This window comes from Podarcis liolepis (assembly GCF_965112155.1).
Source record: "Podarcis liolepis genome assembly, chromosome: 9".
NCBI classification, from domain to species: Eukaryota; Metazoa; Chordata; class Lepidosauria; order Squamata; family Lacertidae; genus Podarcis; species Podarcis liolepis.
This window is the reverse complement of record NC_139564.1, coordinates 30276298-30564655: the sequence shown is the minus strand read 5'-3', so window position 1 is coordinate 30564655 and position 288358 is coordinate 30276298. Positions and strand designations below refer to the sequence as shown.

The 288358-nt window shown below is 41.9% G+C and overlaps 1 protein-coding gene across 1 annotated transcript; it reads right to left on the bottom strand.

Annotated features, from left to right (window-relative positions):
- Positions 1-112470: 112470 nt before the first annotated feature.
- FAT4 (FAT atypical cadherin 4) lies at positions 112471-254107 on the bottom strand. The gene is made up of 17 exons (XM_083460323.1): positions 247753-254107; positions 180754-180885; positions 176771-177032; positions 174793-175143; positions 166094-167016; positions 165084-165258; positions 154419-154599; positions 149655-149905; positions 144150-148499; positions 138859-138963; positions 133671-133978; positions 130484-130569; positions 128024-128203; positions 123237-123361; positions 122116-122336; positions 119480-119741; positions 112471-116084 (listed from the first exon to the last, which is right to left on the bottom strand). Exons 1-17 carry the CDS (start codon positions 253030-253032, stop codon positions 114217-114219), a joined length of 15060 nt encoding a protein of 5019 aa, XP_083316449.1. The 5' UTR covers positions 253033-254107; the 3' UTR covers positions 112471-114216.
- Between the last annotated feature and the right edge of the window lie 34251 nt (positions 254108-288358).

Below are 288358 nucleotides of genomic sequence, written 5' to 3'. Positions count from 1 at the left end.
AGGTTAATGGGCATAAAAAGGCCACAACTTTATTGATTACAGAATTGAAAGGTATTGGCCTTAGGCATTGGCTCCTATCGACTAGAATCATAGAATCATAGAGTTGGAAGAGACCACAAGGGCCATCAAGTCCAACCCCCTGCCAAGCAGGAAACGACTACCCGGCATGGAGACCGGGAAGGGTAAGTTAGTTAAGTATTTCTATTGTTTTACTTGATTGGGGGCAGGGAGTTGCATTCAAGAATTGATCAGGACTCATAAGATGGAGCATCTTAATTGGGCTCCCACCCTTGGAGAAGGGGTTAGTTGCTGTCATGGTCTCACCATGACAATAGAGCCATGAAGACCATCCCTCTGCCCACTTTCCTTCTGTGTCATACCTTTTTATACTGAAGACCTGGGGGACAAGGACCATCTTAATACTGGTTTTTGTAAGCCTCTCTGAGAACCTCTTTGACTAAAAAGTGGAGTATAAGTGCTGAAACAAATAAAGAAATAAATGGGCATATATCCATTGATGAACCATTTCAGCAGCATGGGCAACAGCATCTAAGTAGGGTCGCACTGAGATTTTGTGTGTTGTTTTACCGATGTATGTGTACATATGTGCCTATTAATACAATACACAGAAAAGCATCATTCTGCACGCAGTTGTATCACGATTCGATTGGTATGGTGTTTTTCTTATCATGCAAGAGCAAATGAGTGCAGTTTTTTATGCAGTGTATGACACCGTAAGTGTTGTTGTGTAGGAATGCAGAATCCAAACACTCATGAAATTGCCAATGCTAGCAGCCTTTAGCAATAGTATTGCCAGGGGTCCAGGGTCAGAACGGGATATTGATGCAGAGAGAGAGAAAGAGAGAGGGGGGGGAGATATGCCAAAGATGTTTGTAAATGGGTCTAAAAAAGGTAAAGCTACTCCTGCCCGTACGGGCCAGTCATGACCGACTCTAGGGTTGCGCGCTAATCTCGCTCAAGAGGCCGGGAGCTGGCGCCGTCCGAAGACACTTCCGGGTCACGTGGCCAGCGTGATGAAGCTGCACTGCAGCTGCAAGCCAGCACCAGCGCCACACACGGAAATGCGTTTACCTTCCCGCTATAAAGCGGTACCTATTTATCTACTTGCACTTAGGGGTGCTTTCGAACTGCTAGGTGGGCAGGAGCTGGGACCGAACGACGGGAGCTCACCCCGCCACGGGGATTAAAACCGCTGACCTTATGATCAGCAAGTCCTAGGCACTGAGGTTTTACCCACAGCGCCACCCGCGCCCCTGTAAATGGGTCTACCCTGCTTCAACCCAGTTGCTTTGGAGTTATTAATGAGACCAGGATAAACTGGTTTATGTGCTGATGCTAGTACAACTGTTGGCTTCCTTCTGTGGGGTTATGGTCTTGGGGTTGCTTAAAAGAAGTGGTTTGTGGCTTACTTCAGAGACTCTGATTTATTTTTTCATGGGGCTACTGTAAAGTCTATGGGTTACAAGCTGTATCAAAACACTACTTTAATGGTTGTCTCAAAACACCACTTTAAAATAACCACTCAAGTGTGTGGACAAGGGAATGAGTTTAATAGGAAAAAAAATACAAAAAGTCCAATTATTGGAGGAAGGTGGGAGGCAGAGTCTTTGCAAGGGAAATCTCATTTAATTCTCTTTTTAAAAGCAAAGAACACCCCCACCCAAGATCTATAATCTTGACTATGGGCTATCAACACCAATTGGCATTAGCTGAATACTGAACTTTCTCTGGTATTTACAGCTGACAAACAATAGCATTTGCTGATAGACTGAATTATCTCTGTATTGCCTGCCACCTCGAGTAGTATAGAAAGCAGAATCGGTTCTGAGAGATAAAGTAATTTTCCACAGCGTTGCTCACTCTGGCAAATGCTAATAAAGGAGCAAAAGAGTCAATGCACACAAAGCCTTTAACTAACAGAACATCGTGTTACTGGTCCTTTTAGTTTTTTTATATCCTTTCTCTGCCCCCCCCCCCAACAAGGCCTTTTCATCTTGACTTATCAGTTCCTGCTGAGGCAGGCAGGCTGAGGATTCCCCCCTCCCCTCCCCTGCTGGTGTCAAGATACTTTTTTCCCCTTTCAAAATTCAGTGTCACGTGGCATTAAGGAAGTTGGTTTCTCAAATATAAATTCTTCCTCTTTTCCAGTCAATGGTGCTGTATACAAGGTAACATGTGTTGGATCCCAGTCCTTATTTTAAGGCAAAGCTGCAAACTGCAATCAGAAGTACAGGGGAACATTTGCCCCTCCTAGCTCTGCAGTAAAATTTCCTTTCTAGCTCTGCAATACATGCAGCAGTAACCAGCAGGTCTGCCATATTTAAGAGTAAAAATAATGGGCAGCTTGTTTCCCTTGGCCTGGAGTACAATGAGTATAAGTGAGTCCTGGTGTCACCATCATGACAGCTTCCTGAATTATTGACATCTGAATAAGCCAATGAAAAAAGACCATGTGATTTGCTGTGCACTAAACACAGGAAGCTGCCTTATATTGATTCTGGTCATTGGTCCATCTAACTCTATGGTCTGCACTGACTGATTCTCCAGGATTTCAGGCATGATATATTACCACCCTACCTGCCAGAGATTGATCCTGGGACCTTCAACATGCTAAGCAGATGCTCAACTATTGAGCTATGGACAAGGAAATGAGGAAAAATGTCCCTGGACTTGCCTCCCTCACCCCTTCAGCTAGTTTCCCAACTGCTAAATTGTTATTTAAATACATTCTGGGTGAGGCCATCAATTGCTACTAGTCATGTTTGTTCTACATTTCCTCTAAGATCATAGGCAGCATCACTCTGAATGCCAGCTGCTGGGGAACAACAGTAGGAGATGGCTATTGCCCTTGGCATTGCTCTTGACCTTTCCAGAGATGTTTGATTAGCCCCTACCGGTTACAGGATGCTAGATGGCATACCATCCAACATCCCATGGATTGGGATGCTCTCAGCTTCACACAGGACCCAATAGGAGCCCTGTCATGTCAGGGCTCCTTTTAGGGGACCCTCAGAGATGCTCCCAAAGTCCCTGTTCCCCTTTTGCTACATTATCAGGTGGCCTCCCCTCAGCACTAGCTATGAACCAGCCCAGGGCAGTCACAGTGGTGACAGCATTGAAAGAGCTTCCTGCTCCCTCTACTGCTAGGCCTCAAAGCCCCAACCTTACATAAGCCGCTCACCTGGTGCTGGACATGAACAGCCTCTCCAGGGCTTCTGGCCTCACCCCATCTCTCCTGGTCAGGTGAAGGGGGCCACCTCGGTCACATAGGCGTAGGTGCCTAAAATGGCCCGCTCTGATCCAACTCCCCATGAGAAGATGAGGAGGCCATGTTTCTGAAGGACATAAAGGAAGGGCAGGTTGTGATCACAGGTGGAGTCAAACAAGGACACAGGAACATAAGGAGTTTGAGGAGAGCCTTGCATCTGTCACTCTGATGCAAGCCAGCTGATTCGCACGAGGGCGCTGGACCAAAAAATGGGACATTTCAGGATTCATTCAGAAGCCGGGATGGTGTCTGTAATTACAGGGTGTCCCGCTCAAATCAGGACTGTTGAGGGGTATGAGATAGGCCTTGGTTCTGATCCAAATCAACAGAACTCCAGTAGGGGTCTTTCCTGACCTTATCTGGTGGTGCTATGGACTGAATCTGAGACCTTCAATCTGCAAAACTTTTATTCCAATATCCGGCTAAATGCTTGACACATGATAAAAGATAGTGCTTGAGCTTGAACCTTATTTGAAATAGAAATCCTTGTAGAATATGCTTTCCATACATCTTATTTGGAAGACACTGGAACCTTTGTTTAGCAAATGGTTTTCACACTAAATCCTGGTATGTCTACCGTGATACTGTATTTAACAACATGACTGTTATTAAGTGTATTAAGTAGCTTTAGGTACAGTTCAAAACTCATTTTTTATTTTGGGCATAAGCATTATTCCTCTTGTAAAATCTCCTGGGAAATCCACTGCAGGCGAGAAAGTAGTTTTATGTTCTATTCTTCTCTGCCTTCAATATAAAATCTAGTATGGTGGTCCAGTCTTTAACTTATATGACATGGATATGTTAAACCATTTCCATTTATTTGCTTTATTAAGTTCAAGCTTCAGATAACATCACACTGCTAGTCTTCACTATTTCTGGTTAGGCTGCAATCCACACGGACCTGCCAATCCATCCCTTCACTGCCAACAGACACAAAAACCTCTGGTGTTTTCATTTTCTCCCTTCTAAAAGTAACAAGCATTCAGATTATCTCTTTGTAGTATGCAGTCTATGCTCAGGTACAAATGTAAATCAAATTGGGTGAAATTTAATGCTGCCGTTCCACATGCACAATGCCTTTTTGATTCAACAGAGGCATCCGCTAATGCAGGCTATTTTCACCCGGCGCAATATTGGGGGCTTTTTTCAGTTTAGAGAAAAGGTGAGTAAGAGATGTGACATAAAATTATGTATAGTGTGAAGAAAGTGAATAGTGAGACATTTTTGTCTGATAATGCCAGAACTCAGAGACATCCAGGGAAGCTTTGCATGTTAGAAGATTTGGGACAGAGAAAAGGGGGCATTTCATACAGGGAATAGCTTAACTATGGAATTCACTTCCCAAAGTGGTACTGAGATCACCAACCTGGATGGCTTTAAAAAAGGGCTGCATAAATTCTTGAAGGATAAGGCTTTGTGATACCTCCACTGTCAGAGGCAGCACATCTCTGAATACCAGCTGATGGTATCACAAGTGGGGATAGGGCTGGTGCACTCTCCTGCATGCAGGATTTCAAAAGCATTTGGTTGGCCACTGTGAGAGCAAGATGCTATATTAGATGGGCCTTTGAGCTGAACCAGCAGGGCTCTCATGTTCCTAATCCACCAGACGTACATTTAAGATTCCACTGGAGCAGCAACCCCCTTTGTTGTGAGCAGAAACTAGGAGAGTAGAGCAGCAAAATGTATGGCATTTCAACTTCAAATATGCTGTTTCCCTTCAATGTCATGTAGGATGGATGGATCAGTGTGTTGTGGGTCATTGTCCATTTTGCTTGTGTTTATTCATAAGTCTGTTCCATCCTGTTTCCACATCAGCCTGTGAAAACTCCTATCATCAGAATTTAAATATATATTTCATTGCAATGTACACATTTCAGAAAATACATTTTATTCCCAAAATACACTCTTTTCATTGGTATGTTTTTGCTATGTTTGTTGAGAAGGCAACGATATTACAAAATCTGGAGAAGTGTGAAATCCAAAGGATCATTGTGGTTCTGATCCATACATTAATCCACTATGAATGTGGTCATTCCACTTAATGTAGATGGAACTAATTTCTTCTTCATTGCCAGTGCAGTGTGTGGTTGGTATCGCAGTGAAGAACTTGTCGCAGTGGCAGAATTGGCACCAGAACTAATCACATCTGAACAGTATTAATGAGATAGTCAGAAAACAGCATTAAGGAAAGCTTCTAATTAAAATGAAAGTAAATTGCACTACACAGAAATCAGCAAGCTATCAGTAAGGTTTTAAATGCTTTTAAGTTTTAGCAGTCCCTGACATCCCTGTCAGTTCTGTTTTTCTCTCTCTTTCACACACACATTTGTTTTTGAGCCTAAGAACAAAAGACAGAAGTATGCCTTCTAATTCCCCCATTATGAGATGAAATGCATTTCACATTTAGTTTTACCAGTTTATAAATAAAATGTAATATGTCAGAACATAAAACACAGAAGAATGCATTAGATACCACTGTAATGAAGTTTCTCATACCCCAGTGATCCACAGTTCATATCACAGCAGTGAGCAAGGCTAGATCACAGAAACAGTTTGGTTTCTATTGGCAAAAGGGTATATAAAATATGTATGTCTACTTTATGCATATGGCTTCCTTTTTCATACAGTGGTACCTTGGGTTACATACGCTTCAGGTTACATACACTTCAGGTTACATACACTTCAGGTTACAGACTCCGCTAACCCAGAAATAGTACCTCGGGTTAAGAACTTTGCTTCAGGATGAGAACAGAAATTGTGCAGCAGTGGTGCAGCGGCAGCAGAAGGCCCCATTAGCTAAAGTGGTTAAGAACAGTTTCAGGTTAAGAACGGACCTCCGGAACGAATTAAGTACTTAACCTGAGGTACCACTGTATAGCTTATTATTTTAATTCTTTCTTCATGAGCAAGCATGAGTATCACTATCAAATAAAAAAACCTATCTTGCTAAACTTCATCTGCATACCTAAGAACATAGGGAAGAATGGCCATATTGGTTCAAACCACAGGTTCTAACTAGCAGAACAAATTGCCTATCACCTGTAGCCACATAGGTAACTCGCAGATTCACAAAAATGCGACAAAATTTGCAATATTTATCTCCCAGTTCCTGTTAATGCCTGACCAGGAAAGCAAACACAACTAGGGAGATGGGCACCAGCCCTGCCTTTGATGTCCTCCCTTTGATGTTCCTACCACTACCATACCTGATTTTTCTGGGTTGAGCATGAATGTCTGAAGGGGCTTCTAAGCATGTTCAGTTTAGTGCTTGGGCACGCTGATAATGCTTAGCATGGGAAGGTCTGTGGTGGACAGCTCTTTGGTAAACCAGATCGGGACCCTGGGATGGGGTGGAGTGGCATGCATATCTCGACATACCCTACTGGTGTTGCGATTCTCTCTTCAGGGGTAGAACTACCTGTGAAAATAGAAGTTGCATTATGCTATTCAGCTTCTACATACTCTGTAATTAATGTGGATGGATAGTTTGAACTTTCTGCTTGCAACACACAGAGGCATTAATCTGTTTCATAGAAGTTTTCCTGAGAAAATACACTTGGGTTTTATATTATTGTATAAGATTGGCTATTTAAATAGAGAATGAATTTTCTTTCTGTAGAATACTAGGTTGTTCTATAGATTCTTATTTCTGAATATTCCCAATGGGCAATAGTGTAATTTCCATTTGAAATGTTAGAATGAAAAATAAAGCCTATCATTTAGACTCCCCACTCCAATAGCAATATTCAGCTTAATGGCAGTAAAAAAAGAAGTCATATATCTTGTAACAGCCGTAATATATGAATTTCAGACTTCTAACTTTAAGGAATTTTGTGACATATTTATTGCTGATTCTTAACTAGATTTTGTTTCTCCTAGCTACAGCTGGATACAACATGCAGCTTTGCATGCATTATATTAAAATGCACTGGGAAATGCTCATTCTTAAATCCCATTTATTTATTTCAGTGGCAGAGCTTTATGTTGAAATTCTAAGGAGGTTTACTTAAACCAAACATAAGACCCACTGTGGTAATCCCTGGGGAGTGTATTTAGGAAATGGTGCAATCCAGTACCCATTTACCTAGCAGCCCAATTAAGACCATATGACGAGCCTGCTGTATCAAGCCCATTTAGTCCATCTGCCTGGTCTCACAGTGGACAACAAGATGCCCAGGGGAAACCAGCAAGTGGAACCTGAATAAATTCACTCACTGAGTGAACTGAATTCATTGACACTTCTAAACAGATAGTATGGTTAGAACAGACTTTCTTTACACATAGCCTTACTTATCCTATGCTACATTATCCATCTGTTCTGACCAATCTGTTCTGTCAGTTGGAAAAGAGGATGGGCTCTTACACCTTTCATAGTTGTTTAGAAGAGGTAGTTTCAGCTGGAAGAAATTGCATGATAAGCTGCAACCTGCTGAGCTTCCTTCTTCCACACAATTGTTAGAAGGTGCAGAATCCCAGTCCTCTTTGCCATCTGCCCACCCTACTGATAAGTTTCCTTTCATGACAAAGAGTGAGCTGCTGCTTATACAAAGTTTTCATTATGCTGTTCTGAATCTTTTTAGGTACAATGTGGAAACCTATTGTATTTCTTGTGAAGCTTCTGTCTACCAGCATTAAGACTTCATGGACAACCCTGGTAAGCATTCGATTGTTCTTTATGGGTTAGACAGAGATATCTTAGCAAATTAAGTACTTGACCTAAATCAAGTGTGAGGAACCTTTGGCCCTCCAGTTGTTGCTGAACTGCAAATCCCATCATCCCTAGTCATATGCCATACTTGCAGGAGCTGATGGGAGTTATAGTTCAGCAACAGGTAGAGGGCCAAATGTTCCCCACACCTGGGAAAGGACAAATAACCCAGGTGTGGGTCTGGCATGTCTCTCTAGTCCTGGGTCTATAACCATATATTGCATGCAAATCCTGCTGACAGGGTGCCAGAAATAATGGGAGAATACATACATCTATATATATATATATATATATATATATATATATATATATATATATATATATACACTTTTAACATTTGTGTTCAGAATAAATTGTCCTTTATTTGATTCACTAGACATTTGGAATTCTGCCATGTTTAGCAACTGAAATGTATCACATTTGCTGCTTCCTTTGTCAACAGAGCAAGTACAAGTTGCAGATACCCCCAGTCATTTTAACTCTCTGTGTCAGTCTGGGAGAAGAGCAGCCCATACAAAAGATTCATTCTGTATTAATATAAATAGTCTGGACATGGGTCAAATGAGGGTGGAGAAATTAATCATTCTTATAAGTGCATTCATCTCGTGACCTCCATGAGTGAAACATATCCATTTATCAGGCAAGAATGTGACTGGATCAAGTTGTGCAGAAATAGTCAAGGAAATAATTTTATATATATTTAATGCTCTGAGGTTAAATCATTGAGAATGACTTGCATAGTTCCCAGGTGGTCTTTCATCAAGGTGAGTTAATGACAATTGAAAAATGCACTTTTATGCTTCGACAAATACTGTTGCTCTTGTTTCTGCTGAGTACTGTGTTCAAGTTAACCACAAAAACAGTTTAACATGTTCTGTTAATGGCTTTCCATGTTGCTGAAGTTCCAAAATGCCAGGAAATTAAAACCGTTAAGGGCCACACCCTTAACAGACACATTATTCAGGCCAGGAGTGGGGAACTTTTTTGGCCTAACAGGCCAAATCGCAGTTGGGAGATCTCTCTGTCCCCACCCCCATGGGCCAACTTTGACAGACAGGCAGGAAAACTTGCCTCTCAATGACCTGGGCTCATTAGGAAATCCAGTGATACAGAGGTGGGCTGTCCTGCTCACCTGTCAAACTCCCTTGTGCAGCACTTCCTAATACAGTGCAATGAACTTTGCCCATCCTATGCTTGGTGTTTGGAAAGGGCTGGGTGCAGGGTTTACAAAGTACTTGGTACTGTGCTTCCCAAGTATTTAACAACTGTCTGATTGCCAGGTGCTTGTGAAGTGCTGTGCAATGGGGCTTTGCAGGCCTGCTGGTTGCCCCCTTTTGGCAAAGCCCCACCTTTTCCTGCCCTGCACCTGACTTCATATATACATCAAGTATAGGGCAGGTAGGTATGGCTTGCAGGCTAAATGGGGAGGCCTGGTGGGGCAAATTAGGCCTATGGGCTAGAGTTTCACCACCCCTGATTTAGGCAGTATGGATATCATAATGAATTATATCCTGCAGTTAGCACCAGTTTCACCACTACCCTGGAACTTGGAGCCTAGGAGCTGGGTGGAAAGAGGTGGATCCAAGCTGACATTCTGTTTGTACATCAGACCTTTCTGTGTGTGATAATACTCTTATTCTCCATCTCCCACATGCCTCTGCATATCCTCAGTATCAGCTCCAGAACTCTAGGGACCTCTCTGGAACAGATTTTGAAGAAGTGCAGGGTGATGAGATGAAATGGAAATCAAATTGTGCAAGCAGAACTTTGATTGCTCAGCAGTGCATACAACCCCTAACTCCCAGATTTTGTCCCAATATAGGATAGTGCATTTTAGGAAATAATGAAACCAAAGACACTTCAGTAGAAGGTAGGCATAGTTTAGTCCCAGTGAAACCAATATATTGTGTACATAAGTATCCAGATCAAGCCACTGTGAGTGTTACAACTGAGAACTTACAAAAATTCAAGGGTTTGGAAAGCCCTACAAATGTTCAAGGGCCAGTGCAAATGCTTTCAGAAACTCAAAGGCACATTTAAAGCACTTACTCACACCTCTGTCATCTTTCCCTTTCTCTTCTCCAAGCCCCCCCCCCCCAAAAAAAAATCTGGGATAGAGGAAGGTGCTTCTACTCTCTTGATGGAACATATTTTAACCATTATTTTGGGTGGTATTCAACTAATTCCTGCTCAGAGTAAGCCCACTGAAAAAAACTAATCCAAGCCTATTTGTTTCAAGGGGTCTATTTTGAGTATGACCTAGTCCAGAGTTTGCCAGCCTTTTGGGACCTGTGGGTGCATTTGCAAAGAAGAGAAACCGCTAAGGACATCACACACAACCATTCCAACAGAATGCTTCCTTTAAGCCTCATTTTGGTTGGGTTGGGGGGGGGAATGCTGTAGGTACTAAGAGGGCCACACTGATGCACTCTTGTTTAAGGGGATGGGATGATTTTGAATTCCCTGTTTGCTCTTTAGACCCAATAAGAAATTCAGCCCTAGACAAATTTGTTCTTCTTTGAGTTACATCATAGAGAAGTCTTTCCACCCTCCCCAGAATGTACAAAGGGCAACTACTGATCAAACAAATGAAGTTTGTGTAATGTTCTGAATAATTACTTACAATTAAAATCTTGGAGGGTTTTTGCTTATGCGAAGATGGTAATCTGCCTGGAAAAGCAAGGTAGACATTTATGGTGGGGAACAATAATCTTGTGTTTTAATATGACCATTGTTTCTCTGGCTAATTACTGCTGACTGCACCAGTAGGGAGTCCTGCTATAAATCAGCAGGAGCTGACACTTCTCATGTGAATGCTCTTTTTTTGGAATAGTTGAAGTCAAAGAGAGGGAGGGAGTCAGAATGAAAACAACAGTCTAATAGTTTATTTTTCTGGGACTGGACTCAATATAGTCCATAATACACTCAGTATATATTTGTTGAGGCATATGCACCAACATGAGTTAGTAATCATGGCTCAAGGGTGTCAATGTGATAACCACTCTTATGTTCCCAGTGCCATTCAAAATAGCCCTGTTAAACCTTGAACCCCTTCCAACCGGTTCAAGCAAATATGTTTTAACTTATGGCTGTTTTATTTCATATTTTTAAGGCATTGTTCCATTCTATAGTGGACCAAGCAACTGAGCCAAAAGCTTACAGATAGCCTATGTGTATTTTGGAAAGTGGAACAGAAAAGTGAGCAACACTTGATTATACAGCTATGAAAAAGTAACTACATTAAGAATAACGATGATCACACTGTTAAGCAGTTGAATGTTTCTTTTCAAGAGTTTAAGGAGCATAACCGCATCCTGATTTGAGCTGTATATTTGAGCTGGGACTTGTACCTGCACTGCTCCCATAATACCTTTGCGGTCTTAGCATCATAGTGCCTTAGTGTACTGTAGCATGTTACCTTGGTGCAGTGATGGCAGCCTCGTGTTGTTTGTGCTCTTCTTGAAGAAATCAAGAAATCTTGGAGAAATCAATAGTGTTTAAAAACACAAAAATATTTACAGTGTTATCTGACACATTATAAACCTTTTTCACTAGTAAAATTGGAACTAGTATTGTGAAACATCTCTTAATGCTTTTAAAGACAGAGCCATAGTGATTTAGTGTCATGAAGCACAGCACATAGTCCTTTATTTTACCCCAAGTTGTTTCATGGATGAGACTATAAGGATTCTATGAAGGAGGTCCTTTGAATTTGCAATTGTCCATGATTACCATTGAGCCACATGCAAAATCTCTCTGTGTTATCATGATGGACAGATTGGCTCTTGGGCCAAATACATGCTGCAAAAAGAGGCTTATATATAAAGCAATCCTGTAGTTTAGTGTTTTCTTATCAATAATTGTCTGGTGCTGTAATAGTTCCCATTTAGAAAGCATTCTCCATGCAAGGGAGAAAAGTTCCAGTTTCTGCATTTTAAAAGCTCTTATAATAGAATTTTCTAATGATTCACCTACATTCACAAATATTTAACAGAAAGACAGCTGAACTGATTAAAAAGGATCTAGATTTTTTCTCTCCCATCCAACTGATCTGTCTAGGTCCATACATTGAAACCCTTTGTCTTATTTCAGCAATCTAAACTGTATTATTTATATACCCGCTTTTTGACACTCATAAAAAGTCTATGAAGAGTTCTGCTGGGTCAGACCAAAGGCCAGAATTCTATTCTCAGAGTGGGCAGCCAGATGTTTATGGGAAGCCCAGAAGCAGAAAACAAATGCAATAGTGTTCTCCATATGAGCTAAGCATCATTCAGTATACTGTGAACTCCACCATGGTAGTCATCCAGTTTCCTGTGTCCACTGCCTTAGTTTGCATGCCATCTCCCCAAAGCTCAGAGACCTGTGAGTTGGGAACACAGAGAAAACATGTATGCATGCCACTGTGTCAATGACCATGGTAAACTTGCTAGTCCACTTTAAGACATCAGAACAGAGCAAACACTGGTATCAGTAGGCAAGGTATACTGATACAGAAGTTCATGTATTCATTAGGCCTTATGGCACTTTGCAGGTAGATAATACATATTCTCTCCATTTACATGATAGACTGAAGGTTTTAAGGTGGTAAGGACCTGTCCAAGACAATCTTGTTTTCAGCATGACCCAATAATTGCAATGCCTATTTTCTGGCCAGATGAAAATTTCACGTCCAAGATGTGTTACCTCCAGGGTTGCATGAATTATGGTCTGAATTATACTCAGTAGAATATATTGTATAATCAGAGCAATGCACACCATTTTAATTTAGCAGTAAAGGGCTGGAAGTATCAGTGGGATACTGTTAATTAGGAACTGGGGCATTAAACTTGCATCTGATTTATCTCTGTAGTCGGATTAACACCAATGCCAAGACTAAAGGTAGGTTGTGAAGTCATGTTGTACATGATTTGGAATTGATTTAATTGTGCAACCTGTCCTGGGTCTTTCTTTTCCTTTTGTTTTTCAACACTGCCTTGGCATTACAGATACAGTATGTTTCTCTTATCCTGCAGCCTTTGATGTTCCAGTTCAGTTATAATGAAGTCAGTTCCCACTGTGTCTAATTTTTTAAACAAGAACAAAAGAACGACTGCTGATTTTCTTCATGTTAACTATGCCTTTGGGGAGATGCTATAACAGTTTCTGAAAGTTGGAGGGAAATAATCAGTCCCCTGCCAGGGGGATAAGCAATGCAAAGAACAATGTCCAACTTCAGGCAAGCTGATTGAAACAGAACTGCAGCCAAGCTCAAGTTTTGGTCTCACCTGCTAGAGGTGTCACTCATACTTAGCCATGTATATATGTTAAGGGGGATGTAAGATGAGCAGTTAATGTCATGCACATTTGCCAGGCCTTATGGAGAATGTGCACATAATCCATGAAGATGGAATTATACACATTTCCTGGTCAATATACATAAACTCAGAGGATAAAATTTGGGTTTTCACTCTCTTGAGTTACTGCTAAAAACCTGTAGATTGGTTAAAGTACAAAAGTTGATTTGAGAAGATATTTGATATCCCTAATAAAATACAATGGTTTAATGGAATTTAATTTTTCTTTATATACTGTTGACTTGGATTATTATTTCTCCCCTGCCATGATATGTTTAAAGTTATAATACAGTTCATTTTTTTAAAAAACCCTAGTCACAAGAATCAGTGCATGGAAACATGGCAGAGAAAAGTCAACACTCAAAATGTTTCCCCTACCATTGAAGAGTATAAACATTCACCCCTTAAAAGATATTACAAGCTTACTGTTCTATCTCCTGTATTGTAACATGCAAATCATCCCAGAATCTATCATTCTTCTTGTAAACACATATTATGTTCTTTGATGATCTTGGCAGAATTTCTTATATACATCCTTACTGTGCAGTGCAAAGAAGGATTACATCAGAGTGGTGCTGCCCTCAGTCCTATTTGATTTCTCCAGTGTTGTGGATGTAGTTTCCAGCTGTTTTACAGATGCTGACAAGCTGAGAAATGGTTTTCAGGATTCCATCAAAAGATCATGTAACGGGGGAAGTGCAGGCAGGCTGCTGCTCTGAAAGGAACCCCTCCTTGTGCCACCTTACAGGGTTTCCTCAAATAGTTGTAACTTAAACCAAAGGAATGGGCAAACCACGGAAGATTTAGAAGATATAGCATTCAAATAAATAATCCCCTGCTCAGGGGTTTCTGCATTTATTCTAACATTTGCGTAGAAAGCCATACTAGATCAGGTTGTGTCTTAAAAATCTCTTGTCAAGACATACTGGCCCACCACTGAAAAGTGAAACTTCCTTTCCCCCCCAGTGCTGATATTCTCAGTATATTCACTTTCTTCATGATTAGACCCAAAACAATGGGTACATTTAGTTTTTTGGGGAGGGAGTTTGCTTGTTTGTTTTTTAAAAAGACAATCTCAGCTCTGAACTGGATCCCAGCCTATTTCTTTAAAGCCCTAATGAGTTTGGGAAGAGGTTCCACGAAAAAGCATCTTCTCCAAGCCAGACCATTAAGATCCTTCTTGGAGGTTTTCTTTCAAGTTCTGCTGCTGAATGAAGTGAGGCAGGTAACCGCCAGGGAGTGGGCCTTTTCAGTACCATGCCCCCCCCAACCTTTGGCGAACATATGAATTGCAATAATTTCTCCTTCCCATTTCCATTTGTGACAGAATTCTCTGACCTCCCTAAAAGCTGGCTATGGAACAGCCTTCCCAGAAAAGTTCGCTTGGTGCATCTTTGTGAGAGATGAAGAGGTTTTTCCCCCTGGAGATGAAGAGTTTTCTGTTCATCTGAACATTTCAAATCATACATTCTTTTTGATATGAAATTCTTGTCCTTATTAATTTTGTATCAGCAAAGTCTGTGATATTTGCAGGTGTTCATGCAATTTTAAATTACAGTGGATGCTCGGGTTGCAAATGTGATCTGTGCAGGCCGCCTGTTCGCAACCCGCGTGTTCGCAACCCGCAGTGGCGCATCTGCACATGTGTGGGTTGAATTCGGTGCTTCTGCGCATGTGCAAAGCGCGATTTAGCGCTTCTGTGCATGTGCAACCACCGAAACCCGGAAGTAACCCATTTCAGTACTTCTGGGTTTCAGCGGTCCATTACCTGAAAAAACACAACCTGAAGCAGCTGTAACCTGAGGTATAACTGTATATCCCCGTACTGCGGGGATTAATGGCAGGACAGCAAAAGTGGATTTTGTGAACCCTTATTGTTGCTAAGAGACATTAACTTTGAGCCTGGAAGAATAAACACTCACTGTTTATTACGCAAAGGTCTGAGAATCTTACTGCCTATGTTTGAACATATAATTGGCAATCTCATGTGGATTTCTATCTGGACGACTTATATCAATTTAAATTAAGATGGAGATATTGATGGTTATTGTATTCTTAATGTGAGCAGATCTACCTTTTTATATCATTTCTTCCATTTTCTTTTCCCCTTTTTTCCACTATTTGTTAAATTTGTTTCTAAAAGAAGACTATTATTTAAAAAGAATTCTTTTTTAATGAGTTATAGAAATACATAGATGGAGTGGTAGAGAAGCATCAGATATCGACCTTATTTATTACACTGCCACGTGGTATCAGGAGCCTGGAAGAATTTTTGAAGAAATGAAGTGCAGCACGACTGCACCATATCAGAGAGTGTTCCATGTGGCATGACTGAACGAAAAGTTTAAAGAAAGAAAAAAGTGTTATAGCCAAAAATAAAACCCTACAGAGGTTTCTCACCCAAAGGAGGGGGGAAATCTTCATTTCTTAGCATGTGTTCACCACCATCAATAGCCACCTCCAATTGTAGAAATTGGTAAAATGTTTCAGTATAAGCCACAGGAAAAATCCTTCAATGATGTTGCAAACAAGTTCTTATATATAATGTGATATGTGTAAAGATATCCCTGATACATTCAAGTCAATCAACACTTTTCAAAAGTCTCTTGAATACCATGGGGGCAAGGCTACTGCATTTCTCTCCTGCTGCTCAGCCTCCACTTCTTTTGAACTGAATATCAGAGTGAATATATACAGTATATTTAAAAAAACCTGATGAAAACTCATAAGTGGTGAGATGTACAATGGAACCCCACATCAACTGAAGAAATAGCTTTGGACTTTGATATATTATTATTTATTGAATCTATATTATAAAGGTTAGAGTAGTTTCTATGTAACTTTGTTATCACACCCCAATAATTGGAAGACATACTTCAGTCAGCATTCATGTGAACTATGGCAGGAACCAGGGTGCCTTTTGTTACTCTCTGTGACCATGTTTGCATGCCATTCTAAGTCAAACTACTATTTAGTGTGAACAACAGATTGGTTCCCAAGGAAGACATCAAAGTTGCCATGCTTCTCCTTGGAATTTTTAGGTCTGTGCAGCTTCTAAAGTTGCTTGATTCAGAAAAGGCTTAGGACTAGGTTTGGGTATGGAAGAAAGTTCCCTGCAGGGAGTTCTCTTGTGTACCCAAACTGAGCAGGATTGACCTCCAAGTGTACAAACTGATGCACAGGGGTCCAATCCTGCTTTGTGTAACACTTCAGAAGCTCCTGACAACCAGCTGCTTGTTGGGTACTCTGGAAGAATTGAAAAATGTTGCGGGAAAATATCACCCATTTACACTGAGTTGTAAAGTGTTCTTGGTTGTGTAAATAATGATACCGTGTGGTATAGTTGTCTGGTTCTTATTTTGCTTCAATGGGTAGTATTCAGAAAGAAAAGAGGAACACAAATCTCCCTTTCCCTGCTGAAAGGGAAAGTCTCAAATTGTGAAATATTTTGTATCGCTTCCACCTTCTGAACTATGTCTCATCAGGTTTAAATCCTTTGTATTTAATCTCTGAAGCTCAGCTTTTCCCATTAAATCTCAGCTTGCTTTCATCCTAAAACAAGAGAAAAGAATAGAAAAAGAAACACACATGCACAAAATCAAAGGACTCTGGCCATTCATCATCTGTGACTACGTTAGCAAACGGCTTTGTGTGTTGTGGACTTCCACATGATATGGTTAATGATGTGCAGCCATCAATGCTGTGTCCAAAACCTAGCCACACAAAAAAGGGCAGAAAAGAAAGAAAACAAAATAGCCTTTAGAGGGAGAGATTTCACATATATTCACACTGGGAAGCTACAAAAAGCTCTTTTACAAGGCATCAGCTTGTTTTTGGGAAATACCATAAATCAATAAATCTTATGTAAAAGCACCCCTCTTAGAATAACCTAAGTTATAATTACTACCACCAAAAGGCAAATCAGAGATTTGTTTCTCATGGAGAGAAAAGTGCCATTTTTTAAAATGCCGTGTTTTGTTTTGGTTTAAGGAAACAAATATCTCCATGCTAAACTTCATTGGTAGAAGCCAATCAGACAAGAAAGCTAATTTCACACAGGCCCTGTTTAGTGAGAAAGAACAGATTGGCTGGGTAAAATGGATTTTACCCATACACCTCAGGATTTTCAAACCTTTAAGCTGCATGCAGTCACTTCAAATGGTGAACAAGCATAGAATACTAAAACCCTTTGATTTATTTCGAAGCAAACTTGGAACATGCAGCTTATAGGCAGCTTACTACCTCCTTTTATCCATAGAATGGATTACCTTCTAAACCAATGAGGAGTAGACTTCACATACTTAAGAGACAATAATTCAACATGCCTTGCAATGAAATGCAATTTCCAGAGGTTTTGCCTCTGGAAGAGACTCTTTTGAGATTGTCCGGAACCTTCATGCACATGGTTTTACTTTAGGAATGGTATGGACGAGATGAGTTAAAAGTCATTCCTTATCCCCTTCCTTGGGATGAAGAATTATAGGGGAACATGTGGCTGTCTTCTTTGGACAGAAAATACTTGAGAATAGAGAGCTGCAGCTTACAACTCCCCACCATTTTACAACAGTGGGCAGTTCAGTAACATGGTAATCTTTCTTTGGTGCCATTAGTTTTCCACATATGAATGGGATTTGGGGATCCAATCGTAAGAACAGGCAAAAATTGACTAAATCAGGCTTGTAAAAGCTATCCACAAAAGAAAGGCGAGTACCCCAAATTCTTTAACTTGGATGAAAATCTGAACCAGAGAAGACTTTCTGGCTTCTTCCACCCCTCATATCCCGCCAGTCTCCAAACCACACTTCATTTATCTCTTAAGGGACAATAGTAAAGGAAGGAACAGTGACAGTGTGTGGGAAGAAGGGAGGAGGTAAATTTTACCTTCCCACTCTGCATTTGTGTTGCTCAAGTTTGAGAGATGGTGGGAGAGAGAGAGTTGCCCCAAATGCAGCAGCCCTTGGAACAACTACATCCAGGGATGCCAACAGGCTCTCCTGGGCCTTGTGCACTAGATGTGGATTGGGCCCCTTGCATCATGCCACCTCTGCTTGGCAATCTGTTGACAAGAACTGCTATTTGTGTGCATATATTAACTTAACTTAACCTACCTCGTAGGGCTGTTGCAAATATAAAAGGGAGGAGGGAAATTATGCACAACCTTTTGCTCCTGGGTGGTAAAACAAGATACAAATATATTTCACTCAGTGCATAGTTAAACTATGGAATACACCAGAGCAGGCAGTGTTGGTCACCAACTTGGCTGGCTTTGAAAGAGGACCAGAGAAATAGATGGAGGATAAGGCTGTATCTGCTTTTGAATGATGGTGCTGGAGGAGACCCATGGACTGCAAGAAGATCCAACCTATCCATTCTTAAGGAAATCAGCCCTGAGTGCTCACTGGAAGGACAGAACGTGAAGCTGAGGCTCCAATACTTTAAAGCTGAGGCTCCAGAAATGCTAAGGGATGCATACCCAGGACTATCATTTTCAGTGAAATAAATGGGACTGTTCTGACTACAGGAGTGGGAAACCTATGGTCTCCAAAGTTTGCTAGACTACAGCTTCCCTCATCCCTGCCCATTGGCCATGCTGGCTGGGGCTGATAGGAGTTGGAATCCAACAATATCTGAGCAGGCCACAGATTCCCCAGTCCAGCCTTACTTGTTGGGCAGCTGCAAACATATGCACAAAAGGTTACTCTTGTTTGCAGCAGATTGCAGGCCCAAGGCATGTTCTAACAGCACTATTTTAGAACCATGCAAGTTCTAAATGACTTGGAACCCAAGTTCCTAAAATACTGCCTTAACCATTTTGGGCTCTAATATGGGCAGGACTGCAAGAAGATCAAACCTGTCCATTCTTAAGGAAATCAGCCCTGAGTGCTCACTGGAAGGACAGATCCTGAAGCTGAGGCTCCAATACTTTGGCCACCTCATGAGAAGAGAAGACTCCCTGGAAAAGACCCTGGTGTTGGGAAAGATGAAGGGCACAAGGAGAAGGGGACGACAGAGGACGAGATGGTTGGACAGTGTTCTTGAAGCTACCAGCATAAACAGAGTGCAACACTAAGAAGGCCCCCTCTCCACTCACCACCTGCCTCTTTGAATTCTGCTCAGAAATGGACCAGGAGATGGTAGAGGTCTTTAAATCCTGGCAGGATATGTTCCAAGCAACTGGTCCCAGTTAGGAACCTTCCCGCCATTTTGATCATAGTTACCAAGCATATCTCAAAGGCAGCACTTCATATAATCCATTGCAGTTGCCAACTCTGGAGAGGACAGAGGACTAGATGGTTGGACGGTGTTCTCGAAGCTACAAACATGAGTCTGACCAGACTGCGGGAGGCAGTGGAAGACAGGAGTGCCTGGCGTGCTCTGGTCCATGGGATCATGAAGAGTTGGACACGACTAAACAACTAAACAACAACAACAACAACAACAACAACAACAACAAGGCTATATCAGTGGCTATGCACTGCCTTCCAAAGATGAAAACCATCCAAAGAATTCTAGCTGCTATCATCTACTGGACTACAGAGCGGTTGGACTCTTATGGGAGGAAGATCGTCCCTATGTGCCACACTACAACTCTTCAAGTTTTCAGTGTCTCCTTACCTAACTTCCTAAGAGAGTCAGTTCACTTCCTCAGTAACCTGGCTGAGAGGGCTAAGGCACAAAGATAAGGTTAGCCAGACTCCCCTTTCGCTGCAATCAGAGCATACCAGATTAATGAACAACAACAAAAAATGTTAATAGTTACAGGTAGGTAGCCGTGTTGGTCTGCTGTAGTCAAAACAAAATAAAAAAAATTCCTTCTGGGTAGCACCTTAGTTGGTCTCTAAGGTGCTACTGGAAGGAATTTTTTTATCTTGTTAAAAAATGTTAAGTTTTTTAACAAAACACACAGAATATAGATCTGCAGTCAAGGAAATAAACAAATGCAAATATCAGTTCTCTCTCTTAATCTTGGCAGTAGTGTGTCTAGTAAAGGTAAAGGAACCCCTGACTGTTGGGTTCAGTCGTGAATGACTCTGGGGTTGCGGCGCTCATCTCGCTTTACTGGCCGAGGGAGCTGGCGTACAGCTTCTGGGTCATGTGGCCAGCATGACTAAGCCGCTTCTGGTGAACCAGAGCAGCATACGGAAACATCATTTACCATCCCGCCAGAGTGGTACCTATTTATCTACTTGCACTTTGACGGGCTATTGAACTGCTAGGTTGCAGGAGCAGGGACCGAGCAACAGGAGCTCACCCCGTCATGGGGATTCGAACCGCTGACCTGCTGATCGGCAAGCCCTAGACTCAATTGTTTAGACCACAGCGCCACCCGCATCCTAGTAGGCATCTCTTATATGGCACCCAAAAAACCTCAGCAAAAGGCAGTAGCTGAATCAAGTACATCTGTGCTCTCCTGGCAGAAGAGGCAGCATGAAATCTGGGAAGGATAGCTTCTGCTGACTCCAAACTGAAGAGTCTTAACCAAAGATGTGGTTGCATATTTACAGGAACTTGCCCTCAATATTGATGTAATAGCTGAGCCCGCTTTAGGATATAAGGCATATTTATTCATTTATATGCCACATTTTACCAGTGCTTTTGAGGCAGATTACAGAAATTAAAACAGCAAGCAGAACAACAATAAATACACATCTGGTGTCATCAGCTCCAGGTTTTAGGAGCCAGGCTTTCAGTGGTTAAGTTAGACCCCAACTGGGCTGCTCATCTTATTGCATTGCTGGATAAGCATTTGAGAATTTGGTGGTGGTGGTGGTTGTTTTAAAAAATTGTCTCTTAATTTATTTTACCTGTTTGTATTTTAGCATGTTTAGTTTCAGAGAGTGTGGGTTATGGAGGTTCCCCCTTGAATACAAGCTGAGTCAAGGATCTCAACTGTCGTTCCATCTAGTTTTGTGTCATTTCATATTATTTTCGATATCTAAGCAATATTCTTACAATTTGAGTTTTTCTTTTTTCTTTCTTTTTTTTAAAATAGTTAATATGCATATGAACTGCACTTCTGGCTATGAGCAGGAATGCCCAAACCAGCTGAGAATGCTTCTTCCTCCCATAATTCTCCTATTCCTTTATTCCACTCTTAACATGATGCAGATTTAAAGATCGGCCTGAATGATTATTAGACTCATTTTACTTGGGTAGGGCTTTTGTAGATAATCTAAAGAGATGAATAAGGAGATCACAAATTCCTGACTGTAATCATTGGGTATTTGTTTCTTTTTAAAAAGGGATTTCTAACCTAACATCTGTTGTTTGAAGGGTCTGTTGGAATACCTACTTTTACTGGATAGTATTAGCAGGTGGGTTTATAATCAACTAAAATAAATGCTGTCGTTAATATTCCAAGTCCTCCTTCTTTTTGGAAAAGAAACCTTAATACAAATTCTATTTGTAGCAGCAACAGATTGCGTTTACATTTGGTAAACTAAGACTGAAATATATTGCAATTCTTCTTAAGACTCAGAAGCGAAATTAAGAGAGGGGTGGAGGGAAGGAAGAAGAGAGATTTGTAGCAGGCACTTGATAAGCCATGATCTTAAATATTTTCCTCTGAGTGAGGGGTTGAAATCACACACTGCTCTTGTGGCAATGTCATATTTAGGCTCCTCACTCCACAGTCTTAAGCATCACATGATTTGACAGCAGATAATTGCTTCTGGAATGTTAGATAAGTTTGGCACAAGTAGAGCTCTACAAAATATTGCTACTTATTATATCTGACAGATGCAAATTGCAGTGGTTTTAAAGAGGTTTATTCCAGAACCTAACCTGTCACTCTAATTATTGGGTAGTCCCCCCACCCTGCCAGAGAATATCATGTTGATAATCTAAGTGGGTGCAGCACTGAAATAACTTAGATAATTTAAATGCCTTTAGCCTAAATCATGGCAGAGGCAAATCAAACTAACGTTGAGATCAGTTCGGAAACACATCTCAATGTGGCTGTAAAAGTTCTTCATGTGCAAAGGGAGGGTCAGGCCTACCTTAGGCTCTGTTGAACTGTAGCAGAGCTACGTGGTATCCCGTGCAACATTCCCAGGGCCAGTACAACAAAACATGTGATCCCTTTGTCCCCACCTCTGGATCCAAGCCAGTCATGTTGCTGCAGCATCAACCACTTTGCACAATGACCTTCTGGGCAAGAAAGGGGATGGGAAGGGTAGAATCCAAGGAAATAAGCCTAATTAAGTACCCACAAGGGAGAACATGGGCTATTAAGTGCTAGGGCTGTGAGCTAGATCTGGATGAATCCTGGCTCTTGAACCAAATTGGGTGGATTTAGGTTGACCTAGGCCAGATCAGTTAGAGACAGCCCTGGGTTGGATCAGGTCCACCAGGAGCAACATGAACAGTTTCCTACAGAGAAATTTCTCCTACAGAGAAGTTATGTCTCTATTACAAAATCAGCAGAGAATCTTGTGGCACTTGGAAAACATTTATTCTGTTATACATTTATCATATGCATAACATTTATTACGTTTTACACTTTAGTGAACTATAGCCCACTAAATCAGATGCTTGAAAGTGTTATCCTGAGTTGCAGAGTGATTGAGATTGAAGGCTTTTAAACAGTGAGCTCGGATGGAAATGAGATGCAGAAAAATACAGATTATGATGATGAAGTGGACTAGGACTATAATCCATGAAAGTTCATATCATAAGAATTGTGTCAAGTCTTTAAAGCGTCACAAAAAAACTTCATGCTTTTTTGTTTTGTTTTCCAAATGCTAAGATGACTACCTCTCCATAAAAATATATTTGTTGGATATTAAGCAAATATGACTTGGGACTCAGCTACATTTGTAAAGTGTTTTATATGGGTTATAACACTGTGACACTGTGCAGTCCTGTCTTTCACTAATGGGATTTCCCTGTGTGAAATTTACAACACGTTTAACCAGACCACTTTTTTGATGTGTCTAGATCTAGCATTTGTGTACTGTACCCTCCGTAATTGAAATAAAATGAGATGTTGCATAAACATGCCACATATATTAATTCCAGTGGACGATGGGCCATTAAGGCAAATGGGGCACTGCCCAACCAATCTGTCTGCCTTTCACCAGCCTTCACCTACCAGTCGGTGGTACCACTTGTCAGCTTCTTCCTCCTTAGTGGCAGTGTTGCAAAACTATGCAGTAAAGAGGATGGGGTAAAATTAGCTGGCTTTCCCTGTCATTGGCTCTGTGCTCCATCTACTGTTGGGCCTCTTGTCTTTCGCCCCACCCATCCCAATGGTCACCAGTTAATTCTAAACAGCAGAGTGTTAGCACCTAGTGAAACAAATGTGATTGGTTGAATGATTCTTCAGTGATTCTAAGAAAGAGAACAGATCAGCAATATTTAGTGCACAGATGTATAATATCATTCTTCTTGTAACTCATTCCTGGTAACTCTCTGAAGGAAAACGGAATCCCCACAGCTTGCTTGGTGTATTACGTTCCATTTTTCATGTTAAGAATATTTCAGTCCAAGTTCTGCCTCTTCCTTCAGCTTTGTGAGCTATGGAGATATCTGTGAAACTCTTTTCATTTGCCAAACAACAACCTTCGAACATTACACCCCATGTCTGTGCTATCTCAGCCCTATCAACAAGGCTGCTCTGTTCATTCCGGGAGGAAAGATTACGGAAGGCGGCATGAAAAGGAGAATCTATCAAATCACAAAATGACTATCAAGGGATACACTTACTTTTATAAAAAGACCTACTTAGAAAACAGAGTCACCGGGCTGTCTCTTTGTGAAGTTCAGAAGGAGGTGTGCAGCAAACAGCATTGCAAGCCATTGATTCTCTTTCCTGTTCAGAGGCCAATAGTCAGGGTCACTGGCACCAGGTGGCAGCAAACTAATTTGTTTGTTTATTATTCCAGTGTGCCCAATTTTACACTCTCTAATAGTATCTTTCCTACTGCAGTTTGTAGAAGAAAGCCAGGGCTTTTTTTTAAGCTGGAACTCACTGGAACTCAATTCTGGCACCTCTCAGGTGGGCACCATTGCCATTATAAGAGAATGAAGGGAGGCGTTCATGGTCAGTCCAGGCACCTCTTTTTCTAGAAAAACAGCACTAGTTGTAGCTGAATTTGTTATTCCATTCCATTACTCTAACCTGTCTTGAAACTTGTGGTGAAATGTGGCTAAACAAATACATAAATCGAGTTAGTCTCTAGCGATGCTTCATTAGCCATCAAGCAAAATAACTCCTCTGAGTTACTCCAGTGCCCATTATCTATACATATTCAAGAAGATCATTAGTTCATTCTTGTTTTGGAAGAAAAATTAAAAGTGGAACTGAGTAGGGAAAATGTACCAAACCACTTGGAAACTTTTGATTCAGTTCTACTCCTGAATTTTTAGAAAAAAAGATTTACTCGTTCTTTTCATTGCTAGAAGTTGAATAATCCCAGACAGCCTAAAGATTTCCAGGTTTACTAGTGACCTCATAGGCATGGAATAGTGGCAAGATATCTGCTTCCACAGTGGAAAAAAAACAAACCCAACTGTGTATAGTTCTAATTGTTGAATTGCATGAAGATAAATAGCAGCCTCAAAGGCGTCTTGCAATCAGCTAGCAGGAATAACTGAATAGGCACAGTTTTATTTATCATGAGAAGAATGATATAGTGCAAATATTTTTCAAGGGCTCCAAAAACACTGCCATGTCTCAATGGCTTGCAGAAAGGAAGAATTTGCAAAACAATCTATTCATTTTATGTTGAAACGTAAACACTTCTGTAATAAATACAGATAAGTCAGTGAGTTCATCACTTGGCAAATGCACAACTGTTCCAAGTCTATTGGAGGGAAAAGTTAAAATTTCAGCCCTGAAAATGAGCACAAGCACAATTTTGAGAAAGTCTCACACTTAAATCCCATTGACGCCAACAGTATTTAAATGCTTAACTGTACACTGAAGCCTAATTGAGTTCAATTAACATTCTTTGGATGGCAGCAGTGCTATTCAAATTACAAGTGATGCATTGGAAACAATCCAGATTATTGCAAGCAGAATAAATAAAAATTCCATGGGTGTACGAGTCACACACACTACTGGTTGTAGAACAAATTTTATGGCCGTTGCTTCATTTTTCTTACATAGAGCTGCTTTGCATATGGAAGAGAATTTCTGAATTGTGATTGCCTGAGACCCTCACCTTAAGATCCATGAAAAAATGGTCAAGGAGGAAATGTCAGCAGTGCATTAAGGCATGGGGTTAAGATTCAGAGCAAGGTTGAACAGTACAAGAAAGCTGTCCATCATTATTTTAGAGCATTTGTTATGGTTCAATGTTAACCAGTGCTTCTGAGGCAGGGGTAGCCTACAAGGCACCCTCCAAATGTTTGGACTCCAACTCCCATCATCCCTAATGATTGACCGTACTGGCTAGCGTGGGTACCTTGCAGATGTTTTTGACTGCTACTCCCATCAGTCCCAGGAAGTCTGACCAAAGATCAGGGATGATGGGAGTTGGAGTCCAAAATATCTGGATGGCACTATGCTGACTATCCATATTGTAAGGAAGAATTACATACTGCATTACACATGGTGTGGTAGCTCAGGTGGTCTTTGTTGAGTGAAAACCTAGCATCAGCATCATCTAATCATCTTTAGGAGTTACAATGCAAGTGCCATTAATATAGGGACAATATATAGAGAGCAGTCACCTTAACCTGGTGCCCTCCAGATGTTTTGGACCACAACGCCCATCAGCCATGACTTTTGGTCATGCTGGCTGGGCTGATGGGAGTTGTAATCTAAAGCATCTGCAGGACAATGGGTTAAGAAAGGCTAGTCTGGAGTATCCATACTAGAAATATAAATTATGTATCCTTTTGGGGGGGGGCTTTCCCTTTCAAATAAGCATGCAGGAACTTTGGTTCTTTAAAACAAAGTTTTATCCTTATCCTATTTTCATTTGGAAATGAACTGGCACTGAGTTGGCTTAGTCGGTAGAGCATGAGTTTCTTAATCTCAGGGTTTTTGCCCCACATTGGACAAAAAATTCCTGCACTGCAGGGGGTGCAGATTTTGGACCAGATTTTGGACCAGATAATCCTTACGGTTCCTTCCAACTCTACAATGCTATGAAAACCTTTGGAACAACATGAATAATCATCCTGAAAATGAACACAGTTACCAACCACAATAATAAAAAACAGTAGTCACCCATTAATGAGATGAGCAAATATTTCAATCATAGATGCTGCTAAATGGCTTTTGTTCTGAAACTGGTTGTGATTGAACACTAAAATAATGAGATTATTTATCATTTAAAGGGCTCAATTACACCCACAGCTCTGAAGTCCAGACCTTAAATAAATTTAATCATGAAGAAGAAGAAGAAGAGTTTGGATTTGATATCCCGCCTTTCACTCCCCTTCAGGAGTCTCAAAGCGGCTAACAATCTCCTTTCCCTTCCTCCCCCACAACAAACACTCTGTGAGGTGAGTGGGGCTGAGAGACTTCAAAGAAGTGTGACTGGCCCAAGGTCACCCAGCAGCTGCATGTGGAGGAGCGGAGACACGAACCCGGTTCCCCAGATTACGTGACTACCGCTCTTAACCACTACACCACACTGGCATCACTTGTCAGGCACTTAGCAAAAGGAGAGCCATCTTTTTGGAGTATATCAGTTTTTCTTGCCTTCAGCCTGATGCTGCAATCCAGTATACACTAATGAGTTAATTCCATTGAAACTGATATGATTTATTCATTGATGAGTAAGTGTCATACTCGCAGTACTAGGGGCTGTTATGGTTTTAGGGAGAAAGAGACAAAAGGACTATAGATTAGCAGGCCAGAACAAAATCCTCAGACAAGTAATTAGCAAGGGCAAAGAGAGTCTTATTAGCAGTTCAAGCTACAACTCTGGCTTTTCTCTTCTTACTAAAAGCTTTTGAAAATGGATTGCCATATTCAAAAATAAAGAACAGAATGCTGGAACACACTTCCAACAAATGAGACACAAGTGTGAAAATATTAAAATATGGAAAAACAAGCTTCTATGCTGTGCTTTATAGAGGGTGATAAATATATCTCCAAGCTAACAGAGCTAGGGGAAAATACACAAACATTTAAATTGCATATAATGCGATGTTATAGAAGAATACTAAGTAGGAGACGTAAGTCATAGAGGGGAAGAAAAACATGCACTGATTATTGAAATGTGGTAGGTCCATGTTTCTTTTTAGCAAATCTCAGTGTTTAATAATGTGACATTTCTGGGATGTTTTTCAAGGATGCTAAAAATTGGGTTTAATATATAATAAAGTCTGCAGCAATTTTTCTTTCTTTCTGGAACAGGCATTGATCTGACTTGAGAAACAGCAGTTAACTAATGAGTCTTGGTCTGGTCTTGCTTTCTATTACTCTTGTCCTCATGCACAGGCCAATGGGTGTTTATATGCACGTGAGCTGTCCCAGTTCCAGAAATGCCAAGGGATGCATACCCAGGACTATCATTTTCAGTGAAATAAATGGGACTGTTCTGACTACAGGAGTGGGAAACCTATGGTCTCCAAAGTTTGCTAGACTACAACTTCCCTCATCCCTGCCCATTGGCCATGCTGGCTGGGGCTGATGGGAGTTGGAATCCAACAATATCTGAGCAGGCCACAGATTCCCCAGTCCAGCCTTACTTGCTGGGCAGCTGCAAACATGTGCACAAAAGGTTACTCTTGTTTGCAGCAAATTGCAGGCCCAAGGCATGTTCTAACAGCACTATTTTAGAACCATGCAAGCTCTAAATGACTTGGAATCCAAGTTCCTAAAATACTGCCTTAACCATTTTGGGCTCTAATATGGGCAGGACTGCAAGAAGATCAAACCTGTCCATTCTTAAGGAAATCAGCCCTGAGTGCTCACTGGAAGGACAGATTGTGAAGCTGAGGCTCCAATACTTTGGCCACCTCATGAGAAGAGAAGACTCCCTGGAAAGACCCTGGTGTTGGGAAAGATGAAGGGCACAAGGAGAAGGGGACGACAGAGGACGAGATGGTTGGACAGTGTTCTTGAAGCTACCAGCATAAACAGAGTGCAACACTAAGAAGGCCCCCTCTCCACTCACCACCTGCCTGTTTGAATTCTGCTCAGAAATGGACCAGGAGATGGTAGAGGTCTTTAAATCCTGGCAGGATATGTTCCAAGCAACTGGTCCCAGTTAGGAACCTTGCCGCCGTTTTGATCATAGTTACCAAGCATATCTCAAAGGCAGCACTTCATATAATCCATTGCAGTTGCCAACTCTGGAGGTAACTAGGGCATGCTGAAGACCATATCCAGGCTACCATCCCATTTTATCCTATCCTATCTGGTCAGGAGTAATGCCATGGGGAAATTCTCCATACCATTGCTGCAGGTACTACATGTGATCAGTTCCCCAGGCTTAATGTTCACTTACTGTTTGTTTAATGTTCACTTAAAGGTAAAAGTAAATATTCACTTACTGCTTGGCAAATGTTGCTCAGGTGTTTGTCATAGCGCATGACCTCAAGCCAATAACCAGGAAACAAGTCTTCATTCTAGTATCCATTAATCCCTAGATGTTGACAAGGGTGTATTAATTTATCACAAACTCGCTGTGCTTCACATTTAGGTGTCTACATTGCTGGGAGTATTGCTCTTCATAGATAAAAACAAAAGGCAAACTTAGTTAATAACACAGTGTAATTAAGAGACTTTATGTGTCCGAAAGCATGTCAAAGTGCTAGTAGATAAATAGGTACTGCTCCGGGGGGAAGGTAAATGGCGTTTCCATGCATTGCTCTGGTTTCGCAGAAGTGGCTTAGTCATGCTGGCCACATGACCCAGAAAAACTGTCTGCAGACAAATGTCTGCTCCCTTGGCCAGTAAAGCGAGATGAGCGTCACAACCCCAGAGACTTAACTGTAAGGGGTCCTTTACCTTTACTTTTTAAGTGTTTTGATATGGAACGCCAAGTTAAGAAAAGACCACAAGCTCTGTATTTGTCTAAATTTTACATGAGTCAAACGATCTTGAGTAGGTTATGCCCGAGACTCCAGTTTTCAATCATTTCCAAGTATACTCAGGCTGGTGAGGAAATATATATTCTACTTATCATAACAAAGTTATTTTAGTATTGTGGCTCTTGTGCTGAAAAAAAGAAAATGGCAGACTATCATTCCACAAAGGTAATGAGACATACACTGTGCATGTACAGCTTTTTAGTTTTTCTGTTGTCATTTGTCTATTGCCTGAAACAAGACCTTCAGTAAATCATATCTGTCCTAACACTTGAACTTGCCACACAAAACTGAATCCTAATCTAACCTATCTGTGAGCCAACTTGAAGGGCCATTTTTCACCCCTCCTGTTCTTTTCAGGATGAAAAAGTCTAATATGCCATGGAATGATCCAGATGTAATATAAATGGATTCTTAAATGGTACCTCCAGCACTCTCCTCCAACTTTGCAAACCACAAGTATTTGTAATGGGCTTCAGGAGCTTATTTCTTGAGTCAAGTTCTGCTATACACTTTATGTTTAGCATTACCCTTTCCACCCCTCCCAACTCTCTCCCCCTCCTCCACCCACAACAACATCATGGAAAAATAAGCTGCTAAGCTTATGCAGGAATGTAAATTGTTGCTGGGCCATGCAAAACACTGCCCTAAAAGGTAGTTGCAGATCTCAACTGGCCAAGATAGGAGATCTTGCACTACTGTGCTTTTTATGATTTCGTTTACATTGCAATCTCCATAGGGTGATTGGAGCTATGCAGAAGGGCCATAGCTCAGTGGTAGAGCATCTGTTTTGCATGCAGAAGGCCCCAGGTTCAATTCCCAGTATGTCCAGGTAGAGCTGGCATAGTACTATCTGTCTGCAATAATGGAGAACGTTATCAGCCAGCTTGAAGAACCAATGTTCTCACTCAGTATAAGGCAACTTCCTACATTTCCTGTGTTTCTTCCTAGAAATGACCTACAAATCCTAGCAGCTATGAGGCCATTGAGGTTAGGGTACAGCACAAATGTGCTGCTTCTGCCTCTCTCACAACTTTGCCCAGTTCTAGCAGGCGGTGCATTGTGGGTTGTGCAATGGCAGTGGGGGATGGAGGCTGGGGACCCACGGGAGCCCACAGCAAAATAACTTGTGGGTCTCCAGGCCCTGGGAGCCCCCTGGAGATGGAACCAGTGCTTCAGACCACTGGTGGAGGAAGAGGAGGGAGGGGGAGCACACCACCCCCAGCAGCGCGATCCCGGTGGGGTGCCATCGCGGCTGCCCCCCTGCCCATGCTGGGCGCCATGCCCTTGCAGGCGGTGCGCCATGCCCCCAGGACGCATGCCATGCCCACTGCGGGTGGCGTGCCATGCCCCAGAACACACATCACACTCCTGTGGGCAGTGCGCCAGACCCCCAGGATGCATGCCAGCCCCACCCCGCCTGCTCTCCACCCCCACCCCCCGGTGCCAGAGCATGAAGCTCCACCATTGCTTCAGACTCTCCCTAGCCCATGACTTCTTCCCACACTTCTCACTGGCCCTGCTCCACACCTTCCTTGAGTACTTTTGCCTGAGTGGAATGTGTCTTTGAATAATGATAACGCCTATTCCCTGCCTGAAAGGATGACCAAAAATATGTACATGTGTAGAAACATCTGAGAGCCAGTGTGGTGTAGTGGTTAAGAGTGGTAGACTGGTAATCTGGTGAACCAGGTTCACATCTCCGCTCCTCCACATGCAGCTGCTGGGTGACCTTGGGCTAATCACACTTCTTTGAAGTCTCTCAGCCCCACTCACCTCACAGGGTGTTTGTTGTGGGGGAGAAAGAGAAGGAGATTGTTAGCCGCTTTGAGACTTCTTCGGGTAGTGATAAAGCTATCAAATCCAAACTCTTCATCATCTTCTTCTTATCTGCGGCTTGAATGTAGCCTAGTGTACGAAGTTAAGACTCACATCCATTGCTCCACCCAGTTTTGCCTCTCATCCACCAGAAGGTTCCCCACTGAAAACGTTCCCCACCCATGATGCTGAGGGACTAGTATCTGCACTGGGGGTAGGGCCCACGGACCTCTTAAAAAGTGAAGAGGCTCTAAGCTTCCTGCTTTCCTTCAAGGAATATAGAGTCTATAGGCCTATTGTTGTGAGAGATGAAGCAAGCCTGTGAAAAAATACAATAAAGGAAGCATGTGTGTGTGTGTGTGTGTGTGTGTGTGTGTGTGTTAGATGCAGTTACAATACTTTTTAATAAAGTAGCGTTGACATCAGCCTTATTCTTTCCAGAAGAACATGAACAGATCTAAGAACCTGTAGAAAGGTAAATACATATCGGAAGCCTCAGTTGAAGACTTCAAGGTTTCTATCTGGTTTCACAACATCCTAAACATCTATAGAAAGGGTCTCCTTTGAAGATTTCAGCCCCCTATTTCTTTCTCCCTTATCTGTGCAACCAACATCTTCATTCAGCTTTGGCTGGCTATTTTGTGAATTTCTAATCACAGCCTTTCTTTGTGGGCAAAGCTTAATCTTTTGAACTTGAGGAATAATTGTTATTGCAAGGAAAGTGTGTGTGGAGGTTATTGTGTGTGGCGGGGAGGGGAGAGAGTTGACCAAGGGGAAAGTAGCTACGGGGTCATTCACTGCTTCCAGTCTCTCTGGGTAGCAGAACAAGAACCTATTTGTTAGTGTTGGAATGTGGTCAATTTTACCGGAGATTGACACTCCATCTACCCAGGTTAACCATATTGCAGTGTATCATAAGAAGTGCATTAAGAAAGATTTACATCCGCTGTTGCTGTTTTTAGATTCAAGGAACCCATTTTTAAATCTTCAGTGGTTATAGTCACATCACACAATTTCCTGAAAGTGTAAGTGGCATTTGCCTTTTTAAAAAATGAGGACTTTCAAGGTTGCTAACTTGCATAGGGAGTTTGAAAGAGGGGACACACACCTGACCTTTTCCTGTTCTTTTCAAACAGAGATTTGATATGCAGAAAGCATCAGGTTTCACTTGTAATCCAATTCAGTGTTGAGTTACATGATCATGCACTAATTGCTTAAATCAAACTGCTGCTAAGAGGGCACCACGGGGCCTAATTGCCAACCCTGTGGCTTATGTGTTTTATTATTTAGCATGACAGATTGATATCAGTGAGACTTCTAGGTCTTGATGAACTGAACTCCCATGGATTTCAATGGAGTCTGCCCTAAATAGGACAAGGTCTGGATTCAACCCAATATTGTTCTGATCAAAAGCCATCATGAACTTCCTTTGGATTTGTCGTGGCAACTTATTTTATTTTAGTTATATTTCTCTATATATTTATAGATTTATTTTTATCTGTCTGTCTATACTATATATATTTATATTTATCCATTCCTAGTATTTCTAAGTTGCCTTTCAGACCAAAAACCTAAGGTGCCTTACATTTAGAACTGGTGCAAGTGGCCTCTCAAAATTCTTCACTCTCTTTGTGGGCAGAAAAACAGGGAGCCATGTCACCCAGTTTGCCTAGGGAGAAGAGCAATTCTCCAGCAGTTTCTTGGGAGTGGCACTCACTATTAGCTGTGGCAACAGCACATCCTCTTTTTTCATAAGTTTTTATTTCTTTCTGTTGCTGCAGCTACTGCTGTACAGGAACATTTGGGTAAGTGGGGAAGCGGGAGATTGTGGCCTTCACAAAAAAAATGGAGGGGAAGGATGAGAAAATTAAAAATAAAGAAGTCTTTGGGGCTGAGATTTTTGGCGCTAGCCCTGGCAAAGCATACAAAGTGAAAACATAAAATACAAAATTATAGCAGCAGGTTCTTTTAAAAAAAAAGAAAATAAAGCAAGAAAACTATAAAATAAAAGCTCTGACATGCTGCCTTTAACTAAATGCAGAGTGAAACAGAAGAGTTTTCAGTGCCCTTGAAAAACTGATCAAGAAGAGGCAACATATATCCCTTGAGAGAGAGTTCTACAAGACTGAGGCCACCACTGAGAAGGCCCTGTTTTTAGTGCAATACAAAGCACAGTATGCAGTCTGAAGCATGATATGCTGTGCCTTTTTACAGCTGGAATTGCATGTTTTCACATAAGGTAGCATTAAAAAATGTTATGCCCTCACCTGCAGTCTCAGGTGGTACATGTAATTTCAGCACAGCAGGACTCTAGCCTCTCATTACCACCACTGCTGTTGCCTATGTTGATCTAGTCTCAGGTGAGAATAGATGGGGATGCTTCATATAATATTGGTTGAACTGATGGAGTTTAGTTAAACTGCCCAGCAGGTTAGGCCTAATATTATCATATCATAGCTGTAAATAGCCAGCAGGGTGATAATTTTTCAGTGCACAGCAATGAAACCTAAAGAGTTTGGGGAAGTTAGAAACTCACTGATAGGTGTAAAGCAAGATAACAGATCATGATCCTGGTAGCAAAATACCATTTTGACCATGAAGATGAACAAATCTCCACCGAGGTTCAACAAATCATGGGAACAGATAGAACTGGTGAAGTTGGGGCTGCTATAGCTAAAGGACAAGAGGAGGGCTTTGTTTCAGTGCTGCCTGGATTTTGAATATGTCTCTTAAAAACCATTTTTTACTGGAGCACAAAGTCACAAACATGACCGATGCCACATATGGCCTTGATTAAATTGTTTTGTTGCTGACTCACATTTTGGGCTATTATGGTGATGCATACAGATTTGCATGTCTGTAAACTTGTAAAAGTAGAACCCCAAGTCACAGGGGAGGTAAGATCCAGTGTGTGCAAAAGATAACAGTTTCTTGGCATCCCCCCCTCCTTTATTCAATCATGTGCTCATGTGCATGATTGCATCAACATTCCTTTCAGTAAGAGTGATTCATTTTACCGAACTTAACTCATGGCTGTCTTGTATGCTTTAACAAACTTCAGTTAAAACAAAAGTTCCAGCTGATCTAACAAGCACCTGACAGCTGATCCACTCCACCCATAAAATTATCCTAGCGCTTTTTCCTAGGTGGATCCCAATTAAGAGATATTTGAAATAATATATTTTATGAAGATTTGTATGCTTGAGTCCCTGAGCTGAGGAATGCCTGCTTTAAACGATAAAAGTCAGTTGTATAAGCTGGGAAGGTATTCAGAGTTCTCTGACTCTGGAGGAGCTATGGGAATAGCAGAGCAGCAGTCTTGTTCCTGTAGGACCCAGAGTGCCTTCTGGAGACAATAGTAATGGCAATGCTAAATTTTGAAGTGTAGGAGCTCATCATGGGCAACTGCCACCCCCACCCCCCAGGAGAGTCCAAAAATGCAACCAGTTATGTTGATCCATATTGCACAAACCCCTGTTGAAGGATTTGTAGTGCTGCAACACAGTCCTGAATTTGCAGGAAGTTGGGGTTCGGGGGTGGGGATAGGGATAGGGAAGCAAACGAGAAGGTAGCTTACACAGCAGCAGCACCCATGGTAAATGACAGTGAGAATGGAGGGACACTGACAAGGGGAAAGTGGTGGTTTAAAACAACAGCAGAAGGTTTAGGTAAAAGTTAAGAGATGGAGAGAACTGAGAGGAAGATGGAGGCTTTAAACAATGACAGAGCTTTGAATAAAGCAGGGATGTAGGGACACAGAGGAAAATCATGGTTTTAAGCAACATGTAACTCAGGCGTTTCCGTGCGCTGCTCTGGTTCGCCAGAAGTGGCTTAGTCATGCTGGCCACATGACTCGGAAGCTGTCTGCGGACAAACGCCGGCTCCCTCGGCCTATAGAGCGAGATGAGCGCTGCAACCCCAGAGTCGTCCGCGACTGGACCTAACGGTCAGGGGTACCTTTACCTTTTTAACTCAGGAAATTGCCACTCATATATTCACTGAATATGTGAGGGGCAAGTGGAGCTACCCAACTCGCTCTTCCTCCAGTGGCGACACCTTCTGACGTCTGTATGCGCATCATCAGTATGCAAGGCCCCTAGTCATGGATAGATGTACGCACATAGAGACCTTTCAGACTAATGCTGTATGCACAGCTGAGGTGCATGCAGGCTTTGGTGGATGGACATGCTTTGAGAATGTGGCTGAGCATGGTCACACCAAATGCATGAGAGAGATTCTGACTGAGGAGCCATATGCACATATCTGAAACAATCTTGAAACACAGCTGCATGGGACAGTCACATCTTCATGGACTCTTGTCTAGATCAAGATGTTGCCCTTAAGATATTGTTCAGCTCTTATTCCCATTAGCCTTTGCCAGCATGGTTCTAATGGAATCATAGAGTTTTAGGCGCCTTGTAGGTAATCTAGTTCAATCCATCATTGATGCAAGAAATCTACAGCTACAGCATCAAGTGATGGCTGGCCTGTCTCTGCCTGAAGACCTCTAGCAAGAGAGGGTCCACCATACCACTAGTTTCAGCGGATTTGGTGAAGAAATGTATTTTATTACATAGTGGCTAGCCAAATTCAGTCTTTCCCCTACCTCCCAAGATTCATATGCAGTTTAGAATATGCCTTTGTCTTTGCACATTAAGATTTGTACTTATAATTAGGATCCAGGAAAATAAAAACCCTCAGGATAGTAGTGCCCGTGCTCGCTTTTATTGCTGTTTTCATTAGAAGAATCACTCCACAGAGAAGTCATCTGTGAGAGATTTCATTGGCTCAGAGCTTTCACTGGCAGCATAATATAGCTAATGACATAGTTATTCCCTAAGATTATTCATACTGGCACACCACTTCGGCACTATTGATCTCCGCTAAATAATTTTGCTTTCTCTTCTTTCAATTTCTTCCTAAGTGGAAAGTAGAAAGCTACTGGTGTGCCCTCGAAAAGTTAACAGCAGTTTCATTTCCTAGTTAAACTATATTATAAATATATGACAGCATGGACCAGTCTTTGTCATTCATTCTAGAACGCTTGCTTTCAGTTTTTCAGTTTTTGGAGTATAATTAAATGTGAGTCATGGGAGCACATGTGATCTAAAGAACGGAAAATAAAAATCGCGCAAGCACAGGTGGCACGGGAGTAGAATTGCCGATACAGCTACAGCATCCAACTCAGTGCCAGCCAAGGTCCAAGGTTTACAAAATGTGCAGTGGCCAATTGAACAAACATTAAATAGCTAGATGAATGGTTTACTTAATGGTAGAATGGGGAAGGAACTAGTGGTCGTCAGCTGACAAAAAAAGAAAATAGAATATTTTCAAAGGCTGGAATCCTATTGGTGTGCTTTTAATCCAGCCAATGGAAGGCGTGAGGAGACCATTTTTAGCAGTTTGCCCTTCTTCTCCCATAAGCCACCACCACTTTGCACACTGTTGAGTCTTCCAACTCTTTGGAGCCAATTGGTGAGGGGGGGGCACTGAGGCTTCAGAGGTGAAAAAGAATCAATCAATCAATCAATCAATATCTTTATTCGACCGATAGTCAGAATTAAAACATTACACAATAATTATAAACTATAACATCATGGTAGGTACATAAGTAAGGTAGGGCCACAGTACTAGACCTCTCACAGATAACCCACATCAAGGCATTCAGTTATACGTTTCCGACACTTGAGTGCCAGGAAAAGAAATTTAGCCACTGACAAGGTTGTTTTCCCAGAAGACTTATTTAGCAGATATGCTGTCTGCTTTCCTCTTTGTTGGGAACTGAGCTGGGTTAAGTATGGAGTTATAAGATACTGTCTTAAATTGTTGTAGAAGGGACAGCTCAATAAAATGTGCTCTGTGGATTCTACCTCACCCAATGCACAGTGGCATAATCTCTGGTCATATGGGACTCCTCCATATCTTCCCTTCAGGACCGCCGAGTCAAGAACATTCAGCCTAGCCGCAGTAAATAGTCTGCGGTATTCCACGTAGTGGATATCCGCCAGGTAGCGAGCTGGAGCAGCCCGATACAACTGCTCCCCCAGAAACAACCCAGGTTTCACACGGGCTATGTCCTCCTGTCTGGCAATATCCCTTAATCTTTGCGCGATCACCGCCTTTGCGTGGCTGTACGTCATGGACTCTATATAAAGGGAGGACAACCCGCACTTCTGCACTTCCTCCACTATCTCCCCTTCCCATGGAGATTTAAAGTTATCCCTCAGAATCAAGGGGGCCAAACCCACCGGTCTGAAACAGAGCTTGAGCCATAGCCATAGCTTCGCTTTCAGGGCCACATACCTAAAGGCTTGGCAACCGGTTTCCAATCTCATGATCGCGCCTGCCACCGAGGGGGGGATCCTGAGTATGGCCCTGAGGAATTGGGTTTGGATAGATTCCAATTTTTCAAAATCCCTACGTGAGCCCAAGGCAATGCCCACCAGCAGAAGAGGGAGGACTTTCATTTTAAAGAGACGTAAGGCAACATTGACAGTTTGTGCCTGTTTCTTGGAGTACAGGGTTCTAATCATCAGGGCTGCTTTGGATGCGTTCGAGGCTATGTATTCTCTGTGCGCCAGGAAGGACCTATTTGATCTTACAACCTGACCCAGGTACTTGAAGCAACTGACCTGCTCTAAAGGAATACCATTAATTGACCATAAATTAGGTTTCGGTCGAGCAGCAAAGACCATTATTTTGGTCTTGGCATAATTTAATTGGAGCTCGTGTTGGGTCTCATATTCATGAAGAGCTCGAAGCATCCTCCTTAATCCGATGGGGGAGGTAGCTAATAGGGCGGCATCGTCCGCATACAGTAGGACATTTAAGGCTCGTCCTGCCAGTTTTGGTGGATGGAAATCAGCATTTGTCATGTGCACCACTAGCGAATTAATATAGAAGTTAAACAGAGCAGGGGCAAGCAAACAGCCCTGTCTTACCCCCCTAGTGGTGGCAACCGGATTGGAGACTAGCCCCTTACTGTCTATCCTAATCCTCAGGAGGGTATTTCTATGCAAATTAATAATCAGCAAGAGAAGGCGGCGGTCGATAGATGTCGCAGCCAATTTTGTCCATAGCTGGTTCCTGGGGATTAGATCAAAGGCCTGCTTAAAGTCTATAAAGGCGACGTGGAGGGCTTTTAGGCCATTGCCAGCGTACTTGGTGGCCAAGTGATTTAGGATTAAGATTTGGTCTGTTGTTGATCTTCCGGGGCGGAAACCCGCCTGTTCCTCTGCGATGATATTGTTGCTTTCCATCCAGGTCGTTAATTTGTTAAGTAGAAATCTTGAATAGATCTTCCCGATAACATTTAGCAGGCTAATTGGTCTAAAATTGGCCGGGTCTGTGCGCGGCCCTTTCTTGTGAATTAACACAATCCGTGCAGAGTTCCAGCTTGGAGGAAATTGTGCTGTTTTGTTTATATAAGTAAAAAGAGCTGCTAGGGGTGGACACCACCAATCCTTATTGGCTTTAATAACATCTATGGAAATAAGATCGTCTCCGGGTGCCTTGCCCGCCTCAAATTGGCCTATAAGTGCTTCCACTTCAGAGCAGGTAACAGGATCCCACTCTGGCAAGGGGGCCAAATCTAACCTTCCTCCGCTGGCTGCGTGAGCTGCATATAAAACGGAGAAGAAGCTTTCCCAGGTGTCAGCTGAAATTTGGGGTTCTATCCTTGACAACGGTCTACCCAGGTATCTGGAAATTTGGTGCCAAAAGGAGGAGGGATTTCTATTTTCTGCAGCTTTTAGAAGGTTCTTCCAATCATTTCTTTCTGCCGCACGCTTCTTTTCCTTTAATAGTGCTTTATACCTTCTCTTGAGGTTCATAAGGTGACTGCTAGGTGCGGAGTCATTTGATGCCCTATATGCCAAGAATTCATTATATAGGTTGTTCTTGAAGTGCCTACATTCCTCGTCAAACCACTTTTTATGAGAGAAATGGTTACTATTCATTACCGGGGTCTTAGCCAACGAAGGTTTTAGCAGTTCTACTAAATTGTCATATATTGGCAGTGGCTCAACTGCCTGGATAAGGGAGTCCCTTGTCTCTTGCAGTTGGTCAGACCAAAGGAGTTCATTTATCCGTTGAGCCATATTGTCGGTCCATTTTAAGGCAGTGGGCCTCATCTGAAGCTGGTTATTTGTAATAGGCACACAGGAATAGGTAGCCAATTCTCCATCCAGGGTCAGAGAAAGTTCTAATGGAAAGTGGTCACTTTCCAGCCTCGTTACCACCCTAAAGATGGAGGGAAATTCAACAGACTCTTGAGACTCTCCTAGAGAAATATCCTGAAGCCACCTTCCTAGTTGCAGGAGATTTCAATGGCCGATTGTCTCACTCTGATAAATCATTATTTGCTAAATATAATAAATATCCCTCACTACCCATTTTAACCTCAGACCTTTTACCCAGGAATTTTAAAGACAGTGTTGCTACATATGCAGGTTTTAAATGTAGACAAACTTTGATGGCTCTTAATTTTCACCTTTTAAACGGAGCTCTCAGTTCTGATTACCCTGCCGAATTTACTTTCTGGTCAGGCTCCCGAGCCTCTACCATAGACTTTATCTGGACATCAGTAGACCTAATTCCCAAAATTTCCAACTTTAGGGTGGCTTAGAATATTTTCAAAGGCTGGAATCCTATTGGTGTGCTTTTAATCCAGCCAATGGAAGGCGTGAGGAGACCATTTTTAGCAGTTTGCCCTTCTTCTCCCATAAGCCACCACCACTTTGCACACTGTTGAGTCTTCCAACTCTTTGGAGCCAATTGGTGAGGGGGGGGGGCACTGAGGCTTCAGAGGTGAAAAAGAATCAGCAAATATCACTTCCTCTCTCCTTCCATTAGTGAAGGCATCTGGTGGATTAAAAGCCCTTCTTTGAGCACAAGGGCACTCAACTAGATTCCACCCAAAGACTACAAAACCTCCAAAATTTATCACTCCTAACCGTGAAGGTTTTATATAGCTTTTATGGTTTAAATCCATGTGGATCTGCATCCTTTGAGATATCCAGTATGAATCTAGCTCCTAGGCTGCCTGGCAATATAGCAAGTTCTCTCTTTCGTCTACTGTCTTCTTCCAAGACTCATCCTGCTGCCAAAGCAAATCATGTCTTCTCACCCTGTCTCATTGTCACACTGGAGTGAAGCAATCCTCTTCTCATAGAAAAAAAACTAGTAAAATAGCATGATTGTTTCCTTCTTATAGCTGTTCCCATCTCGTTATATACTTTATCAAACAGGGATATTTGGATTAAAACTGATAAGATGATGAAAATAGAGGAAAAGAGTAGAAAAGAAAAGAAAAGAAAAGAAAAGAAAAGAAAAGAAAAGAAAAGAAAAGAAAAGGCAGCAACAAGAATTTTTGATCCAAGAGCGGACCATGCCTCAAATACATTTGGTTGATTTTATTGACAGCTATTCGCCCCACTCCAACCATCTGCTTTAGGGGCAGAACATACCCTTATGTGTGAGCCAATGAAACCAGACATAAAAGGAAGAAAAACAGTTTGTAGCGCAGCTATTTTGATGCAAAGTTGTTTTTATTAAATTTCTATATTGCCCTTCATCTGAACATCTCAAAGCAGCTCACAGCATAAAAAGACAAGATAGAAACACAAAATACATAATAAAAACAAGAACAGGACAAAACAATATCCCTGATCTTCCACAAATACGTTTAAAATGCTGGCCTCACACAGGGCGGCAAAGGTCCACTAGACTGAGCCTTTACAGTTAGATGCTTCTGAAAACCAGTTGCTGGATGGGAGAGAGCTCTTGTGGTCAGATCCTGCTTGCCAGTTTCTCATAGGTATCTGGCTAGCTGCTGGGAGAACAGGATGCTAAAATAGATGGACCACTGGCCTGATCCAGCAAGCTCTTCTTGTGTTCTTTAACCTGTTCCTTCCTTCTATGCAAAGATAATACCACCCTATAATTCAGAGTGAGAAACAAAGCAATGATTGCGGATTAAGCCCAGTGAACGAGGCACTGTGTTCCTGGCAGCAGTGCTGCTGGTCTGCCTCTGTAAATAATACACTGATTGTTCCTTTGTAGAAATAACTTTCTTTTCCTGTTAGCCTTGCCTGTTTAAAAATAACATATCCCAGAAACGAAGGAGGGGAAACTGCAAGCAACAGGACACATGAAAAATGCCAAAGGGACTGATACTTCCTGGCATTCAAGACAGGAAGGCACAACATCAGTGGGGCTTGTAGAATATGATATACACACATTGTTTTAAAGGGTCTAAAACACAGCTGAGCTGCCAAGTTTTATATCAGGCCAAACTCATTTGATATACATAAAAAATCTAAAGCTGGACATTAGAAAAGGGTTTTGCCAAGTTACGTTGTAATTAACCTTTCTCCAGTTTTCAAAACAAAACCTCTGCAAAAATTTAATTTATCCCCCCCCCCAATAGTAAAGGTCTGCATGCATAGAACAGTGTCCCTATTTCCCCTGATTTTGAGAAGTCATCCTGGTTTCTGATTTGATCCTGGAATGTCACACTTTTCTTTAGGATGTCCCTATTTTCACTGGAGAAATGTTAGAGGGTATGGAGTTATCCAACCCCTGAGCCATCTGAAGGCAATCCTGTATAGGGAAGGGTTTTTTTTAATGTTTATTGTTTTATTATTATTTTTATATATGTTGAAAGCTGCCCAGAGTGGCTGGGGCAACCCAGTAAGGTGTGTGGGGTATAAATAGTAAAATTATCATTATGGAATGGGACGTCCCTATCTTCTTCAGAGTAATGTTGGAGGCTTCTATAAGCCTTCTATAAGCACTATAAGCAAGGGAGGAGAATTCTTCTCCCAGTCACAAATCCCAATGGTACATGCAGTAGCAATGGAGGAGAAAAATGCTCAGTCCGTATTTTAAAGCTAAATGGCCATATTTGCAGCCATGAATTTGCAGTCATAGCAGCATGTAACAATTGGTTGTTTGTGACTATGTCATGTTCAGATTGCACGCATTGAGCCAGCTGTTCCGCTAGGAGAAGCCAGGACAAGGACTCCTAGTAGCGCAAAAGAATTTTCTCTCCCCACCCTCCTTCCCCATGTGCCCCTGTACCTCCCCCAGATTTTATCTGGAGGGTCAGGAGAACCCCCAGAGCAGCACATGGGGGAGGAAAGGGGTGATTGTTTCATCAGCTGAGCAGAAATGCAAGCACTGACTGCGTTCCACAGCATCTCCTTAGAGCTGTGTTGAACTCCACCCACTGAAATCAAGTAACACAACTTACTTAAGTCCATTAATTTTATTGGGTCTACTCTCAGTATGACTTAGTTTACAGGTGGCCAATCTCTGGCCCATAGGCCTAATTAGGAAACGCTGCCCAACTTTGCAAACTGAATGTGGTTGTAATGATCATGTGATCTCACTGATGTCGTAGGTTGCCCAGTGTCAAACTTGGACGGTAAATGTTTGTGGAAGTAAGGGTCCAGCCCAGCAGCTGAATCCATTTCCCCACTTCTGACTTAGTTGGATCAAGCTGGATCAAGAGGAGGGAGAAAGGTTGTTTTCTGCTGCTCCAGAGAAGTGGACACGGAGCAATGGATCCAAACTACAAGAAAGAAGATTCCACCTAAACATTAGGAAGAACTTCCTGACAGTAAGAGCTGTTCGACAGTGGAATTTGCTGCCCAGGAGTGTGGTGGAGTCTCCTTCTTTGGAGGTCTTTAAGCAGAGGCTTGACAACCATATGTCAGGAGTGCTCTGATGGCGTTTCCTGCTTGGCAGGGGGTTGGACTCAATGGCCCTTGTGGTCTCTTCTAACTCTATGATTCTATGATTCTATGATTCTAAGCCCATTATCTTGATTTAGAAGCTTCAGGCTGCAATCCTATATACACTTAGACTATATACACTTACCTGGGAGTAAGGCCTGCTGAACTCAATAGCTGTTACTTTTAAGTAGACATGGTCGAGATTCCACTGTTACCTAGAAGTAAGCCCCATTAAATGCAGCAGGCCTTACTTCTGAGGAAGCATGCAATGAGCTTGGAGCCTCAGAGGTACAAACAAACTTGATGTTGGGATATTTAATTCAGATGGTGCTAATGAGATGTAGGAAACCCGCTTCTCATTTTGTGTAAACAAAATGGGGCTCGAACTGTATTTGTTTTGCCATTTCTTCAGATTCCTGCTGTCATTTTTAGGAAAATATTTAAACACAATATAGCATAGTAAACTCAGTTTTTCCAAGGTTATAGCTTGTTGACATTGAAACTCATGCAGTTTTACACTGTCTGCTCAGGCTGCCACAGCGCTCTTAGATCAACAGCGCCAGCTGCTCTCCTAATTCCTTTGGGAGCCAACATTTAAGTGCAGCTAAATATTAGGTCTAGGCCTAAATCTATTTTGTAAATATTGTCATTAATGGAGAGGAGATCCTTTTTAAGATCCTTCTTGCTTTGTTGACAACTCCAGCTTTCCATATATAACTTTTAAGGATCCCCATAAGAAGTGTTTATTTCAGCTAGTTAGGTTCCACAATCTATTTATTTTTTTGCAATGTGTCATTTCTTCCTTCCTAGTAATAAAAGCAGTTGGTCACTCAGCAAAGAATGTCATGATGACATGATGTCAGGTCATACTGTGTATGTGCGTGGTGGGGGGACATTTCAAAGGAAAACAACAATAAAAGACTGGGCCTTAAGTCTGGAACACAGCATATGCATTTGCAACTGCATTGAACTGAACTCAACATAAAGAAATGGTCATCAGTTCTGATGTGGAAGCTTCGATGAAGAAGGTCAAGCAATGCAACAAGGCTGATAAGTGTGATGCTATTTGCCTCTTTCTGCTGCCCTTCGGATGTTGCTGCTGACTTGAATTCCTTGAATCTCGACCATGACTTGAAGCGGACACGGAGCAATGGATCCAAACTACAAGAAAGAAGATTCCACCTAAACATTAGGAAGAACTTCCAGACAGTAAGAGCTGTTCGACAGTGGAATTTGCTGCCAAGGAGTGTGGTGGAGTCTCCTTCTTTGGAGGTCTTTAAGCAGAGGCTATTCCAACTCTATGATTCTATGATTCGATTCTATGATCCTTTTAATTATTACATTTCTATCCCTCCTTTCCTCAAAGGAGCTCAAGAAGACATAAAATGGCCCCCATTTTACCCTCATAAGAACAGGGTGTGATAGGTTGAGTTGAGTGACAGTGACTGGCTCAAAGTCACCCAATGCGCCTCACAGCAGAGTGGGGACCAGAATCCCAGTCTCTCAGGTCTCGGTCCAGGTTTAATGATAATTTTGCAGAACTGTAAAGTTTCATTAAGTTTATACAGTGGTACCTCTGGATGCGAACGGGATCTGTTCCGTAGCCCCGTTCGCATTCTGAAGCGAACGTAACATGTGACTGTGCATCTGCGCATGCGCGGGTCGCATTCCACCGCTTCCATGCATGCGCGTGACATCCTTTTGAGCAGCGAAACCCTGAAGTAACGTATTCCATTACTTTCGGGTCGCTGCAGAGCGCAACCGGAAAACGCTGAACCTGAAGCATATTCATCCCGAGGTATGACTGTATAGGAACAGCCATTTGGAGAACTAATTCCTTTGTACATTTGCTGGCATCTTCTCAATATATTTTCTTCTCTTATCATATTACATTGGAATCGTCCCATGCAACTGAGCAGAAAAAAGCTCCTGTTGCGTTGTCAACTGTTTGTCAGTCACTTGACAGTAGGCAGACTGCTTTAAGGGGTGGAGGTATTTAAAAAGAGAAGGAAATATATCTGGGAAGGTACAGTTTTCTCCTGCCCTATAGATCTTGCATTCTGCAGAAGGTTGAACTAGACATTCTCTGGGATAACTTTCAAATCTATGATTCTATGAATTTACAAAAGATAAAACCCATACTGGGCATAAACTATCCATTTAAAATACGATAGGCTAACAACTCAACCTTTTTTTTTTTTTTTTTAAACTACATTTTGCAACCCGCCTTTCCCCCAATGAGCTCATGGAGACCCCTCTCTCCATATTATTCATATTATCAACCTTGTGATGTAGATTTGACTGAGAGTTGGTGACTGACCCAAGGTTACCCAGTGTGAGCCAGTGTGGTGTAGTGGTTAAGAGCGGTAGTCTCGTAATCTGGGGAACCGGGTTTGCGTCTCTGCTCTTCCACATGCAGCCGCCACCTTGGGCTAGTCACACTTCTTTGAAGTCTCTCAGCCTCACTCACCTCACAGAGTGTTTGTTGTGGGGGAGGAAGGGAAAGGAGAATGTTAGCCGCTTTGAGACTCCTGAAGGGGAGTGATAAAACGGGATATCAAATCCAAACTCCTCCTCCTCTTCTTCTTCTTCCCAATGAGTTTCATGGCCAAGTAGGAACTTGAACCCTGGTCTGTCAGGTCCTAGTCTGACACTTTAACAACTATACCACACTGGCTCTCATCTAAATTAAGGATAACATGTACATGAGAACATCAACAACAAATGTTTCAGTATGGTGGCTGGTTACTGAGGACAGGGTCTGTTGAGTGGTGGTGACCCTGGCTTTGGAAATTGCTCCCCAGAGACGCTTGCTTATTACTAAAAGGTTATCAGAACAGGCACCACTCTCTTTTTGATCTGTTTTATTCTGGCTTGGGCATTAATTTGATGATACTTTATTTCCCCCTGCTTTTAGAGCATGTGAATGTATATATTTTACTATGTTTGACAGATTTTATATATTGGATAACTGGTCTGGCTGGTGGTTTCAGATCTTAATAATAAATAGGGGATTGATTGACAGTGTGTTTAGTTACAGCTAGCCCTAATGAAGCTAAAGTTACCTGATGCTGAAATTACACTTTTGTAATGTTCTCCTTTGATCATGTAGTCAGCAATTTCACGGTCCATTTTATGAAGTTTTATGGAGGAGGCTGAATGGCATAGCACTGAATTAAAATGCTTTTCATTACAACACTCGTAAGCACTGAAATCTAAATCTTGTAGTTTGTATTATGCTCTATGTTTAGCGAAAGGGTATTTGGCCTTAAGCAACGCTGTGCATTTTTGCCTATAGAAGATGAACTCACATTGAAACTGCTTCTGTTATTATGGTGAATTTGTTTTCAATGAAAATCAGGGGGTGGGGGGAACAGTACTTTCCAAGTCCACTTATGGTGAAGATCATTTTTATATTCTTGCATAGTTTTCTGCCCGTGGAAATAATTTCCAAGTGATTTAAAAAGCTGGTTGCTCTTCACGTTTTCATTCTTTGCATTTGAATGCATCTGGCTTATCAAACTTTTCAAGGAAATGTAAGCCTCAAAGCACAGGAGCCGTACATAATTTGTCTTGTGTAGTCCCGGAGGCAGCCTCTGCATTCTTGAAACCATTTTATAGTGTTAGGGCAGATGTTTCTTTGTAGGTCAGGTCAGTTAGTGTAATGGGGAATTGAGAAATCTAGGGGAGAAATTGTATTTAATGTCACAGTAAGTCTAAAAATAATTTCTTTTACTCTAAGATTGCATTGCCTCGAGCGCAAAACAGCTCACTCCATATAGTAAGTATTAAGTATCTGACTGACTCGTATTCAGAACCGTGGCAACTGGTTTGCAGATACTCAGAACTGATCTGAATTATTGGGTCATTCCATATAAGGTGGGTTTCCTGCCATTCCCCTGAAGGTTATCCAAAGCAAGTAGGTATGAATGGTAAATCTATTTGGAGAATACAGACTAAGATACTGCTGAGAAGGCATCCTGATGCATATAGCAGATGTTTGATTCAGCAAAGTGCTGCAAACCTTCCATCCTGAAAAGTCTAGCGCTTAATGGGCTGAATCTCAGTGGAGAGCTGTATGCCTAACTGATGATCTTATGACACCTGTGGTGGCATTTCTTCTTGTTGTTGCTAATGGTTCAAGAAAGGAAAATGCAGCATTTCTTGTTTCACAGTGGCTGCACATTTTGCAGCACTACAACTCTAGAAGACTCTGCATTCAACCTAAATTATGATAGCACACATAGGTAAATGGCGGCTTCTTTAAGGTGTTAGAGAAATTTCCATTCCAGAAGTAGCATTTGGGATGTTGGCTTTAAAGGCTCGCTTACCAGGAGAGGCAGATGGACTTCACAAAAGTCTACCTGTCCCTACATTGTCCGTCACCTAGCAATATGCTGAGGAATGTGGCCCAAATCCAAGGGAAGTCAGTCATTCTAAAGTCCTGTTGAAATTCACAGGGCATAAATTGGTTGCAAGAAACCTGTCCTACTGATTTCAATGGGACGTTGGGCCTATTTCTCAGGATGCAACTGGCATTTTTATGCACTTATCTGATCAAAATGATACTTGAGTGCAGAGTTCTTCACTTTTGGGCTCCATATGCTGTTGGATTCCAACTGCCATAAACCTCAGCCAGTTTCACCAATGACCAGTAGTGGTGAGAGTTGTAGTCCAACAACATCTAGACCCAAAGTTGAAGAAAGTTGCTTTAGTGTAAATGTGTACTGATAAGTAAGACCTACAGAGTTCAAAAGGCACCTGGGCATATAATAATAATAATAATAATAATAATAATAATAATAATAATAATAATTTATTATTTATACCCTGCCCATCTGGCTGGGATTCCCCAGCCACTCTGGGCGGCTTCCAACAAAATATTAAAATACAATAGCCCTTCAGATATTAAAAGCTTCCCTAAACAGGGCTGCCTTCAGATGTCTTCTAAAAGTCTGGTAGTTGTTTTTTCCTGTGACATCTGACAGGAGGTTGTTCCACAGGGCGGATGCCACTACCAAGAAGGCCCTCTGCCTGGTTCCCTGTAGCTTCACTTCTCGCAGTGAGGGAACCTCCAGAAGGCCCTCAGAGCTGGAACTCAGTGTCTGGGCTGAACAATGGGGGTGGAGATGCTCCTTCAGGTATACTGGGTCAAGGCCATTTAGGGCTTTGAAGGTCAGCGCCAACACTTTGAATTGTGCTCGGAAACGTAATTCTATGCAAGAATAATTTAGATAAACAATTGACAAATGTTCAAATTATTCCACACCCTTCGTCAAGGAATTGCAAGGAACAAGTTAATGATATGTCCTATTTAATCACGCTTATTCTCAAATTGTTTTAAAATCATCTAAAGTGGTGACTGCTTATTTTCATTACAAGTGCGTCAGAGGCAGACTTGCTTCATACAGACATAACTCATGTTTTCTTTGCTACCTGCACATTCTGCTTCTGAACATCTGCTCTTGATCTTCTCTTATGAATACTTACACCTTGAATGTAAAATGATCCCTTCAGACTTTTTGGTAGGCCACCCTTGCTCTTATTCTTGTTTCAGAAAATGGAAAACATTCAACAATTGAAGCCACTTCTTACTTCAATTACATGGTCCCTCATAGGATCTTTGAGACTTGAAATTCTGGTGTTGTTTTGGAGATGTGGATAGCACAGCTTATTTATATTGAACCGGTATTACGGTGCACAAAACACAGCATTATTTTTAACTGCATTTTTATTCCGATATCAAGTCGATTTTTATTTTATGTTACAATATTTACTTGTAGTTACCTGATGATAAGCTCCACAAGGCATTTAAAAGAGCACTGGCCTGCAGTCCCCAAACATTTGCTCATGAAGGGAAGTGGTCCTTAGGGTGAAGGTTTTTCACCCGTAAAAGGTGCTCAAGTTCAGTATAGCAGTGTTTCTGTAAGAAGAGAAGAATACTGTAAACAATATGAACTGTTCTTCATATAAAATTGAAGGGGAGGCTTAATGATCTCCTTCTGTGATGCAGCAAAAAGAGGACTGTAAATGGCAAGGAGAGTGCATCTCATTTACAAAATTGGAAAATTAGTTTCTTGCTAAGTTTCAACTAATATATGTGCTTTTTTATACTGTACAGCTGTTTTCATGATGGTGTTGATATCCCAGTCCAATTTCCAACCTAAAAATGTGCAGAACTAGGATTACTATCAATTTTGTTTTCTCTCAGTTTCTCATTTTTTCTCATCTAAAATTCAGTTCTCCGAATTTCCACACCAGTTAGTTGTTTTTTAAAAGTTTTCATGAAAATTAATCAGCATTTTGCATAAATTTCTCCAAATATAGATGCTTTACCCCAGTACATGCATTTCTGTGCACATTACTTAGCTGGAGAAATGTGCTGCAAAATTCAGAGAATTGCAAATTTCAAAGGAAGGCTATGTTTGGGATTACATATTGTTTCAGAAAGTGCATATTAGGTAAGCTCATCGCTCATCTTTAACTAATAACTGTATCAAATACCTCCCACAGCCATGGTCAGAACGTATAGTCTGCTTATTTCATTTGGGCATTTTATACTGAACATACTGAAGATATCTTTTTCATATTTCGTGCATGAAAGACGACAGTGCAATTTTGTAAGGATGCCACAGGAAGCACATATATAAGAAAAATCTGTGGCATTTGCCATCCTGCTTCCTGAATTACAGAAATAAATGGAGGGCGCTGGTGACATGTCCTGAGGTTTAGTAGGACTTCTCTTTACAGTTTGCTGATTCTTTTGGCACTCACAAATCAGCATGACAGCCCCACAAAGCTCCGGGTCTTCAAACTAGACACGTCAAAAGAACTATAAAGAGTAAGTTAGTGAAATGTCCAGTTCAATATCTTTTTCTTTCAGCATTTGCTATCTCCATTGTTCTGTGACATTGGGCTAAGAAATGAGAATGATTATTTCCACCATAAATCCACAATCTTTACCCAATAAATTGTGAACAACAAATGAATTCTCCCCTACCAACTCAATTTACTTAGGAGGGATACATTTATTTATTTTTAATAAACAATATTTTAATACTGCCTTTTGGTCCTAACGAGAACCCTCAAGGTGGTATACAAGAAAGGGAAATGCCAGAAAACCATAAGAGAATTAAAACAAAGTCTTAGAAAACAAGAACAAAGTTTGAATCTAAGCCACTCTATGAACTGTAGCTCTGTTAGAGGGACAGGGGTTTCCCAACAAACTCTTAGAATACTTAACAAACCCCATCTCCCAGAATTCTGTGGGGGAAGTCATGACTGTGGCCATGTTGAACCAGAAGAGACAAAGTGGTAATCAAACCCTTCTCTCATTCCCAAAGCAGGATTCACACACACATGCTACTTCTACTGAATTTAAACCATAATGTTTGAAAGTTTTGAAAATTATAGAAATATTATTTTAATATATGCATATAGTTTAAACACAAATGTCTGAAGCACGCAAAAAAGCTAAATGAGTAATCTTCCAACATAAATGTCAAATCAGAGCATTTTCTCTGAATCTCGGTGTTTTTTACAATGGAAGATAATGCATCTCTCCTCCCCTCCCCCACTTCAGACAGACCATTAGTATATTTGCTATCAGAGCTGTTACATATTATATTCTCAATCCTGACAACAGGAAATAACTGGAAAGCAACAAGGGACAAGGTAAAATGGAGTTCAAGGACCCTTTCAACATACTTTGAGTCTTTGAAGTTCATATGACTAACTGGGGTTGTAGACTATGCATCCACTGGATAGCAAATGACTTGCCATGGATTTATCACTATAGGAAAGCTTGTGCTTTGTTACATATTTCAAATCAAGAGACCACATTCGTTTTCATTTGTTATGTTTGTATCCCACATTTACTCTAAGGAGTGGAGAGCATGATTTTCAAAACCTTATCTTTATTGGACTTGATGAGAGACATATCACATATAAATTACTTTGCATACAGCAGTGGCTTCTATATATTTATGTCAAGAACATAAGAAGAGCCTGCTGGATCAGGCCAAAGTCCCATCTAGTCCAGCATCCTCTTCTTATAAAGGCCAACTGGATGCTTATGGGAAGCTCAAAACCAGGACCTGAGTTCTGTTAAGATTCTTGCTCCGTGCTTGCAGTCATGGGATTGTTGTCTATCACATGACAGTGTATGTTTTCATTCCACAGTGTGGGAAGTGATGGAGACAGGATGATGTTTGGTATTATTGTGTTTCCGTGATGTGGGACTATTGTCCTTTGTTCTTTCTCTTTGCTGTCTGATGAGAAAGAGGAAGGAGCTAAGTCAGAATGCTCCAAGTGTATTATATGTAAATAAAGTAGATCAGCCAAAATGCTGTGCTACTGAGTTCTCTTACGAAAACTGCTAACACTCTGCTGGATCCTAAGCGTGCTAATGCCTTTTGGTATCAGTCGCTGTGATGTTTGGGCTGGAGAAAGCTTTTGAAGCTCCCGAACGACCAACCAGGAGGGAGAGAACATGCCAATCGGGTATGTGTCTCTGCCAGGGTTCTACATGCGAGTAGGACGATCCTAACAAGTGCAACAGAACTCTGCCCATTTGTAAATCTCAGCTACTGGCACTGGAAGTAGAACATAGCTGTCCCGACTAGTAACCATGGTATTCTGTCATGTTAACTTGATCTGAAGCTCATGCTTTAATTTGAGTAATGAATGGAACTCCCTCAGATCAGCCTTACAGAGTAGTTCAGTCTTCTTTAGAGTGACTCACAGAGTGTCCATGGTCAGTCAAATGGAATTTGTACATGGGTTTCTTATACCCAGCCTCAGATATTAGGCACCACATCCCACAGGTTAAAGGTATAATAACAATAAGTTGAATATGTGATTGTGAGGAGCATCCCAATTTTATTTAATTCTTCAAAGCTACTTTGGTTTTTCACAAAGGACTTAAAAATCTGCCTCTCACTGTGACATTTTCCAACATCCTCTACAGTTAGCTAGTGAACTTTAGCACATTGGGAGTTAACAATGTATTGACATTAATTGGACTCAGTTTCAATAACATACACTCAGGCAATTTGGGAATACAGTGGTACCTCGGGTTACAGACGCTTCAGGTTACAGATGCTTCAGCTTACAGACTCCAGTAACCCAGAAATAGTACCTCGGGTTAAGAACTTTGCTTCAGGATGAGAACAGAAATCGCATGGCGGCGGCAGGGAGGCAGCGGGAGGCCCCATTAGCGAAACTGGTACCTCAGGTTAAGAACATTTTCAGGTTAAGAACAGACCTCCAGAATGAAATAAGCTCTTAACCCGAGGTACCACTGTAATGGAATTAGTGCAGGTTTCTTCTTCTCCCAGAACTGGCTGTCTCACTCATTCAAACACCCTTTATTCAGTATAGTAAAACTGTACAATTGCTGCCACCCTGTCTTATGGGGTGTTTTTAATGTTTGAGGTTTTAGTATGTTTTTATATGTCCACCCTACAGTATAACAATACTAATAATAATAGAAATCTCCATGATGAAACAAGGGTGATCTATTTACAGAGCTTTCTGTAAAGTCAAGTAGGAATTGTGTTTGAGCCATGGCCCCAGTCTCAAGCGCAGAGTTGGAGGAGTCCAGGGCTGCTCTACTACCAGATGGGAAACTGGGCAGATTCCTGATGCTGATCTTGATGCTCCTGGTCAAGAACCTGTAGAACCCAAACTTTCATGGCTCCCTTTCCCTGGGCACTCACTTTCAGGCCAGAGAGTTGGCTTTTCAAGCTTTCATACTTTTCAGGCAACAGAAGTACAGTGATACCTCGGGTTAAGTGCTTAATTCGTTCCGGAGGTCCGTACTTAACCTGAAACTGTTCTTAACCTGAAGCACCACTTTAGCTAATGGGGCCTCCTGCTGCTGCTGCTGCGCCGCCAGAGCACAATTTCTGTTCTTATCCTGAAGCAAAGTTCTTAACCTGAAGCACTATGTCTGGGTTAGTGGAGTGTGTAACCTGAAGCGTATGTAACCTGAAGCGTATGTAACCCGAGGTACCACTGTAGTCTAGATGGAGGGACTCAAGCGGCTTTGGTTCAATTCTACCCTTCATCAGTTCCAGTTGTCCTCTTGGAGCTGTCCATGGTGCTACAACTCCTGCCTTTCCTTGCTGCCTTGTCTCCAGGGTACCTACACTGCAGTGGACAACAGTGCTGGTCTGTGACTGTTTTCCAGTGCTCGAAGGGGAACAGCAGCGTAGCGTGAGTTGTCAGCACCCGGGGCAACGCAAGTAATTTGCGCCCCCTAACCCGGGGCAAGGCAAGTAATTTGCGCCCCCCCTAACCCCTAACCTGCCGCGTCAGGTGATCCGAGGCGAGTTGCCGCTGGCGCTGCCGCCCAAACGACGCCACTTGCCCAGAGGAGGAGGGGGGCAGAGAGGCGAGGAAAATGCAACATGGCCCAGCAGCTGCAGCAGCAGCAGCGGCGGAGGCGGGGCTGTGAGGAGGGGCTGCCTGGCGCATCCTCCACGGCCCTGACGCGTGGGGACCGCGGCGACCGCTGAGAGCCGCTGCCTGCCGGACGCCTTCAGCCCGGACGCGCACACAGCTCGTCAGTTCCGCGAGACACGCGGCTCTGCTACAGCTTGCGCCCGAGGCTCTTCGGCGACTCTGGAGGCAGCGAGCGCGCCCCTCCAGATGTTGGACCCGGTGCGGCCGGCCCCCCTTGCACCCCCCATGCTATGCCACTGAAGGGGAAGGCCAAGAGCACGTGCAGAAGGCCTCAGGTTCAATCCATGTCATCTCCATGTATGGCTTGGAAAAATGCCATGTCTGAAACCCCGAAGAGCAGCTGCCAGTCAGTGTAGACAATACTGGGCTAGGTGGACCAATGCCCTGACTTGGGCAGCTTTCTATGCTCCTTTACACTATACCCTGAAGTGGCATAGCATATGAAAGAGAGAGCTGCTCTGCTCTGTTAGCTTCCTGGCATGTGGCTCGCTGGGAGAGAATGGGGAGGGGCAACGAGCATCAAGGAAGTCAGCTCAGTGCAAATGCATGGGCAGAGCACATCCAGCGCTCCTGGTGTGAGAGTTGGTATAAAAATGCCCAGTTGTTGCTGTTGTTTAAGTTTGTTTACTGCCCTATACCCATAGATCTCAGGGCAGTTTACAACATAATACAATATAGAAAACAGAAAATACATAATGAAAACAACCCAATAATCTCCCCTTCCACAACACATTTTAAAAGGGCATTGGATGTCAATCAGCCAAAGGCCTAAGACAGTGGTGTCCAAACTTTTTTCAAAGAGGGCAGATTTGATGAAGTGAAGGGCCGTGGGGGCCAACCAAAAGCCAACCAAAGTTGTTGACCTTTTATTAGGACTGACATTATTGAGCTTTTTTTAAGGTAGGAGTTGTTGAGGGTTTTTGGGTGGGATTTTACCCTAGGAAATAAACTGCCGCAGGGGCCAGATTAAACCGACCAACAGGCCGGACTGGGCCCCCGAAACAGACTTTGGACATGCCTGGCCTAAGTAAATAAATATTCATATTGCCCTTGTTGCCCTTGTCACACTGCATCTATCAGCTTTGGGAAGTTCATTTAAGTTTGTTTGTTTGTTTGTTTGTTTACCACTTAATCCCCAGATAGGCTTCCAAGCCGTTTACAGAGTATGTAAACCGATTGCACAAACAATAAAATATAAAACATTGATAATTAAAATGTGCAATAAGACAATCCCATAAAACAACACAACAATTTAAAACACAGGTGTCGGACGAGTAGCAGTAGAAGCAATTAAGCCAATGCAAGACTTTTCAAGCTAAAATTTTAGTGGGGTTTCACCTCTTTTGGAAACCTCATCAAAAATGACCTAGTTGTGGGTCTGACAACTTTTATTCTAGAAAAGAAACATATCTGTTCCTAAGAAATGTACTTGGGCTGCAACTCTATACACCCTTACCTGGAAGTAAGCCCCACTGAAAACAATGAGCAGCCATACATAGAAATACACTGTTAGTATATTGCAGTACAAAGACAGCGTTCTCTCCAAATTAAAAAACCGTTTGATAAATGTCATCTCAGCAACTTCTATAAAGGTTTCTTGTGTTATCAAAACTGGCAGACATTAAACAGAACATTTTTCAGAATAATGGCTGTGGATGAAAGAATAAGCATTTAGACTCCCAGTAGCCCAGCCACCTGTGCAAACAGCAATCCAGCTTCAGTCTGAATGGCTGGATTCTGAAAAGCAAATTATTGGAGGCTTTGTGGAGAACATACTGCAGAAAATATTATCCAGACACGTTTGGATATTCTTATTAAATGGGACTTTCACAGTGCACTTTCACAGTGCCCCAACCCCCACTCCCTGTAAAGTTACTTTTGTTTCGGTTTTGTGAGATCAGTTCTGCTGCAACTTTGGTGTATTTGCCGTCACACCTTCTAACAGACATGCCTTTCTGCAATTTAAAATAAACTGTTTTTTGAGTTTACTGGCATCGTAAAAGATGGAAGCATTTTTAAAAGCGTGCCATTAATGGCTGTAGGAGCACAGGAAATGCACTTGGTCCATCTAGCTTGTTATTGTCACCACTGATTGCAAGTGGCTCTATTTAAGGCAGAAGTCTCTCATAGAACCACTCTTATACAAAGCAGATGCTCTAGGTAAAGGTAAAGGGACCCCTGACAATTAGGTCCAGTCGTGACCGATTCTGGGGTTGCGGCACTCATCTCGCTTTATTGGCCGAGGGAGCCGGCGTACAGCTTCTGGGTCATGTGGCCAGCAAGACTAATCCGCTTCTGGCAAACCAGAGCAGCTCACGGAAACACCGTTTACCTTCCCGCCAGAGCGGTACCTATTTATCTACTTGCACTTTGTTGTTTTTTATAAGATATTTATTGAGATTTTCAAAGTGTTACAAAATAAAATAAAAGCAGAAGAAAATACAAAATAAAAATAGTTAACAAAGTAGAAAAAGAAAAAAAAACAAATCCCTTCCAACCATACGAATACAAATTCAAAAATAAGAAAAAGATACAGGGGGAAAAAATACAAAAATACACCACAAACAATTAAGAACATTTAAAAACAAATTCATTATTCTCCAATCCTCAACTGTCATTACCTTCTTTCTTTGACCTCCTCCTCCTCCCTTTCTTTGCATCCTAGTTATTAATTATCCCAGCAAATCCTTTCCATATTTCATAATATTCTGTCATTACATTACCCTAAACTGTTTTAATCTTATCTTTCTATAGAAAAATAAACCTTAAAGCTTAAAACTTAAATCTTATCCTTACTAACTTCTCATAACCATAATATTCTTTCATAATTCTTTAAACATCTTTACTAAAGCCGAGTAATTTCATTCCAACATTTTTCTGACATTCATCAATTTTATAAAACAATTCTAATGGTAAAAAAAAGAAATACAAACAGATCCAATCTTCATCCAACGTCCCTTCCTCCTGGTTCCGGGTTTTGTCAGTCCTTATTATCCCATCGATCCAGCCCATTAACCTGGCAACCTTATATCCAAGGCCCTCAAGTCTCTTCCATGTCCCTTCCGCAGCTCTTCTTCATATTTGTAACTGTATTTTCCCTTGTCTCCTGCTCGTGGTAACTCCAGCTTGGCAATATTTTTAACCCTTCTCGACAGATCAGCCCCTTTTCCATATTCAACACTGAATTCCATATGGTATTTTAAAACATGTTTCAAAGACCCTCCAAAATTAAGAGCCCACACAATCCCAAGCATCTCACGGCCCATTGCCAGATTTGAAAAGTCCAAACATCCCAGCATAGGGGGGGTCAATCCAGCCCCCCATTTCCAAGCCAAACCAAACTTTTTCTTTCCAAATCTGGCTTTTTCCAAGTTCATTTGTCAAATCCGAAAACTCATATTCCTGTTGGGCCTGTTCTGTCAGGACACACTCCTGATTTAATTCCTGGGTGGGCTCCACATATTTTCCCACTGTCTGTTCAAAATTTCCCACTGCCTGTTCAAAATTTCTAGTCGAAGTCGCCATCAAATTCACCTTCTCATGTAACTGTTCCAGTAGGGCATTTGTTTTATAGAAAGCACACAACAAAGCTTCTGAATACATTGTCCTGCAAGGTCAAATGCCTATTCCCACGGTTGTAATCTGTAACAGCTGCCGGCTCCCTGGAGTTGGTTACAGTTTCACAGTCTCCCTCTAGGGGGAAAACTTCTATTTGTTCTTGCAACAAAGTTTCCCTTTTTGAGATACTTTGTCAATATTTATTCCTGTAAAGTGCGAAGGGAAGCAGTGGAATCACTATGTTTCTCTTCTTTTAGCTATCTGTCAAAAACGTTTGTCTCTGGCCAATGAACTTCAAACGTCAGTCCTGACACCCTGCTCCAGGATCAGGACGGAGGAAAGTTGCTTTACTTTAAACTCACTTTAAACAGTCCGAAAAAGATCCCCCTTCTTCTCCTGCTGTCGAAGGGGGGTTCCACAATTTTAAATGATGAAATCCAATCCTTTAAAAGCGATTTTCTGAGCTCTAGTTTACGTTGTCTTTGCTTTATTCTGTCTACAAAAGAACGGAAGGCTGACTTCCTGTTTAGACCTTCCCGTTCCGTACCAAATTAAAATAGATTTTTAAGATCCAATTCCTTTCTGCTCACAAGTCCCCATTTAATGTCCAGTTGTTCAAAGTCTAAGTACTCATGGGTGCTTATTTTAGAGTCCAAATTGTCCCAGGAAAAAGCCAGCGCTCTCCGGCAACGGCTATGCGGCTTCGCTTCGCGGAAATAGCAGTTGACTCACAGCACCGCGCCACTTCCCCCTCTTCACTTCGGAGCCCGTTAGTGGGTTCCTTAGCGAGTTGAGGGGGGCGCTAAAGGTGCCCGCTGAGTCCCATGGTCACAGGCTTCATCCGCCTGTGATTTTTAAAAGGGTCCCCGCTTTGCCGTAGCGGAGAAGACCCGTTTCCCACGGAGCTAGTCCCTCCAGTTCAGAGGGAGTCCGCCGTTGCTGATGGCGCCACCCCGGAAGTCCTATCTACTTGCACTTTGACATGCTTTCGAACTGCTAGGTTGGCAGGAGCAGGGACCGAGCAATGGGAGCTCACCCCGTCGTAGGGATTCGAACCACCGACCTTCTGATCGGCAAGTCCTAGGCTCTGTGGTTTAACCCACAGCGCCACCCGCGTCCCAAACACTGACCTATAAATTCCCTCCACATGCTGAGGCAGCATGCCTCTGAATACCATTCCTGGGGAATAGCAGCAGGAGAGGGCTATATTGCCCTCCTGTCCTGCTCATGGACTTGCCTGGTGGCATGTTGATCAGAGTGAATGTCTTGGGGTGTTGTGGGTGAATGTCACCCCTGCCCCTGTCCACAGTTTGCCCTTGAGTGTTTTCTTAGAAAGGTAGATAAAAGAAAAGATATAGAGAAAAGGACAGAGAAATATTAATTGGGAGTGTACTGTCAATACCTGGCATCCATTCAGCAGCAGCTGATCATTAAAAAGTTAGGCTGCCTTCAATCTGCTTTGCTGAAAAAATCAATCTGAATGGGTTGCTGCCAGGTGTCACTCCAAAAGCATCTCTGCTGTAGAAAGTAAGTACAGTATTCACTGATGCAGCCCAGTCAAAGTGTGTCCTTAGAATGTCAAAGCACGTGGAATCACCATCTTGCAAATCGCCTGTGCACAGTATTTAGTTTCATTGCAAATTTGTCCTTCCCCTGTTTACTAATATCTCTGCTCATAAAAAGAGGAATATTTATGTGGCTTCATGTCAGATAATGCTATCATGTTTTTTTGATGTGTCCCCCTGTTTCTTTCACCTCCCCCCCTTTTGAATTAGTAAACCAGGGCCTCTGTTTCCCTTAGCCCCCTGGCAATGTGCTTAAGTGCTTTTTTATGTGTTGATATACATTGTAAACCAAACAGCGGCTGGCCAACTTTGGATTCCCATTTTCAAAACTGTATATATTTGGCTCGGAGGCTGCAAATGACATGAATGGCCTGTCACAAAATACAGCTCTAGGAAGGCTTTCATCTTGCCCTCTCCGTTCCTTTGCAGTTATGAACTGAGCAAGAATAGTTGAAGGGGGAGGCGGGGAAACAAGACAAACAGAAACTCAAAAAAATCCCACCCCTTTCCTTTCCAGCTGAAAGGCTCCAGGTTGCACACTCTTAACTGAAACAAATGCTCAAAAACGCATCATTCAATTTAGGCCACAATTTCAGCCCCTTCTTTGCTGAATGTGGGCAAATTGACTTTTTCACCTTGAATAGCCATGCTGTCTGGGGTAGATGAGAAATGTAGTCCAAAACATCTGGAGGGCACCAGGTTGAGGAAAACTGTTCTTGAAGGATTGAACGCTTAGGCACCTCTGGGGGGTCCATATGCCAGTGGTGTGTGTGGCCAAAAGTGTTTGTGGCCACCCCACTTCATTGCATGTGCACCTCCTCATGTACACACAGAGGACATGGCTGCTAGTCATGATGGCTTGTTCTACCTCCACTATCAAAAGTTCTATGCCTCTGAATCTCAGTTGCTGGGAATCACAAGTCGGGAGATGTCAGGGACTGGACTGGACAGGACTTAAGAAGAATTGTGGGAGCCCTCCCCTCTTTTCTGAACCTTCCCAAGAGCAGGAGGACAGTATTGATTTAGAACAGTGGTTTGTAGAGGGACATAGTCCAGAGGGGGAAATAAGGGAAATACTGAGTGAGGAACAGCTAGAAGAGGAAACACCAGGAAAGAGACAGCTGGCAGATTCACTGTCTTTAGAAAGCATTCCTGACCCCCTTCACCTAAGACTAGACGGGCTATGAGAGTGATAGAACAGAAAGCGCAGTGGCAACAAACTCAGATTACCTGACATAGGAGTGACAGAGATTAATGGGGACGGAGGGGGTGAACCTTTACTGGGAGCAACACCATTTTTTTAGAGAGATATGCATTCCTTTGTCACTCGCTGTGATTATTAAAGAACTTATTTGGTAAGAACGCTCCTTTCGTTGGATCTGCTTATTTACTGCCACCAGGGGAGGGATCTGATTCCACGAAACCTGACAGGAGAGTAGTGCTGGTCCTGGCTTTGGTCTTCCCACAGGCATCTGGTTGGCCACAATGAAAACAAGAGGCTGGACCAGATGGGCCATTGGCCAGATCCAGCAGGGCTCTTTTATTTTTTAGGTTCATAATGTAGCTTGTATCTTCACTGATGAATCTGAAGAGCCCTGGAGAGTGGCACAAATACTTGTTTCTTTTTTAAAGCTTTTAAAATGATTTCTTTTAGAGGAAAAAGCAGAGTTAAGAGAAAGAAAAGCAAAACATTTCTTAAAGTGAGCCACCAGTGTGTGCAAGATCCACCCTCCCCATTTTGTTTCTCTGTTCAACTTTGTTTTTATAGAGCACATTTGTTTCATTATTCGTTCAGTAATGCAAATCACATTCATTTTGTTCTTCATTTGTTGCAGTCACATTAATTTTCATTGCTCACATTTGTGGTCTGTGTGCAGCTACTGTGTTTGTGTAACGGAAGCAGAAGTCTCCTTGCCTTCCCATGGCTTCCTAGTGGGCTCCATTTTAATTACCCACCATATTATGTACTCTTTTCTATTTCTATTTTTATTTAAAAAAACCACCCATGTCTACTGTTAGTGTTTTCTAGGCTTTCTAGCTTGCATGCTAGCCCCCTGCTACTTCATTCACACATTGTGTTTGCTTCCTTCCTCGAGGAAGGGGCATAGCTCAGGGGTAGAGCCAACAGTGTAGCTAGCCACTTAGGTGCCCAGAGCGGTGCACGCATCCTGCACCTGGGAGCAGAGAGAGCGCAAAGCCTCTCCACCGCCTCCCCCTCAACTGCGTCACACTGTTGGCTCATGTCAAGTTTATGGTCAACCAAGACTCCTAGATCCTTTTCACATGTACTGCTCTCAAGCCAGGTGTCACCCATCTTGTATTTGTGCCTCTCATTTTTTTTGCCCAAGTGCAATACTTTACATTTCTCCCTGTTAAAATTCATCTTGTTTGTTTTTGCCCAGTTCTCTAATCTGTCAAGGTCGTTTTGAAGTGAGATCCTGTCCTCTGGGGTGTTAGCCTCCCCTCCCAGTTTGGTGTCATCTGCAAATTTGATCAGGATGCTCTTGAGTCCATCATCCAAGTCGTTGATAAAGATGTTGAATAAGACCGGGCCCAAGACAGAACCCTGTGGCACCCCACTAGTCACTCTTCTCCAGGATGAAGAGGAACCATTGATGGGAACCCTTTGGGTTCTGTCAGTCAGCCAGTTACAAATCCACTGAGTGGTAGCATAGTCAAGACTGCATTTTACCAGCTTCTTTACAAGAATATCCACAGTGCTGGCGTATTATTTTGTTATCCTGGCTGTTTTACGGCATATAAATAACATCCACTTATGACAATATTAATTCTAATAATTATACACTTATTCCCAGCTGTAATAGTGGCTTGAGACAGCTGCCTTCTGCAGACTCTACTGTGGAGTAGTGCATAAGTGGGATAACAGCCAGGGGAAAGCCTAGTAATAAAGATTAGTTACCTATAATCTTATTTTCTCCCATGAGAAGAAATAAAAGGATAGAGCTTAACAAATGGAGGGCTATTCTGGCAAGGAAACTAAAAAGTACAGTAATATATAGAGAGGGGTTTTAAAAAAATTAATTAAAAGCATTTCATCTTCTCTGTCAGAAGTTATGTCTTCCTATCTACTGTAATAAAAAATATGCCTAAGTGATTTTTTTTTTAAGGACTAACATTTGTTGATGGCTTTAAAAACAAAAAGAAACTCGCTTTGTAGAACTCTGTTGAAACAAAACAAAACAGACAATTACTTTCAACAAGTTTAGAGTAAGGTCATTAGCACATCAACTCAAATCTTTGTCAGCCACGGCTTCTGTGATATATAAGGATCACAAAGCAGTTTTGGAACCTCTGAGCATGGCCTCCATTTTCTCATGACTTCAAACCTATGGGCTTGTTTTCAGAATCAGTTATTCTGGGATAATGAGGAGATGGATCGATCTGTCCAATTTAAGTTTCTCACTTTTGCAACCTTAAGTTCAGCTTGATTTTTTTCCTCATTGAAAATTCATTCAAATTTCTGCTAATGCAGTGTTTCCCAACCTTTTTTGGGCAAAGGCACACTTGTTTCATGAAAAAAATCTCGAGGCACACCACCATTACAGCCCGGTGACGTCAGCGCGCAGCGTCACGCCGGGAGGGACGCACGAAAGTGTAAGTTTCAATTTTTTCCCCTCCCCCTTGCCTTCCTTCTGTGCCAACCGCCAAAAAGCCAAGAAAAAAGCCAAGACTTTAGGGCAGCAGGTCGACACGGAAGAAGCTCCTACCTAAGAACAGGTGCGACGGCCGTGTCCTCTTCTGCCACACTTGGCAGCCCTGCCTCACGGTCGTGACTCCTACCCTGATTTCTCCTCGCAGGTCGAGCGGCACAGGCAGCCCAATGTGTCCAGCCCAGACACAAGCCCCGCTTCCCCACTCTAGATCCTGAATGCGACCAAGTGCTCTGGACACCCGAGCAGGGTGGGAAAGAGGACTCGCATCTGGTAGCCTCCGGGCTCCTCGCCTGCTCGAGGGATGGCATTGCAGGCAAGTTGCCGGCCGTCGCCATCGCCGCCCCCTCATGCGAGTGGACCTGCCCGGAGTGGTGGGCCGGGGGAGGCTCGCTCTCTGTGGGGATGTGGCCCGCACGCGCGGCCCCGCTTCCTCCTGCCCAGGGCTGAGCTCCTTACCCGCGATCTCGGTCTCGCGCACGCGGATTCCACTTATTCCGAAGCTCGCGCCACTAGCCGGGGCTCTCACACCGTGCCAGGGCGAGGCGGCGCGGCCCACTGACGTCATCGCGGCTCGCCGCCGCCCTCGACTTGCCTGTTCCCTCCCCTCCCTCGTGTCACCGTGGTTACCGAGGACTGCAAGCTGCTCGGGCGAGCGTGGGGCATTAAGTGGGAGAAGGAAAATTAAAATTAAAACTCGCCTGAAGGCCGCCTCTCCGGATATGAAGCTATCTTTCGAATTTTTTAATTTTTCCCGCGGCACACCAGGCAACATCTCGCGGCACACTAGTGTGCCGCGGAACAGTGGTTGGGAAACACTGTGCTAATGTATGCATTTTTGGAAACAGTTCCCCCAAATTTAGCTTTGCATGTTATTCTGTCATGGGGTTCTCCAACCCCAAAAGTGTGCACACTATTGGGGTTGGAGAACGGCACCACAAAATTCAGAGAAGTTCAAATTTTGGAGGATAGCTGTGTTCTAGTTTACTTATTTGTTAGGGAAGTTCAAATTAGGTAGGTACTTATTAAAATGTGAATATGACACTTTTCTCACTCCTTAACACTTCAGCCCATGATTTCTTCATATAGCCACACAGCTGCTAACAATCTGAAGTTAACTAAAGTGGAGGAAAGCAATTCCAGTTAAAACAGGGGCTCTTCTTCACATTGAGATAAGTGATGGTGTAAAACAAGAATAGAGAAGTTACATTGGAAATTTACAGTTAGTTGGGATGTTGAACTTCCTGAACAGTCATAAGCATTTAGGAATAACCTCGGAAAGTAAATGAGTCACAATCCTATGCAGTTTTACCTGCAGAAAAGAGAAAACCAAAATGATCAGAGAACTGAAATAACTCCCCTGCAACAAAAAGGTACAACATTTGAGGCTATTTGGTTTAGAAACAAGGCAAATAAGAGTGAACATGATGGAGGGATATAAAATAATCAATGGTGTGGAGAAGTCAATACAGAGATGTTTGTCTGCCCGTCTTGTAATACTAGAAACCTGAGGTCATCCAATGAAACTAAATGTTGGAAGATTCAGGACAGGCAAAACTAAGTACCCCCCCCCCCAGTACATAGTTAAGCTACTGTATGTAATTTACTTCCACAAGAGGTAGTGATGACAACCAACTAACGCAGTTTCAAAATGGGATTAGACATTTTATTTTATTTTAAAGAGAAGGCTATCAAGGGCTACTATTTGTCCCTGGCCATTGGCCATGCTGGTTAAGGCTGATGAAAGTCTGGAGGGCCACAAGTTCCCCATCCCTGAACCTTAGCAACCCACAGATGGAGCTCCAAGAAAGTCAAATGCCCCCTTGACACTTTCTGTGAATTAACCAAGGTGAAATTTGAGCAGGATGCAACTTAAACAACTTGTGTCTGTCATCTGAAACAGTGGCGAAGAAAATCTTTTACTATACTTATGCACCTGATCACCAATCCAGGGAAGGTGGGAATGGTACCGCTATTTTCACCGGTTGACAGAACAGCAGTGGGCAAGTGTCCCTTGGCAAGTGTCAACATGGACATTGTGGCAAGTTACCACTGAGTAAGTGCTCATCTGTATTCATCCCATGCATTCCCAGTGTGCAAGTATGATTTATGTCCTTTTCCTCACTAACGTTGAGTTTCTACATTTGTTCTGTACAAATTAGTGCAGCGCAGTGTTGCCAGATGAGGTCATATTTGGCTATAGTATATTTTTGGTGACCGCTACTTGTAACCATAGCAGCTGTTTTCTCTGTTTCTTTCTCTCTAGTGCAGAAGGAGGGAACCTCACTTTTTTTTAAGCCCTCAGGCCTCATTCCCACATGGGCAACCTTCCAGGGACTGCATGCCAGTGGTGGGTGGACCGTGAGGCAAAAGTGGCCAGAGTAACCGATATGACTCTTGCCTTTGTACAGTAGGCTTCATTCCAGCCATGTAAACATATATACTATGTTTGTATACAGCTCCACTTGCACATGTATTGCATTAAGGCAAGCAAGAGGCATCACCATAGCATAAGAGCCTAAGAAGAACCCTGCTAGATCAGTCAATGGCCCATTGTCTCCAGCAGACTGTTCTCATGGTGGCTAACAAAATGCCTGTGGGAAAGCCACAAAAAGGAGCTGAGCACAAGAAGACTCTCCCCTCCTGTAGTTTCCAGTTACTACAACATTACTGCCTCCAACCATGAAGGCAGAGCGTAGCCATCATGGCTAGTAGCTATTGGTAACTTTGTTCTCCATTAATTTGCTTAATTCTCTTTGAGAGCCATCCAAGTTAGTGTCCATCACAGCCTCCAGTGGGAGTGAGTTCATGCACTACGTAAAGAAGTATCTTGTCCTGGTCTTCCAGTATTCAGCTTCATTGGATTTCCAGGCACTCTAGTGCTATGAGACAGGGAGAAAAATCTCTATTCACATTCTCCACGACACACATCATTTTATAGACTTACATCCTGTCACAGGATGGAATGGACAGGTGGGCGGAGACACTGAGCACCTCTGGTGTGACAGCCCCACTGGCCAAGAAGAAGAAAGTCAAGGAGGCCGAGTGAGTAGGGACAGCGAGACACTAGGGGGAGCGGCTGTGCAAGCTGTCCCCCCCCCACACACTCTCCAGCTCTCCCCTGCTCTTTTCGCGCCGCTTTTGCGGCATTTCCTGCTTCAAACAATTTATTTATTTATTTGACACAAACACAGTCATGCATAAGTGGAAGGTGCTTAAGGGGGGCGTGTCTGTAATTTATTTATTTTAAAGCATTTTGTGGATTGGCTGGTTGGTTATAATATATGGATATAAAGTATTCAAAATGAAGGGTTTGGGAGTGATTTAAGTCCTGAGAAACGGGATCTAAGGGAGATCCTCAGAAGATATAACTGTTTGGTAGGGCCTTGGATAAACATCAAATTCTGAGGTTAGCCCACCAACCTGCTTTGAGATGTTATGACCACACTTTTGTTGTTTCTGAGACTGCAAATAATGTGAAAAGTAGGGGAAACCACCTCTAATGAAGTTCACAGCCCTTCAGCTTGAATTCAGACAGCACTAGGTATTCAGTTTTAGAAGGATGGGGAAGCTTGTTCTCAGAAAACAGAACAGACTATTCTTTATATTCCTAAAAGGCATACAATGCATGTATTCTTTGCTTTTACAATAATTGCTGGTGATTTAATTGCATGGGAACTACCATATATTTACAGAGAAAATACATGGATATTTTTGTTCTCTAAATCACAGTGCAGATTATATCATACAATAATTATCCTTTGGACTCTCAATAAGCAGTCATGAAGTTTGAGAGAACAAAAGTGCTCTAAAAAGACAAATCTTCAAGGCTGGCTGGGTGACTGAACATTTCTTCCATCTCTTCCATTAACCTGCTCAACCAGCTATAAGACCTTTCCCCCCCTTTTTTTCTTTTGCTCTCCAGTCTTCAGTCTTCAGTCATGAACCACTGATATGGCATGTCAGTTGTATGAGGCAAAGGTGGAGGTGGGCAACCTGAATGAAGCACCCACTAACAGAGGTTATCCTAGCAACTAGGACCTAACATTTAGTTTATCACATGCCTTATGGCAGGGATGCTATGAAGGTGTCCATCTTCTACATATGGCATGCCTATTGGGTAATGTTCAGTGGCAAGCTCTTATTTATTGTATTTGCTTGCATTTTTATCTTGCCTTTCTTCCATCGTGGAGCGCAAAGTGTCATGCATGTGGTTCCTAGGCAGTCACCCATCCAGACACTGACTTGAACCTCCTTAATTTGCCAGGTGGTGGCCTCATGTGTCTTCAGATCATAGTCAGGGGCATGGAACCCCATAGCTCTTGTGAACACAGCATAAGGTTGAGTACAGGAGAAACGTACCAGGGAGTTATCTTTCCTTTGATAATGTGGGGTAATAGTGTAATTCCATATGCCATCTTTCCTCTTTCGTTTTCAGTTATTCAGCAGGAGGGAGTGGACTGTGGTTCTGTATAATTTTGGTAATGCAGATGGAATTTTATTTAAAGCAAAAACAATCAAACTTAAAAGCACTATTTCTTTTTTTAAGGTGTAAGATTTGGCAGCTTGGCACTATGGAAAATGTAGAAATAGCGAAGGGACCTGGAAGGAATAGAAGCTACGTTGGTGTGTCAGTCAATCATTTAACACTTATGTCCATTCGTATTACTCATATATTATAAATGGCATAGCACTAAATAGACAGGTAGTATTATGGTGCCACTGGTACAGTTACTGCAATTGGCTTTTGCCATCTACTAACATCATATAACTGCCAAAGTTGCTGTTGCATTAAAAAAAGTGACTTGTAGGAAATTGAAGAATAATCAAAGAGCATTAGTATAAATTTTATTTTATAAATTTTATAAATAATAATATTTAGCTGACGCCACTCTAAGGACAAGATTTACAGTGTTTTATTTCTCAAATTGTCAAAGAAAATGATTTAAATACACATTTAATATGCAGAACAAATATTGTAAATATTAAACCCATTGTATTTTAAGGACCTTCAGATCTCAGAGAACAGAAAATGCTTTCATTGAACACCTACCTACGTTCTGTCCTTTAGTAGTTTTGCTACTTCAGGATGCATAACCATGAACTCACGTATTTCATAGTTTATTTATGATGGTAATGACCACCTGTTTAAGGCAGTCTGAAATGGCTGGCTTTGATATTTTGACTCTAGGCTGGCCAAATCTCTTTCTAGGAGGATTGTCGAAGTGAGCTGAGTTGTTAGATACTACTGCCATCTTTATGGTATTAACTTTATATTATACAGTGCATATTTGAGCATGTAAAACTAGTTCACCGGGTGATTGTGCCATATGAAATGAACCCACTTGAGTATCCATTACCGGATTCTGGAAATTATATGTGTGCAAGAAAATGCAACTGTGGAAATATTAACACCTTATTGTTGACGATATTATGAACAAATTGCCTGGCTCCTCTGTTCAAGGTTCTGCTGTGGCTGATCCTTCAAGCAGCACAGATATTTGCCTCCTGTAAGATATTTGAAATAACAACAGTGTTATGCAATATTCAAAGCCAAACCACCATTACCCAACCATTTTTATCTTTTGAGAACCATTTCCTTTGAACTTTAGCCTCTACCCTTACCCCCACTTTGCTTTTTTATTATTGAACTGCTTTTTAATTTATTTTACTAGACTACATAGAGATGTATATTTTTATCAATAAAACATTTTTCCACCACTAATAACAATACATAGATAGTTTTACAGATGAGAAACTAGTGTCAGGCTTTGGGAAAAATCAGCTCCCTCCCATGGGGGCAGCCTAGAATCAGAGAAACAATAACAGTTCTTACCAAGTTTTTTATTCAATTATTCACAGAGAACGATGAAGGAATGCAGCCTTCCTAAAAATGGAGTTGTCCCCAATTGAGCTCTTCCCCCCTCCCTTCCTAGCAACAGCACTTACCCTTAAGGTAGCCGCCAGGGGCTAATTGTCTCTGAGTCCTTTGCTCTTCCACTTTCAATGCATGCCGGGTTCTGGGAGAAGGGGGGGGGGTCAGAAATGCTCTCCAGCGATAACGTGTCAGCTGGCTGCTCTGTCTCTGTCTCCCCCTTCTCTTCTCCCAACGCCTCCCAACTCGACTGTTCTTCTGTCTCTGAGCTGTGACCGTCCTCAAACCACTGCTGTAATTCAATACTGCCTTCCTCTTCTCTGGGAAGTTTCTCAGTCTCCACCATTTCTCAGTCTCGTCCCCCTCAGTCCAGTCCCTGGCAACTAGACACAAAGGGCCCCTTTGCATATTACATTGGCAGCAAGACATTGCAGTATGGCTTCCTGATAGCATGTGTGGCAGGAAAGCATGTATTTGATGACATTTGAAGTTCCACATCATTTCCCTGGCAGTGCAGAATGAAGCAGTGATGCTGAGAAGGGAATGAAGGGACTCTGTTGATCATCATACCCTTTCCTAGGATGTTCGCATTTACAATGCCATTAATGAGCAATCTGCTTGGAAGGCTACAAACTGTACAGGTTCTCCATTAATACTGCTCCTGGAGAAAATAGCTCTGATAAATCTAACCAAATGTAAACAAGGCACAGAATGTATGCAAAAAAAGGGGGGGGGATGTGACCTGACTCTTTTAAGTAAACACACTGCAGACCACCAGGGTGACAGTCAACAGTGTGACCACAGGACACAGTATTAAGCAATGTAATGTGTTCTTCAGTAGCTTTTACTTTTCATATTTGAAGAAAGTAAGGTTTGGTAGGCCAGAGTTTGCTGTCCCTTAGATGTTTTTTAAAAATCCACTCCATCTCTATGAGAGTGTGAGTGTTCACAGAAGAAGATGCCTGGCATTGGATATTTTCTCTGCCTACTCTCAGACAATAAAAGATCATAAAGGGCTGAGTGTGTGGTAGCAATTCCAACACTTTATAGTACTTTATACATCACAAATGGAGCAGAAATTGTATGTTTAATTGTATAACACCTTGTTTATTTCTTTTGAAACCCTATTTGGGGTAGTGTGGTCGTGATTTAGGCTTTCTCAACCTCGGCCCTCCAGATGTTTTGAGACTACAGTTCCCATCACCCCTGACCACTGGTCCTGCTAGCTAGGGATCATGGGAGTTGTAGGCCAAAAACATCTGGAGGGCCGAGGTTGAGGACGCCTGTTTTATGGGCATATACATAGCAAATGGAGCAGAAAGAATATATATTTAGTTTAGAACAACTTATTTATTTCTGTTCAAACCTCAGCTCAGGATAGCTTAGAAACCAGCTACAATAAAATCATAAGAATATCTACAATAAAGTCCTTGTAAAATCTATAATACATTCAAGCAGGCACCCAATTAGTCACAGTACATCAATAATCTGTTTCCACATCCTTTTGCTACTGGTGTCTTCTTAGGAAACCTTTGAAACTCCTAGTTCTTCCCTAGGTATAGGAACTCCTTCCCCAGGGGGCAAACCATTAAACAGGCAGAAGATCAGAGCTCATATCTCCTCTGACAGCAGTTGTGTAACATGATTGTATTTGAATGCTTCACTGGCAGATTAAAAGCACCGTGTGCTTCCATTAATGGTGCATTTTAGCGAGAATTTAGATACATATCCACAAATTAATGAAAGTGGGTTAATCCTTTCAGTTCAGATAAATCACCAGAATGCCCTGAAGTGCTAGTCATGTTCAGATACCAGTTAATATACACGATTGGCATTTGTGTTCTCTAACCTAAAGTTGTAAGTCTTCATGTTCAGCTGGCAAACCCAATCCTCTCTGAATCAACCAGGTTAACCTCAGTGCAAGTTTATTTCAGTGTTCTTTATAATTGCAGTTGGGGTTGGACACATCTTTCAGTTTCTCACTTTTCCTGTCTTAAGTTCCAGTTACTCCATTCCTGCATCAGTTTGAAATTTTGGAGGGGGAAGAAAAGTGTGCATGAAAGTTCACACACATTGTGCTTCTCTCCTGATATACTCATTTTTTGCAAGCAATTTCTAATATAATGCATTTTATACACTTCTTCACTAATATACAATTTGTGTGTGTGCATGTTTCCCTTGCAAATGCTTTCCTGTACACTTCTTTTAAAAAGTTTCACAAAATTAAGAAAACTGTAAAATTCTGTTGACATTCAGCGCAAACTGAGGAAAACTATGCTCTCCCTTTTATCCTATATACTAACAATGAACTATAATGAACTCATTCTCTGTGCCTATCCTTATGTTGCCAAAATGGCACCATCAATGCACAGCAGGAAGGAACAGGAGGCGTGGGGAATCTCCAAGGTTTGTGGAAGTAACCTTGTGGGGGGGGGGGAACCTTCATGGGAGCAAATCTCTATAAAGTGTACACTTCATGTTATAAATCAGTTGGAATGCTGAGAATGAAATCATGTTTTCCTTTAGTGATACATAACTTCTAGGAAAATACTCACACTCCATTAGAAAACCATATGTAATGTAATTAAGAGCTTACCCTATAACTTTCAAGTATATAGAAATAAAAATCTATTTAATTTTTATTTGCATTTTTATGCTTTTTTAAATAGTTTACAGTATTAATAATGACCTTTGCCTTTGACATTTCCTTAAAGTTAATGCCTTGTTAAATTAAGTATGAGCAGGTTTGCTTTCAACTTTCAGCCAGTCAACCATCCAATACCAGGAAATGCCTTCTCTATTGGTTGTTACCTCTGACTTACATTTATTAATTCTACCTTTTAAAACATAATGAGAGTGAGTGTACCCCTCATATTTTTGCTTCTCTCGTCCCCGTCCCCCACCCCCACTACTACGTACATAAATATGTCAAAAGACTTTCTATTATATAATCAAATTCATTTCCAAGGTTTATAAGTATGAAATGAAAAAGTGATCCTCTCTGTCCTGCCATAAACATTACCAGTGTTATGCACTGACACAACTGATCATTTGTTGTGTGGAGGGAAGACAGACCCCGCAGACCGGTAATTTATCTTTGCCCTGGGCAGGGGGCCAAGCACCACCATTGGTCAGTTGGCCCCAAGCCCAGGGAAATGCCCTCTGATTCTTGCTGTCAAATCTGGCAACAGGAGGATGTTCCGGCCTGCAATAGGCCAGTTCACAGAGGAGGCCTGGGGCCTGCCCACAAAGCCATCCACCTGAGAACAGACTTCCTGGATGAGTTCTACCACAGACTCAAAGCCTTTTGCTTCACCCACAGTTTTGCGGAATGAGAAAGTATTGTGAACTGAAGAGTTCTTCTGGATCACACCAAGAGTTCATCTAGTCCACCATCCTGTTTCATACCGTGGCTAACCAGGTGCCTTTGGAAAGCCCACAAATAACACAATAGCCATGTCCCATGGTTGTTCCATAGCAACTGGCATTTAGTGGCATTGAATTTATTACTTCTCAGTCATTAGGATTATGTGAAGTATGTTTAGAAACTACTATTGAAAAAGCATTTCCACAGAGACTATGGATCTGTTTTATTTCATACAATTACATCCCACCATTCTTCTATCATGGAACTCAATGTGACGTATGTAGAGGCACTGACCAGACCCAGACCTCCTTTACTGCAGCAAGTTGGTTGTGCAAAGTGCCCTCAGGCCATGCCCTGATGTTTGGCAAAGAAAATTAACTTGGGAGATCAAACTCTAAAGAACCTGACACGATTCCAGTTGAAGTTGATTTACAAATCTCAGCTTGACTTAAGTACGTCAGAAATGGTTCAGTATGTGCTGGAAAGCAAGCCAGGAATGCTTCTGTCTCTTCTTAAAGTTAGGCAACTCAACATTCCAGTAATGTCAGAGACACTGCTGTTGAAACCATTTGCCTCTGGAATTCAATTCCCCCTTCCCCCCAAACCCAAGAAAGTGGTTCAAATGTTATAGGTCTATAGCTTCTTAAACCTGATCTGAACATTTTGAGGCCCATCCACCATGATTTCAAATGGCTTATGAGTCATACTTGCAAGAACAAGGATTATGCATTCTCACAGTGTTTCAGTTTTGTTATGCCAAGCCATCTGTTCTAGGTTTTACATGTTATTTTTTTAAAAATAATTCCTATATATCCTTAACTCATGGAATAGTATAGGACAAAAACCTCAGTGAATGAATGGGAAGGGATTCTCCAGGATCTGCGGAAAAGGTCAGGGCTATACTCTTGTAGATCTCTCATTCATTTGAATGAGGCTTGAACATCAGAACTTCCTCATAGCTTGTCCCCCATCTCTGCATGTTATCACCATCAGTCTTGCCAGAATCCTGCTTCTCAACTAATCTATTGAAATTATAGAGTGTGTTTAAAATATTTCAAGTTTGAACTTGGCTCTCTTAGGACCTAATCATGAATGCAGTTTCTTGGAGGAAATGATCATGAAAGAAAAAGGGGGGGGCATTGTGTAAGCATGCAATCACAGTTTCCCAGAGTTACCTGTCAAGAACATGAATGAATGTATGTGTTGAAATTATGCAGGTTCTTCTTCAGTACTTGGAAACTTTTTTTTTAAATGAATGGCTGTTTCATATTATTCCTCCAGTGGCAAACACCACAATTTCTAAAAGGGAAGATGCCATGCTTGAAGCCTGACTGGATTCCACAATAACACTGCCAATCCCAAGTGTGAACCATGCTGTAAATATTTAGTAGTAAGAGAAATGCACTTTGAACAGGCCTAGGTGCTCTTTTTAACGCAGCACATGTTGCAAGATTAACAAGCTCCTGAGCTGAGCACTGGGTTATAATGAACCCCAACAAATGGCTCCCCACATCCTAGGAATGATTGCTGCTACCTCATTCAAAATATCCTACCAAATCCATACATATATTCTGTGTTTAACCTTCGGAAGAAAATCTGTTTATGTGTGAAATGATTATTAGCAGGCTTTGGCTAACCTATACAGCCTATAAATAAAGGGGTAGAAAGAATCTAATTTGCGCCATTGAAAAAAAAGCCTTTCTTTTAGCCAGTCTACACCTGGTGATCAGACAAATGCATGACATAGGAGAACATGTCTCATCATACCAGAATTGCACATAGGTAGGGATCATGCAGAAATCCAACTCCGTTTACATTCAAAGCTGAACCTACCAAATCCACATATTCCCTAATAATATACAAACTGAAATATAGTCATCCTTCTAATTTCACACCTCCAAATTTTGCAGTGTAGTTCTTTGGCAACGTGAAATGAAAGGCAAGAGTAAAGATTGCATATAAATGCTTATATTATTGGGAGCAGGAAACAAAAATGCACTATATAGTCCTATATAGTCATATCTTGGAAGTCAAACAGCCTAGTTCTCGAATGTTTTGGCTTCTGAACGATCAAAATGCGGAAGTGACTGTTTTGGTTTTCGAACGTTCTTTTGGAAGCTGAATGTCTGATTCTGCAGCTTCCGACTGGCTGCATGAGCTTCCTGCAGCCAATCAGAAGCCGTGCTTTGGTTTCCTTATGTTTTGGAAGTTGAACGGACTCCTGGAACGGATTCTTTTCAACTTCCAAGGTACAACTGTATAAGGGTAAATTGTATTGGGAAAATGTGTATATTGGACAAAACTGCAAACACAAATGTGCATACAGTGGTACCTCGGGTTACATACGCTTCAGGTTATAGACGCTTCAGGTTACAGAATCCGCTAACCCAGAAATAGTACTTCGGGTTAAGAATTTTGCTTCAGGATGAGAACAGAAATTGTGCTCCGGCGGTGCGGCAGCAGCAGGAGGCCCCATTAGCTAAAGTGGTGCTTCAGGTTAAGAACAGTTTCAGGTTAAGAATGGACCCCCGGAACGAATTAAGTACTTAACCCGAGGTACCACTGTATTAGCACACTAAAATGTTGGTGAATTTCCATGAGGATGTTATTTTAAATCTCAAGCTGATGTGGAAATGTGGAGAACTGAACTAAAGGAAAAACTTAATAGTGATGGAGCAACATGCACAGGGCCTGAATTCAGATCCCTCTGCAGCGGCTCTTCTGGAGTGGTTGAGAACGCCTCATTGCACTGTTGGAACGCCTCATCGCACTGTATCTTCCCACTGGCCCAATGGATGCTTAAAAGGGCTGGAGATCAGTACAAAGCTATATACAAAGGGGAAAGGGGAGTAAAGAAAGAACACACAAGTCAGGTACCTTTCAACAGTTGCTAAGCTACATGGACCCCAGCACCCCACAAGGGAAAAGAATGCTAAAGATTTCACACTTCCTATGAAAGCAGCAGAAAAATACACCTTGCTTTTGCAGGAGGTCAGATAATAATTTTTGTTAAGTGCTAAGAGGGGACCCAGCTAAGAGGGGACCAAGGAATTTGTGTGTGAACTAGATTCCATTTCTTTCCATTGGATTCTGAGCATGTTAAAATCTCTTGACTTTTGATGTGTGTTTTTCTGTTTTATGAACAGTTGCATAATTGGTGTATCAAAACTCCCAGGATTCTTCATGGCCCCTAAAACTCCAATTCCACTATAACAAAGAAATGAACTTGTTAAACAGTTTCCCCCTCATCAGCTTTGGTATGTGATGGGTGAAAGTCCATTAAATTAATTGGGATCAGTTGGTTGAGTTCAGTGGGCTTTGGCTCAAGCCCACTGTGAATTATATCATCAGAAAAATATTTTTGGATTTCTTGTCATGCAAAACAAATGAGCAATGAATTTATATATGGAATACTGAAGCAAGGGAAGTGTGGACTGAAGTAAGGACTACACTGGCGTGAGATTTTCATCCTCAGATAATAAGCACCATCTCAGGTGAGTGGTAATAAAACCTTTTAGACTTGACGTCCTTACCTGGGAGTAAGCGCTATTGAACTTACTGTTGCTTACTTTTGAGTAGAAGTACATTAGGTGAAGTACCTTTTAGGCCTTTATGATATGAAACATCCACTGCATAGAAAACTGTTGAGCAGTGGTACATATTGTAGGTGAATTAAAACAAGCAATAAATAATCATCCCAATTAACCTTTCTTGCTAATAACATAGAGCAGATTTAAGCACCAGTGCAAAATATTATCTTACAGACATTTGAATCACACAAATTATAAGAAGAAAATGAAGAAGTTTTGCCTTTGCTTTTCCATGGGAGCAAAAACATGGTCTGGAAAAAGAACTTTATCCACAGTTATTCAAACAAATAATCATGATCTGATTATTTTGAAGAACTAATCATCTGTTAAAACATTTCTATTGCATACTGCCAGCTCATCAGTTTCATATGCACCTTGTATCTTCCTTTCTGATTTCTAGGAGAAATGTAAAACTCAAAAGTCATTCCTTCGACATCATTTTATGTTGACACTGCAATTTTGCCAGAAACAATCCTGCATTAAACCTACAGAGTATGAGCCTGTTTTCAATATGGCCTGTAGCTGTAGGGGAAACACTCTTCAATTACACAGGCCCGGTGGTGCTGGCAGAAATTCAGAGCAGCTGCAGAAATTACTAACATAAACTAGGACATCACTTGTGAGTTCCTCTTGTCTTCAATTTAGGGTTAAACAGCAAAATCTAGGAAACATATCTTTTATGAGCTCTTTTCAAATGATTTTTTTCCTACTGTGAAATTAATTTAATCTAATGCTCTTCTAGTCTATTGGTGGCTCTTTTCAACAGAACAGTGACAGTGTCAGCTATCCGTGTCCTCAATGTTGGCTCAGTCCTCCTGTCCACCTTCCCCCCCCCCCAATGCTTTCATATTCAGCTGAATGCATAAAAGTGGCCCTTATGTTCTGTCATTTGTTGAACTGAAAAAATGGACACCAGGGGTGTGGTCAATGTGCTGTCATGGAGTTACAGGAGTGTGGTTAGCTGGTTTGGTTCCACTCTCTATACACATTCAGGCAACATGTGGACAGATCTTCTGAAAATGCTTTATGTTACCCTGTTATTTTGCCCAGGGGTCAACACAACCCAGTTAGCATGCTGAGAATGTGGATTTTATGAATTACACTTAAGAACATAGGTGGGAGAACTGTAAGCAGGATTCAGCACAAGATGGGGACTGCAGGGTGGGGGCAGGCCTAGTAAGGGGCACACTGCACAGGTTGATAGTGAATGTGCTTTGTCAAAGTCTTCCTTCCAACCTGGGGGATTGTGGTTGTCCTGTCACCCAGCCCTTGGCTGCTGCTGCTGACTGCCAGGTCAGCTATCAATAAGACCCCCCTCATCCATGATCTGATTGTGGATAAGGAAGCCGATCTGGTCTGTATTACTGAAACCTGTGTGGGTGAGCAGAGTGGAGTTGGTCTCACCAAGCTGTGCCCACCTGAGTACTCAGGGCAGCATCAGGGCAGACTTGAGGGTTCAGGAGGGGAGACATTGATGTAGTCTGTGAGGATTTCATCTCTCTCCCCAGGCTCTCTGTCCAGTTGAGCGGGCACCCAGAGTGTTTGTTCCTGGAATTGGGCAATTGGGAGAGAGTACGGATCCACCTGGTTTACCGCTCACCTCACTGCCCAGCAGTTTCCCTGCCTAAGTTGACATAACTGGTTTTAGGGGTGGTGTTGAGGTCTTCCAGACTGCTTGTTTTGGGGGACTTCAGCATCCATGCTGAAGCAGTTAGCTCTGGAGTGGCTCAAGGCCTTTTACAACTCTGAAGGAAGTGGCAGAACTGACAGGAGCTCACTGTGATTTGTTTGCGAAACATTTTGAGGACAAAATCACTTGCAACCACCAGGATCTTGACTCCAATATTACAACAGATGAATCTCAAGGAGTGTCCAGAACACTGTCTAGTCCTGTAGTGTTGGATGAGTTTCAGTTGGTAAGTCTTGAGGATGTGATCAAGGGGCTTGGATTTTTAAAAATTAGTTTTACATAAAGGTTATACACAACAAACATAACATTTCAAAAAAGAAAAGAAAAAGGTTCTCTTGAATCTTTGAACCTCCCTCCCTCCGTCCATGGATTCCATTTCTACATTTTATTCTTGCATCTTTTACTGTAATCTATCTATTATAACCTAGCAGTTCAAAAGCACGTCAAAGTGCAAGTAGATAAATAGGTACCACTCTGGCAGGAAGGTAAATGGTGTTTCCGTGCGCTGCTCTGGTTTCGCCAGAAGCGGCTTAGTCATGCTGGCCACATGACCCGGAAAAACTGTCTGTGGACAAACGCCGTCTCCCTCAGCCAGTAAAGCGAGATGAGCGCTACAACCCCAGAGTCGTTTGCAACTGGACTTAACTGTCAGGGGTCCTTTACATTTACCTTTTTATCTATTATATAACTTTACAACTGTCATTGTATTCCTGCTAACGATTTCAACTGTTTACTGTGGTCTCAGATATGTTAAGAAATTGTTCCAGGCTTTCAGACATAATTGGTTTTCCTGGTTTCTGATCTTTCCCGTCAATCTTGCCATTTCCACATATTCCATCAGCTTGGTCTGCCACTCTTCTCTGGTCAGTACTTTTTCTTCTTACCATCTCTGGGCTAAGAGCATCCTTGCTGCTGTCCTTGCAAACATAAATAGTTTTTGTTTTCTTTTGGTAGTTCCGCATCTATAATTCCTAACAAAAAAGCCTCTGGTTTTTTTTGACAAAGGTTATCTCAAACATTTTTTTTAACTCATTGTATATCATTTCCCAGAATGCTTTTACCACCCCACCAAAGGGCTTTGATTGGTCGGGGTGACTGCTTGCACACTGGACCCTTGCCCCTTTTGGCTGATAAAAACAAGCAACTGATACTCAGAACCATTACTGTTGCTACTTCTCTTGCCATTGCCACCCACTCATCTGGTCCAGAGGGAGGCCACCAACAAGCAATGAGAAGGAGCAGCAGTTGCCATTGCCTGTTCAGTCATCTTTTCTTTCTATTTTGGAAGAGGTGGAGACTGGGCCTAGAAGTAGTGGAAGAGCAAGTGGGTGATTGCAGGGTGAAGAAGAGGGTCCCCAAAAGGAGCTCTTGCCTATCACTCCCCCCCCCACATATGCACACACCAAAAACTCCTAGAGCCAGCATTAGTTGAAAGGGTGAGTCTAAGGGTTTTTCCAAATGGAAATTCTGAGGATGATGTAGGCAGTAATGAAAACTATTTGGAAGGCACTGACCCACTTAATCTTACATTTTCAAAATGAGAAATTAAACAGTGAACTATAATCAAAGTGTATTTCAAAGAAACAGAATGGATATAATGGTCAAAAGAAGCAGAGAAAATTTAAAGGGATAAGGTCTGCTATACATAATATAATTCCGTTTAGATTAACGGGATGTTTCACCGTTTGGTCCTGAGAATGACTGTCATATATTTTATACAACTAATCAGTTTTGACTTGGTGAAAAAAGTTTTATTTGCAATAATGCTATTAAAGTCTTAACACTTACTGTGTTGTAATTAACGTGTGTATTTCTTTCCCTTTCACTCGGCTAGTTACAACTTCTCAATATATATATCTCTCTCTTCAGCAAGGGGCCTCTCTTGCCTTTTTTATTGCTTTATACAAGAGGGTTATTTATTTTAAAACCTAAACCAAACGTGGGATTGAAAAGCAGACATTCAGAATAAAAAAATGAACAAAAAGAAAACAAACCTTCACCTTTCATTATGCCTGTCATAAGAGTCTCCTTTATTAAATTTGCCTGATGTTTAAACCCTCTTATTTATTTATTTTAAAAAAGTCAGGTACGTTTGGTTTTTACTATTTCGAACAGGCTGTGCTGAATGTAGTGATTATTCTAAGCTAAACAAAGAAGTAATTTGCTCTTTGAAAATTAAAGAAAAATGCTTCAAGACATCTGTATGCAAAACGTGATTCATAACGTTCATATAGTTTAACAGATGTCATGGCATACGTTGATTTTGCAGAACAGAAAATCTAAATGGACTTGTGCCACATAGTGATATGGGCATGCATTAAAGTTGCACTTTGACTTGTACTTTGAAATACTTGGAACGAATAAAACTCAGACCTCCTTAAGAGGCACTTTCCACACCAGAAGAGCAATTTCCTTATTTTGCAAATACACCTGTCATTGTATCACACTGCTCCTTGATTCCTCTCATCTATGTAGCTCTCAAATGAGGACTTGCCCTTAAACCAGGGTAAAGCCAGCTTTGCTTTGCTTACTGTTTCATCTAAAGCTGTTCCCACAACCAAAGTCTTTTCTGCCATGGAATCTGCTTGTCCATAACCAAAAAAGTTCTAGTTGAATTCATAGCTGTCACCTATGCATAGCACAGCTTTTGGATCCCAGCTTATATATCCTCACTGCTGAAGGGTGCTAGGGAAGTAAGGTTTTACTTAAGGAGATGGTTTTTAAATGAAAGTTGGATCAGGGCACTACACAGATTCTTTCCTTCAATTGTTTTTTTAGGCAAACAATATCACAAGCTAGTTCACGGGTGTAGCTAGGAAGTAGTACAACAAAGATATCCAAGAACAATGCTCCATTGGAAGGCAAAATCAACACAGATTTTACAGGGAAGATTCAGAACATAATCAGTCAACAATCCGTCTGTTTTCAAGATGAACTTTGCACAGCAGTGTGACATTTATTCTTTCATATTCTGGTCCATACATATTTCTCCATACATATTTCTCTTTTCATATTCTGGTCCATACATATTACGTATAAGCTTGTTTAGCTTATACGTAAATCTGGCAGTGTCCCTTAGCCTGAAGTGAGATGAGCCCCGTAGTCACCTTTGATGGGGCTTAACCATCCTGGGGTCCTTTACCTTCTTCTTTTTTTAACCTACTAATGTGATGTAGGCCCAGTGTGGAGGACTGAGGGTGGATGTTAGATAAGGATAACAAACTATGGCTAACATTATTTGAAAAGTATTCTAATTCATTCACTGACAGGCTGTGGATGATCAGTCTCCACTGTTTACTTTTATGTTTCACATCTGACCCTAGAATATACTGCTCTAAGTTTACATTTTGGCACCAGTGTGTTTTTATTGTGTTTGCATTTTTCCTCACAGTTTCTTTTGATTTTATCCTATAGAGTCATATGAGGAATTGGCACTTGGCTGCCAGACTAAGAACAGATGCTACCCATTTTAGGGAGACCAGGAAGGATTTTGTAAATTATCTTCATATTACATATAGATGTGCAATGTATGCATTTATTTTTTGATTTTTTTAAAGCATTTGCTAGAGTGGGGAATCACTAAAAAGACCAAAAACACTAAATAAGAATATTCAGTTTCACCCTTCAGTTTCACCCTCCAGTGCCAGATATAGGAATAAACATTATCAGATGTACCACAGAAAGCTTTTTATTGACTGCTTGTTGGGATAACACCATTTTGTTATCCCAACAAGTAGTCAATAAAAAGCTTTCTGTGGTACAGTCTTGCTCCCCTCACATTTCAGTTCCTGTGACTTTGGGCAGGAGAGTCTGATGGGTGTGAGGTTTTTTTTTTTCAAATAGCCTGGCCACTTTAAAAGAAGGAAAAATACCACCATGTGGCATTATACCTACTTTGGTCTGTCCACTTCCAACATTTTGATGTGCAACTAAGTTCATCACTGAACCAATTTATAAAAGCCAAAATATCTTTACATTTGTGCTTATTTCTCTGGCCTAAGAGAACTCCCAGATATAAAAAGCTGATGCTGATATGAGTTCCATGTTTCTGACTGAGCAGTCCATTACATACTGTAAATTAAAATGCTATATCTAAGCATCTTTTCCCGACTATTTGCTTCCCTTTATTCTTTTTTCATGATGTCAGAGAAAGTCTGTTTGTGGATTACATGAGCTTTGGGGAGTACAAGAAAGGAGAAGGGCCATTAAAACTGAAAACTACAAATTATATATGTCTAAAGAAAGAGAATAAGAATAGAGAAAGACCATTCTCGGACCTCACACACACAGCTTTCAACAATAGGAAGAAAAACTCTCGGGAATTCATACCCAAAAGTAATGGAAGAATTCTAGAATAATGACTGCTGGCTCAACCACCACCACCAGACCTTGTCTGCGTGCAACATAAACAGTCATTACATCAGCCTCTACAACTGAGAACAGACAATAAAAACTGTCAATTTCCATACTCCAGATTTCATAGCTACAGTGTTACTTTTGTGCGTGTGTAGCTAATAATTCATTTCCCTTTTTATATGGATCATAATGTCATTAGGTTGCAGTATTGGTTTTCTCTCTTCTCACGAGCTAATTCTTTCTTTATGGAAGGCCAGCGATTCATTCTGAAATATATATGTATCAGTGCTCTGTTTCCAATGAACTTACTCAAAGCATTATGCAGAAATGCGGTAAGTCCACAAAAATCCCTTTTAAAAATGATTTGATTGGCTACAGCTGAAGAGAAAATAAAGCCACAAATTATAATTTGTTTACTGGGAACCGTTCTGTTGAACTTTGGCTAGCACTGAATTGCTGGACCAATCTGTTCTTTGGAAAGTTACAAAGAAGACAATGTCCATTAGTGGACTTTAACAAGGAGCACATCAAATACAGCAGTTCTCAGCATGTTTTAACTGTATGTTTGTTTTTAAGCCACACGCTTCTTTTTGCTCAGCAAATTGTTTTTGAATAACGAAATAACGAAGAAAATAAAGTCAACTAGCAACATAACTCCTAACTCAGTCTTGTTTACCAGTGATTGCTGGTGCCCATTGGGACTGGTAGGGCAGAATGACAGCTCCCCGCTTAAAATGGGGGGCGTCCTTTGCGTGGACGCGTGCAGCCACTAGATCTGGAGCGGCTCCAACAGCATAGGCTTGGCTTTGCCTTCCCTCGGGTGGGATACCTGGAGGTCTCCGCCTACCTCAGTCAGTTGTCCAATCCCACCTGGGGGAAGCGTTGCCAAGGAGACCAGGCCAGGTAGGGGAGGGATTACCTGCCCACACAATAGAGGGAGGATCTTACCTAGGAATCTTCACTTGGCTCCAGAGCTTTTCCCACCCTACCCACCCTCAGTTAATGTCTTATTTGCAGGTTAACTTTTCTTCCCTGCATTGGCAGGTTTCGCCTTTCCCGTAGCAAAACGTCACAACTTTGGCGGTATCAGGCCTTGGGCGGAATCCTTTTGTCCATCTTCCTCTTGCGGCGGCAATACCAGGGTTCCCCATTAAAGGGGTTTTCTGAAGGGAGGCTTTGGCCACACACCGAAAGGTCGTCATTGCTCTCTCCTGCGGCGGCGTAACGGGGGCGGCTATCTCTGCTTGAACATATGTTCTCCAGAGCCGGCCCATCCCCCCCCCACACTGGATAACCCTGATGCTCCCTAGGTCCCCGGCTGGGGACCAGGGAGGGAGAACGCCCAATGCCTGAGCCAAGGTCTACCCACATTTGAAATTTAATAAAGTTGTGGCCAATTTAATCCCATAGCACGTTGTCTTGAGTCGTTATTCCACATGACGGGGGGACCGTGCAGGATCTGGGGACTCCGCCTGTCCATGCAAAGCACGGAGGCCAAACAGCAGGTGGAGCCAGAGCCAATGACAGACAAAACCAAGAAATTCCAGTTTTCTAACTCCCTGGGGAGTTCTATAAGGAACAACACTGAGACTAAGGAAAAGGAAATGACTGCCCGTGTGTTCCAATGGACCACCCTCCACTGAATTTCTGATCTGAATTGCTTGTGTAGTACTTTCTTCTTGGACTGTCGGTGCTTTACTATGCCAACATTATAACACCAGGCCTTGGGAGTGAAAACAGATCCCAAGACTAAGCTCTGGGTGCATTATTTATATCATTAATTTTGCATCATTTGCATCATCCTTTGAAGGTATTGTGAGTCCACAAAGTGCTTCCAGATAGTTACTGTGCCTAACCAACAAGTAAGACTTATGGAATAGTCATTAGCTCCATTGGCTTGAATCATTGTAAACTACCTCAGTTAAAGCAAAGTGCTCCACACATGTTTTACTGGCCTCCTTTGAGTAGGCAAGTAGCTAGTATTGGAAGAATTTGCCAGACCTGTCCCTTGCCCTGTTCAATGCCAGGGAAGTTCAACCTCCCCTTAGATATTTTTTCTGGGAGGCGAGAGATGCATCAGGATAGAGAATTATGCAACCATACCTCTCATATAGTTTATCCTCCCACGACTGCCTTTGTTTTGTTCTTCTCTGTTTGGGTGAGTAGAAAACTTCCTCCTTTCCTGTTCTCAAATGTGTGCAAGCTTACCCAAACTTTATTTTTTTTTTCATTTGCCATGGTAAGCAAAACAGAATATACTGACAAACATTGAAACTATTAAATATTTTCCCTTATCTCTTCCTCATGCATATTGCATGCCCTGACTAATTGGGTTGTGGATTACAGTTACTAAGTCAGCAGTTTCACAGCTAAAAAGAGCCCCTCCAGAATATTTTCTTTCCCCTAAAATGCTTACGACACTCCATTAGGATGCAAATGAATTTGAAGGGGGAATCTATTGGCTCTTCTCTAGCATCCACTATCCCTGCACCCACAAAGGACAGTTTAAAATGTGGCTTTTGCCTGTCCAATGCAGCACTGGCCAGCCAACAGCAACCTGCCTGTGATAGCTGCCAATGAAAAGGACACTCCTTGAATTGAGGAGTCATGCTGCCTTGAAATCCTGAGGGTGCAGTACAAAACCATTTTTCAGAATCAGTGCTGCTGCACCTTTTCCAAGTTGTCAAAATTTGCTCCTGGCTGAAGAAGTGGTGCTTAAGCTGAAAAAACAAACAAACCCTAAAATAGCATTTAATAGTCAATCACACTAGGCCTGACATATTAACACGCAGCCACCTGACACAGGAAAGTGTGCTCTTTTCCCTCGAGTCAGTGACAAGAAGAGACAGTTGTTGTAATCAGCTTTCAGTGTTTCATCCAAAACCAAAATCCTTTCAGTCTAAAAGAGCTTTTCACTGAGAGAAGATGACAGGAGTGGGGCATTCCAACAGGAGCATGCTCATCTCTAAATCTACCAGTCGGGAGCTTAAGGTTCTGTTTTATGGCTTTTAATTTCTACTTGTAAGCTGCCCAGAGAACCTTTGCTACTATGAGGTATGCAAATAAGTGGAGAGTTTAAAAAATAATTAATTTAGGGTAGTGTTCCAGTATTGGAACACCTGTGAGACAATCCTCTTCAGGTGTCAGGATGCTGTCAGCAGCTCCCGGCTGGTTGCCCAGGAAAGTATAAAGACAATGAAAAGTTTCTTACAGTCCTTTTTTATTTCAAACTTTACAGAGAGAGGCCATAGAACCCTCTTGGATAATGGCGTTGTGATGAGTATGGGATAAAAGTTAAGATATAGTGTTGAGAGAGGATTTTGCCGTTTTCTATCTCTTTTTATGATTCTTTTAGATTAGTTCATTTTTAATTATATCATGAAAAACTTAAAACTTTTCAAAAGAGAGAGAGAGAAAGAAAATAAGTTAGCAAAACAACAACAACCCAAAACCCTGTGCTAAAGAAGCCAAGGTTCTAAGAACAATCATTCCTCTAAAGAATGATAGTGATAAAGTTAAGAAGACCTTGGCTGTTTCAATATGGTTGAAGGGCCCCAAGCCCTTGCATTCTGCTTGAACCCTCTTACACTCTGGGTTGCTTTATATTTACACCTTGCCTTGCTCGCTTTATCCCAATAACACCCAAACTCTCAATGCAGACATTCTGGAGAACATTGGGCTGAGGGAATCTTTGCCTTGCCATGGGACATGAGTTTAATTTGAGCGGCAACACAGCAGAGCTCTTTTGAATGCCAGGGTTCACCCCTTGGGACGCACAAAGTAATAATCAAAAGGTAATGCCTATGACGTATGTTGTGCACTTTTACCACTGAATAACCACGGCCAGCTCCCAAACATCTGGGATTAGGGGGAGCCAGAAGGCAATGAGGGAAGCTTGAAATCATGACCATTTGAACACTTCCATCATGCAGTGGTTATGATAGCACTTGAACAGTACATTGTAGCTAACTGCTACTAAATACAGTGAATGAGCATAGACTTGGCTGTAAGAAGGGAATTAGCAAAAGCAAAGAATAAAGAAAAAGGACATCATTGAGTTGGGGAGGGGGATGACTTGAAGCAATTTGGGGGCTGCTGACATGGTATATGGACAAATGAATTCCCAGTTTCAGATGCATTGCTCTCTGGAGACAGCAGTGTGGAATGAGAAAAAGAAACGATACAATTGTTCAGAAGCCCATGAAGTTTGCACACTTTTCCAAGAGAAAGTCTACTCCACATTGAATGAATAATGTGCTTGAGACGATGGATGCCAAACGATGATGTCAAGTAGTAGTTGCTAATACCCTTGGGCACGGGTCTCATGTCATATACTGTACTCATTCAAACATTATAGCCAATGATGTAATGAGTGTAAAAGATGCTTTGCCACGTTATTTCCTGCTGCACAGCTCTATCAAACAGACGTGGCTATGTACTCCCAAGTTAGTTTGCTGATATTCTCACTTTTCTGTATGCTGCATGATGACAACGCTCATTCAGTCTCAGGGAATAGATTGCAAGATATCCACAACAGAACATGCTACTCCCATTGAATGGAATAGGACTTACTCCCAGGCTACTAGTAGTAGATAGGTAGCCGTGTTGGTCTGCCATAGTCAAAATAAAAAATTCCTTCCAGTAGCACCTTAAAGACCAACTAAGTTAGTTCTTGGTATAAACAAGATTGTTAAGGAGCTACCCCCACACATCCAAGAACAGATCCTCACCAACACACCAACAGAACCTCGACCAGGAACTTTCTATCTTCTACCCAAAATACACAAACCAGGAAATCCAGGACGCCCCATCATTTCAGGTATTGGCACTGTTACAGTGGGTGTCTCCGGTTATATGGACTCTGTTCTGAAACCATATGCCATCAATGCTCCCAGCTATGTACGTGACACCACAGATTTTCTGAGGAAAATACAATCTTTAAATAATCTTCCCAACAACACTATACTAGCTACTATGGATGTGGAATCTCTGTACACCAACATCCCACACAACGATGGTTTACAAGCCATAAGGAACACCATATCAGATAAAACCACAGCGGACCTTGCCACCAAACTCTGCCAATTTGTCCTTACCCACAACAACTTCAAATTCGGTGATGACCTGTTTCTTCAGATCAGCGGCACAGCAATGGGCACCCGCATGGCCCCACAGTATGCCAACATCTTCATGGCAGATTTAGAACAACGTTTCCTGAACTCCTACCCACTCAAACCTCTCTTGTACCTGCGATACATTGATGATATTTTTATCATCTGGACACATGGTCAACAGACCCTGGACACCTTTCACCAGAAATTTAATGATTTTCACCCCACAATCAACCTTACAATGAATCAATCTATGCAAGAAATACATTTTTTGGACACTACTATAAAAATACAGGATGGGCGCATAGACACCACCTTATACCGCAAACCAACTGACCGACAAACATATCTACATGCCTCTAGCTACCATCCCAAACATACCAAACAGTCCATTGTATATAGCCAGGCACTACGTTACAGCCGCATCTGTTCCAATTCTACAGACAGAGACTCTCACCTAAGGGATCTACAGCAAACCTTCTCAGAACTAAAATACCCAGCAGATGAAGTTAGACAACAGATCAACAGAGCCAGACTGATACCCAGAGAGAACTTGCTGCAAGACAGACCCAAAAAAGAAAATAACAGAACACCTCTAGTCATCACATACAGCTCCCAAGTTAAAACAGTACAACGCATCATCAGAGATCTACAACCTCTCCTGGACAATGACAATTCTCTTTCTCAAGCTCTGGGAGGAAGACCTTTCATTGCCTACAGACAGCCACCCAATCTTAAACAACTCCTAACCCACAATAATACTACAACCAGACTTAACACAGACACTGGCACCAGAGCCTGCAATAAACCCAGATGCCAACTTTGCTGCCACATACACCCGGACAACACCATTACTGGCCCCAACAACATCACACATACCATCTCGGGACTATTTAATTGCTCATCGTCTAACATTGTGTATGCCATCAAATGCCAACAGTGTCCTTCAGCTCTCTATATTGGACAAACAGGCCAAACCTTACGCCAAAGAATAAACGGACATAAATCTGACATCAAGAATCACAGAACAGAGAAACCAGTAGGAGAACACTTCAATCTCCCAGGGCATTCTATACAAGATCTCAAAGTAGCTGTTTTACTACAAAGGAATTTCAGAAATAGACTGGAAAGAGAAGCTGCTGAATTACAACTCATTACCAAACTTAAAACCATGAAAAGACCTGGGCTTAACAAAGACATTGGATTCTTATCTCACTATACATAACTAAACCATTTCTCACCTTCCCACCCCTTGCCTTTTCCTATAAGACCTATTGCAGTCGTTAAGAGTCGTCAACAGGCTCTCCCAGCTATCTGCCTATCTCCCATTCCCACCATCCTTCTGAGTAACACCCCTCCCCACCTTCTCACTATATAGAAGGATCTGGCAACTTCTATTTCAGTGTATCTGAAGAAGTGTGCATGCACACGATAGCTCATACCAAGAACTAACTTAGTTGGTCTTTAAGGTGCTACTGGAAGGAATTTTTTATTTTGTCCCAGGCTACTAGTTATAGGATTTTAACCTTTATTGACTTAAATCTGAGTTCTAGCTCAGATGGCTTTTAAAAGGGGATAGATCTGTTAATGATTATTGGCCATTCTGGCCACAGAGAAGTATTTTTGGTCACTGTCCTTGATGCTGCGGCATGGCACTACAAATATAGATTCTCTTAAAGACATGATGTTCTTGAGTGGTGTTTTCTGTGAGTGCTGCTGACATACCGGTATGTGCACACATGAAATCCCACTTTAAAACGCATTGCTCTTAGGATACATTCAAATGGCAGATTAAAAATATAGAATATATTAAAATAGGTATATCTTATCCATGGCCCCCAACTGCCACATGATGATAATAAAATCCAGGAAATTAGGTAAGAATTATAACTTGAAAGAGTTTTTTAAAATAATTATTTGTTTTATTTTAATTCTTTTTCCCTCTAGCCATTTCTCTTCCTGCATGCACTGAATGCTAGAACAAATACAAGTGCAACAAAAAATTTTAAATGTTTTTTTTTTTGGGGGGGGGTTCAATAAGTAAATTTAAATCTTATCCCCACCCCAAGACAATAAATCATTCAAAGCATTAAATGAAGGCTAACATCACCCAGTCATGATGATGGGAGTTGTGGTCCTGGAACATCCGGAGACACACAGGTTAGCCACTACTGCATTAGATGATCAGTGGCTTATATAGGTAGGAGTGCTATAATTCTAATCAATTGGAAGGTTTGGCTGGGCGTGCTAGTCATTTGTAGCCGGAAGAAGAGGGAGGGATCAGCTAGTTTGGGCAAGTTTGCAAAAATGGGGGGGGGGGCACCTAGAGGTTCCCTCTTCTGCAAAAATGTGTGTGATTTCATGGAGGAAGGATGAGTTTGAGGAAAAGAGCAAAATTCCAGGCTGTTCAGCCAAGCCCCCTGAGTGGATTCAATCTGTAGAGATAAAGTATGTCTGGCTAATGGAGGGGAAAGAAGGAGAAAAGGAAGGACATAAAAAGAGGGCAGAAGACACCAAGGAAGTGAGGGGCTTGTGGGTGGCACAAAAACCTTGTGGAAAAGTTTTGACAATCCACTGGGGGAAATATTGAAAACTGAGTGGCGGGAGAGGAATCGCATATCCAGCTGGAGGGCAGTGATGCTGAGGAATCCGTCCTTCCTACTGGGGATTCCAAATATGCACAGCACAGAATATTTTCTTAAGTGTATATGCTGCACTTGAACTCAAAATAAGGCCAAAACAACTTGTGACTCATCGAGCTGACAGCCTACCTGCCATGTATATAGAATCATGGAATTGTAGAGTTGGAAGGGATGCCAAGGGTCTCCTAGTCCAACCTGTGACCTACCAGGTTCTTGGCCCAACTATCCCCTTCCAGTCATTCTATGCAGGCAGCAAAAATAAGCGGTTTATTGCCATATATGCTAAGCGGATGGTGTTTGGTCTGGTGGGTTACTTTCACAAGTTATTCAAACTTTCCTTAAATTAGTTTTTTCCCTCTTCAAATTATGCATTGAGCATTTTTCATCTTTAATATCATTCATTTACCGGTATATGACTGATTTTTTTCTCTGTCTCAAGGCACTTTTAGAGTGTTGCCATTTTGCATAAGGGATCCAATCTCAAACTGGCAAATTCGGGTTGCCCAATTAAAGTGTTTTTGTAGGCCTTGTGCAAGAAACCTTTTCGGGGGGTTTTTTGAAATAAGGAAATGATGGGGAAATGCACTGGGACGTGTCGGATAACATTCATAGTGTGTAATATATGATAGTGGCATATTCGTGTTTTAAATGTTCGGTGTGGATGTGGCCCAACTGAGCTTCTGCAAGGAGTTAAAGGGCCCTTGGGACAGAGTTGTGCCTATCTCCATCACACCAATATCAAGTCTGAAGTGCCTGAAGTGGCGGAATCTAGGAAGTCTCAGGGTGACACAACACAGGGCAATAAGCATTACATGTTTGTGATAGTCAAAATTCTATTTGCAGCTAAAGGACTACCCCCTGTAGTCTCACAACTTATTGTCCATGTTCCAGCAAAATGTTACTAGCTGACATGTAAATCAATGATGTTTTGAAAACATCACTGAAGGACAGGCTTAAACTAGATGACCCAGTGTTGGTTATACTGTAAAATACTTATAAATGAATTATTGTGCAGAGGCCCAAGCTGAAGTTTTTATGTAAATACTGTGATCTTAATTTATGGTCTTCTTATTTGTGTAACATTCTAGCTATTGGCATTTGTCCTATGAATATATGGTTTTGGAAATTGTGCACCAAGGTTATAAAACACTCTTGTCCCAATTCACAGCTGTAACAGAGAAAGAAGAAAGAATCACTTCTTTCAAAAGATTTGCCTGGTAAACTGTTTTACATTGAAGAACAGCATCACAGACATACGTTTGAGGGAAGTAAAAGCCTAGCCATTGGCAGGTTTAAAGTCAACAAAGGGATTCTTTTATTTTATTTTTTACATGCTGAACAATTGACCTGTGGAAATCATTGTCAAGGAATCAGCTGCCAGGAAATTTTTTGTTTTGTTTTTTTAAATTAGGGACATGAAAATCAGGAAAACGTTTAGGGAGCTGTCTTATGCCATGAGACCATAACATGCTATGAATATCTCTCTCCATTGCAGGTCTCCCCAGTGCAGTGATGGAAAGCTTCTCTGTTGTTGGGCTGCCACTGGTTCTGTGCTGCTGGTGGGGCCAGAAACAGGACAGTGTGTGTGTGTGTGTGTGTGTGTGTGTGTGGTCCTTCTGACAACAAGCATCCTTACACAACTGTAACACAAATTTCTGTTACACAACCAGCAGCCAGGAAACTAGATTCTGTTTACTTCTTGTGTACACTTTCCCCCCCTAACCACGGTATCTTAAAACCATGCATCACTATATTATTTGTCAAAATAAAAAAATTCCTTCCAGTAGCACCTTAAAGACCAACTAAGTTAGTTCTTGGTATGAGCTTTCGTGTGCATGCACACTTCTTCAGATACACTAAAACAGAAGTTGCCAGATCCTTCTATATAGTGAGAAAGCGTGTTCTCACTAGCAGAGAGCACGTGTTGCGGTTGGGGAGCAGGCCACCATCATGACTAGGCAAATTTGGGAACCCAAGTCAGAAAAGGGTTAATTGGGTCACTGGGGGAATTTGGGTGTTGCAAAATTGGAGGAGGGGTTTAGAGTCTATATATTGAGGAGCTAGACTAGGGGACTTCCTCTTGGCCGTTTTGCATCGGATCACCCGCCCCCCTCCCTTTTATAGGGTGGTTCTTGGGTTCATTTGACCTTGCTATGCCTGTCATGGGGTCGTTCGCCTTTGAGCGGGGGCCTGGTAGGAATTTTGCCATTTGGCTGATTTGCTTTTGCCACTTGGTTTTTGCCTACTGCGTAGCAAATCGTCACAACTTGTAAGGTTGGCGGTTAGGCATTGGTTAAATTGGTGATTGGAGGGGTAAGGTGCCTATCCCTCCAAATGATGCGAATGGGAATTCCGTTAAAGGAATCCAGGGGCTTGCCATCCTTTCGTCCTTGTCCGTGGAGCCGGACTTGGGCCGGGCAAGACCCCACCGGAACATGAGGGTGAGAGGTGTTGGACTGCATTTACCCAGCCTCATTTCTCCCCAATACTTGTTTCCCACGCTGGCTTCCGGTGGTGTCCGGAAGTGCCAGCTCTGTCCTTGGGGGGCAAGGACAGATAGTCATAACCAATGCCTAAGCAACCACTCACATTTTCTGTATTTAAATAAAGTTGTGGCCAAAATTATGCCAAAAACCTTAAACAAAAATTAACGTGTGCTGTGTGAATTTTTTGGGGGGTGGCACTGCGGAACTCAACATGCAAGGTGGTGGGAATGGGAGATTGGTGGTGGGAATGGGAGATTGGCAGATAGCTGAGATGAGCCTGTTGACGACTCTTAACGACTGCAATAGGTCTTACAGGAAAAGGCAAGGGGTGAGAAGGTGAAAAATAGCTAGTCATGTATAATAAGATAAGAATCCAATGTCTGTGTTGAGACCAGGTCTCTCCATGGTTTTAAGTTTGGTAATGAGTTGCAATTCAGCAGCTTTTCTTTCCAGTCTATTTCTGAAATTCCTTTGTAGTAAAACAGCTACTTTGAGATCTTGTATAGAATGTCCTGGGAGATTGAAGTGTTCTCCTACTGGTTTCTCTGTTTTGTGATTCTTGATGTCTGATTTATGTCCGTTTATTCTTTGGCGTAAGGTTTGGCCTGTTTGTCCAATATAGAGAGCTGAAGGACACTGTTGGCATTTGATGGCATACACAATATTAGACGATGAGCAATTAAATAGTCCCGAGATGGTATGTGTGATGTTGTTGGGGCCAGTAATGGTGTTGTCCGGGTGTATGTGGCAGCAAAGTTGGCACCTGGGTTTATTGCAGGCTCTGGTGCCAGTGTCCGTGTTAAGTCTGGTTGTAGTATTATTGTGGGTTAGGAGTTGTTTAAGATTGGGTGGCTGTCTGTAGGCAATGAAAGGTCTTCCTCCCAGAGCTTGAGAAAGAGAACTGTCATTGTCCAGGAGAGGTTGTAGGTCTCTGATGATGCGTTGTACTGTTTTAACTTGGGAGCTGTATGTGATGACTAGAGGTGTTCTGTTATTTTCTTTTTTGGGTCTGTCTTGCAGCAAGTTCTCTCTGGGTATCAGTCTGGCTCTGTTGATCTGTTGTCTAACTTCATCTGCTGGGTATTTTAGTTCTAAAAAGGTTTGCTGTAGATCTCTTAGGTGAGAGTCTCTGTCTATAGAATTGGAACAGATGCGGCTGTAACGTAGTGCCTGGCTATATACAATGGACTGTTTGGTATGTTTGGGATGGTAGCTAGAGGCATGTAGATATGTTTGTCGGTCAGTTGGTTTACGGTATAAGGTGGTGTCTATGCGCCCATCCTGTATTTTTATAGTAGTGTCCAAAAAATGTATTTCTTGCATAGATTGATTCATTGTTAGGTTGATTGTGGGGTGAAAATCATTAAATTTCTGGTGAAAGGTGTCCAGGGTCTGTTGACCATGTGTCCAGATGATAAAAATATTGTCAATGTATCGCAGGTACAAGAGAGGTTTGAGTGGGTAGGAGTTTAGGAAACATTGTTCTAAATCTGCCATGAAGATGTTGGCATACTGTGGAGCCATGCGGGTGCCCATTGCTGTGCCGCTGATCTGAAGGAACAGGTCATCACCGAATTTGAAGTTGTTGTGGGTAAGGACAAATTGGCAGAGTTTGGTGGCAAGGTCCGCTGTGGTTTTATCTGAAATGGTGTTCCTTATAGCTTGTAAACCATCGTTGTGTGGGATGTTAGTATACAGAGATTCCACATCCATAGTAGCTAGTATTGTTGGGAAGATTATTTAAAGATTGTATTTTCCTCAGAAAATCTGTGGTGTCACGTACATAGCTGGGAGCACTGGTGGCATATGGTTTCAGAACAGAGTCCATATAACCGGAGACACCCACTGTAATAGTGCCAATACCTGAAATGATGGGGCGTCCTGGATTTCCTGGTTTGTGTATTTTAGGTAGAAGATAGAAAGTTCCTGGTCGAGGTTCTGTTGGTGTGTTGGTGAGGATCTGTTCTTGGATGTGTGGGGGTAGCTCCTTAACAATCTTGTTCAGTTCTTTCTTGTATTCTTGTGTGGGGTCTGAGTCCAATTTTGTGTAAAAGGCGGTATTGGAAAGTTGTCTGTGAGCCTCCTGAATGTAGTCAGTTTTGTTCATGATGACGACAGTTCCACCTTTGTCTGCTTCTTTAATTATAATGTCTGGGTTGTTTCTGAGATTATCTATGGCTCTCCTTTCAGCATGGTTTAGATTTTGTTGTAAGCGATGGTGTTTTCTGGTCACATCTGTTTGGATTCTGTGGCGAAAGCAGTCAATGTACAAGTCCAGTGTGGTGTTGCGTCCATCAGGAGGGGTCCATGTGGAGTCCCTTTTTGTGTAACACTTTTTCGGTGGTAGTTGGTGGTCAGTGTTCTGTTGGGAGGGTGGTTGTTGTTCTCCAGTGGGTTGAGAGGTGTTGTGTTGTGACGTTGTTGTTTGTTCTGATTTGTCTTGTTGTGTGTGTGTTGAAAATACTCCTTCAGGCGTAAACGGCGGAAAAATGCTTCCACATCCCCGTAGAACTGGATCATGTGTGGGGATTTGGCAGGGCAGAATGACAGCCCACGTGAAAGGACTGATTCTTCGGCTGGGCTGAGTGCTTGCTATATAGAAGGATCTGGCAACTTCTGTTTCAGTGTATCTGAAGAAGTGTGCATGCACACGAAAGCTCATACCAAGAACTAACTTAGTTGGTCTTTAAGGTGCTACCGGAAGGAATTTTTTTATTTTGACTATGGCAGACCAACACGGCTACCTATCTGTAACTATATTATTTGTGTGCCTGAATATGCATGTGAAGGTGTGTGCAATTCTACTAATTGTGTCTTTATTGGAAATCTCATGAATTTCAGCTGGGCTTGAACCAGGGATTACAGCACAGTTGAGAAAGCATAGTGCAATATTAGCATCTCTTTCTGAAACAGTGACTTCAGCACTTTCCCACTCCTCTTATTCCCACTGGCTGCTCTTGTAAATGCAGCACCTTTGGATAGAGCACGTACAATCCTGAGATGCCAAAACTGCTTCCCCGCTTCTGAATCAGTTGAGAATAGGCGTGCCACTCAGTTCAGCCATGACAGCCTGGGAAAGAAAGGGGGGAAAGTGCTTTATTTGCCTGGTCTGCAGAATCTGGCTGATTAGAAAAGAGAAAGGGGAGATGACACGGTGTCAGCCATCAGGCACAGTTGGGTTTGGTTTAATTGCTCTGCCGAGCAAACTGCCGAGGCTGAAGTCTGAGCAATTTCAGAGCAAAAACTTTGTGACTTTCTCAGCACTCTTATGGAAATGTGTGGTATTAATGTGCAGTGAAAGTTCATTCCTGCTGGTGTTATGAAGAAAGTTCTGCTTTTTTAAAAAATGAAATTGTTATAGACGATGGGCTATAATAGATGAAGGATTCTCTTGAATTGGTATGCAAAAACAACAAAGCCTACCCCGTAACTACATGTCAGTTTCACCTGAAAAGCCTTTGCCCTAGCATCTTCTTCCATTTCTTCAGTTGGAAGAACCATAGCTTGGTGGTAGAATATATTGTTTACATACAAAAGATCCTGGGTTCAGTCCCAGCTAAATCATCAGGTAGCAGTTGATAGGAAAGAGTTCTGCCAGATTCCATGGAGAGCAGCAACCAGCCTGAGTAGACAGTAAATGGATAAATTGTCTGGCCTGGTATATAAAGGATGTTGCTTTGTTCTTCTCTTCCTTTCCCGATTTCTAAGGGTTTGAACAACTGGTAAACAGGGAGCCAGCAAGCTTTTACAATCCCTATCAAATGATTTTTTAAAAATGTTCTTACCATGGATATGAAATGCACAGGGGCTTTCATCTAGATCAGGGGTAGGGAAGCTCAGGCTTGGTGGTGGAGATGAATACTGTCCTCTAGCCTCTATCTGGCTGTTTCCAGGCATGTCAAACCTGAGGGACATTTAAGGGAGTAATCTGTTGGTGGGAAGAACCTAATGGGAGAAACAAACCTAGATGTTGCTGGTCAGGAATGGTTAGGTCTTCAGATCTCACTTTTGAGAAGCTGCTGTGAAGGTGGGCAAGGGATGAAAGAAGATGTTATTCCTAGGATCGCTTTTGCTTGCTTGGAATAGGAACAGAGAATACTGTTGTTTGCTGAGGTGTAACTTGTTACTGCAGTGTATGTATGTTTCATGTGCATTGTGTGCAGTCTCTGTGCATGTGAGAAGAGGAATGTGAGTTATAGCAATGGAGTGTGAATCTACATATCCAATGAGAGTAAGGGCTGCTTTCTGGCCAGTTTAAAATTTGAGTCCCCTGTTGAGAATACTTAAAAGCAGAGGCCTCTGCTTTCTGTATCCCAGGTTCCGTTTATTCTTGATGATAGATGAAAAAGAGACTACTGTTAGGATAAGATACTAGACAGCCAGATAGTATGTAGAAAAGGAATATTGTACGTGGCAATATTGTACAAGGTCAGCAATAGCTGAAGTATCTGTTGATTACACACAAAAGGAGAAAGAAACCATGGCAGGGACCCACTGTGAATCAAGTGAAGAATGAGTCAAAAATTCATCCTCAGTCATCACAGGAAAATGTGCTGAATCATCTGGTCAGCTCTGGGGGTTCCTTTGCTGGAGACAAAGGAGCATCTGTGCAGGTGGGGGAATGTCTGGCTTGGGTTACTTGTGGAATTACAGACAGCTATGGATCTTAGAGTTCTCACAAAGCATAAATGACATCATACACTTGTGTCTATAGTGCTTCGCTTAAGAGTGCAAGCGGGAACTTACATGATGGAAAAACACCTAGAAAACAACCTTCTCAAAGAAAGTTCAGACTTGATTGGTTATAGGGGTGAGAAGGAATGACCCATTCTCCTTGAGCCCTCAACAACTCTACTGTACCTCTCTAGCTGTTTGTGGGATCAAGGATGCCCTCTCCAGAGATTTGACAATGTGTGGTTCCGAGTGGAATATTTAATAAGGAATAAACTGCTAAAACCCATCCCACTATGGACATTTGTTTATTTCATGTATTTATACATTGCTTAATATCTAGAATTTCTAATTTAACATCACACAAGAACCTCTTTGAAAATTCCCTTAATAAACCCCAGCAAACACTTCCATTTGGAAGAAGATTGGGAGCTAACAGGAGGCGCTAGCATTCCAGCTGGACGACAGCACCCAAGGACAGCACAGAGCAGGCTGGTGAGAGGTGAAGCCGGGAGACAAGGTGACCCAGAGAAGAGAAATGGCAACCGGAGACTTCTGAGGACCAGATAGAGAAGCTATTCCTGCACTAAGGCAATGACAGCCTCTGTCATTATCCCAACCAGTCTAGCTCCCCTTGATCAAGATGTTAATTTTCAGTTTCTCCCTCTCTCCTCCACATGGCTCCTACTTAATCACTGTCCACCTGCCAACTTGTGACAACAAAGAAATCCAATCAATCCAAGTCAGAAAACACGATTCCACCCCACCTCCAATAAGGGCATTGGCCACAAAAACACACCAGCCTGGAGGGGTCCTTGTGCCAGCCCTGAAGTGGAATAGATTTATTATATTGTTACAAATGTTGGGCACACTCTCTGCCAAGTAGTAGCAAAATTCCAGGCGGGTTCAAGGCACTCACCTGGGATCTGTGTTCCTTTGAGAATCAAGTTGCAGTGGAGGCTGCTGTAGCTTTAAGAAATATGATTTATTCTCATATTTACACCTGAGTTTGGATGGAGGGGGTCCAGATCGTACAGCATGGTCATCTCAAGAGGGTCTTGTTCCATACAGCAGTGTAATACTGGAGTCCAAGGCATCTCTTCCAACCTTCAGCCAGCTTGCCCAAGATGGATCTCTGTCTTTTTGTTCTCCCTTCTTCCCAGCACACCTTGCTAAAAACACCCTTTTCCTGTCACCTCACACCCTGTCACCCTGGCAACCTTCCATACCATCTTTTTGGCCTAAAACTGTCTCTGTGGAATTTAGGTAGATGGTGCCTATTCAGCCCTCAGGATGCTGTTATTGGAGAAGAAAGTCTTCTTTTTTAATGCAGCAAAGGATGGCATAGCTTATCTCACATCACCTTCAAATGAATGCATTGGGAATGTGAAAAGAATGAGCAAAGTTTTAATATTTGACCCATTGCTTTAGGAGGATTTTTAAAAATGTATTTTGAGTAAGTTTAAAAAACAAACAAAAAACTTTACAACTTTTTTGACGTTGCCAAATAGTTCTCTCTAGAAACTGTTCAAATCTATAAATGCTAAAGGTTTTACTTTACAGTAATGTTATATATGGTTCTTTTTTAAAAAAAGAAAAAAGTCTCAAAAGCCAAATTCTAAATTGAAAGAAAAATCCTTTTAAGGCCTTATCCATCCCTTAAATCCCAGGGAATTGGTGATCAGTGTAAAGTACAGTTTTCATTCTTTACCAGCTACTTATTAGTTCCCTCTGTTACATAAAAACAGTATCTCTCAAAATCTCTGACACCTTTTTTTTTTTTCATTGTTTCACATTTTCTGGCAAAAGAAATCAGTGGAGATTATCTAGTTCACTTTCTCGAATCCATGCAGTTTAATCAAAGTCAGTCTGTTTGATTTAACAGACCTCCTGACCTAGTTCTATGTGCTCCTGCAGTGAAGTGATTCTTTATACATCTGGCCACTAGTACATATATTACTGTACATATAGTAATAATGCACAAGTTGCTGTATATTGCTTATTACTGCTGTGCAAAAAACTTTTTCTGGTAGACTGGGATGGATAAGGGAGAAGGCCTACCAAAGGTCAACCTATGCTCACTCACTGAGAGTAGATAATAGCAACTGTGCTACAATGACCCAACCGTTTTCCTGCATTCAGATAGAATATGGGAAATGGAAAGAAGGATAATGTTTCTACCATAATTGTCAGAAATTAGATGTTGCTTCAGGAGCCGACAGTGTAAGAAACTTTGTAATGAGGAGAATGAACACAAACCTTCCATCCATCCTACTACTATATTCATGTTTTTCCTTGAAAGTGGCCCTGTCCCATATTACATGTTAGATATTGCTTACCAGCTCTGCTATATAGTGTAAAATGAGCAGTTTACTGAGTAATGACTGTGGAAGCAGACCCGTAGGCCTCAGCCAAGATCTCTGAACTCTTAGGCTGTATCTTATAGAAGACTAGTAACAAAGAAGCAGCAAACAGACAAAGTTTGTGGCTTGGGCTTACATCCCTGCCTCCTACAAAATTTGTCAGTGGCCTTAGATAAGCTAGTCTCATCATCATTGTCTGGGCTTTACAGTAGGACAGGTGCATCAGACATGCATCATGCTGCTTTTGGGCCAAGTAGTGAGGTGATAGACCAAATTCTCTCTTTCACTGGAAAAATGAGAAATGGAGGACCCTTTCAGATGTACAATTTGTAACAGTATAGCTGCTGTTTTGCTTCTTCATAATGTTGTTACCATTTCATCTATATTCCAGAATACTGCAGAAATCAAACCACTTTCTTCTAGTGCAAAAAAAATTGACATTTGTGAAAGATTTGGAACAGTTCTGCAATATTTTCATTGTGTGGAAGGTGTTTTTTACTATTTCCTGCACTTTGCATGGTGTTTGGGGTGTGTGGTTTGGCCAACTTCTATTTCGTGCTTTTAAAAACTGGAACAACAAGTGTTAAATACCACTGCCCCAAGTGAAAGAGCTTTAGAACCCCATGTGCATGCTCATAACTCCAACATTTACTGGCTGGAGGAGCAAGGGAACAGAAGGGGAGTGCCTATAGCTTTTCACAATTTGTCACAATCTAAACTCATCCGTTTTTAGTGCAGATGGAAAAAACACTCTTCCCAAAATGATACATGACTGGTGGTGTGGATGGTCCACTACAGTTCACTACAAGAAAACATTGGAACTAATGTCTGTAAAACAATACATCTGGAGTGGGCCAGAGAGCGCCAGAAATGGACAGATTCAGCCATCCCTACCCCTAGATAGGCCAATTGCTCAATCCCCTGGACAGACCCACTTATCTACAATTCACAATTCATACAAGCTGGTTTGTAACCCATGCAGATTGAATCCATAATGTGTTTTTGAATCACAACCTTTAATTTTTAGTTTGAAGAGATCTGGGAGCTCTAGAGTGCCTGCTGCTTTTGTTGAACAGTAGCCTAAAATGTCATGCATCTGGTCTTTTAGCTGTTAAAAATATTTAAAAGCCTGCCCTAGGTACATTAGCCAGGCATCTGATTGCCAGTTGAAACATTTCTTGTTTGTTTTGTAGGCAACTTGCTACCGCCAAATGTTCCCAAAATGAGATTAGATTAAGGTACATGCTTTCAAAGAAACATCACAGAAATTAGCCTCCAGTATATCCTTCTCATATATCCTCCCAGCCATTACGTTGCTTTCTTTACTTTCTCTCTCTTTCTCTTTCTCTCTTGCAGCTTTTTCTTTCTTTTTTTAGAAAAAGAATAGTGTCTGGCATATGTGAAGAATTACTGCACGCTCCAAACCCTCTCCTTTAGCAGCATTGAGCATACCAGAGAGTAGACAGGACAGGCAATATTAGAAGGCCTGTGTGTTTCACTGAGCCTCTGAACCCAGATGAAAACCTTTCTTTATGTGAAGTTTAGATGTTCGGCTAAACCATTGCACATGTACTTTACATTACCTATTACATAGGGCAGAAAATATTTGCCTGATTTTAATTAGAGAAGCATTTCTCAAACATCGCTGGGAAACCAGGATTAGCTCAGTCTACCAAAAAGAGAAAGAAGGAGAGAGACATTTAAAGTAGCAGTGAAATGTTGCTGGGGGTTTCTTGGATTTTTTTGGGGGGGGGGTGGAGAGGGGCAATGAAACTGCTTTGTGAAGTTTTAGGATTCAGCACACACAGAAACACACCCAATTTAACCTAAGAATGACTTCTGCCAACTGGTGGCCTTGCTAGGAGAGGACAGATGTGACGCTCCCCTTGCTGTCTCCTAATGCTGAGCACTTAGGGGAAGTCAAGGATAGCATTAGATGGGTGAGCAAAGGATTGCCTTCGCTTAACTAGCAGCAGATGGGGTGGTGAAGCTTTGCTGCTCACCTGCTGACCTCCATCTGCCTGGGTTGCTGCGGCATACCAGAAGGAGACAGGGACGAATACAGTGGTGGTGAAGTTGCTGCGGAGCAAACACACGGTTAGGGACCTCCTAACTATCCTCAGCACCCATCACAACCTGCAGCTCCCAGAATTCTTTGGGGGAACCCATGACTGTAAAAAAATAAATAATACATGGTTGGCTGCCCTGTTCTCAGGTTGTACGATAGGCTGAGGATGGAAGAGAAAGGAAAAGCAATAAAGATAAATGAGGGCAGAGTTAAATGAAGGCAGAGTTAAAGGCATGCAATACTCTCTCTGTGTGTGTCTCTGTCTCTCTCTTTCCCTCTATCTGAAAGCATAGTGTGGTAAAATGCCTGCAGAAACCAGGGTGGGCTCAACAAGGCTTTCACATGATGCAAAAGCCACTTCCAGAAAACTAATGGAATAGAAATCCATTTGTAGCCTCCTTAACCTGGAAAATCATGGGAGGGGAGGAAGGGAAGCAGCATGCATGTGTGGAAAAGGTGGGTGAGTAATTACATTGTCCAGTGGCACTGGTTGTTGTGTCACATTGGTCTGAGTTAAATTTAGCATGACATGCTGATATATTGGTCAAAAAGCAACAATTCCATAAAGCAACAAATACTGCAGTTTGAAAAGAACATGAGAAAATATAATGAAAGTTCTAGCATTTGTATGTGGGTTGTTTGTTTGGTGTTAGCCAAGACTCGACTACAGCAGAAAAGTGATAAATTGCAATGACTCTTTGACTATGTAGGACAGGAGTGGGAAACCTCAGGCCTAGAGGCCAAATGTGGCCGTCCAGACCCTCCAGACTCTGCCCAGACCATACCTCTCACCATCACTGTTCATTGCTTGTTTTGGATACTTTTGCCTGGCAGGAGTGTCTCTTTGAGCTATGATAATGCCTCTTCCTTGCCTGGATGGAGAATGTGTATCCCCCCTCCCCCATATATAAACCTCTGGATTTTGTGTGGTTGTAATGTAGCCTACTACACAAAATTAAGAGCCCACTGGGAACCAGGCAGAGGGCCTTCTTAGTAGTGGCACCCGCTCTTTGGAATGCCCACCCATTGTCAGACAGATGAACAATGATACGACTTTTAGAAACCGTTTTCAATGTTTGAGGTTTTATTGTGTTTTTAATATTTTGTTGGGAGCTGTCCAGAGTGGCTAGGGCAGCCCAGTCAGATGGACAAATAATAATAATAATAATAATAATAATAATAATAATAATAATAGTACTTAGCTTGAGAGACGGAACAATTTATGACCCCTCATCTGGGGGCAGATGCAGATATTCAGACATGGAAAAGAAAATACGAGTCCAGTGGCCTCCACTTCTTAGTGGTGTTTTGTTATTGTTTCTGTGTAATGCCTGAAGTGGAAGTTCACACAATATGTCAGTGGTCCTAAACTGGGAACACATGGGTCCATTTTGGAAGTTACAAATATATACAGAATACAGGAAGTCCAAGCTATGCATACTTCCTGTCCCCTGCCACCATTTAGAATTTCTGAAGCCACTCAGACCATGTGCAAGAACCCGTAGACTTCAGTGAGTACAGAGCCAAGCTCCTAATTCACAAATGGCTGAAATGTTATAGGTGTTAATAAAACATTCTCCCTGTTCATGCTTACCCCACCAAACATTTCTTGATTGGCTGTTCTTGGGTGGATGCCTATGACATGTTTTTGTAAAGGGAGATGAGAGTGCTGATATTAAAGCAGCAGATTGCATGTGTGTGGATGTGTATCCTACTCCAACATACATAACTACTTGTAGATCATAAGTGCATCCAATTATGAGCTATTAGAATAAAAGGAAAATGTAAAATGAAACAAAAAATATCTTGGAAGCACCATCAATTCGATCACTAAATCTAGAATAATAATCAGGAATCTTTTGAGTTTCCTCTTTCTTTCTTCGCTTTCTTTTTTTGCTGCTTTTTAAAAAAAAGATCAAAGCCACCCTTGTTGAATGGATGTTAATGGTCCATATGCTCATTTGCGAAAGCTCCGGGCCCCTGAAATTTGCACATTGATTGCCCCCCTCCCTGTCCATTTACAAAGAGCCCAATAGAAAGTGTATCTGACACTATTAGCAGGAATTATGCCTTCCTAACTAAACAAGCCCAATTTACCATGTGTGAAGCAGCAGCTAAACTGTGAGCCATGCAAGCTTTCATCTTCTGTAATAGAATAGGGACACTGAAAGCCTGAGCTGCTGTGGGAGGGTTAATGAGTCTCTTCCTCATGCATATGTACCTTCCTCGCATTGTTTTCACAGAGATATATGGGTGTTCAAGCGAAGGCTAACAGGCTTGGGAAAATGACTGAGGCCACTTTATTGAAATGAAGATGGTAGTATTAATCTCCTAGATCAGCCCTTACTGTTCAAATGCAATGTGTTTCTATGTTTATGTCATTGGACATGCTGCTACTCCTCCCACCATTTTCACACATGCACACTTCTGCTGCCCCATGAAAGCAGAAGGAAAGAACGACATGTTGGTCTACTACCTAAATGTTGTCACTTTATTCCCCCGATATTCTGGGTTAAGAGGGGACTCAGCTACATTGGCAAAGAAAAAGTGCTTCATTTGCGTTGTTTATGCATTCTAACACTTTGACACCAGGTGGCGCTGTGGAGTTTCGTTTTTGCCAACCTGATTTCTCATGCAAAGTTTGCATCACGTTTAACTAAAACACTTCTTTGATGTGTCGAGAGGGTTGCCAACAGATTGTTTCTGGAAGCAATTAACACAGAAATGAGAGCTAAACTTCCACTATATCTAGAAGTGGCTTTCATGTCACATGAAAGATCAAATAAAATGCAAAAATCACCAGGTAAGGAAATGGCAAGAGAACAGAATGGAACTGTCATTGGAATGCATCCAGTGTGCTCCCGATGACAGCAACCTACCTACAGGGGGTGCAGGGCAGGTTTTCTGAACCACCTACCTCTTTCCTCTGACATTTTGCAGCCGCTACATGACCCCCATCCCCCTCTCAGTATCAGCTACTAGAGATGAAAGGGGCAGGCCCTGCTGCCAAGTAAGCCCAATGGAGGGCACTGAGGCAGAGTCAGTATGCTGAGGGTCCTCAACCCCTCTTTCTTAGATAATGATTTGGTTTATGATTTGGTGCAAGCAACTCTGGATGGAAAGGAAACCTGGTTTTGTGCACACTGCCTCTTGGCTGTGTAGAGCCTGTCTCTGGATTGTGATCGATGGCTGGGATCCTCTGAAAGGAAATGGATTCTAAAGTATCAGTGAAGGGGGGGGGGAATAGGTGCAATCTGAAGAGTTGGAAAAGGATGTTGATTGGCATCCCATGAAAGAAAATGCACCACTAAAGAGAATGTTGCTGAACCAATAGGTAGCTCTGAAACGTGGCAGAGGAAATATCAAAGCTTCCTTATGTTCCATGTTAATACCTCATTAGCAAAATGAGCTTGGAAATAAGCCTGTAACTGCTTGAGAGGCGTTTTGTCCATAGAAGGTATATTGTATTGCTGTATAAATAATAGTGGCAACGCGGGATTTCATCACCGTCATAAACAATTGATCAGCAAGCTGTACTTAAGAGAGACCACATCTTGGTGCCAGCAGAGCTGCTCCTCCTAAACACAGATTAGGTCAGCTAATGAATTTTCCTTCTGTTTCTGAAAAAGACATTTTATATATCTGCTTCTGGCTGAGATGCACTCTGACTCTCGAGTTTCATACGATATTGGCCACCAGATAGTGGTAATTTTATTTTGCTGGATAAGATTATGCCAGCCTCCTTAACTATTAGCTAAGGGCTTTTGAGTCCCGTAAAGATTTTTCGGATAAGAAATGAGAGCCAATTCGCACAGCCTCACATTTGGCTTCTTTCACCATTCTCTTTCTCTCTCTCCTTAAAAATTAAAATCCTCATTATTAAATATGCATATGGTGGCAAACTAGTAATGTGAATAAGGTCACCATGGACCTGATGTGGTGGAGGCAATAATTTATGATACTCATCTTAGGTCCTTACCACACTGGGCCACACCTGCACCAGGCCTTTAAAGCACTGTTATGCTGCTTCCTCCCAAAAAATCCTGGGAACTCTAGTTGTTAAGGTTGCTAAAAGTTGCCAGGAGACTTGCTATTCCCATCACAAGAGCTACAACTCCAAAAGGTTCCTGGGAATAAGGATTGTTAAACCACACTGGAAAGTGCAGCTGTATGAAAGGAGAGGTTTCCTAACAAGCCTCAGTACCCATCATTCTTTGGGACAATCTATGACTGTTAAAGCGGTATAGCAGTGCTTTCAAGGCATGGTGTGGATGTGGCTTTTGTGTTGCATTGCATCACGAGCCCCTCCCTTCAGAAAGTAATCAGCAAAGTCTGCACTGATTGAAGAAAGAACACACACAGCACGTCATGTGTGGGCCCATTCTCATGACAGTTTAATACCCCTGTTTCCAATCGGCAGGTAGTACAGCTCTTTACTATGAGAAAATGGTATACAAATAAACTGGTGGTGTTGGCGATGATTACATCTTTCACTCTTCTACTTTTGAACAGAAAGCTAACTAGAAGTAGACGCATGGGTGTCCATGGCTGCATTCAGACAGCACTTTATTCCCTATTCTGATGTTTCTTTACCCAATAATTTCCACTTTGTATGTGATATTTCACATGACGTAAAAGCCACTTCTAGTGGAATCTAACAGAAGTTTGGCATTCTTTTCCATGTTATTTGCTTCTGGGGGGAAAAATGTTTGCAGCTCCGTTAAGGCAGAACATTGCTGGAGTTTTGCTTTGAAATTTGGGGTGGTGTTTCAGCATACAATTCTTTCCCACCATGGCAGTATATCAAGCAAAAAGCCACAATGCCATAACACGACAGGTAATGCAATATAAAATCTTGGACAGAAGCATGAGCATTATTATCAAGAAAACTAATGCAATAACCCCCACATTGGAACGCACCCTACAGGAATATTGGGGTGGGGAGTAAAACACTGAAAGTGGAGGGCAATGATAATTAGGCTTGTTTATTGGGGATGGGGTTATAAAAATAGTGCCTGTACATTTTGCCTTATGTCTTTGGTTCTACAAATGCTAAAAACTTGCTCTTTTTTAAAAGAAAGAAAGAAAGAAAGAAAGAAAGAAAGAAAGAAAGAAAGAAAGAGGGAGGTATCTAGGGATTATGGTTCATCTGTGGGGGAAGCAACTGCCCCCTTTATGGATGCCCATGGTGAAGTATTTTGAAATGCTTACCTTCCATGATGCTTCTGTAGCGGGGGTGGTGTGGGAGTGTCAGTGAGAAGGGAGTTTGTAAGAGGAGACAAAATAGTCATGAAACAAGCATTCGGCCACATGTAGTTTAATGGTTTGATTTACTGAGACTTCACTCTGGAATCTGTGTGTGTGGTTTCCCCTCCCCCCCCCTCGCTGACTGCGTTTGCCATATCGGTTTGCAAGCCTGGCAAACACTGAGGACATTTCTCCTCTAATATAAAAGTAAATTTGCTCAGTAGGCAATTTGCATCTTGCCTCTGTCTAGTCATGAGATCATTATAATCAAAAAACAGAGTCCCTAGAAATCTAGGTCACTCAGAGGCAGGGTTTTTCTTTCTTCCCCTAGCAAAAGAAGAAGAAGAAAAGAATGGCACAGCATCTTTTATTGGAGGCTGCAGCTGTGGAAACGTGGAGCTAGCTAGCTATTCTTTCACACCCTCCATAGCCTGATGCCGCTGCGAAAGCCCCATCCACTTTGCCTCAGAGTGATCTTATGATCACAGCATTACTCAGATTAATTGCCTTGGATGTGAACAAACTTAGCCGTAAACTTGATGAGGGAATCAGGGTCTTTTCTGAAAAAGAAATTGTGTACCGATGTCAATCTCAAGCCAGCTAAAGTGGCCTGTTTGATGCTCCATTTAAACCAAAGGAAGCAGTTAGTTAATCTGCACAAAATCAGATACCATCGATTGTAATGCATGGTTTTTATTCAACTATGTTGAAAACAAAAAACAACCCCTTCCTCACTAAGTTTTACTCAGATTAGACCCATTGAAATGAATAGATCATGGGCCATTAATTGAAATGGGTCTTCTCTGAGTAAAATTTAAATACTATATTTTCTGTTTTTGTCGTGGCAAAGGACAAAACTAAATTATGGCAAAACATACCACTTTTATTTTAAAGGAAATGCAGCTGTGGGGTCCTGATCCAGAATGTGCTCCAGATTCAGATTAGGGCCCTGATTCAATTTCATGCTGACCACACACACCTGAAGCTGTAATTTCCCATTGAAGGTGCTATATGTAATAAATGTCAGGGCCAAATAGCAGCTAGGAGGAAACATAGGCCCTGATTTGAATTGAGAGCACATTCCAGAGTGTGGCTCTGAAGCTGCTTTTTGTTCCGGAGTAAAAATGCCCAGTTCACTCTTGGTTTTTCAAAAGCATGTTTAGCATAACCATCACAATCAGCCTAAGATGTAGTTTGGCCTGAACACATGCTGCAATCCTGTATCTATTTACCAGGGAATAAGTACTCATACATCTTTATGAGTAGAGATGTGTGAGAAATACAACTCAGTTCACATTTAAAGGTGAACCTACCTAATTCATACTTTCAAAAGCAGCACACAACCCCCAAACTAGCTGTTGTTGTTGTTTTTTTTAAAAAAAACAACAAACCCACACCAAAATCACACTTCTCGAAATTTTGCAGTACTGTCTTCCAGCCAAGGAAAGTTTACAAGCATGGATATATTGAAGTGTGCATCCAAAATGCATATGTTAGTAAAAAATATATAGAAAAAATGCATTATATTAGGAGAAACAGCTTTGCAAAAATGTGTATATTAAGCTGATTTGTGAACAAACATATATATTAGGATATAGCTACACTAAAATGCTGATGAATTTTAATTAAAATATATATCTCAAAATGATGTGGAAATGTGGAGAACTGAATTTATGATGGGAGGTGGGGAATGAGAAATTGAGTGACCAAAATTGTGAGTAAACATATTTGTAGGCTTGCACAGATAAACTGTATTGGCTCCAGAATATATAAATATGCAGTATGTGTGTCACCCTTTTGATATGAAGTGTGGGGGAATGTGTGTGTTTTAAATCTTATGCTTTATTAACATCATTACAAAGCTGCCTGGTACCACAAGATTCTGCTTCAAAGAATTTGAGGAAGGACAATGTTCAAGCTCCATCTCATGTGCATGAGAAACAGCCTTTAAAAAGAGAGAGAAGGCAAGGAGTTTTTTCAGTGGGGGAGGATCTGTGCTTAAAATGGTGTGTTTTCAAAAGGGGGACAATGGATTCCCTCTTCTGTGTGTGTGTTGCATGGCATTCAGGACTGTGCTGGAGCAGTGTGAAGCTCATCAAACAACTTTTTAAACTCGAGTAAGCAGGAACAAGCAAAACAGAAAGAGGAGACAACATGAGAATTAGAACTCTGTGAGGGGATCTCTAAACAATTTCTCATTCATAAGAGTCTTTGAATCTATTACAACATTTTTTTTCTAAAGCCTTTGGAACCGTCAATCTCCCTGCTGCTGCTTTCTGCATGTAGCGTTCAGCCGGCAGGTCATCGAAAGAAATATACACATCTCCCTGAATATAATAACCCTGTAACATTTCACCGTTTGGAAAGCATCTGTAGTACTGAGGACTGGCTTTCCAGGCAGGTGATCCAAGCAGTCACCCAGAGTGCTGGGCTTGTGGGGTGTTTTGACTCAACTGTTCACTCAAGAGCTGAAACAAATAGTACAAATAGTTCATCACCACTGAGCAAACAGGCGATGCTAACCTGTGAGGCCAGCACAGTGTTAGCATTTTGGGTTGTTGTTGTTTACTTGCAACAGCACATTTCAACAATTAGTGTTCACTGTTTTGAATATTATATTTTTAAATGGTTGTAATAGGGCCTCACTGTGAAGGGAGGGTAAGAAATATAAAGAATAGTAACAACAACGCTGGCCTTCAACAAATGGGGTGTGTGTGAATTATTGGGCACGACTGTCATCAGATCCTTGTGTGTAAACATACTGTCTTTTACCACAGGGATAAAGTGTGTATGTGTGTGTATTCTAGAGTGCCTCTTCAGGCACCCCCAAAGCACTTTTTACAACACATTTCAAACCAGTAACGTCAGGCCGTATATACACTGTAACTTAAAAGCACATTTGAAGTACATTCTTTTCCACAAAGAATTATGAGCAGTGTAGTTTACCCCTCACAGAGTTAGAGTTTGCAGCAATGCTTAACAAACTACAGTGCGCAGAATTCTTTGAGGGAAAGAATGCATTTCAAAGTTGCTCTAAAAGTATAGCACATACACAGCCTAAAAATTGTGAAATGGGATGGAAATACAATTAAAAACACACACAAGGTATTCAATAGTGGAATGGATGCCAAGAACGTTCTTCACCCAGCATTTAAGACAAGGGTGAACATTTTTCACCCTGAGAGCCACATTCCCTCCAGTAAAACTTTATGAGGGCCACATGCCACGGGTGAGCAGAACTAGAAGCAAAAGTAGAAGGAGCAAAAGATAGGATTCTTTGTATAGTAGCTTACATTCTAGCTGTGTATAAGTTAGAGATTTACACCCCCTCACACCCTTCCATCCTCAGGCAAACAAGTTGGGACAATTACCATGGTTAGTTACTGGCAAAAGCACTGAAGGGCTGATGAATGGCCCAGCGCCACACAGCAAGGCCTTGATGCTTGCATTTGGCCCTCAGACCCTTGCCCCTGATCAAGTAGATCTAAGGCTGGCCCTGGTACAATTCTGTGCAGTTGTATATGATTGGAGCATGGTTTCTCTCTGCAATGCAGTCAAGGAGGTGAAGCCACCAATCTTTCCTGAGAGCAAAGTTAATTAGATGAGAAAACGTGAAGAAGGCCACCTTAAGCTGCTTAAGCTAATGACGGGTGAGTTTCATTGGAAGAAAAAGGAAACATGCAGAACATGCTGTACTAAACCTTTGAAACCCTGAGATAAATGCACGTCCCATTATGTCATGCTTGGAAATAGAAAAGACCCCGCTCTCTGATGCGCCTGCCCTTCTCTTGCTGTTTTTCTTTTGCGTATTGGATGTCACTTGAAACACAACAAATTGCCTGGTTTGTATCCTGTTACAGCTATCCTGGGAAATCACAAAGTCAAAACAGAAGCCGCTAAAATCACGAGGCAAAGGAAACGTCGATGGCACTGCAGGGGAAAAAAGAAACCCTGTCAGACTCAATTTTTCAGGGCCTTGGCCACTGTTGGGAAGGGCTCATTTCACAACAGTCTTGGAACTGCACATGAGGGGAGGAGGATGAGAGGAACAAGGCTTTCTGCTGCACAATACAAAGACATTCAAATAGGTCTTGTATATAACATAGAGTACAAAAAGACACCCAAAGGTTTTTCATATATAACCCTGACTACAAAGGGTGAAGGATTACAATTCACACAGGGTCAAAGTAGAGGTGAAATTCAATGCAACTTTGCATGTGTTGTATTAAAAAATAAAATAAAATAAACCTAGCTTTTCTCCCAATGTAGACAGCAGCTTCAGAGCAGCTGTTTTCCTCAAGACTGCATCAGAGTTAGAAACGAGTTAGGGACATAGGAAGTCCTTATATACTGACTCAGATCCATTGGTTCATCTTGTTTAGTATTCCCTACGCTGACTGGCAGCAGTTTTCCATTGTTTCAGGTAGAAGTCTACCTGGAGACATCAGGGATTGAACCTAGGGCCTTCTGAATGTAATGCAGATGCCCTATCACTTAGCTACGGCCTGTCCTCAAAATGAGGCAAGACAGCAAAAAGCAGGAGGATAGAGAGAGGGACCAATATATGCTTCTGCCGAGGAAGGAGGGTCTTTTATCAGTTCTTCAAAATATTAGTGCTTGCAACATTTTTCAGCCCAACGGCCACATTCCCTCATGAGCAACTTCCTGTTAAATATCAAACAGTTGTCAATGTTGTCTTCTCAGCACCTATTGAAGACCTGCCTCTTCTGTCAAGTCTTTTAAGTAGAGCTCATTTCCATTCTGACATTGTTTTCAGTTGTTTCAGATGCTTTCAGGCTTGTGCGTTTGCCACCTTGGGCTCCATTGGAAGAGCAGGCTATAAATTAAATAAAACAGCAACAGCAACAACCTTTTAAGGGAGCCACATGCCAATGGGGCCAGAGGCTGATGTGTGTGGAGCAACAGATATGATTCTTACCTACGTACAGTTGGCTACATTCCAGCCAACCAAATGTCTGGGGGGCTCTAAATATGCGCATCTTTCCATTAGCTATCTAGGCAAGCAGGAGGCATGACCACAGTTGAAGGACACACTCTAGACAGGACAAAGCACTCAAGAGTAGATGGAACAAGGCCACTGAGGGGCATGGTCTGAGTAGAAGCTGCATCTCCTGCAGTGGAACCAGGGGAGAGTTGTGAAGGGCAGACACAGTGGCTGGAGGGCATCATCTGCTCCTGGGTTCTTCAACCTTGTTGTAGTGTTCTGAAATAGGCCAAGAACTATTCCTGGGAATAAGCTGTCTTTTGCCCAAGGACCCAGCTTCTGCTAATGGCAAATCAGGGAAAAGAGGACTTGAATGGTCAAATAGGAAGTCTGAAATGCATAGGTCATATTAGGCCCCAAAAGAGGAATGCAAACATCTATTCAGAAAGTCATTGGTACAGGATGAAATATATGTTTTGACTGAGCAAAGAGAAAGAGAAAAATGAGTGTGCTATATAAATGTGAAGGCTTAAAGGAATGTTATCAATTCAGTTTAAGCCAACACAAGGTATAATTTTCCTGTAACAATATAAACCGATAATCTTAAAACAACTTCTTCTTTTTTTAAAAAACAGGCATATTGCAAGCCGTAAGAAGCCTGGTGTTAATTTCAAAAGATTTTCATCACTGAAGCCTCTAACTGGAGTTCAAATCAGAGTTTGGCTTGGGTACAATCAGTATTAAGAGGATAATATCTGACCCAAACAGACAGCTTTTTAACAGATGCTTAATTAGAGCAAGCTCTGAACCCACAGATCAGCTGTAGAAAGCCTGTTATTTCAGATGCAACTACTTAGTTGTAAATGAATACTGTTCTGGCCCACTGTCTTCTGCTCAGCACACTGACAATGGGCAACAACTTGACAACAACAGAAACTTTGCCAGAAAAGATTGGTTCAACTACCTTGTGCAAATGCAGAAGCAGAAATTTCAAAATTTTGCTCCCTGTGAAGAATAGCTAGAGAGTCTTGCTAAGCATCGCTGCACTTGCAACTCCCATTCAATTTGAAGATTTGACTTAGCATAGTTTATTATGTTGTTTGTTACCATAAGCTAAAGTCATTGTAGTATAATAGAAACCACAACACTCACTTAAATCATTCACAGTTGAAGGAATGAGATGGAGAGAGAGGTTTGCCTGGGAGGGGTCTTGAGGACCATGTAGAGAGTTCTGGAAGGCCACATGGGGCCCACAGGATGGAGTCTATTCACTCCAGATCTAGATGAACCTGTATGGCTGGTTTGCATCTGTCAGTAGAATCACAAAGTTGGAAGACCCAAGAGCCATCTAGTCCAATCCACTGTAATACAGGACTCTCAACACATGGTCTCCCATCCAATTTGAATATACTTGTGTGAACCTGCCTGAACACAAAGGTTAACTCTGGAGCCCCTGCTGTATATCCTTCCGCCACCAAAAAGTCAGGGCCTTTTTTGTTTCTTCAATGTCCAGCCCTTAGGGGCTGGCATGCCTGTTACATATCCAGAGTGACAATGATGGCCAGTTGCATTAGCCCACGGCATGGTGGGTCTGAGCTTGTGTTAAATCCACCACTGTTTTCCCAACGTAACAGCTGGGTGACTGTATTAGCCAAAAGTCTGGATCCTTGCCCTTTGTGCCACCATTCTCTGTGTAAGCTCTGTGTAAGCCCTGTGGCCATTTTTAACCTGTTCCCAGTTACAGGGTCATTCATGTTCTCTCACTCTATCCGTGCTCCAAGCTGTAGACCCAACTAAGAATATATTTTCCCTGGTGGGGGAAAACAGCAACAACCTGGCAAAATGAAGAGTGGCAGATCAAGTAGTAGTTGAGGCGTAACTCCTTGTTCCCATCACTGCACACAAGACAGTTTAAATAAATATTTTAATTCTATTATTGGCATTTACACGTAGAAAGCATACGGTATGTTACAATTTTTATCAAAATGTGAAAAATATGGGTGTTACATAAGTAACAAATGTAAAAAAAAGGGGGAGAAAAGAAGAAAAGCATTTTTCTTACTTTCCCTGAAAGTAAGAAAAGTATTCAGTATAGGAAAATATTGATACCAAAAACATAGTTTAGCTAAAACAAAAACGGGTGAGAAAGGGAGAGAAACAGCAACACCTCCCCCCGCACACAGAAAACATTTATTTTTTAATTTTTAAACAGTACTATAGGAGCTGCATGGAAACACAGGGTTTGTTTACACAAAGCAAATTCAAAATGAGGGGGATTTAGAACAGTCACCTACCATGACTTGGAGTTTTTAGACATTTCTCAGGGTCCCTTCTTATGATACAGTTTGTACTTGGGTATGGGTAGTTGAGCACAGAACACACGCGCATTGTATCAGCAATGCATAGAGCCTGTACGCATGTTTCCTACTTTCCCCTTTTTTAAAAGAAAAGCAGACTGGTGCCATGTATAACTCATACAATGTGTGCATCTTTCATACTTAAGGACCTGTTAAATGCATGTTCTTCTGATCCAAGAGTGCAATGATTTCCCCCCAATAAATATTTTTATGTCGAACACTTCAGTCGTAGTAAACGTTGTGATGTAGGAAAAGGTCACTCCAGGATCTGGTAGGGAAGGCAGTGCTTACAATAATAGTTAGTGCTTTATGGCTTTTAAACAACGTTTTATAGGCAAGTAGTCCTCACAACGGCCCCCTGTGAGGTAGGTTTGTAATTTTTGAAAGAGCCCCCTCCCATTTTCATAGATGGCAAAACTGAAACGCTGATATTGAATAGTTGCCAAGACCATACAGAGCTGAGTTTCATTTGAAACCAGTGGAGTTCCGTCTACCAACCTCACCTCGCACTGTACCCACTCCCTCTTCTACCGATTCTATTATTTGTTCAATTTGATAACGTCAACTTGGTTTCCATACTAGCTAGAAATACTGTTGCTTGGAGGAAATAAGGACAGAAGATTCAGAAGTTCTCACACAACTTTGTCAAATATAATAATAAAAAACCCTAAAGTGCTGATGAGCTTGAGCTGGTTCTAGCACCCTTTGTATTGAGAAAGATAATATAGCCATCACTCAAGCTTATCGTTCCTTAAAGTATCCAGATCTGAGCAACTGCGGTTTACAGGAAATAGGTTTTCTGAGAGAACCTGATAGCATTGTTTCTTCACCAGCCTTTGCAGAATTGCTTCAAATATCTCCCGACAAAAATAACATACTTGATATTCTTGCATTTCAGAACAACTTATTAAAATCGGATACAAACACGCTTTCCACAATAAACAGTCTTGGGTCCATATTTAGAACCAATCACTATTAATTTAAAAAATCACAAACCAAACATGGAATACAGAAAATTCTTTCCAAATGCTGCATGCCAGATACCTTGTTTGGAAATATAATGCATGCAGAGAAAAACAAATTCAACTGATCTCAATTAAATTAAACAAAAAAGATGTATTTGTCCTTTTCAGCAGCATAATAATGATTATTTTTTTTAAAAAAAATGTGTCCTAACTACTGGCCCTGGGTAAAAAAAAAATGTTGTCTTTATTAAAAATCTGCCCTTCTCTTATCTACAACGATAGAATGGCTTGAAAGTTTCGTGCTTTTGCATTTTGACAATGTCAGTATGGAGTTCTATACATACTGTTCGGCTTCCCCATCTTTGGGTTGTGTTGTACCATTTTTGCTCTCTTCATTTACATTTGTGGTTGCCTTTTCTGGGAGAGATGCCAGATCTTTAAAAACATCCACATAATGCCCAAATCCTGGGCCCCAGTTCAAAAGGTTGTCCCAGTTGAAATTCCCTCCTTGCTGCCCAAGTCTTAAAGGCGACGTACTCTCATGAACACTGGGTGCAGTTGCTTGTGCACCCACAGGCCCACCACCCTCTCCTCTTCGGCCTGGGTATCTCCTGGGCTTCAACCTAGCCCCATAATTGTCTTCATCATCTGCATCTGACTCATTAACTTGAGATAATTTGGGCATTCTGGAGGTGTACACCATGGGCTTTTCCCTGTCATACTCCATCTCAGAACATGTAAAAGAGTCGTGGGAATCACTGTCAGATGATGATTCCGGTGCTGGAATGCCATCAGCTGGATTCCTTGTTCTGGACAGTGGCCTTCTGCAGTCCTCCTCAGAAGAAGACCTTCCATGGTCAGCGCTGCAGATGCTTGGATTTCTAGGACGCGGGGTGTTAAGCCTCTCCACCTCTTCAATGGAAAGTCCCACCGGAGGACCACTCTCCAGCGGAATCTGTCCTATGGGTTGCTTTAAGCGGCTTCCGGGCCTGGAACTATGAGTTACCATCATCTGAGGGCTCTTGCTTCTTCTCCCTAGTCGAGTGGGGTAGTTAAAAATGCCTGTCTGGCAGACATCGTTGTGCATTTCCAAAGAGCTCCCTTCTCTTATGGAAAGATGCATGTCCCTTGCAGGGCTGTTTCTGTAGAAAGTCGACGATTTGGAAAACGGAGCAGGGCTGTGACGAGAAAGGTGGTTGGGTGTCGCACATGCAGAGTGACTTAAGGAACTGGTCCTTAGGCCTTGACCGTACGAAGGCTGGTATGTTAAGCTGCTTGCCCCCAGGGGCATAGGCGACTGCCTTGCAAACCCCAAAGGACTATGCCTTTGGATTGAGAATTTCGGCGTGTGACTCCGGAACTGCTTATAGTGCTGAATGATGTCTGCGTCCGAAGGCGCTATGCTGCTTGCGTTGTCAATGTCATAGTGCTCTATCTCAGGCTCAGGAGAAGCTAGAGGAGCACTGGGAATAGTCTCTGTGTTGTGCGGGATATCCGTCTCATCAAAGATGAGGTAAGGGTTTTCCCTCTCAATTATATCAGGCTTCGGGTTTCCTTCAGGCTGCTTCCTGATTGTCATATCATCGCCGTAGGGTGGGATGTTATCGGGGTCATCAAAAGCATCATTCTCACTCCCCTTCTTTTTCTTCTCCTTTGCTTTCTTCTCCTCTTTGGGTGCCTTGGCCTTCTTTCCCTTGCACTGATTGCACAGGATCAAGCTCAGCACCAGCAAGGCCAGCACAGTAGCACAGCTACCAACAATGGCAGGAACAGCCCAGAGGGGCAAGGAGAGCTCAGCTGGGTAAGTCTGTGGGACACAGACATAGGCTCCATTCGCCTCTCCCTTGCACACTTTCCCATGGGCACACATGATGCCAAGGCAAGCCACCACTGTGTCACACGTTCTCCCAGTGTAAGATTCTGGGCAGATGCAGGTAAATCCAGACCTTTCTCCAGGTTCACAGCTGCCACCATTCTGGCAAGGGTTGGAGGCGCAGGCTCCGGGCAGCACACACTTGTATGTATACCACTGGTTAATGCACATTAATTCGCCCCCGCAGGGACTGCTGGCACAGATGTTGGGCCCTCGGCAGCCAATCTTCACAGAGGGGTCCGTTTTAGAGATGGTGGCGAGACTGTGCTTTCCGGTGAAGGGAAGACTTTCGTCCCCATACTTAAAGTAGGCAATGCAGCCATCAAAATCTAAGAAAACAGAAAGAAATAATAATAAGGAAACTGAAGGAGATTAGCTTGTTTAATGGACGTTAACTTCCCCCTCCTCCTTCCCAGTTCTTTTTTTTCTTTTCTTTGTGTGACATGTCCTTTTATATTATGACCATCTTAGTACTGATTTTCGAAAGCTGCTGAAGGGCAGGGTATAAATACTGTAAGCAAATAAATACTTTAATCAGAGGGAGCAAGGGAGCAATATAAACCAGGTATGAATCAATGAGTGAATACCACTTGTTCTCTACAACATAGCACCAACAAAAGTACATGGACAGTCCACCAAACATGCCTACTTTAAAGCTTTATTCATGTCAGTGGTGGTTGGGAATAGAACCCATTGCAGTAAACCAGCAACATGGCTTTTGTAAGAAATGGGTTCATATTTTCAGGGGTTGTATTATTATTATTATTATTATTTTCAGTGCTTCGCATCTGCACACACTTGGAGTGTCACCATTATGTTCAAAGCAGCAGTATTCACTACTAAAATATAAGGCCAGTCTTTGCTTCCCTTTTGAGGTTTAAAATTGTCTTTCATTTGGATATGCTGGAATGGAAAGAGGAGGCGAGACTCAAGTGTTTACATGTTGCCTACTGAGTATCTGAGTCACAGCCCACTTGCTTAGAAATTGCTGATAAAATCCACAATTGCTGATAAGTTCACTTATGAAACAATTATTGGACAAAATATCACGGAGTGAGAACAGTTTTAAATAAATAACAATTTAATTAGTCTAAGTAACTCTAAGCACTTTGGAAAGTCACATTAATTTCAAAGGCAGAGGTAAGCACACCCATGGCTACTTGAATATAGGTTCTGTTGAGTTCAATGTGGCATATTGGGTATAGGACTGTAGCCTCCATCTCTCCCACTGAAGAATCTCCTGTTGGACTCCCTCTCTCCCACTCGACTTAAAACTGATACATTTGAATGGCTCACATCTTTACTTTTGCTTTGTTGTACAGTTACACCACGATTCCCCCTTTTGCCCTCTAAAATTCCAGATAAGTTTATTTAGGATTGCATTATTGCCCAGAGTTTCTAAAACTTTTGCTACATTTTGCAACAGATCACCGAGTCTCTTCATGCACATTTTCTGCTTGATGGTTGACTGCCTTCAGAAGCCAGGAAATAAAACTGATGAAAAGAAACCCCCACGGGCTAAAAAAGGGCACTTGCAAATGGGCACATTTCTGTCAGCCAGTGACCAGATTACATCTGAACTTTGAAATTCAACTGGAGATTTTCGTGACAGTAGCCGGAGAACATGAAAATGTATTGTGACCTACCGACCATCCGATGAAATGTATTACTTCCACAACTCACTCTCCCCCCCACCCCCCATATCACTGTTTCTGTGCATAACTGGAAAACAAAGGCATCAGGACTACAGTTCTTAAACCACAAACATGGTGCTGGAGAAGACTCTTGAGAGTCCCATGGACTGCAAGAAGATCAAACCTCTCCATTCTTAAGGAAATCAGCCCTGAGTGCTCACTGGAAGGAGAGATCGTGAAGCTGAGGCTCCAATACTTTGGCTACCTCGTGAGAAGAGAAGACTCCCTGGAAAAGACCCTGATGTTGGGAAAGATGGAGGGCACAAGGAGAAGGGGACGACAGAGGACGAGATGGCTGGATAGTGTTCTCGAAGCTACCAGCATGAGTTTGACCAAACTGCGGGAGGTAATGGAAGACAGGAGTGCCTGGCGTGCTGTGGTCCATGAGGTCACGAAGAGTTGGACATGACTAAACGACTAAACAAAAACAAGAAGAAACAGTGCAATGCACTTTAATGAGACTGCAGTGGGGTTAATTTTATAGCCGATGTCATCCTTCCATTGTTTTTTGATTGTCAAGGGGGTTTGTGCTGCTTTGGAGCAGTGTTTTGTTTATTGTGGATAGTAGCTGAAGATTCTGACACAGACTTTGTTGAATGAATTTATGTTAGAAATGACATCTTCTGCAGACATATAAAAGGGGGAGAAATCTTTCATTTGGAGTTCTTCCTTTGAAGTTGAAAAATCAAATGCCAGTTGAATTACAAACCATTCTTTCTTTCCTTTCTATGAATAAAATGAAATATTGCATCTCTGCATTTCAGAAGGTATTTCAAATAGCTCCAGGGAGCAGCAGCTTGATATAAAAAATTGGTTACTATAGTATTATGGAGCAGGAAAAATGCCCAGGATATATTTTCATTGGATTGTGTGTTTTGCTCCATTAGTTGTACATCTCTAAAATTTGTTACATATTTATTTTTGCTTTCCTGATTCTTCAGATATCTTGAACATAGAAGTTCACACAGAGTTTTATACCTTCCTTCATAAATCTTTGGCATGTCACAAGCAGTGTAATCCAATATTAAGAAAACACTGTATGAAAAAATGGTTTTGGAGCATGCATCCCTAGTTCAGGCCAGACTCCTGTAACTTGTCAACGTCCACATCAGTCATTTTAGTTAAATGATCCATTTCCTCCTCTCTTCCCATCACCTTTGGTCCTAGCAGACTTCCTGTCAATACACATACTATGATTTTGACTTCATAATCAATATGCAGCAATAGGTCAGGAGCAGTGAATGCCCTAACTGTGATTTCATTCACACCACATCTCATACCAAACGAGGCAATTTGGATCTCGTTGTTTTCGTTGGATACGGTGAAAAATGTGAAGTGTGAATTTACAACAGGCAAGGTTATTCTATCTGGTGATAATCCTTTAAGTTAGATTCTTTTTTTTTTATAAAGAGCTCTCTCTGAAACATCACTCCTTACTGCTGAACTAGTCTGGGTGTCTGTATTTAAAAATCACTTCCATTAAAAAAAGAATAAAAAAAAGAATTCCAAGCATGAACACTAAACCCAAACTGCTGATTTAATCCGTAAATGTGACTGTTTCTGTTCATGTGTGGCTCTGATTTAGTTGATATGAACAACAAGAGGTTGCAATCCCTGCAGCAGAGGCCATAACATGCAAACAGCAAGTTGAGTGGAGCATTGTGCTACTAGGATTTTAAGTAGGCAGCAATGCCATTACAAGAGGAGTGCCAAGACTTATAGCTTATAGCAAGATGCTACCATTGCTCAGAGGTTATGTGGGCACTGGGACTGATGCAACTGACCTTATGTGCTCTGGAACTACAGTTGTGCCATATGCACTGTAGAGAACAATGAAAAATTGGATCAGTGATATATGGTTTAGGACACAGCTCCTGATCTAACCCTTAAATAGCCTAATCGATCCTGCAATCCTTCTGTGTTGCTAAACTCTGAAGCTTGCCCTGTTGGCTGTGTATTACAAAATGATGCCTACCTAATGATACCCAACTATTTGTGATACTGCTCATACGTATGGCTTTCCATCTTACCTGGATTGCTGCTTCTAGGGGCATGGTTAGGTGGGATTCCGCCAAGTGAAATCATAAGGACATTTAGTCCTCCAAAATCTTGTGTAACATGCAGGACGTCTCTACTGTAGGTCTTGTCGACTGTTAATATTGTGGAGCTCCCATTCTTCTCAACGAAGAAGGTATGCCAGTGGCCATCAGAAACATAAGCTTCAGGAATGCTGCGTTCCACCTTTCCACCAACTCCAGCATCAGAGATATACTGTACTTTGCCACCTTTGATCTACAAGAAAATATATATATATAAATATATATGTATTTAAAAATCACAGAACTATAGAACTGTAGTGTCTGAAGTAACCTCAAGGGTCATCTAGTCCAACCCCCTGCAATGTAGGAATTTCAGCCAAAGAAAATGCCTAAGTCACACGTCACACTAAATCAAAGGCTTGTGTGGCTCATAGTTTGTATGGAAAGAGCTAAACCACAAGGCCAGATTTGGTCAACATACTAAGCAAGCGATGGCTTAACTTTACATGGTGCATCAGCAAAATGACCAAGAAGGAATGAGGGGGCTATGATCTCCTCCTTTGGAGGCCACATGCTTGTGCTTTTGCACCAAGCTATAGTTGGGCTTCCCGTGATGTGCAAACAAGGTCATAAAGAAATTGCATGTTTTGTGCAGCCTGATAGAAGCACAACAGAAACTGCAACGATACAGGCTTAAAAGGCCCCTGTGTATTTCCTTTTATGTTACATGTTAATCAGCTAAGAAGCACTGGCAAGAACATGCAAGATTTGATGGGATGCAGATACTCCAACCTTCATAAAGTTTATACATATATAGGTGACAGATAAGAAGCACCCATCTCTTGGGCTGAAAGCGTGATTTCACAGCTTTCACATCCATGCTAGCAGTTTACACAGAGTCACTCCTTACAGACAGCACATGACTCTCAAAAAACTGAACCACACATTTTAAAATTGTCTTCTGTACACAAGGCAACACAAACAAAAATTGCTGAGGATGCAGGACTGTAGCCACATAGACTTTGGGGCTCTCTGGTTACAAACAGCCTGCACAACAGCCAGTGTTGGTCAAAGGCTATGGCTTCTTGATGTTTGGCTGACAGGTGCTGGGGTCCTTGCCTTGCCACCTGACTGAGTGGAAATGCATTCTGCACATCTGTGGAATAGCAGAGCAGAACTTCATATGTGCACTGTTCCAGGTAGCCAGATAAAGGCCACTGGTGCCTGAGCTTGAATTGCTCCTCATCCACTTGTGATGTCTCCATTTTTTTGCCTCCCATGCCACACTGTGGGAAAAGGTCTGACCTCTGCCCTTGCAGGATTTCTATAGTGATGGTATCCACTGACCAAGAAAATGCAAATAAAAGACCATGTTGCCATTGTCTGCTTAAAGAAAAAAGCAGAAGTAATTGCAAATTATGTGATAATATCCTGATAACTTGCTAGTGCAAGCTTTTGCATTGGAAAATGTAGGTACTGAGAAGCCAGATACAACTGATAAATTAATGCTGGCTGAAGCACAGAATTGTGGTCTTACACTGGAGAGACTTATAGGCTAGGGAGAAAATGGAAATAATTAAAGGAGTCATGAAAACTTGGATCTTGTAACCATCCAAGAGGTTTGCCAGCACTACGGTTTCACTCATTTAGCGTTAGGGCTAAATTGGCAGAGTCAGCCCTAAGAATCGACTCCACTGCTTTCTCTCGTGCAAAAGATACAGCAGAATACTCTGAAATCCATTTCCCTATATCGTAATAGTGACGTTCACATGCTGCATTAAGAGAATATGCAATCTGTGTACACAAGTACTTGAGCTGTACAATTAATTCGCATGCACCAGTCAATGTGTGCACAGCCTCTAGGCCCATGTACACAACAGTTGCACAAGCGTACACCATTTTACACAAACACTTGCAAACGTGTAGAAATATCTTGTACCTGTTCAGTGCAATGTGGGAACAAGCCCAATGATTCTTCAGCATCCTTGTGGGAGCCAGCTGTAACTGTGGCTTTAATGAAGCCCAAGTGTCTGGTACAAGTAAACGCCACTCAGTTCAATGGCGTATCTGTCAGGAGTGGGGAACCACTAGCCCTTCAAATGGTATTAGACTCCATCTTCCAATACCTCTGACCATTGGTCATGTTGGTTATGGCTAATGGACACTGGAGTCTATAACATTTGGGAGGCCACAGGTTCCTCACCTGTGATCAATAGGATTGTAGCTGGTTAAAACCAAGGACTTTGCCTTAATTGATCTGAGGACTGGGTTGTGTGTGCTACTATGCCTTTAAAAAATCCAAGAGTTCTAAATCTGAGCTTGGTGGTCACATTTTATAGGAGGTCTGAATGAGGAGGGAAAAGTTAATCGGAGAAAAGATTTCACTCTAGCGTGCAATGTTTCATTAAGAACATATGCAACAAACATTCTTCCGGCTGCCATTCAAATAGTCAGTACTTGGAGTCTAGACAAAGCTGATTAGAAGCAAAATCATTCAGCCCTTTTGATAGCTGGAGTAGTGCCCAGCACTAGTCAACACTCTGGTATTTCTAAAGTAAAAGACTGGGGCAAATTCAGGAGAAATGAAGACCATAGCAAGCTGCCCAATCAAATCCACTCGGCCTTACCTTCACAGTAGTATAATTGCTGCTTTCCTGAATGTGAATTAAAACTCCGCTTTTACTCCTTGTCCTGAATTTGACTTCTATACTCTCCATGCTACTCTGAGGCTCCAAAATGGTGTTGTCAATGCTACGTCTCATCATGTATTCCCATTTCCTTTTCTGGCTTATGTGGTAGTCAAGGCGACCTTTGCCTTCTAATGACAAGGCAGTATCAGCCGTAACATCTAGAATAAAGAAGTAAAGTGTGAAAAAATGTAATAATTCATCATTCACAATTCTGTCTCCCACCACAGATAAAGAATGAAGAGATCATAAATAAAAAACTAGCAGGTAATGAAGGAAAAAATTGTCAGTTTTGGTTTCTCAGTTTCTAACTTTTCCAATCTTAAGTTCAGTTATCCAACATTTTTAAATCCCTCATGAAAACCAATTAGCAATTTTCTTCTAATTCTGCACATTTTTGTATGCAAGTTACAGTATTGTCCATGTTTTTTCAAAGTCCCCCCCTGATATAATGCATATTAATGCTATTTTCATGAATATATGCATTTGTATGCACACTTTTATATGCATTTTTGCACACCTTATTTGGTTGGAGAATTGCACTGCAAAATGAAGAGTAATGTGAGTTGTATTGTATTGTATTGTATTGTATTGTATTGTATTGTATTGTATTGTATTGTATTGTATGAATTGGGAATGAGAACTGAATTGACCAGCAGACCATGTTGAGAAAATGTGTCTGGTTTTTAATTGGTTATAAAAACTAGTTTCCTTTCCAACAATTTCCCCAATTCCATTCTATTTCATACCCAACAGCCTTCAAGTGAAAACAAAAACAACCCTAGTTGCAATTAAGAATTAAAAAATATATTAAGGCAATAGAAAGTGGCTGGCTGGGTTTAATAGATGGATTCCTACTTTTTAAACGTGTTTCTGTTGCAATTTGCTGGTCCCTTGTGGAGCTGGCCAGCATGATATTTTGCTTCATAATTACTGTTATAATGAATTCAATCATTACATATTTCTTCCATGTGCAAAGCAGAAAACACAAAGATGTTTATGGGAGATGTAAATGTAGGTTAAAAGCAGAAGGGGTGGGGGCAAAGAAACACTCTGTTTACATTTTTCACAGTGTTTTCCAGTCAGTCCTTCTTTGCAGTGACACTGCTGCCAAGACCACTGATCCACACAAGTGCCACCATGTTGGCAAGGGTTAATAGCACAAGTTCCTTCCAGCCTAGGACACCTGAACAAGCAAAAATAAAATAAAATAAATAACAATAGTTTCATTGCTTGCTTATTTCTTAAATTCTTCCCACCCCAGAGACCAGGACACCACACAGGATCTCCCTTGTCTTTCTCCATAATAGCCCTGTGAGACAGTGGGTCGCTCAAGCTGACCCATTGAGCTTCCTTGCTGAGAAGGAGTTAGAACCAGAAATGATAAACATTTATTTTTTCATTTCATGTGTCTAGCAGCATCAAACGTGATGAGGTAGAGCCATCCTCTCAATACTAATATCTCTGCTCCTTACCTTGACTGAGCTTGGGTGGGGCAGTGGCAAAGTTGGAGCTACACAGTTGCACTGTCAGGGATGCCAAATTGGCAATGGTCCTCCTGTTGGTGAAGTCCAACTCCATTGTCACCCCACCCCATTCAGGCGAGCAGCAGAAACACTGCTGTCAGAAGAGGAGCTCCACTGCTCTATACAACAGGTAAAGGTAAGGTAAAGGTCCTGTCAAAGGCGAGGGAGCTTCCAGGCTAAGGGAGCCGGTGTTTGTCCACAGACAGTTTTCTGGGTCAAGTGATGAGCATGACTAAACAGCTTCTGATGCAACAAAACACCGTGATGGAAAGCAGAATGCACAGAAACTCCATTTACCTTCCTGCCGCAATGGTACCTATTTATCTACTTGAACTGGCATGCTTTCAAACTGCTAGGTTGGCAGAAGCTGGGACAGAGCTACGGGAGCTCATTCCATCACAGGGATTCAAACTACCAACCTTCTGATCGGCAAGCTCAAGAGGCTCAGTGGTTTAGACCACAGAGCCACTCGCATCCCACCTTTACCAACAGTTTTAGTCCATTGACACCCAGGATGCTTCATTGATATGCCACATATCTTTTGGACGAACCTGCTGTCCCTGAGAGCAAGCTGTGCCAAAGGGAGAGGATAGCTCAGTGATGATATGCTGGAAACTGCATTGGGGGAGAGGTCTCTTGTGTTCGGATCCTGCTTGGAAGCTTCGCATAGGCAGCTGGTTGGCTGCTGTGAGAACTGGATGCTGGATTGGAGGGGCCATGGGCCTGATCCTGCAGGCTCTTCTTATGTTTTCACACAAAGGGAGGGAGGAAGGAAGGGTAACAAAGCACCAGGGGCCAAGCACTGGGGCTGAGCAACAATGCCAGGATGTTGAGAGAGGCTGTGCCCTCTGAGCTGGCATGCAGTCTATTTCTGTCTTATGACAAGAGTGCATGCTCTGTATCCTTCATGGAGATTGTGGCAGACAGTGGCTTGTCACCTTAATGTAGGGCAAGGAAGAATGACTTCCTATTGGCCATTCTTGGCTGTGTTTTTGTCAAGTCTTTACTACTTCATTTTCTCTCTCTTTTCCAAGCAAGCTGGTTAGGAATATAAGCTAGGAGGGGACGTATTTGGATTGATGCCTATATTTTAATTTGAAATTTAATTTCAGGATAAATTAATGGGTTTATAAAATGCAACCCTGCTTCAAAAACCAACTCCCCCCCCCCACATTCCTCACACCCTCAAGCAGGAATGGGCACAACTACTTGAAGAAACATAAACCCTTTAACTCAAGTCACACCGTCTCAACCATACATCATCCCAACACCTTTCTCTGAAGTGTGAAGTTAAAATGCTGCAAAATGTTCGCTGCTTCCTGCCTTTAATATTCCAAGTATGAGGAAGGTGCTTTCCATTGAGGGATTGTTGACTTACACCCATGAGACTGGTCATTTACAGCCTCAGCGGAAGTAAGTCCCACTGTATATTCAATGAAGTGTGCGCCCAAGTGAAAAGTGCACAGAATGGTAACCTTAAATGTTATCCCTGAACAAGAGGCACTCAGAGTAAAACAGTTTCCAAGTAACTACCCTAATGCATAAAGGAAACCAGGCTAAAACTTTTCAAAATGAAAAATGTAGCCCTGTTTTTTCCTTTTTCTTAAAAAAAGATAAACTCCACTCCCGACATAACTTAATTTTAAAATAGTACTCCTTCAGTTTAATGATGAAATACACATTTCATCATAGAGATTACTATATTCTACCTATGGTTTAGTGTGTAGCAGGGTAGCCACGCTAGGGCTCATCCCCTTGATCTGTATTTTGATTATATTGTGTCTTCTCATTGTTCCACAGCTTTGCCTTGTGAAACCCTGATCTTACCAGCTGAATTGGATCTTATCAGATGCTCAGAAAATCTCAACAGAGGTTTTGCTTACTGAGCTTCCAATTCAGTGGGTAAGAAGATCAGATGATCCCAAGGCACAGCCAGGGAAAAACAAGAAAAGCTCTAGAGACTCTGGGAATGAATCAGTACACAATCCAATGTAAATAGATAGCAAGCAAAAGTGTGAAGAAGCCCTTAGTGTGTTTCAGCCAAAGACTCTGATGGCACCTTATGTCATGATAAATCTGCGAGTCTTTAAAAGTGCCATGAAACTCTGTTGTTTTTAAACCAGCTTTTAGTTATTCATTAAATATCACATTTACCAACATCCACCTGGCAGGATGTGACTGTTCCTGAATGTTTCTCTTATGCTGCTTAAAATCAAGTAAATTTGCCTCATGAGAATATTATGCTTGATTATCCAGATAGACCAAATCTCTCTCTCTCTCTCTCTCTCTCTCTCTCTCTCTCTCTCTCTCTCTCACACACACACACACACACACACACACAATCTTCAGTTTTATAGCTTCATACTAGACACTGTCCACTTGTGAACCTCTGGGTCCCAGCAGCACATGTTAACACTGAGACACAAAAGAGATTCCAGAGCCATTTAGTTGCAATAACCGCATTTCACACAGCCTGAAAATATAATGCGGAAAGTAACCAGAGTGGAATAAACTTGAGCTGTCCATTGAATTTAGAGCAGTATGATTTTTACTTTACTGTCTGCCAAGTCAATCTGAAAGGAAGCCTGAAACCACTTTTCTCTGTGCAACTCTCCAAGACATTAAATAAAGAATCCTGGTGGACAAGAGATAAAAAACAACAACAATATACACATCTATCCTTCACTGGTGAAGGTCCAATGTTTGGCTGTCTGTGAAATTGTAATTGATGTTGATCTCTGTGCTACAGAGCTTCAGGAAATCTTATGCCACAAGCTGAGACCATGAAAAGCAGAGAGATGAGCTAACCGCTCAGGACATCCTCTTATTCCACCCCTAAGTTCAAACAGTGGGATGGAAGAAACAACAGGTTCAGTTAATCAATCATTTTGAAGCAGTGTTCACAGGGGGAGATGGTACGGGGAACTGCCTTGACATCTGAGAGGAAAAGTGAGATAACAGACACTTGGACCATACGGAGGGCGTTTAATGCACTGGATATAACAATGCAGACAAATGTTAAAGAATGGTGCTTTTCTAGATCTAGAACATCTGCTGGTGGACTTTATAGCATACTGTTGCTGATCTGTATGTCTGTTCATAGGAAAGGTGCCTTCTTATGAGTCATGAGAACATTAAGAAGAGTCCTGCTGGATCAGACCAAAGGCCTATCCAGTCCAGCATTTTCACAGTGACCAACTGGAGGTCTATGGGAAGCGCACAAGCATAGAATGAACATGATAGCCCTCTCCCCAGCAAGCAGTATACAGAAGCACACCGCATGCGATGCCAGAGGAAGTGTAGCCACCATCATGACTACCCATTGATGGCCTTCTATTCAGCCCATTGGTCCACCTAGCTTAGGATTATCTGCACTGATTAGCAGTGGCTCATCAAGTTTTCATGTGGGGGCCATTTTCAGCTCTACCTAGAGCAGGGGTCAGCAACCTGCGGCTCCGGAGCCGCATGTGGCTCTTTTACACTTTTGCTGCGGCTCCGGGGCGGATACTAGTGAGGGGAGGAGGCGCATTGTGTGCCTCGACACTCCCCACTGTTTTAAATGTCGCAATGGTTTTGCGGCTCCCAGTTTTTTTTTCTTCGGTCCAAGTGGCTCTTTTTGTCTTAAAGGTTGCAGACCCCTGACCTAGAGGCAGTGGCGTAGCGTGGGTTGTCAGCACCCGGGGCAAGGCAAGTAATTTGCGCCCCCTAACCCATGGATTTGCGCCCCCTAACCTGTGGAGTTGTGCCCCCTAACCTGTGGATTTGCCCTAACCCCAGATGTTGCGCCCGGTGCGGCCGGCCCCCCCTGCACCCCCCACGCTACGCCACTGCCTAGAGGTATCAAGAATGGAACCTGGGACCTTCTGCATGCAAACATGTGCTCTGCTGCTGAGTGCATACCCTTCAACTCTTTCACCATCTTTGTGTATGTCAGACTTCATTGACTTCTCTTCCTAGTGGTGCTTAGGAACAAGCAACAACATGATGGGCCCCTTACATCATGCATAACAATACATATAAAATCTTGGGGAGCGGCATTCGCATAAACTTTGTAATATGGGTGGAGAATTATCCATGCAGTGTGGTGCAAATAAAGAGAACCCTCAGGTTCCTCTAGTCAAATACACATTTCAACAGAGAAGGAGCGTTTGGTCTACGACACAATTTGCAACCCAGCAAGAGAATCGGCATGTAGGCGCTGTCTCCTCATGCACGTTTCCCTTGCTGTATCAGAGCATTCATGGGTAACATACGTGAATTTTCAGACACGTGAGGCTCACAAAACAGTCAATTGTTATTCTGATATTACGTAAAACACATACTGATCCAAGATTCCTTCAGCTGCCAAAGCCTGGCTGGGTTCTAAGGGACGTCCATTGACTGCAAATTCCATTATGCAACCCACAAAATCGTGACTTTCCAGCTGTCCCTTCCTTTGAAGTATTGGCTCCAGGGCTCTGATACCTCCAATGGTGACTCTGTTTGGCTGCACGTCTAAAGTCCTGAAGGTGGGGGAGACAAAGAACAAACAATGAACTCAGAGGGGCTTACTTAACAATAGGATCCTAGTATAAGGCTGCAATCCTCTAACTAAGAGGAACTTACTTCTGAGTAGGCATGTTTTAGATAGCACAATTACTTTGTTACAATCAGAAGTCTCATTTTGACAACTCCACATGTTGTACTGCTGCAAAGCCCTTAGCATGCCTTATACAGAAAGCACCATATATGATGCACATAGAACAGATTATTGTTCCTGAGGGTGTGGTGGGGGCAGGAAAAGACCTTGTAATGACATCTGGGTCTGGGCAATATGAGCTAAGCCAGTCAAAGGCAAACTTGGCCCTCCAGATGTTTCAGGACTACAACTCCCATCATCCCTGACCACTGGTCCTGTTAGCTATGGATGATGGGAGTTGTAGTCCCAAAACATCTGGAGGGCTGAGTTTTCCTATGCCTCAGCTAAGCAATATGCAGAGTGTAACTAAACATGAGGATGCCATTGCATCCTTTTTTTAAATAAGATGTAGCTCCACCATAAGTGGCTATTGGCCTGACCATACTGCATGTGATGTAAAAGCCTAGTGTGGCTTATAGCTAAGTCATTTGAACCTCTTTACATGTTGCTCAGAATGAAAAGGTTATGGATGGTTAAGGGGTATGGAACTGTGTGTTTTGCTCTGCTCCCCTAGTTTGTCTTAACCTGCCATGCTCACCATAATATATGTAGCAGTGGACCAATTCCACACATGGATTCCCTGGTTCTGAATGGGGTAACTGTGCCCCTGAAGGACCAGGTGCGCAGCCTGGGAGTCATTTTGGACTCACAGCTGTCCATGGAGGTGCAGGTTAATTCTGTGTCCAGGGCGGCTGTCTACCAGCTCCACCTGGTACGCAGGTTAAGTCCCTACTTGCCTGCAGACTGTCTCACCAGAGTGGTGCATGCTCTGGTTATCTCCCGCTTGGACTACTGCAATGTGCTCTATGTGGGGCTACCTTTTAAGGTGACCCGGAAACTGCAATTAATCCAGAATGCGGCAGCTAGACTGGTGACTGGGAGTGGGACCACATAACACCGGTCCTGAGAGATCTGCATTGGCTCCCAGTATGTTTCCGAGCACAATTCAAAGTGTTGGTGCTGACCTTTAAAGCCCTAAAGGGTCTGTATACCTGTAGGAGCATCTCCACCCCCATCGTTTAGCCCGGACACTGAGATCCAGCGCCGAGGGCCTTCTGGTGGTTCCTTCATTGTGAGAAGTGAGGTTACAGGGAACCAGACAGAGGGCCTTTTCGGTAGTGGCGCCCACCCTGTGGAACGCCCTCCCTTCAGATGTGAAGGAAATAAGCAGCTATCCTATCTTTAAAAGACATCTGAAGGCAGCCTGCTTAGGGAAGTTTTTAATATTTAATGCTGTATTGTTTTTAACACTCGATTGGGAGCCACCCAGAGTGGCTGGGGAAACTCAGCCAGATGGGTGAGGTATAAATAAATTATTATTATTAATATTATTATTATTATTAAGGCTCCCAGAGTGATGGAGAACCCTGTTCTGAAATCATGTGGCAAGCCTTCATGGACAGAGCAGGCTCCCCGCTGCATGTCATGGGGGAAATGATGGGGGGGGGGTGCCATGCAATTTAGGATTGGGGCTAAATACATTACCCAAAAGCTCTTGTCAACACAAGTGTAGTTTCGTGAGGCTTTGCTTTTGAATGAAACCATGAACTTTTTTCCTTTTCTTTTTTACCATTTTTGGATCAGAGTCTAGTAGGGCACTGGAGGGACAGACTAATTTGACTTGATTATTTCTCCTATAGGGCATTTTTGAAAACTGACAAAACCTCCATCACCAAAAGCATGAATCTCTCTTTGTTCTTAGATCAAAGTGTTCACCTGAAAGTTAGTGAGTCATACATCCATTTCATCTCTTTAATATAATGGTGTGTTTTGCTAGTAAACCTTGTAACGGCTTACTGAAATTTGATAGCTTGTTTTACATTGTCGGTAGCTGCATAACATGGATGCTGATGTCATCACAGCCAACTTCTCACTGAATGCTTCTTCTAATTATTCTCTTTTATATTCAGAAACTAGGGAGGTAGAAAAGATCGCAGTGATATCTCTTCAGTAGCTTAATTGACTCAGCTGAGGCCCAGTCTGTGAACTAAAGATACATTAAATCCCATAGAATCAATAGGCCTCCTTCTGCAGAAAGGCTTCTTTTATTCTTTGCGGGTCTATTGAACATAATCACCAAAGGATAAAATGAAAGGTTCTTTACCAGTCGCTAGATGAAGCCACATTGCTAACACTGCAGTAGCCAGGTTCCTGTTCCTCTGAGCAGGAGTCCACGGTCAAGGACGCTGCCTGAAAAAATCGCACTAAGATGATCATTTACGCATACCAACCCATCAAGTTTAGATTACATGGAGTACTAAAAATATTTAGGGGTGAAACAATTATATTGTGGCTTAGGTTTCCATGTATATCTTTATGCACTGGAGAGGGACGGATACTTATAGGTAAATGAACTCTAATTGTCAGTTGCAACTTTCATATTACAGACATAAGCACAGCTTTGCTCCTAGAAAACTAAGGCAGAATTTGGAAGAAGGGGAAAACCATGGCACTTAAATCTGTGTATGTTGGCAGCATAGATACCATGGCGCTGTCAGATAAAGTTGTGCTCCTGGAGCACTGAAGTCAGTTTTGGAGGTTTGTAAGTTTTAACTCAGAAGATGTGAAAATGATGCCCATATCTTGCCCTCTCTGTGGCTAATAGTAGCTTGCTGTGGGGAGGGTGGGATTTATGTCAGGGACTTGGATTAGGTTCAGTGGTTTCATGTTCTTCCCCCACTCCATGACTGAAATGCAAAATGGATGGTTCCAGGCTCTAGTATTTTGAGAGAATGAAAAGAAACATTTCTCTCACCACTCTCTCCACAGTATGGATAATTTTACACACCTCTATCCTGTACTCACCTTTTTTTTCAAAATGGAAAAGCCACAGAAGTACAGGAATTTCTATCAATTTATAGATTGCTATATATTCTGAGATGGCAGAGCCATCTGAAGGAAGAGTTATTTCAAACAGTATTTTACTTGGATCTGATTTCATACAATTCAACTTTCTAATGATAGTCAAATGTTCCTGCTTGGTGACTTTAGCAGTTAATTTGCTACTGTTACCTCTTTAGTTATGAGAGTTTCTACTGTGTCACTTTGCTATATCTCAAACCTGACAAGTTAATGCTTTTACCAGCTTTCCATAAAAATTCTGAAGTCCTGTAGGAAACGACAGATTTTAAATCCAGTAGAGTTATTTTATACCCTTTTGACATGCAGAATGCTCCCCCACCCCCTCCAGCAGAAATACTTCAATCAAGGTAGTTCCTCCTTCACATTTTAGGTTTGTAAACACAGGGAGAAGGAAAAGTCTAGAGATGGAATTATTGTAGAGGCCTATTAAATAGTTCATCACGTCTTTTATGAAGTCTCCTTTGCTGATTTAAAGACATTTCAACTTGAATATTATCACAACTTTGCTTAATTGAAAAATGGACTCAATGGGCGGCGCCCAGCTGAATAGTTACATTAGTGAAATGATGTTTTGCTGCACTATGTAACTCCTACACCTTCTCCTTCCCCCACCCCCTAAATCTGCTCCAGAGGTTCCATAAGCCTCTGCAGCAGATTCAGTAGGCAAATGTGCATGTATATGTGGTAAGTAGAAAGGATAGGGCAGGGAAATTTCATTGCACAGCTAGACGTTGCTGTGCTATCTAATGAATTCACCCAATGAATTCACGATTAATTAATTCCAACTGTGTGACTGTGGGAAAAGCAATTTCATTAATATTTGCCTTGATTTCCCCACCAGTAAAATAGGATAGATAGTTTCTACTAAAATACTAAAAAACAAAAAACAAAAATTGTAGGCTTGTTGAGGTCTGCTTTGAATTTTCCAGATAATCTCAACGGTTATTGGCAGGTACTAACACTGCAACATTGCAGCTGACACAGCATCCTGTACTGGAAATCATGGAGTCCTCAAAGAATCTGTCGCTGGAGAAAAATATTTCCTCCTTAGAGAACTGTTTTTCTTATGCTGCTTGACATTTAATCTCTCTACTCCTCAATCAGACCATCTGGGAGATGCTACAAATCTTTGGCGGTATGAATCACTATGCAGCATGGGAAATATATTTCAATGGGTTAAAAATAAAGCAAAAAATGTGTCTCAGTCACTGAACAGGGCATTTTTGTTGAAGATAAAAAGTACTCAGTGATTTGAAAACAGAAATGATGGTCGCTTCTTTCTTGATGACTAAATTACCAAAGGTGTTTTGTAGGAATTATACTGTATCAGCATATATAAGGTAGCATGGAGTCATTCCATTTCACAGTTCCTTTAGTGTTGTTCATACTTGCTTTCCTCTCCATCTGTCTCCTGTATTTAATATTGAAAACGTTGCTACTTAATTTAGGAAATAATACTTGTGTAGTTTGCTCTTGCCATGTGTATGAATGATGGTGCACATTGACAAACAGGCAATCTTTTTAATTTGTTCCACCCTTCATGTGTTACGGAGTGAGAAATTGCACTAACATATTTGACTGAGATATCCTGACTTGGCTGTTTGCATTTAGCAAATCTAAGTTTTCATTTGCTCCCATTCCTTCCAGTTAATGGAAAACTCTGGAATGCTTAGTTGCAAAATCACAGTGACCATTGCTTCCCTTAATTTAAAATCAGAGATCTTTCTTTCTTTCTTTTTAAAGTAAATGCATCTGCTCACAATCTTTCCCTTAATAATACATAGTAGCCCATTAAAACACAAACCTGTCCACTGGTGCTTAGCAATGGAGAGGGTAAGGTGGTGGCACCAAAAGATTTGGAGGGATGTACATTGTCTAATATAAGGCAATTTTCTATATAGCAGAACTGGTTAGTTATCATCCACAAAGAAAACTCTGTTTCACATTTTTCAATAATTTCAGAACATTTGCAGAATGAACAAAATTTTATCATCTCTGTTCAAAAATAACATGCATGGCAATTACATAGCCTTCAGTTACAAAGGGTTTTGTTCTTGCATCATTCCAAACATTTAATCTGCCTCTTAATTAGTCTTCAGTGCTTATTCTTCCTATAGTCTGCACCAATTAATTAGATCTGGATAGTCATTAATTCCCTTCATTAATCAACCTCACATTTAGAGAGCGTCCTTTGAAGAAGCCATTTAAAATGCTTCAGGGTAATTTTTATGGAACAAAAAAGCTTTTGTGTTTTTTTAAAAAGAAGTTTTTGCAAAAAATAACAACCAAAAACCCCCCAACCCCAACAACCATCCATTTGTACTTTCTTAAAAGCTGATGTGACTTGGAACTGAGTGAAGCTTTATTATTATTATTATTAGTAGTAGTAGTAGTAGTAGTAGTAGTAGTAGTAGTAAAGCAATGCTTACCATTCCAGCCCTCCGGGCAATAACAGTGTGAAACTGTCCATCAGACACCTTCTTTGCTGTGGTGAGTTTGTAAGTGCCACTGCCAAGATTGTATGAGAATCTCAGCCTCTCTTCTGTTATTTCCAGGGCCAGGAATTCTGCCCGATCTCCAGTCTGGTTGTCATAATTATATAACAGAAGGGCATTGCTTTGGATGGTGGCAAACTTGATGTAGATATAATTGTTGTTCGGATCCATACTGGGGAATTCCATGTAAGACAATTCTTCAAATCCGTAGCTATTTACTTCACAATGCTTTCCGAAAACTCCTGCGAAAATAAAAATGTAACAATGATCAAGAACTGCAGAAGCACTCTAAAATATAATTCTTTAAGGGGTGGCAATCCTGTTGCAAGATCTGTTAGGATGAAAAGCTCAGGGTGCAACAGATCTTCGGTTCAACCAGCTGATTTGTGGCTCAGCCAGTGCTAAGTACACAACGCCGGTTTAGCCAGAGATATGTTCAGACTGGCTTAGCCAGGGCTCAGCCAGCTGAACTGAGGCCAGTGTAAATTCACCCAAAGGGGTGGGACAGAGTGTGGCCAGAGAAGGGGAACTTAGACTGGCTACTGTGACCAGGCAACCTGGCATAAAACATTATTTTAAAGGCTTGCTTTCCCTCTGCCCGGCTTAGGCCAAGCAGCAGAAGCAACCCCACTGCTGAGTAGCGTTTGGATCTGGTATAACTTTATGCCATCTTAATTGACACCAGCTTGCTTTTTGCCAAATTCTTGTATGACTGCTCTCTTGTTGAAGAAGCTGTCAAAAATGAAGCCAAGTTAGCACATTTAGATGCCATCTATTTCAATGGATAAATCATGCATTTATATATATTCTAATAGGACTAAAAGTGGCAAATTTTTGCATCATCACCATCATTTTTAAGAGAACCACTATTTGTGTGGCATAAATATACATTGGGAGTGATCATTTATGTGTTAAAGACATGTGGTCTACATATTTTTTAACCTCCAACAATTTGATTAAGACCTGTTTACACAGACTTTTTATTAGCACTCTGGTTCACGTTAACACTAATGTATGTGTCACTTTTCTGCTTTCTTTTTTTAAAAAGTATTGTTATTTTATGGCATTTTTTTAAAAAAATGTTTCTGTTGTTAGTAGCCTTGGGTGCTATATCTTTAGCACAGGATATAATTATTCAAATATAATGTAAAAAATAAAATTCTAAATCAAAATATTTGCAGTAGCTTCAATTGTTTTAAGCACCAATAAAATATTTTGGATTGTAGCCAATGAAGTTGTCTAGTGAGTTTAAGGATTTCAATTAGAACAATTGAACTTCCCATGCCAGATCTGCTGAAGAATGTTGGGGTAACCCCCAGAACAGATTTTGGGGGAAAGCAGGTGGATGAGAGGCAAATAGGAATCCTTGTGATCATGGGGGACTTTGATGGACATAACACTTCCCTTCCAAATGTGTTAAAATATCTCTTCATGTGTTACAAAAGTGGAAATGGACTTTGTGACCTGTACTAACACATACATAATATCATTTAGATAAACAGTACCATATTATCTTGCCCTTTGGCATTCCATACGCCTATGAATTTTGCATACTACGTGTTCCCTGTTATATATTATTTACTTTCAAAACCAAATTTAGTCAATCAGTCAATACATCTGAATGCATTTCCCTCCTTCTGCCTACTTTTGCTTCCTTTTTTTATCTGTGCTGCTTCTGTTTCCCTTGTTTTAAATCATATTTCATTTCAAAACTAGCCAATAAATCCACCCCCTTTGCTATCAGCATTTTCTAGCTATGCCAAATAATATGGAATAAAAATAAAATCCAATATGGAACCAATGACAGATGCATTCCTCCTTGACTTTGGCAGCACACCATCTAGTATTCTTTAGATCAAGTCAACATACAATGCATTTTGAAGAGTACATACAGTATGTTTCTTTGTTGTTAACTGCTTTCAAACACGCAGGCGCTACATTCCATCCATATTGTATTTCTTCGAAATATGAATGCTTTTATAATAATATTTTTATAAAATACTTGCCTGCAGTCTTTTAAGAGTTTTAACATGTTATGATGTTAACTATATTTTTGTAAAATGGCAAAGACCTTTTTTGCATCCCGCTTCTGACTGGCTCATTAATTTCTGAAGTTAGAAAAGAATGTAGGCAAGTAGAAAACAAAGAGAAAGGGAAAGAACTAGATTGCAGGACAGGATGGGATTGGGTGGGATTTGAGATGGAGAGAGAGGCAGAAAGAGCAGAATTAGGATCAGGAAGAAATCAGATCTGAAGTAAGGGTTGGGAGAAGTAGAATTGGAATATAGGAATGGGTTGGATTACGGATGGTCAAATATGTCAATTTTGATTTCTCATTTTTCCAGTTTCAAATTCAGTTCTCCACATTAGTTTGCAAAATTCAACATCACTATAGTGACCCCCCCAATATGCACATTTTCGTATGCAATTTTGCCTAATATACACATTTTGCAAGGCATTTTCCCTAATATAATGAATGCATTTGTGAATGTTGTTTTCACCAATGTATGCATTTATGGACATTTTTCACCTAACATATGCATTTTTGCTCATATTACTTGCAATAGTGGTGTTGATGCTTCCACTGCTGCTTCTGCTCTTCAGTACCCACTGCCTTGGCCCTCTTGGTAACTGGCAGTGGCGCTTGGCACTGGGAAGCCAGATGAGGAAAATTGCTTCATCCATGGCACATTGTTAAATGTTAGGCCGGAGGACAACATTGCAAAATTCGCAAAAGTGTGAATTTTGAAGGATTACTACATTTCAGTCCACATATTGTTTCAGGAAGTGTAGATTAGATTTATCTTGAAGGATGAACTGAACCACATTTCTCCTCCATTCCTTGCTTAGGGTTGGGAGAATTGGAATTGGACATTAGAATAGAATAGGACTGAGGAGCATCAGGGAAGAAGAATGAGCTCCTTCATTGTCCCAGCTCCTTCCTGTAAAGAAGTATCACCTCTTTCTTTCCTTCCTAGAATGCTTCCTTTAGCAATGAAGAAGGGAATCCTTTGGAAGACATCATCTGTGATAACAGAATAGGTGAGTTGAACCTAATTTCCCCTTCTCCCCATAATGATTATTTGGGAGAAAGGTGATGGGAAGCTGCGCCAGCCGAAACTTACAAACAGATATAGATGCAACAGCTCTATTTTATATGATCAGTGGTAATTTAACATGGATTTTAAGTTCATGCAAGACTTGTATGTGATTGTAGCCAGATGCTGTATCTCCTCTTACATTTTCTATACACAGCAGGCTCACGGTCTAAGCTAGTGATTTCCAAGTTCTTCTATAATTGCTACCATATATTGGTCCTTCAAAAAAAAAAGAGAAGTCTTTCTGGCTTCATCCATAAATTTCTTGAGAATACTGCTTGGCAATGATTGCAGGAATAAGGCACAATTGCTGCAAATATAATGTAGTTTGATTTTGACATACCTTTACATATGTTTAAGAGAAGCTTTAATAATTATAACATTATAAGTAATTGTGTTATACTGGGATGTCTGGTACCTCTGAGGCACTGGGGCATGATCTCTCCTAGCTCTTTAATGTTTTGTGGTTCAAATGCCCTCACTTATCCTGTGCTTTTACAGCTGTTCCTTGTCACAGGGTTTTCAAAGTACCAAAGCCCCATTCAGGAATTACATGTGATCTGCCATGGACCAGGTGCAGATGTCAAACAAAAACACAGTGTGGAGATTTGGAGTGGGATGCAAGATTTCCTTAACCTTCACACACCCCTTCCACCCAGTGCGTGAATTTCCTTTGCCTACCTTTAATCAATTTCTGTGTTACATATGTGACCATTGCTGAATAAAGCTGAAATGGAACTGTGTATGCTACTAACTTTGAGAACTCCAGTTTAACGGAGGCTCCCAAGGCTTATGGAAATTAAGAGTTTCTTCAAATCTCATCAAGATGTCTTCAGCAGATGCCCTGCTTTGATGTCTCCATCTTCAGAGGCAGGGTAGCTAATCTTATTTGTGGAACTTCTTTAGCTGTGGATCTCGCTCACCACATCTCTTCAACAGGTATCTACTCTACTGATGTTCTGTCTCCAGATAAATACTATACTTTTTGCCCAGGCTTTTAATGGTCTTCTTTGAAGACAATATTGTAGAATGGAGAAAGGTAAAGAAAAGTGCCATCTTTCTCCTTCTAGAATATTATCTTCAAACTGGGGATGAAGGGGGGGGTGACTTCGGGCCTAGGTGGGGGTCACCTGTCCTCACCTCCTTCAGGGACTGGTGGAGGAAGGCAAGAAATAGGAGAGATAATAGAGTTTTATAAAATTATGCATGGTGTGGACGAAATAAGGAGAGTGTAGATTATCTCTCACATTATGCAGAACCTGAGGTAACATCCCAATAAATTAAATGGTGGGAAATTCAGCAGAGACCAATGATGTACTTCTTCACTCACTAGCGGTGTGTAGGGTGTACAATGCATGAGGCTCTATGGAAGGCCACCAAGCCCAGCAGAAGCGAGAGAACCAATGGTCCTCATGTCCTATTGTAGACTTCCCATAGGTATCTGGTTGGTTACCATGAGCAACACAACATGGAACAAGATAGGTTTTCAGTCTGATTCAGTATGCATTCTTCTTATCTCTGTAATGGCAATTGACAGAAAAAGGAGGAAAAGAAACTCTAGGTCCTGCAAAATATCATTTATTGTGAGTCCAAAGGGTTTTAGAATTTTATTTTGTTATTTTTTTAAGCAACAATTCTAACACACTAATCTACAGATACTGTAATTATTTCCTGTGAATACTGCAACATCTCTGGTGTGTCAGGATTGTTGCTAAGATGCATGCCATTAATAAAATATTTGTTGCAAAACTTGTTGGGCTCACAACAGATGAAATTTTGTAGCACTTGGAGATCCTGCCTCACCTTTTTTTGACTACTCCAGTTCTTTGTTTGGCTTCCTGCCAGATGGTAACTGACCAACCAAGTCACATTGCTTTGCTTTATTCTGATTAAAACAATATTATCAAATAAAAAAATTAAGCAGTAAGCTATAAACTCCATAGGTGGTTGGATTTGGGGGGCTAGGGTCAAAAGGATTAGGGTTCTGCAAGAGAATCTGAATAAAGTACCAAATTTCTACTCACCAAATGGACAATGACAGTAATATCCCTCCACTCCATTTTGACAGGATCCTCCATGGAAACAGGGGTTGCATTCACAGTAATTGACAGTGGAGTCACACATTTTTCCTGCAATAGTAGAATACAGTACCATATGGAAACTGAGTTGCACTTAGGCAATTTGCATTATGAACAAAGTGGGATAATTTTCATAAATTGTAACTGGAGCCCAGAAATAATTTGTTTAATTTAAAAGTGAGTTTCATTCTCTATATTCTGGAGTGAGTTTTTATTATTATATTTTTTAATGTAGAAACACTGAACATCATACTAATGTGGAATTAACTTGTAATACTTTCATGGAGAGTAATTGCCATGACTAGGGATGGTGCAGAAATTCGATTCAGTTTGCGTTTGAAGTAAACCTGCGCTTTCTGAAACAGCACCTGAACTGAGAAACAGCCATTCTTTAAAAATCACAATGCAGTTCTCCAGCCAAGTAATGTGTATAAAAATGCTTGTGCTGGGGTATATGCATATCTTTCTCATATGTATTGTATTATGGGGAGATGCTTTGCAAATGTGTATATTAGGAGAAATGTGAATTAAAATGCTGATAATTTCCATGAGGATAATTTTTATATATTTTTAAAAAACTCATACTGATGTAGATATATGGAGAACTGAATTTAAGATTGGGAAAAATGAGAAACTGGGACAAACTGAAACTGACAAACTTGTCCAGCCCTAGTCATAACTTCCTAAAATTGACGTGCAACAATAAGTTATTCCAATAAGAACTGGCCACTGTTCAGAGCATGGAAGTTCTCTACATGCTAACACAAAGAGAGCTGAGCCTCAAACTGCGTTCTAAAATGCTGCCACTTCTATTTTGAAAGAAAGGCAGCCAACTGAGATCTTGATCTGAATCCTGCACAGATTTGCCTCTGAAAATTTCCCATGGCTGCTATTTTCCCCTGAAGGTGATGTTTTCAATAGAAGAAGAAGAAGAAGAAGAAGAAGAAGAAGAAGAAGAAGAAGAAGAAGAAGAAGAAGAAGAACCTGGTAGACTGTTATTTTGTAGAGAAACCTGCATGGGACTGTATTCCAAAACAGGGCCTCGCACAGCTGCTTCAAACTGTTTTAAAAATGTGACTAACGTAATGTGTAGCTTTGCCCTAACCTTCAATCGTTGCATTCTCATTTTTTGTCACTTCATGATAGAACTTACTTGGACGCCGTTCATCACTGCAAGGGTTCGCTGCATGGTGCAAGCTGCACAGTTTTATTGCCTTTTGTAAAGATTTCTCCACTGAATTTAATTAAATTTGCAAGCCTGAAGATGGGTTGGTTTTTTAAAATACATTCCTCGGGCTATTTTTTCCCCTCCAAAACATTTCACAGCTCTATAATTAATTGCATATGGTTCAAATAATAATGTTTTGATGAGAGAAACTGGTGATTTGCTTGGGTAAATTATGCCCTGAAGTTAAACAAATCACCAAATGACTGGATTCATGAACTCTGAAGGTCTACAAGAGGCTCATCTACAAGTTTCAATTTCACGGATTTTGAGCACTTTGCCCATTTTGAACCAAACTGGGCAATGACTAATTTTGATTGGTTACTAGCCATTCTGTACATGCATGCCCAAAGATAAACTGGGAGGATCTGGAATAGGAGCCACATATTGTTTATCTTTTTTAACAGGAAAACTCAGAAAGAAAAGCCCAAAGCTGCAGTTCTCCTCAGATATAAGCCCCACTGAGTTAGATACAACTTACCCACAGGTATTACTATATATAGATTGAAGGCTGGGGGGAATTCAACATTGTGATAATATGATTGTTCTATCAGCACATGCACCCCCCCACTTGCTCTGGTGCTTCCCCCAATCCCAAGAGATGACTGAGGAGGGTGCCCAGGGGAGCAGTGGGAAGTAGCCCCATTGCATTAACAGGACTCCTGCTAGCTCTACTGTTAAGTCAAATCTGGTTCTAAGTTAGCTTGCTTGGAAGTAAACTACTTCTGAGTTATTGGCTTGGCTCACACATCATGCTGAACCAAAACAGGGCTTAGAACAGATGCTCAAGTGTGTGGGCTTCTGGAGAAGAGATCACAGGTGTTTTGCTCCTTCCCAGGTGTCCTGTTGCTGCACTGAACTAAGCCATGGTTTGGGTAGGGGTGCCATATTGTGAAGAGCAAAAAAGAGGGCACATTTGCCGACTTCTACTTTTAACTATGGATCGCTATGATGACTCTAACCATGAAAAAGAGGGCAGTACGTTTCTGAGCACAATTCAAATTGTTGGTGCTGACCTTCAAAGCCCTAAACAGCCTCAGCCCAGTATACTTGAAGGAGCGTCTCCACCCCCATTGTTCTACCCGGACACTGAGGTCCAGTGCCGAAGGCCTTCTGGCGGGTCCCTCACTGTGAGAAGCCAAGTTACAGGGAACCAGGCAGAGGGCCTTCTTTGTAGTGGCACCCACCCTGTGGAATGCCCTCCCACCAGATGTCAAAGAGAACAACTACCAGAATTTTAGGCGACATCTGAAGGCAGCCCTGTTTAGGGAAGCTTTTAATGTCTGATGCATTACTTTATTTTAATATTGTGTTGGAAGCCGTCCAGAGAGGACATATGGCAACCAGGCTCATGGTTTAGCACACCACCAGCTGTAAACCAGAAGAAAAAAACTTGCTTACAGCTGATGGTTAGTCTGGAAAAAGATAAGCCCCAGGTTTGGACAATACACTAAGCCAACCATGGCATAGCTCAGCATAGCAGCAACAGAATGACAGGGAGGGGCAAATGGGATATGATCCTCTCTTTGGAAGCCTACATACTCTAAGCCATGATTTGGTTTAGTGTGAAGAGAGAACCAGTTCTCTGCCTTCCTGGTAAATAATGACAGTTGGATAATATGCAACTGAATCTCCCGTCAGCTAGCTAGGATGGAGAGAAATGAGCAGTTAGGTTTCTGCTTTTTTGATTCACTGGCAACCGTGTGAAAAGCCTTTTAGTTATCATTGCTTTATATGGAGTATTGGCATATAGTTGTTGGGAAGAACTGATTTAAGACAACGTTCGACTTTTTCTAAGATGGCAGTATCTTTCAGATCAACTTCTTGCTTAAAAAATTGAATTGATTCCACAAAACTCATCCTAAAAAGGTCCAGAAAAGAGGAACTGAGGGGTTCATAGAAAGGGCAGACAACGTACTACTGTATGTCATCTGATATATCCCATCTTGCAACTGATTCGTTCCAAAACAAAATATGATCGTCATTAATAGAAATAATTATAACAGATTGCTTAAACCTCAGTGTTACACTGATGTAATCTTTCATTATGGTTGCGCTCACTGCAATGAGCCTAATTGCTTCTATAGAGTGATGAAGTGAGATGCAGCTGGCCAAACATAATAAATCAGTGAAAAAACCTGTGTACCCCCCTCAGCAAGGTAAGGGAAGCCATTCTAGTGGTCTATAATTGATGAACTCAGACTTACAGTGAAAAGAAGGAAAGCTTGCTTTAGAAAACAACAGAAGCTACAAAGAAGAGCAGCTGTCTTGATCCAGTCAGGGGTCATGCATACATACATATAGGATGGTATTCTACTAAGTCACTCAGAGTAGACCCACTGAAATTAATGAACACGATTAAGTGTATTTCATTAATTTCAAAAGGTCTATTCTTTTGGTTCCTAAGGATTCCCGAACAATACTGGGAATGAGGCTGCTAGTAATATATATTTTAGTTTTTTGTTATGAACAGGATGAAAAGGTCTCTGCCTTCAGTATTCCTTTTGTATTGTTTTCATACCTACTTTGGGCTGTTTTGTGATATATTTGTAAATCGTCAATTCAATCAATGAGTTACACTGATTTTCCTCTTTTACCATTATTTCCTCCTAGGAAAAAACACTGCCACTTTACATTTCTAACATGGGTGTATTGTGTCTGCTACCATATTGCCTTTTTTATTTTTGGAGAGGGAAGGCAAGAGCATAACCCACACTATGGGAACACTTAATTCTCCCTCCCCCCCCCTCTCTCTCACACACACATTACTTTTCAGATTTCTTCCATGACATATTTCTGCTTTCAGCATATGGGGGGAAAATTAATGTGTTACAATGTGGGGAAATACTGTATGTGACAAGCGTCAGGCATGACAGTCACCTCAGCAAATCACTGCAGTTTCATTAACCCCAATTACAAGCTACAGGACTGATGTGACTGCATTGTGTGCTATTGTGAAATTGAGTGTTCTGCTGAGGTGCCCCAGTGAGCTGGCAAGAACATGCCTATTTAACCTCTGATGCTAATGACTTAAAAGGTTACCCGCAATTGTGGCATGGAATTGTTCTGCTACGCTGCTGGCCAAATAATTTGATGTGATGATTCACTGCGAAACACAATCTCAGATCATTAGGTTAATTAGAACAGCCATTCAATTACGAATAATTACTTGTGACCTGAGGCTCAGCAGGCTACACTGATGGAGCATACATAGAAAGATCCCATCAGTGTCTTTTATGTCAAGGCGGCTCTAACAGTGAACATGTGTCAGTTGCCACATATGCTATTTAAATGGAGATGCATTTGATGGCTCTCGATACTTTCCTGGCAGAAAGCTAAGAGGCGTCACTCTATATCTAACTGATATGTTTAATAGAAAGGCTGAAAATCCTGATTATGATTTTTACACAAGGCTCTGTCTGGCAGATAAGTAGGATGGAACCATGCAAGCTTTGATGCTTGGCTAATTTCTGGCAAAAAGCATTAAAAAAAATTCCACTGTATAATTTTAGACCTAGGCTACTTCCACATGTACATTTAAAGCACTATTATACCAATTTAATAGTCATGACTTCCCCCAAAGAATTCTGGGAATACAGTTCCCATGATTCTTTGGTGGAGGGTGCCATGACTGTTTAAAGTGGTATAATAATGTTTTGAATGCATGGTGCAAGTGGGATCCTTGTTTTCACAAACAGCAGATGATGGGATGATAAACTTGGGGCATAAGTTAACTGAAGACACACAATGTGATCACCTTATGGAAGCAAAGCAGGTCCAGACTTGATCAGTTCCTGTAGGGATGGGGGGGGGGCGACTGGAAGCCCCACATAAGCCACCTTGAATTCCATGATGGAAAAATGCAGAATACACATGCGCTAAATGAATCATACATCTGGGTTTGAATTGCCAGCAAGAACGCCTATGATTAAATGCTCCTTCATAGGTAATACCATTAGTTCATCTCTGTGTTGCATTCAGTACAATCACACACGTAGAAGAAAAAAATTACCTGTATATCCAGTTTTGCAGACACAGTTGAAGCTTCCTGGGAAGTTCTGGCAGAGAGCACCATTTTTACAAGGGCCCGAGAGGCACTCGTTGAGATCTCTCTCACAGGCCATTCCAGTAAAACCACTGGGACAACTGCAAGAGAATCCACCCACCAGGTTGTGGCAAGTCCCTCCATTGTGGCAAGGTGATGGGAGACATTCATCTATGTCTGTTTCACACAGTGTGCCATCATATCCTGGCATACACCTACATGTAAAAGGCCGGAGAGGTTCATTTGCCACAACAATGACTGGGATACTCTCGTGGCTCTGTAGCTTAGGGCTCACACCCAGTTTTTTCAAGCAGCTGCCGCCATTTTGACAAGGATTTTGTAAACACGAGTCATGATCCACAGACTCTATTCGAACTCCGCTTTGACGGAAAAGGATTTCTTTGATGCTTTCAAAGAAGGTAGTCACACCACCTGGATTCACATACTGATAGCTGTTCCGTTTCACAGCTGCCATCAAGAAAGTCCGGTTGCTCTCCTGATAAGCCCCATAGAGTTGCACAGCAGTCCCTAATCCGGTTAACTGTGAATTGGCAATTCGCAGAAAATGAAGGTAGTGGTTGGTCAAAAATTCTCTCACGGATTGCACACTGAGACGAAGGAGAATGCTGTTATCAAGTGTGGCGTTACTGAATCCTGAAAAGAAAACTCGGATACTGCTAGTGACTGAGTTGTGTAGCCCATCATTGCTCAGGACTGTGAGATCAAATGTCCCATCGGTAGACCTTGCCAGGGAATTTAAATCACAAGTGCCTGCTGGAATATGGAAGAGGCTTGTAACTCCTGATGTAAGAGAGCACTGGAAACTGTCTAAAATATCTGGATCCTGAGGTTTTACATTGCCTAATGTTCCACCAGGGAACAGGTTGCCAAAATAATGGACAAAGATCTCTACTGTTCTGGGTTGTGATGGGTTATCATTTTGATCTATTACCTTTACGTGCACGGTTCCTGTGGAAGACATCTGAGGAATGCCCGAGTCTCTTGTAATCACTGACAAGTAGAAATCACAAATTTGTTCTCTGTCAATCTCTCTAGTTGTGGTCAGAACTCCAGCAGTGCTGAGACTGAAATAACTGGTTCCTGTGCCAGTGCTAAGCAAGTAATAAGAAAAGGGGCCTTGATTTGGAGGAAGATCAGGATCGGACGACTGAAGATTCAACACAAGTGTCCCTGCCCGACTATTTTCCATTATCTCTCCCTCTGTGGTGGAAAGGGTGGGTCCATTGTCATTGATATCTTCCAAAGCCACCAATAAAGAGGCACTTCCTGTTGCTGACGGTGATCCTGAGTCAATGGCTAACACAGATAGGTTGTACACTGGTAAAGTTTCTCTATCCAGTTCTGCAGTCACCGTAACCTGTCCTGTCTGCGGGTTAATAGAAAAGGCACCGTTGTTGTTTCCATTGCCAATAAAATAAGAAAACCTGTTCCAGCTTGGGAGTGAGTCAGAGTCGAAGGCACTTACAAATGTCACGTGGGTCCCAACAGGAACGCCTTCACTGATTTGTACATTGTATACCATGAAGCTGAAAACAGGGGGGTCATTGGCATCTAATATCGTAATATTCACAACCACTTCATCAATATCTGCTCCACGAATGCTCCCGGCATTTTTTGCAAGCACTTTCAGAGAGATCCGTTCTTCCTTTTCCCTGTCGAGAGGTCCTGTGACATAAATCTGCCCGCTGCTGTCATCAATCTGGAAACCCTTTTTTCTGCTATTGCCGAAGATCAGATAGTGGACTTCTCCGTCAGTTCCCATATCGCGGTCGCTTGCAAAGACTTCTCCCACAATGGTGCCTTTAGAAGCTGCTTCGGAAACCTCAAAATAGTAAAGCTTGGACACGAATCGTGGCACATACTCGTTTGCTCCTTTTAAATGGATGTTGACATTCGCAAAGCTGCACCTTTCTTCATCGGGAACGTTAAAGGCCTTTATGGTGAGATGGTAGCTCTGCTTTGTTTCATAATCTAAAAAGCCTTGGGTGGTGATGATTCCAGTATTAGGATCAATAACAAACAGATCACTGTCTGAAGACTGAACCGCATATGCAATTACAGCATTAGATCCAGAATCAGCATCAGTTGCAGAGAGACGAATGACAGTTGTTCCACTAGGGGCATTTTCTAAAACACTCGGAAAATACTCTTCTGGGCTAAAAGCTGGAGAATTATCATTCACATCAATAACATCTATGGTAATGCTACAGTAGCCTGTTCTAGCAACCCATCCGCCATCTGCAGCACTCACAGTAATCTCATGTTTTTGGCAAAGCTCATAATCAAGGGGTTTGGCAAGCCTTAATTCACCAGTAGATGCGTTAATTGCAAAGTTCCCAGCCTCATTTCCAGAAGAAATGTTGTATTTGATAAGTCCATTCATAGCTGTATCTTTGTCCCTTGCCGACACAGTCCTGAGAATAGTTCCAACAGCATTACTCTCGGGGACAGTTATACTTATATGACTTTGAGAGAACTCTGGCGTGTGATAGTTTTCCTCTGTTACAACTATTTGCACAGGCACTTCTGATGAGAGAGGAGGGTTACCTTTGTCCTTTGCTTTTACTTTGATTAGAAAGTTTTTATTCATATCATTCCTCAGTGGCGATGCTACTGAAATCCAGCCTGTGTTACTGTCCAGTTCAAATTTACCTGTTAGGTTGTCATTTGAGAGAATGTATTGCACTTCTGAATTTAGACCAAAGTCTTTCGCATCAATGGCAGTTACCTTAATTAGTTTGGTACCAACAGCTACATTTTTAGTAACAGGTGTAAAATATTGACTGAAAAGAAACTGGGGTGCATTGTCATTGCTATCTACAATGTTGATTGTGACTGTTGTTTCGCTCAGCAAGGGAGGGCTGCCTCGGTCTGAGGAGGTAACGATGAAACTGTGCCTGTTTAGATTGACATTACTGGGGCCACTGGAGTTTTGGAACTTTAAAGGTTGCTTATTGAAAATCTCTCCCGTAGAAGCATTAATTCGGAAAAACTCTGACTGAGATTTGATGAAGTAGAAGACTTGCCCGTTGGATCCTTCATCTGGATCTGTTGCAGATATCTGGATCACTCGTGACCCAACTTCATTATGCTCAGGGCAATCCAAGTAATAGGATGGTTTTGTAAATCGTGGGGAATTGTCATTGATGTCTGTTACAAATATGGTCACATCTGTGCTTACTGTCCACCCAGAGTCATGTGCTGAAACTCGGATTCTGTAGCGATCTGTATCTTCCCTATTCAGAAGTCTGCTGATTGTTATATCTCCTGTATTGGGATTTATGACAAAAGGTATACTTGTATCCCTTATTGAATATTTACTGACAGCATTTGCTCCAATATCTTCATCTGATGTTGTGACTCGTGTTACAGTGTAACCCAAAGGTGCATTTTCAGGTACAAGAGCGCTGAATATCTGAGAAAATTTGGGTGCATTATCATTTTCATCCAACACATTAATAAGCACCCGGACGGTGGTACTCTGAACAGGTACACCTCTGTCTGAAGCTTTGATAGTAAGTGTATAATGGGCCACATTCTCCCTATCTAAAGGTCGGACACTTCTGACTTCCCCATTGGTACGATGGATACTGAAGCTGTTCTCCTTATTGCCACTGACAATTTCATAATTTAACTGTCCATTAGAGCCACTGTCCTTGTCGACAGCAGTTACAGTAATTATTTTAGAAGGTGAGAGGTTTTCTAGTACTTCAGAAATTAAAGGATCTCGTTCAAATAGTGGTGCATTATCGTTTATGTCTATCACTGTCATTTCCAATTTTACGTACGAAGAAAATGGCGGAAAGCCCATATCTCTCGCCTCAATCCAGATGACGTATTTCTGTATTGCTTCATAGTCTAAGGGTTGGCTGATGGTGACCTGTCCTGTTAGTTGGTCGATCTGAAAGGTGTTGCCAAGATTACCGCTAGCAATGTAATAAGACAAAGAGTCGCCTCTCGATGACAATCCAGAAACTGAAGTGACAAAAGTGCCAACTGCTTGATTTTCAGGAAATGTGAAAGTGTGCTGTTCAGCCTGAACTCGAGGAAAATCTGCTCTATTTACAAATCTTACAGTCACAGTTGTAGAATCTGTCTTTGGCAACGAGCCACCATCTTTCACATTAACAGAAAATGTCATTTCAGAAGTGCCAGACAGTCGTTCGGCAGCCATAATCGCTCCTCGTGATGGATCAATGTGGAATTTTTCAGAATTCTTCCCCGACAGGGAATAGTGAAGCTCAGCATTAGGTCCTGCATCAGCATCTGTAACTGTCACCGCAAATACAAATGTACCTGCAAAGGAGGACAAAAATAAGGTAATTAATCCTGTGAAACGGAACATTAATACTCATGCAACTGTTCATAACCAGAGAATGTTAAGTTATTGGACAATATACAAAGACTGTAAATAAAACTTAAAAATAAATAAATTACAACCACTAGCAGATGTATTGTTCATACTTAGGAGGTATTTAGGATGTTATAGGCATCCTTGACCAATAGCATATTTATGCAGACAGGGATGCCAAAGCGGATTTAAATCTTACTGAAAGCAATGCAGCATGGAAGGCGACATTTTGAAATTTAGTAGTTCATACAACAGGTTATGATACCAAAACTTGCTACTGTGCTGGGATCTCATGAGTGGTAATGGGTGCTTGTCTTGTCATAATACAGTGGTCATGTCTAGCAGTAGGGTGCTAGACCAGTTGCCTCTGCAGTGGGTTGTTGTCTTCGTTCTTTCTCTGTTAATTCAGACTGAGGACAATGCAAGGGATGCATTTTCCTTTGGTCAGATTTCCACATACCCAACTGTGATGGATCCTATGACACCATGACCATAGAATGCTTGACACCATGTCTATAGGATCACATGGAGTTCAGGATCCTCAGCTGGCCAGAAGCAAACAGTAGGAAAGATAATAATTGACAAAAAAAATATTGAAGCAACTGTTGAGCCAGGCAGCAGGTGAAGCAGGTGAACAGGTACAGTGGTACTTCGGTTTACGAACTTAATCCGTTCCAGAAGTCCATTCTTAAACCAAAGTCTTTCTTAAACTGAGACATACTTTCCCTAATGAGGCCTCCTGCCACCGGTGCTCTTCCACCGTTCGGCTTCTGTTCATAAACCAAGGTAAAGTTTGCAAACTGAGACACTACTTCTGGTTTTGCGGAGTTCGTATACCAAATAGTTTGTAAACAGGGCTGTTCTTAAACCGAGGTACCACTGTATTTAGGACAGGATTTAGTTAACATATTTTGTATGAAAAGTGTATTCCTCCAAAAAATTAGTGCAGCGCTAGTGAAAACCCTAATGAACTATAGACAACAATAACAAAATCTCAGTGGTCAGTGAGATTTAAAAGTCTCTTCCCCTCTTGTTATCTTGGATTCTTTCTGTGCTATAAAAACTGTAAGGTTAGTATCATGTTGCTGTTATCAGCTTACCTGAACTTGTTGGTGACGGAATATGAGTGACATAAGGGTGGTGCTGAAATTTGGGAGGATTGTCATTGACATCTGCAACTGTGACAAGGACACTTGTAGAACTGGAAAGAGCCTTTGGGAAACCACCATCCTTGGCCACGACGATCAAAGTGTAGTTCTCCTTAGCCTCTCTATCCAACAGAGCACTTGTGATGATCTGCCCGGTTGAAGGGTTGATTGTGAACTGTGAGTTTCCACCACTGAGACTATAGCTGCAAAAAGTACAAGGAGGGAGAGACGTTTTTCATACCTGTTTTAGTATGAAATATGCTGCTTTATATGTTGACAAACTGTAAATTCTACAGGCAGGGAATCAAAGTATTTATATTTATTTAAAATATTTATATTATTCTCTTTCAGCCAAAAGGATTTACAAGGCAGATTAACATCAATATAAAACAAACGTACAAAAGCAAAGTCAAAACAATATATCGTATTTTTCGTCCCATAGGACGCACTTTTCCCCCTCCAAAAATGAAGAGGAAATGTGTGTGCGTCCTATGGGGCGAATGCAGGCTTTCGCTGAAGCCTGGAGAGTGAGAGGGGTCGGTGTGCACCGACCCCTCTCGCTCTCCAGGCTTCGCGCAGATCTCCCCAAGCCGTGGGAGCCCGCGCTGGGCTCCCGCTGCTTGCGGAGAGTTGCCTGCATGCCGAAGGCTGGGCGCGCTGAGCTCAGTGCGCCCAGACTTTGTGCAGCTCTCCGCAAGGCACGGGAGCCCGGCGCTGGGCTCCCGCTGCTTGCGAAGAGTTGCCTGTTCTGGGGGCTGGGGTCGGGGGAAGCTTGGGCCCTGCGCCTGGGGGGGAAATATTTTTTTTCTTTATTTCCCCCCCAAAAAACTAGGTGCGCCTTATGAGACAGTGCGTCCTATAGGGTGAAAAATACGGTAATCACAGCTCCAGCAGTGACAAAATGACAGAGCTTAATATGGACATAAAAACAACAAATAGTTGCTGCTTAATGGTCTTGATTTGCCATATGAAACCCTGTTAGTGCCGTGATCAGATAAGCCTCCGTAAGAAAAAGCTCCATAATCTAGGGTGCCACCACTGACAAAGCCCTGCTTCAAGTGACAAAGCACCTCTAGACTATTCATCTTTTACTTCTGAGGGTAAGCAATCCCATCCAGAACAGATAAATTGTCCTGTCTCCTGGACATGGAAACCACGCACCCACAGGGTTTAAAAAGCTTCATACAGAAGTTAAATAGTATAGGGATCAAATAGTGCCTTGGGCCACCCCATAGTGTGTTTTACCCCTTTGCACAAGTAACACAAAAAGGACACTAATGTTGCACATATACAAAATGAGTTCTTCCACAGAGATATCCCAAACTGAAGCAGCAACAACACCGTTTTTGAATTATTCAGAAGCCTGACGTTATGATAAATAGAAATATTTTATTTGCAGTTTTCAATCAAATGCCTGAGATACTGCCTATAGACAGATGGAGTGAATATAGCAATTGGTCATAACCAGCTATTTATCTTTGGAAAATGCCCTAGGTAGCAAAATAATTGCTCAATTATTATTTAATAGAAAAGTCATGACCGCATAATGAAGTGCTATTTGTTTATAGAGAGAGAGGAGGGAGGGAGACAGAGAGAAACTTTCCATATCACCGAGTCCCAAGAGGCAATTTTCAGATGAGTATCACATCTAGGACTGACAGAAGTATTCTGCTATCAAACTATTCCTTGGTTTTCAAAATGTGGGGATTCTGATTTAGGATGAGGATAGGGCTACTTGCTGCTGCATTACATTTTAAGCCTTGTTGCAGCTCCTAAGGTGATCTTGATTGTGATAACTTCCAGGGTGAATAACATCCCATGTGTTTTGACTCATGGAAAGACAGTTGTACATTCGGTCAATTTCATGCCCACTTGGCAGAGTCCTTCGAAGTAGATAATCTGTCACACAGAACTGAATCAATTGCAACTGGAATGCAACAGTAATAACTGCTTTACTCCCGTTGAAAACTATCAAGTCTCTTATTCTTTCCTTCTTTATGGCCCTTTCTCTTTAAGAGGAACTATCTTCTGTAAAATAGGACACTTCTGTAAAGTACTACTATGAACTACTCATCATCTTTCTGTGACTACTTGGTAAAAGGTAGTCTGCAGTGCTAAAGCGTCAAAATCCCTTCAGCCTCTAAAATGTGGTCACTGCACATTCATTGAATGACTTTCCCTTAGGTTTGCCTGCTTTGAAGCTGAAGAACAGTCATCTGTCATTAACTACCCTGTGGTGATAGGAGATATGGCAGCTGTGGCTTCTGATGCCTTGGTCCTCTTGTCCGCTGTTTTCTCAACCTCATTCAACTGGCCAGGGCTTGAGGTTTATAATGCAATACACAAAGAAGAAGATGGACTATAGAACAACTACCTCTTCTCCTGCTGCATTGGGAGTTTTAAAGGTATATCTGGCTGAATACTACTGAAAATAATATATCCAGTCAGTGCACAATGGGTGTAATGGGGGGGTGGCGGCAGGGGGACAGCTGCCCCTTAAATCAGGTAAATCAATAGAAATACTTAACTAACTGAGGTTCTTCCTCCCTCAACATGAAGCCTGCTCCCCCCCAACATAAATCCTGGCTACACCCATGCTGTTCACCATCTTCATAAGCTTCCTGCTTAAATCTCCTATTGATGGGTTTGGCTTTTTTAATGACCTGTGAAAACTTTTCTGGGTTGTGCATCTCATGGTTTATAATTCATTTAATCCATGTATAGTTTCATTCTGAATTGGAGCATATTTTCAAAAGCTAATAGGAGGTTGTTGTTTTTTTGGTGTTGTTTTTTTTAAAAAAAAGCTTACGCACCAAGGCTACAATCCTGATTCCATTTCCCCCATAGTAATATATCAACTCTTTTCAAGTTTCCATATATTTTTATTGTATTTTAATTTAATTTCGACAAGTGATATACCACTCAATTACAACTGGACTAAGTGGTGTACAAAAATCAATTAAAATTATCAAATCTGAAGTCAATAGAAATGCCTGCTGAAATTTTTAAAAAGGCCTTCAGAAGGCAGCAGAATTTCAACGGGGAGGGAGCGTGTCTGACCTCAGCTGGAAGTTCCATAAAATTGGGCCAACAATGCTGAATGCACAGTTTCTGGTGTATATGTACTGTGCATCTGGGCCTTTTAAAAAAAGTTTTGTTGCACAGAATTGTAAAACTGCATTACTACAAATCTGCATAAAGTTGATATCCGCCCTCTGTGTTTTTAGGGCCACAGGGTAAGAATAATAAAATAGGATTGTACAGCGAATCCCTTTATAATCCTAGGAAGTGAAAGTAACAGCCACCTCTATTTTGCGATGCCATTTCCACATGGTTATAAGACTTCTCAAAAAACTTAAATTTCGATGGGGAAAAATGACATGTAATGAAAAGCATTATTATGTCATATTTTATTAATTTCATTGGATGCTTATCAGGCACACCTGGCAGATGGCAAGGGTGGCAGAGTTCAAAAAAAGGGAAGAAAATTACAGTGTTTTGATATTTTAAAGTTCTTATTCATCTTGTACTTTAATATCTACAAACAGTTATGATTTATATTTTGCTTATTGAAAAAAAGCTAATTTGAATTTCCAAAGAAAAGAAAAAGTGTAGTGAGTCATTTAGCTCAGTTCGTGCCTTTTATACAACAATATACCAATATTTATACTCACTGAAACCACTTGAGAAAGGGTCTATTCTGGTTTCTTGAGTGGCAGGTAGTGATGATTGGCAACAAACATGAATCTCTCTGCATTCCATTAGGAACGCATCACTCCTCTGAGCAAATTGCTCAGGCTGTCGCTGCCACTTAACCTCTCAATTTTTTCTTGCATATAGTCAGCAATAGGATTTTCTGGTAAAACCTGGAGGTGTCGGTAGAAATGTGCAAGCCATTTTGCCATAAAGCCAATCCAGCGAATGATGACTTTTCAGAAGCTGAGTGGCGCAAAGAAATCAGTTCAATTGCCACACACAGATTCTTCCTTTTTATTCTGAACTTTGTCGGAACTGGCTCAGTAAGAGCAAGAGAAATAGATTGGCCAGCAATTCGAACGCTTTTTACTACATGAAAAGTTAGGGATCAGCTTCTAAACACTCTTGTGGCAAAGTCATTATTGGATACGACCCAGTGTTTTTCAGCCCACCTAAGTCAAGTGGCTTAAATACAGAGCTATTTCATCCCCCCTTATGGTTTTGAACCATGGGCTATTATTAAAATGAGGCTGCTTTTTAAACTGTATTTTTAACCTGTATTTTAAATTGCTTTGTCCCACCCCCCATTATGTTTTTATTGTAATTTTATTGGTGTTAGCCACCCTGAGCTTGGCTCTGGCCGGGGTATAAATAATTTATTATTATTATTATTGTTGTTGTTGTTGTCACAAACCAATCCAGGGTGGCCATAAAATGGCTGCCTCAGGCAATGCATTGTTGGTGCCATGAATTATAATTTATTATAATTTTATTGACATTTTTGTCTCAGATACTAAAGTAGATTAACTGGCTTTGGGTACTTTGCACACTTAAAGGAAGGGCAATTTTTTCGGTTTCATCTCAAGCAGCAAAAAGTCCTTGGCCAGCCCTGAACCATGTTGTATTTGTGAACAATGCAAGACAAAACCTAGCATGCTCATTTCTCCTTTTTTCCCAAAGCATGAAAAGGAAACAGGACCTAAATTAAACAGCATCGGAAGCACCACAAGAGCAACATACCTGATGATAGCATTCACTGATGCATCGGAATCAGAGGCGTTTACAAGCAAAACGTCTGTCCCTGTGGGTGCGTCCTCCGGAATGGTTTTGGAATACATATTGAAGGCAAATTTGGGGACGTTATCATTGACATCATCTACTTTGACAGCTATAGTTCCAGTACCAGTAAGGGCAGGACTTCCTAGGGGGGGAAAGATATTTGAAATGCTAGAGGTTACCCAAGTTACAATACTAATACTGGATATGCCACTCTTCATTTATTATCTCACACATGAACATGTCACAGTTCACAGAGCTCTAAAGTCAAATCCATGCAAAGAGCAAGGTCACTTTTGTTTTTAAAGAAGGTCCTCTGGAACTCTCAGAGTATGAAGTCACACAGGAAAAGCTTTGAATCTTGTATTATCAAGTAAAGGGTTTGCTGCTTGCAAAGAGAAATGAGAACAATACACAAACACTGACCTGCAGTGAACCGGATGAATTTAATGACTGAAATTGGTCATCCAGTGAGTGCCACTAAAGTGAACAAGAGCATGCCAATAGGTGTAACAAAATCTGGACTGCCACTTTTTGTTAGAGAAAAGCTAAGTATGGCTGTGACTATTCGGGGAAGAGAAGCAACAGGGGGCAAGAGGGAAGGCTTAACTCCTTCCATGCCTGCTACACAAAGGAACTGCTGTCCAGATGCGTGTCTGCCAGCTGACAGAGGACTGCTGCTCTCAGACAACCTCTGCACAGACTAGTTCATCACCCTGGAACATACATAACAATATAGCAAGTGCATTTAAGTATATGTAGAATGCTTCCCTGAATGATGATAGCTCACCCGGCACATATACCTCAATGCATATTCTGAAAATGGCTGAAAAACCCTGCTTGAAATTTCAGTGGACAGAAAAACAAAGTTTCAAGGTCACGGGGATCAAGGTTCAGGTAAGCATGTCTCTTGCCTCCTTTGTTTTCTGGAAATATTTTAGAAAACCAGCACTTACAAAAAAAAAAGTCAATATATAAGCCAAGGGTGGCTATCCCATTGCCCACGGGCCACATTTGACCCCCAAAGAGTTGTTTTTTTGTGACCCTGAAATTTGTCAATTAAAAAAATACTGCTCCTGTGGTGCCATGATGCCAAAAGTGTTTTCTGCCCCTGAGCAGAAAATTGTCCATTAAAAAACCCATCTTTAAATTACAAATGTGGAAGTTTGGAAAATGTGAAAACTGGCAACACTGTACAGCAGGTCCTCCAGCCCAGCATAATAAAAAAAGCAGCTTTCTAGTGCTCAAAGCTCACTCACTCTTAGTCTGATCAAAAGTGGTAGGTAACCTGGTGTCCTTGGACTATATCTCCTGACCACTGATGAGTCTGGCTGGGGATGATGGGAACTGTAGTCCAATATCGAGGGACAAAGGCTATATTAGTGGCTATGATGGCTATGCTCTGCCTGCACAATGGAATGCTTCTGAATGCCAGTTGCTGGAAACCATAGGAAGGGGAAGGGCTCTAGTGCCTGGGCTTCCTTCAGGCATCTGGATGGCGATTATGAGTACAAGATGGTGAACTAGTTGGGCTCTTCTTAATCCTATCTGGAAGGTACCAGGATGTCTAACTCACACAGATCTTGCTGACATGCCCTGATGATCCTTAATGTTCATGCAAAAATAAGTTACACAGAATTTAACGGGGTTCTCTGTCGAGTAAGTGCGCCTATGATTGCAGTCGTTGTTTTCAGGCCAGCAATATTAATGGTGAACCCTACGTACAGATTTCTTCCTCAACCATAAAAACTTTTACTTGGATCTGAATCTTTTTTTGTTTCAGTGAAGCTTACATCTTTTGTACATATTTTATGGGCTAATAGCCGTAAATAAATAAATGAAATGAATGAAGCTTACATCCATGTAAATGTATTTAGATTGATGGGTGGTTTGTGTTTTTTTGGAAATAATGAAGATATTACTCCCTTCAGAATCAAAGTGACAGTTCTAAAGATTAAAATGAAATCCCAGAAAACTAATGACAAACTGTGCAGGCATCTGCTACTCCAAAAATGCACAAATAAAATAGAGAATTATTATTGCAATTTTTTGTTGGATATCATTTAAGCTGCAGATGAATGCAACTGTATGAAGCCCCATGTAAATTAATTATATCATTATCCTGATATACAAAAGCAAGTTGACAGGCTTGGAATTCCTTTTCCACTGAAACCTGTTGCTTTGCAGCAAAGCTGGAATCAAATGCTCACTGAATGGGGCCTCTGAGCAGATGTCATGTGCTATTAGAAAGTTCGAACTTTTCCATGGAATAAACCAGGTTCTCTCTCAGCAGGGAAGCCAATCTTCAAAAATGTATTACATTCCAGGCAAAGTCATGTATACTGTACATTGTTATGATTTTAAATTGGTAATAAAATAGCAAATGATTTCTTCGTTGTTTAGAATTCACTCTATTTTAACCGCAACACATCGAAATGGCAAATCAGCAAATATATCTATCCTCTTTTAAAACAAATAGTAAAACAGGAGAGTGATGGGGACAGAACATGGAGAATTTAATGCAACTTAATTGGATTGACATCTTAATACAATTAAATAAACAAAAGTGTGATGAATAACACCAGAACGGCATAGACCGTAATTTCCTAAGTTCCTATGAATGGAATTTCACTAACAGGATACTTTTCCTGGCAGAAGGGAAAGGGGATGGATTTTCCTCCCCCAGTCTTCCTGCTCTTGTGCTGCTGGGAAATAAGCTATGATTTGTTCTTACTGTAGGTATGATCTGTCTTGCTTGGGACAAACCATGAGATGTAACCAAGGTAAACAAAGGTTTGTTCTTACCCTTTGTGATTTATCTGGAGGAGACAAACCACAAGCCCAGGTTTGAACAATGTCAAACCATAGCTTAGCAGTGGATATCATGACAGAAGGAGAACTAAGGAAGAAGTCAGTAGCCATGCCCTCTTCTTCAGAAAGCTGCACATTGGCTTGTTCATGCTAAGCAATGGTTTTCCTTAGTGACATGTGCAAACTATGGGTGGGTATTATTGCATTGTTTTCCTGGCTACAATGTTAATCATCCTGTCCTGATTTCAAGCATTCTTTTTACACTGCATCACCTGTTTTGTTATGGAACTGTGGCTTTTTGATCAATATACTGCCTTGTTGTGCTAAGTTTTCCTCACACCAGTGAACATGATGTGACACAGCAGCAGACATCTTTGGACATTTTACCACTCCCTGTGCGCATGCATGCTTCTGTTTCGTGTTCAGTTCTGAAAATGGTGGGAAAGGACTATATGCACGAATACCATCCCCAATTTTAGCGCATGGTGTGATCCATGAAAAGAGCGGGGAAATTACAGTGCAAAACTCCTGTGATGTTCCATGTTATAATGGGGTTATAGACTTATTTTTTTCCCCTGGAAGCAATTGACATGGAAATAAACACTGAACTTCCACAACATTCTGCTAAATTCCCAGAGGTGACTTTTACACTGTGTGAAAGATCACATAAAAATGCAGAAATGATCAAGTAAGGAAAAGTCAGCAAAACAGAATAAAGTGCTGTCTGAATACAGCCTGAGCCAGTATATGCTAAGGACCATAATGATCTGAATATTTTGAAACAAAGTGCATTGAACAGTCTGTAACTATGATACTGATTGCCAGATCCATGTGGCCATTCTGTACATGAATTGCCTGACATGTTGCACATCATATACTTGACTTTCAAGTGGCCCACATGTAACTGAAGAGTTATGTGTAAATCACACTTTACATAATGAAAACAGGAGCTGTTTTACAATTCTGCAAATCAGAATTCAAAACAGACTATTATCCAAAAAGTAAACAGTGAGGGCTTTGATCAGGCTCCTAATTATCTATGTCCTTAATCTGGAAAGCAAAACAATATTGGGCAATGCAAATCCCTGGAAAGTTGGGAGCTTGAAATTCTTGCTTGGAATGGACAGGCTAGCAGATCATCTGTCTATGCAGCAAAGCTGCCATCCAAATCTATGAAGTGATAACTATGTGAAAATTATTGTTGATATGACCCATATTGCACAGTATCTGATCGTAGCCAGATGATTTTACTTTGGATGTTATATCTCCTTTCAAAATATCAAGTCAAGACAATGTGCACTTTGAAGTGATACTAAAAATATGTGTAGTGCATTTAGAAGGTCAAGTAGAGACTATAATTCATATTTGTAGTCAAAGTGGAATGTGAAACCTACATGGATGGTTTCAGCTTGGTGCAGATTTTTGATTCACCATGCTTTTCTATACTCTTTCCTATGATCCGTGGGCACAAAAAGAATACACATAAATTCTGTGAAGCATGACATCCTCTTGTTAAGTATAGGGCTTCAGGAATGTGGGTTTTGCATTGCAATTTAAAAAACAAAAAACAAAAGAAAACCCAAACTTTAAATATATATAAAAATCACTTAACTCTTTGGAAAAGTTATTGCTGTTGGAAGACTAGGAAATCGGGTTATTTAAGAAACCACTGACTAAGTCAGTCTTGCCCCTTAATGACTTCTGCATAACCCACAGTAAGCCTGCCTTTTCTTTGTTATTGAATTATGCTTTAAAAACACCCTGTTTGACTCTTGAAGATTAACCAACAGGATAAGTATTCCTTGCCATATGTTCAGGTTTTACTAGTCTTATCCTAGCAATTAAGTTTTCTGTAGCCTTGGAGCTGAAGAATTAACTCACAGACTTTCAATTTATAAGTTGTAGCATTCTGTTTCATCAGCAGTCCGAGACCACTGTTGCTAGGAAATTTTTGAGAAAATGTATAAGTTGGGAAATTTGCTTTGCACATCACCACGCTGCTCAACCAGCAACTGCTATTAAGAGTTAAATAAAACAGCACTGAGAATGCACAATCAAGGTTCCACATTATTGAGAACCTGTATGTATAGAACAGACCCCCATCTACATATGTCCCCCCAACCAAGTGGCAGGAGGCAGGGGGTAGGTTGACATAATGGAAAGTACAATGGCTAGAGTGTCAGACTAGGACTTGGCAGTAAAGGTAAAGGTACCCCTGACCTTTTGGTGCAGTCGTGGACTACTCTGGAGTTGCAACGCTCATCTCGCTCTATAGGCCGAGGGAGCCGGCGTTTGTCCACAGACAGCTTCCAGGTCATGTGGCCAGCATGACTAAGCCGCTTCTGGTGAACCAGGGCAGTGCACGGAAATGGCGTATACCTTCCCATCAGAGTGGTACCTATTTATCTACTTGCACTTTGATGTGCTTTTGAACTGCTAGGTTGGCAGGAGCAGGGACCGAGCAATGGGAGCTCACCCCATCGCGGGGATTCGAACCGCTGGCCTTCTGATCAGCAAGCCCTAGGCTCTGTGGTTTAGACCACAGCACCACCTGCATCCCTAGGACTTGGCAGACTAGGGTTCAAATCTCCATTCAGCCATGAAGCTCATTGGGTGACCTTTGGCTTGTTGATGCCTCTTAGCCTAACCAACCTCATGGGGTTGTTGTGAGGATAACATGGACAGGGGGGAACCTTGTATGCCACCTTGAGCTCCTTATAGGAATAAGAATAATAATACATGTTAGATATCTGCAAGGAATATATCTTACAGAGAGAGAGAAGGCCATAGTTGAGTGACATGCAGAAGGCCCTGGGTTCAATCCCTGACATTTCCAGGTATAGCTGGGAAAGTACCCTGCCTGGAATCCTGGAGAGGTGCTGCCAGTCAGTGTAGACAATACTGAGCTCGATGGACCAAAGGCCTGACTTAATATAAGGCAAGTTCCTATGTTGCTTTTATCTGCTGGAAACAAAGGTCATAGATGTTCCTATAGTGACTCTGTTAGCGATGCTAGAAGGAGATACAAAGTAGAAACAGGACTATGATGTAGAGCAAAATAATTCTGTAGGAATATGTAAACATTAGAATTTACACAGAACGCTTTAAAAGGCAATAAGTGGCTTGAAGACCACAGCACGGAATGCAATGGGGGTGGAGTGGGGCAAAGAAAAATAGAATAGCTTTCTTGAAATATGTAATTTGCCAAACCACTTAAGGGAACAGAGCTAACTATGAGGAAAGAAGCGTAACAAATCAAGATTGTGAAGCTGCATGGTTTGGATTTATTTTAAGCCTGAAAAAAAGCATGCCAGTGAGGCAGCTACAAATGTAACCCTTCTCTAGGCATAGAAGGAAGCATGAAAGAAAGAAAAATCTTGCTAGGTTTTGCAGCGGCAAAGAGAAATACCAAACAATAAGTCTGCAAAGGTACCAAAGATCCACCCCACTTTGAAACAAAGAAAGTAAGGAACAACTAATCTGGCAAGTGCAGGCTTTTAAGGTTTGAATCAGAGCAAGTTGGTTGAAGGAGTTCTTCAGGTAACAGGTCGTTCTGCCTCATAAATGTGCAGGGCGGCAGAAAGGGGGGTGGGGAGAAGGAGGAAAAACCATAGTTCACTCAGATGGCAAGCCAAGGCTGCTAGTAAGGATCCAGATGTGCTACTCTATAGTCAGGCAATTAATAACAGCAAGGATGGAAGCCAACATTTCTCCAGAAAAATGTTCAAAGATGAAAAAGTGAGGATAAAAGCTACCGCTTTCTGGGGTGGCACACTGCCATTTCGCTCATCTCTGGCTTTCAACATATGGTGGCGTTATTTATTTGTTTTATTTCAAGGAAAGCTTCTTTCCCCCCATCATTTTCTCTCTCACACACACAAAGGTAGAGGTACTCAAATCTGAATATAATAAAACTGACCTATTTTACTTTGTGCAAAGACAGTAATACCTTTAGAAGGAAAATGTGCTCTTTTTCAATGGTAAGGCAAATCTGTTAATTATATATTCATTAAATCTCTCTCTTCCCTTGACTTCAAATAGTTGCATGCCATGTTACTAGACACTCACATCTAATAACTGCATCTTTCCTTTGTAGACTATGATAGAGGAGACTCTAGCAATGGGAAACTGCTTCTTCACCATGTTTTATGGACTGACATAAGAGTTGTGGCTGAGTGTCCAACTTCATAGGATTTCACAGTATATTTGTGCTGCTAAGGACCTCAGATGAAAGGCCGTATGAACCACCATCTCAGTAGCCTGCCTGTTCTGGTGGTGGCTCATTATCATTCCAAACATATTAGCATGGTGTGGACTGACTTTTTTGTGCAGCTACCCTGAGCTGACCATACCACGGGAACAAATAATGTTACACAAAGGGCAGTTTTACACTAGGCCTTTAAAGCACATCCAGCACACATTTAAAACATATGGCTTCCCCCCAAATATTCTGGGTACTGTAGTTTATTAAAGATGCTAGGGATTTGTAGCACTGAGAGGGGAAACTACAGTCCCAAAGATTATTTGTGGGAAGTCCTATGCCTTACATTTATGGTGTGGATATGCCCTTAGTAATATAGATAGCTAGAAGTAAAAACTGAAGGTTGGTGAGAGAAGGGGAGGGGCACTAGAGAAAGGTCCATTACCTAATTTTGACTGCTGTTTTGCATAGCTTGTAAATGGTAAGATATATCACCCAGGCTCCAAAAAGAACATACTATAGTGGCCACTATGTGATTGAATTCTTCAGTTATCCTATTAATTGAATTGTGGGGAGGATGCTATCTCTGAAAGCAAGAAGGCATGCAGCCATTACCTAGGGATACCTTTGCAAAGCAGAACAGCTGGAATGCTTGAGGGACACCTGCAGGCAGTGCCTTGTCTAGCTTACAAATGAGTAAGAGAAAGAGAATGGAGGAAGAGAAAGGAATTCAACAAAGCATATCCCATAGTTAACACCAAAAATAATTCTGCAATCAGCCAGCAGTTGTGGCTATGTGTGCAGCTGATCTGCAAGGGCCCTTTTACACAAGCCACACTGGAATGGCAGCTGCTCCTAGAAACCATTGAGGGATAAGAATGCAGGAAAAACTCTCTTTGTATTGATATGGTTTGTGATTCGTGGATTTGTAGAAGTTTGCTAAAAGTCAGTGCCTACAAAGTTCCATGTAAGCTCTCCCCACTTCACACAGAGCTACCTAACCTCTTCGTAACTGAAGTCCATCATCAATGTGAGCGAGTGACCTCCATATCAAGGAGCCTGGTGCACAGAGGTCCTCAGTTTTTCTAGACCAAACAAGTATGATGTAACATGCCAACCCCAGTAGCATCATATTTGCAAGTCTACCATAACAGAAGCAGAATGTGCGGTTAGATAGAGCTACAGAGCCACTGTCCACATAAACCTACAGTGATGGCAAACATGAAGACATATAAGATTCTTGTGTGTGTGTGTAGACAGACATTTGGATGATATAGATTTTGTTAAGTAGCATGTTTGCTGGGACATTGGTGTTACTGTTGCTGCTTATTTATTGAGTCAGGATGGTGGAGAGTTTGAGCCTTGAAGGATTTCTACCTGTCCTTTTCTATCACCCATCTGTCTACCTAGAGACACAAAATACATTTGCTTCCATGTCTGCCATCACACCAGGTTTCCAGTACATGTGTGGAGTATGTGTATACTACTACATTACGGGCGCAATCAGAGAAAGAAAATAATGAGGCAACTAAGACTTTGCCCTTCCCTTCATATGGTGCTCTATTTTTGAAAAGCACACACACAACTTATAAATCTGGGTTCTATGTAAGGAAGTACATTTCTGAAAATAACCGACCAGCATTCCCCCCCCCCCCGGTAATAAAAACCAAACCAAGGTCCGTGGGGTAATATCTATTGCATGATTTATTTTCAGAGATTGTATGGATGAGTGTTAGTTTTTGACAAGCTGCCCTTTTTCATGGTTTTGGCACACTCGGCTTTGCTTGCTGCAAAGGAATTCTGCTGTGTTATCTTAGCTGAAAACTGTGTGAATTACACAAGCTTAAAAATAGAAGTGACACATAGAAGGCATTAAATAAATATTTTTAAGGGCTACTATGGATCCTCACTGTAGCTTACACAGTTGCTTACTCAAGGGTAGTCCCTTTGTCTGTTTTGTCCTCATGAGTCTGGAAGTCAAAAACTTGGCAAAAAAAACTCCTCAAACAATTCCAGATACGAGGTTTATAGCTTCTTCTTCTTTATTTCAGTAAGATTCGGTTCACTGGAGTATTATGTATTTTTGTGTGTGAACTGGAAACAATGTCAACCAAACCAATCACTGGGAAATGTCTATGAACACCTTCCAGTATCAGCTCATATTAGCTCACTCTACCCATTGGGATGTCTGCTCCAAACACAACCACATATATGGAGATCCATGTGGAGATTTTGAAAATGAAGACAGGGCTTTTCAACTTTTAACAGTAGAAGAGAACATTTAAGTGGATGTATCTTGTTATGTAAACTTCAGTGCCCTCTTCTACACAACTATTAAAGTTCTAAGAGCTCTGTCCTGGGGTACCTTAGATTTTTACCATGCCAGTACATTTCATTTGGGACACAGGAGGAGGTTTCTATTAACACAGCTAAATGCCACAAAGGGCTTGAGGAACCATTTGGAAACTTGGCTTCTTAGATGCAGCTCTGTTTACACAGTATGCTGCTGCTGCTGCTGCTGCTGCTGCTGCTACATATATTTCTATTCCAGAAAGAGGCTAAATTCACCTGGCCACTGTAAAATGGTAAATATTTTTTATATCTGTGTGGAATGGCCACAAGATGGAAGAGACCAGTTATCAACACAGCCAGATCTTTGTGTTTGTAACGATTCACCCTAGTGCAGCTCAATGGTAGAGCATATGTTTTTCATGTAGAAAGTTCTAGGTTTAATTCCTGGCATTTCCAGGTAAGACTAGGAAGGACTCCTGCCTTAAATCCTGGAGAATCACTAGACAATAATGAGCAAGAAGGACCAATGGACTTACTCAGCATAACACAGATTCCTATGTTCCAGTTCTGCGGCTCATTTGCTGCTACTCCTCTTTCCCTTTCTTTATGTGCCAGAAGCAGAAAGCTTCAGTTTTTATCCTTGTACACCCTCCAGAAAACTACAGCTACCACACCATTGACAACCACATCTTTTATCTCCTGGGCTCCCCAGTGTAAAAGCTAGAAAGAAAAATCCTCTAACAGAGAGGACATAAAACGTGTAACTGATAGCAGTTGCCAGTAAAATACAGGATAACTTTCACGGTGCTTACAGGAATGCAGCATTCTATACTTAGTTTTTCTCTATCTTATTTCAACTTGCATCATTTCTGATGTTTGGCAAATAGATCCAGCCTTGGAAAAAAACAAAAACAAATGACCAGTTCCTGCACGGACAGAGAAGCTACTAAGTGATGGTGACAGAGGTAGCAAATCAATAAAAAAAGCACCATGGAAGTTAAAACTAGATATTAAATCCAGATTTTGAGAGCATAGATCTTTTACAGTGCAATCTAATACATGTCTACTCAGACGTAAGTACCATTAAGTTCACTGGGGCTTAGTTCCAGGTAAGGGTATAGCATTGCAGCCTTAATGTTTGTAGCTGGCTTTAGTGGAATCAGGATTCCATCACAAGAGTGTTATCAATTTATGTAATTCACCATCCCCCTGAACAGTAAGGAATGTTTAGTTTTACGTTTCATCATTTCTTTAGATATAAGACTATGTCTCTTGGTACTTAAATAGGGTTGTGCAAATAGGGTTGTGCAATTGACTTGGCTTACCTGAATCTGCCGCTGTGATCAGCATGTTATATTGCCCCTTTTTTTCTCGGTCCAAGCTCTGTACAAGGTGGAGCTCCCCATTGGCTGAGAGCGTAAAGGCCCCATCTTCATTTCCACCAATAAGAAGATAGGTCAATTTGCTATTTGGGCCCTGATCATCATCCCTTGCTACAACCTATAGAAGTAATGAAGCACAATATAACTGCAAATCCCTACCCAACGTCCCTTTGTTGGCCATACAATTATTTTTCATGTATCAAAGGAAAAGTGGCCTTGTGCTTGACGGAGCAGATACATCTATTAAAACTGATTAAAACAACGAAAAGATCCGGCATACCTTTAACTATTCCTTTAAAGATACCAATTATATTCCCACCCCCAGCCAGCTGCTGCTGTCAACAAAAGGTTGAATGTAGCTATTTAGAAAACAAATGGTAGACGTGCATCTATATTTTAAAAAAAGATTTAATAACACTTCAGTAACTACACCAAAAAATTACTGCAAAGCAAAAACTTGAGAGAGAATAAAGAAAAGTGGGTGAAAATGAGAAGCTTTTTTTTAAAAAAAAATGAGGTCAAGATTAAAAAAAAGCTATTTAGTTTCTGTTTAATGCACTGTCAAGGGCTAAAACTATCTTAGAATTATGCAAACAAAACCAAGCCATTATATAGTTAACTGTATATGGTGGTATCAAACCAAATACTTTTGCAGATGAGGCAACTTCCACTTGTGCAATAGGACTTCCCCACCTTGTCCTCCTATCTGCGTTGACCCCAAATATGCTCCCAAGGTTTGGGGGAACAGAATAGTTGGAGCTGCAAGCAAGAAAACAGGGGGGAATCCCATTGTGCAAGTGGAAGTCATTCTCCTCATGAAAGGAGCTACTTAAAACTTGAAGTGCCTGTTCAGCGTAATACAAAATTGATGGCTGACACCCAACAACAGGTTACTCCGATTATGAAGGTGTTGCCTATTATGCACTATTTATTATTTTCTCACACATACTAACCTGGAGAATGACCTTTGGTAATGTTTCCAAGTTTTCTGGGACATTTACAGAATAGGGAGAGAGTTCAAATGTAGGAATATAATCATTTACATCCTTCAGAATAATGCTGACTGTAGTGGTATCAATCCGCGGGCTACTTCCACGATCAGCTGACTGAACTGTTAATGCATAAGAAGGTGTCTTCTCTCGGTCCAAAGGTTTAGCTACAGTTATTACCCCTGTGACGGAGTCAATCCGGAAAACATTGTTAGTATTTCCACTGATGATGGAATAGCGAACTTGCCCATTGGAACCCTCGTCTCCGTCTGCAGCAACCACCTGAACCACGTCTGTCCCAGTTAGAATATTTTCTGCAATCTCAACTTTGTATAATTGTTGAGCAAAGACGGGATTGTTATCATTGATGTCAAGGACTATCACAACTACATCAGTAGATGAAGAAAGAGGTGGCTGACCTTTGTCCATGGCAACTACAGTCAAGGTGTAATTAGAAACTGTCTCTCTGTCCAGTTCTCCAGTGAGCCTTACTTCTCCATCAATCGTACCAATACTGAATTTGTTTCTTAAAGGATTTAGCAGATTGTACTCAATGTAGCTGTTTGGACCACTGTCTGGGTCCGTTGCTTGGGCTTTGAAAACAATGGTGTCAATAGGGGTATTTTCTGGGATGTAGGTCAGCTTAGGAGAGATAAAACTCGGAGGGTTGTCATTCACGTCTAGCAGAATGATAGATACTTGTGCTGTGCTTGTGTATCTGGAGGCTGGAAGAGGAGCCATATCATGGACCTGAACAATAAGACTGTAGAAAGATTGGCTTTCACGGTCCAAAGGCTTCCTGATGCTTAGAATCCCATTTTTGTCAATGTTAAATTGGCTTTGGCTATCTCCAGAAGTAATGCTGTAGGACAATTGTGAATTAGAACCTGAAAACCGAAACAAACAGAAAGAAGAGAGATTTAACCACTTTTAGTCATTAAGGACATAAAGCATGTTAGTTATCCTGAATGTTGTACAATCAATAGCAGCCTTCAACTGTTCCCACCACTTACAGAGAACACATGGAGAAATGGGCTTGTGTTTGCTGCACCATGCCAACAAGTGTGCTCAGTGCAACGTTTGAAAGCAGAGATAACATGCATACAGCTAGAAGATGATCCCTGCACTTGTCACTGGTATATTACCAGGACCATTTGGAACATGCACACAATTGCTTTAAAAGATGAGAAGTCATTGGTTTATCACTGTGACAATGCCTTTGGACAAGATTTTGTATGCCGAAAGTCAGTATCACACCACCTAACCTAGTTTTGCTCTGGAGCAGCTGGGGCTGTGATCAGGTTACCAGTTTCTGTTAAAGAAGAGATGGTTAAAATTCAGCTGAAGAGCAGCAAACATTGTTTTATATGGGATATATAAACTCTCCTACTTGTTAACAAATACTGATTTAGATGTAGGGTTGTTGTTCAGCAGACAATAAAGAGTTTCCACAATGATAACAGATTAATCCGATGAGGTGCTGTGTTGCAATTCTCGGTCATAAGGCTGAGAGATTCTAACTTCTGTATAAAATATTAGGTTCTGATAGTATTCACTGTCCATGGTGTGACACAGCATGCTACACTGGCAGCTGAATTGGTAATCCTTTTCCTGGCACTAGCAAGTTTAAGTCTATAGCTCATGAGTGAGTGATCTATTGAGAACTGCTTCTTGATTCATTGAATAGAAAGGTACAATTTGAATAGAAAGCTGAATTAAAAAAATACAATTTACATTGGGGGGAGGGGTACCAGTTCCTTTTAAAAAGTTCCCATTTAGAAGAAGAACAGTTATTAGGCAGACAAGATTAGAATGGTTCCAGTTACAGGTAGGTAGCCGTGTTGGTCTGCCATAGTCAAAATAAAAAAAATTCCTTCCAGTAGCACCTTAAAGACCAACTAAGTTAGTTCTTGGTATGAGCTTTCGTGTGCATGCACTGTGTATCTGAAGAAGTGTGCATGCACACGAAAGCTCATACCAAGAACTAACTTAGTTGGTCTTTAAGGTGCTACTGGAAGGAAGATTAGAATGGTGAGCAGAGTTTTCGTTAATGGCAACTGAGAGCAGGAAAAACCATAACTCGGTGGCAAAGCACATCCATTACAAGCAAAAAAATTCTCAGGCTAAGAAAGACTCCTGTCAGAAGCCATGGAGAATCATTGCCAGTCAGTGCAGACCAAGGGTTGGGTACCATTTTGCCCAGATATTTTTGATCCACACAGGCAAACTGTCAGATGTGTGGTCTTTTCCAGCTGTTGAAGTTTCCTAGTGGGGGAGAGACAGTGTCCAAGCAGGATTTATCTCACTGCCCATCAGCTGACAGGGACAGGGGTGAAATGCTCTCATCTGCAGGGACTGACCATGCCCAGTGAACCACCTGACATCAAGGGAGTCACCTGATTGACAGACAGGTGTAGTTTCACTAAAATAGCTCATGGACAAAATTAGAATCCTGGTGGGCCAAGGCTAGCCCAGATTCCAGAGGTCCCTTACCACTGGTACAGCTAATAAGGAGTTTTATGAACCTGCCACCTAACTCAGTATGAGACAAGTTTCCTGTGTTTCTTAGGTTTCTATATATTTCATGCACTGACAAAAATACCATGCATCCTTACTTCATTGGAATTTAAGGAGCCTAACTCAGCAAAACATTGCACCAAAAGCTGGTAAGCAGCTCTAAGCGTGCTATACACTGGGAAATATATGGTGACAGTTTAAAAACCCAAAACCCGTTCTGTTTGTATTATTCATTATAAAGTCAAACCAACATCTATCACTTTCTCATGTCTCTCCATTAATGGTTGAGACCTTACAGCGCTAAATAAATAATGTGGAAATTTTATCTGACTAATTGGTCATAAAGATTGAGGTTTGCATTTAATGGCTTTCATTTTCCATCAAGGCCTTCCTCAACAGTCTTTTTCCCCACTTTTTGTAAAACTTGATATTAGTTATTGATACAGTCAATTGCTTTATTCTTTATGCTAACACTTCTCAGTAGCAATCTGAGGTTCTTAGCGGATAAATTAAGCCCTGTAATATTCAGTGAATCAATCATGGCTATTTATTATTCTAAAACTGAAAAGATGCTATTTCATTTTAGTGTTTATATATAGATGATGTATTAAATAACATTCTGCATACATTTTATGCCAGACCTAAATGAAAACTTGATCCTATATTTACCTTACACTTTAGCAGAGCTCTCTACAGGGAAAAAATGCATTGATACGGGGTGTGTGTGTATATATAAGCCAGAAATTGAAGGGGAAAATACAGTGGTGCCTCGCAAGACGAAATTAATTCGTTCCGCAAATCTCTTCGTCTTGCGGTTTTTTCGTCTTGCGATGCAGGGTTTCCCATAGGAATGCATTGAAAATCAATTAATGCGTTCCTAGGGAAACCGCCTTCGGACCAGGTCCAGGGACAGTCTGTCCCCAGACCTCTTCTGAAGGCTGGGGGGGGGGGGGACAAGGGCTTTTCTTCTCACCCCCAGCATTTTAAAAAACCCTGGGACAGCGGAGGACTTCTCCGCTGTCCGGGCGATCTTAAAATGCTGGCGGGCGGCATTTTAAAATCACCCCGGACAGCGGAGGACTTCTCCGCTGTCCGGGGCGATTTAAAAGCCCCTGGGAAGGCAGGCAGGGGGGACAAAGACTTTCGCCCCCCGCCCGCCTTCAGAAGGTGTTCCCACCCCCCCGCCCGGCTTCGCAGCAGCGCTACGAAGCCCGGCGGCTGGGGCAGGTGCTCCCGCCCCCCCCCACCCCGCTTCGGAGCAGCGTTCTGAAACGGGGTGGCTGGGGCAGGTGTTCCCACCCCCCGCCCGGCTTCGCAGCAGCACTACGAAGCCCGGCGGCTGGGGCAGGTGCTCCCGCCCCCCCACCCCGCTTCGGAGCAGCGTTCCGAAGCGGGGTGGCTGGGGCAGGTGTTCCCACCCCCCCGCCCGGCTTCGCAGCAGCGCTACGAAGCCCGGCGGCTGGGGCAGGTGCTCCCGCCCCCCACCCCGCTTCGAAGCAGCGTTCCGAAGCGGGGTGGCTGGGGCAGGTGTTCCCACCCCCCGCCCGGCTTCGCAGCAGCGCTACGAAGCCCGGCGGCTGGGGCAGGTGCTCCCGCCCCCCCCACCCCGCTTCGGAGCAGCGTTCCGAAGGGGGGTGGCTGGGGCAGGTGTTCCCACCCCCCGCCCGGCTTCCCAGCAGCGCTACGAAGCCCGGCGGCTGGGGCAGGTGCTCCCGCCCCCCCACCCCGCTTCGGAGCAGCGTTCCGAAGCGGGGTGGCTGGGGCAGGTGTTCCCACCCCCCGCCCGGCTTCGCAGCAGCGCTACGAAGCCCGGCGGCTGGGGCAGGTGCTCCCGCCCCCCCACCCCGCTTCGGAGCAGCGTTCCGAAGCGGGGTGGCTGGGGCAGGTGTTCCCACCCCCCCGCCCGGCTTCACAGCAGCGCTACGAAGCCCGGCGGCTGGGGCAGGTGCTCCCGCCCCCCACCCCGCTTCGAAGCAGCGTTCCGAAGCGGGGTGGCTGGGGCAGGTGTTCCCTTCTCTCCGCAGCCGCTTGCTTCAAACGAGGTCGGGGACCTCTTTTGAAGCAAGCGGCTGCGGGGAGATCCCTTCTCTCCGCAGCCGCTTGCTTCAAACGAGGTCGGGGACCTCTTTTGAAGCAAGCGGCTGCGGGGAGATCCCTTCTCTCCGCAGCCGCTTGCTTCAAACGAGGTCGGGGACCTCTTTTGAAGCAAGCGGCTGCGGGGAGATCCCTTCTCTCCGCAGCCGCTTGCTTCAAAAGAGGTCCGGGGGCAGCGGGAGCGCTTCCCGCTGCCCCCGGACCTCTTTTGAAGCAAGGGGCGGTGGGGAGAAGCGATCTCCCCGCAGCCGCTTGCTTCAAAAGAGAAGACCCGCTGTCCCCGGGGCAAGCTTCGTTTTGCGAAGCAAGCCCATAGGGAAATTCGTCTTGCGAGGCAACTCGAAAACGAAAAAACCTTTCGTTTTGCGAGTTTTTCGTCTCGCGAGGCGTTCGTCTTGCGGGGTACCACTGTACCATATTTAATAACTGGTAATTTATTAGCTGGCAGCAATTTTTCAACTGATTTAAATAGGAAACAATAAGACTACAGAAGCAAGACAACAATTTTGAAATCAATACTGAATTGGAGGCATGACACTGAAGTCTTTCACATTTATCAACTGAGCTGGTGTGATATCTTGAAATGTTTAGTTCCTCAGGGAACTTATAACAGTTTTCAATCCAGTTACTGTGAGGAAAAGGAAAGTTGTCAATTTAACTGGGATTAAAATCTTACAGAGGCAGAATATTAGGAGGAGGGCAATGCAGAGAGGAACCTGAAAAAGTGGGTAGATGTAAAATGAGACTTGAATAACATAAAATATGATACTGTGGCCAGCTTCTGGCTACCATTATAAGGAGCTCTGTTGCCACCACAGAACATAAAATTTTCTTCTACTTTTAATGTTTCTAGCCACCAATGGTAAATACAGGTCACCAATATTGGTTCCAAAAATGCCCTGAATAAACAAAACATCTCCATTTTCATCACCACCAATGAATTATTGGGGAATGGATTTCACCACAGCCCTGGCTGAAAGTAGGGATGGGGAAGGCATTCAATTTTGTTTGCACTCTATTAGAAAACAGCTAATTGACATTAGTCAAGCCAATACAAGAACAGAAATACAGCTATCCTCTCACACACCCGAATTCTCAACAAGAACCTGGAGAACTCCTGCCAATCACAGCACAAAAGAATGAACTAGATGGACTGATGGTCTCAGTATAAAACATTCATATATTTACATCAGGTTATGTTTGAAATTGGTTTGAATTTTACAATCCAAGACAATAAGCAGCCTTCTTTCAATTATTGTCAAATTACATCTCGAAGGTTAACTGATATTATTTTCACAATAAGCATTTCCCCATATTTTGGCATCAGCTCCTGGTCCTACAATAAAAGTTTGCAATGCTGGGTTTTAAAGCTGCTTTGCAATTAAACTTTAAAGTGGATCAAACAATAAGAAATATCATTTATTTGTTCAGGATTTGAAAGTTATAGTTAATTTTCTTTGATGTTCATTTTGTTCATAGAGTGCCAAATAAATCCAAAACTTAAGTTAATAACTATTGTTTTCAGAGGGTGTGTTAAACAGGAAATGACACTGGATATTTAGCATCTGAACTCTCCTTCCATCTTCATCATTGTTTATACTGTGGAAAAACAGGAAATTTGCCAGAATCCTGCCAATCTGTTGTTTCTAGATTCATTCTTGGAACATGCAGAAACAGTCAATGTCTTAAGGAGAATGAAGTTTCAAAGTACAGCTGGATTATGTTTTCTAGGGTATTTGTTGAGACATGGGTAAGCTTTTGATCCATTTACAGGAAAACATTGGCATTATATTGACAAAATTAGCCATGCTTCTTCCAATGAAATCAGTGGAAGAAGGCTATCCTTGCCTAAATTAAGTCTCAACAATTTCCATAATATATCTTCAAAATAATTATATCGATAAGATACTTTATATGAATTCTTATCAGTGTGAATACAGTGGTACCACGGGTTACAAACACCTCGGGTTACAGACTCCACCAACCTGGAAGTAGTACTTCAGGTTAAGAACTTTACCTCAGGATGAGAACAGAAATCATGTGGCAGCGGCAGCGGGAGTCCCCATTAGCTAAAGTGGTACCTCAGGTTAAGAATGGTTTCAGGTTAAGAACAGACCTCCAGAACGAATTAAGTTCGTAAACAGAGGTACCACTGCATATTGAATACTGAAATTAGAAGGCGTTTACAGTATTTACCCAATACAGTGGTACGTCTGGTTGCAAACGGGATCCGTTCCGGAGGTCCGTTCGCAACATGAAAAGAACGCAACCCGCAGAGGCGCGTCTGCGCATGCACGGGTTGCGATTCGCCACTTCTGTGCATGCATGTGACGTAATTATGCGCTTCTGTGCATGCGCGAGTGGCAAAACCCGGAAGTAACCCTTTCCGGTACTTCCAGGTCGCTGTGGGACGTAACCTGAAAGAACGTAACATGAAGCAGATGTAACATGAGGTATGACTGTAAGCTGAAGAAAGTTGGTCACACTCAGGGCTTTTTTTCAGCAAGAATGCGCCTTCCAGCACCTCTTCCCACACCATGCCTTTGGCTCATGAGAAGACTATCCCTGGAGCATGAAGAGGACATCCTTTAGGGGCACTGGAGAGGGTCTTTTCATGAGCCAGAGGTGCAGCGCGGCTTTAATGAGGCTCTTCAGCCTCCTGGGCTAACAGCTGATGTGTGAGAAGAAGCCTCCCTGTGTGTCAGCTCTGCAATCTGCCCTGTCTCTCAGGCTTGTGTGTGCAAGCAGAAGGGACAGGGCAGACTGCAGAGCTGATGCACAGGGAGCTCACAGAATTCACAGAGCAGCCCTGCGTCTTTGGCTGGCGCAGAAGCAGGAAGGACAGGGCAGCATTCCTGCACCTTTTTTTCTAGAAAAAAGCACTGGTCGCACTGAATATCGCATGGTCTATGCTCTGTAGTAACACCATGTATCTGCTACATGTTCTAATGGCCCAGTTTAATAATATAATGCAATAATAACACATTTGAGCTGACAAAGTAAGTCTTGGTCCAGTATATCTGAAGGAGCGTCTCCACCCCCCATCGTTCTGCCAGAACACTGAGGTCCAGTGCCGAGGGCCTTCTGGCGGTTCCCTCACTGCGAGAAGCCAAGTTACAGGGAACCAGGCAGAGGGCCTTGTCGGTAGTGGCACCTGCCCTGTGGAACTCTCTCCTACCAGATGTCAAAGATAACAACAACTACTAACATAACTAATGCTGTTATGCCCAGGTCCTGCTTGCAGAATTTCTCTACACAGGTGGTTGGCCACTGTGAGTACAGGATGTTGGACCCGACGGGCCAGTGGCCTGATTCAGAAGGCGCTTCTTATGTCCTTATTTGGAATGGAAAGTGATCAGGCTAGCATTTTGAAATGAATGCTCTGATTGACATAATGGTCTAGGTGCATCTACTCAAATGTAATGAGTTCAGTGGGATTTAATCTTAGGTAAGTATGTATAGGATTGCAGACTGAATCCTCAAAAAGCTTCATCTACCCTCATTTACCATTTACTTAGTGATTGAAACAAAACTATTTGATATTTATTTCAGATGCTACTAAGGGTGATGTTGATTATAAGGTGTGTAATATATTTACTTATAACTTTATATTAATTGCTGTTCTTTGACCCCTTATGAGAGATAATGCCCATATGGTAGTAAGGTACAAAATTAAATGTGAAAATTAAGGGATCGGGGAAAAAAGACAAAGGGCAAATGTGACTTAAAAAAAATAAATTAAAAAAAATACAACACCAAAATTAATCTACAAGTAGGGGCAATCCTATGAACAACAGTTAAATACAATGAGGGATAAAAAGGGAGAAAGTAGGATGGATTATTAAACTAATATGCAGCATCATTAGGACAACCCAGAATGCCATGGAAGGCTAGGTTGGGAGGTCGGTATAGAAGCTATGTTTGATGGTGAATTACGATGTGTAAACAGGAAAAAATGGAAAATGCATAAATAATAAATAATAATCAAAAAGAATAAATGTGCAAATATACTCCCAAATGCACACATTTTAAAAAAATGGGAAAATACATACCATCATCTGCATCAGTAACATTGAAAATAAGGATAGTAGATCCTGGAGGTTGGTTCTCCATCAAAGATGTGCTATATGACGCCATGCTGAATACTGGTGAATTATCATTTACATCAAGTATGTTGAAATAAGCCCTCACAGTGGAGGATTGCCCACCGCCATCTTCCGCACGAACTGAAAGAATGTAATATTGCTGCACTTCATAGTCCAACATACAAGTTAAGTTAAAAACGCCAGTGACTGGGTTGAGGAAAAATGTTCCATCTCCATCGTCTTCACTCACAGTGTACGTAATTTCTCCATTCACACCTGAATCTTCATCTGTCGCTAAGATGGCTGCCACTAAAGAACCTAGAGATGAATTAGGAGGGTGGAAAAACCAAAATGGTTCATGTCAAAGAAAATACGTGTCCTACTATCCATTATTATAAGTGTGTGCCAACATATCCATAAACAGTATTTAAATGATAGTTTATTTTAGAGCATTTGTATCCTACTCATCAGTCTAACGGGATTTGTAAAGAATCAAATCCATAAAGTTGGACAAATGATCACCTTATTTTTTAAAAAAGAAGCCTGTGAGGGGGGGAGAAAATATACACTTAAAATATACCCTGGCCTGGTTCATACATAACATTGAGCCATAGTTTCTACAACAAATGGTGAGTTTGCTACAAGTTGTTCCACAAATGATCAAACAAGCCACAGTTTGTTTTTCCATAAATTTCTTTCTTTTCCAGCTGCTCTTGCCTCATAGATTTTTTTAGTTTGGTGAGCTTCTGGGCTGGGCTGGTGAAACAAACCATGGTTAAGGAACAGTGCTGATATCACACATAATGCCAAACCATGGTTTGTAGCCAACAACTAACCATTGTTTCAGTTTGTGGTTTGCTGGTAGGAAACAAATTCTTGTTAAACCACTAGGCAAGGTTCACACAGCACATTAAGCCTTGGTGTGATTAGTGAACTCTGTGCAGCAGCTTAACAATAGTTTGTTCATTGCCAGCAACCCATACTTATGTCAAAGAATCATAGAACTGTAGAGTTGGAAGGGTAATGTTTTACTAATCCATAGTTTAGTGTTATGCGAGAACAAAGCCATTGAATATATATTCAAACCAAAATTTCTGCCCAGCAAAATTTTAACTGCAGTTGAACTTTTTTTTCCTCCTTGGAAAAAAGCATGATACAGTTATGTTCTTAATGGAAAAATGGTGTTCAAGGTAAGTCCAGTAAAACTCCTTTAAGGAACGACCATGTTTCAATATGGTGTACTATCCTATTTCCTCATAGACCTCTGAGAGTATAATTTCACATTTATAACTTTTTCAAAGAGATAACGTAACCTCCTTTTGCAGCCTCTTATGCATAGGTGTGTCAAGAGCTCCTGATACGTAGCGAGATATTTTAAATGGTCAGCAGCTAATCACTACACTTGCTGGTTTTGAATTTCTCTTCATACTTGAAACAGAATATTATATAGTGCTTCAGATATCACATGTGTTTTCACTCATTCTAAAATCTGTTCTTATGCCAGTCAAAGAATGATATTTTTTTTAAAAGAAACAGAGAGAATCTAGTGAACTTATTCTCGCTCCTCCACCTGTACAAGCTTGGAAGAAAGAGAGCTGGGCTAGTTCAAGCTAACTTTTGGACAATAATGTGCATATATTTGCCTATCTCTTCTGACAGTGACAACTTCAAATTGTAGTAATTGTAGTAGCAATTTAAGAGTTTTATGAGACAAGGGCAGCGAGTCCATAGTGTGCAGTAAACAAAAACATAAGCAGAGAATTGATGGACAAATCAGTGAAGCCTAGATACCTGGCCCTTTAAATGTCGTTCGTTATTTAACTGGTATTAAATTTGCTGAATCTGCACAAGAACATAATATTTCCAAAGAAGTCTGAGTTATTCCAGCTGTTAAAAGCACAAGGAAGCAGGAATGATAAGGACAGTAATGACATCTACTATTCACCTGGAGTGGTATCTTCTGGTATGTCAAAGGAATAGCAAGGTTTGGAGAACTTGGGTATATGATCATTAACATCACTAATAGTAATGTTTATTCTCATATCTGAAGACTGCAGGCCATCATCAGCACGAACCAGCAGAGAATATTTAGAACGGCGTTCTCGGTCCAAACGCTTGGTGGCTATCAATTCTCCCGATTCTGGATCGATATGGAAGCTGTCGTCTGCACCACTGATGATGGTGTAAGTTACCAGAGCATTTGCACCCTAAACAGTGACAAGAAAAGGTCAAAGTGCATTATATTTTTCATCCAAATTAACGGTAAGCTTTTGCGCTGATTCTAAGAATTTGATTACAAATTTTAAAGAAATTTTCAAGTAAGTAAGTAAACCATGGATTTGGAATGATGAGCTGATCATATCACTTTTATATTAAAAAGTAAAAAGAAAAGTTAGAGTACAAAGAGCTAAGATTGGAATCTCCCTATAATGTTCCTCGAGGCTCCCCGACAGAAAAGATTCCCTTGCCAAATAAACATTTTTTTGCACAAATCTGTCATTCCTGATGTATTTACTTGCACTGGTACTGATCATATAAAAGAGAAAGATACTGCTGTGCCCCTTCTGTACCCAGCACTCCGCAAAAATAGGCCATGTGATGTTGTGTTGTCAGGGGACTGACCGGTGGGCAGCCCTTCTTACCCATCCTGTGGGAATGGGGGAGCCAGTTCTTCACCCCTACTCCACTATAGCACCTGGTTAAGAGATGCTGGTTAAGGAAGAACTGTGAGGGGAGAGACTTCATCAGGCAAGGCTTTCTTCCACCTGCGCTGCCCCATCCTCCAGTCTCTGCTTCTCAATTTGCATTGTATTATTATATGCACTGTGACTTGCCGTTGTTTTACTGATTATAGTTTAGAATTTTTTTATTATAATTGTTAAGAGTGGATTTTTGTTTAATTTTTATATGCTGGTATTTAATATTAGTCTATACAGTAGTACCTCAGGTTAAGTACTTAATTCGTTCCGGAGGTCCGTTCTTAACCTGAAAGTGTTCTTAACCTGAAGCACCACTTTAGCTAATGGGGCCTTCTGCTGCCACCTTGCCACCGAAGCATGATTTCTGTTCTCATCCTGAAGCAAAGTTCTTAACCTGAAGCACTATTTCTGGGTTAGCGGAGTCTGTAACCTGAAGCGTATGTAACCTGAGGTACCACTGTACTATTCTAATGGATTGTTGAATATTACTTTATTTGATATAAGTTGCCTGTTTTAAAGTTATGTTTTATTATCACATTTTTGTATTGGATTAGATTGTTATATGGTGCACATTCTTTGTTTCTTCAGCTTGTAAACCACCTTGGGTATTGTTAATTAGGAAGACGATATACAAATTAAAAGTGATGATGATGATGATGATGATGATGATGCTATAGCTGCAGCTTGCTTTTGGGGGAACCTGGAGCCTAGCTGGGGTAGGACAGGTCAGAGCTGAGCTAAGTCTTGAGGAAATCGTATACCCATATGAACTTTTTTGGATGGCTGATATGAAGCAGAGGGTTGTGTTTCATACTGAACATTGTCTTGTAAAACACACTTCCTCATTCTGGTGATTCACAAGACTATGAAAACAAACAAAATGTTTATTTGTTCAATGGTATAGCAGGGGCACTGCTCTCACTCTGAATGGACTTCAAAGCCATGTAGTCAAGCAGATTTGTCAATGTGATGACATCATCAAGCCTCATCAGAGTGAGATAGTGCATCTAGTTTTTACTGTGATTGACTGTGTTATGTTGACCAATGTAACTGGATGTGTGGCTAAGTAACATTTTCTACATGATCCTTGATAGGCTGCAATTCTCTCAGGAAGAAATTGGTGTTTGTTTGTTTTTTTTAAAAAAGGCACTGTGCAGTAGTTGTGAAAAGGCAGGAGATGACACATAAAAAGGGGTTTGAGAAATCTTTGACTCTGAAAACCCTTATTTTGCCTCCACATTTCTGTGAAAAAAAATTCACTGTAGACTTACTTCCTTGCCTACTCAGGGGATACATTCCACAGTATTACTTTCATACTCAATGTCTGTGCAGTGTGTAGAACACTTACCCATAAAAGTATAATTAAAATGTTTGAACAGATTCTTTCAATAATAATCTTATATTACTCAAGTGTTACATTCTTTATCATCCAAGTGTGATACTTCATTTTTACAACAATGTGCCTCAGCTATAGACTCTTCTACCATAACTGCTGCTGTGGGTAAGGAGCAAATCCTATAAATTAGGCAAGTAAGAAGAAAATCTAGAAATTTCCTGTCAACACTTTTGAAGTACAGTAGTACTGTGCTGTGAGATATCATAGCTATCATTAATATTCATCCCATGGCACTAGAGAAAATGTTACACCTTCTGTGCAGATTGCAAAATAGTGACCACCTTGATCCCATTAAGCTGAATGTTAGCCAAATGCAGCAATCAAATTCTGTCATATGAAACACTCTTTTACACGTTTACGCAATGGGTTTCAAAGAAGCCTTAACCTAGTCTCGTCATTTGGCATGCACACTTTTTAAAACATGTCACTACAGATTTCATGTAGAGGTTTTTGTATGTCACGGATTTCTAACACTCTACTGAAGCTTAGAGGCTTTCTTGGAGATAGACACAGTGACAGAAACTTCCTTCAGGCATTAATAACTGTCAAATTACTCAACTTTGGACATGCTGGCTAGCCCTGCCACTGGTGAATATGCAATTAACATAAATGACTGCTGTGACATAGCTTTCACAGATACAGCTGGATGCATGAAGATTTCCATACGATATGGAACTCTGGGACATGTGGAAACCTTATTGCAAATGAATGTATGTGCACTATAGGTGGTCAAGCTATTTGTATGAACATCAAGATGCAGCACTCAGATCCTGTGTCGAAAAAGAACATGAGGGGACATTGTCGGAAGAAGGCAAGAGATATAAAAAATAAATAAATAAAATCATGCCATGCAAGGCAGACACAGAGAAAAGGAAGAAATGTGTACAGTGGTGGATGGTGCCTTAAACCCCCCATGTGGCTCTCCAATGTTTAGGAATCTGCCACCTCACATATTTCTGCAAAATGTCATGAATCTATTTGAGGGGGCTGTGGCAGGTGGGGTTGGTCTCTGTGTGGCCCCCAGTATGTAGAAGAAGAGTTTGGATTTGATATCCTGCTTTATCACTACCCTAAGGAGTCTCAAAGCGGCTAACATTCTCCTTTCCCTTCCTCCCCCACAACAAACACTCTGTGAGGTGAGGCTGAGAGACTTCAAAGAAGTGTGACTAGCCCAAGGTCACCCAGCAGCTGCATATGGAGGAGCGGAGACACGAACCTGGTTCACCAGATTACGGGTCTACTGCTCTTAACCACTACACCACACTGGCTCTCAAGGGACCAGAAGAGGAGCTGTTCAGGTGTACCACATGTTGAGAAGAGGGAGGGGGCATCTGGCAACTGTTAAAAGGCTGCCATGTGGGAGAGTTTGAACCATCTCCCAGCAGAAAGGAGCAGGTAAACAGGAAAGGAAACTGTACAAAAGGAAGAGAGGGGATGGATGAAAGATAGGCAAGACGAGAGACTAGAAAATAGGAAGTAGAGGACAGACACACAGGAGAGAAAACTTTGTATGTTAAATAAAGCAAAGCAAGCGATGTCCTGTGATGGATGAGGTCAATCAAATTAATTTAAGTAAGGTCCCCACTAGGGGAGTCTCTGAGAACAAGAGACCACATGGGGTTCTGAAAAGTCCTGGAATCAGGTGCGCAGGGATAGAATGGGCAGTCTCAACTCACAGAAAAAAATTAAACACTTGCATTTTTCCACTCCACGCCACCGTCTTCCAGGCAAATATCAGTGGGTGGAGTAGAAACAAGGCTGGAAATCTATGCCTAACAACATTGTTGTGACAGAAGTGTCCTGCTACCCTTCAAAGAAGCAATAAGATCCTACCTCATCAGCATCCATAGCTGTCAGCTGCATTATTTTAGAACCATCTCCGATATTTTCTTCTACAGTCAGATCAAGCATATCTGTAGGGAACACTGGCGGGTTGTCATTGACATCCTGAAGAGTTATTTCCACCTAGGAAGGAAAGGGGGAAAGCTCATGATTCATTTATTAAATATAAGTAGCGCAAGTTGCTTAACCTTACATTGAATCAGGTAAGCAGTGCGCAATCTGATGTTTCAGGGACTTTTCTGAAAACACAAACGAGAGAAAAAGTCCCGTGATGGTTAAAATTCCACATTGTTTTGAAATCTTCCGAGAAAAAGCCTGTAACCTACATAAAGCTAATTTGACTTGTTGATAGTAACTGATTTTAAATGGTCCTAGTCTAGTTTACGTTGGATATGGTCCACTGACTGACTGTCAATGTAATCCCCAAAATGTTGGACCCCGGAGGATAGCTGCCAAGACCCGGGGCACGGGATCATTCAACCATTAAATGCTGCTTGACATAAAGATGAGGTGGTGTAAAATTCTCCCTGAAATGTTTACATATTGGCATGTCCAACAGCCAGAAAGAAAGAGTGCAACTTTTAGCATTAAAAAAAGAGTTCTGATTTGCCCTTCTTTGTATGAGAGAATTAGGGTTGTTGTGTTTTTTTTAAGTCAATATTGGAAGCAAGTTGTTGTAACATCTCTCTGGATCTCCCCCTCTCCCTTTCCATGCTTAAACCCAAACACATTTTATTTTTCACAAGTTCTGTTTATATCTTTTACAAACACTAATGGCAGTGTCTGAAATTATTTGCCAAAGCTGTTTACTCCTTCTCCTGTGTAAGCAAGATTGTTTAGTTCTCAGGGGCTTGCCGATGCTGCATTTAAAAAGCCAAGAGCTTAGAGTTCCACTGCTAGGTAGACACATACTAATAATCTCCCAATAAAGAAAAGACAGACAACAGATGGTTTCTATCTATAGTGAAAGCAAAGGATTCCCAGAAGGCCTGGACCAATAAGTGGTCACCAAAACGTGAAGACCACCAAGGAGATAATGGCATAGTTGGGGGGCAGAGCTGCCTTCAGCAAACATTAGATAGCTGATTGTTTAGCAGGGCTGGAAAAGGGGAGGCGGGAAGAGGGGCAACTTAAAAGTCAAAAGAGATAAGCGGATTGACAGACAGAAACGTCATTGTACTTCAGCAACCCACTTCATCACTATTGACAAGAGATTTCTGGTTTCAGAAACATGGATGGAAATAATCCAAGTATAAAAACCAGCACAAATATCTTTTTGAAACTTGTGTTGTTCATCCAACAAATTTGCATATCTCCCACTCTTTGGGGGATATGACAATGCATTACAATACCCAGCTTCTTTGATCAGGAAAGCCAAAATCCAACACATTTTGGCATATATATTTTTTGAAATGGAGAATTTAAATCAAGTCTCAACCGAATGAGGGTAGTAAGAATTTAATGAATAGAAAGAAGCTCAGTGGGAAAATAAATTATGTGATGCTTGCCCGAACTCTTCTCTAATACAATGCAAACTATACAATTAAACTATACAAACTATACAATTCAAGCACTATTATGCAACTTTGAAATTTATGGCTCATGGTTTCCACAAAGAATCCTGGGAAGTTTCTTAAGGGTGCTGAGAGTTGTTAAGTGTATTCCCCTCATACATTCGACAGAGTAGTTTAATAATCAATATCTCTCTTGCCATCCAGTCACTCTATGGTGGGAATAGGGGTCTCCGAATAAATCTCAGCACCCTTAACAAACTACAGTCTCCATGGTTCTTTGGGAGAGGCCAAAACTGTTTAAAGTCATATGACGATGCTTTAAATGTATGGCATGTGGGTGATATATATCAAAATATATGAAGGCAGGAAGTAGGATTTTATAAATCCCCCACCTGTTTATGTTTTGGTTGTTTAGCTTGAATGCTTGTAACCTGCTTTATAGCCCTGAGAAGCTTTCAAAGTGGCTTACAAAAGATTCACATAATAAAAATCAATAACAGAAATCATGGTGTTCCTCTGGTGCCAGGATAATTCAGGTGGCATTTCCTTTTTTTCACCCTTGGTCTTCCCTGGTGTCACCCTTCAGCCTGTGCCTACAAGACAGCAGAGTCCGCTGGATCACTTCTGAACAGGGCCAAGCAGCTTCAACTCACTCAGCTTGTGATGGAGGTAGACCTTCTCTGGTTGGCAGTTGCCAACAGCTCCCACGAAGGGCCTCAGGGGTACGTGTGTGGAGCTGAGCTGCTGGAACTAACTTGGCCCATGTTGTATCTCACTCAGGTTGTACCTTCCCATGATAGAAGCTATGATACCAAATATGTATGGCCTAGATACACATGGGATGCGGGTGGTGCTGTGGGTTAAACCACAGAGCCTAGGACTTGCCGATCAGAAGGTCGACGGTTCGAATCCCCGCGACGGGATGAGCTCCCGTTGTTCGGTCCCTGCTCCTGCCAACCTAGCAGTTCGAAAGCACGTCCAAGTGCAAGTAGATAAATAGGTACTGCTCTGGCAGGAAGGTAAACGGCATTTCCGTGTGCTGCTCTGGTTCACCAGAAGCGGCTTAGTCATGCTGGCCACATGACCTGGAAGCTGTACGCTGGCTCCCTCGGCCAATAAAGAGAGATGAGTGCCGCAACCCCAGAGTCAGTCACGACTGGACCTAATGGTCAGGGGTCCCTTTACCTTTACCTTTGCACACACATGTAGGGTGATACCACTGGGCATCAACTCAATTTTGAGGTACATATTAATAGACACTCCCTTATTTGTGTTATGCATATACACATTTCCTTGCACCTCTACCAACTGCTCAATAGCAGCACTTCCTACTGGCTGTTCACATTCCTAGTTCACCTGCAGCTCAACCCTCTCCCTCTCTACCCAACCCCATCACAAAACAAAGCCTTCCAGATGCCAATTCCACGAAGGACCTTTTAATGGTATCTTCTGGGACTAATACGTTTTAGAAGAAGGCATGGAAAATCCCTTTCTGAGAGTAAATGAACTGAGCACGAACTAATTACAAAGATGTAAATCATGGTCTCCTCAAGTCTGTCCCTCCTATGCCAAAATTGCACCTGGAGTTTTCTGTAGCTGCATTTTATAGCTTCTGAACATAGGAATTAGCATACACATTGCTGATACAGCATCCCAAGAACAAACTCTAGAATTAAACAGCTTAAGAGTTTAATTTTCAAAGAATTAAACCGCCCAAGAGGTTTCCTGAGGGTGGACGGGGGGGTGGGGCGGGGAGAGAAGAAAAACGCTGCAGCGTTGTAATAATTAATTTTAACACATCGACAACAACCATTCTAAGGTCATTAGAAAAGCAAAGATGAATGACTGCTATATGCCACAGCTGCCAATCAAGTCTTGGCCCTTAAACGAGCACAGCTAGAGCAAGCAGTCGTGCTACCAAACCTATTACATTTCACCAGATCCTGTTTCAAGGTACTGCAGCTGCGAAGCTCTGCAGTTTATTTATTAATACCATATATATCACACACAGCTTGTGTTTCAGCTACAAGCTGACATTTTACCACCAGAACCCAAATTCACAATGTGCAACTGGCAGCTGTCCTTTGTAAACATCTATCTAGCTATTGTTTTAAGGTAGCTGTGCAACCTGCATAAGATGCTGTGTTACCAGGGAGAACAAATGCTGAAAATTCACGAAGCACACAGAGGATTAATGGAAAGAGAGGCTTTGTAACTAGCATTTGGAATGATGAAAAGGAAGGGAAGGAAGAAATAGCAAGATGGTTGTGTAAGTTATTCTGAAAACTCTTTGTACTCCATAAAATACAACCGTAATATTACATGCTGAAGTCCCAACTTAAACTCAGGAATATGGCAAGTTTATTTGAAAACAAAACAAAACAAAACAAAATTTAAAGATGTGAATGGCTTCATTTTTTGGATGTTTGTTGAAGATATTTTAGCACTCGGCATCTAACATTAAAACACTGCATAATATTAATGTGAGGGATGTGTTACCTTCTCAGACAACACAAAGAAGCCTAAAACCCCTGAATTACAAACATACAAAATAGTCATTAAATTTTGACGACACTAACGTAATCCATCTTTCGAGAATATAAATGGCATCCCTCAGTTTTTCCAGAAAACACACATTATTGTTTTCTTTTCCACAATGACACAACCTTTTTTCCTCCTCGGATTTACACTCCTGCACCACGTGCCTGTTTTAACTGTAAAGCTGTCAATTTTGGGGGCCTGTTGGCAATTAACAAAACTGTGTTGTAGTGTTTGTGGCCCTAGAAAACACACAGCAACCACACAGTGGGGAATTTAAAGGTGTGCACAGTGCGTGCAGAAGTAGGGCTCCCTGGAGCTAAGACACCCCCCCCCATTTATTAGTGTGTATTGTTAATTGATATCTTTGGAATGGGACTTCAAATAATGAATTGCTATTATTCTTGTATTTTAGTGTGTTGAACTGCAATTGCTCTAGCATTTTAGTTTGCTGGGGGGAAAGACCAGCAAGGCCAGGTTGGTACTCAGTAATAGCCTGAGATGTGGAAAAATGACAGAGCCCTTGTCACATACAGCTGAAACTACTGACACCTATATCATCAACAATCAACAGCTCAGTCTGAATAATGACACTTTCCTATCCCAGGCCTTAGGTGGTAGGACTGTTCTTGCTTATTGACAACCTCCCAACCCAAAACAGCTATTGGCCAGCAACACATGGCCAAATAACAGAGATACAGACACAAAGACTAGACGCTGCAGCAAAGGCAGATGTCAACTTCTCCTCATGCCTATCCTGGCAACACTATTACAGGACCTAATACAACATATGGGGTTCGTGCATTTGCCCATCTTCCAATGAGATATAAGACATTATCTGCCAGCAATGCCTTTCTACATAAGGCAAACCGGCCAATCTCCATGCAAAAGGATAAATGGACACCAATCAGACATCAGAAATGGCACTATTCAAGCAGTAAGGGAACATTTCTGTCTCCCTGGCCACTCTGTGGCTGACCTTAAAGTGGCTATGCTGGAACACAGGAACCTCAAAAGGAGCCTGAAATATGTTGAATTACATCAAGAAGTTCAATGCTATCACTTACAGAACAAATCAAGACAAAGGGTTTTATCTCACTCGGTATTTGTTTATTGACTTACCAATGCCAGGATGTCTGTGTTATCAACAACTCTATTGTGAATGACCACAGTTATCACTGCCTGTATTTTTGCTGCATTTTGTTTGCCTCTGACCTTACTGTTAGTAATTTCAACCATGTGTCTGCAATATATAAGCCTGCAATTCAGGAGAACACTTCATGCATCTCATGAGATGGTCAGCAGTCTATAAAAGGTTCTGCTGTTATTATTTAACATGACACAAGACTCTTTGTTGTTTATGCTGCAATAGAAGAACAGGGCTACAAGAAGGCTGATCACCGAAGAATTGATGCTTTTGAATTATGGTGCTGGAGGAGACTCTTGGACTGCAAGAAGATCAAACCTATCCATTCTGAAGGAAATCAGCCCTGAGTGCTCACTGGAAGGACAGATCATGAAGCTGAGGCTCCAATACTTTGGCCACCTCATGAGAAGAGAAGACTCCCTGGAAAAGACCCTGATGATGGGAAAGATGGAGGGCACAAGGAGAAGGGGACGACAGAGGACGAGATGGTTGGACAGTGTTCTCGAAGCTACCAGCATGAGTTTGACCAAACTGCGGCAGGCAGTGGAAGACAGGAGTGCCTGGCATGCTCTGGTCCATGGGGTCACGAAAAGTCGGACATGACTAAACGACAACAACAACAACAATTTAAAAATGATTTATTTCTTTTCTAATTGGCAAGTATTTTAGGTTGAAAAGATCCTCTCCTTAGGAAAAAATGCATTGTTTCTACTCTTTTCCTCCAACATCTTTTTAACTGCCTAGAAAAAGAAAGGAAACAGGCAGGCCACAAAAATGCTGAGCCAGCTTATATGTGGCAATTATAGTTTGCATTGGCAAGGCAAGCATCTATTTGATAATCCTTTCTACTAACCACTGTGTCCTTGTGCATATATCCCATCAGAGAGCTACGGAAGGAATATGATCTAAGAAGAAAGAGGCCACCAGATGCCTTATTCCATATTTATATTTATTTGCACACTACCATTTCGTTAAAAATAAAACACAGAGGAAACTAGTGTGATGGTGGGCAACTGATTTTTAGAATTCTTTTTGCTCTCTTCCTCACCACGTACATTAATCTGTCACATCCCATAAGATATTCAAATAAGCTTCTCCTTTGCCCCAAAGAAACTAATCACATCTCAAGTCATTCTTTTCACCAGCACAAACAACATCTCAACAAAGAGTATCGTGACATCTTTCAAAACTAACAAATTAGTCAACGAAAGCTGAGTCCAGCTCAATAGCTGAATGAAATGCCATCCTTAGTTTACAAGTATGCGTGCATGGTTTGTTGGAAGTGAATTATAAACTGTGATCAACACACACGAAATAACAACATGCCTCTGATGAAGTGGTCACAGAAGCAAATGCCATAATTAATTCACAAAAAGGTGCCACAAGATTCTTCATTGTTGTTTTTCCTGCAACAAATTAACACTCTGGGAATGTCTATCTTCATAGTGGGGCTGCCTTTGAAAACTTCCCCAAAATTTCAGTTAGTCTAAATACAGCAGGGACCAGCCAAAGGGAATATATCTGCCATTTCTGAAACAACTGCATTGGCTGCTGGCCCATTTCCAAATTCAATTCAAAGTACTTGTGCTTATCTTAGCTCTCAATGGCTTCATGTCAAAGGACGTAGAGGGACACCTACTCCTACATTAGAGGTGACAAATCTTCTTAAGCTTGAGGGCCATATTCCCTTCTGGGCCACCTCCTGAGGGCCGTGTGCCAGCAGGAGGCAGGGCTAGAGGCAAAGGCGGGCCAAGCAATGAATATAACTTTTATCATTGTACAGTAGGCTATTTTCTGCACACACTCACGCAGTCTGTCTTTCATCCAGGAAAGCAAGAGGCCTAATGGGAGTTCAGTGGCACATTTCTGCCAGTCAAAAACACTCACAGTAATTGGTTCTCCAGTTCTGATGTAAAACCTTAGAGCACACTTGGCCAAACTGTGACTTGTCATATCCTACCACAGTGAAAGAGCAGGAAAAAGGAGTTGAAAGCAAATTCTTACAAAGTGTGCTTAGGAAGGGGCATACTAACAGTTCCACTGTTATTTGTACATGGGAATGGATGGCAGGCAAGTGCTATTTTTAGTAAAGACTGTAGTGTTTTATCTCCTTGCGTAAAAATCCATCACACCAAAAAAACATTCATTAACTGCTGTGGCATGGGAAACAAAATTATTAGTGCACGTGCCTGATAAATTTTATCCCTTTCAAACTGCACGGAAACAGATGAATAAACATTACTGTATACATAGTCAGTCACTTAGATACCACTATTTGTACCACTTAATCCTAACACACCCTCTGTACATTTTCAGGCATGCTAAAGAGAATTCTGATACATTGTCTAATGAAATAAACACTAGAGCCATGGATTGATCCAAGGCCCTCTGTCCCAATGTATACTTCCTGCCTTGAATTCCCAAACAAAGATGCACTTTGTGTTTCCCAGCCTGGCTCCCCTGATTGAAACAAACTCATTTATAAGTCTAAATATTCTGTCAAATCAGTTTGTGCAAAGATTTATTGGGGTGTCGAGTTAAGCCACTCCAGGGCAAGCCTGGAAGGGGAAGGCAAAACATAAATCTTGAGCGCTGTCCCAGTTTCATAAGAGCCAGCAATGCAGAAAAGTTTTTCGCGTACATCTTGTCTGGGGCTTCTGCATGTATAGGGCAATTGATTTTATTTCACAAATTAAGATGATTATTTCTATTAATCACTACGTATCACCTAGCAGTCAGAGGCATGTGTTCCTGGGGCCTGAGAGTACTCCTTGTCAAAGGCGAAGAAAAAAAACACAGGATGAATGACAGACAAACTGGGCAGTCGGCCAAGAATTGCAAGAACAGCCCAGTAGTGTGGACAAGAAGTGGTTAGCTCTCCTCTTGACACAGAAATGCCTTCGAAAGCCCACTGAGTGTGTGGTGACATAATAAAGAGTTGTGCTTTGTGCGTTTGCCATGCTGCTTGAAAAGCTGGAACTGAATAAGTCATTCCCCCTTTCCAGTCACCCAAATTCAAAGGAAATCATATTGCCCTGTTTAGCGTTCCTTGAAACTATTACAGCTTAAGTAATTGTTAAACTCATTTGCTGACTTTTTAAGATAGGGATAGCAACTTTTTTGATGAAGGAGAACTGAGGGCTGCAGTGACAGGCACCCTTCCAAGAGCCAAATACAGTGGTACCTTGGGTTAAGAACTTAATTCATTCTGGAGGTCCGTTCTTAACCTGAAACTGTTCTTAACCTGAAGCACCACTTTAGCTAAAGGGGCCTCCTGCTGCCGCTGCACCGGCACTGCATGATTTCTGTTCTCATCCTGAAGCAAAGTTCTTAATCCGAGGTACTATTTCTGGGTTAGCGGAGTCTGTAACCGGAAGCATCTGTAACCTGAAGCGTCTGTAACCCGAGGCACCACTGTATCAATGTGGGTGTGACTATTTACACACATTCCCTCACAAATTTACACACATGCAACCACATACTCTCTCCATCCCTATCTGCACACAACACACTTACTCTCTCCATCCCTATCTGCACTATACATTTGAAGCAGTATCATACCACTTGAAACAGTCATAGCTTGCTCCCCCCCACAAAGCATCCTGGGAACTGTACTTTAAGTGTGCTGAGAGTTGGGATACCCTTATTCTTCCTGCAGAGCTACAGTTTCCAGAGTTCCCTTGGAAGAGGGATTGACTGTAAAGCCGCCTAGAGAATCAGCAGCCTTAACAAACTACAGTTCCCATAATTCTCTGGGGGGAGCCATGACAGTTTTATGATGCTGCTTTAAATAAATAGTGCAGATGAGGCCTGATTCTCTCAACCTCACAGTTGTACAAACACACAACACACTTACTCACACTCTCAAGGCATGATGAGAGCAGCTACACCTAGGACTGGAAATGCAGGATGGAAGAGGTGGAAGAATCCTGTCGAAACCTTAGGAGTGTAGAGAAAGAGAAATTGATCTCATAGTTACAGTTCAGGTGACTTTCTTCAGCCTTCAATCCATAGTGGAGATATGTGTTTGTAAAAGCTAGTACAAGACCAGGAAATGATAGTGATTCTGGACTGATTTCAGAGTGATCTTGTGTCAAGTCAATTTTCCCATTCTTTCAGTGATGATTAAGGTGGGAGTAGTGATCTGTATGGGACGCGGGTGGCGCTGTGGGTAAAAGCCTCAGCGCATAGGGCTTGCCGATCGAAAGGTCGGCGGTTCGAATCCCCGCGGCGGGGTGCGCTCCCGCTGCTCGGTCCCAGCGCCTGCCAACCTAGCAGTTCGAAAGCACCCCCGGGTGCAAGTAGATAAATAGGTACCGCTTACCAGCGGGAAGGTAAACGGCGTTCCGTGTGCTGCGCTGGCTCGCCAGATGCAGCTTTGTCACGCTGGCCACGTGACCCGGAAGTGTCTCCGGACAGCGCTGGCCCCCGGCCTCTTGAGTGAGATGGGCGCACAAACCCCAGAGTCTGTCAAGACTGGCCCGTTCGGGCAGGGGTACCTTTACCTTTACTAGTGATCTGTATAAGTAAAACAACTCTGACACTCTAAGCAAGTACCAGGGGTCAGCAAACTTTTTCAGTCAGACCTTGTGGGGGGCCAGACTATATTTTTGAGAAAAAATGAACAAATTTCTATGCCCCACAAATAACCCAGAGATGCATTTTAAATAAAAGCACACATTCTACTCATGTAAAAACACAAGGCAGCCCCCACAAATACCCAGAGATGGATATTAAATAAAATGACACATTCTACTCATGAAAACACGCTGATTCCCAGACCGTCTGTGGGCCGGATTTAGAAGGTGATTGGGCCGGATCTAGCCCCCAGGCCTTAGTTTGCCTACCCATGAAGTAGACACTTCATTTTTTACAGCATACTAGCAAATGTGGATTCTGAAGGCAATTTTCATCTTCTAGACCTCCTAGGTCGGTGCCCTCAGTTTTTGACTTGTTCTAATCTTGAGTGGTGACCCAGTCCCAACTGACAGTGGTCTGTATTTCTCTTGTGAGTCTACATTTGATGTGGTTTGCGGTGCTACACAAAAAATAAAATAAAAATGGTTTTGTGTGCGGTGATGTCTGAGTATGACCAACTCACCCAGGGCAGAGAGCCAACATACACATCCATTTCAAGTGGCTTTCCAGTGGTCACCATTCACAGGATGTCCTTGTGAACTTGGTCTCAGTAGCTTGCAGTTTCTTCCTAAGTGTAATTTTACCAAGTCGTGAAATCGGTGCTACATAGGATCTGTATGCCTCGATGTGCCTCAGGGTGTTATATATGAATGGTTTTTGCTTCCCTACTAACTGAACACAGGACAGAATGGGGAGGAGGATCCCCATGTGAATTTTACACTTTACACCTGAATAACCCGGGCCTCAGAACTTTAGTCTTACAGACAGTGTGTCATTCCCTTCGGAAAAGTCTGGTGATTTTTCTTTAAGCCTGCATTAAACTTTCTGCAGCTAGCATTACCTTCAGTCATTAAAATCTGTTTTAGCCATCTGCCAGGCTGATACAAATGCTTGGCAAGCACCTTTTCATAGGATACGTTAAGAATAAAATACTGGAATTTTATACATTTGGGAATTATATAGTTTACAACTTTATGTTTAACTAAATGAGATGTATCACTGTTTAATAATATATGGATTTCAGAGGCATGCATATTACCATTCTAGGTGGGGGAGAAGCCAGGTTGCAGTTTAAGGGCAGAAATGTCACCAACAGTAAATTTATAAATGAGCAATTAGGTTTATAGGTGTCACTTCATACTATTGGTGCATTCAGTGGTGTCTGTTAGATTGAGACCAGAAAAGAATTTATTTTAGATTAATCTTATCAAGCTAGGTAGCTGTCAAAACCATAGGAAATGTTCCTTTTGCATATGTATATCACTGGACTCAGTTGATAGACTATAGAGTCCACATTACACAAGATGTGAATCATCAGAACCTCTCTTTGTGTCCCTACCCCTCATCTTCTTACTGTAACACCTCTATAAAGAACCTTTCTCCTCTGTTATTTCCATTACACACTTCTGAAGTGCTTCCTAAAGATTTACAATAATGGATGTGAAAAGAAACAGATGAAACAGATTGACCAGGATGACCCTTCTAGTGTTTAACAGAGATACTTTTTCAAAATGGTTTCTTGCATATTTACAGGCTTTTCCTTTTAAAGAAGCCTTCTCTTTCCATGCAGTTTTTGACTCTGCTTTCCATAGTCTGGGATATCAACAAAAAGTCCACCGAGTGACATGGATATTCCTGCTTTTCCAAAACACCTTCTGTGCACGTGGGGTTCTTGTTACACCCCCTGCCTCCCCCAGAAAGACCAATTTCACAAACTGATGTTCATTATAGCAAGAGGCTGGGGTGGTTTGTACCGCAAAATATGATCTGCAAGCACACATACACAGATTGGTGTCCAGAATTCATTTGAGCCGATTCTATCTCCACTCACAAGCACTCACACTGGAGAAAGGATGCAGACTATTTTCAATGATTCCTTCTTTCATTTGCACAAGCTTCTGAAAAACTGTTCCAGAAAATTGAGGAATCTTCTAGAACAATTAGAGAGATGATGCAGGGATCTGCAGGTAGAAGGGGGAATTGGCCAAAATCAGCTCTCCTTTCCAACTGTCCCTTCCACAAATGGAAGAAGCCCTTTCCTTTGCAGAAGGGACACTCTGAATACAATCCAGTGTCATCGTCCCCCTCCTTAATGCTGAACATTAGACTTTGCTCACAAACATCTTTATCTAGCTCTAGATGTATGCAGTGTTGCATGATCACTTGCGCTGATTTATTTTATTTATGGAAAATACTGCTAACTCACAACAAAAAAATACCAAAGTGGTTCACAACAACTATACAAACCATACAATAAAAACCATATAAAAAGGTTACAATAAAAACCATATTTTAAAAAGTTTAAATAAGAAATCAGGTAATCGTTGTGGAAAGAGGTATTCTGAACTGCTCACATAAACCTGACAGAACAGAAAGGTTTTCAGCAGTTGAAATAGAAGAAGCCTACTGAATTTCTATTGGCAGAGTATTATTCCACAGGGCTGGATTGATGACATTAAAGCTCTATTACTTGCTACTGTCAAATGAGCCTCAAGCAATGGCCAGTGAGTGACATTTCTACAGATGATCTCAGTGACTGAGCTGAGATAGAAGGATTTTGGCAGTTCCTGAGATACCCTGGACCTAAGCTATTCAGGGCTTTGCAAATTAATGCAAGGGTCTTGAACCTGGCCTGGCTGTAGCAGCCAGTGCAGATGCTTTAACAACGGGGGTCATGTGTTGTTATTCAGAAGCCCCCATCAGCAATTGCAGGGGCATTCCATGGAGAGCGATGCAGTGCTGATAGACCCAGGCACTTCAGTGTACCTTTTATACATCCTGAAGTGTCTTCAACCTGTGTTCTTCACCACTACTTTCCTTGTGTAAAATCTGTACACCCAGCAGTCAATTGTTGTTGTTTTCTCTAAAGAAGCAAACCCAATAGAACTGGAAATAAGAAAAGGGAGTGACAAGTGCCAAAGCCAATAGAACAATAGCCACATCAGAAATCAAGAAAAGCCATTTACAGATTATTCATATTTTCAAGTGCATTTTGAAAAAGAATAGGAAAAAATTATATATTTGTTCTGTTTTCCAGATATTGGAAGTAGCCTGGTTTGTCATTAACACACAGACCCATACCAACCAAATGAACAGGGTGACCAGCAATTATCCCAGGTAGCAGCTAGTAGCAATGGGGTGCAGCACAAATTAATATCATATTTCAAACCTCTCCTACTTAGAATGACACTAACAAATACAGAGGGGAAGCCTTTTGGCAAAATGCTTGCAAATAGTCACTGAGTTACATTAAAACTCTAATGTAAACATTTAGGGGGAACGTGTAATGAATTGTATTTCCTCTGCAAGCACTGGGTTTCTAAACAGATGTAAAAATAGCCCCAACAAAGAAAATTCAGTGTCCCCCCCCCCCCAACCCAGTAATAATCAGAATCCCTAGCAAAGGTCAGATATCATTGCAAGATGCAGAATGAGGCGGCTGAGTTTGCAGGATAAGTCTTTGCTGGTTACTTTATTATTGTCTTCACAACTGAAACACTATCTGCAAAATGCCAACACCTCTCTTCTCTACACCAGTTACAGTACAGGCAGAGGGTAGCTAGAGTGGCTTAGGACTGCATTTTCAACCATGGAATAAAAAGGAAGACCGCTTCCTTGATTCAAGGCTATCTCTGGGAAAGGCATCCAGACTTCCAAAGCAGTTTTGGACTTTGCAGATGAATCATTTTGGGGGCTAACAGAAGGAAGAGAGAGATGAAAAGAGATTTCGAAAGTAGCCTAACCTCAGAGGACTGAAAAGCTCCTGTTAAAGACCATAAAAGGACAGTGAGGAGTAAATACCTAAACCAGGTTTCTTCAACCTCTTCAAACCAAGGAGACCCTGTTATAATAATAATATTTATTATTATTATTTATACCCCGCCCATCCAGCTGGGTTTTTCCAGACACTATGGGTGGCTCTCAACAGATTAAAAACAAAATAAAGCAGGCATAGGCAAACTCTGGCCCTCCAGATGTTTGGGACTGCAATTCCCATCATCCCTGACCACTGGTCCTGTTAGCTAGGGATGATGGGAATTGTAGTCTCAAACATCTGGAGGGCCTATGTCTGGAATAAAACATCAAACATTAAAAAATTCCCTAAACAGGGCTGCATTCAGATGTCTTCTAAAAGTCAGATAGTTGTTTATTTCCTTGACATCTGATGGGAGGGCATTCCACAGGGCAGGTGCCACCACCAAGAAGGCCCTCTGCCTGGTTCCCTCTAACTTCGTTTCTCACAGTGAGGGAACCCCCAGGAGGCCCTCGGAGCTGGAATTGAGTGTCCAGGTAGAAGCACACATACATTTGGGCACCCATTTCTTATTTTGTTTTACCACATATATGTATAGTACTAGCACTTCTGTTGTGATCCAGCTTGAATCTGGCCACAACCCATTGGTGGATCTCAAGCCACCAATGATCTTAAGCACTAAACCACCAATCAGTTGGGGCAGGGAGAGGGAGAGAGGGAGGGAGGGAGGGAGGGGGGAGGGAGGGAAGGGAAGGGATACTCAACTCCCTTGCTAGCTTAGAAGGATTTTCTTCCACACTACCCTGTGACAACACATGCTAAGAACTTTGTAACTTTGTATGGTACCTATTAATGGCAAGAAGAATGTGCCGAAAGTTCACTTACTAAGGTAGAGGCTATAAAATTGTCCGTAATAGAGCAATTAAATCATAGAGAGATATGGCTAGCATCTGAGTTAATTTATAGATTTTTATTTTTATTTTAGATTCCCATCAAAATCTCCAAATCTTCAACATTACTTAATCACTCTGGAGACCATGGCAAAACAGTGAAACTGCTTAGTTCTCCTTTTTTGCATACCATTCATTTCCAGAGCAAACTTATTATGTAAAAATGACATCCTAACAGTGAAATATAATATCCACTAATGATTTTTGCAGATATCGTCGTAGAGCAGTAACAAATTTCATCAGTGTCAACCTCTGAAGGAAAACAAGGATTGTAACCAAAGAAGAATGATGAAAAATTAATTGGTTGGATGAAGCATTTGAAGGCTGAAACAATGAAATGAGAACTAGTGAGCATGTTAAGGAGAGCATCATCCTGCGTTTCAAGTATAAACCTAGTTCAACTTCCATATCCTTATTTATTTATTTTTTTAAAAGACAATGCAATAGATGCCTGCCTTAGAGACTGAGATACTATAAGCTTTCTGGGCACCACCCGCATTTCAAGAATGAACTCCAGGAATATCTCCACAATCCATGCCAGGCTGTGATAGGCAAAGAGTGGGGAGAGGAGGATGAAATTGGGAAAGAGCTGAGACCAGGAAAGAGAGACTAGAAGAGGCAGGTACTCCCCTCTCCCATAAGCCAGGAGCTCTGGATTGGGAGGGAGGAATCTGGTCTTTTCTCTTCCTTCCCAGGAACAGGAGAACATCAGTGGAGTCAAGAGTGGGCTTCAACCAACTGCTAGGGGTGGGGGACCCAGAGTCAGAAGGGGGAATAACAGCTGAGCCGCTCAGGACCAGATGGTGTTTCCACCACTGAAACAGACCCATCCTCCTTAATCTGCATACTTAACATCCCCACAAGGCACAGCAGCCTTGCAAGTAAGCTCACCTCGCCTCACCTTTACAAGCTTGGTGAATGGGTGTGTCAACTCATTGGGAAAACTCTGTTGCTTCTATGCTGTTCTGAACTCCTTGCCTTGTTTCTTGGACTCCTTAAACTTGGATTTTTGCTAATGGCCCTGCCAGTCCCACTGTTCCTATTATTTGTTCTGAGCTTTGACGCTGCTGTGACTCTATGTCTGTTGCTGAGTCTGTACCATTAATCTGCCTCAGTAAATATGAATAAACTATTAAGAAGATAAATTTGGGGGAAAGAAAAAGGATTTTAAAATGTTATATGTGATCATAATTATATCAACAACAGTATGGAAATGTTTTCAAATACTACATTAAAAAAGTTAAAATGTTTAAAGAACAAAGTAGAATTTTTAATTTAATCAAAATAAATACTTGCATTTATTTCCCGTTCTTAGGAAGCTAATAGCCATTCAATCAGGAAATCCTCTTTCTCAGTAAGTCAATTAGAGTTTGAATAAAACTGCAGGTAAGTGGCAAATGGCAAGGGCATTTGTCATCTTCATAAGATGACTGAAAAGCAAAGATTGGTTTGATTTAAATTCAGTTAGCACGTACCAATTATTAGGGATTGGTAACATTTTATTTTAACTGCTGCTAAACTAATCTTGTTTACTCTAAACTGAAATATGTATTATAAATACATATAATATTCTTTAAGTGGGAGAAGCAACCTACAAAACTATTTTAAACTCCTGTTTAGTGCTTCGAAATTCTTTATAAAGTTGGCTGTGACTGATGCTAACACCTTTACTACATAGCTTCACAGTAGGAGTTCTTTGCCTTGTTAGCAAAACCAGACAAAAGCCATAGAGCGAGGAGAAAAAATGAATGAAGCCATTTGTATCTTCAAAAGACTTCAGGGTAAAAAACAGCAGAGCACCTGCTGGTTTTTCTATCCTCAAGCATGCTTGACTGAAGCCTAAACCCATAATAATTTCTGATCTATAAAGTTCACAGTGGCAATTAAGAATGTTGCAAACTACTTGTGCTCCTGGGAGAATCCCTCTGAATTCAACAGTGTTTCTAAGTTAACATCTTTTGAACCACATCCTAGGTGCTCTAAGAAGCAGAACGGATTGACTGTGAAACCAAGGAGAATAAGGAGTGATGATCTAGCAGGAAGGGGGGAGGGACTCACCTGATCCCAATAGACAGTTTTATTCTGTTTTCAGTGATCTGTTGGGAGCCGCCCAGAGTGGCTGGGGAAACCCAGCCGGATGGGAGGGGTACAAATACTATATTAATAATAATAATAATAATAATAATAATAATAATAATAATAATAATAATAATTATTATTATTATTATTATTATTTTCTGATCCTGTTGTATATGGGGCAGGCTATGTATCAGTAAGTGAGATAACCAGGAAATCTTCCTCTAATTAAATTGGCACAGTTTGCCAATATCTAGCCATCTGAAACTGCAAGTAACCAAACATTTTATTAGGCTACCAAGGAAAGCTTTAAGTGTCCAGAATTAAAGTGAAAGAATACCAGAAACAAGACCACAGCATCCCAGGACTATTTTTTGATTCAACCAGAGAAGCTCCACTGAGTCTTCATGAGACATCTAATGAGCTTGCACAAATACTACATAGATGATAAAGAAAGTAAGGCTTGTGCAGTACATGAATTGGAAATGTTGAACAGGGTATGAATGTTGGCAGTGCCAAAAGAATTGAAATGAATAGCTTTGTCCACCTCAGCAGTTCTTTGTGTGATGTGATACATACCTATATTTGTGCAAGCAGTGGTTGTTAGCCATACCACATTGCATGAACTGACACCACTTCTACTTCATTTCCCTATTTTTTTTTTCATGCACGTCAATGAAGAGGCATGAACCTTTGCATGATTACTGAAGATTGAGACTGAAGTTGTGTATCATACCGTCAATTGCCTAAAACCTTCCATTGCTACTTTTGGGAAGTGGGACTGAAACTAAACCACTGCACTAATGGCTCTAATTGGTTCTGTAGCAAACAGTGTTTTAAAAACACATAGCCAGTACAGTGGTACCTCGAGTTAAGTACTTAATTCATTCCAGAGGGCCATTCTTAACCTGAAACTGTTCTTAACCTGAAGCACCACTTTAGCTAATGGGGCCTCCTGCTGCCGCCGTGCCACCGGAGCACGATCTCATCCTGAGAGGTACCACGGTATCTTAGAACCTCCCTGACACTAAAAACTAGCTATTTCATAATACCTCTCAAGGCCTCCATCTTCTTTTGTTGTCTACAATATACTAACTGAGAAGTGTGCAGAATTATGCAATTGGACAAATTCAGCATCTATTTAAAAACAAAACACCACAACCAGGAGCGTGTAGTTCTGGCATGAGAGACTTGCAAATTTGTGGAAAATACACAAAAGAATATTTCAGAACAGTGAGAGGCTAAAAAACCTGAAATAAAATATGACTAGGATGAAACAGGAAGGAGAATGAGAAGCATGCCCACGGGGGCATCAGAGAGGGGCCAAATGAAGATGTTTGTGAGCTGGAACTGCTTCAGATGCAAAGAACTGAGGGCAGGAGTCTGATGAGATTAAAATAGGAAAACAAACCCTGGAAATGCGGTTGAACTGTAACTAGAAGCAGGGTGCTGCCATTCGAAGGAAGGTCAGAATGTTTGCTGTTAGTGGCAGCTGAGAAATGTGAGCTGGGAGTGCAAGATTGGGTTTTTTGAATCGGGTTTATGGCAATGCATATCCTACGTGCAAAGCTGAGAAACAATGCTAAGTGAAACATCATTAGAAAAATGAGGATTAGAGAGTAAGCAAACAGAAATAAGTCAAGTTGTCAAGATTACTGCTGTATTGATAATTCATTTGATTATTTCTAACTGAGATGTTTGTGTTGTTTTAAATTGCAGTTATGTCAATCAGTGCAAGAATTTCAATGTTTAATCCATTGGTGGTGTTTGGTAAAATGTTCCCCTGATTTCCATCTATGAGAAAAAATGAGTATCACTGTTGCATTAATCAGTGTGCTATTTCAGACTGTGGTACAGCTCATAACCCTACATACTTAACAGTGAACTATTTTATTTTATTTTATTTTATTTTATTTTATTTTATAACCCACTCTTCCTTCCAGGACCTCAAGGTGGCATACATGGTTCTTCCCCGTCCCTCACAACAACCTCATAATTTTTTTGGCTACATGTAGTGGTCAGGTTGTCGGACCCGAGAGACCAGGGCTCAAAGCCACGAAGTTCACTGGATGACCTTGGGTCAGTCGCTCTATCTCAGCCTAACCTACCCCACAGACATTTTGTGAGAATAGAATTAGGGGGACAGAGGCAGATTTAAGGCAGCATGACCGGTCCACCGCACTGGGCATCAAGCCTATGAGATGCTACAGGGTGTTGCAATTATGATGCAATGAATTGAGGAGAACGAAAGGAGGGGGGCGCCAAATTTTGGGCTCACACAGGGCACTGCTGAAATTTGAATGACCAAAGTCTACTCCTGAGGGGGAGAACCATGTACACTACTTTGACTTCCCTTGAGGAAACATGGGATACAAACGTAAATAACAATTCAGCTTGCCAAAATGTCCAACCACTGACTATTCCTAGAAACTAACCTGTAAAATAGTGTGCTTAGTATTCTAGTTCTGCATGAAGTGCTTACAGATAGGAAGTGACTTTGGTAACTTGAGAGACTAGCAAAAGCTGCAAAGAAATGAAAAATCTGTACATTATATTAATACTGAAATATATTGTGTTAGACCATTGTAAATTCTAAATGAATCCAATTGCATCAGTGGCTTTCTTCTCACATTACACAAAGTGTCTTATAAGCTCACTTTTGCTGAGCAAGACCTCCAAAGCAAAGGGGGGGGGGAGGTTAATCAAAACATGCGAGTGCAAAAATGCAAACTACTCAGATCTGTCAAAATTAATGATGGTGGCAAGAAGGAAACAATACAGTTCTCCTTTCTAGACTGCCAGAACCTGCATGGTCTGCATCATGTTAATAAATGTTGTAGAAAAAAACTATGCTGTTCTTCTAGTTGTGGTATTTATGTATTTTATAGTCTATGATTTTAAATGCAAGAGGGAATACTTTATTAAACAATGGAATCTCCTGCAATCTGAATGGCCTCTTCAGGGCACAGAAAATTCTAAACATTCCCTTAGCATTCCACAGAAAATATATATGCTAAAGGCCAATTTATATGGGGAAATTCGTACACAAAAAAAGGTAGACTGGGCATACCATTCAAAACAGGTTTACATCCGGATATCCCAAACACAGAACCAAACCACGCATTATGCTAAATGCCTAGTTTTCACTTGTATTGTTAAATCTAAAAGGTAGCGTAATCCAGAATGGAACTTGAGCAGAGTGGGATTAACCTTTCACAACTCACCATACAGCCACAAGTGGCACAGAGTACTTAAAAAAAAAAAAAAAACCAAGGAGGAAAATGAAAACAGTAACAATCCCCTCCTAAAGATTTTGGTGAAATTTATTCTTTGGCTCCACTCTCCATCAATCTCCCTTGGGTTTTTTTACCCACCCAATCAATTAATGTTGGCGCGGGGGGGGGGAGGTTTGAAATCTTCAGCACAGCTCTAGTTAAAAATAACAAATCTTCATCTGAATCTATGGCCAAATGATTTTGTTTCTACAGCATCAATTCCTAGTGCTGCATTTATAGTTACATTATCTCTGTTGAATTCAGACCTTACTTATTAGCTTACATTCCTAAGATTGTTCCTGCCTGTCTGCATCTCATATACAGCTTTATGTATCTCCAAAGACGATATTCAATATTCACTGTGTTATACAGCCAGATCTGAAACCTACTGCCAACTATAAAGATATCATACATTCAATTCTTATTTAATGAGAGTGTAGCTCATAAATTATATCAGCTTTTTTAGAGAGAGAGAGAGAGAGAGAGAGAGAGAGAAATGGAGTGGTATCAAAATGATGTGTCACCAAGTACATATTTCGTTGGAAAAATGCAAGGTCAAAGGCCCAATTAGGCCACAGCCTAAGCACATGCAGACTTGAACGCAGAGTCCTACTGAAATAAGAGACTTATTTTCAAGAACTGGCTGGAATCCAAAAAGCTACTTTAGGTGAGTACAAGACCTAGCGGGTACCCAGTGGGATTTTCAAATGTTGTTCTTTCAACAAGAGACCCCCATATCACAAGATGTTTCGAAAATTCTTTCAGTTTCAAAACTACTTTGCAATTTGGTATACGGAACCCTATCCAAAGGTCCCTTTGGCACACACAGCTAGTCGCAACCTCAGGAGAGACTCCAAAGACGACCTCAGTATGCAGGCAGGCCAGTATGGGAACAAGCATTCATTCAAGTACAGTGGTACCTTGGGTTACAAACACTTCAGGTTACAGACTCCGCTAACCCAGAAATAGTACCTTGGGTTAAGAACTTTGCTTCAGAATGAGAACAGAAATCATGCAGCGGCGGTGCAGTGGCAGCGGCAGGCCCCATTAGCTAAAGTGGTACCTCAGGTTAAGAACAGTTTCAGGTTAAGAACTACACAACAAATTAAGTTCTTAAACTGAGGTACCAGTATATCTTGGTTCTAACCTTTTAATGAAATTTAACACCAGCACTTTGAATTGTGCTTGGAAATAGACCAGAAGGCAGTGCTGTTCTTGCAGTGCCTTTAAGATACGCCAGGCCCAAGCTGTGTACACACCATACATTTGGTGCACATTTAAAACACATTCCCCCAAAACCCGAGAACTACAGTTTATCCCTACCATTGCCAGCATCCTAAACAAACTAAAGTTTCCAGGATTCTTGGGGGGAAATGGACTTGAAATGTATACTGTGTTCACTGCCTCAACCTAGTAGATGTACTTAACTATCTGCAATTTCTTAATAGTCTTTGAAACAGGTCCAACTGTGAGACATTGTAGAAGACTCTCCTAAATGCTACCATAGCATGGATAGCTAACTCGCTTCATTACTTTAAACTGGATTAATGTTCTTTGGATCAGGTCCACACTGTTTTGGCAATGATTCTGAATCAATGGTTACAACAATTAAATTTAGCTGTAGCGATAATAACACAGCCACTTATAGTGAAATGAGACACCGAAAATCATCATCACTCCAAATCATTTTGCTTTTATTGAAAGGTCCAAAGCTTTTAGGATGATAAAAATGAGTTCCTCTTAGTATTTACCCATAATTCTAAATCATGAGTCATTACGGCTTCAAAAATATTGAAATAATTGAAGCAAAAGAAATAAAAGGGTATGCATCTTTTCTGGAACTCGAATCGTTCCCACCAAAGAAGGAAAACCATGCATAGAATTCTCCTCCTAGTCTGGAAAAGATTTAAAGCTGACCACTACAATGTAGTAGCTTGTATTTCCATCCACTGTTTAATTAAAAAATGAACCTTTCCCCCATCTGTAGTTGAATGCATATAATAATTCATTTAAGACAGTAGCACTCTGTCAAAATTCACTGCTTTCTTTGTGAAGTTTGTCAGTTTACAAGACTTTCCAGACACAGCCATGAGCAAATTATGTTCATACAAATTATGCTGTGTTTCAGTATTATTTCCACGAAACAAAGCAAGTAATTAATGCACATGATTCAGAATTACATCTGAAACAAAACAGTCACAATTCTCCAGGGTACAAAAGTTCAATTCAGCCATTCAACCATGAAGCCAAGTAACCAAATTCAGTTAAAACAGCAATTATTTAAATGTTAATTATTCAAAGTCTCATTTTGTGCAAATTCAAATATAGCAGTGTCATGATATACCAGCTCTCTTAAGTATCACACTTATATTAACTTCTGCTTAAAATGTGAATCTTCACCAACTCCTTCTGTTCAGTGATGTAGTTCCTATATTCAAACTGGATTGTTAACTGAGTACTTACTTGAAAAGCAGAAAGGCAAAAGCAGTCTTTCCTATCATCAAGAGGTAGATGCTTCAGATACCTGATTGGTGGTCATGAAAAGGCAGCAAGTTGTTGTTGTTTATATATTTTACCCCCAAGGAGAGGTGTTTGACGGATTTTCTAACTCAGGTGCCAAAATAAATAACTTGATCATGGGTAATATGGCCTTAACTTGCATCAGAGCATCTAGCACAGCCTTTCTCAACCTGTGGGTCCCCAGATGTTGTTGAACTACAACTCCCATCACCCCTAGCTAGCAAGGCCAGAGCTCAAGGATGATGGGAGTTGTAGTCCAACAACATCTGGGGACCCACAGGTTGAGAACCGCTGATAGCAGTTCCAACAGAAGCCCTTGCATTACAGAGATCTCCCACTGAATTTAAAGGTGTTTTTTTTGTGTGTGAGACACTCCACTGTTTGTTGAGCTGCCCTCTTTACACACACAAAAATTTAAGACACATCTTTAAAAATTTCTTGCCAACCATTTGGGGGGGGGGGCAAATTAATCAATGGAAAGGCAACTCCTGAACCAAGCCAATGTCACCAGATTAAGATTGCAATCCTCGACACCTGGCTAATAGCCACTGGACACAGGAGTACAACTTAATTCCAAGTGCACACACATGAGATCATGCTTTAAGAACACTACTCTCTGCAAATGTTTACCTTGCTGATTTTATAAATTCATGAATACTTGGAAAAAAACACAGGGGCTGAAGTCTAAATTAATATCTTAGTCAAATTGGTTTGAAGTAAATTATGTGAGATATCTGCAGTGAGAAATATAGCAATGCCTCTATGTCCTCTGCCTAATCTTCATCATTAAAAGTTAGATAGAGACACTTTTGCTGTTGGCGGGGCAGTCGGGAACTGCTGAGAACATCGAAAAGCATATGATTTCTATTACACTTTGTGGTTAAGCCATTTTAACCTTTCCTAGTTTATTCTCGCAACACAGATTTCACGGTATTCACCGTAGTCAGTCCAATCCCCAAAGGACGTTTTTAATGCACACGTTCCAAATTGCAAACTCTTAGCAGGGAACCCTCCATTTACCAATAAATTCCTTAACAGTGAGTTCTGTATAATTGCATTATGCTGGAAAGTGTTGAAGAACTGTTAGTACTTTGACCCAGCAAATCTATATGTATTCCAGTAGGGCGATGCAAGTTAGAAACTGCTCGTGTGGGGAGCGCACTTGCATATTAATAATTCACATCCGATTTGCATCTGAGATTTGATTTTCTCTCTGCAACGGGCATAAGAATCTGTATCTGCTCCTGTATCGGTGTTTGACAAGTGATCAGATAGAGAAGAAAAGGCACACTTTGCCAACATCAGAAGATAAACACAAAAAAAGTGTGGTTCCTGGTTTTGCTCTGTGCAAAAGACTGCATTATACTGAGTGAAACATATCCTCACCCCCTTCATTAGGCATATTGCATTGTGCAGAATATAAAGGTAAAGGTAAAGGGACCCCTGACCATTAGGTCCAGTCATGACCGACTCTGGGGTTGCGGCGCTCATCTTGCTTTATTGGCCGAGGGAGCTGGAGTTTGTCTGCAGATAGCTTCCGGGTCATGTGGCCAGCATGACTAAGCCGCTTCTGGCGAACCAGAGCAGCGCATGGAAACGCCGTTTACCTTCCCACTGAAGCGGTACCTATTTATCTACTTGCACTCTGACGTGCTTCTGAACTGCTAGGTTGGCAGGAGCAGGGACCTAGCAATGGGAGCTCACCCCATCGCGGGGATTCAAACCGCAGACCTTCTGATCGGCATGTCCTAGGCTCTGTGGTTTAACCCACAGGGATGCAATTGTGAGCCTCCAAGCCTCTCTATCAGGCCCTTGGGACTTTGGCCACGTCGTTTCCCTAGACCACACCTTACACTGGCCCTGCTCTGCTCCCTCCTCGAATGCTTTTGCTTGACTGGAATATGTCCTTGAACTGAGACAATGTTTCTTGGTTGTCTGGACAGAGGTGTGAATGGGTGGCTGTGCCCAGAAACTCCTAATAGAATAATAGAATTGTAGACTTGGAAGGGATCCTGAGGGTCATCTAGTCCAACTCCCTGCAATGCAGGAATCTCAACTAAAGCATCCATGACAGATGGCCATCCCACCTCTGCTTAAAAAACTCAAAGGAAGGAGAGCCCATAACCTCCCTAGGAAGTCTATTCCACTGTTGAACAACTTTTACTGCCAGAAAGTTCTTCCTGATGTTTAGTCAGAATCTCCTGTTTTGTAACTTGAATCTATTGGTTTGGGTCCTACCCTCCCAGAGCAGGAGAAAACAAGCTTTCTCCATCTTCCATGTGACATACCTTTAAATATTTGAATATGGCTGTCAGGGGTTCAGGGACAGAGGCACAGGTGAGGGGGGAGACGGAGAGCGATGGGGAAGAATCCCAGGACAGTGAGGAAGAGGATGACAATGACTTGAGGTCTTCCATGAGTCTCTCAAATGAATCGGAGGATTCCCAGAAGGGGGCGCCCCTAGTCAGGCCAAGGGGGGTCGCAGGGGGGACCTGCCAGGAGCAGGGAAGCAGCAGGGAAACCCCGAGTGGGAGTGGGAGATCGGGGCCGGCTTCCCAGCAGGAACGGAGTGAAGAGGGTGGAGTTCCCAGTGTGACACACGGAGCAGAGCAGGAAGGAGACAGGGGAAGGAGATCGGGGCAGGACGTCCTGCCGGAAGGGGCGGAGAGTAGTAAAGGGAGTAGTGTAAGTGTCAAGAGGAAGGTCAGGGGTAGCGAACGCGCGCCAAGTTCAAATGTGGAGGCGCGCGGAAATGCAGAGAGCCCGGAGGAGGAGCCTGGCCCCAAAGCACGAAGGAGGGGGGAGCAGGCATCTGAGGAATCTGCTTCAGGAGAAAGCAGGAGGGAAGGAACCCAGGGGGCAGAAAGACCCTGCGGAAAAGGAAAGACAGGAAGAGGTGGACTAGCACAAGCCTCTTAAGCTGGTGTAGGGGCGGGACCGATTCAGAGGGGACTTCAAACGTCTAGGCTAAGAGACGCGGGGCTGCGCGCCTCGGTTGTGGAACCAATAATGAACTGCAATAAACATCCTTGTATATAAGAAGAGCTTGGCGTTGGTCTTTTGTGAGCTGAGACCTGAGGCAGCCCCTGACAATGGCTATCGTATCTCCTCTTAGTCTCCTCTTTTCCAGGCTAAACATACACCATTTCTTCAACTGTTTTTCATAAGGCTGGTTTCCAGACCCTTGATTATCTTGGTTGTCCTCTGCACACATTCCAGCTTGTCAATATCCTTGTAGCACCCAGAACTGGACACAGTATTCCAGGTATGGTCTGACCAAGATAGAATAGAGTGGTACTATTACCTCCCTTGACCTGGACACTATACTTCTGTTGATGCAACCTAGAATAGTCTCAACACTCTGTCTGTCTGTCTGTCTGTCTCTCTCTGCTGCTGCATCACACTGTTGACTCATGTTAACCCTGTGGTCTACTAAGACCCCTGGATCCTTTTCACACGTACTACTGGCAAGCCAGTGGTCCGTCATCTTATATTTGTGCAGCTGCTTTTCCTAAGTGTAGAACTGAATGTAGCCTACTGTACAAGGGTAAGAGTCACATTGGTTGGTCTGGGCCTACCCACAAGGGAATATGTTCCTTGGGTTGAAAAAGATTCCCCACTCCTGATGTAAACTAGCTGGAAGTTTCACCTGAATGGAAGGAGATCTGTCAGTAGGCCTAGCCTAGCTGTCACCCATGACAGAATTATGTACAATATTTTCCACACTGGCGCACACTGTAGTCGCTGTGTGGCAGTGTGTCCCATTTCACAACTTGAGGAGAAACAAGAAGTGCCGCCCCACTCTGTTGTTATTGGGCTGCCCCTGCCAAAGCATCCCTTACCTAGGTTGCAAGCTGGTAGCACAAAGTGGTGGTGGTGAGGTTCTGGCAAGATCTCACCAAAAATTCAACAAGATCTCGTGCTCTCCACAAGATGTCACAGGAAATCACCACTTCTGTGGCAGCAGAGGTGACAGGATGGGTAGAGCATTCATGGGGGTGTTGCTTTGGGGCTACCACTGCCTGCAGTGACTGCTTCATCTTGCCTCAGGGGAGGGTTGGCCCTACTATGTGGGAAGCTCACAGGCCACAATGGTAATTTCCAGAAGACCAGGAAGCAGAGGTTAGTAAATTACCCTGGTAACCTGTCCATATGTTACATGGTAGTTTCTCATGTAGTGACAGATGTATCATGACGACTGTGCGGAGAACTGGCAATTGTGCAGTCACTCAGCTACTGCCATCATTTCCCAAATAACTTTTCACAAGATCAAGATGAGTTTCTTCTGAGCATTGCTCAGTCTAAAGTGTGGAGCTTGGAATCTCTGATGCTTAAGATATTTGGAGGCAACATGCTTCCTGAGTAATTTATTTTGAAAATAGGTAATTAAATATCCCACCCATCCACTGTCAAAACAGCGTTCAGGGTAGCTCACATCATTCTGGAATGAATAAGAATAAGAATATTCTGTACAAAAGTTTAGCAACAATAAAAGCTGAGGCAACTGCAGCCAACAAAACCAGCTGAAAAGCAACAGGGTTAAAAATGAAACGATGAAGCCAAGGTATGGTTTAAATCAAGACAGGTCAACTTGAAACTTCTTACAGTAAATTCCAAAAAATGTAGTAGGTGTTCTATAGCAGGCTTCCTCAACCTCGGCCCTCCAGATGTTTTTTGCCTACAACTCCCATGATCCCTAGCTAGCAGGACCAGTGGTCAGGGATGATGGGAATTGTAGTCTCAAAACATCTGGAGGGCCAAGGAAGCCTGTTCTATAGGCAGCATACATTGGAGGAGAAACAGAAATAACACTTATGTGTTATTCAGGCAGTTTTTATGTACTCTAGTGCTTAGATCCTATACAATAAAGGAACCAAAGTGAGAAGAGGAATATTATGAATTTGTTAAGTGGCATGAAAAATGCCAAGCGTTTATCTAAAAAAGCTTATGTTGGATAAACTTGTTACAAACAAAGTGGCTAAAATTGCAGATCTTGCAGAGAGACAAAGAAGCAAATTTATTGACACAAATGTAATTCACTCTTAAAAGCATTGGTTCAAACAGAAACTGTATCACTGTAAATGGTAAGTGTGGAAAGGCCTCTGTCCCAATACTCTAGCCATTTTTACTGATTGTTAAAGCAAAACAATTTTTATTTATTTTTTGCAGTTACTATTTTAGTTAAACAAGTTTGCTATGTTAGTCTGTTGTGGCAGGGGCAGGAGGGTGGAAGTGGACTCAGCAAGTCTTGAGGCACTTTAAACCAATGGCAATTTTAGGGAATAAATGTTTGTGGTCTAGAATCCACTGCATCATATTGACGCATCTGATGAAGCAGACTAACACATATGCCATAATGAATGCATTCATCTGTAAAGTGCTAGAAGAGTCACTGACAATGATGATGTTTTGGCTTTTTAAAATATTTTTTACCAATTTTTTAAAAATAAAAAGCTGGCAAAATGTTCAAAACAGACAGACAGACAGACAGATAGACAGACAGATATAGATCACAGATTAATCATAAGAATCCTTTGTTTCCTCTCTCCCCCCCCCCCGAATCTGTTTTTAAACCAAAGCGCACTTTCCTTAATGAGGCCTCCTGCTGCCGGTGCCCTTCCACCATTCGGTTACCATTTGTAGACTGAGGTAAAGTTTGCAAACTGGAACACTACATGCAGTTTTGCAGAGTTCCTAATTGAATCATTTGTAAACAGGACTGTTCTTAAACCGAGGTACCACTGTACCTGCAGACCGAACTGGGGTTACTAGAGCTTCAATGCCTTCATATACCAATCGAAAAAAATGGCGCAGATAAGACATTTTTCAATTATTGTTCCTTTATATAAATGTACCTTTGAAATTAACTTTTCAGATGGAGGGGGCCCAAACCAGACCCTATGGTGCAATATTCTAAAGTGGCATTTCCCACAATTAATACATTGAAATATTCAATTAATATTTTTATTTCTAATATACGTTGTGTCCCTTTCAGGACTGCTTGAGGCAAAATCAGAATCTTCTGCTTTCCCCACCTACTGCTGCCCTGCTGCTGTGGGCGGACCTCTCTTACCTGCGTTGTGCACCTGCAAAGCACTGGCAGCGGCGCCGACTGTCTGAGAAATCTCAAGTGCTCCATGAGATCTAATGAGATCTTTCCACAACAGGTGCTGCTACCAGTGCCACTTCTCTGCTGACAATGGAGGTGGCAGGACAGGAAGAGGAGGAGGCGGCAAGGTGGGTGCCTCCTCTTGGCCTTCTGTCACTTAAGATGGACACCTCATCCTGCCTCTTCAATGGCATAGGCCTGGTGTTGCAGATGTACAGTAATGAATAAATTGATAATGGTTCTCTTATGAGTATATCTCACTTGGATATCACCCAATAATTCTTTCATTGTCAAGCCACCATTTGCAACTTGCTGAACATTCAGATTCTGACTTGTACACCTGTCCTGCACAACCAACTTCATATTTGGTTCAGCCAGGAAAATATTATGCTTCTTGCTAACACACCTGCCAGTAAAATGGCCATTCTCTGGAAGCCACTAATATCCAGCTGTGGAGCCACTGAAGAAAGATTTAAATTGAATTAGGCTATCAGAGACAACGTATTATTTCAGCTACCCTGTCAAAGCTGTTATTGATAGTGATAATAATGCAGCCATCCATCTGACCTCTCAGTGTCTTGACCATTAAACATTTACCAATTTACATCATACACATTTCCTGCTGCAGCATCCTGTCATTGCTCCCTTCAGTCCACACCTGCAGCCATGAACAACCTCTTTCCTTCGTTTATTTTGTTTGGTTAAATATTATTTATAGGCTGTGAATAAGAACTGGCTGAATCTCCTCTCCTCTGGCCTATGAAAAGTCACTCCTTCCTATTCCCCCCCCCCCAATGTTTTCATCTTTGGCCTGATCTGGGTTTAATTTCTTCTACTTGGAATTTCCCCCCACCCTTCATATCCTTCCTGAACCAGAAGAGTGACATTAAGGTGGATGCTGATGCATAAGGGCTGCACAGAGAGCTGTGTACTGTCACTGCATTATTACAACTTCCTATATTTTATAACTGATGCTGCCCCATTACATGCATCCAGAGTGATGAGGGACCTGGCTCTATGATGTGACCCAAAGGCTAGCAGATGCTGCAGCTGTCACAGCTGCCTTTACTTCCCTATTTTTATTTTTAGAAAAGAAATTAATATAGAGGTCCTCAGCCATTGCAAGACCATCTGAGAGAATGTCTTCACTATTACAGTGGTACCTCAGGTTATATATGCTTCAGGTTACATACGCTTCAGGTTACAGACTCCGCTAACCCAGAAATAATGCTTCAGGCTAAGAACTTTGCTTCAGGATAAGAACAGAAATCGGGCTCTGGCAGTGCGGCAGCAGCAGGAGGCCCCATTAGCTAAAGTGGTGCTTCAGGTTAAGAACAGTTTCAGGTTAAGTACGGACCTCCGGAACGAATTAAGTACTTAACCCGAGGTACCACTGTACACAAAAACTTTTGATGGCTTTAAGAAGCAGCAGATGAGTGTCTAAATCATCACCTGCAGAAAAAGAAACATTGGTCCTGGTGCTCAGCTCAGCCTTCTGTAGAGATTTCCAAAAGAATTTAAAAGTTAGCAAAAACGTTTCCCAGCACAAAGGGCACTCTCAAGGGTGTTGACCTCTCAGGCCAAGAGACTTCAGTATAACAAATAACACAGCACCAAAAAAAGAAGCCACAAAGTGGTACACAACAAGACAATCTGCATTTCTATTCTCACTGTGGGGTAGAATGGAAATGTGTGTCTTCAGTGGTCTGCAATCAGATAGACCTACAGAATGTACCCATATGTATGAACAAGAAGTGAATCTCTGCATCCCACACTTTCCAAATGCAGCAGAAGTCTGCGCACACAGAACAGCTGCTCCATGCACAGATGTCCAAAGCAATTCCTAGGTCGGGGAGACCAAGGACAGTCCATATATACAATGCACATACAGACACAGTTTATAGCGCACAAAATTCTTTATCCCTTTTCACACTCTCAACGTCACCTTGAGGACCATATCCCTAATAAACGTCGAAGTCTTCATGCAAAAAACATCTGCATCTGATTTGTTCTTCCTGCTGTTGAGCTTACCACCACCACAATCACAACCAGACGGATTTGGCTGGACACACTGCCCTTTTATTACTTTATTACGCTTCACTGCCAATCCTTATGACAACATAATATGCAAAGTCATGGACTCATATTAAAAAAATATATAGCACACAGCTCTGTTCAGGAAGATCCCATCTGCTTGTAGATATTGTAGACGTTTCCTGGAATTGTTTTTATTCTAATTTCCTTTCATACTCAATATAATCACCAGAAATGCGGTCCTGCAACAACAGTATGCTTAAAATGAATATGCTGATGGATAAATAAAGAAATAACCTTAGTTATTTCCTTTTTTCGGCTCCCAAGTATATTTTGCGATTTTATTTAGACGGCAGTCCAATCGTGCAGAACTTGGAAATGTTGAATCCTGTGAAATTTTGCAAGTCTGGTTAATTCCAAGCCTGTGCAGAACTGAACTTCTGTTGTGCAAATGCAATGTATACAAAGCCTCACTTGAGCTTTCTTCAAAAGTTACCCTCCACAGGCTCCATGAACATGTACAGGGGCATGCATGTAGAACTCTTGTTCTGCCATGTTCACTGGCTCCAGATCTTTGTGCATTTGTTTGAGGGAGAAATCTATGTGCAACTGCATTCTTTTGGCATTACATGAAATTTACAAGCTAGCCTTTTATTTTATTCTTGCTTTCCTAAGGGTATTTATCTCACCCTGATTTGTATACAAGCAAATAATGAATAGACTGTAGCTACATGCCGGCTATTTTGCCCAATCTGTCAGAATATCAAATATCTTTTAAGAGAAATCCGGAACTCAGAACCAATCTATGAAAATAACTCAAGCATTCTTGGAATCGTTTCAGTTTAAACCTATAAAGGGTTCCAAGACACAACCAGCTAACAAAGAATTAAGGGGGTGGGGGAGAGAAGCAACTCTCTTCGACTAATTCTATTACATGTATAAATCACAAAGGTTTCTCATGAAATTACTGTACGTACTGCTTTTCGTAGCAGCTTGGGCTAATCCTGCCTCTGGGGGGCATCGGTCTCCATTGTGACAGATTAAATAAGGACGGCAGAAGAGGGCAGGTCCCTAAACAAAGCTTCTTACCGGGAGAGGAGAACACTCAACAGAGACCCTTTTTCAGCCTTAAGAGCAGAATCACTCTACGTTCGTTTCATATGGGGATAATTTCCACAGCAGGAGAAAAAGAAAGGCCGAAGAATGTGAGTCAATTTATGCTAAGCCTCATTCTTCGCTGGGGTCTGAACAATCAAATGGCACCTTCAAATAGATGTAAATTTTAAAAATTAGATGCATCCCCCCCACAACATTTGTTTCTTCTAGTTATATGAGTTTAGCATCCTAATCCCAAGATTTTATTACTGTGAGTGGGGGCATATCAACAGTTGGGCTCGTGAAGCATCACAATAGAAACTGATGCCACCCTAGGCTCTTTTGGAAGGAAGCACAAGGTATAAATTTAATTAATTACTTAATAAAGGTGTAAGGCTGGCATTGCAGGAAATGTCTGGACCCTAGTGTTGCAGGCGGTGATTCCAGTGCGTAAGTGTTAAGTGTACATGCCCATAACAGCAAAGAAACAGCAGACATGTCAGATGGGAACTATGAAGGAGGAAAAGCTCATTAACCTTATCTGCATCCATCTGAAGATGACTTGACATCGCCAACCTAAATGATACTCACAATAACTAAAGGAAGTGTTAATATTTTCCTCCCTAGAGTTGGGCTATAACCAATCATCTCTGCACAGCTGTATATAGAATATGGTTTTATGTCTCATCTGGGACCAATTTCTTACATTCCCCTATAGTTGTTCAATTGTAAGTCACAGTAGGTAACTGCTGCCCTCCATATATAGTTATTGAAAAGGCCTTAGGTAGCCATGCCATTTGCCACAATTATGAGAACTGATAGCGATCCTCTCCAGCAAGAAAGCATGCATGCACACACAAACAACTTATTATTCATTAAATGTAAAAAAAACCCCTTGGATATGTTCCCATACTCTTTAATTTTTTATATACACACACACATATATACACACTACATATACATACACACACACACACACACACACACACACATATATATATATAATTGGACACAACATAAATCTTTTTTTTTTTTCCTGTAGCACCTTAAAGACCAACTAAGTTAGTTCTTGGTATGAGCTTTCGTGTGCATGCACACGAAAGCTCATACCAAGAACTAACTTAGTTGGTCTTTAAGGTGCTATTGGAATTTTTTTTTTTTTTTTTTTGACTATGGCAGACCAACACGGCTACCTATCTTTAACTACAAGATAAATCTGTTACTCTGAGTTCTTTAATAGAGCTCCACAAAGACTTTTAAAACTAATAGCTGCATTTAGGAGGGGAAAGTTTTTGTATTGCATCCAAAGCAAGAGTAGCTGTAATCTTCAAGCTATTTACTTTGGAGTAGGTCTATTAGTGTCATTTGTGTGGCTGCAGCGAATGGTTTTTGGATTGCAGCCAACTTTTCTCACTTTTATTAGGATGAAGATCATCCTTGATCCTCATTCTGCTTCTTTATTGTCTTCTGCTAGAGAGAGATTATTAGTCAAAAATCATGATTAACGTATTAAATAGCTATCTATTCTGATGCAAATCCCTGTATAATTGGTTTAGATTTTAAAAAGCAACTGTCAAGCTCTGTAGTTTACAACAATCTTTATTACTTCCATGAGATCATTCCAGAGAAAACCTTGAGATTTTCAATATAGGTTTCCTGAAGCGTAGATCTAAAAATAGAATTAATAAATGCTTAAGTATGATGATATTCTGCATTGCTAGATGGTTATTTTGACAAGCTGATGAAGCTAATTGGGACTGGACTGGGCAATCTAGGGCCTTTATATATGACTTGTAGTCTGACTACACATTATTAATCATATTTAAGACATCATTTGAGGAGGCAAAATTCCAGAAGGGCAACTACATTAATCTATTACACAGAGAGCGAAAAAGTCTTGTGACATTATAAAGACTAAAGCTGCAAATTCTAACCTCACTTACCTGGGAGTAAGCCCCATTGTATTCAAGAAGACTTGCTTCTAAATAAAAAAATTCCTTCCAGTAGCACCTTAAAGACCAACTAAGTTAGTTCTTGGTATGAGCTTTCGTGTGCATGCACACTTCTTCAGATACACTTCTTCAGGGTATATGAAGAAGTGTGCATGCACACGAAAGCTCATACCAAGAACTAACTTCGTTGGTCTTTAAGGTGCTACTGGAAGGAATTTTTTTATTTTGACTATGGCAGACCAACACGGCTACCTATCTGTAATTGCTTCTAAATAGACATGGTTAAATTTATTGGTTCAGTCCTCATACATGAACAAGCTTGCTTGAGCTCTGCCAATACCTCCCCTGCCCTTCTCTTGGATCTCAGGAACCATCATGCACAATTTGATTACAATATACTCAGAGGAGTCCAAATGTATAGCAAACATACCACTTTCCAAACTATATAATATAGGTGTCTGGGCCTCAACAATATGACACATATACTAGACATGGAACTTCCTAAGGAGGGAAGGAACATCCTCAGAATCCATAGTGTAACATTACAGAACATCAAAGAGAGAAAATGCTTACTCTAGCCACTGATTGAACTATGGTGTGATGGAATGCTTACTAACATTCTGACTACTAAGTGAAGTATAAAGGGCCAATTAGGCCAATTCTAGACATAGAACAAATTAACAGATTGGAATAAGGTGGTAGAATCTAATAATAAATGACAGAATGCACTGAACCATTTCAGACCACATGCAGGAAATCCACAATGCTGCTCTGCATTATAACAAACAAACAAAAAACTCCCTGCAATTTGATAACCAGCACACCAGGGTGAAAACTAAACTACAATATCAGTGAGTTACCGTATTTTTCGCACCACAGGATGCACCGGACAATAGGACGCACCTTGTTTTAGAGGGGGAGAACAAGAAAAAATAATTCTCCCCCTCTCTGCCCAGCGCCCCTTCAGCGAAGCGGCAGGAGGCAATGCGCAGAGAGGGGGAGAATTCCCCCCTCTTGTTTCCCCCCCTCTAAAACAAGGTGCCATTCAGTCGCCTTCAGGCGGCTACCTTGGAAGCCTGCACACCGACCCCTCTTGCCCTCCAGGCTTCAGGTTCCTTTCGACCTGCTCTTTGGGGCTGGCGGGGGGGAGCCCACCACCAGCCCCAAAGAGCAGATCGGGGAGCAGTGTAGAGGCTGCTGCCATAGTCGCGCGTCACCTCTCTAGCTGGGAGAGGGTCGCGGGGCTATGGCTTCTTTAGCCCCGCACACGCTCTCCCAGCTGGAGAGGTGGTGTGCGGCTAAAGAAGCTGCTGCAATAGCCGCGCGTCACCTCTCCAGCTGGGAGAGGGTCGCGGGGCTATGGCGTCTTCGCTCCATAGGACGCACACACATTTCCCCTTCATTTTCGAAGGGGAAAAAGTGTGTCCTATAGAGCGAAAAATACGGTAGCTTCCAACTATCATTGAAGGAATGCAAGAAGGGAAGAAACTGCAGTAGAACAGTAGTGATTAACTACTAGGTTGAGCACATTAATGTCCAATCATTACCTACCATATTCCGTCATAATTTGTTTCCATTGAACCTGACCCATACCATTTCAAATGCAGATGGATATAATCTCTCTCTCTCTCTCTCTCTCTCTCTCTCTCTCTCTCTCTCTGGCACCCTTCTCCCGCACTGCCAACACACACATTTGTGAATATTTCTAAACCAAAGAAAGGAATAAAATCAGCAATGGGTTTCCTAATTTATTTATTTAATTAAATGTAGTGCTTTTTATAAAACACCCCTCTCTTCATGGGTACAGAGTTGTTGGTAAAATGAATCTTAAAAATCAACTTGGAAGCTGCCAACATTATTTATTTACACACCCTGTGGCCCTTGTAAATGATATGCCTACTTTCCCTTGGGTTACATGCTGTGCTGCATGAATATTTTAGCGGCCTCTGGTGTGTCAGGTACATGTCTTGAGAGGCTCTGATATAAGCTGTGACAAGACTTTAACTGCAGTTCTGTAGAGACGTACATCTTCGAAATCAGTAGGATTTGGGGATGCACAGCTAAGAACCGTACAGAAGAAACTGAAACGCTAACAAAAATATTTGCCATTATATAGCAAATGATTAACGCTTGGTTGTGGAAGTCTTGCTTTGTGGCAATCTCTTTACACACACAAATACCCCCCATATCCCTCAACTTTCCATAAGAGGTACTTTTTGTGCCCTAGCTGATGACACCTGTTGGAGGTTCCTCCTTCCCATTAATGGTGCAAGTTTAAGTACATAGATAGTTTTCCTTTTTGAAAACAAAAAAGAGACCTGGGAAAAGAGATATATCCAGAAATCTATTTATTTTTGCCATTATGGTCCTTTTTTTTTGTCCCAGACAACATTAATACATTGGAATTTTATAAAAATCCCATGGCTTTTTCACAGAAAAACTGATCCAGGAAAGTAGATTTATGTATCTTCTTCTGACCCAACACACATGGCTTTGTTTTGGGATATTTTACTATGCCAAGATACATTGGAATTCACTCCGAGGTGGGGAAATGTCCCCAAAAACCCATTCATGTTATGTTTTTCAGAAGTCTAGGACAATATAAATAAATAAATAGTACACCACCATCACAAAGCAAAATCGGGGGGGGGGGGCGGCGGCGGCAGGGTGACGGAATTTTGTAGACTTTAGCACCTTTGTGGCTTTCTCTCTATGCAGACATGCACCACAAGATGTGATGTTCAATGCGGTTAGACAACACGTAGGACACAATGGCTGAAAGTGAGCCAAGTTTGAGAGCCAACTTCCTCATTATTTACACTGTGTGTGAGAGACGGGAGGCGAGAGGTTTTGGGTGCTACATTTAAGAAGAATGTAAGCCAGCACCATTGCGGGCACCATTTTGTTTCACTTGGACCAGTTTCAATCTTTTACTACCTCGGTTATTGACAGACTGCTGAAACGAGTGTGAGTGACAACATATGAACCATTTCTGATCATTGTGGCTGGCCAGGCCCCGCAAGAAGAGGTTGGTTCTGTTTTCAGTCAGCACCACATGTTTGAGGAAGGGTAGCTGTGATGTCAGCTGCCTTGCAGGAGGTGGGGGCTATGTCTCTCCTTATCATGGTTAGGCTGTGAGGATATTAACAACTACAAAACCATTTCTTAGACTTCCTTTTTAGTGTATAGCTGCAACACATACACAAACACTGAACACCACGATAAAAAAGACCTGGTAAGGGAACATCTACCTACTTTAAATGAATTCAGATTTCCAACACATGAAAAGCTATATCCAAGGAGCTTGTGAAAGTAATCTCAGAGCCTCTGTCTATAATCTTTGATCTCCAGATGGGACAGCTGCATATTCCTGTATTGCAAGAGGAGGTCAGACTAGATGACCCTTGGGATTTCTTCCAACTCTACAATTCTGTATTCTATATTTTGAGTGGCGCAGTATTTTTTTAATTGTAGTTTTGTATGATTTGGTGATGGCCATCAGCTAAGTAATAAAAATTTGAAATTCTATTGCATCCTATTTGCTTTCTGCTGTTTACAAAGAGTTGTTTTGGATATTTTTTTCACCTGTAGAAATGTGGATAGTAATATCCGCCAACAGAATCTATCAGAGAAACACCTATTCACATTTATTTTTGTAACCTTCAAGCCAAATGTAAGCCCCTCTGGACAAGTGGGCATAGGAGACATACGCGGTGCCTTCTGTTTCAGTGAAACTTTAGCAAGCTCTTCAGTACAAACAATGGGTAGTAGAGGGTTTCCTTGCAAGCCCCTTGGGAGCCATATGTTATGATAAATCAAGAAATAATTGAAACTTAAACTCATACTATGATCCCTGTGTAGTTCCTTCATCTATGACGATATTTTAGATAATAAGCAAACTATTCATGCAATATTTGCCTTTTATCGAGTCAGACTATGTATTTGTTGAACTACAAAAACCCTCGACCACCGGCTGTGCTTGCTGAGGCTGATAGGACTTGTAGTTTGGAGGGCACCAGGTTAGGGACAGCTGTTTTCCAACTGATAACCTTCAGCTCTCCAGGGTTTCAGACAGAGATTTGACATGTTAAACCTAAGCTATGGCCCTTCCCCATGAAGATACAACCTGCTTCACAAACCTGGCAGCTTCCAGATGTGTTTGACTATTTGTGAACCAAGATTTTTCTTTTTCTTTTTCTTTGTATTGTTGTTGGAAGTCACCCAGAGTGACTGGGGCAATGCAGAGTGACTGGGACAGGGTATAAGAAGTTGTTTGTTCTTATTCTTATTCTTATTCATAAAAGCACCAGGTTGGCAAAGGCTGACATATAATGTCTGGTCAAGCTGCCATATCTTTAATATGTCATAAAGAAACTAGTATTCCAAGATAAAATTAAAATCACTTAAATAGGCAGAATCCAGGGTTGTTGTTGAGAAAATGAAGGGCAAAGAGGCACTCAGAAATAAAACTGTACTGTAGGCTTATTGTTTCCTATGAAAAGGTCTTCCTTCCTCTGGTGATTATTTTAACACTAAAAGAGTTTGTGCCTATGGGTGACTCTGTGTTTTTAGAAAGGGATTCAGAACCCCGGGCTTCTAGCAACAGAACCGTGTGTGCTTCAATAACCTTCAGTTCATACAATGACCAGTCAGCAATGAGAAGATATGCTATTGGCATTTAGGTAAATTCCTAAAGCTTTCCTTTTGGCATCTGGAAAGCCTTCTGCAAACACATCTGCGACCCATTTGGGGCTGCACTTCAGGAACCATAAGCTAACCCTTGAACATTAATGCCCCCCCAAAAAAACTATGAAACACAAACTCGCTGCCTTGGGCTTAATACCCAAACATCCCAGATTACAGTTATATCTTCATTTCACTGTACTTCTTGCCATCATTCTTACTGCCACTGGTCACAAATACACATTAGATGCTAGGCTGGCAGAAGGGGGAGAGAGGCATTGAACTAGTGTACACACGATACCTTTAAACACATTTTTCCCTCAAAGAATTCTAGGCACCGTAGTTTGTTAAGAGCTCCCGGGGATTGAACCTCTGTGATGTATAAACTGCAGTGCCCAGAATTCTTTGAGGGAAAGAATATATTTCAAATGTGATTTAAAGGTATAGTGTGTATATAGTGTTAGAGGCTACACCAGGCATAGGCAAACTTGGCCCTCCAGATGTTTTGAGACTACAATTCCCATCATCCCATCATGACCACTGGTCCTGTTAGATAGGGATGATGGGAGTTGTAGCCCCAAAACAACTGGAGGGCCGAGTTTGTCTTTGCCTGGGCTACACTTTGCTTCTGAGAATTTAGCAATAAACTGTGAGGATAAGAGGTAAGCAGTATGGGCCTAGCTCTACTCAGAAGCAAGCCCTACTGAGTTGCATATTTATATTTATTCAATTTGTACTCTGCCCTTCCTCCCAAAGGAGCCCAGGATGGCAAACACATCAGTTATAATCCAAGACTCCTGCTACTGTGGTCTGCACTGTGCTGAGCTCCCTGTGCCTTCCCCATCCCCAGGAACTGGCAGCAACGCTCAGTGTGCAAAAGGCTGGTGTGTAATGCTGCTCTGCTTGCACTGCCCCACAGACTAATGTAATGAACTCAATGCAATAACCACAGTTTATTTCCTCTCCGATCCCTATTTTCTTTCTCTTGCATACCTTAATGCAAGAGACATCTGGGCTTTATTAAAGCACAGTTTCCCATTACATCTGAACCAACAAACTGTGGTTTAAACCCTTACAATCCAGGCTTGCAACTCAGGATCAAATAACTATAGTTTAAGAAAGCATTGAAGTATTGCATTAAATAACATGGGGAAAAGGAAGGAGGGAGGGAGGAAGCATGGTTTATCATGGAATTGTAGAGTTGGAAGGAACCGTGAGGGTCATCTAAACCAGGCTTCCTCAGCCTCGGCCCTCCAGATGTTTTTGGCCTACAACTCCCATGATCCCTAGCTAGCAGGACCAGTGGTCAGGGATGATGGGAATTGTAGTCTCAAAACATCTGGAGGGCCGAGGTTGAGGAAGCCTGGTCTAGACCTGCAATACATGAATCTTTTGCCCAATGTGGGGCTCGAAACCAAAACCCTGAGATTAAGAGTCTCGTGCTCTATTGACTGAGCTATAAACCTGGTTCAAGATTGAGATCATTACATATGTACGAGCTCTGAATCTCAGTAGGTAATGAAACCTCTACGTACAAGCCTGTATTCACAAAGGTGGCTTCTAACATATTATTTCACAGAGAATGAGTTTGTCTCTCACATAGTAATTTTAATTAGCCCTGTGAATAAATGTGTGACAATAGCAATTTAGGGCTGCAGTTTTAGACATTCCTTTTGTTTGCTTACTGAGAAATGTGCAGCTTCTCCAAGAAGCAGTTAGTGAACGAATCCTCAAACACTCAAGAGTCTCAGAGTAAGTGGATTTAAAACCAGACATGCCACAGCTGTGGGTGGATTACCTTCCCTTACGGCTTTCTCATGAGAACAGGTGAAAAGCAGACACAGCTCTCATTGGCACTAAATGAACCTAATTTCCCAGTCACTAATCTATAGCTTCCTGGAACTCATTAATTAAGTGAGCATTCCTTCATCATTCATAGCGGTTGGTTCCTATTGTTTAATGTTCACAGCTTCCATATCAGATGATGGGGCATAATTTCCAAGAAAATGTGTGCACTTGTAAATATTACGTAAAAATAATATTGTCAACATGAGTGCTTAAATAGTTATCAGTGATGTGTTTAACTGAGAACTGATAAAAAGATTCTCAGTGATAATTTCTGACTTCCCCTGAGAATCTGAACTACTGTACTACCATTAATAGCTTTTAGCCATTTTTTTTAAAATGGTAGAAGAGAAAGCTATATTGTGAAGCGTCAGAGTGACATGTCCGAAAACCACACTTATGGCTCCCCTAACTAGATTCTAATATATGTAATTCTATAATTTAAATAACAATTATTTATATTAGTATTGATTGGTTTTTACATGGGTCTCAAGGAGATTTACAAACATACCCTATGCACAGCTACAGATACTTTTAAAAGAACCTACTTTAAGTTTTCGTTTTGTATTGCTCTTAAACCTTTTACATCTGGATGGAAATATTTATTGAAGAATCCACCTGCCCATCTCTGAATCTCCACATATTTACTTATATGGTACTATGATAAAAATATTAATAATAATAATAATAATATTCCACCATCGGTGCATTAGAGCAATTTTACAGAGAATAAGACGGAAGTTAGCTAAGTTAGTTAGCCTACTTATGTAGTTCACACCATGATGGATTCTTCTGTCCTCCAAGACTTTTTGGATAGTAGATTATTTGTTAGGTCTCACAGGTCGAACCTGCAACAAAATGTTGCACTGTATCCCCAGCTCCTGTTCAGGGCTAGTCAGTTATGCTCTTTTCCACAACGATAAATCATCCGATTCCCTGTTTCATTTCCTAACTGATGTGTAACATTCATTGGCTACTGCACACGCTTGGTCTTCATTTGGCTATTGTTTTCTTTTTGGATAGATGAAATTTTGTATGGTTTCATACAGGTTTTTAGACTAACATGCTTAGTTGGACAGATGGTTTTTACTGTACTGTATTGTTATCTTCTCTGATTTTATGTTAACTATGTAAAATTCTGTCACATTAAGATAGCTTTTGTTCGAAGCCAAACTTCATTGGAATGGAAAAAGCACTACACCTGAAGAACACAGGTCGGAATGGAAATTGATGCTTTCTTACATCTGTAGTAGTGTTAGTAGTAATAATTCTGCAGACCTCAGGATTCCCCAAACATGTAGATATCTCCCTCCTGTTCCTCAGTGGCCTTGTTTTGGCTCCATTTCTGTCAGGACTCTCCATCTGAGTTTGCTATTAAAGGGAGTGCTGAGTAGATCATAATAACGATATCCAACCTTAAAATATCAAGCATAAATGAATCCTTCTCCAGGTGGTTATATCCCTTTGAACTCACAATAAGTTTATTTTTCCCCTGCTGTTAATATGGTCAAATTCAATCAAAATGAAAAACTTTGTAGAATAGAAATGGTGATTTAGAAAAAGAATAGCCTTTAAAGATTAATCTTTGAAATAGTGCATTTTAAATAGACTATAGCCAATGTTATTAATACTCACAGAAGACCCTTTGAAATTAATAGGCATTACTGAGGCTGAAATCCTGCCTCTACATACCTAGGAGTAAGCTCCAATAGGTTTAACAGAAGTTACTTCAGAGTAGTCATAGTTAGGATTGAGCCATAACTTAGGTCCATTAATTTCAGGGGGTCTACCCTGAAAGGAATCAAGTTTGATGCAGCCCACAATTATTTTACGTAGCCTGGCCCTGAAATTCAAAGTAATTTATTTATGTAAGGCAAAGATGATGAACTACTCTAATCTTACAGAAGAAGAAACCTCATCTATCTACTAAGGATTCATGGTGTCAGGTATATGCCAGAACAGGAAATGTGCCTTTTTGAACCCAGAGACTTGGGTAGTTACATATCATACTAAAATAAATACTGGTAACGTTACCAATAACATTATCTTGAGATATTTATCAGCACCTTACAAACAATCTCTTGGTAATATACTATCCCTGCCTATATTTTTAAAAGAGGCCTAATTCTCACAGCAGCTTTCCAATAGGCTACAACAGTTGCAGATGCATAAATATGGCTTGCGTTACAGACAGACAGACATCAACATTGCCAAAGCGGGGATATTGACTGGCACATGCCAAATTTGGGCATCATTAATACAATTTAAAGAGAAACACACATCTCACACAGTGGACAAAACTGTGATGAGCTGAATGTGAGCAGCTCAGTCTGTTGTTCAGGTGTGAGCTTTCAATGAGCAATTTCAAGGCCCCTTTTTATTCTTATGGGTTTTTAAATCTTTAAACCAGACTTGGACTAGTCAGCTTTTCAAATACAGAACTACCTACCCTCTGACAGCTCTTTACACCAAAGGCTGTCCTCTGCAAAGCCACCCCCCAAATCAACACTATTCTTTTGCCTACGTCAAAGAATAGAATACAGTGGTACCTCGGGTTAAGAACTTAATTCGTTCTGGAGGTCCGTTCTTAACCTGAAACTGTTCTTAACCTGAGGTACCACTTTAGCTAATGGGGCCTCCCGCTGCCGCTGAGCGATTTCTGTTCTCATCCTGAAGTAAAGTTCTTAACCCGAGGTACTATTTCTGGGTTAGCAGAGTCTGTAACCTGAAGTGTCTGTAACCTGAAGCATCTGTAACACGAGGTACCACGAGGTCCTGTTTGCTGAAAGTAATGGGTGCCTTTCATTACTTACAGTAAGTACAGAATTCTGGCCAAATTTTGAACGCTCTACACCTGAAATTTACTGCCCAATTGTTAATTCACTGTAGTTATTTCAAAGAATTATACAGTAGGAAGGGATCCCAAGGGTCATTTAGTCCAACCCCCTGAAATGCAGGAATCACAGCTAAAGAACCCCTGCTTTAAAACTTCTCATGAAGGAGAGTCCACCACCTCCCGAGGGAATCTGTTCCACTATCAGAAAGCTCTTACCATTACAAAATTCCTCCTAATGCCTGGTCAGGATCTCGTTTCCTATAATTTGAATCCATTGGTTCGGGTCCTAGCCACTGGAGGGTTTTAAACCTAACGAATTTTATATCATTTTAATCAACTTCCAAGTGGTTTAGTATAAAGCAATATAAACGATTCATTTAAAATGCCAGTAAGATCAAATATTAAAAACATTTTTTATTCAAGTACCGTTAGGAATAGCAGGACTAGATTAACCATTGTTCACGGAGGATTACAGACAACAGCCTCAATAAAAATGGGGCCCTGCTGTTCTCCATTGACAGCACCTCTCTGTGACCTCAGACCATCTCTGGTGCTGGATTCATTTGACACACCTCTCCCTTCCCCTTCCCAACCCAAACAAGATGAGCAAAAGCAGCCTTCCTTCAATTTGTGAGAAATTTAATATGTGATAGCAATAACCTTGCTGCACAAGAATCTGAAAGATAAAGATCAATGTATCACGGCGGGTTTCAGATTGGGGAATATGAGCTAGGCTCATTTGCGTGAGAGGTCCAGAGCTGCAGGCCATATTTGATGCCATTTAATTTAGCCCCTCTGGTTGCAGTTGGGGATTTTGAGGAAAGGAGGAAATATTGTTTTCCAATTGAAAGAAATGGCTTCTCCTGAGGGGAAAGGGAAGATTAAGGCTAATCTTTGACTTCAATTTTTCATTGGCCTTCTAAAGTTCTACAGAAATATAATACTCTCTCTCTCTCTCTCTCTCTCTCTCTCTCTCTCTCTCTCTCTCTGTGTGTGTGTGTGTGTGTGTAAAACAGCTTTAGAAAACCTTCTAAAGCTCAATGGGAGGAAGGAAGTCTATCATTTGGTATAGTAACAAGAACATCAGAAAAGAGGGTGTGGGACGCTTTCTTTCTTGATAACGTTTCCTCATATGTTGGCAATTTTTCCTGTTTTCTCTCTAATAAGAGAAATTCAATAGTTTAGTAAACAATATTTTACTTTCTCCAGGGGTGAAACCCCACAAATATCGAATCATTTGGGAAAATATATAGAGAGAGAGGCGTTTTAATTAAGTCACTCTATGATCAACGTCTGTAGAAAGATTTTTTTTTTTTAATGCAAAGCATAGTGACTGTTACAAGGATTCTGTGACAAAAAAGTGGACTTTTTCATCACTGTTGAGTTTTTCCCCATAGAAGCTTGCCTGGTGCCACTATTGCAAGCTTTCTGTGCCAGGCAAATATTTATTCTCTGAAGCATTTAGTCAACAATAATGGTTCTATTTTTAGTAGCTATATTTTGGTATCCATCCAGCTGGGGGTGGGTATCTCTGTTTAAGTGATTTTGTGGATGAAGCCTTTTATATCACAGAGCCCTCCAGATCACTGCTCTTTTGCAAGAAGGATTCAGTGCCATACCAGCAAATTTGGGTTTCTGCAGTTGAAGTGGATTCAAGTGCTCCAGCATAATAAACTGCTTTTGCAGCAAGGAATGCAATGGGAAACCGCATTAGAAAGTCTGGGATAACATGTGATTGACAAGAAGTTGTATGTAACCTTTGCGCAAATAAATCAGGAAGAATGCTCAATAAAAAATGAGCATCTTTTTGTGTGCAAACAAATCAGGATGAGTGCTGAAAAGGGAGATAGTCTGGAGATATCCATTTGGACTGTTTTAATGAGTATATCCTATAGACTGTATTTTGATATATATATATTTTGTACATCACTTTGGGATTTCCTTTGGCTGTGGGAAGCGATGAATAAATCTAATAAACTAAACTTAATAAATGAAACTGTACTGTGGAGATTGAAGACAGATGGGAATACAGAAGACTAAACTGCTTAAGAGGAAAAATCTTATGATATGTAGTATTATCATTTTTATGCTTAGACTTTGAATTAGAGTTTCTGGCGAGTTCTGCAACATGCAAGCAGAACAGAATGAGATGGAGACTCCAGTAAAAATCTCCTGATAAAGGTGATACAACAGACACTGCAGGATTTCCATTGTGCACACACACACATATGATTAAGAAGCAAGAACTACAGAAGATGAGCATTTATACAGCAGCCTCTGCAAGCAGAACCAGTTCCTTCACTCACTTACATACAATAGTTTGGTAAAACCACAGATGGGAACTGACTACTTTCCTCTGACTTACCTTGCTTAACATATGCTTTTTTCCAACTTATCAAGTTTGACTATTGTTTTTATTGGCTGCTCATATAAAGGATTGAACTGCAAAGATAAGGAATCAAAATGAAAATAAAGCATGTTAAAAACAAGGATGTCAGACATCCGACATTACTTTTTTCCAGCCCAGCTCAAGGGAATTTCACAGCTGGTCTCCGTGCCATTTCCCAGTGCTTTCACTTTCATCTGCTTCCCCTCTTCCATGCAGCATAACACACCTGCAGCCCAAGAAAACCCATGCAAAACTATTGGGGAAGTCTAGCGAAGTTCCCCTTCAAAAGCTTTCTGCAGTGACTCAAAAAAGGTTTGAGGAATGCCAAAAATCACAAGCTAAACAAACAGTTCAAATGTATGAAAGCATAACAGGAGACATTACAAGGTAAGCAATAAAGACCTATTCAGTTGAAACCAACTCACTGAGAATTCTTACAACTTACTGTGGGTTTTTCCTTTGTTGTAGTCTACTTTTTCTAATCTCTTCCAGGGTCTGCTTTGATGCTACAATGCTTTGAGATCTTGCCTAGTGCAAAATCTCTTATTGTTTAGAAATTAGTATTTGTGTTCAGAGGTCCTTATGCACAATCCTGGTTAATGGAAGAGCTAAATCTCCCACTGCTCAGTGGGGCTTACTCCCAGGAAAGTGTGCTTAGGAGCATCTTCCACCACACTCCAAAATGTTTGTGCCTACACAACCTGCAGCAAACTCAAGCATAATCATAGCCACTTGATATCACAATCCAGGTTATGTTCATATCAGCATTCAAAATTCACCAGGCACCAGGCACATTTTGTACCTATCAGCCACTTGCAAGCAAGTGAAGTTGCCGGCCTGATGTCTCCACCATCTGGAGGTGCATGCCTGGGGATCCTTGGATCTTGACTGCTTTCACACACTAGCAACACATCCTGTGGAATTCTATCTGTTATATTTTAGCTGCACAATCAGAATGAATTTCAGGAACCAAAAAGTTGCTTTGAAAAATATGACTCTCAAACTGTCTGACCCCAAAATGGCAACTAGGCATTCTGTTTGGGCAACTGTAACCCTGCTTTAAGGAGCCATTTGGCACCTAGCTTATTACCTAAGTTTTTATCACTGGTTCATATAAGACTGATAGGTACTCAAACTAAACAAGATGGATGATATCTAACTAAGTCTCACACAAGACCCTTTGAAGTCCATAAGGCTACCTAAATCCATTGACTGCAGCAAGTCTGCTCTGAGTCTGACTCATGTCATATATCATCCTAGGATGATATCCAGTTAAAACACACCCAATGAAATAAATGGATTTTAAGTTGCTGTCATTTTCAATAAATTTTGATTGAAGTTTTAATTGGTTTTGCAGTTTTCTCAATCTGAATCTTATTGGGACTCGTGAACTTTGCTATTTATTTTTTTAATATTCATCCAGGTGCATCACTTCTTTCCCTTTTTTAAGGCTGGGTAGGAAGAGTGGAGGAGCTGTGAAGTTTGCAATGGGATACAAACCCTTTCAACTTGAGGTCAACATTTCAGATCCAGCTCAGGTCATCACTCACATAAGGCTGTTACAGCCTGACAACAGAGAGCATGTGGAACTGACAACTGGAAGTATCACCCACGTTGTTTGTAAAAATGCTCGGTTCAGCTGAATAAAGTATCTCACAAAGCAACACAGCAAAAAATCAATGACTGAAGCAAGCAACTTCCACTTCTTAAAAAAGAAGCATTTCATTAAAGATAGGAATGCCACCAAAGCAAAAGAAGTATTTTGAACAAACCTTAAGATTGCTTTCGGTCACAAGAAAAATGCAACATGAGGTTCTATAATCAATAAGAGATAGCACAGACACTCTACAGCCAGCAACAATAGTGACAGTAATGTATTGTCTTTAAGATAACTGGCACATAGACAAAGAGTAACGATTATAGAGCAGTGACCTTTCATTTCAAATCTCTCTCTTAATTTGGCATTAGAAGGCAGGGTTGTTTTCTCCAGTCACAGTACTGATATTTTGGTTAAAAATTTGCTAGATGTTATTAATGAGGAAAAACAGTTTCGCTCTTACTTTGAAATGTAACTTGACTACACGCTTAAAGTTTAATTCTTCAAATACCATCACAATTGCAAACACACGCCTGGAAAAAAACCATTTTTATTACAATGAAACAAAATTTCATGTACATCAAACTTTATGAGTGCTGTTTCACCAATGCGTTCCCTGAAAGGAAAACACTGGCAAAGCTGACCCCTCCCACCCCTTCCCTGTGGGTCAACTTTGACAGATAGGACCAGTCACCTGACATCACCAGGCTATCAGATGACTGATAGGTGTGTGGTCCTGCCCACCTCTGAGAGTTGGCCTGTGGGGCAGGAAGAGTGAATGATATTGCCTGCCAAGACAAAAAGGTTCCCCACCCCATCAGTGGAAGCTTAGGCTGATTCGGACAACACTTTATTCCATCTTCCCAACATTTCCTTACCTGTTAATTTTTGTATTTTAAATGATCTTTCACACAATGTGAAATCCACTTCTGGAAATCTTGGGGAAGTTTCCATGTTAATTGTTTCCATAAATAAACCCACCTGCAACCCTATTAACTTGGGAAATTGCAGCTTTGCAATGTAATTCATTCATGTCGTGAACGTTTAAGTTTAGTATAATGCAGTGATATAGTGATGAAAAAACCATAGTCCCACAATGCGATAGGTGCAAAAGGAACATTAGAAACTAGGAGAGGAGTACTAACGTTGTAACCACAACAATAAACCTCACATCTGAACGCAGCCTCAAGTACACTGGTGATGCACACTTTTGGAAAGAATAAGGATCTCTTCATCTTCTCTGGTATGATTTTAAATGGTGCACATGTTCCCTTCTGTGAAGAGGCAGGAAGATGGGACAAGGAAAACCACAGTCCTTTTGCCCTGGTTTTCAAGAAGTGAGCGTCAGTGGATTTATACAGTCCAGAGAGCACAAAAGGGTGGAATTGTGCTCACTCAGCTTCATTATCTTTGTCATTAATACCACAAAAAACAATGTCACTGTTGAGAATACCTTTAAATATGATGCCTCCATTGCCACCCTGGTAAATGCTCCCCAAACCCTTCAAAGGGGTTATATAAAGAGCCATTAAAACATCCAGCAGTTCATTATTTGCTGCCACTGTGGGATAAAAGGAATTGGTGGTTGAACTAAATAATGACATGCACCACTTTGCTGGGAACAAATTATTAGGTTGCGCAAAAATGAGGCCACCCTGGCTGTCCATGTGAGCAATAAGGCAGCTGCCACCTTGTCCTCTGAAATAATTCAAAGAGAGTTACAATGACAAGGCAGCTTTTATCAGCTCTGTGCTTGTGCCCACTGAAGAAAATACTGCTGATATACCGCTGACAAATGCGCGCGCACACACACACACACGGTCAAAACAGCAGGACCTCTACTTTGAGGGAATTACGGTGTCAATCAGGGGATGCAGCTGTGGGACAGACAACTTTGCAGCATGTCTTTGGTATGCCAGTCTTTGTCAGGTTCACCTTTTAGCCACCGTGCTGAAGTGACAGGAAGCCAGGAAGCCTTTTTGGCTTCCAGGAAATATTTCAATTCACTCGGATTCATCAGTCTGCAAATGAACAGACAGGTCAAATTTTCACTGCATGACTGCTCTGCTCCTTTCCCAGTGCAAAGGGCATAAACAAAGGGGCAAGCCTTGGCTTCTCATTACGTTGGAACCAGGGACTGTGGTTTGTTGTATCCGAACAAGCCATGACTGCTAGTCAACTTTAAGCCATTGTGTATTGACGTCCTGCTTCTTAAGGAGCAGCAAACCACGAACTTGCGCACTCCAGGGAGCCAGTGGGAGTGGGCAGTGGGCTCTAGGATGCTGCTCATTCACACTAAGCCAGAATGTTTGACTTATTGTTATGTACAAACACAGCCACCAAGTCAACGTAGCACCAAGGAGAACTTCCATCAGCATGAGGATTCATCCCTGCACAGCAATATTTTCTTGCTCTCTCCTCCCCCACGGACCCTAAATCTGTTCTGGGTTATCCCTCCAACCCTCCAGAGCCGATTTGGGGTGCACAGGCAGAGGGGGAAAGTCCCTTTGTGCCAGTGCTAATCCTTGCACCAGTGTAACTATTTACCGTAGTTGAATGCAGACCATAACAGCTGCTAGTTTGTAAAGAATTTATATAAATACTGCACATGGCTTTGTGTTTCTCCTTGATTCCATCGTGCAGTTATCACTTGTGAAATTATCTCTTGTGAACCATCAGCACCATTTAACACATAAAGACACACAATGGCCCAGTCCATGTTATGGAACTGAGCTGTGGCTGGCCATGCTCAAAGAGTGCAGCACCTCACATGCTACCTTCTGCATTGGCTTCTGACCAAAAGCTTTATGTGCCAAGTACATTTTCAGTCATGGATTTTAACTAAGTGATCTTAATTAGTTAATATGATTAGGGGAGGCAATCTTGCACCCACCTTACCATATGGAAATCACACTGGTTGCAATCGTATCCTTGTGTTTCTAGCAGAGAGCAGGAACTGCGGCCTTTAGTTAATATTTAAGTCATGAAAAAGCAAAAGCAAAAAAAGCAGGCTAATATCAATGTATATCTATCAACAAACCTGGTGATGGTTATAAAAGAACATGATTTTTGTGCTATGAGACGTATGTGTAAATCTTTGCTTTCTTGCGGTCTACACACAACTTTTAATTTCATGACAGGTTATTAGACCACCTGGAAGTTCAGCTCCGGTTAAACATTGCATGGCACCGAAAGCAACCAGCAAATGATTATATTTTATACCAATAAGGAATGATTGGCTATCTTTGGACAGTGCTGGCCTTTTGTTCTGTGGTTCTATTTGGGCCTTGGAATGTTGTGTCATGTTCATTTGGCTGCCAGAAGGAAGAGAAGGCACACAAAAAATGTTCATTGGAAATGGAATCAGAATTGTAGATGACATTTTTCCTTCTCAGGATTAACAAATTGTCACCCTGCAAATCAGATAAAGACAGATAATCTCTTAAGCAGAGTGTCAAGATTACTGATCAAACCAATTCCGTTTTGCAGTGCTTTCTTGTGACAAATTGACTCAGACATTTCAGAGCAGCGACAAGCACACGGGCTGATCTCCTATGCACTTCACAGGCTGATGAGTTATATACTTTGCAATTGTTACATAGAGGATATCTGTATTCAGAACTTTGTATAAACTAGATAGAAAGATGTGGCATCAAACAGGAGCAAGAAAAAAGACTTTATACTGATAAGACTATTGACACTCTTGGGAATTTACCCACACGTCATAGGCATGACCAATATAGTAATCTGGTAGGGCAAATATATCGATGAGTATTCACCAGTCAGATAGAAATACAGACTTACTTCCAGCATCCCCTACACTTGCAGATCTGAACTGTGAAAAGTAAAAAGGGTATAAGATCCATTGATGTTGTTTGAATGTCAAGGCAGGCGCATTCTCTAAGAGAAATGATAAATATATAAAGTGGCTCATAAGTGCTGAAAGATGAACATTTAGTTAAGAATGAAGATCAAGGGAGGCGACTTGGGCCTATAAATATCACATTTTCAGGCATGAGGAAGAAAATAAACAACATAAGAGTGTTAGAGGTGTGTGTGAGAAAACCCAGATATGTTTATGGGTGGATGAAAGTCACACACAGAGAAAATGACAAGGCTACAAATGCGTTCACTAATATTTAACAGTACGATTCTAACTTTGTTTACTCATAAGTAAGCCCTATGGAACTTAGTGGGGCTTGTCCCCAGGTAAGTATTTTTAAAATAGAAAATGTTGGCTCAAATCATTTTTCATTCACTATACATTCAGCACTTATTTTGTTAAAAAACAACAACCCAAAAAACACCTAATTATAGTTTCTGCCCTGTGCACAGGAAAAAAGAGTAACTCCTCCTTGATTTTGTTTCCAAATAGAGTATATGGAGAGCACTTTGTATTTTCTCCCCTTCCATTTAATTAAGTGGCATTTGTCACTTTAATGATAAATATTTCTCCTGTCACAATGCTAAATGACATTTTCAATAGGAAAGCCTCTAATAAGAAGCAGCCAGTCGGCGGCTCCCGGACACTAGAACTACTGTTCTCTTTCAGTGCTTTCTTTTAAATCTTGCCTTGTTTTGCCTCAACAACCCAATGTACAAAGCTGTTGCAGGCTGCCCTCCCCAAAGCCACAGCTGTCAATATCAGGTTGTTTAGCCCCGGAGTCTGCGAGCAGGCGAGAGTCAGTCTTCCCATGAAAATCGAGTCAATGACCTGCATCCCTTGCTCCTGTGAACCAAGAGATGGCTATAATTTTTCTTCCCCCTCAGTTTTCACATGTTGTAAATGTTCACTCAAGTCATTAGCCAATACAAAAATGCATCAGTTCCTGCAAAGTTAAGGTCTCCTTGAATGGTCGTATTGTGGCTGATTAGGCACAGTTTTCTTCTTTGTCAATTTTCAGGGTGTGGGGGGGAAATAGAGAGAAAATAAAGGAGGGAAAATCAGGGGGTGTTAAGGTATTTTTTTTACTCGCAGGCTGTGTTCGCCTTAGTACCTAATCAAGTGGAAAGAGCCTTTCTCTGCCATGTTCCATTGTACAAAATTGCGGCAATAAAAAAAAGCCTAAAGATTTCCCCAAACTTTGGTCATTTAAAAGGCACACGTTTAGTCAATTGCTGTCACATCAAAATGGAAAAAGTGAACCAAAAAGGAATAATTATGAGGGGTGGGGAGGGGGGAGAGAACCTGCTTCAGTAGCCATTTGAAACTGCAGCCAACGAAGAACCATATACACCCAGGAATCCTTTTACTTTTCAAAGGCGTGCACTTGAAAAAAGATGGTACAGAGGTTTGAATGGGGAGTTGCTTCTTGGTGACCATAGAAACATTAGAAATGGCCGAAGATGCAGTCCACTGAACTTCAAATGACTTTATTAAAGCGTCACTAATCAGAATCCAGGGTTTCAGCAATGGGGACAAAAGTCTGAATAGCCTTCTAAAGTCAAATGACCGTCTAAGAGCATCATTTTGACGACAATTTTTTTAAAAATCTTTTGTTGAAACGTTTACAATAATTAATCTCCACAAGATCACATACACCCAAATGAAGCATGACGGTTACCATATACCATGCTGAGGCTCAAGATGGGGTCAGAGCAGAAAATGGTGAGCGAGGGGAGAGGAGAGTGAGCGATCAGCATTTCTGTCTATTAAATAAATTAACCACCTTGTAATCTCTGGTGCAGTAACATCTGAAAACAATGCAAGGGTGATCCAAATGAAGTGAGGTCTTCTTTTCTTTTCTTGTTTTTGGCCCCATTGATTTGATCCCATAGGTTTCAATGGACAAGAGAGAAGCATGTGCTTAACTCTCTCAAAATTACATAAATGTACTTATCACTGGGCTGTGTGGTAGCCTATCAACTAAAAACTTTCAGTTGTGCATCAGTGGTGAATCACTTGCAGGTCTTCGCACGGCAGTTATTATAAGGGCATACCTGAACATCGCACAAATGGAAAGAGAAATATTTACGTACTGCAAATTAAATGGTCTGCTCCCAATTTATCAAAACAAGTCAGGGAGCTTGTAAAGGTAGGAGTAATTTATGGAAATAAACACTCTTATCAGATCCATGTGTTGACCTAGCACAGTATGAATGCTCCTGCAAGGGCTTGATCCTCCTTCTAGCCTTTTTAAATGGAATACCTCAGAGAGGTATTCTCTTTCCTTCAATACTGCAAAGCATCTTACTTATTTCTCTACAATTCAGCAGATCAGTTTTCATAAAATATTAACAAAATGCTATTATTATCTTCATATTATCCATCTGTATAAACAGCCATAAGCCATACCAGAGTTTTCTAGTGCTAGACCTACAAGCTGCAGCCATTTTTCTTAACGAAAACTGATATAGTCTCACTTCATATACTGAAATTCCACATCTCTTTCTGCTCTCTTATAAACTCCCTTGTGCACACTGGAGCCTAAAATCAGAGGGAAATGGTGCATCCTCCTTTCTGGATTTTGCCAGCCAGATAAATAACATCACTTTTTTATATATTTTACAGATAACAACAATAAACAAAAAAACAAAGCCCAGCATACAAACACGGAAAGTCAATATTGAGATGTCCATAATATACAGGACTGCTCCATTTTGACTCTTTATGCTTATATCAACCATTTCTAATATGAAAATACAAAGTCGTTTACACAAGTTTGTTACATGCTATGATAAGTATTATTATTTTAAGAAAAAATGAATTGCTTTCAAAGTTTAGGTGGCCAATCTGCAGCATGGGTGTCACAGACCGTATTTGTATTATATGGACACTATTTATTATGGATAAATCACTGTGTGTTAGTTTCTGAACTGTTAAAAAAACCAAAAACATGTAGGGACTCTTAAGTGATGAATACGGGAGGCCAAAGTTAAATACATTAAATGGGAGAGGTTCACAGCTCAATGGTAGAGCATCTTCTTTGCAAGCTAAAGGTTCAGTCCCAGATATCACCTGGTACGGCTGGGAAAGAATCCTGTCTGACACATTAGGAGACCTGCTACCAATCAGTGCAGATAATACTGAGCTAGGTGGGCCAATGGGCTGACTCGGTATAAGGCAGCTTTGCATGTTTCTAACATTTAGCATCATGCATGACAACAATTCCTTCACTTCAGTTGTTCAAATTGTTGGACACTTGTTGCTCTGATCTATTTTGTATTTTTATTTCAGCCTATTTTCTGAAATGTGTTCAGCGGCACTACTTTTGGACTCAGGGTAATAGGACTTGAATAGTTCCGACAAATGTTATCATTTGCTGCCTTAAGAATAATAATTTAAAGTTAGATGGGAATGCAATGAAGCACAGCTATTTACAAAACAGAATCATGCTATAGTTTATCCTTTTATATTTTATTTTTTAAATTGCTTAAGGCAAAATGCACAGGACTGGGAAAGTGGGTCTGAAGGTCTTTTGAGCAGCCGAGTACATTCCTTTTCCCTTTTGTTTTAAGGGTTCTTTATCTCAGCTGGACTACATAGAGTTCTGTCCCAGTCACTTCAAAACCTGAACCAAATAGGTATAAATGGACCATATAATGGGATAACAGCTAATGCACATAATCCACTAGTAACAAAACAGGCGGAGTAAAGGAGAGATTTCTGTTAGGAACCCCAGGGATGCCTCACACTGATTGCCTACTAAGAGTATCTCTGAGCATTCAATGAAGAGACTCCAGCTATAATCTTTTTTCTTGCATTTAGAAAACTTCTTTGTTTCTTGAAAGGTTGTACTACTTCAGTAGTAAACTCAAAATGAAAAGAGAGCACTAATTTGCATTGGCTTTAAGTATGTGCTTTTCTAATGCCACAAAGCTGATGCCTAATAAAGCCCAGCTATACATAATGGTGGTGCAAATGGAAAGTGCTGGCAGCGAGACATGTGCATCTGAATTACTCTCTGATGGCCATGGAGAATTTGGAATATGCCCTACTGTACTACAAGGGAAATAAGGAAAGTTCCAGCTTTGGCGGTAGCTGTGGAATGTGCCCTCAGTGGATGGCCCTTCCTGTGGGGCGTCCTCTTCCTCCACACCACCAACACTGTTGCCCATTGGCTTAGCCCTCTTCTCCTAGGTCCAATCTGAACAATCACAGAATATTAAGCAAACAGTGGCTGCTGTTCCTCCTTTCCTTTGCCCTATCACTCAGAGAGGGCAGGTAAACAGGTGTCAGCAGCAATAAAAATCAGGTAGAATCATAGAATTGTAGAGATGGAAGGGCCCAAGAGGGTCATTTAATCCAACCCTGTGTGATGCAGAAATCTTTCACCCAACGTGGGGCTCAAACCTACAACCCTGAGATTAAGAATCTCATGTTCTGCTAACTGAGCTATCCATCAGGTGGCTCGGGCTCAGCAATGTGTGCTCCGCTGGATTGCAGATCTGGGCAAGTGCCTGATGATGCTGACCATTGGGGCAAGCTTGGGACCCTGCCAAAGTCTGCACTTACTGTTAAGAGTTTTTTCTTACAGTGTCTCATGGGATGAACTGCATGCAATGGGCTGGTGCAGAAGGAAAACTGTGCCATCTCTAAGCCTTGCTTAAGAGATCAGAATCACCCACGTGTTTGTGTGCTTCCCTACGCTCCCTCCTATTTCCTGGAGAGTTTCTTGGCAGTTCATGTGAGTTTGGAAGCGTTCTGTTAACTGCTACGAAGGAGGACACTATTGCTTCACTGAAATTACTTGCATAAAATGCGCTTTCCAGTAGGATGTCACACACAATCTGCTCTTGTGAAGAATGTATCGCGATGTTGCTGTTTCAGCCGTTCTGGGCACACGATGCCCAAAAAGGCGGCCTATAATGTTGTAAATAAATGAAATCTGGAAATTGTTGCTAGGGAATGTACACACAGCATCTCAACAATGACTTTGCAGCATATGTAACCACTCACGAAAAACTGAAAGGGAAAAAAGCCAACTAAAGCCAAGTCACCACACTCCAGGCTATGCTGCAACTTTCGCACTACACTATGTAAACAAAACATCTGTCAGCATTTCTACAAGTTTTTCAATGGAGCAGATAAAAAAGTACGGAGAAGACAGAATTCCCCGGTACTAGTCTGAATCGCTAATTAGAGTTGATGTGAAAGGAAATTACTCTGTCACAGTATGTAACTGAGAATCATCTGTAGATGGCAGATCTATCTGATAAGAGATCAGGTTCTTAAATTTGTTAATACTTAAGGCTAGACCAGGGATGGGGAACCTGCCGCCTTCCAGATGCTGCTGGAATGCAACTCCCATTAGCCCCAACCAGCATAGCTGATGGTGAGGGATGCTGAGAGTTGCAGTTCATCCACATCTGGAGAGTCAGAGGTTCTCCATCCCTGGGCTGGTTCACACATGTGGAAAAGCGTTTCCTGTCTGCACCACTTCAGGCTGGGAACCTTCACAGAGGAACTCTGCACCTCCTAGCAAATATTTGGCTAATCTGATCTCTGTAACTCTATTATTCCCATACAGAGTTTTTGATGTAGGGGAGCAGTGGTACCAGGTGGTACTGTATAGGAAAAAATTCAGCACATGATTCTGCTGGTTGTATAAAATGGCCCTCTGCTTCCCTAAAACCAGCAGAGGAGACCCCACTGTTCCAAGACCCCTTGAGCTTCCATGACGGTAGCTCCCCTTTCCCAAACCCCTTATTCTATCAGAATCAGCCCATTCAGTAGGCCAGGAACCAAGGTTCACCCATCCAGGCTCTCCTATGCGCATAAAGAAAGGGGTTTTAATCAGTTGTTCACCCATTTCTCACCAGTTCGGAAGAAGTTAGAAAATATTTGAAAATGAAAAATAAAAAAACTTAATAATTTCAATAGTTAATAATGCCATCTTAACACTTTCAAGTCTGTACATGAACTGACAGCCAGATGAAGAGTTTTAAAAGCATACAAACACACAAACTCTCTCTCACACCCACACCCACTGCTAACTCCTCAGTATATGCCTCCTTTTTAGAGTACCCTTTTTTCATTTGCCACAGTTCTTGGCGGTGTAAGCAAAACCCGATTCCTTTGTATTCTCTCAAAGGAAAATGGGCAGACTTTCTTTAGTTGTCTTAAAATTATACCCCCAAAGAAGCCAAAAAAATAACAAAATTCTTCAAAAATGCCTGCTTATTAAGAGACATATACAATAAACACTGCTTTGGATGGAGTCTAATTGACTCCCTGACAGAAGTTTCTATAGAAGGGTTCTCTATTAAGTTGCACTGTTGTCCTCCTAGTACTTGAATTTATCGCTAACCCCATTCAAGTGGGTACTGTGTTAACAATATTGCCTCACAACTCTCATTAATGAATTCTGACCATGCAGACTGTTTTATTATAGGGTAAAGAATACCTTGATTGCCAAACGATTAATGCCGATAACACAAACTGTGTTTCTCCTTTGACAATTTCACCATAAAAGATTTGTCACTGAGGCTGGGGGTTTTTTTCCATCCCACAGTGAACTTAGGCATTTGCAGATATTCCGTGTGTGAACCGATAACATGCAGGAGGGGAGGAGGGGAACTTGGGGTGGCAATTAATGGTCCCAATCTTTCATGCAGCCAACCCGTGCTTATGAAGTTCTGTCAGAAGAAGGTTTTATATACATACACCCTCAACATTTCTAGGCTCCAGACTCATAATTTACACTCTTGACAAAATAGGAGCTACATATGGTACATGTAGGGTCCTTTAAAGGCAGAAGTTCAAATACAAAGAAGTTAGATGTATTCACAGAATGTTTACATAGGATTATTTTCTTGGAATCCAGACAGAAGTTGGCAGAATCCCACATTAAATATATTGCCTCAATAAGACAATTTTAACAGCTTGAGATGCGCACATATAATGCCCAGTCCTATTCAGGATCCTAACCCATCTCCCTTTTTTAGGTTTATCACACCATGGAATTAGACCAAGGTGACAGGACTTGCTGGCAATTAACACTTAACATTCCTATAATACTGTAAAACATTCATAATATTTTATATACATTATTTGAATAATCCTTACAATCACAATTTTAGTTTTCTCATGTTTTGTTTCAGCTATCCTGTCAAGTAAGTTATTGCTATTCATTTATTTATCTTTTTATAGGTTAGACCAGACATTTCAAACATTACAAACTGTTATGAAAGCCACCATGAGCTAGCACGGCCATACTAAAAACAAAAACAAAAAACAATTAATTGTTTAATTTAAAAAATTTCTAGAAGCAGAAAAACCTATAGGAAGATCAATACTATTAGAAATTATCAGCTGTTCATCAGGGACAGTGTTACCAGAGAAATGAGAGACACTGTGAATTACTGCTCTGCAAACAAATGTTGAAAATTGGTTTAAGAGAGCAATAACTCCTCCTGGAGAAGGTCTGTTTAACTGCCTCTAAAAAGAAAAAGAAAAAGCTTCTCAGGGGGCAGGCCTGAGCCTCAGCAGGCTCACCTTCCTTTGGCTATTAAGAAAAACAAAGAATGGATTTTTCATGAGTTATTTATTGCTCATTTGTAACACCCACTACGGGAGCTTTCGGAAAACGACTGTTTCTTGCTGCAGTGCTGATGACCTAATATAATGGACATCATCTCAATCCTACTGAAGTAAATGGCCAGGATACAATTCAATGTTCCAGATCAAAACACAACTTACCCTTTCCCGCTGTGATTTTGGGCCTCCCCCGCCCCCCAGCTTCAAATGCATCAAACTTCTTTTGAAACTCCTCACATGTGATTTGTTATGCCACACAGAGAGTTGCAGCAGGGAACATCGTAGCATTGTTCCCTGTGGCCAGGAACACAACTGAAATGAGGAGAATTATATGGCTCATTCACCCTGTTTGGTATGGATCCTTTTGGAGTTCTTCACAATCCCTTTTACGTACAGTGGTACTTCGGGTTAAGAATTTAATTCGTTCTGGAGGTCCATTCTTAACCTGAAACTGTTCTTAACCTGAAGTACCACTTTAGCTAATAGGGCCTCCTGCCGCCGCCACACGATTTCTGTTCTCATCCGGAAGCAAAGTTATTAACCCAAGATACTATTTCTGGGTTAGCAGTGTCTGTAACCTGAAGCGTCTGTAACCCGAGGTACCACTGTATTTTAACCACACTGAACAACAGCAAACTTGACCACCTCACACTCGCGCCTAACTCTAGCCCATCTGCATCCATGCTGAGACGTTTTCCTCAGGCTGCCTTCATAGGGCCCCTTGTAACTGTCCAAGGTCCTGGATGCCCTCTGCTTCGCCTGGCCTTTAACTCTGACTTATGAATCGATATTGCCAGCTTTCCCTGAAAGCCACAACGTCATTCAGAAGCTCAGCCTGGAGATACCAGGAGTGAAACCCATAACCAGCTACATGAAAGACATGTGCTCTATCACCCAGCGATAGCTTCCCCTTCTATGGTCCATACAGAATAAATAGACCATTCGCTGATCACTAAACAATGCCAGCACACCAACCACTGATGCCCCAACTGACCACAGCCCCACTTGTGGGGCAAAAATATCCTGAAGGTGTTACAACTCCAAGGTTTTCTTAGCACACATGGACTGGTTTATAGAACAAGGAGACAGACTTGTTGGCATCCATCTGTCTCGAGAGACAATGGAGGGTGCCTCCAGGGATGAAGTTAAACTGCTGCGTTAACAGCACTGAAGTGACCTCCCCAAGGCACAAGGCCCAGATGACAAGGCTCCCTCTCGGCCTTTTTTATGAGGTCCAAAGGAAAGCAAAGCAATACATTTGGCACCAGTTGGCTGAAGGAGTTGCCGGAAGGAGGCACAAGGGACCATCCAACCATCTTAGGGACTCCACTCCAGATTTGGGTTTATTCCTTAGCCTTTTCTTCTCCCAAAGATATCCCACAAGGCAGTGGAGGTTTAGGACCAGAGTCTTCCTTCACCTAGATGGGTTACCATCCCAGGTTGTGGAGCCCCATCTGTCCCTAACTTCCTTCTACATCACATGCAGAAACTGCCTTTTTGACTGTTGGACCCATTATTGGTCTTGTCCGCTCAAACCCCCAGAGCCTGTCTTCACATGCAGGGGAAAACAGTCCTAGAGTACTGATTATTATCTTTCCTGTAGTACAAATATCAAATAAACAGTCTTGGTTCTGTGCTGTCCCTTACATTCGACTTACAGTGCCCCACCACTGAAGAAAGTTGCAGCACAACAACGAACTCTCAACATTTATTTCAGCCTTTTAAATTGCTGCTCTTACTATCTTACAATCCTATAGTTCATACACAAAGCGCTGATCAGAAAAAATAACAATAGACATATTTATCAGTCACAGCCATCTGTGTCCCTTTTGCTTGAGCCAAGTATTTTGGCAGGCATGTGTATTTCTGTTTCTTACCCAATAGGATCTCGCCTTGCAAGGAAAGTATTTACTCCCAATTCCGTCTTTCTCTATCAGTGCAAAGGTCATGTAGTGCTTTAAATCTGTCAAGAGTTGGATTTAAAATAATATGGTACCGTTCCCTGTGATTAATTAAGCACGAGCTCAGTTTGATGGCTGAAACTGAGTCTCCCCACCACTAAGAGAGAACATGCCACCAAACTACATGTTACATGCCGGTTGTGTGTTTTCATGCCCAACTTTTTTTTAAAAAAAGAAAAGCAATATTGGAGGCTGTAATTGAAAGCTCCTTTTTGAATGATGAAAATTGCCCTCCCCAAACTGCTTTTATACCTATGTGAGGAGGTGTGGTGGGTAGGCTAGAGAGTAAGATGCTGTTATATTTTTCCTGCTCCCTGACCAGCACAAGGAAGCTTGGTTAATGTATCCCTGTAAGTTCACAGAAGTAACTATCCTGGCCATGAATATCAGCTTCAAGTTATACAGCTACCTTTCTACTCTTAAAAGCTTTCATGCTGCCCATCACAAATTTGATTTTCTTTTGTAAAATATAAATAAATCACAGGGCAGATTTTATACACTCCTCATTTTCTTCTTCTCCATTTTCATTAGGAAAGCAGGTGTGACCCCTAGGCAAATATACTACGAAAAATACCAGTGTCCTGTTGCATTTTCTCTGCAATCAAGTAAATGCTGGATTAAGACTTGCTTTTCTGTCTCGTGTTGCGCACATTGTCTCCCAAGACTAACAAAATGGCATTTGCAGAGGGACATGTCCCTATCATTTGCTCTGCCACCTGTTCAATAAGAGGCATTTTTTTCTAGTAATTTCACATCTTGCTATGTGGATCAACATGGCAGAAACACCCTAAGTCATGATAGTTATATCTATACATACAATCCAGAGATAAAGTGAGTCAAACTAAGTTAGTCAAACAATCAGTCAAGCTGTTGAGTGGGTGAATTTGGAGTTAGGGCAATTCAGAACACAAAGTCCCCCCATTCAGAACCCAAGGCAAGCTTATTCCCTTCCAAATGCAGGACTGGGCTTGCATTGGTGTGTCTAGCTTCCCTGTTGCTAGCTCACCCCTTTTCTCCTCCCTTTCTTTTCACATGGGTGAGGAACAGAAACAGCAATGCTTCCCTCACCTCCTTCCATCTGCCACAGCACCTAGAACACCCCAACAGTAGCATCCCAGGTGCAAGGGGCTCTGGGAAACATAATTCACCATGTCTCCTAAGTCTAAACTGTAAGGACACGCTCTAGAGAACTATCTTTTCCTAAGCACTTTGTTTCTGGGACACTGCTTTCTCAGCACTCCAGGTGCCACACCAGAGCGAAGAAAGCTTACCATTCCCCATTCAGGAGCATGGCAAGGTTCCCAACTCAGAATTGGCTGGCAGAGGAGGCATAATTCAAGGTTCCTAAATTTGGAGAAACAGCTGAGGCTACAGAGCCCAAACCCAGAACAAATCCAGGAGATTACACCCCTCTCTAGAAATGAATGGAACAAGTTTGTCCAAACTAATGGTTCAATCAGGAACTGTATTTGTACAATGTACTATATTTAGGCTGCAATCCTGTAAACACACTTAGTGGAGAATAAGTGACTGAACTTAACAGGCCTTAAATTTGTGTAGATATATATTGGACTGCACTGTTATTAGGACTTAGTCAGTATACTAATCATGAGTATATTGTGTTTTTGCCACTAATCAAAGATCAGTCGGAAGGGGGGAAATCTACATTTAATTGCTAGATCCTTGAAACGCTGCAAAATTGCAACCATGCTCCTGCTGTGTTCTTACGCAGAAGACTTCAGACCTGATAAAAAACCTATTCACAACAAACAAAGCGAAAGAAGCTCAAACAATTAAAAAGCTGAAACAATCCCTGCCTCTTTTAGTGGCAATATTTCTTTATCATTCGGGCAGCATGAGGCTTCATGATGGATTACAAAAACAACAGCGGCGGAAGGGGAGGTTGGGGAGGGGGAAGAAACACCAGGGAGCCTAAATAGTTATATGAAAACTCCTAGGAAAACATCAATCTTTAGTTGTGCAGAGGTATTATATATTTTTAAAAATCTAGACATTTTAATCATGCTTCCAACAGATTCCTTTAGAAATCGCCTGACTTCTCACACAGAACCAAATGGAGGCAACAAGCTCTATAAACATAAGTGTCAAATACATTTGTAAGAGTAAGTCACCCCCAAAAATTGCATTACACAGCATGATTGCCCCAAGTTTAGGTCCCTTTCCCTCTCTGCATCAGAGCAGCCTTTGGTGCTCCAGATGTGGCAGATGATTGCAATCCTGTGCACAGTTACTTATGCTTAAATCCCTTTGAAATCAATGGTACTTCATATTTCACACAAGTGAACAGGACTGCAGGCTGAATGTGTATAGGCTAGAAATGTATGAGGTTCGCTGCACTGCGATAAAAGGCAGGATATATCCCCCATCATGGCATGTTTAGCACAACCAATACCACTCTGGATAGAAGCACTCAAAGTTAACAGTTGAAACCTGGTACAGTGGTGCCTCACAAGACGAAATTAATTCGTTCCGCGAGTTTTTTCGTCTAGCGAATTTTTCGTCTTGCGAAGCACGGTGTCGGAAAAGTTTTGGAAAAGCTTCAAAAATCACCAAAAACCTCAAAAAAGGCTACCGCACCGCATTCTATGAGTTGCTTCTCGAAGTCAAGTCGCAACTGTATTAACTGTGTTAAGAAAAAGGAAACAAACTTGCAAGACGTTTTCGTCTTGCGAAGCAAGCCCCTAGGGAAATTCGTCTTGCGAAGCAGCTCAAAAACCGCAAAACCCTTTCGTCTAGCGAGTTTTTCGTCTTGCGAGGCATTCGTCTTGCGGGGCACCACTGTATATTCAAGTAAAAATACACCTCGTCCCACAATATTCCTCCCCAACTTCAGCAACACCTGGATTCCATAAGAAAGTAACATCTCAAATAATCTATAATTCAACAGGCCGTCATATGAGCAATACAATACAGGTGGGTGTGGTTATGCAAATTATTTTGAAGCACCCCCCCCCCTCCATGCCAGTGAGGTACCAGTGACTGGAGTGTCTTGGATTATTTTACTTCCAGTGTTTTTATTTGTTTGAACACAAGGGGGATTGCTTACACCTTTGGCATACATAGCGCAACTCCTATTAAATCACATAAAAATCAGTCCTTGATCATAAAGGAACGAAATTCCACTCTGTCTGAGGATGCAGCTATACAGCTGCAAATAAAACATTCTAAGTGTGTTTTGACGTGGGTGGTGCTATGGTCTAAACCACAGAGCCTAGGGATCAGATCAGAAGGTCGGTGGTTCAAATCCCCGTGAAGGGGTGAGCTCCCTTTGTTCAGTCCCAGCTCCTGCCCACCTAGCAGTTTGAAGTGCAAGTAGATAAATAGGTACTGCTCTGGCGGGACGGTAAACAGCATTTCCATGCACTGCTCTAGTTCGCCAGAAGCAGCTTAGTCATGCTGGTCACATGACCCGGAAAAGCTGTCTGCGGACAAACGCCGGCTTCCTTGGCCTATAGAGCAAGATGAGCGCGCAACCCCAGACTCGTCCACGACTGGACCTAACGTTCAGGGGTACATTTACCTTTAAGTGTGTTTTAAGTGCAATAAACAATGTGGCACTAGATGGCGATGGTGAGCCTTATAGAAAATTCAATGCATTTTTAAAAAAAACGCTTTAAAGAAAATCATTTTCAGAACTTTTTTTATGTGTGTAGATTCCACCTGAATTGTCACTGTGTGTAAATTGTGAGGATATTTGTAGCATGTCACTATACAATATGAAAAGGAGCATATGCCAATCAAGCAGTTATTCAGAATCTTGTCTCCTGTTCAAAATACTTGCTCAGCACAGGGCAGGAAAGCCCTGTTATAGAACTTAAATAAGCAGTACAGAGAGCATGAAGTTATGTCTATCTTGCCCTTCCTCCCCAAAAATAATAAAATCATGAAGTTGGAGGGGACCCTGAGGGTTATCTAGTCCAACCCCCTGCAATGCAGGAATTCTGCCCAGAGCCATCCCTGGGTGGGCACAAACCACCAACCTTCTGGCTAAGAGTCAGACGCCATGACCCATTGCACCACCCAGGGCAGCAATGAGTTGTTACTTTTAAAGGATGCTGCTATTTTAAAGGGGGACGTGGATTATTATTCTGCTTCTTTGGGAAAATTATAACATTGGGGTTTTAATCCTATGCAGACTTCTCACCACCGACATGACTGGTTTCAGTAACAGACCGTGTGGTGAAAATGGAGGCACTTGCATAACCTCCCGGCAGGTAAGTCGCTGCTCTTTACCAAGAGGAAGAGGGGGAGAAGAGAGGAGTTGCAAACATGCCACCAGGAATGGTGTATTGGCTCTGCCAGCGCCTTTGCACCAAGCTGAACTTGCCACCACCTTCCCCGTCCGCTCCTCATGATAAACTTCTGTTACTCACCTGCCATTAGGTCAGGTAAGCATCTCTGCCCCACTATGCTGTCCACTACTGAATGGTTTTATCAAGCTGATGTTTAACCAATATAAAGCCTCCTGAAAGCTACTGGTGGAACATTTATTTGAAAATCAGCTGTCTTGGCATGGTGATGCCATGGATCCAGCCTCCCAGTAGCAGCGTCCTACAGGACAGGGACAGGGCAGAGGTAGCTCAGGGCATATGCAGGCCTTCTAAGTAATCACCTGTTCCTTCCACAAACACCCTATTATTTGCATGAATAGGTCTTGAACTTTCATTTAAGTGAATGCAAGTAAGAGATTGCAAGCTTACACTTAACTTTCCCATAATGGGATACTATATATTAACACCCCAATTCATAACATCTTTAAATTCAAATGTGAACCTTGTTTGGCTTAGCTCCTTTGGTTTAACCGAGTTGAACTCATAGTTGGAGCTGAAAACCTGTTGATAACATTATTTCTTCCGTAATAAAGCTCATTAAGATTCCTTCTAGTAATATGAATCATTCATTATAACATAGCAACAGAGCTGAAATCTCTAATATGGTCAAATTCCTTATTGATCTTTCTAATGAAGCCCTGAGAAATCATGTAACAACAAATTATGCTCTTTTACACGTTTTCAGCCACTTTCTGCCTTTAAAACTTATTGTGAAAAACAAATGCAAACGGCGTTTTTGCAGTCGCTGCTGTCCACAAACTCAGTTCCTCTCAAAGGCATAAGTCCAGAGTAAACTGATGCAAGTACAGTATACGGACGAAACAAGAAAATTTGGAGTTTTACAGTGCAATCTTATGCAAGTTTACTCAGAAGTATGTCCCAGTGAATTAAACAGGGCTTATTTCCAGGTAAATGGATGCAGGATGAAAGCTTGCAATCTTTTCCAACTCCCAAGTAAACCTGCAGAGGGTTGCAGTGTGGATTAGCATATTGACGTCAGTCTTTGGAATATGCAGTTGTGTTCAGTTTCGGAACTAAAAGGCTTAAGACCATGAGGGAAATGTTTGACTCATTCTACACTTCCGGCATCCCCTGCTGGTTGAGTATAGAAGAGGTTCTGCTCCGAACTGCCAGTGCACAAAAATGCAGTGACTCAGAGTGCAGTGCAGGAGTTAGAGGCCTGAACAATGTCAAAATGGGGAAAAAAATAAAAGCCCCGCCTTGTTGGCTGAGAAGTTTCCAAATTTATCTCTCTGGAAGACAATACCCATTCTAGCCACATGAAAGATTATACAAATATGCTTGCTTAACAGCAAAGCACCTTCAGCAGAAACAGACACTTGGCAGAACATTAAGATATCATAACTAATGTTTTGGAATCCGTTCACTCTAAATCACCAATCAGGTTACTAACAGAGTCTTTTTAACATTCACCATTTGGCTTCTGTAACAACCTAAGGGTATCAGCAAGTCTTTAGACACAATCCTGAATATTGGCAAGACCAGAGGAATAGAAGCTGTGTTCAGAGGTGAAGGGAAACTCATTTGGAAGGGGAGTCAAAATTTTCCTGGGCCTTGTCCAAATGCTCTAGCATTGAACAATGATCAGTAAGAAAACAGTCCACTCTCTCGTAGAAGCAGCTAAAAACTCAAAAGTCTACTTAGCAAGTTAAGATAAACTGAAGTGATCAGCAAGAGGCCTAAGAGAAAGCCCCGTACCCTGCAGCATTTTTCATACATGGGGAAAATGTCACAGCCCACAGTTAAAGCCAAATAGTTAATACCGAGTGTTGGCTTGTGAGTTAGAACGAAAAGTCACTTATGCAGAATGCTAATCAGCTCACGGATGTCAAAGAAAACAAAAACTCTGCTTTGCTCCAACACAATCTGTTGAGTGGATATTAATGCTGAAGAAAACAACATGCAATTTCAAAGGTTTCTTTTATACAGCGAAGAAAAAAATTCCAACAATGAAAAACCTTGGTACCTGTAAAACAGCTGACTTCTGTAAGACAAAGACTGCAAATCTATACATGTTTTCCTGGAAGTAAGTCCCTCTGAACTCAGTGGGACTTACCGTACTTCTGAGAAGTCTATGCAAGTCTACTCTGAAGTAAATTCCTCTGGAAGCAAAGGGACTGGATACAAAAATATGTATAGGATAACAGCATAAATGAACTGAGCTGACAGGACCAAAAACAAAACAGCTATTTACTTTTCAAATGAATTAATAAAATAGATGTTACCTCTGCTCTCTGAGTTCGTGGCAAAGCAGCAGATTTTTCGATGGCATAAACGTCCACCAGATACAGGCGAGCTCCTTGTTCCCGGTCCAAAATGGCCGCAGTCTGGATCACCCCGGTGTGGCGCCCAATGGTAAAGAGTCGGCCAAACATTTTGTCTTCACAACGCACCGAGACTATGAAATACTCCACTAGAGCTTCAGTGCCCCTGGGACTAGCTGCCTCAATAGATATCACATCTGTCCCAATAGGCTCACCTTCTTTTAAAATGGTGATGTATTTTGGCTGAGTAAAAACAGGCCCATCAAGTCCTTGCAGAATTACAGTCATCTCGGTGGTGGATTTCCTTCTCTCTGGGCCAAGATCTGTGGCTGCAACGATGAAGCTGTACATAAGCTGAGATGGCACTAAGGTTGTTGACACTCTCAGGTCCCCACTGTATCGATCCACGATAAAGGTGTCTGTGTCCCCGTTAATTATTTCATACTCCACCTCCCCATTTGCTCCTTCATCAGGATCCGCGGCAACAATCGTGGTCAGAACTGTGCCAATCACAACAGAGGGGTCTGCAGCAAGGGCATTTTGTGAAACAAAAGTAGGAATGTTGTCATTCTGGTCAGTTACCAAAATGGTCACATTCTTCAAAGCAAACTTTCTAGATTCTACAGGGACAGCCTGGTCAGTTGCTTTCACTGTTAGCTCAAAGAGGTTAGCAAACTCACGATCTATTTCGGCACTGGTATATATTGTTCCTTTGACTTCGTCGATACGGAAGTGGTTCCCTCTTGGCATCTGCTGAATGATTGTATAGGTCAGCTGCCCATTAATATCTGCATCTGGGTCATGAGCAGTTACAGCAATGACTGAGGTGCCAATGGCAATGTTCTCAACAACAGACTTAAATATATCTCCAGGTGGGAATTTGGGTGAGTTGTCATTATAATCCCTGACATATATTACAACAGACATGGTAGAGGATTGAGGAGGCCTTCCTTTGTCTTTTGCGGTGATGTTTAGTTTATACATGGACTGGGTTTCAAAATCCAACTTTTTGGCCAGGAAAATGCTGCCAGTGTTGGGACTGATGCTAAACGTCCCGTGGTTATTTGTTCCTGTAATGCTATAATGAAGGTCAGCATTGTCCCCTGAGTCAGAATCAGTGGCAGTAACAGAAGACACAAGTTCCCCAATCCTCATGTTTTCCAAGACATCAACAAACAAAGTTGACTTGGGAAAGGAAGGGCTGTTGTCATTTTCATCCAGTATGTCAATGTTCAATGTACAAACAGAGCTTAGGGGAACCACCCCAGAATCTACTGCTTGGATGGTAAGTGAGTAAGCTGCAGTAGCTTCATGGTCCAGTTTGCCAATTAAAGTCACCTGACCAGTGCCACTGTCTATTGTAAACTGGTTTTCTTCGTTGCCCTTAATGACAGAATAGTGGATCAGTCCATTATTGCTTTCATCAACATCGGAGGCAGACACCCTTAAAACGTGTGTCAGGTTTGCAGCTAGTTCTGATATTGTAGCTTGGTAAAGTTCTTTTAAAAACTTGGGTGCATTATCATTGATATCCTTCAAGTAAACCTGCACAGTTGCCTGGTCCCTTAAAGGCTTTGGCAACCCCTGATCCATTGCAATAACTGTAAGCGTAAACACAGCTGCTCCCCTCTGCCTCATAAGGGATTCCCTGTCCAACTGATGAGTGCTTGTAATTTCCCCACTCATGGCATTCAACTCAAAATCAGGCTGCATGTGTTCAAATGAGTATCTGACTTCACCGTTCGACCCAGAGTCTTTGTCAACAGCACTGATTTTACCTACAAAGGACCCACCATTCTGCTCCTCCTCATAATAAAAAACATAATTGGTACTGTTAAACAATGGCCTGTTATCATTGACATCTTCTAGAATGACAGTGACATTTACAGTGGCACTGAGCGGTTCCACAGCTCTATCAGAAGCCTCCACCAGTAGCGTGTATCTTTCCTGAAGTTCACGATCCAGCTCACACTTTATATACAGCTGCCCATCTGGAAATATGCCAAAGGCATCTCCAGTATTTCCTTCTATTATGGCGTAAGCTATTTCTCCATTTGCGCCTGAATCTCGGTCAGAAGCATGCACGCTAAAGAACCTGGAGTTCACAGGCTCCAGCTCAGAGATGGTGACTTCGTAGGAGAGCTGATCAAACACAGGTGGGTTGTCATTTACATCATGGACAGAGACGGTCAAAATGAAACTAGAGGAATGCTGAGGGACCCCCAAATCTGTGGCCATAATCTCCACTTGATAAGACCCAGCATTTATGTCCAGTGGCCCTGTCAAGCTTACAGCACCACTCTGCTCATCGACATTAAATAGGTCCTTGGGATTTTGCTTAAGGCTGTAGAGGACCTTGCCATTCACCCCTTCATCAGGGTCAACCGCTTTGGCTTGGAAGATGGTATGCCCAGTACTCCAGTTCTCAACCACATTCACACTTTCAACTGCATGCAGGAAGTGGGGGGAATTGTCATTTAAATCTCTGACAGTTATATTGACCAAAGCATCCCCCGTTATTGTTCCACCACTCGCCACCACTTTGAGCTGGTAAAAGGCCTGCTCTTCCCTGTCTATGATACTGGCGGTGGTGATCAGGCCTGTCATCTTGTGAATCTCAAAGATACCCCTCTGATCGCCTGTGGTGATCAGGTAAGTGATGTTGGTGCTCAGGTCCATAGAGGAAGCGGAAACACGGCCTACGTGGTAACCCAAGGCCACATTTTCAAACACCACAAAGCTGTAGATATCCTGGCCAAACACCGGGGGATTATCCTGGGTGTCTAAGACAGTGACAGTAACGATTGCCTGGTTCTGGGACTGGAGGTTGCCGCCATCACTGGCCACTACCTGCAGCTGGTAAGCAGTCTTTTCCTCTCTATCCAGGACTGTTTTGGTGGTGATAACCCCCGTTAGGCTATGAATCTGAAACCTGGAGGTGTCTCCTGCTGAGATGCTGTACCTGATGGTCCCATTCAGCCCAAGGTCAGGGTCACTGGCAGACACAGTGGCTACATAACTGCCTGCAGGCTCATTTTCTTGGATGTGGGCAAAGTACTGGACAGGGTAGAACAGGGGGCTGTTATCATTTACATCAAGCAAGCTGACGTTAACCTGAGCCACTGAGGAGAGGGGAGGAGAGCCCAGGTCAGTGGCTAGGACCTGCAGGGTGTATTGCCCCTGTTCTTCCCGATCTAGCTGTGAGATTGTGCTGAGCCTGCCTGATATAGGATCCAAGCGGAAAAATCCCCACGGAGCAACCAACAGACCACCCGCCACCCCTCCTGGCTCAGACTCTTGCAAGGAGAAGCGCACTGTGCCATTATCTCCCAAGTCGCCATCGGCAGCAGTGACGACTAGCAGCTCAGTTCCTGAAGGGGAATTCTCTGCCACAGACACATGATAACCATCTGGCTGGCCAAACCGGGGCCTCTCATCATTAACATCCAGGATATTCACGACCAGCTGGGCATAGGAAACTTTGGGCTGCACACCTTGGTCACGAGCGCTGACGTTTAGCACTACCTGGGAAGCTATCTCCCGGTCTAGCCCACCAGAAGCTGCTGTGCTTGGGCCAGAAACCCCCAGGAGAGGCCTAGCCATGATAGTGTCAAGGCTCTTGGTGGTGACTAGGCCGCTGTGCTCACTAATACAGAACCAGCCCAGCTCATTGCCAGAAACAATACTATACTTGAGGTTGGCGTTAAGACCAGAGTCACGATCCGTAGCACTCAGGCCTTGCACATAGCTCCCGGGTGGCACCTCTTCGCTGATATTCACTTGGTACACCGACTGCCCAAAGACAGGCGGGTGGTCGTTGATGTCGTTCACAAAGATCACCAGGCTAGCCACGGAGGAACGGCTCACCGGGGCAGGAGCAGCTCCTTCAGGGCTCAGGGCAGAGGGGAGGGCACTGGGGGATGGCGGGGAAGCCCCAAAGTTGTCCATCACAGCCACGGTGAGGTTATAGGTGGGTATGCGCTCCCGATCGAGAGCAGCGGCCACTTTGATAAGGCTCAGGTTGGGGACTTTGCTGCTCTGCACCTCAAAGTGGCGCTGCTCATTCCCACCCAAGATGGACACCGAGATATTCCCATTGGCCGCCGGTGAGTCGGCATCACTCACAGTCAACAGCGCCACCACTGTGCCGGGCGCCGCATTCTCATCCACAGAGGCAAAGCGGGAGGTGGCCGGGAAATAGCGGAATTTGACCCGTGGCTCATTATCATTCACGTCGAGCAGGCGGATCAGAGCCTCGGCGCGGCCACTTAAAGCAGGCACCCCACGGTCTGTAGCCTGGACGGTGAGGGAGTACTGCCGCTGGGACTCGTAGTCCAGCACCTCCCGGATCCGGATGACCCCGCTTTCCGGGTCCACCTCAAAAGGAAGTGCCCCTGTTCCATCTCCAGCAGCACTTTCTGTCCCCTCCAGGCGGTAGCGGATATCAGCATTGGTGCCCTCATCAGCATCCGCCGCCGTCACCTGCAGGACACTGGCCCCAACAGGTGCATCCTCAGGCACACGAGCTTGGTAGAGGGTCTGGCTAAAGACTGGCGGGTTGTCATTTATATCCTGCACCGTGACGTTGACTTGTAGGTATCCACGCCTCCGCGGCTCCCCTTTGTCCTCCACCTGCACCAGCAGTTGGTAGGCCGGGGTGGCCTCTCGATCCAGCCCGCCACGAGAGACCAAGTGCAGGAAGGCCCCTTCCCCACTGGGGTTGAGCGTGATGTTGAGCCGGAAGCGGCCCTCTTCGTTGCCACCCACGATGCGGTAAGAGCTGTGGTCTACGCCATTGGTCCCGCTGTCTGCATCGGTAGCCGTGTCCAGGATAAGCTGCCGGCCGCTCCCCGTGTCCTCCTTGAAGGTCACCACAATGGAAGGGTCCGGGAAGACGGGAGCATTGTCATTCAGGTCCAGCACCACCACACGCACCTCGCTGGGGTAGGTCGGTTGGCTGGAGAGCACCACAAGATCCATCACATCGCTGGCCAGGCTCTCGCGGTCGATGGTGGCACGGGTGTGGAGGTCTCCTGAAGTGGCATTGATGGAGAACAGGGCGTGGTGCTCACTCAGGCGATAGGTGAAGCCCGGTCGGGTGGCAATGGTGCCCACCCAGGTGCCCGGAGGTTGCTCCTCCAGCACCTGGAACAGCTGCCGGGGCTCAGCTGAGGCATGGAGCGGAGGCAGCAGCAGGAAGGAGGCGAAGTAGGGGAGAAGAGGCCAGGTGGAAGAGCCCATGGTGCAAGCCAGGATGTCGAGCGGGGCGGGGCAAAAATCCTCCCTCACAGCCAAAGGCCAACCGAGCAGGCAAGCCAAGACAACCCAGAGATGCCCAAAGTCCGTGGAGAGTCGGGCGGGCAGCGCCAATCCACATCACCAGCGGAGCCCAGGTGAGGAAGCGCGGGTTGACATGCCCTCCGCAGCCGCGGGCATCTCTTCTCGCGTGTGGGGCGAAACAAGCCGTCGGTCCGAGAGCCGTCGCTGCCTCCCACGAAGGCGCAGCCTTCTCTTGTTCTGTTGCCCCTTCCCCTCCCTTCAAGCGACTTGTGCGGGCTGGGGGACCAGCGTTTGCCTGGCCAAAATGAACACCCCGCGGCTCCGGGCTGGATGGTTACTCACAGAGAGCGAGAAAAGTCCGTCCAATCCTTTCAGCAAAACTCGCGCCGAGAGCCGACGGGACGCGCGACGGAGCAACTTGGCGTGAAAAGTGCCAGCGCTCCCCTCTCGCCAGCGCTCTTTGCTCGCTATAACCCAGCGTCCTTTCTTTGCAGGGAAAAGATGCAGCAGATTCCTCCTCCTCCTTCTCAGCTTCTTCCGAGCGTCTTTTCTCCGCCGTCTTGTCCCACCTTTAGCCGTCGCCACCGCTGCTTGGAGCCTTTCTGGACGTGCGCGCAGCTCGGAGCGCTCCTGGGCATTGTGCGAAAAAGTTCTCTTCGGCTAAGAGCGGCCGCCCTGGCTCGCCTCTCTTTTGTACATCCCTGCCAGCATCAGCTCCGCCGCGGGCTGGGCATCCGGCGGCGCGCACAGCACCCACAAGGCGCGCAGAGACACCTCGCCGGAGATCAGGGGTGCAAAACGAAAAGGGGAGACGCGGGGCGAGGAGACTCCTTTTTTTTTTTTAATTCTGCCGAGACGAGCAGGAACTTTTTGGGTTGCAGCGTCTCCCCTGCAAGGCTCGGAGCGCCCGGCAGCCGCTCAGCTGGGCGCGAGTTCGGGTCCCCGCTTCGCCTCCATCAGCTGCTCGGCTCGCCCAGCCGGACGGCAGAGAGGAGAGCGCGCTCGCGCGAGGGAGCCTCCTGCCCGCACCCACCGCGCAGCAGCGAGCCCGGCAGAAACTTTGCACGCCCCTCCTGGCGCTCTCGGCTCTTCACTCGCCGGCGCGACGCCCTCCTGCTCGGCCCCTCCCGCCCGGGCTCGGCGAGCCCGCCCTGTGCCCGCCTCCCATTGGTCAGCCGCCTCCCGGCCCGCCCACGCACCTCCCCGTCGAGTCCCAACTCGGCGGCCGGCTCCGCCCCCAGGCCCTCGTCCTCCTCCCCGCGCGGAGAGCCGGGGGGTCGCTTCGGCCCGCGCGCCACTGGCTCCTCGGCGCGTCAGTCAACAGGAGCGAGAGGAGCCGCCGCTCGTCGGAGGGGTCGGCCAGAGCAGCCCCGTCGGGCGGCCGCTAAGGAGCGTGGAGAGAGACGCTGCTGGTTACTCCGCAGAGAGCGGGGCGGGGGGGGGGGGAGGCGACGGGCGACTCGCCGCCGTCAACAATAAGTCCGAAAGGGGATTAAGCAAAGCATGTCTGGGAAGGCGCGACGCGGATTTGGCTTTAACCGCTTCGCCGCCGTCGGATGCGGGCGATTCGCTTTCCGTCCCCCGCTGCGGGACTCGGGAGCGTCGGCGCGGTTGGCTGCCGGGGCTTAGCGCAGGCAAGAGGCGGAGGTCCGCTTTGCCTCTAGATAAGGCTCGAGGCTTTAGACAAGGGGGGAGGGAAGACGTCGACATTCTATTCTCGGGGACCCCCATTGGGGGCCCCCACCACCTTTGCTCGCCCGCCCCGAAAGGTAGCGGTTCTTATGGGATTTCCGCATCCCCAGCAGCAAACGGGCAGTTCTCCCTCTCTCTGTGTGCGCGCGCTCCCAGGCGCTTACTTAGTTTGCAAACGGGTCACAGAGGTCTTTTTTTTTATGATGATAATAATTTTTTTTTTAACCCACCCAAAGGGGTAAATTGACAAGTATGGGAGGGCAGCCGGTGGCTGCTGCAGGAAACTTGGGTGTGTCTCATGCATGCTTCTCACAATAAGCATGTCTCTTGCACACCAGTATGGCCAGTCCCTTTGGGTGATTCTAGGCTGCCACTATTTCCAGGTGGAATTGAATCACAATCCAGGTTGCACAATTAATGGTGATTTGATAAAGAAAGTCATGGGGAAATGCACCAGAAAGTGTGGGGTAACACTTGCCTGACACAATATATGTACCTGTATAACCTCACCACAAATCAGAATGACCACAACCATGTGACTCAGACACTGCTGCCATTTCTCAACCAAACCTCCCTCACAGGGTTGTTGTGGAGGTAAAATGGATTGGTGGAGAACCATGCATGTCTTTTTAAGCTAGTAGAATATACTTATGTAATAATACATAAAATACATCTTGTCCTTTGTCTTACCTAGCAGAGTGACTAGAGGTGGCCTGACCCTGAGTCCAGCAAGCAACCAATGAGCAAATAGAGTGGTACCTCGGGTTAAGTACTTAATTTGTTCCGTAGGTCCATTCTTAACCTGAAACTGTTCTTAACCTGAAGCACCACTTTAGCTAATGGAGCCTCCTGCTGCTACCGTGCCGCCAGAGCACGGTTTCTGTTCTCATCCTGAAGCAAAGTTCTTAACCCGAGGTACTATTTCTGGGTTAGCAGCATCTGTAACCTGAAGCGTCTGTAATCCAAGGTACCACTGTACTAGAAATCAACACTGCCATTGCCTCTGTCTCTCTGGAGCTGACTGGATGAAACCACCCCACTTTTCCCTACCATGCTGCTTGGAAAAAGAGTGACCAATTTCCTTATTGGAGTAGGCAATTTATAGGCAGGAATTGCTTCAGGGTCAAAGCCATTGCACTGCCTTCTCTCTCTGGGCAGTGTGGTGGACGGAACTGGATCCATTGCACCACCCAAAGGGCAAGGTGGCAACTGCTGATTGCTGTCATTACTTGTTTTCCCACCTAAAGAGCATTTTTGTGCCCTTCACCTGCTTACTTCTGGGCGGCAGCCTGATCTCCGTCAGCATCCACAGGCAGGCAGAAGTTGCATGCATTGGCCTGCTTGGGGGAAAGGAAGTGGGGAAGGGTGCTGCCGAAGGCTGCTTCTTAAAGGCAGCTAGTCAAGGATACTGCATTTAATTCCACTGATTTCTACAAGAGACATTTAAGCCAATGCTCTTTCTTTGCTATTACATCTAGTTATAAACCCAAACCTGAAGCTAGTCAAAAACAGGTGCCCCAGCTGAGCCCCAGGGATTCCTAGTTCAAATAAAACTCCTTTAATCACATTGATTTCTTGCAAGGGCATCAGTTAGTGCATTCAAGGTGTTGTGTTCAGAAAATGCAGGGGGAAGAGTTAAGCAGTTGGTGTTTGTATAAAGTAGATTGCTTCTTAAGTGGGACTTTAAAATCTCTCACACATCATATATCATTTCCCAATTTTCCAGATTGTTAGTTTTGTAATCATTCAAACAATATTCTGATAACATGTTCCTGACAGTAAATATAATTTTATTTAAAAGCAAAGCACACAAGCTGTCACTCATGGTTCTATAAGAAAGTAGTTTGCTTTGGGGGGGGAGGGGAAGAGATGAATACAGACTAAATAAAATGTCTATTTTGCTTTATATGCAAAAAAGGGAGGGGAACTTATCTACCTTCAGATGTTGATGAGCTAAAACTTCTGTTAGCGTAGCCAGTGATCAGAGATGGTGGAGACTGTAGTCACACAAGATTTCGTGGGCACCAATTTCCCCAACCCTGATTTGAAGGAAGCCTTTATTTAAACACAAGAAGAACCATGTTGCAGAGAAGATACCGTTAGGAGAATAAGCTTTGCACTGAAGAATCACACATTTGGCCTTTCCAGAAATGCAACCAGTGTTGCACTTTTTTTTTAAAAAAAAAAAAAATCACAATCATTCTGCAAGTGAACAAGTGTTACGGCTATATCTCACAGTGGAGCCATGATGCCACTTGTAATGATGAGTGACATAAAGGACTTGCACTAATTTGGGAAGGTTTCCTTTAAGCCCCACTCATGGGTTATGTATATATATAGGGTGTGAAATATATAAATATGTATAAACAGCAGCCGCGCAATGCCCCTTTCAAGATGGTGCTTTTTTTCTTCTTCTGGGTGCATGCGAGAGAGCTATTTGTAAGGTATGCAGTGATTTCTGGCTTTTTCAGACACATTGCAAAGGTACAGTGCCCCAGTGCTGGTATTATGCTCTATAGGAGGTTAAGGCAAGAATTTCAGCTCTCTTCTCCTGACCTTTCTCCAAGTGCCAGGATCAACCTCATTCAGACATGCAGCTCAGTTTTATTCTCAGAACAAGTAAATCCCATTGTGTCCAAACGGACTTGCTCTCTTATTAAATGGACTTTGGATTGCAACCTAACTCTGCTGCCACTTTCAAGCAATGGAAGGGGTGCTATTTTCCTAAACATTTCCCACGAGTAAGCCCCACTCAAGCAGAGGACTTCTTCCAGCGAAGCAAGCATCCCGTTCTATGCCATGGATAGGAATGGAAGCTTTTTTTCACTCACACATATGGTAGTTTGCTGAGTCCCTTCTGGGACTAGTGGCAGAATCCACTTAAAAGAAACAAAAACTGAACCCAGTGTGCACACTCTATATATACATAACTACACCTGTTCCCACTCAGGAAAGCTGAGACAGGCTATATTCCTTCCATACATCACAGGGAGAAGGGATATTTTGTTGCTGGCTCCCATAGGAATGAGCATAAGTGTGACGCTAAAAAGAAAACCTTTTCAAAAAAATGCCTGGGCAGACCCTTTGTTTATGAAAGCACGCTGTGAATTTGCCATTGTAAGCCTGGTGTAAATACTTAAATGTCAATCTCCTAATGTGTTTCCAGTCTCATCTGCGGATTACTGTCTGCTTTGCCAGTGCAGTGCAATTCAACGGCAGGTCAAGAGTGCCCCCTGGTGTTCTTATGCTATTAAACGTTGCTGGTTGTGTGTGTGTTTTTATTCGACTGTCCCATTTAATTTTATTAGTAGAATAGAGGTCTCTGATTACAGCGCTATTTCCTCTTTGTCACCTTGGGACAGTAGCAGGGGGGACAGAAAGATTTGTCGGAATCTCTGAATAGCACCTTTGGGGGAGAAGGTATAATTTCTGCTCAACAATAACTTCAAATTGCATCCAACCACCAGTTGTTTCCGGACGAAGAAACTTCCTGGCAATTCCAGATTCTCCAACTGCCAAAAACTAAATAGCATATTATGGAAATCAGGGGATGGCAGAGCACCAAACCTTTCAATAAACGCATATCTGGATGCAAGCGAAAGAGCTATTCGTAAGACGTTTGGTGCTTTATGGCTTTTTCGCACACGCTGCAAAGGGACAGTGTCCCAGAGCCAGTATATGCTGCATGAGAGCTCAGGGAAGGAACTTCAACCCATTTCCCACAAATTCCAGGACCAGCCCCAGCCAAACTTCAACATAAATCCCACTGAGTCCCATAGGATTTAACCACCTTAGGAAATCGACATAGGATTACAGCTGTACTCTGCAGCCACTTTCAAGCCTTGCAGGGTAAGCTGAAAAATTAAACTTAAATAATAATTTCAGTTTCCAGTTTTTTAAAAAAATATTTCAACAGCAATACAAATCCAATATTACAATAAACAATTTTTTTGGACTTTCCCCACCCCTTTTGCAGTTTCTAATTTTATTTTAAATAATAACTCTGCATTTTCTTCATTAATCCAATTATTAATTACTCAGTTGTTTCCTTTTAAGTTATATTTTAACTGTTTGGTTTCAGTTAGTCCTGCTAATGTACTAATATGTGTACAATAACATTTCAAAGAATCTACAAATGTTCTTCAGTCTCCCTCTTCTTGGTTCCTTATTGCTCCCGTTAATTTTGTCGTTTCGGCATAGTCCATAAGTTTGTTTTGCCACTCCTCTTTGGTTGGTACAGAATCTTCTTTCCATCTCTGAGCGTAAAGCATCCTGGCCCAAAAAATTAAACTTTGAGGCTATGTTCCTAAGCACACCAGGAATAAGCCCCACTGAATGCAGTACTATTTACTTCTTGCATAGAAACAGGCATCAGATGCACTGCACATCTCTATGAAACAGAAATGGCAGGCTACAGGGACCACATGTCAATGTTGGTTGGGACCAGAAGCAACATAACGGAGGAACACAGCTTCCGTTGCTTGGTCCACTTTTGCTTCTGGCCACAACTTCCCCTTCCATTCATTACAAATATGCCTGGTGATTGTCTGGTGATTAAAGAATTTGATCTGCCTATTCATTCAAGGAAAATGTATGTATGTATCTACTTGCTTCATTTATATGCCACCTTTCTGCCAAGCTAGCATAAATGCCCCCCCCCCGCAACCCCATTTTTATCCTCACAATGATCCTGTGAGGTGGGTTTGGTTAGGAGAGATTGCCTGCCTCAAAGTCATTTATTGCCCAAAACGGCATTACATGTTATCACTGCAGACCAGTTTGAGAAGATGGTACAAAACCTAATTTTAGCATCTGCTTGTGACTAAAAAGGAAAGATCCAAGAACCTATTTTGCCCTTTGTTTTAAGCGACAAGACTCAGGAAAAGTAACAAGGAAAGGCAGAATAACTCTGAAAATCAGCAGACATAGACAAAGCAAAGATCAAGGAATTCTCAGTGACAATGAGGTGCCACCATGCTAGAGGTTTACCCCCCTCCCTCTCCTGTTGTGATGCTTTCTTGTGGCTGAAATGAAAGAAGAGGATCAAATCTAAATATTACTAGGAGCCTTGGCTGGAGTTCATTACTAAAGAGATGTTTGGGCTGATTCCTGGATGACTTTGCTCTCTAAAACAAAGAGATATCACAGGTCATTAATTCTTGCAAGTCTCCTTTCTTTTATATGAGTAATTTGGCATCTGGCATAAATATGGGAGAGCAGCAGCGATTTGGTTATGGTCTTTACAGATTAAAATCTTTCAGAATAAGAGAGAAATAAATACAGATGGCAATGCAGAAAGGCTTTGATGTGCATCTGATTATCACATTTAGTTGCATCCTGTTGTCTGGCTACTACTGATTCCTTGGCTACTTTTGCCTGTAACTGCCTGAACAAATAAGCAGCACTCTTTACTGCCTTTGTCCCTCACAAGCGACGGCTCTTCCAGACTCTGGTGCAGGACTCCCCCAGATGACCAGTTCATTCATCAGTCATCCTGATTTGTTTGCACAAAGTTTATCTGGTGGTTGGACAATGCCTAGTCTCCATTCTGCCTTGTTTTGTTTATGGAGCAGTGATTCACCAATAAGCATTCGTCCTGCATCCATTCTGATTTACTTGAAGGGAGTTTCCACTTCCTCCTATTAACTGTTCCTTCATTCCACACTTTTCAGTGCCTTTCCCTGACACCACAAAACTTTATTTATTTGTTTTTATTTAAAGTGGATTTCTTGTGCTAGGGCAACAGAGCAATTTAATGCACGTCAGTTGTGCAAACCTTGAAAACTTCCCACAAAATAAAGGAAGTCAGGTAAATGCTGGCTGCAGACCTTTGTACTCAGTGGGACTTACTTTTGAGTAAATGTATACAAGATTGAGCTGAATGGCATAAATGCAAATAGTTTCCATTTCACTTGGTGTGTGTGGGCGAAATAGGGTAACATTGTCCCTTTCTACACATAATGGAAGAACTACCAGCTATTTTCAGAAAATTCTAGTGAGGTAAAGGTAAAGGTAAAGGTACACCTGACCATTAGGCCCAGTCGCGGACAACTCTGGGGTTGCATGCTCATCTTGCTCTATAGGACGAGGGAGCTGGTGTTTGTCCACAGACAGCTTCTGGGTCATGTGGCCAGCATGACTAAGCCGCTTCTGGTGAACCAGAGCACTGCACGGAAATGCCGTTTACCTTCCCGCCAGAGCGGTACCTATTTATCTACTTGCACTTGACGTGCTTTTGAACTGCTAAGTGGGCAGGAGCTGGGACCGAACAACGGGAGATCACCCCTTTGCAGGGATTAGAACCACCGACCTTCCGATCGGCAAGCCCTAGGCTCTGTGGTTTAGACCACAGCACCACCCGTGTCCGTAGTGAGCTAAAACCACCCCCAATAAAAAGACATCAGTGTTGTTGTACAGCTAAGGAGAGGTTGGGGCTCATTTGCATATCTGGATATAGTGCATATTTTGAGTTTGTGGGTACCAGATTCCCCTAAATTACTGGGTCTAGTAGAGGTCATAATTTAATCAATACAAATGTTAAAATATAATAATAATAATAATAATAATAATAATAATAATAATAATAATAATTTTTATTTATACCCCGCCCTCCCCAGCCAAGGCCGGGCTCAGGGCGGCTAACAAGCAATAATAAAAACAAGTTGAATGAATACAACGTAAAAACAAGATTAAACTACAACAATTAAAATATTGAAACATTAAAATATTTGCAGCCTCATCACAGGAGGAGAAAGGAAAAAGAAAAAAGAAAGAGGGGGAGGGAATCAAATTGGCTCCAAGCCAAAGGCCAGGTGGAACAATTCTGTCTTACAGGCCCTGCGGAAAGAAATCAGATCCTGCAGGGCCCTGGTCTCATGAGGCAGAGTCTTCCACCAGGCCGGAGCCAGAGTTGAAAAGCCAGGTCAGTTTCTTGATCAAGTAATTGCTTGGGAGACGAGCCATTTAGAGAACACAGGGAAGGCGATAAGCCGTTAGAAAAGCCAAAGTGGGGTGCCCTGTGCGATACGGCAAATGGGAAGGGCCCCTCCCTCAACTCAAAGTTAGTTAGTAGACAAAGGCACAGTTTTAAGTAGAGTTCAAAGTTGAGGGTTGGCTATGGTGTGACCTAGAGGAGAAGAAACAGTTGCAGGCTGTTAAAAACAGCTAAAGCTGCAGAGGGAGTCAGGCTGATTTCTGTTTGAATTTACAGCTCAGGTTGAATCCATCATAGACTTGGGTTGTATATATGTGTAAATAAACCATACATCATAAAGACACCACAGTCTCTGCTATGCCTCATTTCCAAAAGGAAACATGGTCCCTGGGTAAGCCGCCTGGAACCCCTGGCATCCCACACTGCTTGGAGATTGGGGTCATGTGGAACAATATTTCACCATTTGGTGTTTGCGTTAACCATGGTTGCACATGGTTCTTATTTTTTGCAAAAGTTAGGGAACATCCCTTTTCTCTCCCCCCACCCTCTTTTCCTCTCCCTTTCTGGATCAGTTCATATGGTCCTTGAGGTATTGCGCTCCTGAGCCATTTAAAGCTTTTTAGGTCAAAACCAGCACTTTGAATTGGGCCTGGAAACTAATCGGCAGGCAGTGTAGTCGGGCCAGGATCAGTGCAATATGCACAGATGGTCTTGCCCCCGTGAGCAACCTGGCTCCCCAATTCTACACCAGCTAAAGTTTCTGAACCATCTTCAGAGGCAGCCCTACGTATAACATGTTGCTGGGTCAGAATGAGATCCAGTCTTTTCCAGCTTGCTGGCCTAGCCAGGATGGCACTCATAAGCATAGCCTGAAGGCACCAGGTCTTCCCTGCTGTATGTCACCAGGTATTTAGAAGTATGCTGTTAGCAGGCTCACAAAACTGGCCAGCCTGTTGAAACTGAATTTGCCTGCTGGGAAAAGGATTGGCAGAGGAGGAATGGAGAGCCAAAGCTGGCAACAGCACTTAGCATGTTTGGGCAGCTGCCAGAACCCCAGTGCCATGGAAGTGTTCACCACCGATACCTTCCCTGGCCCTGTTTTATTTACTCATTTGGTCTGGTTCTCTATGCTGGGTGCCTGGATCTAACTATCATTTCAATTTCCCACAGTGCCCCACTTAGTGTTGCTGTTGGGCCTTGTGAAAAATTAATATGGTGACCCCATTTGTACCTGATTCTGATGCCAAGCAAATCTGCTAGGACCCACTGACAAAGAGTACTTACCTGGCAGTATTGAGCACCTTGAAGCAGGTGTGCTCAAAGAGATCTAATGGACATTTTAAAAATCACAATCAGGATTAGAATCTGTTGTTACAAATCTAGAGTAAGTGTAAGCTCCGGAGATATATTTTTTAAAAAACCACACACATTAAAACTGATATTCTGGCATCAGCAACTCATTTCTAAAGAAGAACATGTAGGATGGCTCATTAATTATATTTGGTTACAACTTCTTTAATAGGGATATATTTTCCTGTGGTTTTCATTTTTTAATTGTGTGTTTTACTTATTCTCTAAAAGAAAACTTATACCCAGATTTATCCACTGTCAGGGGCTGGACTGAGAAGGAATGGCTCCCCAATTCTACACCAGCTAAAGTTTCTGAACCATCTTCAGAGGCAGCCCTACGTATAACATGTTGCTGGGTCAGAATGAGATCCAGTCTTTTCCAGCTTGCTGGCCATCTCTCTCTGCACCTTCCTGGGAAAAGGAGGACAGTGTAGATTTAGAACTGTGGTTTGCTGAAGGGCATAGTTCAGAGGCTGATGAGAGGAAAAGCTGGGTTATATTGGAGCAGGAGGGTGGAGAAGCATCGGGGGAGAGGCAGTTAACAGACTCAGTATCTCTTGAAAGCATTCCTGACCCTCCTTCTGCCAAAACGAGACGAGTTCTGTGTGTAGCAGAACAGAAATCTCAAAGGCACTGACCAACCTGTGCAGGAGTGACATAGATTAAGGGGTACTGAAGGGGTGGGACTTTACTTGGAGCAACGCCATCATTAGAGAGACAGTGTTCTTTGTCACTCTCTGTGAATACTGAATCAATTCCATGGTAAGAACTCCTTTCGTTTATCTGCCTTTTGATTGCCACTGGGGAAGGGGTCCTAATTCCCTGAAGCCTTGCCAGAGCCCTGACATCCCCCCGCCCTCCGCAAAGGAACTCAGAGTGGAGAACAAAGCAAATCATCATCATCCAGGATGATATCTAATGGTAGCTTCCCACAGACAAGTAGGACTTACCCTAACTCCACTCTGCAGTCACTATGCTCTCCCAAATCTGCTATGGAGGGTTGTAGTTTGCAGGGAGGGGAGTAGAGAGAATGGATTGAAGGGACACTGGATATTCCCCACAGTATTTAAAAGTGATATATCATATCCATTGGTAGACCTGCATTTTTTGGCCCTTGAAACTTGCACTGTTATGGAGGCCCCTTTGCAACCAGCAACAAGGTGGGGTTCTGCGACAGAGTACCACAATTTTTGAAAAAGAGTTAACTACTCCATTTCAGATTTTATTTAAAATTGCTGTACTGGATTGTCCCATGTTACATGAAGCACATTTTACAAACTACTATTTTTTCTGGTTTTTCTAGCAACATATTCATGTACAGTTTCGTCATACGAGACCTTCCTTGCAATGTCATTTTCTAGAGTCAACATGTATACAGACTTTAAGTGCTCTTCAGCAGAACAGCCAATTTACGGTGACACTCCACCGTTACAACATCTATGTTACTCATTCTCAAACTTTGGGATTGAAATATATGCAACAAAAAATTAATCAAAATGAGTTGTGTGCTACTGTGGCACTACTGTGCAACAAAATCACTTGCCAAAAGGGGGGGGGGGGCTTTCTGCAGCAAGGAAAATGATGGGGAAATGCCTTGGAAAGTATGGGATAACAATTGCTTGACATGGCACTATATAACCTCCCCACAAACAATTCAAAATCAACAGCCAATATTGAATAGCCACCTTGCAAATTTTGTGCAAACAAATCAGGATGAATGCTCAATAAACAGCACCCTCAGTTTATGGGAACAGCAGTCAAAACAGGAACAGCATTAAGAAAAATACACCTTGAAAAGGAAACATTCTATCCATAGCTGTCAACTTTTCCCTTTTCTTGTGAGGAATCCTATTCAGAATAAGGGAATTTCCCTTAAAAAAGGAAAATCGTTGTCAGCTATGATGCCCAAAAGCCTTTCTGAAGAGTCACGTTTTGTCCACTTCATAACAGAATAAATGCAGGGCCCTGGTGAATATCAATTACAGGTTTTTAAACAGTAAAACACTCACATAGACTCACAAACATACGTACATGCATACATATTAATCCAAGTACCGGTACTTTGAAACTAAAATCCTGAAATTGCTATCTGCAAAAAAGACCACAAGGTGGCAGAATACACTTTGACACGTTATTCCACTGAATGTGTATTGTGAAAAGATTATGAACGGTTGTTTTTGAAATTTATAATTTGATGCATTAGATTAGACCATACAAAAATGAATTGCTAATGTATTATCTGCAGATCATCAACTATTGACTGGATAAATTGATTGGTGAACCAAAAGTGACCTATTTTGTAATTAACATCCAAGCTCATTATTCAGACCTGAAAATTAGAATAACCATCCAGCACTCATGATGCCCCATGCTTCCCATTGCATTGCAGAGTTTTGTGGAAAGCTGTTTTAAGAGAAAGCTCAACTTTGCATTGTGATCTAGTATAGCTGGGGGAAGGCTCAAAAAGCTAAAGAGTGACATAGGAGCAGGGGGTTGATAATCATTAGGATCGCTTCCAACTCTACAATTCTATGATTCTAGTGAGCACATTGATGCCCTGCACAATCACGCACATTTCTACACCACTCCACAAATGCAAGCTCCAGGAATTCTTTCAATATCCTCTCTACAAGCTTTGTTCTGATTATAGGTCTCCAGTCATTTAAATTTTATGCTCCAACATAAATATGAATAAATATATTTAATAACAACTTTTAGCTCACCGTGACAACAACTTGTTTGTTGTTTGCCAAAAGCAGAGGTAGCCAATGTGGTGCCCTCCAGATTTGGCTGGACTACAAGTCCCATCAGTTCCTGGCAGCATATCTACTGGTCATGAGTGATGGAAGTTGTAGTCCACAATATACAGAGGACACCACATTGGCTGCTGCTGGTTTAAAGCATATAAGCATTTTCCTGCACTTTTTCTTAACTGTTATCTAAAAGTACAGACTAGGCCCAGAGTTTTCAACACAGTACAAAGGAAGCCAAAGGCAATCGCTTCTGTAAATGTGGTTTTTACAGATGACTAGCACAAAAATAACTAATAGAAATCTAGGAGTAAAAGTATGGCAAGTTCTGCTTCTACCTCCTGAAACACTTCTATTCATAACATTCACCAGCTCGGTGGTCCCACACCAAGGGCACAACCAATTACACTGTGGCCAACACTATTTAACATTTTTATTACTGCAATTACATACTTGCACAGAAAGTGTCAGAATTGCTTCCACTTACTTCCTAAAGAAAGTTAACCACCTGCCCATTTAAACTGCAAGCAGCCTTTTGGAGAACTAGAATGATTTAATTCCTAAAGCTTTCATTGCTATGGAAGGCATACAGGAGTTGTGTTGCTATATCAAGTTCCTGCATTGAACTCCCATAATGCTATGGCTGCAATCTCACTTACCTGGAAACAAGCTCCACTGAATATTGTTTCTGCTGTTAATCATTCACATTTATATCCCCTTTCCTCCAAGCTGGCTCTCCCCCTCTCCGCTTTCACAATAGCCCTGTGAGGAAGGTTAGGCTGAGAGACAGTGGCTGGCCTAAAGTCACATAGTGAGATTCATGGTTTAGTAGGGATTTGAACCCTGCAATCCCAGGTCCTCTCTCAACACTCAGAACCACTATACTACAGTGACTCTGCTATGGTTCTTACCTCTTAAGTAAGCACACACAGGATTGCATTGTAAGGCAGAAATTCTATGCATATTTGCCAAGGAGTTATACTCATTGATCACAGGGCCGCCTATAGCATATGCACCGCCAGGGAACAAAGATCTGTCCAGCATCCCCCAATTTAGTTTAGCCACCCCCAATTTTTTTAGGGGGGGCAAACCAGCTTTTTTGTGGCAGGAAAATCACTCACCTGTAACAATGACACCGTGGAAATAACTGCTTTTGTTTCCTGACTCGTCGGGAATATTTGAGGCTACGGAGTAACAGAGCGACGGAGGAGGGGAGCAGGGACTTTTGCTCCATTGCTTTTCACTGCCGCCAATCGAGAGGGTCCATTATACAGTAGGTATACATTTGGCGCCCCCCCCCCCCGAATTTGGTGCCTGGGTGCCCCACACCCCTTGCACTACCGGGGAAAGACGGCCCTGTTTGATCATAATAGGCCTTCCTCCTGACTAAACATTAGCACTGTGCACTACATACAGGACAATTACGATTTTCCAGGACAGTTGATGGGTATGGCCTGTCTGGGCCTGGTTGTGTATCCCCCAGGTCAGCATGGATCAGGTCAGGAAAACTGCTTTGCAAAAAATGTGCAACAATTACACAAGATTGCATACAAACGTATATACGAGGAGATTTTGGCACTAAAACGCTGAGCAATTTTCACGAGGACTTTATTTTTTGTTTGTTTTTTAAATGATATTTATTAAAGTTTCACCAACAATAAAAAGTTTCAAAAGTTACACTTAAGAAAAACAATAATGGAAAAATACAAAGGCAAAACACATATAAAATACACAGTAAAAAACAATTAACCCAAGAAAAAGCAGTTCACAAAAGAAGAAAGAAAAAAAAAGAAAAAAAGGAAAAAAAAGAAAAAACCCCAAAGAGCAAAACAGAAAATAGATTAGTGTTTTCATATCTTGTACTTCATTCACTAGTTTCTTGACCTCCTCACACATCCCTTTTTGTATTCCAGTTCAAATATTTAGTTCAGCAAATCCTTACCCTCTATTTCACGAGGACTTTAAAAAGGAAAACAAACAAGCAAACATGTGGAAATGTGGAAAACTGAACCAAAATTAGAGAAATGAGAAAGAGAGAGAAACAAAAATTGCCAGATTCCCCAATTCCTACTAATAAGGGGCCTGGGGTGTATCCTTGTTTCCTGCATCCCACAGGGGTAAAATGGTCTCTCTGTGGTTTCCTGCCAGTTGCACTGCCTGGAATGCCTTGGGACTGGTGCCATGTCATAGCAACAGTCCCAAGGCATTCTGGGAAGTGCAGCCACTGAAAAGCTTTCCACTGGCCACACTTCCCAGGAAGCACTGGGCACAGGCACAGATCATTCTATGTAGCATCAAATCATTCCGTGAAGTGTGGCCAGTGGGAAGCTATGGAGAAGCCTTGTACCTCTTTGAACAATGTGGGATTTCTTAGGATAAAAAAGCAAGGAAAAATGGAAATCCTCTGGCCACCTCCAAAATTAAGCTAAGCTAAGTTGTTACCACACACAGAGAGAGAGAGTAGAAAGCTGTCTTCTGTTTTCACAGGCACATTTTTGGTAAATTGCAGGATGGTGAAGAAATTTCAGTCCAGTCTTAGTAAGGACAACTGAAGCAGTCCCTGTGTGCAGGTAGCCTCTAGTTATAGGTAAAAAGGTAAAAGATAAAGGATCCCTGGACGGTTAAGTCCAGTCAAAGGAGACTATGGGGTTGTGGGGCTCATCTCACTTCAGGCCAAGGGAGCCGGCGTTTGTCCACAGACAGCTTTCTGGATCATGTGCCAGCATGACTAAACCACTTCTGGTGCAACAGAACACGGTGACAGAAACTAGAGCACACGGAAACACCATTTACCTTCCTGCCACAACGGTACCTATTTATCTACTTGCACTGGCATGCTTTCGAACTGCTAGGTTGGCAGGAGCTGGGACAGAGCAACGGGAGCTCACCCCATCGTGGGGATTCAAACCGCCGACCTTCTGATCAGCAAGTCCTAGGCTCAGTGGTTTAGACCACAGCACCACCCGCATCCCAGCCTCTTATACAGCTGAGCCTTCAGGAAAATTCTGGTCTTTTCCTCTACTTTCTTGCAGCCTCTGCAGAGCACACATTAATTCTTCTTAATTAACCTTTAATTTGCCTTTGGTAAATCATATGGAAAGCTGATTGGAGCACAATATTTGATTCATCTACATGTTGATGTGAAAATGCAAAGTCTTTAATTGCTTCTTTTTGTCCCTTAGGGCTTTGGATCACATTTCTGGAGCATCTATGAAGAGACATGGAACACTAGAGGCCGCTAGTGTCATTTAGGTTTTCCACACTGTAGCTTATGCAAACAACCATTTGATCTGAAAACGTGGGTGGTTGTGGTTTTTATTTATTTATTTAAGGGGAGAAATGATTTGCATATTCATCACTATGTTCTGTAGTGCTTTAAATATATATTCTTTTAAAAAAAGAAAATCTTTTGAAGCCTTACCCCTGGCATGCCTGCAGTTGCTTTTAAATTTAAATAACAGTACGGTTCTAATGAATAACTTCAATTACAAAAACTTCAAGGAATCACCACAAAAAAGATCATCTCTCTTTGTTGGAAGTAAATGATATACTGTTAATTACAGCAGCCATTTCAAAAAGCCGTATGTCCTAGACATTTGTCTGAAAGATTATATAAATTTATATCACACACACACACACACATACATATGAATGAGGCTGGCTAAAATTTTCAAACAAGACTGAAAAATTAGTGAAGACGGTTCTAAAGAAAATAAAATCTATTTTAAAAATATTATTTATTCTTATTATCCAGTACACTGTATTTTATCCATATCATGTTTACAATTTTTATATTCTTTGTCTCACACGCCTCCCCTTTCAGAATAGAGTCATCCTTAGAGGCTCTTAGGGTAGAAACTGCTTCCATTATCCAATCTTCCATTATGCAGATTGGTTCTGGAGCTCTCATTCTACTGGGCTAATCAAGGTTGCTCTGTGTAGCTAGTAGCTGCATAACTATCTTTTCCTGCTCAACGCTGAGCAGCCTTTGCCCATCTGCTGCCCATCCCTAAAGACAGACACACAAAAGCCTAACACTAACCCAGTTTTGCCAAGTAAAGTCCTTTAATATGTATGAAACCAGCAGCATGGGCATTACCTCTCGGGTTGAAAAGCAGCCTCATGAAATACACATTGTGTGCACTTGAAGGAAGTTTCTTAAAACAAAATTAGGAGAAAGATATAGAGAATGCTAAAACAGTAAATTTTAAAAACACAATTGTGCCATATTCAGCCATCCAGGTGCATTGTATTAGCACGTGTATCAGTTTGCCCCTGAGGGAATATCTCCCTTGAGAGAAAAGCATTGTGCACCCTTAAGAAAAGTCTTATAAACAGAAGTGAGTAACCCATGGACCAGGTGTTGGACTCCATGGTGGGAATTGTAGTACATCAACCATTTCCCCACGTCTGGTTTAGATATTATAGAGCATGCAGAGTATGAACCAACCCATTGCCATGTAATTGATTAATTGATTTATATACATCAAATATAGAAGCTGACTGAGTTTATTTTCTCGGGTTAGTTTATTCTTGGTTTCAGGTGGTGACATTTTTAATCATCATCCAAATACAAAGCTCACACTGAAGACCACGGTGAGTTTAGCTTTGGAAGCAGCAACACACAACCATTCCTTGGTGCACTTCATTCCTAGCACACAATGGTTTTTGCCAAGCAGCAGCTACGTCTTTTATGTACATACAGTACAGCTAATCTTTTCCTAAGAAAATAAAATGGTTGCCAAAAGCAGTCCTGTCTTTAATAAAAACTAATGAAGTCTGGGGCTGTATAAATGCCTCTTCTGCGTGCTCTGCCATGCTTACGTTCACAGATGTCAGGCTAAATCATTGCTGATGGCCAATCAGAACAGAGCTCCTTTTATGTGTGCAAGTTATGTTTCTTATTTTACAGAATATTTAAGGGGATTACAAACTTAACTTTTGCCCGTTTCCTTCGCTGAGATCAATGGAACGTATGTTGTGAATAGGGCCTAATGGATGTACTACTACACCTAATGGGAAATGACCCCACCTAACACAAGAAGCAAGGCTTTCGAGCAAAACAAGTTTAGCATTCAACTGCCAGGCTTCAACGGAATGATTCTTCATGTCTACCAGTGTCAAATCTGGCGCAATATAATCAAGGGCAGAAAGGTTTATGGATGGAAATTCATTCTTGTGGTTATTATGATCTCTAAAGTTAATCGTTTAGGAGTCCTACGGCGTTGCTTGTACTATTTCATTGTTAGCAGCAATATGAGGTTACCGTTGAGCTTCAGGTACTAGATGCATATAAGGAAGGGTACCTTGGTGTCTCCACATCTGTTTTGTAATTGGTCTCTGTGTGGAAACAACAACAGCAACCAAAGTCTCTAATTAGGGATCAATATTGACCAGTACTGAATTGTAACCTGTGACCCAGAGGTCAGGCAGGCTATATCCCACCATCACATCAATGTGGCATTTGTCATTATAGATTAAGTCAGCAGTTCATCATATTTTCTTGCTAATATAATTTCAGTCCATAATAGCCATTCCATTTCTAAGCCATGGGAAAGTGAAAAGGGGAGGAGGGGAGAGAGAGAGGGAGAACATACAATTTATTTAGGTCAATGAAATTTGTTCTGTATATAAGGAAGATATTAATGAAGGCTAAGGTGGCAATATCCCTGGCCCCCACAATGCCCTTGTGATAACACAGCTGTGTCCCAGGGGACATTGATCTAGATAAACTTCATTATGAGTCCAGTTCCCCTGAAACCAAGAGGACAAATTAGCCACAAATAACTTTAGATTTATTGCAATGGGGGCTTCAATCTGAAACCCAGTTACCTCAGTGTAAGCCCCATTGAATTCAATAGGCCTTTCTTCTGAGTGACATGATTAGGGTTTTGAAGTTAATCACAACTATCTTGAGCTGGCTTAGAGGTTTTAATTTGCACAAAAGGGCCTCGGACCCTGTACTATTTCCTAAGCTATTCTGCCCCTGGTCAGCACATACCAAGGATAGGTAGCCTGAAGCTTTCCAGATGGACTACAGCCCTCACCACCCCTACTAATGGCCATTCTCAATGGGGCTGATGTGTATTTGCGTCCAACACCATTCAGAGAGCCACAGGTTCCCCATCCCTAGTATACACAGGCCATGTGCGAAAAATAAAACCTATAACCTGGCTAAAGTGTTGGGCCACCTTCAGGGTTAGTGAAGAGATGGCATTTTGGGTGTCTCTATAACCTTTGTTTCTGCAGGATATGTTTTTTACAAAAAAAATATTATAGAACCATCTAGTTCTTCACAGTCAGTCAACATTTAGCTGCATTGCCTAAAATAAATGCTTTCAGATTAAACCCAATATGTATATAAGAATGAACCTGTTTTAGGAGCCACAGGGCTTCTGTTTTTATTCCCACACACCAAGCAAGAACATATCACACTAACATTAACTGTAAAATCCATCCTTATTTCAGCTAAACAGAAGGTAGCCTTCCCTGATTTATATCTTCCCTCACAGTTAAGGAAGAAGCGCTAACAGACTCCAAAGGGATTAAAACACACACAAACTAAGTGGTGTTTGAGATGTGCTTATCATTATGCCATGTTTCTAAGAAGTTCGCTTATTAAATAACTTAATGCTAACATTTTTTCCTCTCTTGCTCTCTCCCTCCCCCCTGCACGCCCCCCCCCCGCTCTCTGTCTCACATACACACCAAACAAAGGTCTTCTTGTGTGTGTCGGCTGTGAATTCCTGCACCATAGGGTATTTTACCTTTATAGGAAACTGCTTTCAGTCATCTTTCACGTTAATGAAAAACCTTTATTTCACAGCCACTGTAATCGGGCTGTTGGGTTTTAAGAGCTATACAATGATGGCAGTGTAACGGTGTATTGATGTCGAGCTTTTAGGCTCTTTATCAGTTGTCAACTTTAGGATATTCAGCCAAGTACAAGCATTTTCAAAGGGCCTGGCTTACAAGCAAGCCTGCCCTGCATTGCTCAGAACAGAGGTGGGCAGAATGCAGATCAAGATCTATTGGCAGATTTCTGTGTGATTTGCAATAGATCCTGGAGTGTTTCCGACTCCCAGTCATTTAACTCCAAGAATCCCATTTTCTTTCCTTCTAAATTAGGCTACTGAAATGAATAACGTTTTTGTTGGAACCAGGAGTGAGTTTTTGTGTGACAGGTCTGTAAGCTCACCTGGGGGACTGGAAACAAAATGGCTAGTGGCACCCAGTTCCTTAATCCCTTCATGTTCTACATATACAGAGACTAAGCCACTATTTTACACTTAACTCTGATTGGTGGGCCTAGGAATTCTAACAAAAAACAAAGCATATTCTGTAATCCGGAAGTCTGCCCACTCCTGGCTTAGAATGTCAGGCATTATAAAGACAATAGCTGTCTTCAATTTGGCTAAGCAGGGAAATGTCCAGGATACCTCCCAGATGCCTGAGTCCTTATATGCCAGTTTGATGACTGACATCAACACCCTGCCAATAGAGATTCAGTGAGCGCCTTCTGTGCCAACTTTAAAATTCCTGCTGAGAGCTTTTCTATTCCACCAGACCTATCCAGGAACCTAAGAGGACATAATGGCCTAGAGATGTTCATTATTGATTTGTTTTTGCTTTTAACTGGTTTTATCTATTTACGATTTTATTTTTATGGTTTTATATTGTTGTAAACTGCTGTGTTGTTGTTTTTAATGATGCAGTGGTATATAAATATTTTTATAACTAAATAACTAACTAACTAACTAACTAACTAACTAACTAACTAAAGGCTATATTCCAAGAACACTTACTATCTCACATTAAGATGAGGCTTAAGGAAGCATTCACTAAGATGTTATAAAAGTTCACGAGGTACACCTCTCTATCTTGTGCTCCTTTTTTGGCACCCAAAAAACATTTCAGCACAAAACAAATCAGGCTGGCCTTGGGCCCACTCTATAAACACACATTCACATTACAATCATCTCTTTTTCAGTGTTCAGTTATAAGATAACAGTAAGGAGTAATGGGCATTCATTCAAATATTTCCTGCTTGTCCTTATCAGAACAGTTTTATTCAAATTGTCAATCATAGTGAAGATTAGAGGCTATTTTATAATTTTGCAGGCTGTAATCCTCACCGTACCTGCTAACGAATTAGTCCCATTTGACTAAGAAAACATACTTTCTAAATAAGCAGTGCTAGAATTACTGTATCAGTTTTGCTCTTAATATTGAAAAGTGTTTGGTATATCACTGAAGAGTGGCTGGGGAAACCCAGCCAGATGGTTGGGGTATAAATAAATAAATAATAATAATAATAATAATTAGTAGTAGTAGTAGTTATATTACTAAAAAAAATCCAGTCCCTTCTCTCAGTCAATGGAAACTTCTAGCCTCATGATATATTATTTTAAATTAGAACATACACCTCATTTTTCATTCATTTTTAAAAAGAAACACACAGAATAGACCCACCCTCTAGGTTCTGCTATGCCAGGCAGTATTCATTCCCCTCAGTTCAATTTGGAGTCATATAACTATTCATAAAACAGAGGAGTTAAGTTGAACTGATGGCCATTTCCTGTGCTAGGTGACAAAGTCCACCAATGACAGGACCCCCAAAATGTTAACAGTGGGCTCTAAACCTTATAAGGTTTAGGGCAGCAATCCTGATTGAATTCTGTACAAGACTGTAGTCTTCACCTACTTAAACAGGTTGCCTATGGAGGAAATGGTCTGAGGAATGCTCCTGTAAGATGGAGATATGCTGTGTCTGTCACCCAGTTGACACAGGCATTTGCTGGCACTGCATGTGGTGTGTGCGCATGCAAACACATGCCCTGTTGGAAGCTCAAGTGCTGTGGGCTTTTAAACATTACTCTAGTCCCAGTTCCCCCGCCCCACCCCAGTTGTGAACAATAATGCCTTATACAGGGTCCTGACACATGACACTCTGAGCTGAGCCAGCAGAGGAGAGCAGCTGCTTTGCAAGCTCTGCTTCTGAGTTTCCTCCTTTCTCCACATCGTCACAGCAGAGCCAAGCAATTCCTTTCAGGAAAGGCAACTACCATCCCTGGAGTCTTCTGCAAATGTGGCTGGAGAGGAAATAGGCCACTTGGTTTGTGCTAACACCAAAAGGCAGCTTCTATCTTCCAGCAAGCAGCCTTGTGAGGGCTTTGTTCAACACCCTCTCTAAAACCATTAGGAGAAGAATGCATTCTGTCAAGTTCTGTTTTTAGGATCCTTCATGATGCATATTATTATTATTATTATTATTATTATTATTATTATTATTATTAAAGGTAAAGGTACCCCTGCCCGTATGGGCCAGTCTTGACAGACTCTAGGGTTGTGCGTCCATCTCACTTAAGAGGCCGGGAGCCAGCGCTGTCCGCAGACACTTCCGGGTCACGTGGCCAGCGTGACGAAGCTGCTCTGGCACCAGCGTAGCACCCGGAAATGCCGTTTACCTTCCCGCTAGAAAGCGGTCCCTGTTTATCTACTTGCACTTAAGGGTGCTTTTGAACTGCTAGGTGGGCAGGAGCTGGGACCGAACGGCGGGAGCTCACCCCGCCGCGGGGATTCGAACCGCCGACCATGCGATCGGCAAGCCCTAGGCACTGAGGTTTTACCCACAGCGCCACCCACGTCTATTATTATTATTATTATTATTATTATTATTATTATCAGCATATTTGCTATAAGGATCAAGAACTCCAGATAGTATATGTTTACTTTCACCCTTCCACCTACTCATGTTAATATAATCTCAATAATCTGCAACTGAAACAATTACTAAATGGATACTACTGATGGATGCTATAAATGGATACTAAAATGGAAACTAAAAAATGGAAATTAAAAATCCATCAGTGGATTTTTTTCAAAATGATTGTTTTACAAGCAGTTGTTACAGGGACTGAAGCTCTTCTGAACTGCTATACCCATTGGACCACACACGATTTGACAAGACCCATTAATGGTAGAACAGTCTCATCGATTAGATAAATTTGTCTTGATACCCAACTGTTAATTAAAAGCATAATCCTATCCACGTCTACTAAAAAGTTGAGTTCAGTAGGGCACTTTGAGAGAAGTAGGTATAGGATTGCAATCTAAGTTTGCCACCTGGTCCTTGCATACCTTTGTCTTTTGCTGCTTCAGCCAGAGGCACACCTGTCAGACTTTGGACAGGTAGGGAAGAAAAACGGTCACAGTTAGTGGTAGAACACATGTTTTGCATGCAAAAGGTTTCAGGTTAAATTCGTGGCATTTCTAGGTAGGGTTGGAGAAAACTCCTCCATGAGACCAAGAAAACCACTTGCCAGTCACTGCTGACAAAGCTAGATGGACGAGTGGTCTGATTTACTATAAATTAGCTTTCTATGGAGAAGAAACTTTACTGTATCAGCTAGGGGTGAACAGATCAGCCTGTTTCCTTTCCATGTCAGCTTCACATGTGTTTCATGCTGTGGATTAAAGAAAAAGGCAGAGCAAATCCAGTGCTTTTGCCGCTGCATCCATGCCACCCTGAGCTTGCCACTGTCCTGCCTCATCCCAATAAGTGGCAGCAATGCCACTGCCTGGAGGCTGGTCCCAGCACCCCAGCTGGCCACTCCTGCCAGAAAAGAGGGTGCAGGCCTAGAATAAAATCCTTCCAGAAGTGGCCTGAGGCTAATGCTGGGCCTGACTGAAGGATGTAGGTGAGCATGCATAAGAGCAAACTAGGAAGATTCTCAAGATCTTCCCCAGCCATAGTCCACATCAGCATACAGGTACGTGTCATGACACAGAGGCAAGCTTTGTACTGATATGTATCACAGCACAGACAGTTCTGGCTGAGTGGAGAGTTGGCCAGAAATGCAGGTGCTGAGGAATGGAAACCTGAGGCTATGTATCTGCAGGAGGACTATGCTTGGAAAGCATTGGCCCTCAGACACTTCTGTGCCAAAGAGTGATGGTAAAAGCAATCTGCATGTATGGGAGTAATAGTCACTTCCAGCCTTCCTTTAGCCACAATATTTATGTAGGCACAATGATTTCACATTTGCTGTAACCTGAAGTACTTTGTGGTTGTTGCCAAAAAGACTTGAGTGTAATCTTTTCCTTGTGCACTGACTGATAGTTCTACAGACCAGTACAATGGGCCATGTATCTCTTTGGGGATTTATGCATAGTTTATTTCTTTAAATATCTAAGAGATTATTATCTCAAATCATGAACGCCAATATACAGCTTGCTCTGGATTTTTCAACCTAATCTGTTGCATCTGTGTTTATGTCACACAGTGCCAATAAGCCTGCACTGACAATTAACAAATCGTTTTGGAAGCTCTGAGCTTTGGCTGGTTTATAGTTTTTTTCTACTGTATGCATAAATCAGTAGCTGAATTTTCTATGTATACAAGCAATTCATAAACTGTTTTGATGGTTCTTTAGGCTTATTTTTATGGATGGTTACCAATGTAATTTATTGTTACTATTAAACCACTCCGACTAAGAAACATGTTTCAATCTCGCCAAGTAGAAGTCTTCTAGCAAAAGGCAATCCACCCTCAGTCTTAATCAATATAGTGGAAGTAAAAGCATTAGGAGTGGGTTCTAGAGATGGTACAGAGGTGCCTGTGTTTATCAGAATTAGATGAATCACAAGGTGAAGTGGGAAGTCTCAGGGGTATTTAGGTCTTGTCAGAAGTGGAGCAGGACCTCTAGGAGGTGGTACAAATCAAAGCAGGGACTTGTTAATCATTTTGTGACATCTCAGTGATTCAGACAACAGCATCATGCTGCAGACAGGTGTTTGTGGGAAGTGAAAGTAATGTCTTGAGTATACCTTAATGCCTTAAAACCAGGGTGGGATGATGAAGGAAAGAGAATGGGATGAGGACACAGAGAAGGAGCTCAGCTGGGATTAGCAGCTTGTAATCAGAGGGAATGATTTTATAAGCACTTTCAAATTCAGTGCTCTCAAATCCAGGTGTTTCTTCCCACACCCAAATCAACTTTAAAGGTACCTGGTACAGAAGCCCATGGATTTATTTGCCTGCATTTTGGTATTTTTCTTCCTAGGGATGCCTCTCTGATTTTTACAACTTTCAGTCATATTGCCCACAAAACATTAGGGGCAACTGATTCCCTTTTCACCTGGCCCAAAACTGTAATGACTGTCCTTGCACTTATTATACTTGGAATGGGTAGGGAAGCAACCAGAAATTATTATCTGGCTTGGATTTAGGGGGCTTGGAAAACACACCTCCAGTTTGTGGTAGGTTTCTGTGAACTTCTGAAATTCATTTCCAATCCTGCAATGAGATAACTTTCCCTGCACCTCTTCCAGGCACTTTTCTGTGAATTATTAGGCTTCACTTTCTGACAGAGACAAAAAATGAGAATCCAATCTCTTATAGTTTTACCACTAAAACTTCAAAGACTGCCATCAAACATATATTTTGCACCTGCAGATCTATTTGAGGCTTGAATAGGGGTTTGCCATTTCAAATCGATTTACAGTTGCTCTGTGAATGATATCTTAGGGAAAAGATTAGATAAGCTTGCTTATATATAGGAGTGAAAGTGTATTGAAATCTATGCTGGAACAGAAGATTCTTGTCAGTGTGGGATGTTTGGCTGGCTTCTAATTTTTGTTCTTTATTACAGTGAATGTGCATTGATGATGGTATGAAATAATCCGCCATATGTTGGGATGCAATACAATGAGGCATTATTGCTTTTGTGTATGACATCTGGGGTTACAGTAAACAATGCTGATGGTGAAGTTAATGGCTTGATTAATTTACTTTGCAACAATAAATGTAACAAGGTTGTTGCAGCTGCCTATGAACAATCATTTTATGAGTTAAGCTCCTTAGTTTGAATTTAAATTGTTAGTTCTGCTCCCCTTTGTGGAGCAGAATCTTGCTTTGTCTTCCATGTGACAGCTCTGCAGATAGTTGAAGATGGCTACCATGTCTCCCCTCAGTCTCCATTTCTCCAGGCTAAATATATCCAGCTCCCTCAACAATTTCTCATAAGGCTTGGTTTCCAGACCATTTATCATCCTGGTCACTCTCCTTTGCACATTTCCCAGCTTGTAAAAGTCAGGCATTTGTTTGGTCCTAGGCAGATCCTCTTTAGCATCATGTATTGCCAAAATGCTGTTTTTATTTGGGGTGAGGGGTTGGTGGTATTTGGACCTTAGTAAAGTTTTAGCCACCTCCAAGAGCATCTCTTTCTCCATAGCAATCCTACTCCAATATTTCAGGGGGAGGGGCGGACATTTTGAAGTTCGTGGACTTTCTTTCCAGAAACAATAAGAGGCTAAATTCCTTGAGCGGACATATGCTGTTTTTCATTGAGAATCTTGTCATTTGTAATCCATACCAAAGAATATGTTTTTCCTCCCCTTCTGTGCATTTGTTTCTGTTTCAGAGCCAAACACATACACTGGAATTTTGCCAGTCTAAGAATAGGAAAACAGCATCTTTTGGAAGAGAAAAGGGGAGGGGAGCCTGCATAATCTGTAACCCTGTGGGATGAGAACCTCTCATGGATACAGTGCTAAACTCGCCTACTGCTCTCACATGCCTATTTAAGCAGAAATGAAATGGTCTAATTTTAGTTCATAACTGACCTATTTAATTTAACAAATAAATCAAAAAATCCTTACATCCCCCCACTAAACCCCCCCCCACACACACACTCTTTCAATTTTGGTGTGTGGGCTTATGCACAACTCTAAACTGAATGCTTTTCCTTTTCCTTTTCTATACAGTTTACTTAATAAATCCCAGTGTGTTGTAATTTGCAGCCTTGTTAAATGTGTTTTCCACTGTTTGGAACACTGTGCAGTGTTCCTTTCAGTAGAAGAAGCAGATGGAAATCTGGAAATCAAATATATATTCTAACAAAAGCAGTTCAGCCTTCTAAAGATGAATAAATAAGGTGCTCGTGTTATGTGCGTGTGTGGCTAAAGCATAAAACAAATGTGCTGATTATATAAATATGCAAAGTGCTTGATTCTCAAAATAAAAAGAACAAGCAATCCTCTCTTTCAGACAAAGGAGCCAAAACTGAGGTGAAAGAGTTCATTTTTCAAATTACCAGCCTAACAACATCCCCAATGGGTTTAGTGTGCTAGGAAGACTTTTTAAAGCTAAATAGTGAGTGAAAATGAGCAACCCTTTCTGATATCCTTAAATAAATGGAGGAACAATTTTATGTCCCTGCTTTTGGTGCATTTTGGTCCTCAATGAAGAAGTATGAGCAAAACGCGCAAACCATTTAAAAATTATTCCTTTCAAGAGATGAGACAATTCTGAATACCTGGGAATGATGTTTAAATAATTAAATAATTATTTGATGAGGGAAGTGAAAAGTTGTGTACTAAACTAAAATATGCTCTTTTCTCTGTAAGTCATAAGCACACTTATTGAACTTAAGTACATCTGAAAATGGTGAGGATTGCCGCTAAGTAAATGTGCTTAGCACAAAAGTAACTCGGTGCAGTTCAATAGATTTCTTTTGGTTTATATCTATGCATTTTTCCTTTCCTTTTTTGACATATGAATCAGGACAGCTTTTCATATACTGCAAAGTATGATGGGCAGAAGATAATTTGGAAGAGGAAAAATGGGAGATATTTGATGCATACAGAAAGCTCATGTCAGGGCACAGAGGAAATAGATTCCCTCTGCTGTCTTCCCACAACAACTGATTTTCTGAAGATGGGGAGTGGGATCACCATTGATAGAGCTGCCCTCCATGAATTTGTCAAATCCATTTTAGTAAAGAATAGAGTCCGAGGTTTGGATGACTGATAACATCTGAAGACTCAGTAAGTCAAAATTAGCTTAACTATAATAACATTCAATACTGTGAAAGAGAAATTCATTCTTTTCTTTCTTTCTTTCTTTCTATTTTGTTCAGTGAAATCCAGCAGGCACACAAATATCTATCACGGATAAGTTCTCTTGATCTTCTCTGTGCTGGGGAGAAGGAGGAGGAGGTGGTGGTGGAGGAAGAGAAGAAGATGAAGAAGGCAGGACAGATTTTATGTTAGCTCAGGGATTAAAGGTAAAGACCAAGAAGATTCTAAAGGTCTTTAAAGACAGCCACTAGTTATTTTATGCTACCTGACAATAATGAAGAAAGAAAGTTTGACATAAAATAAATTAGAAAAAAATGGGCTGTGCTGAAAAGCTAATTATTAACAATGTAAACTGACAGACTGAAGAGCGTCACAGTTTCACAGTTAATGAACAATACTGCAGAGCTTGAATTAAAATCCTTTTCTAAAGATGCAAAGACAATTTGACATATTCAGGAGCCCCCCTGGTATCAACGTTTACTTTATTTTATTTCCTTTGGTGACTAATCCACCACCACCTCCACAACAATGATTAGTTCATTAATTACATCTCTTGTTTTGTTTTCCTTATTTAAATAATAATGGCAGTTCTTTCAGGGCCAAACTAACCATGACAGTGGAGATGAGTAAATGCATCTCTGCTCCCTTTAAATCAGAGACCCAATGGCTGCATTCATCTTTGGCCAACCCTACAGTGGCCGCATGCTGCCAGTGGGTATAGTCAACCCACCCTTTTTCACAGTCCCTCACCTACACATGTACAGTGGTACCTCGGGTTACATACACTTCAGGTTACATACACTTCAGGTTACAGACTCTAACCCAGAAATAGTACCTCAGGCTAAGAACTTTGCTTCAGGATGAGAATAGAAATCGTGCTCCAGCAGCGCGGCAGCAGCAGGAGGCCCCATTAGCTAAAGTGGTGCTTCAGGTTAAGAACAGTTTCAGGTTAAGAATGGACCTCCGGAACGAATTAAGTATTTAACCCGAGGTACCACTGTAAGTCCCATTAAAGTGAGGATGACATCGGAACAGATGTGTATTGGATTGTTTTGTACTTAACCTGAGGTACCACTGTACACACAAACCACACAGGCACAGACCCCCCCCTTCCTCAGCTGACTCATGCAGATCAGCTGAGGAGAAAGGCTATTGCTCCCTTCCCCTCATCAAATGATCCGACTGATGAGTTGAGAGGGCATGATTTGCATCTCCATCAGGGCTCCAGCTCTGCCCACCCCCAGCACTGTGCCTACTTTGTTTTCTTTTCTACAGTCACTGCCAAAATTGGTGGGATCTTGCATGGCCTTTGAACTAGGTTTAGCCACCCCTGTTTTAAATGTTTGCAAATAGCAATCAGGGGAGAGGATCATAAGAAGGAGGAAGTTACCTCTTTCACACTGTGCCATTTTCTTAGGGAAAAGTCCTCCCTCCCAAAGCTGCTATTTGCCCTAATTATATTCTTCCCCTTCAGAGGATTAAGCTTGGGATTCAACATGGGAGAGGGAATTTCCCTCAGAGCCAGCCCCACGTATATATATTCAATTAGAAGCACTTGCACTAGAGGAAATCACTGTGCCATTGCCTGGTCTGAGGAAACTGCATTGTCTTCGTCTGATTCAGATGACTCCAGCTCAGAAGCCCTAGTGGAACCGCAGTTTCCTCACTTCATCGGAGTCAATGACAGATAAAACAGGCTGGGTCCCTTTAAATTATGAGACTCCTCTCACTGAAGATGGAGCTAATAACTGAGAAAGAGCTGCAAGTTACATTTAAGACTCAGTTCTGAGGATAATTGCTGCTGAAGCAACACCTGAATTCTGATCTTATACATTCTCCAGCCTGAGCGCTGAATGGAGCTGTCCAAGGTACCACTGAAACCCCACCTCTGTACTGCTGAGACCATTGCTCAAAACACAGCAGTCTCATTCGAAAAAAATATATCTGCATGCAAAATGATGTGCATGAAGAAAATAGCAGCTCAGGGGGCGGGGCAGGGAGTTATCAGGATAGAGACGGGGAGGAAAAAAATTGGCATCCCCTTCTTTCCAATCCTTTCCAATCTGAATAATCATATTTCTCTTCAGATCATAAAGCAAGTTTCAATAATATTGAGATGTACCCATCATCACATCTAGTTGGGCTTTCAATCTTGGGTTGCTTTTGGGTCCTGATTGCGAGAAGGGCAGGACATTAAATCTATCAATCTATCAATCAAATATAAAATAAAGGACTACTCAAATCAGGAGATTAAGAATAAGAAACTCAAATCCCACTCAGTTATTGTGACAATAGCAAGATGTTCTGTCTTACACAATATGAGGTGACAACTGAAGACTGAAATCATTGATACAGCATGCCTGCTCCAACAGGTAATTTACTTTGCAAAATCTGTCATAAGATGTGCGTGTTTTGAAGAAACTAAAAAGCACTATTCCTAAAAGAACTAAAGTGGGATTCTGTGTTGATATTTTCACCTCCAAATCTATTTGTACCAGACAAAGTAATAAGGGGTGTCCCCTCTGCTGTCTTAAAGCAATACTCTTGACAACATAATGAAACTGATACCTGGAAACATGTCAAAAGAGTGTTCATTACTGTGTCTCTAGAGATCAATTCGTCTTCCATGCTTTGCAGGCTACGGTTTCAAAGAGAGAGAGCTGCAATTCTTGGGCCACTACCTCTGGACTAATTAGGTTCCACACACACACACACACACACACACACACACAAACACTTTTCAAAAGGTTATTAGATAAATCCATGGAGAATTTGGGGCTGCCTATCATGACAGCTATATTACCTCCAGTATCAGAGGCAGTAGACCTCTGAACACCATTTACTGCAGGTCGCAATTGGGGAGAATGCTGTTGCATTCAGGTCCTGCCTGTAGGTTTCCATATGCAGCTGGTCAGCCACAGGACACTGGAATATATAGGCCTTTATTTTATTTATTTATTTATTTATTTATTTATTTATTTATTTATTTCCCACCTTTTTCTCTAAAGAACTCAGTATGGTGTGCATTTTTCTCCTCCTCCTCAATCCGCACAACAACCCTGTGAGGTAAATTAGACTGAGAGGCAGCGACTGGTCCAAGGTCACTCAGTGGCCAAGTAAGGATTTCAACCCTGGTCTCCCATCCCAACTGCCAACTCAGTCTGCCTGGTGATAAGAGTGGCCCTGCCTTGATTGCTGTAACACCAATGGATGAACTGCATGTGAAAATCAGCCATCACAGAATGAATCCCATAGATATGTAGCTTTAATCACCATCTGGAATCCAGTGCTTCAGTGGAGGAAATATGTGGAGTCATCTCCCAGTCATTAACTAAGCTCTGAGAAACCCAATTATGTGCATACATGTATGCACCTAGTTAAATTGTAGTTTATTTTTATACTTCTTTCCAGCTGAAACAGCCCTTGAAATGGCTCGCAAAGTTAAAATACAACACCAAAAAGTAAACCAAGAAAATATAAATTGCAAATGAACTGAATCCAAAACAGTAGCATCAGATAACATAAGATATGAAAAATCACAGGGCCGAACTATGATTCAATTTCCATTAAAAATATTGTTGAAAGAGAACAATAACTCCTTATTCAACAGAAGAGGAGAAAATCCTTAGCATGATTTCCAAGAGTCCCAAAGACAGGGTACTATTCTAGAGAAAGCCTACTCCTGCATATCTACCAGCCTAACCTCAAACTATGATGGGATGTACAGATCAGAGACCCTTAAGAAGATTTCAACTGGTGTCAATATTGTATGGAAACAGAGACCTGGGGCCTAAGATAAGGCATTCTTAGTGGAGGCCCCCCAGCTGCAGAACTCTCTCCCAAGGGAAACCAGATGGTCCTCATCTTTTCCTTTACTCAAGAAACACATAAAGACTTTTTATTTTATTCAGAGTTTAGGCCAGTGGTTCTATGGCTTGTTTGTAGTCCTAGTTTTAACTGTTGCCCTCAATATGTTGCTTTAATGTAATTTTTATTGCTGTGAACCAATCTGGGTCATGTTGGGGAGGCAGGACAGGTTATAAAAATTTGAAATAAATTAATAAACATCACCATGTGTACAGCCGAGCTTTGCACAGGATATCACAGATGTGAATCACCAACTTGAGCCCTAGACTCTGGCATTTCATGCCTTTTGTACTCAAGTGTTCATTATTTTTCTCTCTATAGACCCATGTTATATCTTTAGTCATACATCTGCCAACTAGATATATAGCCCAGGCTTCCTCAACTTCGGCCCTCCAGATTTTCCCATCATCCCTGACCACTATTCCTGCTAGCTAAGGATCATGGGAGTTGTAGGCCAAAAACATCTGGAGGGTTGAGGTTGAGGAAGCCTGACATAGCCAATCATGCATCTGATGGAGAAGGACTATAGTCCACACATTTTTATACCTTGATAAATCTGCTAAATTTCAGGGCAGCCTTCCCAAACCTGCTATCCTCCTGATGTTTTAGACCACAACTCTCCTCATCTTGGATCATTGGCTGTGCTGCCTAGGGTTGATGGGAACTGTAATCCAAAACATCTGGAAGGAACAAGGATAGGAAAAAAATGCTTTACGATATGACAAGACTCTTCTTTGTAAGCTTGCTGTTCTTTCCTTAGACTGCACTCCTAAACTCACATCATAAAGGCTAAGCCCAACTGGAACTCTCTTCTAAGTAAACATACCTAGGAGGATGCTATCAATTACATTGCTTAGTGTCTCAGGGACTTATCTAGAGCCTCAGCAGAAGGAGGCTCATCCCTTTTGAACAGTGTCAAAGCCTTCATTGGGACTGCCAAACTAACACCCTCCATCAGTGAAGGGTGATTAGTTGGTAGAGAGCAGCTGCCATATTACTTAAATGATGGAAGCATTGCTGGAGGAAATTAGTGTGATCTTGGATTCTTCTGACAGTTTGGGATTCAGTATTAATATCTGTCATTTGAAGTTCTCTTGAACATGTTGTACTAAGCTGTAAAGGCAGCCTTGAATACTCATATTTATATTTGGCATGCCAAAAGCTTAAGTTACTGAGCAGATATTGAAATGACAACGAGCAATAAAAGATTACAGCAGTGATGGCAAGACAAAACAGGAGATAACAGAGAGAGCAAAAATCTAATCCCTAACTTGTTCCAAAATAGCTGCTAAGGATTTTTTTCAGAAGGTGTAATAGGAACTTGGTAATGTTACCAGGATTTCCATCAATGTGAAAAAGCTGCATTTTTTTAATTCCTCAAAACCGGAAGTAGGTGTTCCGGTTAGCAAACTTTATCTCGGTCTATGAACGGAAGCCGAACAGTGGAAGGGCACCGGCGGCGGGGGGCCTCATTAGGGAAAGTGCACCTCGTCTTAAAAATGGCTTTGGTTTAAGAATGGACTTCCGGAATGGATTAAGTTCGTAAACTGAGGTGCCACTGTATTTTTGACAATCGATCCCAGAACTAGACACAATTCCAAGTGAGGCGTCACTCGTATCTTGCATAATGTTATTAATTCTGTCTCATTGCTACTGAAAATGGCAAGCTTAATACATCTAAAAATTGCATTTGGCAATCTGGTGGTGTGACTCGTTGTATATATCATTTAAGATATCTGCCCTGTTTGGGCATGGGATTATTTTCAGTGCAGACTCATAGTCACACCATACATTTAAAGCACAAAGGTATCACATTAGGAAGTCACAGCTTCCACCCAATATATGAAACCGGGAGCCTCCCATACCTATTTTTAAACCCTGATTTTCCATGGTTCTGAAATATATGTAAAGGAGGCTCCTCTTCATGGATTCTTCCTATAATACATGGAGGCAATTGGAACAATGATGGGTGGAGGAAAGAGGTAACTGTTTGCTTGTTGCTCACATATTGACCTAAACCTAGTGCAGAATTCCTGAAGAGGGCTACTGTTATACAAACACACTTCACAGCACATCACTCTCTGTGTGTGGTTTTTAAAATATTTTAAAATACATGGATTAAGGGCAGACTTTAACTAGGCAGCATCTGCACTACATATTTAAAGCAGTATCATCTGACCCCAAACAGGCATGGCTTCCCCCAAAGCATCCTGGGAACTGTAGTTTGTTAAGGGTGCTGAGAGTTGTTAGGAGACCACTATTCCCTTCAGAGAGCTACAATTCTCAGAGTGGTTTAATGATCAAATCCATCTCCACAGGGAACTCTCAAGTTTTATTCAAGTTATAACAAAGATCATATTCTATTGGGTCCATTTTGGACTCGCAAAGGACTCATGGGGTGACACTTATCATGGCCTATACTATACCAATTCAGGCTGTGTGTGCATGTTGTGGAAAAGAGGATGTTTCATGTCTGAATGGGCCCTGAAGGAAGAAACATTGTTGCTTGTAGAAAAATTGCAGGCTATGAGACCAGGCTAGCTTGCCCTTGAGGTGCTGGTAGTCTCTATGTACACTGAGAATTTCATTTTTCATGGGGAGACATTCAGTCTTGTCACCTGCCCATGCTTGCAGCTTGAAGTTTTGTAGCCTAGAAAACATTTTGCCACTTCATGATACCAATTCAATAAACTGTTCCTTAGTGCCCATTATGGAAGGTATTATAAGAGGTATTAAATTTTAGTGTAATAGCAAAGCAGACTGAAGCACCCTTTTATCTGTTACAGTTTGTGCCTGCTGTACATAGTTATATCCTCAATAAATGTATGACAGGACAATCTATTTAAATGAGAAGGAACAAGGGGCATAGAGGTTCAAATCTCAGATTCATTCTGGAGAATCTTTATGTTGCTCCATTACAAAAACAGAGACTGGAGTTTAAAAACAGGATGTTGGTTAATCTCAGCTCTGGGAAACCAGGCAGCTGATTTTCTCAGTTTCAACAAGCAGGTGTTGACTTTGCAGCAGGAATACACAGAACAATATGCAGTCTAGGAATTCAGGGGGATATAGTCTGATGAGTTCAATATGCCTCAGGAACAGCAAAAGGCACAGCGGCAAAATACAAACGTGACAAAAATATGCACTTGTGTATAGCATATGCAAATAGCCAAGTCCTCTCCCACACATCTATTTGCATTCCAAGAGGCTTTTTACACATGCAAATATCCGTGAAGTCATACAGCTTGTCTGCTGATATAAGATAAGAGTTTGATTTAAACTCTGTTAAGTGTGGACCTTCCTGTAAAAATCTACTAAATCTACACACAGTATCTGGAAAACACAATCACTCTGGGATTAATTCAGGCTAGATTTCTTGCACAAAGGAATATATTCATTGAAAGTGACAAGAACATAATGAGACACCCCTCCCCCTTAAACATGTGCACAAGGGGCTGATCGCCTTTCAGGGCTTTTGTTTTTAGTGAAAATACCCACATTCCTCTCAGCCTGGTGCTGCTATTGGTGAAATAGCCATCTCTCTCTCCCCCCCTCTTTTTCTGAGAAATAAAATTCAGGGAATTGTTTATTTATTTAAATGTTGACACACCACACTTTGATGAAAAAGACAACACAATGGTATGCCTAAGAACGCAACACCAAAATAAGATCAGTAGAAGCATAAATCAAATGTTGCCTGGGAATAGAAATTCACATCTCAAATGCCTTTCTGAATACAAGAAGGCAGGGATGATTCTGGCTGAACCTCTACTGGTTCCATAGGGCAGGGTCATTCATGCTAAGTAGAGGCCAACCAAATTTCAGGGGTGTG

Coding starts and splice junctions, on each gene's coding strand:
- FAT4 (XM_083460323.1), bottom strand. CDS start 253,032: ATGGGCTCTTCCACCTGGCCTCTTCTCCCCTACTTCGCCTCCTTCCTG. Junction 123,362..128,023: donor GCTGAAGGAATCTTGGATCA/GTATGTGTTTTA, acceptor TTGCTTGTTCAG/GTGTCCTAGGCTGGAAGGAA. Junction 116,085..119,479: donor CCCTAGAAGCAGCAATCCAG/GTAAGATGGAAA, acceptor CTGTTTTCTTAG/ATTTTGATGGCTGCATTGCC.